General features: G+C 45.2%; 3 protein-coding genes across 7 annotated transcripts in view; all 3 read right to left on the reverse strand.

Annotated features, from left to right (window-relative positions):
• Nucleotides 1-77697: 77697 nt before the first annotated feature.
• CARTPT (CART prepropeptide) lies at nucleotides 77698-81327 on the reverse strand. Its single transcript, XM_077287927.1, has 3 exons — nucleotides 81144-81327; nucleotides 80836-80919; nucleotides 77698-78015 (listed from the first exon to the last, which is right to left on the reverse strand). Exons 1-3 carry the CDS (start codon nucleotides 81288-81290, stop codon nucleotides 77908-77910), a joined length of 339 nt encoding a protein of 112 aa, XP_077144042.1. The 5' UTR covers nucleotides 81291-81327; the 3' UTR covers nucleotides 77698-77907.
• Nucleotides 81328-98188: 16861 nt separating this feature from the next.
• MCCC2 (methylcrotonyl-CoA carboxylase subunit 2) lies at nucleotides 98189-209252 on the reverse strand. Of its 2 annotated transcripts, none has more exons than XM_077287942.1 (17): nucleotides 208895-209252; nucleotides 204063-204129; nucleotides 202397-202481; nucleotides 201825-201926; nucleotides 197808-197935; nucleotides 186185-186297; nucleotides 185472-185585; nucleotides 157977-158041; nucleotides 141498-141597; nucleotides 140989-141084; nucleotides 137578-137650; nucleotides 136530-136606; nucleotides 131568-131634; nucleotides 129978-130134; nucleotides 128301-128415; nucleotides 109319-109404; nucleotides 98189-98400 (listed from the first exon to the last, which is right to left on the reverse strand). In XM_077287942.1, exons 1-17 carry the CDS (start codon nucleotides 209024-209026, stop codon nucleotides 98283-98285), a joined length of 1695 nt encoding a protein of 564 aa, XP_077144057.1. In that variant the 5' UTR covers nucleotides 209027-209252; the 3' UTR covers nucleotides 98189-98282. The 2 variants fall into 2 exon arrangements, with proteins under 2 accessions (XP_077144057.1, XP_077144067.1); XM_077287952.1 differs by having other exon boundaries at nucleotides 209157-209247.
• Nucleotides 209253-244526: 35274 nt separating this feature from the next.
• Nucleotides 244527-288358, reverse strand: part of LOC143806927 (uncharacterized) — a 110957-nt gene continuing 67125 nt past the window's right edge. For 3 of the 4 annotated variants that reach the window (XM_077287998.1, XM_077287978.1, XM_077287989.1), the window contains 7 exons: nucleotides 284242-284433; nucleotides 283887-284043; nucleotides 255029-255111; nucleotides 252577-252721; nucleotides 247540-247622; nucleotides 246575-246719; nucleotides 244527-244878 (listed from right to left, as the gene is read on the reverse strand). In XM_077287998.1, the coding sequence (XP_077144113.1) occupies nucleotides 244747-244878; nucleotides 246575-246719; nucleotides 247540-247622; nucleotides 252577-252721; nucleotides 255029-255111; nucleotides 283887-284043; nucleotides 284242-284433 (937 nt within the window). In that variant the 3' untranslated portion in view covers nucleotides 244527-244746. The remainder of the gene's footprint in view (nucleotides 244879-246574; nucleotides 246720-247539; nucleotides 247623-252576; nucleotides 252722-255028; nucleotides 255112-283886; nucleotides 284044-284241; nucleotides 284434-288358) is intronic. The other variant, XM_077288006.1, reaches the window with a different exon arrangement.

Raw genomic sequence — 288358 nt, forward strand, 5'->3', positions numbered from 1 at the left:
AGCTCCCATGTGACATCGTTGTACAGGTCGCTACAGGTCGCTGGTGAGATGTCAAACAGTGAGATCGCAGCAGCGATCGTTGGAAGATCTCACTGTTTGACATCTCACCAGCGACCACATAGCGACGCAGCAACGATCCCTGACAGGTCGTATCGTTGTCGGGATCGCTTTAGCGTCCCTAAGTGAGACGGGGCCTTTACTTTGGGGTTTCCATCTAAATCTCCAAGTGACCTGATTCAGATGAAACACCGAGAGACCCATTCACTATAATGTGTCAGCAGAGTTAAGGCCTTACTCTTACTCTGCACTCTGTCTGGCCTCTGTTCAGTGTTGTCCTTTTCAAAAAAGTACACAAAACTGGCCAACAGCACTTTTATAAACGCCTAAAAAGACGGACACCATTCAGTCACAGGTCTTATGGCGTCCACAGTGCCTCCATCTGCCTCGGATTCAGATTTACATGGAAATGTTTAAGCGCTCAGCGCAGAGCGCACGGTAAATGTGAGCCGAGCGTTACTGCGATCTTTGGGAGGCAGAATGAAAAAAAATGAACAGAAGTAATTAGACAACTTTATTCTTCAAGTCTGTGCAATTAGTGCGGTACCAGATTTATATGTTTTTTTTTCTATTTGGCTGCTGTCACACACTGAAAAACGTTTTTTATTGCAAAAACTAGTTTTTACATTGTCATATTTTGAGAGCTGTAATTTTTCCATATTTCGTGTGATGGCTTGCTTTTTGCGGGACATATTGTAGTTTTTATTGGTACCATTTTTGGTCACATGATAGTTTTTGATCGCTTTCTATTCTGATTTTTGGGAGACAGAATAAACAAAAAATAGCAATTCAGGAATTTTCATAAAATTGATCAGGCAGCTTTATTCTTCTGCTCAGTACGATTACAGCGATACCACATTTATATCTTTTGGTGCTTTTACACAGTAAAAATTATTTTATAGAAAATAAATAATTATTTTTGCATTCTGAGAGCTCTAACTTTTTTTTCCACCGATGGAGATGTATGGCAGCTTGTTTTTTGCAGGACAAGATGATGTTTTCAAAGTTATCATTTTTATTTACATTTGTCTTTTTAGACGTTTTTTTTTCTCACGATGTTCACTAAAGGGATTAACTATTGGATCACTTTTTATCGTGCGGGTCGTCCCTGACACGGCGATACCAAACATATACTTTGTTTATTTTTTTCTACCTAAAAATAGAATTTTATCAGTACAATATATTTTTATATTTTTTTTATTTTCAAATTTTTTTTTAGATATATATTTTTACAATTTTTTTAAAACTTTTTTTACTTTTTGACTTTGTTCCACTGCAGTCAACCACAGTTTTGTGCACTTCTGAAAGGAAGATGACTGCTGAACAGAGACTAGATGAATCACGTCACACATTGATCTAGTTGGAAACCCCAAAGTACGTGCTCAGTGTACGGCCCAGGTATAAATGTGATCCCAAACGTTATGTAAAATGTTCATAATAAAAGCTTCAACTCAATCCACAAAAAAAAGAAAGTCCCCACTCAGATCCGTCATCTGTTAATGGAAATAAAGGGTGGCTTCCACGTTACTTGTGTAAGGAGGTGGCAGGGACCCTCAGTTGCTCCCTCTCTCCTTTATGTCAGGCACGTGTCCCCATGCGGTGCTCTGATAGTTTGGCTATGTATCAACGTATTACTGTTATGAACTATTGTTTTATTGCTGTACATGTTCCGTGTGATGTTTACCTGATTTCATGTCTTTGTATTATATTGCACTGCGTTGAACATAACTAGTTCAGGGACAGTAAGGGTTAGCAGCCTGGAAGAAGCAGCAATTTCCTGCTTCTGCAGCAGAGCCTGGGCAGACTTACCCATGGCAAGAGGTGCTCCTCTTATGGGAGCGAGATATACCCCCGGAGGGGAGAAAGTGCAGCCAAGAGGACTGCTGAGCAGCTAAAACAGGCATTTAGACTGTGCGAGTGCCCCATAAAGGATTGTTTGCTCCCCTTAACCGGACGGGAGCTGCTGAAGCAGAGTATCTGGATAGGGACAGCTCAGGAACTGTTATTTTCTCTCTTTTCACCGTTATTAAAGTTCTACTGTTGGGAAAGAACTGTGAATTCCAGCAGACACAGTGAGTACCCATCTCCATGTGCAAGGTGCCGGGGTGTTCGCTGACTGTTGTGTAATAGACTCGCCCACGGCTACCACCCCATGCCACCTTGTTACACTAGTAGTACAAAGACTCTGGAAAAACACTATGATTCCTTGCCCCCTGAAAGAAATCCAGCAAATTCTGTGGTCACAAATCCAAATGCCACTCTCACTCCTGAGCACCACAGCGTGCCTAATCCACATTTAGCGTCCACATGTTTGCCATTTCTGTAGTGATGAGAGACTGCCTAATTTACGGGTGTGTGTCTTCAAAAGCAAGAGCTGGGCACCACAACGTACTAATCACTACAATGGCAGTTTGCAATTTACTCAGTAACACCCACTGCTGCACTTAGGGGCTCTGTATATGAAGTCCTCAAACTATTCTAGGAAAATCTGTGTTCCAAGAGGCAAATAGTGCTCCATCACTCCCAAGTCTCTCCGTATGGCTAAGCAGTACTATATATCCACAGTGTTCAGTAGAAATTGTGGGACAAATTTTGTGCCATTTTCACTGCCCAATGGTATGAAATTTTGTGACACACCTGTGGTGTCAATATGATCACGGCAACGCTAGATTAATTCATTAATAGGTATATTTTATAAAATGGGGTCACTTATGAGGCTGTTCTGGCACCTCACGGGCTCTCCCAGTGAGTCATGACACCCGCAAACCATAACATTAAATAGTCAGTTTTCTCTCCAAACCGAAGGAAAATTACTTACTCTGGAGGTATTCTTAGGCTGTGTGCATACTGGATGATTCAAATGTATTATATTGCTATTATGATGTTGTATTAAGTATAGGGAAAGTATAAGAAAGTACTGTATAAGAAAAGGAAATTAAGACAAGTGTAGGAATAAGATATAGAGATTGGAATGGTTAAGATTGGAAAGTTCAGTGGACGGCACAGTAGAGTCTGGAAGTGGATAGGTATAGTAAGGTAATAGTTATCATAGATAGGAAAGACCCCAGTTAGGGAGCGGCACGGGTAATATAAGGAGAAGTATTTCTTGGTTTTAGAGTTAGAGATAGTGATGATTGAAGGAGATAAGTGTTATTGAAGCAGTGCCATAGGCCTAAAGGTCACATGGATACTAAGAATACCTATGGAAAATGCAGCGTAAGAACGGCCTCAAAAAATTTCGGTGGTCCATCCTGTAATGTCAAAGGTCATTGGTCTGGAAAAAGGTATGAAGGAACCTGCCTTGCTTTCATCCCCAATGCTATATCCATGACTAAGACTGAACTTGATCGGCTGAGTAAAGTTTAACTGTTGAAATAGGATAGTTTGTTGTTGACTGTGGGGTTGCATCCAGATCCAGGATCGTGGAACAAGCAGAGTCTTCAGGAATAAAAGGGAGAGTTATCCACTGAACACAGACCACATGACAGACAGGATATTATTTGTTTGTGGGGTGCCAGGGTATGGGAGAACAGCAGTCCTTGAACCATGACTACCACTGTGCGCCACTTACATGAACATAACCTTATGAGTGTCAGGCCATGTGCACACGTTCCGGATTTTTCATCGGTTTTCCGCTGCAAAAATGCTTAAAAATGTTTAAAAAATGCATAGATTAAGCATCCCATCAATTTAATGCATTCTGCAATTTTTGTGCCCATGCTGCGTTTTTTTCTCACAAAAAAAACGCATCACAGAAAAAAAACGCAGCATGTTCATTAATTTTGCAGATTTTTTGCCAATTTGCCGCTATATTATTGCATTGGGAAAATCTGGAAAAATCTGCAAAAAATCCGCAAAAAATGAGCTAGAAATGCGAAAAAAGAAACACGAAAAAAAACGCAAGCGGATTTCCTGGGAAAGTAGTCCGGATTTGCTCAGGAAAATTGTGCAAACTTTCCTGAACGTGTGCACATAGCCTTACTCTAAGCGTAAGCGTTTTTTGCTGCAGAAAACCACCAAAAAAAACGCAAAAAATCCGGAACGTGTGCACATAGCCTAAATGGGTTATGTGTGCTCTTCAGTGTCTGCTCATAACCCATTTAGTACAGAAACGTCTACGCATACTAGATCAGAGCAGAAGTGTGTTACTGGACAAGCGTTATCATGAAAAAAGAGAACTCCAGTATCAGGGTATAGAGGTGAATCTGCAATAGAAAAGTGATTCATTTTTTTAATGAATTGCATTTATAAAATGTATTGCATTTCCATAATCTTTTATACAGAATGGATTTAAAACCCCCTTTAAGTCCTCATTCAGACGTCACAGACACAGCATGCACCCATTATAATCTATGGTGCTATTGACATGTGTGTTTTTCACAGACTGTGCTTCCAAGCAAACACGGATAGATGTGATTCCACACTTCTGGAGAACGGGTAACACTTGGGCAGGGTGCAACATCCAATAGAGAAAGCAGAAAAATCCAGCTAACAGATGAAATCCAAAAAAGTGCATTTTATTATCCAAGGCGCATGAAGCAAAGATTTAAATTGTGTGTTCACAAAAAAGAAAATACAGGCATCTTTTGACGCGTTTCGAGCAACATGCGCTCTTTGTCAAGATACCATCAATGTGAACTTACAGGATTTAAAAACAATCTGAACATGTGCACACACCAATTTCCTGATTGCAAACAAATCAATAAAGTCACAGGTGAGAAAACTCTACAACTAGACATAAATTAGAATTTCCCATGCATGGCTGCAAAAGATTTAAATCTGTTAATTTATAACATTATACACATAGACAGTATAATACTAATTCTTATTGCCTTTACATTTTGCTCTACAACAAGGAATCAGTAATAGATACATTCCATGAAAAATACATATACATGTTTTCTAAGATGGCATAATAAATAAATAACATAATATTTATTTCTTACTCTTGTTTGTGTTTGTTGATTAGAGAATTCATTTTCCAGATATACTGAATTCCTTTTCTTTTACAGGATATTTATCCCAGTTATATACACCAAAATTAGTAAGAAGGATTTTCCACTAGATTTCACAGAAAAGAAGGGGGTGGAGCCGCATTTTCATCACTGTAATGAGCGGTACCACATGACCGCTCACACAGGACAAGCTGCTGGCGGTGAGAGGAGACATCACGGGAGGTGGGTGAGTATTTTAATGCAAGCGGGCGGGCGCACAAGGGGTGGGAGGTGGGAGGTGACCATGAACTTTATTTTAAACACAAAAAAAATAAAAAAAACCTTGATTTTTCATTCCTTCTCTCCAGCGAACGCTGCTGGGGAGAAGGAATGAATGCCGGCTTTAGCACCAAAAGCAGGGGACAGCGCTTAACTCTAGTGCTGTCTCCTGCACGGTCCGTGTGGTCCTCAGTCGGCACACGGCTGCCGCACGTGTGCCACACTGATGTGCCACGTGAGCACACGGACACGGATAACTCCGGTACCGATTTTTCCGGTACTGGAATTATCTGGACGTGTGAGACTGGCCTTAAAGGGAACCTGTCACCCCCAAAATGGAAGTTGAGCTAAGCCCACCGGCATCAGGGGCTTAATCCACCAGCATCAGGGGCTTATATACAGCATTCTGTAATGCTGTAGATAAGCCCCCGATGTATCCTGAAAGATGAGAAAAAGAGGTAAGATTATGCTTACCCAGGGGCGGTCCCACTGTGGTCCGGTCCGATGGGCGTCGCGGTTCGGTCCGGGGCCTCCCATCTTCATAGGATGACGTCCTCTTCTTGTCTTCACGCTGTGGCTCCGGCGCAGGCGTACTTTGCCTGCCCTGCTGAGGGCAAAGTACTGCAGTGCGCAGGTGCCGGGACTCTCTGACCTTTCCCGGCGCCTGAGCACTGCAGTACTTTGCTCTGCCCTCAACAGGGCAGACAAAGTACGCCTGCACTGGAGCCGCAGCGTGAAGACAAGAAGAGGACGTGATAGTAAGAAGATGGTAGGCCCCGGACCGGACCGCAACGCCCATCGGACCGGACCGTAACGCCCATCAGATCGGACCGCCCGCCCAGGTGAGTATAATCTCACCTCTTTTTCTCATCTTTCAGGATACATCGGGGGCTTATCTACAGCATTACAGAATGCTGTAGATAAGCCCCTGATGGTGGTGGGCTTAGCTCACCTTCTATTTTGGAGGTGACAGGTTCCCTTTAACTCTTTGGAGAAGGAAGGACCTCTCTCTGTAGAACTTCATTCACACTACAATATCCCTAACTGGTTGTTTGAATTTGGAATTTCTATGGAGAAAGAAAACCTCTACCTTTAGTGCTCGGCTCACACTATGATAATGATGAGTGCTCTGCTCTCACTATGATATCAATCATTATATGTTTGCACTAGAAGTATCATGGGAAAACAATATTCTTAGGCTATGTGCACACGTTGCCGATTAGGCTTAGGAATTTTTGGTGCGGATTCTGCATCTCTTGGCAGGAAACGCAGGTGCGGATTTGATGCGGATTTACTGCATTTTTTTACCCCTGCGGATTTCTATAATGGAAGGATAAAAAAACGCTACAGATCCGCAAAAAAGAAGTGACATTCTACTTCTTTTAATCCGCAGCATTTCCGCACGGAATTGTCGGCACCATTTTTTTTTCCTATTTATTTACATTGTACTGTAAATCACTTGCAGAGCTGCAGCGTTTCTGCATGGCAAATCCGCAACGTGTGCACATACCCTTACCACATTTAAAGGGAACCTGTCACCTCGTTTTGCCGCTATAAGATGTGGCCACTGCCTTTCAGGGCTTATCTACAACATGCTGTAGATAAACCCCCGGTCTGACCTGAAAGAGAAGAAAAATAAGTTATATTATACTCACCTGCGGGGCGGTCCGGTCCGATGGGTGTTGCATGTCCCGGGTCCGGCAGCTCCCATCTTCATGCGATGTAGGCATCCTGCTTGCTTCGTGCTGTGCTCTGGCACAAATTAAGAGACCACTGCAAAATGTTCAGTTTGTCTGATTTTTCTCTTTATAGGTATATTTTTGAGTAGAATGTAAATTGTTCTTTTATTCTATAAACTTCTGACAACATGTCTCCGAATTTCCAAGCAATAAATTTTGTATTTTTTTTCTGAACAGGAGAAATGGTCAAAAACAAAACAAAACAGTGCTTTCAAATAATACAAAGAAAACAAGTTCATAATCATTTAGAAACTACAATACTAATGTTTTAACTCAAGAAGAGTTCAGAAATCAATATTTTGTGGAATAACCATGATTTTTAATCACAGCTTTCATGCGTCTTGGCATGCTTTCCACCAGTCTTGTCTTGTCTCTACAGATCGTAGCTTGTATATTTATCTTGCGGAGATGCGAGTCTCCGCAAGGTAAATTTTACCTATACAATGTATTGGACGCAGTGATTCCGCACCGTTCAGTGATCACATGCAGCATCACCTGCATTCAATAGACGGCAGTGCTTTGGATGCAGTGGACATGTGCTGCGTCCAAAGTGCTGCCAATTACTGAATGCGTGCACCTACCCTAATGAGGCCGGGAAACTAGCGTCGAACGACTTCAATATTGCCGATCTCGCTCGTTTACTGGCCTGAACTTAGCGCTTGTAAATATAACAGAAATGTTTCTGTGTGATGGTGCAATATGTCAGCATTTGGGGCCCCACTTTAAACTTTTGCCCAGGGCGCCACTTTGTCGAAAACCGGCCTTGGATATACCACCATACTGATCATTAACTAAAACTATTGTACCATAAGTGATATAACCACCATACAGTGACTATATAAGAGTAATATCAATTCTACACCAGGGCTCTGCAGACCATATGCAGTATATGTACTATATACTGTACAGATACTCAACAGTGGTTTGCTCGATGATCATAGTCATTAATTTTCCCTTTTCTTTTCCATTCAGCATAGACCACCAGGACCTCTTCTTCCATCCATAACATGTCCTCCATAGTCTATCCACACAGTATTATGGCTCTCCAACTTTCATACACAGTATATTGGCCCTCATAGACCCACACATAGTATGATGATCTTCACCGCCCCCATATAGTATGATGGTAACCACAGCACCCTATGTAGTATGATAGTCACCACAGCCCCTATACAATATGATCCCTAGAGTACCCCATACAGTATGATAGTCACCACAGCCCCTCATAAAGTTTGGTAACCACAGCCCCCATACAATATGATCACTAGAGTACGCCATACAGTATGATGGTCACCACAGCTCCTCACATAGCATGATGGTCACCACAGCTCCTCACATAGCATGATGGTCACCACAGCTCCTCACATAGCATGATGGTCACCACAGCTCCTCACATAGCATGATGGTCACCACAGCTCCTCACATAGTATGATGGTCACCACAGCTCCTCACATAGCATGATGGTCTCCACAGCCACCCATATAGTATTATGGTCCTATTCAGGACGGTCGTAACCTCTAATATTAATAGATTACCATTTCCCAAGTGACGTGCATGTGGATAATGGCTGAGAAAGATTCAGACTCGACTAGTTAACATACCGCCATGAGGAACCACATGAATGTAATGTGCATCACTTGCCGATAGATGCTACTATGTAAGCGCAGCCGCCGGCATACTTTATGATATCTGCCAAAGCCCCCAATACAGTATGATGTCCTTCTCAGCCCCCCATACAGTATCATAGCCACCACAGCTCCCTCACAGTATATCACCACCACAGCCCACCATACAATATGATGTCCACCACAGCTCCTGCACAGTATGATGTCCACCACAGCCCCCATAGAATATGGTCACCAAAACCCCCACATAATATGATGCCCAACACAGCCCCCATACAAAATAATATCCCTCCATTCAACTCCAGGGCCCATTATCATTCCCTCCCTCCAACCCCGTAAAAAAAAATGCAATGTGAATTCTATCCATGGCTCAGATCAAAAACAAAAATGTCTCTGGGATTCTTTGCGGGCACAGTTTGCATAAAAACACAGACATGTGAACAGCCCCATAGACTATAATAGACATGTGCTTTATCCATGAAAGTCACAGATAGAACACATACGTGAAAAACAGGTGTCTGAATGAGGCCTAAGTAAAGGCCATCAACATATACTTCTTGGACAACCCCTTTTATTTATATTTCTGGAATCAATAAAAAGTAATTTGAAGAGCAGTAAACAAACCACAAAGTCCATTAAAATAAAAAATAAAAAAAGGTATGAGATAAGCTACATGTAGATAGAGTTCCAAAAATTAAGCATTCATAACAAATTTCAACTCTTCTTTCTCCTGAACTGCTCACCTTATCCACCAGGAGGCAGCATCCCCTCAACAACAAACAGGGAACATCCTTATGTCTCATCACTAGTGTTGAGCGATACTTTCCGATATCGGAAAGTATCGGTATCGGAAAGTATCGGCCGATACCGTCACAGTATCGGAATCCAATCCGATACCGATACCCGATCCCAATGCAAGTCAATGGGACGAAAATATCGGAATTAAAATAAACCCTTTCTTTCCTTGTAGGTTAATTCTACATGAAGGAAAACAACTAAGAATAATGTAGGATGTATTGGGGGAGGTGGCGGAGACATTAAAGGCACAGGGGTTTATCCCAATCAAATAGAATAGCAGTATTTTTAATTTTTTTATGACGTTCGGCGTTAGAAAGAATTTGACTATGTTAATTTTTTATTTATTTTGTCAGATATTGATGTTTCACTACTTCCACGCCCTTCACCCTATTTTTTACTTCTCCCACACTTTCTTCTTCATTATCCTCATCATCAGCTTCTGTGACATCAACTTCTTCACCTTATTCATCTTCTTCTTTTCTACGTATATATATATATATTTTTTTACATTGTTCATATTCTTTTTATTTAACTATTATCTTTTTTATATTCAACTTCTTCATCATATTCTTATTTGTGACAGGCATTCCCGTAGTTGTTATCTATAAAAGTTTGAAGATTACACCTTCCGTTCTGCCTGTCACAAAACAGTTACATTTGTCCGCGTTCAGTTTGGCCTGCAGCATCAGGCTTTATCCAGGGGCACCACGAGGAGGAACGGACTCACCCCCATACACTGCTTAGTCTTCTTCTGCTTATAATTTAGATAATATCTTTTGCTCTGATATTTAGTGTTATGCTTAATGTTTTTCTGCTCTTTGTTCTGCAGCCTCTTGTTCTTCTGCTTCTCGGTCTTCCAGGTTGTCGTCGTCATCTCCAGGGTCGTCATCTCCAGGGTCGTCGTCATCGGGGTCGTCGTCATCGGGGTCGTCTTCAGGGTCATCGTCTCCAGGGTCGTCGTCATCTCGGTGGTTGTCGTCTCTGGTGTCGTCATCATCTTAGGGGTGGTCTTCCGGGTCATCGTCTTTCGGGTCTTGAACTTGGAAATGTAGCAGAAGGTACAAGAAGGCTGAGAAAATGCCGAGAAACAGCTGATGGAACTGGAACTCGGATGGCTACCCGAAGGTCCAAGAGCCAATGGAACTACCGAGGACCAGCTGACGTTACTGGAACCCGGTTACTAAGCAGGAGGTACCCGTGCCTGAAAGCACTACCAAGGACCACCTGACGTTGGTGGAACTCGGATACCCAGAGGGAGGCACCTAAGCCAAAGGCTCTGCCCGGAACCAGCTGACGGTACTGGAACCAGGATGGGGAGCAGAAGGTACAAGAGCAAAAGACACTGCCGAGAACCAGCTGACGGTACTGGAACCCGGATGGGTAGCCGAAGGTCCAAGAGCCAATGGAACTACCGAGGACCAGCTGACGTTACTGGAACCCGGTTACTAAGCAGGAGGTACCCGTGCCTGAAAGCACTACCAAGGACCACCTGACGTTGGTGGAACTCGGATACCCAGAGGGAGGCACCTAAGCCAAAGGCTCTGCCCGGAACCAGCTGACGGTACTGGAACCAGGATGGGGAGCAGAAGGTACAAGAGCAAAAGACACTGCCGAGAACCAGCTGACGGTACTGGAACCCGGATGGGGACCTATTCAAGCTTGTCTTCCTAGGGCCCCAACTGGCGGTGTGTTAGAGCCCAGGGACAGCAGGAGGAGGAGCAGGGGGAGGGGAGTGTAGGCCGAAGCCTGCACAGGCGGCAGCTTTGGGAGTGTTGTGTCTGCGTGGCTTTTGCAGGACACGTTGCCGGCTACACAGCAGGGGAACAGCTGGCGGTGCTGGACCCCACTGACACATTGGCGAGGTGTTTGGCTCTGTGCAGCCAGCACTTCCGGACAGCAACTAGCGTTGTTGGAGCCCGGGCTCTGCAGGTGGAGCAGAGTGTAGGCCGAAGCCTAATTGAACCGATTTCAAAAGTCACCTTTAACCCTCCCTCAGGGGTTACAAAGTAGAAGAGCCACAGCTTATGCAGCAGCAGTGCTGCGCAAGTCAAAGGTTGCTCTTGTAATTTTTCTCCTTGCACACGCTGAATGGAACACGTATAACATTTAGCCCTTTATACAGTCAAACTGTGTAATGGAGGCGAGAGTTCCCTTTGTAATGAGACGCAGCACAGGTGTCAAGAATCCCACCTTGGTGCTGGGTGCAGCCTCCCGAGCGTTGTTATTTGCTGTACAGGAGTCTGCGCTGTCGTGTTATCCCCTGGCCTAGCGCCGTTAGCGCTGCCCATCTTCTGGCATCATGTAATGTCGGCCGGTGCGGTTCGCGATGCCCATGAATCCCAGCCCCGCAGTGTCTTAACATTGTTAAAACACTGCGGGGCTGGGATTCAGGGCCTGGCGCAGCACATATGTTCGCCTCTCACACTCGGGTCCTTACACCCGCTTCAGACTGTGCGGCGTCATCTGATCCCTTATCGCATGCCACGGCCATGAAGCCGCACAGTCCGAAGAAGGCGGAAGGAGAGGAGGGACAGGCGAACTGATGCACTGATCCTGCCCATCAATCACACCCTCGCAGTCCCAATAAATAAGACACCGAGGGGCGTTGTGTGGGTCAGGGCGGCCGCAGAGGCGCAGCCAGCCAAACAATGATGCCAGAAGACGGGCAGCGCTACCAAGGGGGTTGCAGCGTGTCATTACAAAGGAAAGTCACACCACCGGGACGGTTAAATGGTCACACAGAGGACACATTTCAGACGTGTTTTCAGTTCCACATGTGCGAGGAGAATACGTTTCTGAGCCACCTTGCACACATGCAGCATTACCGCTGTACAAGGTGGCTGGATAACGTAAAAACGCCTGGGGGAGGGGGGACAGGTTCCCTTCAATTTCAGTTCTTGTGTCTGCGTGGCTTTTGCAGGACACGTTGCCGGCTGCACAGCAGGGGAACAGCTGGCGGTGCTGGACCCCACTGACACATTGGCTGGTGTTTTTCTCTGTGCAGCTAGCACATCTGGGCCCCAACTGGCGGTGTGTTAGAGCCCAGGGACAGCAGGAGGAGGAGCAGGAGGAGGAGGAGCAGGGGGAGGGGAGTGTAGGCCGAAGCCTGCACAGGCGGCAGCTTTGGGTGTGTTGTGTCTGCGTGGCTTTTGCAGGACACGTTGCCGGCTACACAGCAGGGGAACAGCTGGCGGTGCTGGACCCCACTGACACATTGGCGAGGTGTTTGGCTCTGTGCAGCCAGCACTTCCGGACAGCAACTAGCGTTGTTGGAGCCCGGGCTCTGCAGGTGGAGCAGAGTGTAGGCCGAAGCCTAATTGAACCGATTTCAAAAGTCACCTTTAACCCCCCCTCAGGGGTTACAAAGTAGAAGAGCCACAGCTTATGCAGCAGCAGTGCTGCGCAAGTCAAAGGTTGCTCTTGTAATTTTTCTCCTTGCACACGCTGAATGGAACACGTATAACATTTAGCCCTTTATACAGTCAAACTGTGTAATGGAGGCGAGAGTTCCCTTTGTAATGAGACGCAGCACAGGTGTCAAGAATCCCACCTTGGTGCTGGGTGCAGCCTCCCGAGCGTTGTTATTTGCTGTACAGGAGTCTGCGCTGTCGTGTTATCCCCTGGCCTAGCGCCGTTAGCGCTGCCCATCTTCTGGCATCATGTAATGTCGGCCGGTGCGGTTCGCGATGCCCATGAATCCCAGCCCCGCAGTGTCTTAACATTGTTAAAACACTGCGGGGCTGGGATTCAGGGCCTGGCGCAGCACATATGTTCGCCTCTCACACTCGGGTCCTTACACCCGCTTCAGACTGTGCGGCGTCATCTGATCCCTTATCGCATGCCACGGCCATGAAGCCGCACAGTCCGAAGAAGGCGGAAGGAGAGGAGGGACAGGCGAACTGATGCACTGATCCTGCCCATGAATCACACCCTCGCAGTCCCAATAAATAAGACACCGAGGGGCGTTGTGTGGGTCAGGGCGGCCGCAGAGGCGCAGCCAGCCAAACAATGATGCCAGAAGACGGGCAGCGCTACCAAGGGGGTTGCAGCGTGTCATTACAAAGGAAAGTCACACCACCGGGACGGTTAAATGGTCACACAGAGGACACATTTCAGACGTGTTTTCAGTTCCACATGTGCGAGGAGAATACGTTTCTGAGCCACCTTGCACACATGCAGCATTACCGCTGTACAAGGTGGCTGGATAACGTAAAAATGCCTGGGGGAGGGGGGACAGGTTCCCTTCAATTTCAGTTCTTGTGTCTGCGTGGCTTTTGCAGGACACGTTGCCGGCTGCACAGCAGGGGAACAGCTGGCGGTGCTGGACCCCACTGACACATTGGCTGGTGTTTTTCTCTGTGCAGCTAGCACATCTGGGCCCCAACTGGCGGTGTGTTAGAGCCCAGGGACAGCAGGAGGAGGAGCAGGAGGAGGAGGAGCAGGGGGAGGGGAGTGTAGGCCGAAGCCTGCACAGGCGGCAGCTTTGGGTGTGTTGTGTCTGCGTGGCTTTTGCAGGACACGTTGCCGGCTACACAGCAGGGGAACAGCTGGCGGTGCTGGACCCCACTGACACATTGGCGAGGTGTTTGGCTCTGTGCAGCCAGCACTTCCGGACAGCAACTAGCGTTGTTGGAGCCCGGGCTCTGCAGGTGGAGCAGAGTGTAGGCCGAAGCCTAATTGAACCGATTTCAAAAGTCACCTTTAACCCCCCCTCAGGGGTTACAAAGTAGAAGAGCCACAGCTTATGCAGCAGCAGTGCTGCGCAAGTCAAAGGTTGCTCTTGTAATTTTTCTCCTTGCACACGCTGAATGGAACACGTATAACATTTAGCCCTTTATACAGTCAAACTGTGTAATGGAGGCGAGAGTTCCCTTTGTAATGAGACGCAGCACAGGTGTCAAGAATCCCACCTTGGTGCTGGGTGCAGCCTCCCGAGCGTTGTTATTTGCTGTACAGGAGTCTGCGCTGTCGTGTTATCCCCTGGCCTAGCGCCGTTAGCGCTGCCCATCTTCTGGCATCATGTAATGTCGGCCGGTGCGGTTCGCGATGCCCATGAATCCCAGCCCCGCAGTGTCTTAACATTGTTAAAACACTGCGGGGCTGGGATTCAGGGCCTGGCGCAGCACATATGTTCGCCTCTCACACTCGGGTCCTTACACCCGCTTCAGACTGTGCGGCGTCATCTGATCCCTTATCGCATGCCACGGCCATGAAGCCGCACAGTCCGAAGAAGGCGGAAGGAGAGGAGGGACAGGCGAACTGATGCACTGATCCTGCCCATGAATCACACCCTCGCAGTCCCAATAAATAAGACACCGAGGGGCGTTGTGTGGGTCAGGGCGGCCGCAGAGGCGCAGCCAGCCAAACAATGATGCCAGAAGACGGGCAGCGCTACCAAGGGGGTTGCAGCGTGTCATTACAAAGGAAAGTCACACCACCGGGACGGTTAAATGGTCACACAGAGGACACATTTCAGACGTGTTTTCAGTTCCACATGTGCGAGGAGAATACGTTTCTGAGCCACCTTGCACACATGCAGCATTACCGCTGTACAAGGTGGCTGGATAACGTAAAAACGCCTGGGGGAGGGGGGACAGGTTCCCTTCAATTTCAGTTCTTGTGTCTGCGTGGCTTTTGCAGGACACGTTGCCGGCTGCACAGCAGGGGAACAGCTGGCGGTGCTGGACCCCACTGACACATTGGCTGGTGTTTTTCTCTGTGCAGCTAGCACATCTGGGCCCCAACTGGCGGTGTGTTAGAGCCCAGGGACAGCAGGAGGAGGAGCAGGAGGAGGAGGAGCAGGGGGAGGGGAGTGTAGGCCGAAGCCTGCACAGGCGGCAGCTTTGGGTGTGTTGTGTCTGCGTGGCTTTTGCAGGACACGTTGCCGGCTACACAGCAGGGGAACAGCTGGCGGTGCTGGACCCCACTGACACATTGGCGAGGTGTTTGGCTCTGTGCAGCCAGCACTTCCGGACAGCAACTAGCGTTGTTGGAGCCCGGGCTCTGCAGGTGGAGCAGAGTGTAGGCCGAAGCCTAATTGAACCGATTTCAAAAGTCACCTTTAACCCCCCCTCAGGGGTTACAAAGTAGAAGAGCCACAGCTTATGCAGCAGCAGTGCTGCGCAAGTCAAAGGTTGCTCTTGTAATTTTTCTCCTTGCACACGCTGAATGGAACACGTATAACATTTAGCCCTTTATACAGTCAAACTGTGTAATGGAGGCGAGAGTTCCCTTTGTAATGAGACGCAGCACAGGTGTCAAGAATCCCACCTTGGTGCTGGGTGCAGCCTCCCGAGCGTTGTTATTTGCTGTACAGGAGTCTGCGCTGTCGTGTTATCCCCTGGCCTAGCGCCGTTAGCGCTGCCCATCTTCTGGCATCATGTAATGTCGGCCGGTGCGGTTCGCGATGCCCATGAATCCCAGCCCCGCAGTGTCTTAACATTGTTAAAACACTGCGGGGCTGGGATTCAGAGCCTGGCGCAGCACATATGTTCGCCTCTCACACTCGGGTCCTTACACCCGCTTCAGACTGTGCGGCGTCATCTGATCCCTTATCGCATGCCACGGCCATGAAGCCGCACAGTCCGAAGAAGGCGGAAGGAGAGGAGGGACAGGCGAACTGATGCACTGATCCTGCCCATCAATCACACCCTCGCAGTCCCATTAAATAAGACAACGAGGGGCGTTGTGTGGGTCAGGGCGGCCGCAGAGGCGCAGCCAGCCAAACAATGATGCCAGAAGACGGGCAGCGTTACCAAGGAGCTTGTTGCGTGTGTCAATACAAAGTCAAATCACACCTGAGGGACGTTTTAATGGTCACAGAGGACACATTTTAGACGTGTTCACTTCAACATGGGCAAGGAGAATAAGTTTCTGAGCCACCTTGAACACATGCAGCATTACTGCTGTTCAAGGTAGCTGTAAAACATAGAAACACCTGGGGGAGGGGGGACAGGTTCCCTTCAATTTCAGTTCTTGTGTCTGCGTGGCGGTCGCAGGACACGTTGCCGGCTACACAGCAGGGGAACAGCTGGCGGTGCTGAACCCCACTGACACATTGGCTGGTGTTTTTCTCTGTGCAGCTAGCACATCTGGGCAAAAACTGGCGGTGTTAGAGCCCAGGGTCAGCAGGAGGAGCAGGGGGAGCGGAGTGTAGGCCGAAGCCTGCACTCGAGCAAGTTGAAAGGAAACCTTTAACCCCCCCCCCCCCCCAGGCGTTTGTAGCTGAAAGAGCCATTGTGTACAGCACTAATGCTGGAAAAGGTAAACTTAGCTCTTTTAATTATGGTCCTTGTACATGCGGAACCTAACATTTATGAAATGTGTCTCCTCACAGCGTTAAACCGTCCGGTAGGTGGAACTTTCCTTTGTCGTGTGACGCAGCACAGCCATCATTTTTACCCCCTTGGCGCCGTGCGCCGCCTCCTCAGCGTTGTTTGAATCTGTCCCGGAGCCTGCGCTGTTAGGTTAGCCCTTGGCCATGCACACATGTTGCGCTGCCCGTCTTCTGACCTCATTTGGTGTCAGGCTGGCTGCGCCTGTGCGGGTGCGCTGGCCGAGATCCCGCCTCGCAGTGTCGTCTAATGTAATCCCACCGCGGGCCTGTGATCCGTGCCCGTGCGCAGTGCATATCCTCTCCTCTCACTCCCCTCCCTACGGCTTTTTCAGACTGTGCGGTGTCACGGCCGTGGCATGCTATTAGGGACCAGCTGACATCGCACAGTCTGAAGAAGCCGTAGGGAGGGGAGTGAGAGGAGAGGATATGCACTGCGCACGGGCACGGATCACAGGCCCGCGGTGGGATTACATTAGACGACACTGCGAGGCGGGATCTCGGCCAGCGCACCCGCACAGGCGCAGCCAGCCTGACACCAAATGAGGTCAGAAGACGGGCAGCGCAACATGTGTGCATGGCCAAGGGCTAACCTAACAGCGCAGGCTCCGGGACAGATTCAAACAACGCTGAGGAGGGGGCGCACGGCGCCAAGGGGGTAAAAATGATGGCTGTGCTGCGTCACACGACAAAGGAAAGTTCCACCTACCGGACGGTTTAACGCTGTGTGGGGACACATTTCATAAGTGTTTGGTTCAGCATGTGCAAGGAGCATCACGAAAAGAGGCACTTTTTCCCTTTGCATCATTACTGCTGCACAAGGTGGCTCCTTCAGTAACAAACGCCTGGGGGGGGGGGGGGGTCAGGTTCCCTTACATTTAACTTGTTGTGTCTGCGTGGCGGTCGCAGTACACGTTGCCGTATACACAGCAGGGGAACAGCTGGCAGTGCTGAACCCCACTAACACATTGGCGAGGTGTTTGGCTCTGTGCGTACAGCACTTCTGGACGGCAACTGGCGGTGTTGGAGCCCAGGGACAGGTGGAGGAGGAGGAGGTTGGAGGAGGTTGGAGGAGGTAGGAGGGATTGCCACACACACAGCAGGGGAACAGCTGACGTTACTGAACCCCAATAACAGAGGAGGGACTGTTGACTGTGCGTACAGCACTTCTGGACGGCAACTGGCGGTGTTGGAGCCCAGGGACAGGTGGAGGAGGAGGAGGTTGGAGGAGGTTGGAGGAGGTAGGAGGGATTGCCACACACACAGCAGGGGAACAGCTGACGTTACTGAACCCCAATAACAGAGGAGGGACTGTTGACTGTGCGTACAGCACTTCTGGATGGCAACTGGCGGTGTTGGAGCCCAGGGACAGGTGGAGGAGGAGGAGGTTGGAGGAGGTTGGAGGAGGTAGGAGGGATTGCCACACACACAGCAGGGGAACAGCTGACGTTACTGAACCCCAATAACAGAGGAGGGACTGTTGACTGTGCGTACAGCACTTCTGGACGGCAACTGGCGGTGTTGGAGCCCAGGGACAGGTGGAGGAGGAGGAGGTTGGAGGAGGTAGGAGGGATTGCCACACACACAGCAGGGGAACAGCTGACGTTACTGAACCCCAATAACAGAGGAGGGACTGTTGACTGTGCGTACAGCACTTCTGGACGGCAACTGGCGGTGTTGGAGCCCAGGGACAGGTGGAGGAGGAGGAGGTTGGAGGAGGTAGGAGTGATTGCCACACACACAGCAGGGGAACAGCTGACGTTACTGAACCCCAATAACAGAGGAGGGACTGTTGACTGTGCGTACAGCACTTCTGGACGGCAACTGGCGGTGTTGGAGCCCAGGGACAGGTGGAGGAGGAGGAGGTTGGAGGAGGTAGGAGGGATTGCCACACACACAGCAGGGGAACAGCTGACGTTACTGAACCCCAATAACAGAGGAGGGACTGTTGACTGTGCGTACAGCACTTCTGGACGGCAACTGGCGGTGTTGGAGCCCAGGGACAGGTGGAGGAGGAGGAGGTTGGAGGAGGTTGGAGGAGGTAGGAGGGATTGCCACACACACAGCAGGGGAACAGCTGACGTTACTGAACCCCAATAACAGAGGAGGGACTGTTGACTGTGCGTACAGCACTTCTGGACGGCAACTGGCGGTGTTGGAGTCCAGGGACAGGTGGAGGAGGAGGAGGTTGGAGGAGGTTGGAGGAGGTAGGAGGGATTGCCACACACACAGCAGGGGAACAGCTGACGTTACTGAACCCCAATAACAGAGGAGGGACTGTTGACTGTGCGTACAGCACTTCTGGACGGCAACTGGCGGTGTTGGAGCCCAGGGACAGGTGGAGGAGGAGGAGGTTGGAGGAGGTTGGAGGAGGTAGGAGGGATTGCCACACACACAGCAGGGGAACAGCTGACGTTACTGAACCCCAATAACAGAGGAGGGACTGTTGACTGTGCGTACAGCACTTCTGGACGGCAACTGGCGGTGTTGGAGCCCAGGGACAGGTGGAGGAGGAGGAGGTTGGAGGAGGTAGGAGGGATTGCCACACACACAGCAGGGGAACAGCTGACGTTACTGAACCCCAATAACAGAGGAGGGACTGTTGACTGTGCGTACAGCACTTCTGGACGGCAACTGGCGGTGTTGGAGCCCAGGGACAGGTGGAGGAGGAGGAGGTTGGAGGAGGTTGGAGGAGGTAGGAGGGATTGCCACACACACAGCAGGGGAACAGCTGACGTTACTGAACCCCAATAACAGAGGAGGGACTGTTGACTGTGCGTACAGCACTTCTGGACGGCAACTGGCGGTGTTGGAGCCCAGGGACAGGTGGAGGAGGAGGAGGTTGGAGGAGGTAGGAGGGATTGCCACACACACAGCAGGGGAACAGCTGACGTTACTGAACCCCAATAACAGAGGAGGGACTGTTGACTGTGCGTACAGCACTTCTGGATGGCAACTGGCGGTGTTGGAGCCCAGGGACAGGTGGAGGAGGAGGAGGTTGGAGGAGGTTGGAGGAGGTAGGAGGGATTGCCACACACACAGCAGGGGAACAGCTGACGTTACTGAACCCCAATAACAGAGGAGGGACTGTTGACTGTGCGTACAGCACTTCTGGACGGCAACTGGCGGTGTTGGAGCCCAGGGACAGGTGGAGGAGGAGGAGGTTGGAGGAGGTAGGAGGGATTGCCACACACACAGCAGGGGAACAGCTGACGTTACTGAACCCCAATAACAGAGGAGGGACTGTTGACTGTGCGTACAGCACTTCTGGACGGCAACTGGCGGTGTTGGAGCCCAGGGACAGGTGGAGGAGGAGGAGGTTGGAGGAGGTTGGAGGAGGTAGGAGGGATTGCCACACACACAGCAGGGGAACAGCTGACGTTACTGAACCCCAATAACAGAGGAGCGACTGTTGACTGTGCGTACAGCACTTCTGGACGGCAACTAGCGGTGTTGGAGCCCAGGGGCAGGTGGAAAAGCAGAGGAACACAATGTAGGCCGAAGCCTGAGAAAGTCGAAAGGGAACCTTTAACCCCCCCCCCCAAGGCGTTTGTAGCTGAAAGAGCCAGCTTGTGCAGCACAAAAGATGCAAAAGGAAAAGGTGGCTCTTTTCATCATGCTCCTTGCAAACACAGAACTAAACACTTTTAAAATGTGTCCCCTGAAGCCGTGAAACCGTCCCGGAGGTGGGACTTTCCTTCGTAATATGACGCAGCACAGCCATCATTACTACCCCCCCGCCGCCGTGCCCCGGCTCCTCAGCGTTGTTTGATTCCGTCCCGGAGCCTGCGCTGTTATGTTATCCCGTGGCCAGGCACACTTAGCGCTGCCCGTCTTCTGACATCATTTGGTGTCAGGCTGGCTGCGCCTGTGCGGCCGCGCTGGCCGAGAGCACGCCTCGCAGTGTCTTCTGATGTAATCCCACTGGGGGCCTGGGATCCATGGCCATGCGCAGTGCATATCCTCGCCTCTCACTCCCCTCCCTACGGCTTCTTTTTCAGACTGTGCGGTGTCACGGCCGTGGCATGCTATTAGGGACCAGCTGACACCGAACAGTCTGAAGAAGCCATAGGGAGATGAGTGAGAGGTGGAGGTTCAGATATGCACTGCGCATGTCCATAGATCCCAGGCCCCCAGTGGGATTAAATCAGAAGACACTGCGAGGCGGGCTCTCGGCCAGCGTGGCCGCACAGGCGCAGCCAGCCTGACACCAAATGATGCCAGAAGACGGGCAGCGCTAAGTGTGCCTGGCCACGGGATAACATAACAGCGCAGGCTCCGGGACGGAATCAAACAACGCTGAGGAGCCGGGGCGCGGCGCCGGGGGGGTAGGAATGACGGCTGTGCTGCGTCATATTACGAAGGAAAGTCCCACCTCCGGGACGGTTTTACGGTATCAGTGGACACATTTTATAAGTGTTAAGTTTTGCGTGTGCAAGGAGCAAAACCAAAATAGCTACCTTTTTCCTTGTGCAGCATTACTGCTGCACAAGGTGGCTCTTTCAGTAACAAACGCCTTGGGGGGGGGGGGACAGATTCCCTTACATTTCAGTTGTTGTGTCAGCGTGGCGGTCGCATGACACATTGCCGGCTACACAGCTGGGGATCAGCTGACGTTACTGAAACCCAATAACACTGGGTCGTATGTTTTGACTGTGCAGACGGCACATCTGAGCCTCAACTGGCGGTGTTGGAGCCCAGGAATTTAAGTTCAGGTGGTAGAAAGATGAACACAACAGGAGACCTGGATAACGTATACAGTGACCTAATTATTTAATCAGGAGGAGGAGTGGCAAATTCCTGCGAGATCCAGGCCTTGTTCATTTTCAGGAAAGTAAGCCGGTCAACGTTATCGGAGGATAGTCGCATGCGACGGTCAGTTAGTACACCACCTGCAGCACTAAAGACACGTTCCGATAATACACTGGCCGCAGGGCAAGACAGCACCTCCAATGCATACTGGCTTAGCTCTGGCCATGTATCCAGCTTTGAGACCCAAAACTTGAAAGGGGAAGAGCCGTCTGGGAGTACAGCAAGAGGGCAAGACATGTAGTCTGTCACCATCTGACGGAACCGTTGCCTCCTGCTGACTGGAGCCGTCTGTGATGGTGTAGACTTTTGTGGCGGGCACAGAAAACTGTGCCACAGTTCGGCCATACTGGTCTTGCCTTGGGCAGAGGCACTGCTTCTGCTCCCTCTTTGTGCAGAGCCTCCACCACTGCCTGGACGCACTGAGCTGCTTTGGAATGCACTAGCAGCACTTCTCTCAGTTGGAATGGAGAAGATGATGGAACTGACCAGTGTGTCTTGGTACTCCCGCATTTTTCGCTCCCGGTTCAACGGTGTGATGAGGCTTTCTACGTTGTCCCGGTAGCGAGGATCGAGGAGGGTGAACACCCAATAATCAGACATGTTGAGAATGTGGTCGATGCGGCGGTCGTTTCTCAGGCACTGCAGCATGTAATCCACCATGTGCTGCAGACTGCCAACTGCCCAAGAAACGCTGTCCCCAGCTGGAGGCGTGATCTCTGCCCGCTCGTCATCACCCCACCCTCGCTGTACACACTGAGTACTGGACAATTCGGGAACTCCCTCCTCTGGACGGATGTCTTCCTCCTCCATTGACTCCTCCTCATCCTCCTCACAAACTGTCCCCTGCCTACGCGTTTGTGAGGAACCACGTGGCGCTGACTGTCCAGAAGATGATGGAAGTGGTGAATCCTCATCCTCCACCTCTTCCACAACATCATCCCTTAGCGCTTGCAGTGATTTTTCAAGCAGGCAGATAAGGGGGACAGTCATGCTGACTAGTGCATCATCTGCACTCGCCATCCGCGTGGAATAATCAAAGGGACGCAAAACCTGGCAGACATCCTTCATAGTGGCCCACTCTGTGGTTGTGAAGTCTGTACGGCGCTGACTGCGACTTTTTTGCGCCTGATACAGCTGGTACTCCATTACAGCTTGCTGCTGCTCACACAACCGCTCCAACATATGTAACGTGGAATTCCACCTGGTAGGTAGGTCACATATGATGCGATGTTCCGGCAGGCGGTGTCGGCGCTGCAGAGCCGCAATGCGCGCTTTTGCCGTGCTGGAACGCCGCAAGTGAGCACACTCTAGGCGGACCTTGTGCAGCAGTGCATCAAGATCCGGATAGTCCCTCAAAAAACTCTGCACGACCAAATTGAGCACATGTGCCAGACATGGGATGTGAGTGAGGTTGCCGAGGCCCAGGGCTGCCACCAGATTTCGGCCATTATCACACACTACCATGCCTGGCTGGAGATTCGCTGGCTCAAACCACACATCGCTCTCCTGCTTGATGGCATTCCAGAGCTCCTGCGCTGTGTGGCTACGATTCCCCAAAAAAATTAATTTCAAGACGGCCTGTTGACGTTTGGCCACGGCTGTGCTCATGTCGGTCGTAACAGGTACACGTTCATCACGGGTCCATGTGGAGGTGGACTGTGATGGCTCCTGCAGCGATGATTCTGAGGAACTGGTGTAAGAGGAGGAGTCAATGCGTACAGAATGGATTCCTGCAATCCTTGGAGTGGGCAGGACACGTCCTGCGCCACTCGCACGGTCTGTACCCGGCTCAACGACATTAACCCAATGGGCAGTGAGGGAAAGGTATCGCCCCTGTCCATGTTGACTGGTCCACGCATCGGTGGTGAGGTGGACCTTGCTACTGACGGCGTTCAGTAGCGCGTGTTTTATGTGTCCCTCCACATGCTTGTGCAGGGCAGGGACGGCTTGCCTGCTGAAGTAAAAGCGGCTGGGCACACTGTACTGTGGGACTGCCAATGACATCAAGTCACAGAAGCTGTCAGTCTCCACCAGCCTGAATGACAGCATTTCCAGTGACAGAAGTTTGGCAATGCCTGCAGTCAGAGCCTGTGCTCGTGGGTGGTTTGACGAGAAAGGCCGCCTTTTCTCCCATGCCTGTACTACCGATGGCTGTAGACTGGGCTGGGAGTGTGTGGTTGACTGGGAAAGTGGTGCTGCGGGTGGAATGACAGCGGGTCTCTGGACAACAGGGCCAGAGGTTCTTCCACGGCGATCCTGGGAGGAAGCCGAACCAGCTGCGTGTGAGCTAGAGGAAGAGGCAACACGAGCTGAAGAGGTGGTAGCTGCCGCTGTTGGTTGGCCTAGCTCTTCAGTGTGTTTGTCTAACTCCGCCGGGTGCCTGTTGCACACATGTTTCCACATGTTGGAGGTATTGAGGTTGGCGACTTTTTGACCTCTTTTGATTTTTTGATGACACACCTTGCATCTGACATAGCAAATGTCATCTGCAACTGTGTCAAAAAAGGACCAGGCACTGCAAGTCTTGGGAGCCCCCCTTTTGACTTTTGGAAGAGACATGCTCCTTACGGGTGCCAAAGCGGAGGCTGCAGGATCCGCAGTCTTCCCCCTCCCTCTCCCTCTTTGGGCCGTACGGGGAATCTCTTCCTCAGAGCTGCTCCCACCACCTTCCTGTCCCTGACGCCAAGATGGGTCAAGGACCTCATCATCTACACTACCCTCTGCCCCCAACTGCTCCTCCTGGGTAGTCTCAGCAGCAGAGCACGCACCAGTAAGTGGCACCTGAGTGTCATCATCAGCTGATGCGGCCTGCGATGTGGTGACCGGAGCCACTGGCCCACCCGCCTCTTCAGAGGAAGACAGAAAAAGCTGTTGGGCATCACTGCACCCTGCCTCTTCTTCCATTTCTCCAATGCTGCTTGGCTGGCCCCCTGTTTCCAAGCCAAGAGATGATTCAGAGAACAGAAGTAGAGACTGCTCCTGTCCTGGGATCTCTGTCTGCCTGGGCAATTTTGCAGGTGGTGAAGAGACAGATGGCTGCTCTCCAGTGCTCTGTGTCTGAGAGGATGTGGCACTAATGGAAGTTGATGCATTAGCTGCCATCCATCCCACAACGGCTTCAATTTGGTCTTCACGCAGCAGCGGTGTACGGCGCTCGGCGACAAAGCTGCGCATGAACGACTGTTCCCTTGTGAAAGTGGGTGCTGATGACTCACCGGTGCCCGCAGCAGGCACAGAATCCCCACGTCCCCTCCCTGCTCCGCGCCCATGCCCACGCCCACGTGCCTTACTCACTGCCTTCTTCATCTTGGTTGACTGATAAAGATAAGCAGAAAAGTACTAACGGCTTTGTGTGCTTATTCCTGAGCAACTCCTCCTAACAGGTATAAGACACACTAATTTTCTAAAGTGTGGACTAGACTTGAATATGAGCTAATGTGGCCTACACAAATGTAAAGTGGTGTGTAACTGGTGTGTTTGGTGAACTTTATTATTTATTTATTTTTTGGGGGCTGAACTGACAACGGATAGAGCTGCAATCACACGGAGACCGTGCAGACAGCCGTAAACGGCGCTGCAAGGCCCAAAAACCCTCCTCTACTTTATCCTATGTAGTGTTTTTCCACAAATTAGCTGGAGACGGGTGGAAAGACACTAATAGGATTTTTTAAAATAAATTAGCAGCAGACTACACTACTTTGAAAAAAAAGAAAATTGATTTGGCGGTATGACGCAGTGAAAAACCCTGAGCTGCAGACAACCAGGCTACGGCTGCTCACAGACTACAGGGCGAGCTGCAGTCACACGGAGACCGTGCAGACAGCCGTAAACGGCGCTGCAAGGCCCAAAAACCCTCCTCTACTTTATCCTATGTAGTGTTTTTCCACAAATTAGCTGGAGACGGGTGGAAAGACACTAATAGGATTTTTTAAAATAAATTAGCAGCAGACTACACTACTTTGAAAAAAAAGAAAATTGATTTGGCGGTATGACGCAGTGAAAAACCCTGAGCTGGAGACAACCAGGCTATAGCTGCTCACAGATTACAGGGCGAGCTGCAGTCACACGGAGACCGTGCAGACAGCCGTAAACGGCGCTGCAAGGCCCAAAAACCCTCCTCTACTTTATCCTATGTAGTGTTTTTCCACAAATTAGCTGGAGACGGGTGGAAAGACACTAATAGGATTTTTTAAAATAAATTAGCAGCAGACTACACTACTTTGAAAAAAAAGAAAATTGATTTGGCGGTATGACGCAGTGAAAAACCCTGAGCTGGAGACAACCAGGCTATAGCTGCTCACAGATTACAGGGCGAGCTGCAGTCACACGGAGACCGTGCAGACAGCCGTAAACGGCGCTGCAAGGCCCAAAAACCCTCCTCTACTTTATCCTATGTAGTGTTTTTCCACAAATTAGCTGGAGACGGGTGGAAAGACACTAATAGGAATTTTTGGAAAAAATGTGCAGCAGCCTGCACTACTTCAAAAAAAAAAAAAAAAAGGACAGTATGAGGCAATGAACCACCCTCCCTGAACTGAATACAACCAGCTATGGATGGCCTATGTGGCTGCACTCAGACTAGAGAGTGGGCTGCACTCACACACACACACAGAGAGACCTTGCAGATCGCTGTGAAAACAGCGCTACAAGGCAAAAGGAAGGTGAATAGTAGGTGAACACAGCGGTTGCTAAATTAGCCTTTGGAAAGCACAAAGAAGCAAATCGCTATCTCTAAACTGTCCCTCAGTCAGCAAACAGCGTCCTGTCACTAACTGAATTCACAGCAGAGTGATCGCAAAATGGCGCCAGCGACTTTTAAACTGCATCATGACATCGTTTCAGCAGCCAATCACAGCCTTGCCAGTAGTTTCATGCCCTCCATGCTAAACAGGATGTGCCCACACTTGGAATCTTTCTCATTGGCTGAATTTCTGAATTTTGAATCATTGAACTTCCGATTCCGGTATCCGATACGCGCCAAGTATCGGAATCCCGGTATCGGAATTCCGATACCGCTAGTATCGGCCGATACCCGATACTTGCGGTATCGGAATGCTCAACACTACTCATCACTAGTGTTGAGCGATACTTTCCGATATCGGAAAGTATCGGTATCGGAAAGTATCGGCCGATACCGTCAAAGTATCGGATCTAATCCAATACCGATACCCGATCCCAATGCAAGTCAATGGGACGAAAATATCGGAATTAAAATAAACCCTTTATAAACTTGTAGGTTCATTCTACATGAAGGAAAACAACTAAGAATAATGTAGGATGTATTGGGGGAGGTGGCGGAGACATTAAAGGCACAGAGGTTTAGCCCAATCAAATAGAATAGCAGGATTTTTATTTTTTTTTATGACGTTCGGCGTTAGAAAGATTTTGACTGTTATTTTTTTTAATTTTATTTTGTCAGATATTGATGTTTTACTACTTCCACGCCCTTCACCTTCTTTTTTACTTCTCCCACACTTTCTTCTTCATTATCCTCATCATCAGCTTCTTTGACATCAACTTCTTCACCTTATTCATCTTCTTCTTCACCTTCTACCTATTATTTTTTTGGTTACATTGTTCATATTCTTTTTATTTTACTATTATCTTCATCATATTCTACTTCTTCATCATATTCTTATTTGTGACAGGCATTCCTGTAGTTGTTATCTATAAAAGTTTGAAGATTACACCTTCCGTTCTGCCTGTCACAAAACAGTTACATTTGTCTGCGTTCAGTTTGGCCTGCAGCATCAGGCTTTATCCAGGGGCACCACGAGGAGGAACGGACTCACCCCCATACACTGCTTAGTCTTCTTCTGCTTATAATTTAGATAATATCTTTTTCTCTGATATTTAGTGTTATGCTTAATGTTCTTCTGCTCTTTGTTCTGCAGCCTCTTGTTCTTCTGCTTCTCGGTCTTCCAGGTCGTCGTCGTCTCATGGGTCGTCGTCTCCGGGGTCGTCATCATCGGGGTGGTCTTCAGGGTCATCGTCTCCAGGGTCGTCGTCATCACGGTGGTTGTCGTCTCCGGGGTCGTCGTCATCGGGGTGGTCTTCAGGGTCATCGTCTCCAGGGTCGTCGTCATCACGGTGGTTGTCGTCTCTGGTGTCGTCGTCATCTTAGGGGTGGTTTTCCGGGTCATCGTGTTTAGTCTCTTGAACTTGGAAATGTAGCAGAAGGTACAAGAAGGCTGAGAAAATGCCGAGAAACAGCTGATGGAACTGGAACTCGGATGGCTACCCGAAGGTCCAAGAGCCAATGGAACTACCGAGGACCAGCTGACGTTACTGGAACCCGGTTACTAAGCAGGAGGTACCCGTGCCTGAAAGCACTACCAAGGACCACCTGACGTTGGTGGAACTCGGATACCCAGAGGGAGGCACCTAAGCCAAAGGCTCTGCCCGGAACCAGCTGACGGTACTGGAACCAGGATGGGGAGCAGAAGGTACAAGAGCAAAAGACACTGCCGAGAACCAGCTGACGGTGCTGGAACCCGGATGGGTAGCCGAAGGTCCAAGAGCCAATGGAACGACCGAGGACCAGCTGACGTTACTGGAACCCGGTTACTAAGCAGGAGGTACCCGTGCCTGAAAGCACTACCAAGGACCACCTGACGTTGGTGGAACTCGGATACCCAGAGGGAGGCACCTAAGCCAAAGGCTCTGCCCGGAACCAGCTGACGGTACTGGAACCAGGATGGGGAGCAGAAGGTACAAGAGCAAAAGACACTGCCGAGAACCAGCTGACGGTACTGGAACCCGGATGGGTAGCCGAAGGTCCAAGAGCCAATGGAACGACCGAGGACCAGCTGACGTTACTGGAACCCGGTTACTAAGCAGGAGGTACCCGTGCCTGAAAGCACTACCAAGGACCACCTGACGTTGGTGGAACTCGGATACCCAGAGGGAGGCACCTAAGCCAAAGGCTCTGCCCGGAACCAGCTGACGGTGCTGGAACCAGGATGGGGACCTATTCAAGCTTGTCTTCCTAGAGCCCCAACTAGCAGTGTTGGAGCAAAGGGTCAGCAGGAGGAGGAGAGGGAGCAGAGTGTAGGCCGAAGCCTGCACTGGCGGCAGCTTTGGGTCTGTTGTGTCTGCGTGGCAGTTGCAGGACACGTTGCCGGCTGCACAGCAGGGGAACAGCTGGCGGTGCTGAACCCCACTGACACATTGGCTGGTGTTTTTCTCTGTGCAGCTAGCAGTACCGGGCCCCAACTGGCGGTGTTGGAGCCCGGGCTCTGCAGGGGGAGCAGAGTGTAGGCCGAAGCCTAATTGAACCAATTTCAAAGGTAACCTTTAACCCCCCCCTCAGGGGTTACAAAGTAGAAGAGCCACAGCTTATGCAGCAGTAGTGCTGCACAAGTCAAAGGTTGCTCTTTTAATGTTTCTCCTTGCACACGCTGAATGAAACACGTATAACATTTAGCCCTTTATACAGTCAAACTGTGTTGGAGGCGCGAGTTCCCTTCGTAATGAGACGCAGCACAGATGTCAAGAATCCCACCTTGGTGCTGGGTGCAGCCTCCTGAGCGTTGTTATTTGCTGTACAGGAGTCTGCGCTGTCGTGTTATCCCCTGGCCTAGCGCTGTTAGCGCTGCCCATCTTCTGGCATCATTTAATGTCGGCCGGTGCGGTTCGCGATGACCATGAATCCCAGCCCCGCAGTGTCTTAACATTGTTAAAACACTGCGGGGCTGGGATTCATGGCCTGGCGCAGCACATATGTTCACCTCTCACACTCGGGTCCTTACACCCGCTTCAGACTGTGCGGCGTCAGCTGATCCCTTATCGCATGCCACGGCCATGAAGCCGCACAGTCTGAAGAAGGCGGAAGGAGATGAGGGACAGGCGAACTGATGCACTGCTCATGCCCATCAATCACACCCTCGCAGTCCCAATAAATAAGACACCGAGGGGCGTTGTGTAGGTCAGGGCGGCCGCAGAGGCGCAGGCAGCCAAACAATGATGCCAGAAGACGGGCAGCGCTACCAAGGGGGTTGCAGCGTGTCATTACAAAGGAAAGTCACACCTCCGGGACGGTTAAATGGTCACACAGAGGACACATTTTAGACGTGTTTTCAGTTCCACATGTGCGAGGAGAATACGTTTATGAGCCACCTTGCACACATGCAGCATTACCGCTGTACAAGGTGGCTGTAAAACATACAAACGCCTGGGGGAGGGGGGACAGGTTCCCTTCAATTTCAGTTCTTGTGTCTGCGTGGCGGTCGCAGGACACGTTGCCGGCTACACAGCAGGGGAACAGCTGGCGGTGCTGAACCCCACTGACACATTGGCTGGTGTTTTGCTCTGTGCAGCTAGCAGTACCGGGCCCCAACTAGCAGTGTTGGAGCAAAGGGTCAGCAGGAGGAGGAGAGGGAGCAGAGTGTAGGCCGAAGCCTGCACTGGCGGCAGCTTTGGGTCTGTTGTGCCTGCGTGGCAGTTGCAGGACACGTTGCCGGCTACACAGCAGGGGAACAGCTGGCGGTGCTGAACCCCACTGACACATTGGCTGGTGTTTTTCTCTGTGCAGCTAGCAGTACCGGGCCCCAACTGGCGGTGTTGGAGCCCGGGCTCTGCAGGGGGAGCAGAGTGTAGGCCGAAGCCTAATTGAACCAATTTCAAAGGTAACCTTTACCCCCCCCTCAGGGGTTACAAAGTTGAAGAGCCACAGCTTATGCAGCAGTAGTGCTGCACAAGTCAAAGGTTGCTCTTTTAATGTTTCTCCTTGCACACGCTGAATGAAACACGTATAACATTTAGCCCTTTATACAGTCAAACTGTGTTGGAGGCGCGAGTTCCCTTCGTAATGAGACGCAGCACAGATGTCAAGAATCCCACCTTGGTGCTGGGTGCAGCCTCCTGAGCGTTGTTATTTGCTGTACAGGAGTCTGCGCTGTCGTGTTATCCCCTGGCCTAGCGCTGTTAGCGCTGCCCATCTTCTGGCATCATTTAATGTCGGCCGGTGCGGTTCGCGATGACCATGAATCCCAGCCCCGCAGTGTCTTAACATTGTTAAAACACTGCGGGGCTGGGATTCATGGCCTGGTGCAGCACATATGTTCGCCTCTCACACTCGGGTCCTTACACCCGCTTCAGACTGTGCGGCGTCAGCTGATCCCTTATCGCATGCCACGGCCATGAAGCCGCACAGTCTGAAGAAGGCGGAAGGAGATGAGGGACAGGCGAACTGATGCACTGCTCATGCCCATCAATCACACCCTCGCAGTCCCAATAAATAAGACACCGAGGGGCGTTGTGTGGGTCAGGGCGGCCGCAGAGGCGCAGGCAGCCAAACAATGATGCCAGAAGACGGGCAGCGCTACCAAGGGGGTTGCAGCGTGTCATTACAAAGGAAAGTCACACCTCCGGGACGGTTAAATGGTCACACAGAGGACACATTTTAGACGTGTTTTCAGTTCCACATGTGCGAGGAGAATATGTTTATGAGCCACCTTGCACACATGCAGCATTACCGCTGTACAAGGTGGCTGTAAAACATACAAATGCCTGGGGGAGGGGGGACAGGTTCCCTTCAATTTCAGTTCTTGTGTCTGCGTGGCGGTCGCAGGACACGTTGCCGGCTACACAGCAGGGGAACAGCTGGCGGTGCTGAACCCCACTGACACATTGGCTGGTGTTTTGCTCTGTGCAGCTAGCAGTACCGGGCCCCAACTGGCGGTGTTAGAGCCCAGAGTCAGCAGGAGGAGGAGAGGGAGCAGAGTGTAGGCCGAAGCCTGCACTGGCGGCAGCTTTGGGTCTCTTGTGCCTGCGTGGCAGTTGCAGGACACGTTGCCGGCTACACAGCAGGGGAACAGCTGGCGGTGCTGAACCCCACTGACACATTGGCTGGTGTTTTTCTCTGTGCAGCTAGCAGTACCGGGCCCCAACTGGCGGTGTTGGAGCCCGGGCTCTGCAGGGGGAGCAGAGTGTAGGCCGAAGCCTAATTGAACCGATTTCAAAGGTAACCTTTAACCCCCCCCCTCAGGGGTTACAAAGTAGAAGAGCCACAGCTTATGCAGCAGTAGTGCTGCACAAGTCAAAGGTTGCTCTTTTAATGTTTCTCCTTGCACACGCTGAATGAAACACGTATAACATTTAGCCCTTTATACAGTCAAACTGTGTTGGAAGCGCGAGTTCCCTTCGTAATGAGACGCAGCACAGATGTCAAGAATCCCACCTTGGTGCTGGGTGCAGCCTCCTGAGCGTTGTTATTTGCTGTACAGGAGTCTGCGCTGTCGTGTTATCCCCTGGCCTAGCGCTGTTAGCGCTGCCCATCTTCTGGCATCATTTAATGTCGGCCGGTGCGGTTCGCGATGACCATGAATCCCAGCCCCGCAGTGTCTTAACATTGTTAAAACACTGCGGGGCTGGGATTCAGGGCCTGGCGCAGCACATATGTTCGCCTCTCACACTCGGGTCCTTACACCCGCTTCAGACTGTGCGGCGTCAGCTGATCCCTTATCGCATGCCACGGCCATGAAGCCGCACAGTCTGAAGAAGGCGGAAGGAGATGAGGGACAGGCGAACTGATGCACTGCTCATGCCCATCAATCACACCCTCGCAGTCCCAATAAATAAGACACCGAGGGGCGTTGTGTGGGTCAGGGCGGCCGCAGAGGCGCAGGCAGCCAAACAATGATGCCAAAAGACGGGCAGCGCTACCAAGGGGGTTGCAGCGTGTCATTACAAAGGAAAGTCACACCTCCGGGACGGTTAAATGGTCACACAGAGGACACATTTTAGACGTGTTTTCAGTTCCACATGTGCGAGGAGAATATGTTTATGAGCCACCTTGCACACATGCAGCATTACCGCTGTACAAGGTGGCTGTAAAACATACAAACGCCTGGGGGAGGGGGGACAGGTTCCCTTCAATTTCAGTTCTTGTGTCTGCGTGGCGGTCGCAGGACACGTTGCCGGCTACACAGCAGGGGAACAGCTGGCGGTGCTGAACCCCACTGACACATTGGCTGGTGTTTTGCTCTGTGCAGCTAGCAGTACCGGGCCCCAACTAGCAGTGTTGGAGCAAAGGGTCAGCAGGAGGAGGAGAGGGAGCAGAGTGTAGGCCGAAGCCTGCACTGGCGGCAGCTTTGGGTCTGTTGTGCCTGCGTGGCAGTTGCAGGACACGTTGCCGGCTACACAGCAGGGGAACAGCTGGCGGTGCTGAACCCCACTGACACATTGGCTGGTGTTTTTCTCTGTGCAGCTAGCAGTACCGGGCCCCAACTGGCGGTGTTGGAGCCCGGGCTCTGCAGGGGGAGCAGAGTGTAGGCCGAAGCCTAATTGAACCAATTTCAAAGGTAACCTTTAACCCCCCCTCAGGGGTTACAAAGTAGAAGAGCCACAGCTTATGCAGCAGTAGTGCTGCACAAGTCAAAGGTTGCTCTTTTAATGTTTCTCCTTGCACACGCTGAATGAAACACGTATAACATTTAGCCCTTTATACAGTCAAACTGTGTTGGAGGCGCGAGTTCCCTTCGTAATGAGACGCAGCACAGATGTCAAGAATCCCACCTTGGTGCTGGGTGCAGCCTCCTGAGCGTTGTTATTTGCTGTACAGGAGTCTGCGCTGTCGTGTTATCCCCTGGCCTAGCGCTGTTAGCGCTGCCCATCTTCTGGCATCATTTAATGTCGGCCGGTGCGGTTCGCGATGACCATGAATCCCAGCCTCGCAGTGTCTTAACATTGTTAAAACACTGCGGGGCTGGGATTCATGGCCTGGCGCAGCACATATGTTCGCCTCTCACACTCGGGTCCTTACACCCGCTTCAGACTGTGCGGCGTCAGCTGATCCCTTATCGCATGCCACGGCCATGAAGCCGCACAGTCTGAAGAAGGCGGAAGGAGATGAGGGACAGGCGAACTGATGCACTGCTCATGCCCATCAATCACACCCTCGCAGTCCCAATAAATAAGACACCGAGGGGCGTTGTGTGGGTCAGGGCGGCCGCAGAGGCGCAGGCAGCCAAACAATGATGCCAGAAGACGGGCAGCGCTACCAAGGGGGTTGCAGCGTGTCATTACAAAGGAAAGTCACACCTCCGGGACGGTTAAGTGGTCACACAGAGGACACATTTTAGACGTGTTTTCAGTTCCACATGTGCGAGGAGAATATGTTTATGAGCCACCTTGCACACATGCAGCATTACCGCTGTACAAGGTGGCTGTAAAACATACAAACGCCTGGGGGAGGGGGGACAGGTTCCCTTCAATTTCAGTTCTTGTGTCTGCGTGGAGGTCGCAGGACACGTTGCCGGCTACACAGCAGGGGAACAGCTGGCGGTGCTGAACCCCACTGACACATTGGCTGGTGTTTTGCTCTGTGCAGCTAGCAGTACCGGGCCCCAACTGGCAGTGTTAGAGCCCAGAGTCAGCAGGAGGAGGAGAGGGAGCAGAGTGTAGGCTGAAGCCTGCACTGGCGGCAGCTTTGGGTCTGTTGTGCCTGCGTGGCAGTTGCAGGACACATTGCCGGCTACACAGCAGGGGAACAGCTGGCGGTGCTGAACCCCACTGACACATTGGCTGGTGTTTTTCTCTGTGCAGCTAGCAGTACCGGGCCCCAACTGGCGGTGTTGGAGCCCGGGCTCTGCAGGGGGAGCAGAGTGTAGGCCGAAGCCTAATTGAACCAATTTCAAAGGTAACCTTTAACCCCCCCTCAGGGGTTACAAAGTAGAAGAGCCACAGCTTAAGCAGCAGTAGTGCTGCACAAGTCAAAGGTTGCTCTTTTAATTTTGCTCCTTGCACACGCTGAAAGGAACACGTATAACATTTAGGCCCTTACACAGTCAAACTGATTTTGAGGCGTGAGTTCCCTTCGTAAAGAGACGCAGTACAGCTGGCAAAAATGCCACCTTGGTGCTTTGCGCGGCCTCCTGAGCATCGTTATTTGTTGCACAGGAGTCTGCGCTTTTGTGTTATCCCTTGGCCTTGCGCTGTTAGCGCTGCCCATCCTCTGACATTATGTAATGTCGGCCGTTGCGGTTTGCGATGACCATGAATCCAAGCCCCGGAGTGTCTTAACATTGTTAAAACACTGCGGGGCTGGGATTCATGGCCTGGCGCAGTACATATGTTCGTCTCTCGCTTGGGTTCTTACACCCGCTTCAGACTATGCGGCGTCAGCTGATCCCTTATCGCATGCCACGGCCATGAAGACGCACAGTGCGAAGAAGGCGGAAGGAGATGAGGGACAGGCGAAGAAATGCACCGTTCATGCCCATCAATCACACCCTCGCAGTTCCAGTAAATAAGACACCGAGGGGCGTTGTGTGGGGCAAGGCGGCCGCAGAGGCGCAGGCAGCCAAACAATGATGCCAGAAGACGGGCAGCGCTACCAAGGAGCTTGTTGCGTGTCAATACATAGGAAAATCACACCTGAGGGACGTTTTAATGGTCGCAGAGGACTCATTTTAGACGTGTTCAGTTCAACCTGGGCAAGGAGAATAAGTTTCTGAGCCACCTTGCACACATGCAGCATTACTGTCGTACAAGGTGGCTGTAAAACGTAGAAACGCCTGGGGGAGGGGGGACAGGTTTCCTTCAATTTAAGTTCTTGTGCCTGCGAGGCTGTTGCAGGACACGTTGCCGGCTACACAGCAGGGGAACAGCTGGCGGTGCTGAACCCCACTGACACATTGGCTGGTGTTTTGCTCTGTGCAGCCAGCACGTCTGGGCCCCAACTGGCGGTGTTAGAGCCCAGGGTCAGCAGGAGGAGGAGAGGGATTAGAGTGTAGGCCGAAGCCTGCACTGGAGCAAGTTGAAAGGGAAACTTTAACCCCCCCCAAGCGTTTGTAGCTGAAAGAGCCATCGTGTACAGCACTAATGCTGGAAAAGGTAAACTTAGCTCTTTTAATTATGGTCCTTGCACATGCTGAACCTAACACTTATGAAAAGTGTCCCCTCCTACCGTGATACCGTCCGGTAGGTGGAACTTTCCTTTGTGATGTGACGCAGCACAGCCGTCATTCTTACCCCCTTGGCGCCGTGCGCCGCCTCCTCTGCGTTGTTTGAATCAGTCCCGGAGCCTGCGCTGTTAGGTTAGCCCTTGGCCATGCACACATTTTGCGCTGCCCGTCTTCTGACATCATTTGGTGTCAGGCTGGCTGCGCCTGTGCGGTCGCGCTGGCCGAGAGCCCGCCTCGCAGTGTCGTCTAATGTAATCCCACCGCGGGCCTGGGATCCGTGGCCATGTGCAGTGCATATCCTCACCTCTCACTCCCCTCCCTACGGCTTCTTCAGACTGTGCGGTGTCACGGCCGTGGCATGCTATTAGGGACCAGCTGACACCGCACAGTCTGAAGAAGCCGTAGGGAGGGGAGTGAGAGGTGAGGATATGCACTGCGCATGGCCACGGATCCCAGGCCCGCGGTGGGATTACATTAGACGACACTGCGAGGCGGGCTCTCGGCCAGCGCGACCGCACAGGCGCAGCCAGCCTGACACCAAATGATGTCAGAAGACGGGCAGCGCAAAATGTGTGCATGGCCAAGGGCTAACCTAACAGCGCAGGCTCCGGGACTGATTCAAACAACGCAGAGGAGGCGGCGCACGGCGCCAAGGGGGTAAGAATGACGGCTGTGCTGCGTCACATCACAAAGGAAAGTTCCACCAACCGGACGGTATCACGGTAGGAGGGGACACTTTTCATAAGTGTTAGGTTCAGCATGTGCAAGGAGCACCACGAAAAGAGGCACTTTTTCCCTTTGCATCATTACTGCTGCACAAGGTGGCTCCTTCAGTAACAAACGCCTGGGGGGGGGGGGGGACAGGTTCCCTTAAATTTAACTTGTTGTGCCTGCGTGGCGGTCGCAGTACACGTTGCCGTATACACAGCAGGGGAACAGCTGGCGGTGCTGAACCCCACTAACACATTGGCGAGGTGTTTGGCTCTGTGCGGACAGCACTTCTGGACAACAACTAGCGGTGTTGGAGTCCAGGGACAGGTGGAGGAGGAGGAGGTGGAGGAGATAGGAGAGATTGCCACACACACAGCTGGGGAACAGCAGACGTTACTGAACCCCAATAACAGAGGAGGGACTGTTGGGACTGTGCGGACAGCACTTCTGGACGGCAACTAGCGGTGTTGGAGCCCAGGGACAGGTGGAGGAGGAGGTGGAGGAGGTAGGAGGAGGTAGGAGGGATTGCCACACACACAGCTGGGGAACAGCAGACGTTACTGAACCCCAATAACAGAGGAGGGACTGTTGGGACTGTGCGGACAGCACTTCTGGACGGCAACTAGCGGTGTTGGAGTCCAGGGACAGGTGGAGGAGGAGGTGGAGGAGATAGGAGGGATTGCCACACACACAGCTGGGGAACAGCAGACGTTACTGAACCCCAATAACAGAGGAGGGACTGTTGGGACTGTGCGGACAGCACTTCTGGACGGCAACTAGCGGTGTTGGAGCCCAGGGACAGGTGGAGGAGGAGGAGGTGGAGGAGGTAGGAGGAGGTAGGAGGGATTGCCACACACACAGCTGGGGAACAGCAGACGTTACTAAACCCCAATAACAGAGGAGGGACTGTTGGGACTGTGCGGACAGCACTTCTGGACGGCAACTAGCGGTGTTGGAGCCCAGGGACAGGAGGAGGAGGTGGAGGAGGTAGGAGGAGGTAGGAGGGATTGCCACACACACAGCTGGGGAACAGCAGACGTTACTGAACCCCAATAACAGAGGAGGGACTGTTGGGACTGTGCGGACAGCACTTCTGGACGGCAACTAGCGGTGTTGGAGCCCAGGGACAGGTGGAGGAGGAGGAGGTAGAGGAGATAGGAGGGATTGCCACACACACAGCTGGGGAACAGCTGACGTTACTGAACCCCAATAACAGAGGAGGGACTGTTGGGACTGTGCGGACAGCACTTCTGGACGGCAACTAGCGGTGCTGGAGCCCAGGGACAGGTGGAGGAGGAGGAGGTGGAGGAGATAGGAGGGATTGCCACACACACAGCTGGGGAACAGCAGACGTTACTGAACCCCAATAACAGAGGAGGGACTGTTGGGACTGTGCGGACAGCACTTCTGGATGGCAACTAGCGGTGTTGGAGTCCAGGGACAGGTGGAGGAGGAGGAGGTGGAGGAGATAGGAGGGATTGCCACACACACAGCTGGGGAACAGCAGACGTTACTGAACCCCAATAACAGAGGAGGGACTGTTGGGACTGTGCGGACAGCACTTCTGGACGGCAACTAGCGGTGTTGGAGCCCAGGGACAGGTGGAGGAGGAGGTGGAGGAGGTAGGAGGAGGTAGGAGGGATTGCCACACACACAGCTGGGGAACAGCAGACGTTACTGAACCCCAATAACAGAGGAGGGACTGTTGGGACTGTGCGGACAGCACTTCTGGACGGCAACTAGCGGTGTTGGAGCCCAGGGACAGGTGGAGGAGGAGGAGGTGGAGGAGGTAGGAGGAGGTAGGAGGGATTGCCACACACACAGCTGGGGAACAGCAGACGTTACTGAACCCCAATAACAGAGGAGGGACTGTTGGGACTGTGCGGACAGCACTTCTGGACGGCAACTAGTGGTGTTGGAGCCCAGGGACAGGTGGAGGAGGAGGAGGTGGAGGAGGTAGGAGGAGGTAGGAGGGATTGCCACACATACAGCTGGGGAACAGCAGACGTTACTGAACCCCAATAACAGAGGAGGGACTGTTGGGACTGTGCGGACAGCACTTCTGGACGGCAACTAGCGGTGTTGGAGCCCAGGGACAGGTGGAGGAGGAGGAGGTGGAGGAGGTAGGAGGAGGTAGGAGGGATTGCCACACACACAGCTGGGGAACAGCAGACGTTACTGAACCCCAATAACAGAGGAGGGACTGTTGGGACTATGCGGACAGCACTTCTGGATGGCAACTAGCGGTGTTGGAGCCCAGGGACAGATGGAGGAGGAGGAGGTGGAGGAGATAGGAGGGATTGCCACACACACAGCTGGGGAACAGCTGACGTTACTGAACACCAATAACAGAGGAGCGACTGTTGGGACTGTGCGGACAGCACCTCTGGACGGCAACTAGCGGTGTTGGAGCCCAGGGACAGGTGGAAAAGCAGAGGAACACAATGTAGGCCGAAGCCTGATTGGAGAAAGTCGAAAGGGAACCTTTAACCCCCCCCCCCCAAGGCGTTTGTAGCTGAAAGAGCCAGCTTGTGCAGCACAAAAGATGCAAAAGGAAAAGGTGGCTCTTTTCATTATGCTCCTTGCAAACACAGAACTAAACACTTATAAAATGTGTCCCCTGAAACCGTGAGACCGTCCCGGAGGTGGGACTTTCCTTCGTAATATGACGCAGCACAGCCGTCATTCTTACCCCCCCGGCGCCGTGCCCCGGCTCCTCAGCGTTGTTTGATTCCGTCCCGGAGCCTGCGCTGTTATGTTATCCCGTGGCCAGGCACACTTAGCGCTGCCCGTCTTCTGACATCATTTGGTGTCAGGATGGCTGCGCCTGTGCGGCTGCACTGGCCGAGAGCCCGCCTCGCAGTGTCGTCTAATGTAATCCCACCGCGGGCCTGGGATCCGTGGCCATGCGCAGTGCATATCCTCGCCTCTCACTCCCCTCCCTACGGCTTCTTAAGACTGTGCGGTGTCACGGCCGTGGCATGCTATTAGGGACCAGCTGACACCGCACAGTCTGAAGAAGCCGTAGGGAGATGAGTGAGAGGTGGAGGTTCAGATATGCACTGCGCATGTCCATGGATCTCAGGCCCCCAGTGGGATTAAATCAGAAGACACTGCGAGGCGGGCTCTCAGCCAGCGCGGCCGCACAGGCGCAGCCATCCTGACACCAAATGATGTCAGAAGACGGGCAGCGCTAAGTGTGCCTGGCCACGGGATAACATAACAGCGCAGGCTCCGGGACGGAATCAAACAACGCTGAGGAGCCGGGGCACGGCGCCAAGGGGGTAGGAATGACGGCTGTGCTGCGTCATATTACGAAGGAAAGTCCCACCTCCGGGACGGTTTTACGGTATCAGTGGACACATTTTATAAATGTTAAGTTCTGCGTGTGCAAGGAGCTAAACAAAAATAGCTACCTTTTCCTTGTGCAGCATTACTGCTGCACAAGGTGGCTCTTTCAGTAACAAACGCCTTGGGGGGGGGGGGGACAGATTCCCTTACATTTCAGTTGTTATGTCAGCGTGGCGGTCGCAGGACACATTGCCGGCTACACAGCTGGGGATCAGCTGACGTTACTGAAACCCAATAACACTGGGTCGTATGTTTTGACTGTGCAGACGGCACTTCTGAGCCTCAACTGGCGGTGTTGGAGCCCAGGAATTTAAGTTCAGGTGGTAGAAAGATGAACACAACAGGAGACCTGGATAACATAGACAGTGACCTAATTATTTAATCAGGAAGAGGAGTGGCAAATTCCTGCGAGATCCAGGCCTTGTTCATTTTCAGGAAAGTAAGCCGGTCAACGTTATCGGAGGATAGTCGCATGCGACGGTCAGTTAGTACACCACCTGCAGCACTAAAGACACGTTCCGATAATACACTGGCCGCAGGGCAAGACAGCACCTCCAATGCATACTGGCTTAGCTCTGGCCATGTATCCAGCTTTGAGACCCAAAACTTGAAAGGTGAAGAGCCGTCTGGGAGTACAGCAAGAGGGCAAGACATGTAGTCTGTCACCATCTGACGGAACCGTTGCCTCCTGCTGACTGGAGCCGTCTGTGATGGTGTAGACTTTTGTGGCGGGCACAGAAAACTGTGCCACAGTTGGGCCATACTGGTCTTGCCTTGGGCAGAGGCACTGCTTCTGCTCCCTCTTTGTGCAGAGCCTCCACCACTGCCTGGACGCACTGAGCTGCTTTGGAATGCACTAGCAGCACTTCTCTCAGTTGGAATGGAGAAGATGATGGAATTCACCAGTGTGTCTTGGTACTCCCGCATTTTTCGCTCCCGGTTCAACGGTGTGATGAGGCTTTCTACGTTGTCCCGGTAGCGAGGATCGAGGAGGGTGAACACCCAATAATCAGACATGTTGAGAATGTGGGCGATGCGGCGGTCGTTTCTCAGGCACTGCAGCATGTAATCCACCATGTGCTGCAGACTGCCAACTGCCCAAGAAACGCTGTCCCCTGCTGGAGGCGTGATCTCTGCCCGCTCGTCATCACCCCACCCTCGCTGTACACACTGAGTACTGGACAATTGTGTAACTCCCTCCTCTGGACGGATGTCTTCCTCCTCCATTGACTCCTCCTCATCCTCCTCACAAACTGTCCCCTGCCTACGCGTTTGTGAGGAACCACGTGGCGCTGACTGTCCAGAAGATGATGGAAATGCTGAATCCTCATCCTCCACCTCTTCCACAACATCATCCCTTAGCGCTTGCAGTGATTTTTCAAGCAGGCAGATAAGGGGGACAGTCATGCTGACTAGTGCATCATCTGCACTCGCCATCCGCGTGGAATAATCAAAGGGACGCAAAACCTGGCAGACGTCATTCATAGTGGCCCACTCTGTGGTTGTGAAGTCTGTACGGCGCTGAGTGCGACTTCTTTGCGCCTGAAGCAGCTGGTACTCCATTACAGCTTGCTGCTGCTCACACAACCGCTCCAACATATGTAACGTGGAATTCCACCTGGTAGGTAGGTCACATATGATGCGATGTTCCGGCAGGCGGTGTCGGCGCTGCAGAGCCGCAATGCGCGCTTTTGCCGTGCTGGAACGCCGCAAGTGAGCACACTCTAGGCGGACCTTGTGCAGCAGTGCATCAAGATCCGGATAGTCCCTCAAAAAGCTCTGCACGACCAAATTGAGCACATGTGCCAGACATGGGATGTGAGTGAGGTTGCCGAGGCCCAGAGCTGCCACCAGATTTCGGCCATTATCACACACTACCATGCCTGGCTGGAGATTCGCTGGCACAAACCACACATCGCTCTCCTGCTTGATGGCATTCCAGAGCTCCTGCGCTGTGTGGCTTCGATTCCCCAAATAAATTAATTTCAAGACGGCCTGTTGACGTTTGGCCACGGCTGTGCTCATGTCGGTCGTAACAGGTAAACGTTCATCATGGGTCCATGTGGAGGTGGACTGTGACGGCTCCTGCAGCGATGATTCTGAGGAACTGGTGTAAGAGGAGGAGTCAATGCGTACAGAATGGATTCCTGCAATCCTTGGAGTGGGCAGGACACGTCCTGCGCCACTCGCACGATCTGTAGCCGGCTCAACGACATTAACCCAATGGGCAGTGAGGGAAAGGTATCGCCCCTGTCCATGTTGACTGGTCCACGCATCGGTGGTGAGGTGGACCTTGCTACTGACGGCGTTCAGTAGCGCGTGTTTTATGTGTCCCTCCACATGCTTGTGCAGGGCAGGGACGGCTTGCCTGCTGAAGTAAAAGCGGCTGGGCACATTGTACTGTGGGACTGCCAATGACATCAAGTCACGGAAGCTGTCAGTCTCCACCAGCCTGAATGACAGCATTTCCAGTGACAGAAGTTTGGCAATGCCTGCAGTCAGAGCCTGTGCTCGTGGGTGGTTTGACGAGAAAGGCCGCCTTTTCTCCCATGCCTGTACTACCGATGGCTGTAGACTGGGCTGGGAGTGTGTGGATGACTGGGAAAGTGGTGCTGCGGGTGGAATTACAGCGGGTCTCTGGACAACAGGGCCAGAGGTTCTTCCACGGCGATCCTGGGAGGAAGCCGAACCAGCTGCGTGTGAGCTGGAGGAAGAGGCAACACGAGCTGAAGAGGTGGTAGCTGCCGCTGTTGGTTGGCCTAGCTCTTCAGTGTGTTTTTCTAACTCCGCCGGGTGCCTGGTGCGCACATGTTTCCACATGTTGGAGGTATTGAGGTTGCTGACATTTTTCCCTCTTTTGACTTTGTGATGACACACCTTGCATTTGACATAGCAAATGTCATCTGCAACTGTGTCAAAAAAGGACCAGGCACTGCAAGTCTTGGGAGCGCCCTTTTTGGCTTTTGGAAGAGACATGCTCCTAACGGCTGCCAAAGCGGAGGCTGCAGGATCCGCAGTCTTCCCCCTCCCTCTCCCTCTTTGGGCCGTACGGGGAATCTCTTCCTCAGAGCTGCTCCCACCACCTTCCTGTCCCTCACGCCAAGATGGGTCAAGGACCTCATCATCTACACTACCCTCTGCCCCCAACTGCTCCTCCTGGGTAGTCTCAGCAGCAGAGCACGCACCAGTAAGTGGCACCTGAGTGTCATCATCAGCTGATGCGGCCTGCGATGTGGTGAACGGAGCCACTGGCCCACCCGCCTCTTCAGAGGAAGAGAGAAAAAGCTGTTGGGCATCACTGCACCCTGCCTCTTCTTCCATTTCTCCAATGCTGCTTGGCTGGCCCCCTGTTTCCAAGCCAAGAGATTCAGAGAACAGAAGTAGAGACGGCTCCTGTCCTGGGCTCTCTGTCTGCCTGGGCAATTTGGCAGGTGGTGAAGAGACAGATGGCTGCTCTCCAGTGCTCTGTGTCTGAGAGGATGTGGCACTAATTGAAGTTGATGCATTAGCTGCCATCCATCCGACAACGGCTTCAATTTGTTCTTCACGCAGCAGCGGTGTACGGCGCTCTGCGACAAAGCTGTGCATGAATGACTGTTCCCTTGTGAAAGTGGGTGCTGATGAGTCACCGGTGCCCGCAGCAGGCACAGAATCCCCACGTCCCCTCCCTGCTCCGCGCCCACGCCCACGTGCCTTACTCACTGCCTTCTTCATGTTGGTTGACTGATAAAGATAAGCAGAAAAGTACTAACGGCTTTGTGTGCTTATTCCTGAACAACTCCTCCTAACAGGTATAAGAAACACTAATTTTCTAAAGTGTGGACTAGACTTTAATATGAGCTAATGTGGCCTACACAAATGTAAAGTGGTGTCACTGGTGTGTTTGGTGAACTGTATTATTTATTTATTTTTTGGGGGCTGAACTGACAACAGATAGAGCTGCAGTCACACGGAGACCGTGCAGACAGACGTAAACGGCGCTGCAAGGCCCAAAAACCCTCCTCTACGTTATCCTATGTAGTGTTTTTCCACAAATTAGCTGGAGACGGGTGGAAAGACACTAATAGGATTTTTTGTTAAAAATTAGCAGCAGACTACACTACTTGGAAAAAAAAAAAAAAAAAAAAGAACAGTATGAGGCAATGAACCACCCTCCCTGAACTGAATACAACCAGCTATGGATGGCCTATGTGGCTGCACTCAGACTAGAGAGTGGGCTGCACTCACACACACACACACACACACACACACACACACACACACACACACACACACACACACACACACCTTGCAGATCGCTGTGAAAACAGCGCTACAAGGCAAAAGCAAGGTGAATAGTAGGTGAACACAGCGGTTGCTAAATTAGCCTTTGGAAAGCACAAAGAAGCAAATCGCTATCTCTAAACTGGCCCTCAGTCAGCAAACAGCGTCCTGTCACTAACTGAATTCACAGCAGAGTGATCGCAAAATGGCGCCAGCGACTTTTAAACTGCATCATGACATCATTTCAGCAGCCAATCACAGCCATGCCAGTAGTTTCATGCCCTCCATGCTGAACAGGATGTGCCCACACTTGAAATCATTCTCATTGGCTGAATTTGTGCATTTTGAATCTGGGAACTTCCGATTTCGGTATCCGATACGCGGCAAGTATCGGAATCCCGGTATCGGAATTCCGATACCGCAAGCATCGGCCGATACCCGATACTTGCGGTATCGGAATGCTCAACACTACTCATCACTAATTAGGGATAGGCAATGCCTGGGCCCCACAGTCTGAATGTGCAGTAAGAAAGATATAGCAATCAGAGGCGTATCTAGGGTTTCTGGCATCCGGGGCAAGAATTCATTTTGGCGCCCCCAAAATGTGATTTGCACACTTAGTCTAGTACCGACGAGACGCTCTCCCTAATGCTCTCCGTATTCAGTGAAAAACTGAGAGAAGCAGAAGAGAAGCTCAATGTCACAGGACCATAAGTATGAAAGTCGCATGTGAGTGAAGTGTCCATGTGACGACTACTGGAACCTGCAGAGCTGAATCCTGACATCGCAGCTTCTGAATTCTCACAACTGCACACTTTTAGGATTCTCCCTTGCTGGTGGACAGTCATGTCAGCACAAGCATGCGATTTGTATACTTCCGACCACATTCCAACTAGACGTGGCCAGCCTCGCTCAGTTCATTTTCATTGAGTGAGGCCACACATGTCTAGTCAGCACGTGACTGCATGTATGTAAATCGCCTGCACGAGAGAATCCTGACAGTGTGCAGGGCGCACTGTGAAAATTCAGAAGTCTGCAGTCACAAAGAATGACTGCAGACTCATTACAAAGCTGGACATCCCCTTTAATGCTCCTAACATAAATAAAAACATGAGAGTTAAGGTACCGTCACATTAAGCGACGCTGCAGCGATATAGACAACGATGCCGATCGCTGCAGCGTCGCTGTTTCGTCGTTGTGTGGTCGCTGGAGAGCTGTCACACAGACAGCTCTCCAGCGACCAACGATGCCGAAGTCCCCGGGTAACCAGGGTAAACATCGGGTTACTAAGTGCAGGGCCGCGCTTAGTAACCCGATGTTTACCCTGGTTACCAGTGTAAATGTAAAAAAAACCAAACACTACATACTTACATTCCGGTGCCTGTCACGTTCCCCGGCGTCCCTGCACTGTGTAAGCGCCGGCCCTAAAGCAGAGCGGTGACGTCACCGCTGTGCTTTGCTTTACGGCTGGCACTGACACATGCCGGGGGACGTGACAGACATGAGAAGGTGAGCATGTACGTTTTTTTTTTTACTTTTACAATGGTAACCAGGGTAAATATCGGGTTACTAAGCGCGGCCCTGCGCTTAGTAACCCGATATTTATGTAATAAGCTATGGCCTGGATATACCACGCCGTTTACCAACTCTTAGGGATTATTAACAGATATCAGCTAGAAGAGTGTATCCCAATTAGTTAAAACATAACTTTTACTGAAGAGTATTAAAATTAGAACAAACTATAACAGACAAATAAAGTGCTCACGCCGAAAACTGTGCTCAAGATAAAAAACTGGTTTGGTCTCACCAATTATGGACACGGGATCTCCAGAATGGTGAATCGGATAATCCCAGGGAGGGTCCACACAGTAGAGTAGTAAAGGGGACAGGAACCTATTACCCTGTCGTGCCCCGGTATCAGACTCCTGTCCTTACAAGGACAGGCCCAAGTATGCTCTACTCTGGACACCCCCCACCAAATGTATATGACGCCTCCCTACGCGTTTCTTCACCAATAATGGAGATTCATCAGGGGAGATATTTTGGCCATTCAGGCCTGGACATCAGTTTCAAAGTCCATAAGTAAAGTCCACTCAAGCATTCAAGAATATAGAGTATACGCAGTGGCTGTATAGCATCCTGAAGATAAATGATATGGCACTCCACCCTGGTAAGTGAGTCAGCACAGAGTGGTTAAAACCATCCCTTTATAAATGTAACGTCTTTACAAATCCCTCCTCCACCAGCAAGTATATGGCAGCCAACGCCCACCCCCATCCGGTTCTGCCGCTTACCGGGTATTTCTGTGCTCCATTGCTGGAACGCACGCCGTCTGACCATGTGTTTAATGGTCGCCGGTCTACTCCCAGTGCATATCGCGCAACCGGAAGTGCCGACGCCATATTGGGTGCCTCACTTCCGGTGCGCCGTTGCCGCTATGCGCTTCAGCATGAAACGCAAGCGGCTGCAAACAGCCTGGCGCCGGTCTCCTCCCAAAGCAAGTCGCGCAACCGGAAGTGCCGACGCCATCTAAGGTGCCTCACTTCCGGTGCGCAGTTGCCGCTGTGCGCTTCAGTATGGAACGCAAGCGGCTACACACAGCCTGGCGCGACAAGATGACATCGTCCCGTATATGAGGCCAGGCTGGGCTAAAGCACTCCGGACCCATGGCACCTGTATAGTTCATAAGGATATATCTTCGGCAAGTGAACCATGTTAGGCAGGTGGTTATCATTCAGGGAAGTGCACCCCATATCACTACGTATCTGATAAGTAGACTACTAGAGTGACAACAGAAACAAAAACAAAGTCCATTTACATGAGCTGGAAGTGTCCAGACAATATGATAGACTATAGGTGCACTCCTTGTTATACAGAGAAGTGTCTCAACATAACAAGAGACATATCAAAAATAATAAATATTACCATGCCTAATATAGAATAAAATCACCGCAGAAGACGGTGTGCTGCCAAAACGCCGCTTATTATAGGGAAGTGTGCAGACAGAAAGAGGCACCACCCCCCATATGGTGCTCCCAGATGGAAAAAACAAGAAGGCACCACATAGAGACGGAACGTGCTGCATTCTGAGGACCAGGGGGTCTATAGTGGGGAGGTTTGAGAGATGGTCACTTAATAAACAATGTGCCACATGCATATGTGTTTAGTTTGTTCAAAACTAGATTGTAGTCCCGCTAATCTCTGGAACCTAACAAAGTTTACAGATAAGGTCCTAATCTGACGAGACCAGAGATATAGTAAAAAATAGGGGACCCTAGACAGAGTAATAGCCCTGCGCATAAATATACAAATGTTTTGTTTATTATAGCTGGTTCTCTGGACCAGAAGTCCAGGACACTTTATCAAGAGATACCCACATTTCAAAAGTTAGAGCAGAGAGGGAACAAAAAGAAAATAGAACAGAAAAAAGGCCGAAGACTATTATACAGAGGGAGGGGAGCCCCGGGTAGAGATATTATATTTATATATGCAGGAAACAGCCCTGCTTAGCGAGTGCGTGAGTCCCACTGAGGGTGGGTAGGGAGTGCCAAAACCTACAGGAAGCAGCTAAAGTTCAATTGTTCATTGAGTCCATGGGGATGGCAGGTGTCCAACATAAAGATCCACCTGGTTTCCCTTTGTAATAGGGCTTTGTCAAAATTACCTCCTCTGGGGGATGGAGATACCTTGTCAATCCCCATGAAACTCATGACACCCACATTGCCCCCATGGTTGGTGACCACATGTCTGGCAATTGGGGTATCCCTCTCATTGCGGATATCCCCCAAATGTTCTCCCACTCGTCTTCTGAGTTCTCTGACAGTTTTGCCAATATATGTCATACCGCAAGTACATGCTGCTCTGTATACCACCCCTTTTGATTTACAGTTAATAAATTCCTTGATGGTATATGTTCTTTGAGTGTGGGCATCATAGAAATCCTTACCCACCCGTATTGACTCACACGCAACACATCCTCCACATCTGTAGCATCCTCTCGGTCTCTGTGGTAACCAAGTTGTTTTAATAGGTGCAGTGAGATGACTATGCACTAGTCGATCTCCCAGGGTCTTACATTTCCTATATGTTATCTGAGGACGTGTGCCCACAACCTCCCTGAGATCCTCATCCATACTGAGGATACCCCAGTGTTTTTCAAGAATCGTCCTCACTGAGGAGGCGCCATTGTCAAATGCACAAATCATTCTGATAGAATTCTGGCTACCCCTCTCCTTTTTATGCGGTACCAACAGGCTATTTCTAACCTGGGCCCTAGCATGATGGTAGGCCTCCCTCAGCACCCGATCAGGGTACCCCCTATCCAAAAACCTAGATCTCAGGTCCATTGCCTTGATTTTAAAATCCGCATCATTGGAACAGTTCCTTCTCAGGCGGAGGTACTGGCCTTTGGGGATGCCTTTCTTCAAGGAATACGGGTGATGACTATCCCATCTCAGTACCGAATTTGTAGATGTAGGTTTTCTAAAGATTGTGGTTACGAGGCCATCATTATTGCCATTTTTTGAGATTAAAATATCGAGAAAGGGTAAATTCTTTTCCTCCATTTCAAAGGTGAACCTGAGGCCTATGTCATTTAGATTTAATGATGACACAAATTGTTGGAAGACATCTCTAGTACCCCTCCACAAGATGAATACGTCGTCTATATATCGAACCCAAAGGTCGATACAGACAGTGTAGATCTCATTAGCTTCCGAAAATACGATGTTGTCCTCCCACCAGCCCAGGGACAAGTTGGCATAACTTGGCGCACATGGGCTGCCCATAGCAGTGCCCCTGAGCTGGTGGAGGATCCTCCCATCGAAACAGAAGTAGTTGTTATTAAGAACGAACTCCAAAAGGGTCATCACGAATTGGTTATGAGGGCCAAACTGTTGACCTCTTGTCCTCAAAAAGTGCCGTACCCCCCGCATCCCACAATTGTGTGGGATCGACGAGTACAGTGCCTCAACATCTATGCTTGCCAGAAAAGTACCGGATTCAAGGGAGATTCCCTCGAGCCTCCGCAAAAGGTCCATGGTGTCCCTAATGTAGGATGGGAGCGACGTCACAAACGGTCTTAGAATTTGATCTATATATGTTCCTGCATTCTGGCAGATGCTCCCTATCCCCGAGACAATTGGTCTACCTTTCAGAGGCTCGACTCCCTTGTGGACCTTAGGCAAGGCATAGAAGGTAGCCATAACCGGGTGCTGAGGGAGGAGGAAGGAGAATTCCTCTTGACTGATAAGATTATCTATAAGAGCTTGCTGTAATATGCCTTCCAAATCCTTTACACAGGATGCTATTGGATTATGCGTCACTCGGGTATACGTAGTTGGGTCATTTAGCAAGGCCAGGCACATGTCTTTATATCTCTCCACATCCATCATAACCACATTGCCCCCTTTGTCTGAGGGCTTAAAAATGATAGTTTTATCAGTTTCAAGATTGTGGAGTGCCATAATCTGTGCCTTGCTAAGATTATGTCTAGACCATGTCCCCGTAAGCTGTTTAACATCCTTAATAGCCAGATTTAGGAAGACATCTATTGCTGAGACGTCCCCTCCCACGGGTGCCATTTTCTTACTCGGGTTCTTCAGTTGTGTAAATGGACCCATACCTCTATCTGTTTGGGGCATAGTGTCTAAATTGGCCAATAATTGAACATCCTGCATCATATCTAGAGGATATTTACCCTGGTTACCATTGTAAAACATTGCTGGCATCGTTGCTTTTGCTGTCAAACACAACGATACACGCCGATCTGACGACCAAATAAAGTTCTGAACTTTCAGCTACGACCAACGATATCACAGCAGGATCCAGATCGCTGCTGCGTGTCAAACACAACGATATCGCTATCCAGGACGCTGCAACGTCACGGATCGCTATCGTTATCGTTGGAAAGTTGGTCAGTGTGAAGGTACCTTTAGCTAGTATCACACATAACATTTACATCCAGGTACCTTATAGATGACGTTGTCTCTAGAGTCATTCTCCTTCTTTTCTTCATCTTGTCCAGACCCCATGATGCGTTTTCTCATCCACAGCTCGTCTCTGCAGACTTCCATCTTCTTCTCCGCTCTTTTGCAGAAAATCTCCACATGATACCCTTAAAGATACAAGTGTCATTATAATGCTCCTGAATAAAAAATTGCCCCTCACTATATTGTCTGCACAAAATATGACCCCCACACTGTCCCTCTTATGGTACATGCCCTTCACACTGACCTCTCCTTTCCATACCGGCCCCCTCTTCTCACTGTCCTCTCACACTGTGTCTCCCCTATAGGGCCCAGTATTTATACTGTACTCTCTCATCGCACTCCCCCCTCCTTGGTATACTGTCCCCTCCTGGCTGTGCCCTTACACTGTCCCTCCATGCTACGAACCCACTACTCAGTTTCTATTCTGTGCCCACTCACTTTTCTCCCCCATACTGTCTCCTCACACTATTCCCCTCCCTCCTCATACTGTCTCCTCTCACATCCCTCCTGTTCACCAAACTGTCTCCTCATATATTTACCCCTCACTTTCTATACTGCCTGCTCACTTGACTCCCTATACGGTGTCTGCACACATCCCATCACCCTCACTCCCCGTACTCTGTCGACATACATTTTTCACATCGCTACTCATACTGTGTCCGCATACATTCCCCCGTTCGCTCCTCATACTGTCTGCACCCATCCCCCATACTGTTTCCTTAGATATGCCCCCATTCTCCTTTACTGTTTCCTCATACATGCCCCCAATTCCCCAGTACTGTTTCCTCATACATGCCCCCCATTCTCCTGTACTGTTTCCTCACACAAACCACTCCTGACCCCACACAAAAGCTTACCCTCGTCAGCACCATTACAACCAGCAGAGTCCTGCACTACACGGAGGCCCTTGATCATGTGACTCCTGACTCCTCCCCTCCTGTGACCTCATCACAGGTCCTGTGCGCACAGAGCTGTGGCAGCAATAGCTGTGGTGTGTGGCTCTCTTCGGTGGAGGGGCTCTGCTGCGGGACAAGTGCAGTCCCACCCGAGCCTCCTTGGACTGCCGCATCATCAGGCGGCCCGCTGGCGCCCCCCTGTTGGCTGCGCCTGGGGCACATGCCCCTGCTTCCCCCCCCCAGGATACGCATACCTCCCAACTTTTGAAGATGGCAAAGAGGGACAAAGTTTGTGGAGCGCAATGCGCGCCTCGGCAAATTTTAGGCCACGCCTCTGACCACACCCATTCATAATTAGTCACACCCATATCCACGTCCCAACCACACCCATTTAGCACTGCTGATCACACTGTTTCATATACAATAATTCTAAACAAAAAAATATGGCCACACAGTGCTCCATACCGTATAATGGCCACACGATGCTCCATACTGTATAATGACTGCACATGATGCTCCATACTGTATATTGGCTGCACATGATGCTCCATACTGTATAATGGCCACACATGATGCTCCATACTGTATAATGACCGCACATGATGCTCCATACTGTATAATGACTTCACATGATGCTCCATACTGTATAATGGCCACACATGATGCTCCATACTGTATAATGACAGCACATGATGCTCCATACTGTATAATGGCCGCACATGATACTTCGTACCATATAATGGCCACACATAGCTACTCCTACACACACGGCTCCGCTACGTACACACGCGCTCCGCTCCATACACCTTGTACACATTCAGCTCCGCTCCATACACCTCGCACACATGGCTCCGCTCCATGCACCTCGCACACACACGGCTCCGCTCCATACACCTCGCACACACACGGCTCTGCTAAATCCACCTCGTACACACATTGCTCCGCTCCATACACCTCGCACACACACACGGCTCCGCTCCATACACCTCGTACACACACGGCTCTGCTACATCCACCTTGTACACACATTGCTCCGCTCCATACACCTCGCACACACACGGCTCCGCTCCATACACCTCATACACACACGGCTCCGCTCCATACACCTCGTACACACACGGCTCTGCTACATCCACCTCGTATACACATTGCTCCGCTCCATACACCTCGCACACACACGGCTCCACTCCATACACCTCGTACACACACGGCTCCGCTCCATACACTTCGCACACACACACGGCTCCGCTCCATACACCTCGTACACACGGCTCCGCTCCATACACCTCGCACACACACGGCTCCGCTCCATACACCTCGCACACACATGGCTCTGCTCCGTACACCTCATAGACACACGGCTCCGCTCCATACACCTCGTACACACACGGCTCTGCTCCATACACCTCGTACACACACGGCTCTGCTACATCCACCTCCTACACACATTGCTCCGCTCCATACACCTTGCACACACACACGGCTCCGCTCCATACACCTCGTACACATGGCTCCGCTCCATACACCTCGCACACACACGGCTCCGCTCCATACACCTCATACACACACGGCTCCGCTCCATACACCTCGCACACACACACACGGCTCTGCTACATCCACACTGTACACCTGACCCCACACAAGGCATCATCGACTACTCACTGATCTGCATCCGTCGCTCTGCAATGACATAGCAGTGAGCACTGAGCAGCTGAGGCAAACAGGGAGGCTGAGTGTGTCCATCCCTCCCTGCTCAGCCCCACTCATTCCACGTACCTCAAAGGAGCTATGCTCAAACTAGAAGTGTCCCCTCTCTCTCCCTCTCTGAACAGTGAGGCACACTGGGAGACTCAGGAACATACGGAAGGGGAAGGGGCGTGGCCTAACAAAAGGGGGTGTGATGGAGTTTCTCCTGCTGTGTCCGGGATGAGAGCGTCCTGCGCTGGACAGCGGGGCAAAGCATGAAATCCGGGACAGTCCCGCACAATGAGGGACGGTTGGGAGCTATGGATACGCCACTGACCGCAGCCCTCATAAACCAGCCGGATCCAGCGGCAGCTGCAGCTACTGCTTCCGTAATGCCGTTATCAATGCAGTACATACCGGGAGGAGCTTAGTTACCGCAGTACTCAGGGGAGTCACACACCCTGAGCAATTTTAAGGAGAAACTCCTGCAGTTTGTTTTAAGTGTACCCCCTGTCTGAAAATCAAAAGGTCAGCTTCCTCATTGGCCAGTTAACTGGTGCAGCTCAAAGCGAGGTAAAGTCTTGGCTGGACACTGATAAAAGAACTGTTAAGCAAATCTTGGTCAGACTGAAGGACACCTTTGACACCCGCACTGCAGCAGAGATAAAGATGAGTGTCTTTGGGTGTAAACAAAGGATGCAGGACAGTATACGGGACTATGCCCTTAATCTCCAGGAGGCGCCGCAGGCCATTAAGCAGGTTGACCCTGACAGCATGCAGGATGGGGACAGATTGTTAAAGGATCAATTTATTGAGGGACTCCTGTCCAGCACCCACAGGACACAGCTGCGCATCTTGGCCCTACAGAACCCTGACCTGGACATTGCACACTTTAAAGACAGGGCCATCTGGAAGCTGCATGAACCAAATTCAAGCCGCACAGTGCCCCCTAGGCGCCCAGCAATTACATACCACCAGGAAACGCCATCCTTTACTCAGGTCCCCATTGAGGCTGACGCGCAGACCCTAGATAATAACCCTGCTGCAGGACTGCCCCTCCAGGTCAGGTCCAGGAACTCACCAAAAGTGTGGCTGCACTAGCCAAAACCGTGCAGTCCATGCAAGTGTCCCCAAAGGAGAAGATCCAGCTGGCTTCCAGTCCATGACGTCCGATGGAGATGGCAGAAGAGGATCCCACCGACCAGTGGGAGAGACAACGACCGCTACGACCAGGATGGACGACACATTGCAAGATTCTGCAATTTAAATGAGCAACCCCTGGGGCAGAGGGCCAACCCCCAGGAGTAGGACGACCAGGCCCACAAAGCTGGAGAGCCAAGTACGTCGGAAAACGACCGATCCTCCCAGTTTTGATTGACGGCATGCCAATGAACGTTTTACTGGACACCGGCTCCCAGGTGACGACTATGCCATATATTCTTTACAAACGGTACTGGGCTGACTCTGATATTACCTGTGGCCCAGATAATGATCTGACAATAGTCGCCAGCAATGGTCAGCCTTTGCCACAAGTAGGGTACAAGAAGGTGACCATTAAGGTGGGGCAGGTAGAGTTGAAAGCCCAAGGTCTGGTAATTGTAGATATTGATCGGCGAGAATGTAACCCAATGTAACCTTAAAGGGAACCTGTCACCTGAATTTGGCGGGACAGGTTTGCGGTCATATGGGCGGGGTTTTCGGGTGTTTGATTCACCCTTTCCTTACCCGCTGGCTGCATGCTGGCCGCAATATTGGATTGAAGTTCATCCTGTGTCCTCCGTAGTACACGCCTGCGCAAAGCAATCTTGCCTTGCGCAGGCGTGTACTACGGAGGACACAGGATGAACTTCAATCCAATATTGCGGCCAGCATACAGCCAGCGGGTAAGGAAAGGGTGAATCAAACACCCGAAAACCCCGCCCAAATGACCGCAAACCTGTCCCGCCAAATTCAGGTGACAGGTTCCCTTTAAGTACTAATGTTATAGAAAACTGTTTTGGTGAGGTTATTGTTTTGTTGCAACAAGTAGCCGAAACTGCCAGTTCCTATGAGCAGCGTGTCCTGCAAAAAGAAATCAAAGCCCTGATGCAGAGACAACAGGTAGAACTGTCTGGTGGAGAAGTCGGCAGCATCAGAGTGAGTGATTCAACCCCCATTGCAATACCCCCCAGGAGTGAAATGTTTATCTGATGTTGAGCAGCAATAGGCCTCAGGAGTAAAGACTACCAGGCCCTGGTAGAACCCATGTATTCTGATAGTAGGCCCACCATCCTGACAGCCAGAGGGGTAGTTGATGAACGCAAGGGGAGGGTACCAATACGCATCCTGAATTGTGGGGAAAAAGAGGTCCATTTACCCAGATATGCCACCCTCGCTAAACTGTTCACTGTCAGTAGCAATGCAATACAAGCAACAAAACCCTTGGTCCCGTCCGACCAGGGGGAGGACAATGGCTCTGGAGAACAGCTGGAGGATTGGTGTAAACAGCTACACATAGGCACTGACTCCACTCCTTTGCACCAAAAGCATGGGGCTTACCGGGTGGTCCAAGAATATGAGTTGGTATTCAGCAAACACCCACTAGACTTTGGGCAGGTAAAAGGGGTCCAACACCATATCCCCACTGAAGATCATCCGTCCGCCCATTAGAGAGAGGTACCGGCCTGTACCCCCAGCTCACTACCAATGTGCCAAGGGTATGTTACGGGAGATGAAGAGGCTGGGGTGGTCAGAGATAGTTGTAGCCCCTGGGCAGCTCCGTTAGTCCTTATTATAAAGAAAGATGCTACAATGAGGATGTGTGTTGCTACAGTCAGATTAACCACATTACACATAAGGATGCCTACCCATTACCCAGAATTGAGGAATCATTAGCTGCTGTAATAATTATAGGGGATAACTCAGGAGACTCTTTGCGTGGAACAAGACAACTACAGGACACAGTTTTATAAGTGGTAAACTCTATATTAACACACGGTGATTCAAACAGGTGCAGAGAGAAACTCAAGTCCACAACACTTGGTGTAAATATTAAACGCAGCTTAGCAGTCTATAGGAAACTTCAGAGGAAAATGCAATCAAGCAGAAAGTCTATGAAGCACAGTTATTCTTGAGGATACTTGACACAAATAAATCCTTGTCTTAGTCCAAAAACAGATAGATAAGCTTATAAGGCAGTTCAAATCATATCTTAGATCAACCAGGGAGGCCTGGTTAATAGTCTCAGGTTTTTGCAGAGCAGAAACAGCTTACATGTCCAGCAAATGAGATGGAAGTAAACACGAGCAGCAGATGAAGGAGGATTACTGGAAACTGGTGTATGCAGCAGGAACTCAGAGCAGAGTAGCAGGATCACCACACAGGTTCACAGGTGCAGGTATTTAGCCAGGGAGTAATCAGAGGTCAGGAGCTGGATACAAGGCAGAATACTCTAGCACAGACTGAAGGCTGGGGTGGAGTTTTATAGCAGGAAGACACAGTGCACATGAGACCAAAGACGCCATCTTGGAAAAGGGCAGTAATGCACAAAAGGTAAAAAATGTTCAGAGTCCTGACAGCTGCACTGAAATCCGCTAACTATTTCTTCACCTTAGATCTCACACGTGGGTATTGGCAGGTTCCCGTGGCAGAGGCGGATAAAGAGAAGACCACCTTCACGACGCCAATGGGCCTCTCCGAGTTCAACTACATGCCATTTGGACTTTGCAATGCACCAGGGGCGTTCCAGAGGATGATGGAGTGTTGCCTCGGGCACAAGAACTTTGAAACCGTTCTGTTGTACCTGGATGACATCATCATCTTTTCCAAAACCTATGAAGACCACTTGAAGAACCTGGCCGAGGTGTTTGAAGCCCTGTCCAACTTTGGCCTGAAAGTGAAGCCGTCTAAGTGCCACCTGTTGAAGCCCAACATGCAGTACCTAGGTCACATGGTAAGCGCCGAAGATGTGGCACCCGACCCTGACAAAGTCACCGTGATCAGGGACTGGCTAAAACCCAGCAACATTCATGAAGTACGGCAGTTCCTTGGGTTGCTAGGCTACTACCGGAGATTCATCACGGGTTTCACCAAGATAGCCGCACCCCTGCAAGATCTTCTGGTGGGCCAGTCCAAGAAGGCTAAGAACAAGAATCCGTTTGAGTGGAACGACAGGTTAGAAGAATCCTTCACTTGGTTGAAGTTGGCTCTCACAGGAGATGAAGTCCTGGCCTATCCTGACTATGACCAACCATTCATACTTTACACTGACGCCAGCAATGTGGGATTGGGTGCAGTGCTGTCCCAAGTCCAGAAAGGCAGAGAGAGAGTGATTGCCTATGCCAGCAGGAAGCTTCATCCTACTGAAAGGAACTCCGACAACTATAGTTCCTTTAAGTTAGAGTTTATCGCCATAGTCTGGGCTGTCACCAAGCGATTCAAACACTACCTGGCTTCAGCAAAGTTCACCATTTTCATGGACAATAATCCGCTGACGAACCTGGAAACCGCAAGGCTGGGTGCACTGGAACTGCGATGGATTGTCCGGTTATCCAACTACGAGTTTACCATCAAGTACCGAGCGGGGCATAAGAAAGCCAAACCAGATCCGCTATCCAGGATGCTCAATTTACCACATGTGGGAGAAGACCCGGAAGAGCTAGAAGAAATTGAGTTACCAGCCTTCCACCGCCCCAAGGCAGCCCAGTGCTCGCACTGCATGAGGAACAAGCTCTATGGCAGGCAAGAAGCCACGCTGAACTTGTTGCCCCACTATGGATTGGCAGAAACACAGGATAGTGACTCGGCAGTCCACCTGGTAAAGAAATTGCTGACACAGGCTGATTCACACCCTGGTCCAGAATCTCCACAAGAGACCTAACAGTTGTGGAAAGAAAAGGTCAAGCTGTTCATCTATGAGGGTAAATTGTGTCAGAGGAACATCAACTTGCGCACACACGAACTGGCCTGGCAGGTGGTAGTACCGAAGCGGGATGTGCCAATAGTCTTAGAAGCGTATCACGATGGAGCGGGACACTTCTTATGGAACAAGTTGGAGGTCCTACTACGTGAAAGATTCTACTGGATTGGCATGAGGAAAGCCATTGAGAAGTGGTGCCAAGAATGCGGCCCATGCAACCTGCACAGGAAAGACTGCAACAGCCAGCGAGCCCCACTACAGCCCATAGTCACCAAACAACCGTTTGAACTGGTAGCTTTAGATCACGTCAAGTTAACCCCGAGTAGGACTGGCTACACCTACGCTCTGACTATAGTGGACAATTACTCAAGGTGCCTGGTATTCCTGCCTGTCAACGACCAAACAGCAAAGACGGCAGCCAAGGCATTTCAAGAACATTTTTCTCGACAACACGGTTATCCTGAAAAGTAGTCACCAACCAAGGCCCAGCCTTTGGGGCAGAAGTGTTCCAGGAATTCTGTAACCTGTATGGCTGCAAGAAAATCAGGACAACGCCATATCATCCACAGACAAATGGCATGTGCAAGAAAATTAACCAGGTGGTAATTGACCTATTGAAGACTTTGCCCCTGGAAGAGAGAAACCTGTGGCCAGAGAAGAAGACGGATCTGGTAGATCTATACAATCATATCCCGGTGAACTCCACTAATTGCACTCCGGCCTACTTGATGAGAGCGAGACCTGGCAAGTTACCCATTGACTTGGACATGGGAGTCCTAATGCCTGAAACTACATCACCAGATGCAGACTGGGATACAGAGCAGCAACAGCAATACCGCAAAGTGCAAGAGTGTGTGGAAAGAAGTTTGTCCCAAGCCAGACAGAGACAAGAAAAGAGCTACAACCAACAAGCTCCGGCTACTCCTTTAGTACCTGGAGAACAAGTTCTCAAAAGAAAGAGAAGAATGCACAAACTGGAGGATCAGTGGGAAGCTGAACCATACACCGTCATGCCTTCAAACTTTGAGAACACCTAGGTGTGTCTCATAAGTAAAGATGGAGGAGAAACCTCAGCAGCAGTATCAAGAGATCATCTGAAGATATGCCCTGATCAATTAAGAAACAAAGAAGAAGACCAAGATGCCCCTCAACCTATAGAACATGAGGAAGAGAAAATCCATACTGTTCTTGGAGACTTTCCCCAGTCATGGACACAGGTAAACCAAGCCATCGTAGTACCTGTTCTGATCTTTCCCCAACCTACTGCATCTGAAGCAGCAGAGACTCTAGACCCATCGGCTCAAGCAGCAGATACCACACCAGCAGCGGAACAAGAGAATCTACCCCCTGCTAGTGGTAAATCTGTCAGACCCATGGTGAGTCTAAGAAGTCGCAAACGGTTGCCCAGTTTACCCGTAAGTTGCAGGCCTACAGGTAGCACAGACACTAGTGGGTCCACAACAGCAGCAGCATACACATCAGACCAGGCTAGGTCATCAGAGATACCTGTACTGCGCAGATTCACCCGTTGTAACAGAGGTCAGATCCCAGCCTGGTATAGGGACTAAAGTATAAATGTATTAAGAATATCAATAAATAAATAAGTTGAAATGTGTACGTTTGCAACCGTTAAAGCATGAGTACCTACAGAGACTACTGTATGAACTTTTAAACATGCATAATAACCTGTTAAAGGACAATTGGGCCACAGTACAATGCGTGGTCAGGACCTTTTCTTGTACATAGTTACCTCGGTTTGGCCTAGAAAATAAACCGCCGGCGTGGCTGAAGACCAGGCCCACCAACAGAGTGCTCTGTAGCCACGCCCAGGGATGATACGTAAGGTGGGTTGGGGTGGTTCCCATCGAGGAAACTCAAAAGTCTGGAGGGTAACACAGTTACACCAAGTTCCTCAATATCCTCCACCGTCGGCCCCTGGGCCTAAACCTATCCATCAGAGAGCCCAGCATCCTCCACCGATGCCAGCTAGTCAGGTTATAAAGGTGCCTCCCACGCGCAGGCAAAGAGAGGACCATCAGAATGCAAAGTGTTAGTGGTGTGGAAGTAGAGGGCACTTCGCTAAAGGTTGTCAGAGTGATTTGCCAGGAAACCCAGAGCCATCGTTAACGCTTCCGGCCCCTGCACTAGTGGGGCGCACTGCCAGGGAGATAGACAAGCCACCGACGACCACAGCTCTGAATATCTAGTCACAGGGCGTCCCTACGAGCTGAATTTGAAGGCATCCCAGTTGACTACTTAGTGAAAACTGGGTCACAAGTAATGACCATGTCCTAGTAGTACTTCAACCATTACTTTCAAGCAATGAATAGAGTCTAATCACCGCACACTCTTAATTGATGCTTTAGAAAGATTTATTACAATCTTTTCTGGATGCAGCGGTATCACAAATTATTAACATGGAACAGATGCAGGAAAAAATATTAACAATGGTGAAGCAACAAGAGCATAATGTTTCGACCCTCACCGGGTCTTATACATGTAGTTGCTGTATTAGAAAATCAAGGTTGATTAACATAGTCTTATATAGGTAGGGCAAAAACCGTCTACTCAGAAATTTATATACACATCCTCAATAGCAATAAAGAGGAAAAAACGGGTAAAATGCAAAAGTAAAGTTTAAAATACAACTTTATTGTGATCATACATGAAAATGGAATATTCAAGCAAAAAATAAAAATAAGAAGAGAGGGCAGGAGCTTGAAATCGCCAAAAAATCCATTACATTAATATGCACATTGAATACTACATGTAATGAAAAAATGATAAAGTAGAAGTAACTCTCAAATAAACATGATGTATGGGTATGTATGTGCATATAAGTTGACGCTAGTTCGTATCAATTCATGTATAAATATGTTATAAAGTGCATAGTGCAACCATGAGCAATCATACTGAATTGAACAAGAATGTGATAAGAGTTATATCCAAAACATGTTAACGTGAATATATGCACGAAAAAAGTAAAAGGTGAAGTACCTATAAAGTGCAGCGTGCAGAGGAATCCAGCTCCCACGTCCTCTGACCCCGACAGCGCCGCTTCGCATAATGCTTCCTCAATGGGGGCGCCCCATTTTTTTTTACTTTATCATTTTTTCATTACATGTAGTATTCTATGTGCATATTAATGTAATGGATTTTTTGGGTGATTCCAAGCTTCTGCCCTCTCTTCTTATTCTTATTTTTTGCTTGAATATTCCATTTTCATATATGATCACAATAAAGTTGTATTTTAAACCTTACTTTTGCATTTTACCGTTTTTTCCTCTTTATTGGTATTGAGGATGTGTATATAAATTAGAAAATAAAAGTGTAAGAAACAATTCCAAAATATACAAAAAAATATAAAACCAGGATAAAGAAAATAAAATAGAATACAAACAATAAATGCAAAACAAAATGATAAAAGGATCGTATCCATAAAGATTAGTAAGACACTGAAGATATCTTTATATAAGGATAAGCGAATGCACAAACGAATGAATCTAATCTAATATATAATTGCCAATCGGCTCTAGCACAGCTTCTGGCGATTGTGTCGCTATCCCACAATCCACCGCGGTCGGAAGGCCACGAACTGCACCTCCACAAGTGACAAAACGACACTGCTATTCCGAGGTTAGCCGCGGCTCATCTCCTGCCACAGATAGGTCAGCGACGACGCAGCCGGGAGATGAGCTGCTTGCATCGGAACTACGCCGACCGTCATATTAGAACACCCAAGTTATGAGTATTCCGATATGGCGGCCGGGATTCATATCCCCCACCAAGCCACGCGACACCACCAGGGGCCCTCAGCCAATGAGCAGTGCCGCAAGGCTTTGGTGCGACATTCAAATCCCCCGCCAAAGCCACACAACATTGCTCTTTGGCTGATCCACCCCAGGCCACGCGGCTTTGGCGGGGGATTCAAATCCCGTGCGGCAGCCGGCAGGGCGGGGGATTCTAGGGCCAGGGCGCTCAGCCAATGAGCGGTGCCACGTGGCTTTCGTGAGGGATTGGAATCCTGCGCTGCTTTGAGCTGATGAGCAGCGCAGGATTCAAATCCATCACCAAAGCCGCGAGGCACCGCTCATTGGCCTAGTAGGTGATGTCTGGACTCTGACAGTCACTGCTTAAACGGCAGAGGCCCCGACCCCAGAATGCAATCGGAGAGCCATCTTGGCCCAAATGTGAATGGATGTGAAGACTCTCGATCCGGATCATAGACAAACAATTGAAACAATGATGTGGGAGAATCAAGCCTTGTTTGCCCGTCACGCCGACGACTTCGGCTGCAGAAGCGCCATCACCCATGAGATACCGACGGGGGAAACTTCTCTGATCCGAGCTGTATCAGGAGGTGAAGATATTGTTGAAACAGAAGTTGGACTCGGGAATAGTGCAGAGTAGCTAGTCCTGGGGCAGCCTCAGTGGTGCTTGTCAAGAAGGAGGAACCATTCGATTTTGTGTGGATTATCGGCGGTTGAATGCACGCATCGTGCGAGGCTCATAACCCCTTGCATCGATGAATCCCCGATGGCCCTAGAGAAGGCTAGATACTTCTCCACTCTGGATCTAGTTAGCAGGTACTGTCAGGTAACAGTGGCAGAAAAAGACAAGGCAAAGACAGCATTCATACTCCCCATGGGATTGTTTGAATTTAGTAGAATTCCAGCGGCTAATGGAGAAGTGAGTGGGCGGCCTGAACTTTGAAGCCACTCTAATATACCTGTGCGATATCATTGTACACTCCACTAGACTACCTCTTCGTGAGACTGTAAACTAGAGGTCCACAGTACTGCCTGGTCATGACTGACCACTTCTCCAAATTTGCAGTGGACACCCCAACTCGGGACCAGATAGATGAGTCTGCTGTGCAAGTAATCTGTCAAGATTTCATCCGGGTCTACGAGTGTCCGAAGCAGATCCTCTCAGACCAGGGAGCGTGTTTTCGGTGTAAAGTGGTGGAGGAACTGTACCGACTGTACGGCATCGAAAGGTCCAGGACAACCCCATACCACTTCCAAGGGAATGGGGACTGTGAGCGCTTTAACCGGACTCTGCATCAAATGTTGAGAACATTAAAGGAAAACAAGAAAGTGTATTGGCCTGACTACTTATCTGAATTGGTCTGGGCCTACAACAATTGGATCCACACCACCACGGATTATACACCGTACAAACTACTGTTTGGTAGAGCCGGACAAGAAATCGTCGAATCTGGAATGGCCAGGGAATCTAATCTAATGATCTACCACCTCATGGGTGAAGGAACACAGTTGGTGCAGCTAGCAGGCCAGCAATTACAAGAGAAAACCTATAACAGCCGACCTCCAATCCAGGAAGTTCCGCTCCAGCCTGGGGACCTGGTGCTGGTGCATTAAAAATGTCTCAGAGGCAAGCTGAGTGAACGTTGGGAGGTGCAGGTGTAAGGAGGTGGCAGGGACCCTCGGCTGCTCCCTCTCTTCTTTCCTATATGTGGTCCCCCATGTGGTGCCCTGCCTGTGGGTTATGCATAAATGTGTATTGTATTGCACTGTTCACGATATGTATTATGGTTATGTTGTGCTGTGTTTGTCTTGTCCTCATGTTCTACTATTGTATAATGCAATGAATGTAGCTTAGGGATAGTAAGGGGTTAATTAAGGGTGCTGGGTCAGCAGCCTCCAAAGGGACAGGAAATCTATGTCTGCAGAGCAGAGCCCGGGCAGGCTTGGCCGTGGCAGGTTGTGCTCCGCTGCTGGGACCATACTGTATCTCCTGCAAGGGATAGAGCTGCCGGAGGACTGTGGGCAGCAGGAACGGGACATCAGACTGTATATGTGCCCACCAAGAGACTTTTAGCTCCTGGAAGCCGTCTGGGAGCCATTGCTTTTGCTGCTGCAGTCGTTGCTGTGAATAGGGACAGTTCAGGGATTGTTACCTTTTTCTCTACCGGTCCTCACCTTTATTATTATTATTATTATTATTATTATTTAACCAGTTGCTACTGTTGGGCCCTAAAGAGTGTGCTGTGTGGTACATCAGTTCCAGCATGGGGAGCAGCCGTATATCTGAGATAACCCACTGTGACTCGGGGCTGGGACAAGAACTGTCTATTCATGTGTAAGGGACTGAGGTGCTCACTGACTCTCACCTAGTGAACTCGCCCATTACTACCACCCCGTGCCACCTTGTTACATTTGGCGTAGTCGGTGGGATGGAACCCAGCAGCCCTGAAACCTTAAGACTGTCAGAGAAGGATCCAGGATCTATGACCAGGGCGGGAGCAGCTGAGATGGCATTCCCGGTACCATTCTCCATTGGAACCAGACAAGAGGCTGACAGTGATTGTGAATTGTTGACCACCGTGAAAGAATTAAAGATGGCGACTGACAGTGATTTAAAGACGGCGCAGAACACTGACCAAGAAACAGAGGTCACTTGTGCGAAAATGAAGGAGGGTGCTGCCTTTCGTGGAAGTCATGAAGGAGATTTGGTGCCAAAGGAAGGAAGGCCCTCCTGTGAAAAAGGCCTTCCTGAAATGGGTGCAGGCAAAGAGAGAGCTCCCGCCCCCACAGCAGAACTTGGAGAAATGGGCAGAGCAGCAGGAAGTGACTCCTCCCACGAATGGGAGGAACCTAAAGAAGACAGACTACCTTTTGATGGACGAGATGTCATTGCTGGACACAATGGGAAGGCACAGCACATCTTTCCGTGGTGGCATCTACCTCTTTATCTCCTGTGGCCCGCTGTCATCACCAGAGAACCCTCATCTCCCGATTCTGCTGTCATCCCCAGTAGCGATGGCCCCTGCGTCCTCCCGGCCCGCACCTGTTCCAGCTGGCGCTAGTGGCGCGTATGTGGAGGAGCCCCGGGTGCCCACTGCTGCAGATGCTTGGTGGATCCGGGGAGTCATCTGGGAAAAGAAGCAGTGAGAACGTTGCATTGTGCAGGAGCTGCAGAGCCCCCAGAATGTGTCTGGTCTTTAAGAGTGGAGGTATGTTGGGGGTCAGTTCCTGCTAAGAACTGAATTACACTGTGACATTAAGAGACAAGGCTCCCCTTTGAATGCACTTGGACTAGTCCATCCCCCATGCAGCTGAGTATTGGTTTGAGCAGAAGGCAGTTAGGCTCTGGACAGGGGTGTATCTAAGTTTTCTGGCACCCGGGGTAAGAATTCCGTTTGGCGCCCCCTCCCCAAGCACATAGGCGATTTGCACTCTTAATTTATTTATTATGCTTTGCTTATATAGTGCTATCCTATTCTGCAACACTTTACAGACATCACTGTCTCCAATGCGGATCACAATATAGATTCCCTATCAGTATGTTTGGAGTGTGGGAGGAAACCAGAGAACCCGGATTAAACCCACGCAAACACAGGGAGAACATACAAACTCCCTGCAGATATTGTCCTTGATGGGATTTGAACCCAGAACCCCAGCGCTGCAAGGCTGCAGTGCTAACCATTGAGCCACCGTGCTGCCCTAACTTACAGTCACATGCCGATTAGCTGCTCTCCATAATTCTCTCAATGTCCAGTGGAAAACTGAAAGAAGCAGGAAGAGAAGCTTGTTGTCACATGACCATAAGCATGAAAATCGCATATGAGTGAAATGGCTGGAACCAGCAAGCAGAGCTAAATCCTGACAGTGATTATATTATACGCTGTTAGGATTGGCTACAAGGCTTTATTTTATAAACTAGCTGAAGAGCCCGGCGTTGCCTGGGCATAGTAAATATCTGTGGTTAGTTATAGCACCTCACTTCTCTTATTTTCCCATCATGCCTCTCATTTTCCCCCTCACATCTCTCATTTTCTCCCTTACACCTCTAATTTTCCCCCTCACTCCTCTTATTTTCCCCCTCGCTCCTCTCATTCCCCCTCACTCCTCTCATTCCCCCCTAACACTTGTCATTTCGACCTCATGTCTGTCATTTTCCGATCACTCCACTATTTTCCCTCACTCCTTTCATTTTGCACTCACACCTTTTCATTTTCACCTCACACCTCTCATTTTCCCCTCAGTATATACATGTTTATCATCTCCCTTATATATAGTATACACCTGTATGTCATCTCCTGTATATAGCATATACCTGTATGTCATCTCCCCTGTAAATAGTATATACCTGCTGTATGTCATCTCCTCCTGTATATTGTATATACCTATGTGTCATCTCCTCCTGTATATAGTATATACCTGTATGTCATCTCTTCTGTATATACTATATACCTGTATGTCATTTCCTCCTATATATAGTATATACCTGTATGTCATCTCCTGTATATAGTATATACCTGTATGTAATCTCCCCTGTATATAGTATATACCTGCTGTATGTCATCTCCTCCTATATATACCTATGTGTCATCTCCTCTTTTATATAGTATATACCTGTATGTCATCTCCTCCTGTATATAGTATATACGTATGTCATCTCCTCCTGTATATAGTATATACCTGTAAGTCATGTCCTCCTGTATATAGTATATACCTGTGTGTCATCTGCTCCTGTATATAGTATATACCTGTGTGTCATCTCCTCCTGTATATAGTATATACGTGTGTCATCTCCCCTGTATATAGTATATACCTGTGTGTCATCTCCTCCTGTTTATAGTATATACCTGTAAGTCATCTCCTTCTGTATATAGTATACACCTGTGTCATCTGCTCCTGTATATAGTATATACCTGTGTATCATCTGCTCCCGTATATAGTATATATCTGTGTGTCGTCTCCTCCTGTATATAGTATATATCTGTCTCATCTCCTCCTGTATATAGTATATAAGTGTGTCATCTCCCCTGTATATAGTATATACCCGTGTGTCATCTCCTCCTGTATATAGTATATACCTGTGTGTCATCTCCTCCTGTATATATATGTGCATCATCTCCCCTGTATATAGTATGTACCTGTATGTCATCTCCTCCTGTATATAGTATGTACCTGTATGTCATCTCCTCCTGTATATAGTATATACCTGTGTGTTATCTCCTCCTGTATATAGTATATACCTCCTCCTGGCTGTCAATTTGCCTCCAACACTTTTCCTTTCACTTTTTCCCCATTATGTAGATAGGGGCAAAATTGTTTGGTGAATTGGAACGCGCGGGGTTAAAATTTTGCCTCACAACACAGCCTATGACGCTCTCGGGGTCCAGACGTGTGACTGTGCAAAATTTTGTGGCTGTAGCTGCGACGGTGCAGATGCCAATCCCGGACATACACACACACACACATTCAGCTTTATATATTAGATAAGAGGTCTGAAAGTTTGCAGTCACTCTAAGTGACTGCGGGCTTCTGAATTCTTGCAACGCACGCACTGCACACTATTAGGATTCTCCCTTGCTGATGGCAAGAGTGGACGATCATGTCAGCACATGTACAGTATGCGATTTGAATACTTGTGGCCACATTCCAACTAGACTTGTTCAGCCTCGCTCAATTCCTTTTCATTAAGTAAGGCTATGCATGTCTTGTCAGCACGTGACCGCATGTATGTAAAACGCCGACACAAAAGAATCCTGACAGTGTCCAGTGCACAGTGTGAGAATTCAGAAGTCTGCAGTCACATAAAATGACTGCAGATTCATCACAAACCTGGACAACCCCTTTAATGTTCCTAAATTCCTAAATAAATAAAAATATGAGAATTAGTATCACAAAAAATCATGTACATCCTGGTACATTTTTAGATGAACGACTCCAGAGACAACATCTCTTTCGTTTTATCTTCATTTTGTCCAGACGCCATGATGACTCTTTTCTGCCACAGCTCGTCTGCTCAGACTTCCATCTTCTCCGGTCTTGTGCAGCACATCCCCACATGACGGCCGTAAAGATAGCAGTGTCATCATAATGCTCCCAAATAAAAATATCTGCTATATGCTGAGCCTCTGAATAAATATTTGCCCCTCACTATATTCTCTGCATAATATGACCCCCACACTGTCCCTCTTATGGTACATGGTCTTCACACTGTCCTCTCCTTTCTCTTCACTCTGTGTCCCCCTTATAGGGCCCAGTCTCTATACTGTGGCCTCTCACCACACTCCCCCTCCATGGCTGTGACCTTACACTTTTCCCCCATGCTACCACATCACACTAGTCAGTCTTTATTGTGTACCCACTCACACTCCCCCCACATACTGTCTCCTCACATTATTCCCCTCAATAGTCTCCTCATACATTTCACCTTGCTTCCTCATGCTGTCTTCTCTCACATCCCCTGCTAACCATACTGTCACCTCAGAAATCCCTCTGACTCCCCATACTGTGTCTTCAACTATCCCCCCCTCCTCATACTGTGTCTGCACCTATTTCTCCCAATCACCATACTGTGAATGCACCCATCCCCCAAACTGTTGCCTCATACATGCCCCCCATCTCCCCACTTGCCCCTCATACTGTGGTTTCAAATATTTCCCATTTTACATATTGTGCCTGCCTTGTTCCACTTAATTGTGTCTTCAAATCTTCCCCCAACCCATGACACTAAAGCTTTCCCCCACAGAATAAATCTTCCCCCCTCAGAATACATCCTCCCCCCCACAGAATAAATCCCCACATAGATTAAATCTCTCCCCACAAAATAAATCCCCCCACAGAATAAATCCTCATCACAGAATAAATTCCCCCATAGAGTAAATCTTCCCCCACAGAATCCTCCTCTCAAAATAAATCTCCCCCCACAAAATAAATCCTCCCCCAACATTTAATCTTCGGTGTCTTCAGCTCCAGAGTGGAGCACTTACCACCGATGCTCTTTGCACTTCTGGGTGCCGGCAAGTGAAGTCAGCAGCGTGATCACATGACCTGATCATGCTGCTGGCATCGCTCTGACCAAGCGAGTACAATTGATCACAGGAAACCAGTGCACTGCAGCTTCTCTGTGCTTGTCAGCTTGACAGCTGGCTCAGAGAACTGCTGACTCCCAGTCTGGGGTGCAGCAGAATGCAGCTGCCAGGGGAGACACTTCGGACTGCCACATGAGGCAGCCTGACTGCGCCCCCCTGCCGACTGCGCCCGAGGCACATGCCCCGACTGCCCCCCCCCCCCCCCCCCAGATACGCCTCTGGATCTGGATCTGGCAGTTGAGCTCTCGGGCACTATGACAGGCGGATGGACCTTTAAAAAAAGTGTGTCTGAACACAGAAATGATTAAAAACAGATTAGCGGCTTTAGGAGAGAAGATAGTGCCGGGTTACCACAGGATCAAATAGCAAGACTGTGTGAGAAAGCAATGGTCGCATAGCACAGCCAAGCCGGCTTGCCTCAAGCACTCATAACCTAGAGAGAGGAAGCATCGCTGTGGGACTAGTGACCATTCAGCATTGAAAGTGAGATGACACTTGCCCGGACCCAGAAGAAGGTGGGAACATTAACCTTAAGGAAGAACACAACACAGCAAACTCTGCTGCCCTACATTGGGACCAAGCAGAAGCTAGAAGACATCCTCGCTTATGTGACACGATCCAGCTATCCTTCCTTGTATCTGTTATTGCTGTTTTCATCATAAGAACTGTTAGTTGCATTTTCCTGCATAAAACTCTCTGTTCTTCAATAAATTTGGTGTTTAGTTTCTGCCTTCTTTTCTACTGTACCGTCTTTTGCCTGGTGGTGTCGTTCTGGCACCGCTACACACACAGATTTGTCCCTTTTTTTCTGAGCAGATTTGTCACAAGATCTGAAGGCCAGGAAAGTGAATGAGAATCCTGAAGTCTCATGAACACATTGCTTATTTTTGCCTTGCAGATTTGGAATCAATTATTTCAGCGTTTTTGCTGCAGATTTCATCCATACTAATGAGTGAAGAAAAATCTTCTAAAAATACGCGTAAAAAACACACACATCATAAACGCACCTATTTTATGCTGCATTCTTCCTGCCAAGAGATGCAGAAATTTATGCGCCAAATACTTCTTTCTCTCCTCGCAGACGTCTGTAGTCTCCTTTTCCTGACAGCAGGCTTTTTGTAAAAATGTACAGGTCTTCTAAGTCCTCAAAAATCTTAGAGCAATGCAGTAACTAGAAGACAGAGATAAAGGGGCGATGAGGGAGGAGGGGGTGCAGTTGCAGGTAATCATATTTGGTACAAGTATGGTCAGTCTGAGCAACGTCAGATCACATTGGATTCTCAGGATTCATTATGATATTATGGCAGCTCTATTCAGACACGTGTACAACAGAGACAAACATAACTTATTTACACAAATGGATCAGTGTTTCCAAATCATTTTAGAATGGATTTGCAGTCCTTCTCCGTAGAATAATTATGAGTTTAGAGGAACGTATTAATTTAATAAGACATTACTACATTGCTAATGGATCCCAAATGAGATAGTTCCATTCATTACAGTCATTAGTTCTAAGGTTGTATGAAATATCATATTCAATTTCACTCATATTGGATTTATTGAAGCCTAATAGGACAATACTACAGCTAGAGATACATAGGAAAACCAAAAGAGAATGGACACCTGAGCTATGTAAAAATCTCAATAATTTTTATTAGGCCAGTCTCACACGTCCAGATAATTCCGGTACCGGAAAAATCGGTACCGGAGTTATCCGTGTCCGTGTGCTCACGTGGCACATCAGTGTGGCACACGTGCGGCAGCCGTGTGCCGCCCGTGTGCCGACTCGGTACCACACGGACCGTGCAGGAGACAGCGCTACAGTAAGCGCTGTCCCCTGCTTTGGGTGCTGAAGCCGCCATTCATTTCTTCTCTCCAGCAGCGTTCGCTGGAGAGAAGGAATGAAAAATCATTGTTTTTACATTTTTTTTGCGGTTGAAATAAAGTTCCTGGTAACCAACCCCCTCCCACCCCCTGTGCGCCCGCCCGCTGGAAATAAAATACTCACCGAGCTCCCTCGATGCTTCCTCTCAGCGTCGCAGCTTGTCCTGTATGAGCGGTCACGTGGTACCGCTCATTACAGTGATGAATATGCGGCTCCACCCCTATGGGAGGTGGAGCCGCATATTCATCACTGTAATGAGCGGCACCACATGACCGCTCATACAGGAAGAAGCTGCGGCGCTGAGAGGAAGCATCGAGGGAGCTGGGTGAGTATTTTATTTCCAGCGGGCGGGCGCACAGGGGGTGGGAGGGGGTTGGTTACCGGGAACTTTATTTCAACCGCAAAAAAAAAAAAACAATGATTTTTCATTCCTTCTATCCAGCGAACGCTGCTGGAGAGAAGAAATAAATGGCGGCTTCAGCACCACAAGCTGGGGGGACAGAGCTTACTGTAGCGCTGTCTCGTGCACGGCACACGGACTGCACACGGACAGCATCCGTGTGCGGTACGTGTTTTACACGGACCCATTGACTTTAATGGGTCCGTGTGATCCGTGCGCTCCCACGAACACTGACATGTCTCCGTGTTTTTCAAACGGACACACGGTCCGTGAAAACACGCAGAGACACATTGATTTTAATGTGTCTACGTGAGTCAGTGTCTCCGGTAGGTGAGAAAACTGTCACCACACGTACCAGAGCCACTGACGTGTGAAACCGGCCTTACATAATAATTTAACAAATAACAACAAATGCAATAGGACAAAGACAATCTAAAAAACAGGAGGCGACACCATAGTGCCACGTCCAAGCAGGAGAGAAATGAATGGGCCTATCTGTGGGACTGAGCAAAGTCAATAGACACTGATGTTTATAATGGGGGTTTGAATACAGAACATGTGATAAAATCAATGTTGAAAATAAATACTAAGTATAAAGGGAGTTATATATAAAAGATTACTATCCAAAGATATACAGTCTCAGTGACATGTTTCTAAACAATATATAACTATACCCCAGTAAAATAATACTAATGTAAGAAAGCCATTGCAAAAGCTCAATATGCAATCAAATTTCAAAGTGATTGAGTAATATAGATGAATTCAATAAAGTGCATTGTGCCATAGTGCCATGAAACATGGGGGAGTAGAGGAAAGACAAAACAATCCTAACCATATGAGAGACGCCAAGGACACCAAAATAAAAGCAAATGACAATATAAAGCCCAGATATACAGACCTGCATGGGACGTGGAAGATGGAAACCCCAACACGCGTTTCGCACAATGCTTCTTCAGGGGGCTAGAGATACATACAATGAGGGATACAGTACATAACAAGGAGAAAGTAAGCAAATCCATTTCCGCATATTCCTAACTAGGACACAAAGCCCACAGGAAAACATTTCAGTATGTTTGATAATGTCAGAACTCACAATAGGAAGGTGTGAGCTATTGAAAGGCCCTGGTCTCAGGATGGATAACTTCCAAGGAGCCACTGGGTGCTTATATCAGGGACATGTGTGTTATCAGCAGTGTTACATAGTAATTAGTCATAAAACACCATCTCACCCACTTTTCATACTCAAGCCTAGAGAGCCCGAGACTTTACCTTTACATGGCATTAATAAGTGATGAACAAAAAGTTAGTTTGTGTATCTCAGTCCAAAACTATAAAATCACTTCTTACAGCAGGGGAGGGGCCGAGATCTCAGTGATCTGTGAATTTATGTTACTTGAATGCGACTGGTAGTCTTCGTAACAGGCACATTGTACTGGTACATAGAGTTACAGTTCTATGTACTAGTGCATTTCTGTGTACCTGTATTCCAGAGGTAAAATAAAAGTAAAACTTTCTTCCTATAAAATTGTTAAAAATAATTACAATAAATACATTTTCAATGCACTTTTTTTTACAAATAAATATCACAAAGAGATATTTGGTAACTGTGAAATTGTAATAACTTGTACAACACAGTGAACAGAATATTACGGTGCCAATTCCCTCCCACTGCAAAGTGATACTGGCAAGTATACAGTGTTCCCGAGGACGACCAGAGGCACCTATTCTGCTGGTTAGTGCTGCTTGCTATATCAAAAGCTACGGTTAGATACGTGGAATGTATCACGTGCACAATTAGATACGCATAGAATAACACACGCTGGGATTAGATACAGGGCTAAATCTAGTTTATCACATGATGGGATTGGATATTGAGCTTAGAGGAGTGTATCACAGAGGATAGTGTTCAATATGTAGTATGTAATGTGATCCGTCCACTTCTATGGGAGCAGTAGTGTAACGTAGTAGTGTAACCCCGCTCCGTACACTATATTACTACCCCCATAGAAGTAGAGATAGCGGGGTCACATATTACACCACTGCTTCCATAGAAGTGGATGGAGGGGCATCACGCATTATACCACTGCTCCCATAGAAGTGGATGGAGCTGGGTCACGCATTATACCACTGCTCCCATAGAAGTGGACGGAGCGTAGTCACTCATTACACCACTGCTCCCATAGAAGTGGATGCAGCAGGGTCATGCATTACACCACTGCTCCCATAGAAGTGGATGGAGCAGGGTCACCCATCTCTATGGGAGCAATAGTGTAATGTGTGACACGGCTGAATATTATTTTATAGGAGCGGCAGTGGGGAACAATTAATGTGTGACCCCCGCTCCATCCACTTCTATGAAAGCAGTGGTGTAATTTGTGACCCCTCTCCATCCACTTCTATGAGCTCAGTGGTGTAATGTATGACCTCGCTTCATCTACTACATTACTGCTCCCATAGAAGTAGACAGAGCCAGGTCACATATTACACCACTGCGTCCGTAGAAGTGGAAGGAGCAGAGTCACATATTTATTAACATCCCCCCCCCACAGCCCAGAAAAAAATAATATTCAGCTAAGTCACGTAAGAGCATATCTCATAACTTTGTGAAGATTGCAAAGTAATTTAGTTTTATTGAACCCCCTAGATTCCCATATAATCCTCCAGATAATACAATGGGCCCCACATAGTGCACCATACAGTATAGTGAGCCTCATATAGGGCTCAATACAAAATAAAGACTAGAATCCTATGCTACTGGGCCGGAGGAAGAGCGTGGAGCATTGGTGAGTATCAGAGATGAGACGGTGTAAGTAACAGGATTTGAGGGGGGCAGAGAGAAATGCAATATGAGAATAATTCTCTCCCTACAGCACTTTCCATGTCTCTTTCCACAGCACTTTCATGTCCCCCCCCCACCCCCACAGCACTTTCCATGTCTCTCTTACCACACAGCAGTTTCCATGACTCTCACCCCATTCAGCACTTTCTCTTCCCACAGCACTTTCCATGTCACTATTCCCACATCACTTTCTATGTCCCACCCACAGGACTTTCCATGTCTTTCCCCCCACAGTACTTTCCATGTCTCTCTCTTCCCACAGAACATTCCATTTCACTATTCCCACAGCACTTTCCATGTCCTTCCCCCCACAGTACCACAGCACTTTCCATGTCTCTCTTCCCACAGCACTTTCCATGTCTCTCTCTTCCCACAGCACTTTCCATGTCACTTTTCCCACAGGACTTTCCATGTCTTTCCCCCCACAGTACCACAGCACTTGCCATGTCCCCCCTTCATATTTTTTGCCTCTGCACAAAAGCACCGTGCCTGGCCCTTCACTGCCGCAGCTCTGTTACCACCAATGGATGAAGTCGTCGCTGGTCCTATGGTCCATGATCATCACTGCTGTCTGCTGCTTCTCTGGTCTCCACATCTCCCCTGGTCTCCTTGCTACCGGGAACTGTTATACCAGAAGTGAACAGTACAGCGTCCAGTTACATGTCGTGGCGATAGAGGGTAAGTGGAGATCAGCAGATAGTGCTGGGCTGCAATAAAATGACGCCCGGCCACACCTACAGCTGTGAATTGGGCAGCCCACAGAGGCTTCCCCGACTCAATCACCATGGCATGTCTGTGTCCCAATGGCGAGTAGACCCCTCCGTTCGTCCAGGGCCCTGACACTTACCCCACTGCGCTGGGCGGTGACGCCTGCCCTGGTCAATGCGGCGGGTCAGGCCTGTGCGCGCACACCTTTGTATGCACGCGTATAAATGATAGGAATAGTGTAGGATACCGTTACATGTTTGGGACCAGCCCAGGATGGGTGGGACAAAGGTCCAGTAAAAACTGGAATTAATTCTGGACTTAGTGTGAGTGATAGGTGCAGTAAAAAGGGGAACTACTATCTGGTTTAGTTAAACAGAATTAATGTGAGATTTGTGTGATGCTGAAGTTCAAGGTGCAGTGGGCTGGAGGTCCGTGGAGTACATATCATTCTAACAACATGAGGTCGTACCACATTTCATGTGAATCTTCCTGTAATGTTCAGGGCTTATGGCCTGAACTAGGCACTGAGTATTGTGCTTTAATCCCTTCCATAACAGAGGAAGCCGGACGAGGAACCGCGAGAGGGAAACGTAGTGGATCTCAGGAATGCTGTGGTGCTGCACAGTGAGTACCTAGTGCTAACAGGAGATGCTAAAGTAGGGACAGTCCGAGCTGAACGTGAGCAAACGCTTGAAATGTACTGTGTTGAACCGGAGGGTGCTGTGCCTAATAGTATGTGTTAAAGACTGATGTACTTCCACTGTCCAATAAAGTTGAACTTGTTAAACCGAACGTGGTGCCCCCTGATGGACGTGCAGCCTCTGGCCTGCAATTGAGTGAAATGCACTATTCTTAGCACAACACATATGGACTGGGACAAGATTTATTAGTGGGGTGTCACCGTGCCAGGGCGTCATAGAGCAGCAGCTACCGACCTGAGCACCTTACACCTGCACCGTCAGACACATCCATAACACGGGAGCACATTTATAAGATCATCTTAGGACAGGGACATTCTATTGTACACATCCAATATTGGAACTTGGAATAAAAATACTGTAAGATCTATTAATTAAAATGTAGTTTGCTTGTGGGACAACCCATTTAAATCAAAATAAGACATGTCACCATGACTTTGTGCAGACTACTCAGCCTGCACAAACATGTGAGCGGCTCCATAAACTATATTGGGTACAATTTCTATCCATGAAAAACAGAATTTTTGCATGAAAAACTCATGTCTGAATGTGAATCGTCAAGAAATTAGTCCGTGACCGCACCATGGTCAGCACATTGTAGGCTTAGCCATACAATGTCATTAGTCTATTATGGAATGGTTTCTCTATACAGTGGTGGTGTTATGACCTGGTGGTTAAGAGGCCACACCGATATGACCTGGTGGCTAAAACGCAACATGGGACGAGCTCTGAGGAGGTGGTATCTCTACTGACCGCAGTCCCTAATCCTAACAACAACACTAGTAATAGCCGTGGGATGTTCCTGACTCTCCCTAGACAGCTCTTCACAGCCTAAGAATTAACTACCCCTAAAGAAGGAAATAGAAAGCTATCTTGCCTCAGAGAAAACCCCAAAAGGAAAGATAGCCCCACACGAATATTGACTGTGAGTGGAGAGGGAAATGACGTACACAGAAATGAAATCAGTTTTCAGCAAAGGAGGCCAATACTAAACTTGATAGACAGAGAGAAAAGGATACTGTGCGGTCAGTATTAAAAACTACAAAAATCCACGCAGAGTTTACAAAAAATGAACTCCACACCGACTCACGGTGTGGAGGGGCAAATCTGCTTCCCAGAGCTTCCAGCTAGCCTGAATATGACATAGTGACAAGCTGGACAAAAAGAGACATATTTGCAAAGCAATAACGTCCAAAGCAAATGGACAAACAAGAACTAGCAGAACTTATCTTTGCTGACAAGGACAGGCCATATGAGAAATCCAAGGAGAGAACCAAATCCAACCTAAGACATTGACAGCTGGCATGAACTAAAGCCCAGAGCAGGTTTAAATAACAAACCCAGGCAAGGCGATCAGTGATGGCAGCTGCTACAGCTACCTAACGGAGCAGCAGTTCCACTCGAAACCACCAGAGGGAGCCCAAGGGCAGAACTCACAAAAATACCATTAGCAACCACAGGAGGGAGCTCCAGAACGGAATTCACAACAGGTGGTACAGAAACCTGTAGACATCATTCATGATGGATTCTTTTGTTTTACAGTTGTGGAATACTAAGACTGCTATATCTGGAAGCCTGACTGTAAAGACCCCATCGATCTCTAGAATGCGGTATCCAAAGTATTTTAGTAAAGCTGTTAATACTCATTTAGCCATATAGAGCTGTACTGAATTTCTCTGCATAGAACCTGGCTGGAGGTGTTGCTGTTCTAGATAGCAAAGGAGATTGCAGAGATTGGGGTACAATTATATCTTAGAAAGAAGGAATATAAACCAGCTCACCCGTGATGCATAAACCAATCTTCGGGAGCACGGACCCGCTGTGTCCAGGCGTATAGAATCCAAAAAAGAAGAGAATGTCCAGCTTCACCGAATCCGTAAAAAAGAGTTTTCTTTATTCACAAACTTTAAACATGGAGGATACAGACTTCAGCACGAGCCATATGGGTAAGAATCTCAACGCGTTTCTGGAGACCAAGCTCCCTTCATCATGACATTCAATTGAATGGTGAAGCTGGACATTCTCTTCTTTTTACAATTATATCTACGGGATCATATTTTCTTGGTGTAACTAAGTGCAATTTTTCAAAATGTCCCTTTGTGTCAGCCTTAGGTACGATGATTTTTGGAGTAGAGAAGGACAAAGCTTCTTTAACATTCCGGACAGTCTGTGTTCTTCCATTTGACGTATTGACACGGACATGACTTTTTATGTGTTTTTTTTTTGTTTTTTGCAGCATGATGAACAGAGAAAGACCTTCCTTCCATTGTTTTTAATCTTTTTTGCTGCACTATTTAGGCAGGTTAAGTCATATAATAATTTTATATTTTCAGTCTTTACAGATATTTAACTATTTAGACCTTAGGTGTTGGCAAAATTATATAGTTTTGATATAATTCTTGGTCATCACTGCGCCATAATAGTGCACAGGATTATTAGGGCTCAGGGCTGGATGGAGTTAAAGTTTTTAGGAACACCTGAGTAGAACATCATTATCTGGTGATTGTGTTCGGTCTAGTGATGAGCGAGTGTGCTCGTTACTCGGGTTTTCTGAGCATGCTCTGGTGTCCTCCGAGTATCTTGGGTGTGCTCGTAGATTATGTTTGTGTCTCCGCAGCTGAATGATTTGCGGCTGCTAGACAGTCTGAATACATGTGGGGATTCCCTAACAAATAGGCAACCCTCATGTGTTCAGGTCGTCTAACAGCCGCAAATCATGCAGCTGCGGGGACACAAACATAATCTATGAGCACACCCAAGTTACTCGGAGACCACCCGAACATGCTCGGAAAACTCGAGTAACGAGCACACTCGCTCATCACTAGTGCTGTCACTTAAATCACATAGTGTCTTCTGCTTTTTCAGACCAAATATCAGGCACATTCCCACCGGTCTGCCCTGTACAGTTGCTGGGGAAGCGGCCCGGGGGGCATTTGCCTCCCTACCCTCTGGCCCAACCCACCCCTGTAAAATCCTTGGTTCTCTTTTTCCCAGCACTAACACTGCCTCCATATGTCAGGTAAAACACACATCTTTAACAAAAACCCTTTATTACACATAACTACATGCTACAAATATATTTATGGAACTATTATGTAGAAAACAATGAAATACAGGGACAACTAAGTTATCACATTCAAGTAAGAGCTAGAACAGGAATAAAAAAAATACTTCATGTAAAAATCAAACCCTGGATTTTATCTCCCAATAATATCAGCTGGGAAGGTCCCTCGTCTTCAGATTACGCTCATAAACACTTTAAAAGAAATGTGTTGCAAGAAGTCCTTCGAGGGCAGTCACACAATTTCCCGATCCGAGCACCTTTCCTGACAGCGCACTGCTCTCCTGCGTCGCACTGCAAGAATAAAAAAATTAATCTACTTCCATAAAACAATATAATATTGCAGTAAAATAGGATAGGGGTTTGTCTAAAATACCCAAACTTATTATTTGTTAAAGTTTCTGTTTTATTCCTAATGTTGTATGTTTTATTATATTAATATTTTTCATTATTAAAATAAATGTTATAAAATATTAGAGCTACATTTTTTTTTTTTGCCATAAATGGAACGAAAAGAAATCCTTTAGATGTGATCAATACATCGTTTTTCTACAAAATGTAATAACATTCATCAGCATGGAAACACGACTACTTATTGGGCAATTGTTCTGATGACAAAATTATTTTGGGGGGGTCAGAATAATTAATGCAATCAATGTCATATAGGCAAATTTTCATTCTTTATTCTGTCACTAGACATATTTACACTGGGCAATGATTGTGAATGATCTAGTACAAGCAATTATATCATTCCGTATCAAAGTCCTTCAACTTTGCAAACGCAGTAGAGCCATTTCTGAATGATCGTTTGTAGCACAAAATCATCTTGAATTAGAGAGATATCAGAGTGAAGAAAGCTGACTGTTAATGACAAATGTATGTCTTCTATTATTCTTATTAATAAAAAGGACTTATAATTTGGATAATTATCTGATGAAATAAATGGTTGTGGGGTTTAGTTTTGTTTTTTTGCGGGGGAGGCAGTCTGACTTTTTTATATTTAGTTGTACTATAGACAATAGACAAAAGTTAAATAATTCGTTAAATAAATCTGAGCAATGAAATTGCATCAAGAGATTGTATTAGTATATTGGAAAAATTAACCTCCTTTTATCACAATATCTGCAGATTTTCCACTATAATGACATCTGCCATTTACTCTCATTAAGTCACATTAAGGGTTATTTTACACTGCAAGATTATCGTCCATGATCGTTCCCAGGAAAGCTTGTTTCTCAATAATCGTACATGTGTCAGTGCCCGATCACCCAATCAATGAGCAAAACCCTCGTTTGTCAGGTAAAATGATCTTTTGTGCTGTACAAATGATCATTGTTTGCGGCAGCGCATCGTTAAGTGTAAATTGTTCTTGGCAGCACAAGTCCTATGGCAGCCTATGGACATTGAACAATTATAGATTGGTCAGCGCCAGTGTGCATCAATAAGGAGTCGTCTGCCTTTGTAAACAGCCAAGTAAATAATTAAAGGGAGTCTGTCAGTCGCTTCTTTGCTACTTCATCTGAGAGCAGCATAATGTAGACAAAGAGACCCTGAATCCAATGATGTGTCACGTAGATTACTAGGTGCAGCAGTTCTGACACAATCAGAGTTTTTAGATTTAGCATGAAGCAGAGCTGAGAAAGCTAACCCTGCTCACACCAGGCTCTGTATATACAATGGCTATAGACAGTGAGCTGCTTATCACAGAAGGGGGTGTGTCAGACTACCATGCAGGCGCTGCTGTAGTCCAGCAATGATAATGTCCTGGTGATAAAACAATCATTACAAGAAAAGAACAGCACAGAGCTTGATAACATTCATTGCTGAAATCTGCATTTTAACACTTACAGCATGCTGCCTTCAGATTACATAGCAAAATACTGCTGATAGATTTCCTTTAAGGGCGATAACGCTCGAAACACACATGACATGTACTTAATTTAAGAAAGATTTTTTTTTTATGGAGCGAGGCTTTTCTGAAAAGTTAGCCTAGTAAATGACAACCAATCTGCAAAATAGTTGTTGATCATATTGTTTTGTGCTGCTGTACTGTACGCATAGATGGACCTTAATGGCATTGAGATCCTAGGATCGTATCTGACCAAGGAAAACACCTGAATGGCGTTTGTATGTTCTTCCTATATCCGCTTCTGCTTCCTTCCACAGACAAAATGCGCAATGAATCATCATCTATGCATCAGTATAATCAGTTGGCTATACATTTTCCCCTGTGCATGAGGAGAGAAATAAATGAGATTACGTGTATGATGATACCAGTGCAACCATGTGGAATATTTTGATATTAAATATGTAACAAAGAAATTAATATAATGGAAATGTAATTATAAGCAGTATAAGGTTATCTGAGCATGCTCGTATGCTGACCGAGTGTCTTCGGGTGCTCGAATAATATGTTTGAGTCCCGGCGGCTGCATGTCTCATGGCTGTATGACTGGCACAACACATGCAGGGAGTGTCTGATTGTTAGGCAATCCCTGCATGTGTTGCGACTGTCGAACAGCTGCTAGACATGGAGCCGCCAAGACTCAAACATATTTTCGAGCACGCCAAAGACACTTGGTTAGCATACAAGCATGCTCAGATAACACCTTATCCGAGCACATTCACTCACTCAAATTAAGCAGCAAAAATAATGACAATAATAATTAAATACAATAATTATAAAATAATATAATATAAATAATGACAATCCAGTGTAACAGTTTTATCAGTTTTCTATTGGTAATTGGTGTGTGCATGAAACTACAACAAATTTGTCCAGAAGCTTCAATTTTCTCCATTATTTGGGCACAAACCTCTTATTGACTCGTATCTGGTGCTCGTGTGCAGTGCCGAGGAGCTGTCTTACCGTGGATAATAGTAATATAAAAGCAGAAAAGGGGGAAGCATAAACTTATTCCAACTGCAAAGTCACACAGTCAAGTGTAAACTATATTCCTAACACTGAAACTGAACTGTTTCTAGCCTGAACGGAAATACGCCATTTACCTTGACAGAATACACTAGTGCAAACCTTGTGGTCATCATTTGACTTTGTACGTAGGCTGTAATAAGAATGTGTAGTAATGACAAGTAAATGGAGGCATCACTCACCATGGGCACTTGTCCATACTTCTTCTCAAATGATGGCAGCTTTCTACTTTTCAGCTTCTCTAACACTTCCTGCAGAGCATCAATCTGTAACAGAACAGGAGCAGGAGTCACTAAGTAGCAGGTGGACGGATGGATGGTTACTATATGCTGTCCATATGATAAAAAGCATCTGCTAACATGACAACCCTAGACAGACCATGAGAATGGGCAGCCCCCCATGTCTGTAAGATGCTGGTGTCAGTGCCCCAGTAATGCCAGGCATCCAGCAGCAGTGTATCTCACCATGGAGAGGAATGAGTGTCACATACCAGTTCCTTCTCATGGATGTTGTTGTCTGTGGGGGAGTAGAAGTCCAAGGACCTGTTCTCCAGGTAGTCTGTCTCCTCACAGACCCCCAGGAGGAGGAGGAGTGTGGAGCTGAGCAGTGTGAGCAGGGCTCTACGGGAGCTCTCCATGGTGCTGAATGCAGGCTGCTCCAAGGACTGCAGAGAGCACTATATATAGGGGCAGGAGCCACCCTACTGACATCAGCAGGCAACAGACACAAGCCTCATTAGGAAGCCATGCATGGATAACTAGTGGCTCCAGAAAATCCTTGATACTTAACCACTAGTCACATAGGCAGACCTGATAGAGAAAGATACATACATAGGTTATAGACTGCTTAATAGTTTCTTTCAGAAATGGCTGGTCGCAAAAGCAAACCATGAATTGATATGTAGTGCTCTTTTTAAGATGTTCTTCAGCAGCTGCAATATGTATTACACAATATTGTTTTCCTGGATTTGCAAAACGACCTAATAATTTAGAATCTGCAGATATTCTTTATAAAAAGGGTAAGAACGTCTCATATGACTAAATATACAGTAGTGTTCAAAATAATAGTGTGTTCAAAAACATGAATTAATCAAATAATCTTTATACTAGTTTTATTTCCCGCATTGGGAACATTGCACACTGTTTCCGAATTGAAAACGTGAAGAGAAATGTAGATCATTTTTAACTACTTTACAGAAAATAACAAAAAATGAACATTGGGCTGTTCTAAAAAAAAATAATCTGCACTTGTCTTTATAAACTCACAATATGTATTTTTTTGTGGATTTAGCATTACTGTGAATCACTAACCTAATATTTAGTTTTTAGAATTCACATCTATGTTGCATAGAGTCAACCAACTTCTGGCACCGGTCAGCTGCTATTCCAGCCCAGGATGCTTTGACTACATTCCACAATAATTTGGCATTTGTTGGCTTTGCCTCAGAAACAGAATTTTTAATGTCACCCCACAAGCCATAAGAAGTCCCGTTTGCAGCTAATATGTGGAAGAAGATGCTCTGGTGAGATGAGACCGAAGTTGAACTTTTTGCACTAAATGCAAAACGCTATGTGTGGTAGAAAACTAACACTGCACATCAGCCTGAAAACACGATCCCCACCGTCAAACATGGTGGTAGGATCATGTTTGGAGGATTTTTTTTTTAGCAGGGATAGGGAAGTTGGTCAGAGTTGATGGGAAGATGGATGGAGCTAAATACAGGGCAATCCTGGAGGAAAACCTGTTAGAGGCTGCAAAAGACTTGGGGGGTGTAGGTTCTCTTTCCAACAGGATAACTGCCCTAAACATAGTGCCAGAGCTACGATGGAAGGGTTTAGATCAAAGCATATCCATGTCTGTGAATGTCACAGTTCAGACCTAAATCCCATGGAAAATATGTGACAAGACATGAAAACGTCTGGTCACAGATGCCTCCTTTCAATCTCACTGAGCTAGAGCTGGTTTGCAAAGAAGAATGGGCAAAAAATTCAGCCTCTAGATGTGCAAAGTTGGCAGACACCCCAAAAGACTTGCTGTCAAAGGTGGTCCCACAAAGCATTGAGTCTGGGTGGCTAAATACAAATGCATGTCACAATTTCTTAGATTTAGATTTTTAATTTCCTTTACACTTCCCAAATACTTGCTACTTAGTGTTAGTATAGCACATAAAATCCCAATAAAATACACTTAAGTTTGAAAGGGTGTGAATGCTATTTCAAGGCTGCAGTCTTGAAGTATCTCGTAAGACAACTATTGATGTGCAGATTTTTTGCTGCAAATAATCCAGATGCTTTTGCAGTGGTCACTCACAATGCTGAAAGTAAATAGTTAAATCACAAATTCAGCTCTACTTTATATACAAGCGGTGATTGGTGCAGTAATTAAATATTTGCCCACTGCGTCTCCTATTTTGTAGGTAGACGCACAGTCCAATTATTTTGTATGGATTTATAAGAAGCACTACAGAACTTAATTTCATTTAGAAAATGTGTGATGTAGCAGTTCAAAGTAAAAATAATTTACAGAATAATACTAAACTACAAATTTTATAAGGAATTTGCCCATGCTGTGTTATATCATCAGTATTTGCCAACAGTTTTGATTACATTAGTTATCTACACAGACATGTTGTTATGTATAATCCTTCAGGGGATCCTCTGCTGAATGCTAATATATCCTATTTAATGCCTGCTTGTTAAGACACTTTAATAAAGCAGGTATCATTTACTCACCAGTTTTCAATATATTTTAGATTTTTCACCAATACTTTACAACTTTTGAAATTCAGCTTTGTGCTCCTTAGATAATATTAGTTACCAATATAATCTATGACTGCTAATATAATATATATCAGTTTGCATTTTCTATTGACATGTCTATGAATAATATTTGTATATAAATTTCATTTTTGTATGTTAGAACCTAATGATTTTGCAAATATGAGCAGTTACATTCAAATCCGCCTTGTCAAAATGTTGGCAATTATTCTTGTTCAGTGAGATATTGACTGAAACCTGTACTCATTTATGCTGAGCTCTATATGTTTAATATTAAATTATTCTAGAGCACCATTCTCCCCCCCCCCCCCAACCCTTAAATAAAGGAATGGGTCAGTGACTAAGGTAATAGGTCCCCTAACACCTCCCTCCTTCCCTTCAGGTAGGTCAAGGAACAAGCTCTGACAACTACTTTCACTAGAATTGTTTTTCACCGTAAAATACCAGAAAAAGTAAAAATCTGATGTACTTCACAGGGGAGCGCTTACCGAATAGCTCCATCGGGAACCCGGATACCTGGAGCGCTCCCAATAATCAGCTGTTCGGCGCCGCAGCTGCATGTGTCACTGCTATGTGACAGTCACACCACATGCATGTCAAAACTTTATAAAAATATAATTGTTAGTGTTGCCATTTTCTGAGAACCTTAATGTTTTTAGTTTTCCATCAACTAAGCTTTTTGTAAGTATTATTTTTGGTGTTTATTAGGTTTGATAGGTTTTTACTAGGGATGAGCGAACGTGCTCAGTCTTGGATATCTGGATGCTTGGATGTACTCATTAGGCCGGCGTCACACTAGGCGTATGAAAATATGGTCCGTTTTTTACGGCCGTAATACGCAGAAATGTTCCCAAAATAGTGATCCGTATGTCATCCGTAGGCAGGATGTGGCAGCGTATTTTGCGCATGGCATCCTCTGTATGTAATCTGTACTGCGATATTTTCTCACCGGCTTGCAAAACGGACACACAATGGATCCATGGGCTGAAATATTCATGAATACATATATACTGTATGTATATATATATATATATATATATATAGCATCGTGATTACTTGCTAATCCCGCCCCCTGCACAGTAGCTCTGCCCCCCACCACATCACCACACATAATCCTGCCCCCACCCCATCACCACACACAATCCCGCCCCCCACCACATCACCACACAAGCCCACCCCCCCAACACATCACCACACATAATCCCGCCCCCCAACACATTACCACACATAATCCCGCCCCCCAACACATTACCACACATAATCCCGCCCCCCAACACATTACCACACATAATCCCGCCCCCCACCACATCACCACACATAATCCTGCCCCCCCCACCACATTACCACACATAATCCTGCCCCCCCACCACATTACCACACATAATCCCACCCCCCACCACATTACCACACATAATCCTGCCCCCCCACCACATTACCACACAAAATCCCGCCCCCCACCACATCACCACACATAATCCTGCCCCCCCCACCACATTACCACACATAATCCTGCCCCCCCACCACATTACCACACATAATCCCACCCCCCACCACATTACCACACATAATCCTGCCCCCCCACCACATTACCACACAAAATCCCGCCCCCCACCACATTACCATGTTGAGGGAGGATCTAAATTGATCCTTCACGGTTAACTCAGTGATTTCCAAATTAATCTACAGGGCGTTGCCGGCAACTGAAAATGACCAGACGGAGACGTGTGCCTCTGTATGGGGGGATCGAGCAGATCTCTGGCCCCCGTTTTTATTGTGTATGAGTTTTCATAGTCATAGAAATTATACTTCAACCAATCAGCATAAGAACACACTCACAGTTCTTAACCTATAAGAATGCAGGAAAAACTTAACCCATGAGGATACAGGAAAAATGGAAACTACAGATATAGTCATGTCTTTTTGGCACAGTATGTGTTTTTCTAACAGATGCCTCAGTCTTGTATAGTGATACACCCCCGAATCTATTATCTGGCTCGAGTCAGAAGACTCAAGGTCTTTATACCAATTATGAACCATAGCTAGTTGCATACCAGGCTTGTGAACAACAAGATAAAGTTACTTCATGGCAGCTGTAACCTTTTACCTAATTAAATAACAGAATTTATCTTTAAGCAACAAGAAAATGGAGTCAAAAACACAAAATGGAGAATCTAGCACAAAATGGAGAACCTTTCATAATTTGTTCCTTCACAACCACACATAATCCCACCCCCCACCACTTTACCACACATAATCCCACCCCCACCACATTACCACACATAATCCCGCCCCCCCCACCACATTACCACAGATAATCCCACCCCCCCACCACATTAGCACACATAATAATGCCCCCCCACCCCATCACCACACATAATCCCGCCCCCCACCCCATCATCACACATAATCCTGCCCCCCACCCCATCATCACACATAATCCTGCCCCCCACCCCATCACCACACATAATCCCGCCCCCCACCACATAACCACACATAATTCCGCCCCCCCACCACATCACCACACATAAAAACGCCCCCCACCCCATCACCACACATAATCCCGCCCCCCCACCACATAACCACATAATTCCGCCCCCCCACCACACCACCACACATAATCCCACCCCCTTACATTACCACACACAATCTCGCCCCCCACCCCATCACCACACAATCTCGCCCCCCCACCACATAACCACACACAATCTTGCCCCCCCACCACATAACCACACATAATCCCGCCCCCCACCACATAACCACACATAATCTCGCCCCCCACCACATAACCACACATAATCCCGCCCCCCACCACATAACCACACATAATCCCGCCCCCCCACCACATAACCACACATAATCCCGCCCCCCACCACATAACCACACAATTCCGCCCCCCCACATCACTACACATAATCCCACCCCCCCACATCACTACACATAATCCCGCCCCCACCACATTACCACACATAATCCCGCCCCCCACCACATTACTACACATAATCCCGCCCCCCACCACATTACCACACATAATCCCGCCCCCCACCACATTACCACACATAATCCCGCCCCCCCACCACATTACCACACATAATCCCGCCCCCCACCACATTACCACACATAATCCCGCCCCCCACCACATCACCACACATAATCCCGCCCCCCACCACATTACCACACATAATCCCGCCCCCCCACCACATTACCACACAATCCCACCCACCCACATCACCACACATAATCCCGCCCCCCACCACATCACCACACAATCACATGCCCCCAACACATACAAACACATAATCCCGCCCCCAACACATCACCACACATAATCCCGCCCCCACATCACACATAATCCCACCCTCCCACCCCATCACCACAAATAATACCGCCCCCCACCACACATAATCCCACCCCCCACCCCATTACCACACATAATCCCACCCCCCACCCCATTACCACACAATCCCGCCCACATCACCACACATAATCCCGCCCGCCCACCACATCACCACACATAATCCCGCCCACCACACCACACATAATCCCGCCCCCCACCACATCACCACAATCCCACGCCCCAACACATACAAACACATAATCCCGCCCCCCACCACATCACCACACAATCCCGCCCACCACATCACCACACATAATCCCGCCCCCCCACCACATCACCACACATAATTCCGCCCCCACCACATCACCACACATAATTCCGCCCCCCAACACATCACCACACATAATCCCCCCCACATCACACATAATCCCACCCCATCACCACATAATCCCACCCTCCCACCCCATCACCACACATAATCCCACCCTCCCACCCCATCACCACACATAATCCCGCCCCCAACACCACTATGGTTATTAACTTCATTTTAAGGTTATTTACCACCTGCGTAAGCGCTATTGAATGTTGTCATTATTTGCTTTAGTTTAATCACAAGCAGCGTTAATTAGATAGCAATGAGCATGCCGAGCGTTAGCTGGCTGGAAACATCTAGTTTTGCCATAAAACCCTTTGTGTCTCATTACTTGTATATTCAGTTCCAGTATCTGCACACAGAATCTTTGTCATTCTCCCTAATTTTTTATAAACTTCAGCAAGATATATTTCAAGTTTCTCTGGAACTTCATCTTTGCTGTGAAGCAGATAGACAACTGTATATCATTGATAAATGTGAGAAAATATCTCTTTTTTCCAGGAGTTTTAGTACTCATTGGGCCATAAACATTTGTGTGCATTAAGTGCAGAAGCAGTTATGATTTTGTAGTACTATTCTTAGGAAAGGATTTTGTTATGATCCAGGCCGGGGTTTGTTTCTTGCTATTTTCTCCCTGGTCTGGTCATGTGGGAGTTAACCTTCTCTGTCTCGTGTATATACAGTGGGTCAAAAAAGTATTTAGTCATTCAGCAATAGTGCAAGTTCCACCACTTAAAAAGATGAGAGGCGTCTGTAATTTACATCATAGGTAGACCTCAACTATGGGAGACAAACTGAGAAAAAAAAATCCAGAAAATCACAATGTCTGTTTTTTTATCATTTTATTTGCATATTATGGTGGAAAATAAGTATTTGGTCAGAAACAAAATTTCATCTCAATACTTTGTAATATATCCTTTGTTGGCAATGACAGAGGTCAAACGTTTTCTGTAAGTCTTCACAAGGTTGCCACACACTGTTGTTGGTATGTTGGCCCATTCCTCCATGCAGATCTCCTCTAGAGCAGTGCTGTTTTTGGCTTTTCGCTTGGCAAAACGGACTTTCAACTCCCTCCAAAGGTTTTCTATAGGGTTGAGATCTGGAGACTGGCTAGGCCACTCCAGGACCTTGAAATGCTTCTTACGAAGCCACTCCTTCGTTGCCCTGGCGGTGTGCTTTGGATCATTGTCATGTTGAAAGACCCAGCCACGTTTCATCTTCAATGCCCTTGCTGATGGAAGGAGGTTTGCACTCAAAATCTCACGATACATGGCGCCATTCATTCTTTCATGTACCCGGATCAGTCGTCCTGGCCCCTTTGCAGAGAAACAGCCCCAAAGCATGATGTTTCCACCACCATGCTTTACAGTAGGTATGGTGTTTGATGGATGCAACTCAGTATTCTTTTTCCTCCAAACACGACAAGTTGTGTTTCTACCAAACAGTTCCAGTTTGGTTTCATCAGACCATAGGACATTCTCCCAAAACTCCTCTGGATCATCCAAATGCTCTCTAGCAAACTTCAGACGGGCCCGGACATGTACTGGCTTAAGCAGTGGGACACGTCTGGCACTGCAGGGTCTGAGTCCATGGTGGCGTAGTGTGTTACTTATGGTAGGCCTTGTTACATTGGTCCCAGCTCTCTGCAGTTCATTCACTAGGTCCCCCCGCGTGGTTCTGGGATTTTTGCTCACCGTTCTTGTGATCATTCTGACCCCACGGGGTGGGATTTTGCGTGGAGCCCCAGATCGAGGGAGATTATCAGTGGTCTTGAATGTCTTCCATTTTCTAATTATTGCTCCCACTGTTGATTTCTTCACTCCAAGCTGGTTGGCTATTGCAGATTCAGTCTTCCCAGCCTGGTGCAGCGCTACAATTTTGTTTCTGGTGTCCTTTGACAGCTCTTTGGTCTTCACCATAGTGGAGTTTGGAGTCAGACTGTTTGAGGGTGTGCACAGGTGTCTTTTTATACTGATAACAAGTTTAAACAGGTGCCATTACTACAGGTAATGAGTGGAGGAAAGAGGAGACTCTTAAAGAAGAAGTTACAGGTCTGTGAGAGCCAGAAATCTTGATTGTTTGTTTCTGACCAAATACTTATTTTCCACCATAATATGCAAATAAAATGATAAAAAAAACAGAATGTGATTTTCTGGATTTTTTTTTCTCAGTTTGTCTCCCATAGTTGAGGTCTACCTATGATGTAAATTACAGACGCCTCTCATCTTTTTAAGTGGTGGAACTTGCACTATTGCTGAATGACAATACTTTTTTGCCCCACTGTATAAATGTCAGTGAGAGTCCAAAGAGTCAGAGGCAGCACACCATTGCAAATGAGTTCAAAAAGTGTTCAAGTTTAATAGCCCATCATGGCAACGTTTCATGTCAGTGAGACATATATATATATATATATATACACACATACACACACCGTACATACTCGAGTATAAGCCGACCCGAGTATAAGCCGACCCCCCCTAATTTTGCCACAAAAAACTGGGAAAACTTAACTCGAGTATAAGCCTAGGGTAGAAAATGCAGCAGCTACCGGTAAATGTCAAAAATAAAAATAGATGGGGGCGTGGTTTGCCAGGGGAAAGGAGCAGACGTGTTCCTTAGGAGCTCCTGCTACTCCCCTAAAAATGCTACTTAAAGCTTACTGAAAACAAGAATATCTGCCTTTAAACCCTGCCGGAACATAGCAGGAATGGGACCCTCAAAGAAAAACGCTGGCACAAGGAAGATATCTCCCTCACCGGGAGTGAAAAAGCAACAGCTGATGCCTAATGGAGGACGGCTCCCCTCGGGACAAAGAAAAAGTAGTCCGGCAACTAAAAGCCAGCATGCTGGCAAATACTTGGAGGAGCAGAGACCTAACATACAGACTAAGAAGACCCATATGAACATTCAACCTTCCACAGACAAGAAAAACGGAGATTTGGGAACAATCACAGGTGCCAAGGTGAGAGGCAGAACAGCAATGGAGAGGCACATTGCGAGGACTCGGCGGATGGATACAAAAGCCGACTGCTCATGGTTGCCTAGGAGAGGTGCGCTTCCCCCTGCAGCTGCCGTGGAACTGGAAGAAGTGAATCGGCAGAGCCGGTGGATCGCAGAGGGCCCGCAGATCACCCGGAGGCTACAGTCAGGAGATGGTGAGTGCCGGCGGGACCGGAATCCACAGAACGGCGGGGGTATTTCCCCAGCGCCCGGAACTTCATGCAGCACTCTCAGGCATGACGCGCCGGAGTTCATCCCTGCGAAGGAGGAAAGGGTTGTGTCTTGGACGTCAGCTGATCGAGCTGACAGAGAACGCTGTGAAATACAAGGGAGCGAGAGGGGTGGAGGAGCCGGGACACAGGGCAGGAGGCAGATTATTAAGCCAGAGGCTTTCAAAACACCCACTGCAGCCCTGGAGCTTAATGATATTCACAATGCGCATGGGGTTTGGGTCACTCAAATCACCGTTACTCACTCTAAATAAAGCAGAGTCTTTGTATGTAGAATTGGGAACCCAGTCTAATACCAGCAATGATATCCTGCCTTTGAACAGGGAATTCTCTGAGTGGGGGTAAGCCTCTTTCAGCAAGCGATTCACCAATACTAATTAAGGAGTGGTCTGATGCGTGGATTGACTCATGCACATCATATTTTGCGGAGAGGATTAAATCGGTTGTTACAGAGAAATATGACCAGTCGCCTAAAGATTGTGGTGACACGGATATGAAACTACAAACAAATGACAATACTGACACCTCTCAATCAGCCTCCCTTCTGCCTACTCTGTCAAAAAGTGAGGAAAACTGTGTGGCTGCAAAGTCTGTGGACTCCTCAGTTTACTCTGATCAAGAGGATAATTACTCCCTCAGTGAATCTGATCTTGACAATACCTCCTACTCAAATATTTCACCTGAGGAGTTTAGTTATAGTGAGTACTCAAATTGTTCAAGCGGATTATCAAATGATTCAAACACCAGCAATCTAGACCAGGATCAATCGTACTCTGAGGCTTCCAAATACTCATTAATAGACAACATTCTAGCCTCCGATGAACAACCCTCAGAGAGTTTTTTGGTTAAGTTATCTAGAGCTCTCCTAACCTCTATGACCTTAAAAGCAGCTCAAACCTCTGAGAAGTTTATTAAAAATCTCTTCAAAGACACTTTTTCACAGATCAGTGCCACCCCACACTCTGATATGAAAAAAGCTCCTAATAAACCTGTATACACTCAAAAAAGACTGGTCCCTCAAGACACTCATCAGGAGGCAGCAAAAGATGTAGAGGACGTTTCCGGGTGCTCGGACCCACTGGATTACGTAGAGACTGAAGTGGCGGCTTTTAGGATTGAACTAGCTAACTTCGAGAACTAAAATATACTAAAAATTACACTGGCGCTATAACCACAAATGTATGCTACACAAGTGCTGCCGGTATCTCAACGGATATTGTGCCTAATCCGATAGCAAGGAAAAACCAGTATATAATGATTAGAGATACCGCGCTACAAGTGGCTAAAAGTAGACCGTGTCTGTGGTCCTGTTAAAACATACACAAGACCCTTCTGTATACGTATTACACCTGTTAATGGTCAGATCAGCCAAGCCTAAATAAAACTAGCACAGTGTTAAACAATAGCCGATAATTAGTGGTGCTGTATCACCTACTGTATAAAGATAGTTGGACGGCTGGGCTGCTTGCTTGGAATAGGTGTCCGCTTCGTTCCAGGGCAGTTCCCGTCCTTACGGGAGATGAGTGTGCAGATATCTGCGTGAGCCGATGTTGATGGCTGCGGGTGCTGCCGGCGGAGACCGCGAGTGTTACGTGTAGTGCCAGAGATGTCCCGGCCGGAGGCGTCCCTGGATACACGTGGAAAATGGCCGACACTGCAGAGCAGTGAGTGATGTCACTGGCCTATGGAAGCCTGGTTGGGCCAATTCTAACCTACGCTTTTCAAAGTGACACGCACTTCTTCATCAACCCTTCCATAGGCCAGTGATGTCACTCACTGCTCTGCAGTGTCGGCCATTTTCCACGTGTATCCAGGGACGTCTCTGGCACTACACGTAACACTGGCGGTCTCCGCCGGCAGCACCCGCAGCCATCAACATCAGCTCACGCAGATATCTGCACACTCATCTCCCGTAAGGACGGGAACTGCCCTGGAACGGAGCGGACACCTATTCCAAGCAAGCAGCCCAGCCGTCCAACTATCTTTAGACAGTAGGTGATACAGCACCACTAATTATCGGCTATTGTTTAACACTGTGCTAGTTTTATTTAGGCTTGGCTGATCTGACCATTAACAGGTGGAATACGTATAAAGAAGGGTCTTGTGTATGTTTTAACAGGACCACAGACACGGTCTACTTTTAGCCACTTGTAGCGCGGTATCTCTAATCATTATATAACTTCGAGAACTATAAAAGGAAAAACAATTTGAAAATTTGTGGGATTCCGGAATCAGTAAAAAAAGCGCAACTGGAGGGTTATGTTTCCTCCATGATCCTCCATTTATTCCCTGAAACCCAAGGGAGAAATACGATTCAAAAAATTTTTAGAATCCGCAGGCCATCTACTTTGCCCCCGAATATAGCAGCAGATGTGGTTGTTTCTTTCTATCCCAATTGGCTGAGAGATTCACTGCTTAACGTAGTAAAAGAATCAAGATTTGTCTCATCTCAGTATGGCCATTTAGCCTTTTACAGAGACTTATGTAAGGTTACTTTACAAAAACGGAAGATGTTCCAACAATCTACTCAAAGATTACAACAAGCCGGAATCAAGTATAATTGGCATCATTATTCAAATCTGAGGTTTTACTATGCATCGAAATGGAACATCTTCTCTTCCTCAGCAGAAGCAATGGTCTTGCTGAACTACACGGGCGTGGACTCCTCCGGGTCTTTGCCTAGTCCCATTTCCTCAACTTAAACACAAATCTTCGTCAAGAATTCCGGAAAACATTTTTCTCTTTCTTTTCTATACAGATATTCCACATTTTAGCATTTAATAGAACCATATATTTTTCGCCCACAAGGTCGGAAAGTCATCTCTGATGACCCAGACGCAACAGGCCTTCTTATAAAATTATGTATCTCACTGGCCATCATATATAGCCTCATATGTTGATTTGAGTAGTTTTTCATCGTCAAAACAACTATATTACTTTATGTCAAGCTACTGTATAGGCATATTTTTTTTTATGCCACATTGAACAAATTCAAAGAGGAACTGATCAGGCCAGACTTGGAGTTGATTCATTCGTCTTTTTCTGCATATTTTATTGCGTGTGTTACAGCATGTTGTACTCAGGGCTAACTTTTGTGAGTTATGTGAAGCATTATTTATGTCTTTACTTCTTTTACTCAACTTTTTTTTTTTAGGTAAAGTTTTTGGGCTATAAATAACGCAACGTCAGAGCTGAGAATTATTTAATTTTCAAAGCATTTTTATGAGAAGTCATACCATACTAATTTTGTCTTTATGTTTGATTAAGCTGATAGAGTACAATAGCAACTTTTTTGTCTTTAGGTATTGCATATAAGTTCCAGATATTATGTTTATACTAAGTATGGTATATGTGCCAGTCTCCCCTATTGCCATAGGGGTTTACTTTTTTTCCCTTCTTCAAATCCCACCCCTTACCTTCCCCTTCCCTCCTGGTTTATCCCTTTCAGTTGTAAAATCTTAAAATCTCCCAATAAAAATGTTTGAAAAAAAAATAAAAATAATAATAATAATAAAAAAAAATAGATACCAATAAAAGCAAAATTAATTGAGACATCAGTCAGTAGATTAAGTGTTTTTGAATATCCATATTGAATCAGGAGCCGCATATAATGCTCCATACAGTTCATGATGGGCCCCATAAGATGTTCCATACAAAATAAGCCCCATATAATGCTCCATATTAAAATATGCCCCATATAATGCTGCACAAAGGTTAATAATGGCCCCATAAGATGCTCCATAGAAACATTTGCCCCATACAATGCTGCATAAAGGTTGATGGCCCCATAAGATGCTTCATACATTATTCCCCATAAGATGCTCCATACATTGTGTCCCCATACAATGCTCCACACATTGTGTCCCCATACGATGCTCCATACATTGTGGCCCCATGCGATGCTCCACACATTTGCCCCATATGCTGTTGCTGCGATTAAAATTAAAAAAAATCACATACTCACCTCTCTTCGCTCAGGCCCCCGGCACTAGTGAGTCACCTTCCTCGTTCCACGCTCTGTCTTCCACCCTCTGCACTGACTGTTCAGGCAGAGGGCAGCGTGCATACTAATCGCGTCACCGCGCCCTCTGACCTGAACAGTAAGTGCAGAGGATGGAAGACAGAGCATCGCGCAGCAGTGGAACGAGGAGGGTGACTATCGCGCAATGCTCACCTTCCCCGATATACTCACCTGCTCCCAACGCGGTCCCTGGCAGCGTCTCACTGTCAATAAATAATTGTTTTAAACAGACCAAAAGGTTCATGATCACATCCATAGAAGTATAAGAATTTTTAGCATAAATTAGCAATAGACAAAAAACAACATTGCTTTTTAGGAGTCAGGTACCCACAATTGAACACCTTAATAGACTATTTATAACAACCCCAGTGGTGGTAGGAGTACAGAAATATATATATAGGGCACAATCATGCAATAAGGCCAAGTGGTCAGGTAGGCAATAAAGGCTCCTATATAAAGCAGTGGGTACTATAGGAATAGATATGTGCAAAGTGCAAAAAGTAAAGTGTCTCTATTGCATAGAGTTAGGCTTTAAAGATTAACCACGGGTTCTCAATGGGATTAAGATCTGGGGAGTTTCCTGGCCAGGGACCCAAAATTTAAATATTTTGTTCATCAGGCTACTTAGCCATTACTTTTGCCTTGGGAGCTGGTGCTCCATCATGCTGGAAAAAAACATTCTTCATTATCAAATTTCTCCTGGATCATTGGAAGACGTTTCTCTTGAACTAGGTCTAGATGCTATTTTTTTTAATGAGTGGCGGTGTTTTAAGGCAAAATTTTGAGTGAGCCCACTTAATGTATGAAAAGCAACCATACGCATGAATGGTCTTAGGATGCTTTACTATTGACATGGCACAGGACTCATTGTGATGCTCACCTTTTCTTCTTTGGCCAATAATCATCCAAATTTCCCACAGTCTGTAGGGGGATTCATCAGAGAAAATGACTACCCCACTCATTTGCAGCTTCGTACAAAATGTCTCTGTCCTTGATTTTTGTAGCTATGTGGTTTCTTTGATTTCCTACTTGACAATATGGCAGCCTCCAAAAGTCTTGTCCTTTCTGTGTGTGTAAATGCACTGACAACTGCCTGCTGCCATTTCTGAGCAAGCTCTGCACTGATGTTCAATAAGTCTTAGTTGATACTTATTTCAAGGTTCCATATTGGGTCTAATATTTGAATTGATTAAACCTCACAAAGTCAAGCCACAAAAAGTGTGGACAAACAAAAACACAAATTGAGGTAAACTTGAAACATTAATTAGGCAAGAATGAGCTACCATCAGTCAGAATTTGTCCCTGAATAGTGATGGAGGCCATGTCATTCTTTCATCTTTAAGGCCTTTATTGGATAGCCAAGCAGCGGGGGCTGCAATGCATATGTGATGGAGTATTGTCCTGCATAAAAATAATTTTCTTGAAAGATACATATTTCCTGTACCACTGATTGAACAAAGAGTCTTCTAAAAACTGGCAGTAGGTTTGGGAGTTGTTTTTCAGTTCTTCTTCAACCTGAAAAGGTCCAACTAGTTCATCTTTCATAATACCAGCCCATAGCAGTACCAGTCTCCACCTTGTTGGCATCTGAGTGGAAGTGGGGGTCTGTGCCAATTATTGATCCAGCCATGGCCCCATCCATCAGGTCACTCAAGAGTTACTCTCATTTCATCAGTCCCTAAAACCTATGAAAAGTTGTCTTCAAATATTTCTTGTCCCAATCTTGACATTTCTCCTTCTGTGTCTTGTTCAGTGGTGGTCAGGTTTTAGCCTTCCTTACCTCTCGTCCATGTCTCTGAGCACTGAACACCATGCACATTTGGACACTCCAGGGAAGTTGCAGTTCTAAAATATGACAGCACTGGAGGATAATGGCTTCTTGGAGGCTTCATATTTGATTCTTCACAAATATTTGGCAGTTAGCATGCGCCTTTTTTTCTCAATTCTTTTTTTTTGCGACCCTGTTCATTATTTGCAGCAAAACTTTTGATGGTTCTTTGGTGACGCTCCAATATTAGGAATTTCAGGAGTGCTGCCTCCCTCTGTAAAACTTGTAACATATATGACTTTTCAGTCAATCTTTGATCCATTATGCCTGAGGGTAACAAGCTGCCTAATAATTCTGAACACCCTTGAAAAAGGGTGCTGATATCCTTACACCGCACCTTTCCCCATTACACAAATACACAACACCTGATCTGCTTCACCCAATAAACATTCAAGTTTATACAGCTTGGAGTTGGAAAATCTACATAAAAAGGGTGATTTGTTTGAACTACTCACTTGTCTAATTGTGTATTGGCAATTATTCTGGTTTTGTCTGATTAAACAATTTTTAAGCAGGAGATTATCTAATGTGTTCCCTAATAAGTGCTGCAATGCCATTAGACTGCAATATATGTTTGTTTCTTATACTTTGGGAACAACTTTGGCAACATCACATCAGTATTATTTAGCGAGGGTTGCGCTGGACTCTGCACATAGGGTGTTCTTACAACATGCACTGACAGAGCGCTCTCCTGCCGCCTCTTTACTTCCGATCTGAGCTGGTGAGAGAGCGCACTGTCACTGTGCACATTGCAAAGTGACAAAAATCTACTGATCATACATTTATTTGACAACCGACGCAAGCTTTAGTATTGGGCAGGTTTAGGTGCTAAGCATTTATATGGTACATAACGATTAATGAATGACAACGCAAATTAGGATACCCCAGATGCTGCAGCAATTCTGTAAATTACACATTTTCTGTCTTTGGGGTATAGATAGGAATCCCTCAGGTTAGCTTTGCTCAATATTGCTGGGATGATGTTTGTAAACTGACATTTAATTACCTAGATCATATATTGATCTGTCAGCCGCCCTACTCCCCAGTAATTATATCCTGTATCCAAGTGGGATACTTTAGAGATTTTTTTGTTTTCTTATGACAAAGCACAGAGAAGCATTATACCATATAACAAGGACAATGCATTTTCCTGCCTATTTCTTCGTGGTCAGGGCTGAGTTCAGGTACAGTAACCTAAAAACGTATCTGCGTAAGTATACTATGAGTAAGCTATAAATCAGAAACAATTCCCTAACAGATTGGATTTTATTTGCCTTCAGAACGGTCTCTGTTTATAGCAAAAGGGATACCAAAAATGCAGAAATGACCAATGATGTACAATGAATGAACCCCTACAGATGCTGTAAATGATATTGTAGGTACGGACATACTAGGCATAGACTGTTCAAAATCTTACATAAAGATGCTTCCGATGTGCCAGCCACTGTATTAAAATGATTGTCATATTCTTCAAAGACTGAATAATTGCACCTATGTAACACTATTCTATAAATAATTACTAGTCTACTCTCAGCTGTCGCCATGTTCAAAAGTCAAGATATTGTCCAACAGTGCTCTACTTTTATCTGCCCCAAAAAGTGTCAGAGCTCCATACTTCTTCTTAACACAGATAACAATAGATGAAAGGAGAAGTTCCAGCTTCAGAAGTTGCAAAATTTATTGAGTTAAAAAGATTCCATCATGAGGGTAGACCCAGCACTCACACACTGAGTTCTTTACCAAAGCTTTCATCAAGAACGCAGAGTGTACGTTCGAAACGCGTAGCTGGGTCTACCCTCATGATGGAATCTTTTTAACAATACATTTTGCAACTTCTGAAGCTGGAACCTCTCCTTTCTTCATTCACAAGTGGTCCCTTGCAGTTCCATGCCTCCGGAGGCCAGGAGCCGGGGTGAACTGGTTAATTTATCCTTATATACCAATAATAGATGCCATGAAAAAGGACAGTGGACATTGTATAAAATGTTTTATTTTACAGAAGAGGATAGATTAGAAAGGTCACATTGGAACATTTGATGTAGTGTGCACAACGATTCTGGAGTCAATCACATTCTGAAAACGCCAAACTGAGTCTTCTGTGTCGGTGCATTCAGCGCTGCACCAAGACTCATCCCTAGAACCAGTCTGGTGTCGGCAGGATCAATAATCCCATCATCCCACAACCTGTGGATACACACAATGAAGAGAAAGATTTTATCATCATTAGGATTACAGGGAGAAGGTGCTAAAGAAGAAAATATTTCATTCCTAAGAAAATAAACTGTAACCGAAAGTTCTCATAAAAGGGAATCTGTCACTTGCCATAAATATGCATTTTTTACCTGGTATAAATGCTATTATCCTCCGAAATAATGATTTTAATGTGTTTTTTTTCCGCACTTTTAATCATAAAAACTGAAGCATTTAGTAGTACCAGGAAAGTGTATATGACTCCTGGAGCATCCTCCACACGTTGCTGATATTTTTCCTAGCAGATTTGAAGCAGTTTCATATCTGCAAGTCAATTCTTTCAGTATTTATATGCCCTAGTCGCTGTGTGGTGGTGGCACTGAAAAAATGCACGTTGTTTATGCAGCATTTTGTACCATGTGACATGTTCGTGATGCAGAAATGTCTGCAACAAATACTTAAGGTGTACACTCACCCTAGAAATCTACATTCGTATTTGTTCATAGGATATCCCTATTACCTGTTCTGAATCTAATGGTTTTTTTTCGTACCTGCGCCTCGCCATTCCCGAGATCAGGCCCCTTCTTACCGGTGTATAAATCTAGTCTTGTGGCTTTCCAGTGTCAGGGAGAGTTTTCTTGGAATCACTCAGTTGCCTAACAAGACTAAATTTATATAAAAGGGAAGAGGGGACCATATTTCTGGAAGGAAAAGGCACAGGAACAAAAACATTACGCCAGATTTGAGAGCTCAGTGGCATTTATACACCAGGTAGAGATGACATTTATGGTAAGTGACAGGTCCTCAGTAGTAAATGATTTTACAAGGCTAACGCTATGACAACACATTATTGAGATTTGAATACTATTTTATCAATCATAGACACAATGAGTCGGATTCATCAAGACCGACGTTGTTCTCACCGGTGTTGCGGGGGCGTGCTGGAGTCAGGTGCGCCGGAAGGGGGCGTACACCTCCACTCTTCATAAATTTGACAAGTGGCCTCGCCTCTGTCCAGCCCCCGCTCTGTCTATATTGTGGAGCTGGGAGAAACTGCAGTGAAGATTCCGAAAATTGCAAATGTATGTGCAGCTCTGAGAGGCGACTAAATTTTGAGATATTTCAAAGCCTTTATGCAAGAACTCTAACGTGAAAACTTTCATGGGCCCAATATTCTAAAAGTTAGCAGTGTAACTATACGATGCAAGTCACACATCGGGGCCTGAGGTACCGGGAGACCGACAGTGAACTGCTTCTACTCTTGGATGCAGTCAGAACATTTCTAGCGGCTGCCACTAATGGAAACTCACTACATAGAGATTTTTTTAGTGACATTAAAGCTCAATAGTAGCTGTATATAAATCTAGATTTGCTGAGCCCTCACCTATTGATGGCTGTAGGAAATCAAAATATTTCAGATTTATTTCAAGATACAATGGTGCACTGGTATTGGTCATTCTACTGCCAGCTTCTATTTTGTGCCTTTCTCCCATTTGCCCAAGGTGGATTTTAATATGTACAGAATTACGCTGTTCTATACTTTCCCTATTACATGTCTTAGATTCGAGAAAGGGGCAAGACTTGTTACACAAGTAAATGGTTTAGTGTAATGACCAATCTGGCTAAAAGCCCTCCACTAATATCAACTAAAGTCAGCTGATCCTGCCTAGAGCAATGGGATCGGCCTCAATATTATCTCCGACGCACAATGTTTCCGGAAACATTAAGTCAAACACCTGACCCTTTTTTTCTCTCCAGGAGATAGACCATCACTAGAGCCGTGCGGCAGATTTCTCCGCTCTCCCCCAGTTTATAACATTAATGTTTGTCTGAGCCGAAAGTTGTATGTGTATGAGGTGATCAGGAAAGAAAGCTTTAGGCTGCTATTAGTGATGAGCGAATATACTCGTTACTCGAAATTTCTTGAGCATGCTCGGGGGTCCTCCGAGTATTTTTTTAGTGCTCGGAGATTTAGTTTTTTTTGCCGCAGCTGAATGATTTACATCTGTTAGCCAGCATAAGTACATGTGGGGGTTGCCTGGTTGAGAAATCTCGAGTAACGAGTATATTCGCTCATCACTGGCTACTATATCTTTTTTTCAATAGCATATATGGGGAAAAAGTAAGAGGATTATATATATATTTTATAGAATTTTTATTTATTGCATGATTAAGTTCCTCTAGGAGATTTGAAGCTGTGATTGCTTGATCGCTTATAACACTCGCATACAGCAATTTTGGTGGCAACGATGTCTGAACGGTTTTATATTAACTTTATGGTGCTGATTAAGACTGACTTCGGTTTTGCCAGATTGGCTCTAATTTTTGAGATATTTAGTAGCTAATGACAGTAGAATTTTGGCTTCAAAAAGTCAAGTTTATAGCATTGTAAGGCTACAAATTGAAATATAAAATAATTATATGGGATATTTCATTACCTAAGAACATTAAAGAGTCAAAAGACTAAAAGCTATTGCATATGTGATCACACACGAGTTGCATTGGGGGAATTCATTATTTTCATGGATGAATTTCTTCAAAACTAGAACTAACTCAGCAAAAGTAATGAGATTTTTGAATTCAGCACCTTAAAAAAAATCCATTCAAAAAACCTTGGCACCTGAAAAAATTTTTTGCAGACCTATATAATTTATATGTCACACCTACACTCACTGGCCACTTTATTAGGTACACCTGTCCAACTTCTTGTTAACACTTAATTTCTAATCAGCCAATCACATGGCGGCAACTCAGTGCATTTAGGCATGTAGACATGGTCAAGACAATCTCCTGCAGTTCAAACCGAGCATCAGTATGGGGAAGAAAGGTGATTTGAGTGCCTTTGAACGTGGCATGGTTGTTGGTGCCAGAAGGGCTGGTCTGAGTATTTCAGAAACTGCTGATCTACTGGGATTTTCACGCACAACCATCTCTAGGGTTTACAGAGAATGGTCCGAAAAAGAAAAAAAATCCAGTGAGCGGCAGTTCTGTGGGCGGAAATGCCTTGTTGATGCCAGAGGTCAGAGGAGAATGGGCAGACTGGTTCGAGCTGATAGAAAGGCAACAGTGACTCAAATCGCCACCCGTTACAACCAAGGTAGGCCTAAGAGCATCTCTGAATGCACAGTGCGTTGAACTTTGAGGCAGATGGGCTACAGCAGCAGAAGACCACACCGGGTACCACTCCTTTCAGCTAAGAACAGGAAACTGAGGCTACAATTTGTACAAGCTCATCGAAATTGGACAGTAGAAGATTGGAAAAACGTTGCTTGGTCTGATGAGTCTCGATTTCTGCTGCGACATTCGGATGGTAGGGTCAGAATTTGGCGTAAACAACATGAAAGCATGGATCCATCCTGCCTTGTATGGAGCATCTTTGGGATGTGCAGCCGACAAATCTGCGGCAACTGTGTGATGCCATCATGTCAATATGGACCAAAATCTCTGAGGAATGCTTCCAGCACCTTGTTGAATCTATGCCACGAAGAATTGAGGCAGTTCTGAAGGCAAAAGGGGTCCAACCCGTTACTAGCATGGTGTACCTAATAAAGTGGCCGGTGAGTGTATGTATTGGACATTCTGCTGCAAGTTCTTTTGAACGAACGGGTACACTTAAAAAGGACACTGTCACCACAGACTGCTCAAACCAAGTACAAGCGCTTGGTGCACCAATGTGGCCAAACACATAACTACACATTCCCACCCACGTTTTCCCTTTCTGAAGCCAGAGCTGTCAATCAAGGAAGACAGGGGCAAGATTGATGGAAAACAAGCAGGTGGAAAGGTGTAGTTAAAGGTTTGCTACGCTATAATGCATTGAGGGCCTGTAATTTGTCAGCACAGAATGACTGTTCAGACTGAATCCCATTAATTGAAATCCTAGCAAGAAAGACAAAACAAAAAAGGTAAAAGCCACATAGACACTACATACCAACACTCCAAATACATGTAATGACCATATTCACCATGTACATATTAGAACATGTAAGAAGAAAAGTGTCTGTCCAGGCACTAGGTATAGGAGGACTGTTACAGAACCACAAGAATTGTACCTTGATATTATGCGACAAGAAAGATGCATCAAGTTGAGTAACTATTCTAAGTACGTGACAAGTGAGACCAGTGGGATCTGGTCATAAGCCCCAATTTAAAAAAAAATTACATATAGCCTCTCTCTTCTGTTAGACACTTTTTTCCAATTAAATAAGGTTCTCAATTCTTGATTCTTTGTTCTCAATTCTTTAACAGAAAGTGATACATATTCCTGGCAGTGGAAGGCAACAGTTTCCGAGTTTGGAAGAGTATGCGAGAAATGCCCAGAACGTACAGGGACTCAGAGCCCACCCCATCACCCAAGACAGACCTAAAATACATATCCTGGGATAGGGAAGTATTTTGGCATGTTATATACTTGCCCCATCAGGGCTATAACTCCATTCCAGGAAGCACCGATATTCACGCATCCTACATCGTGGGCATCATCACAAACACAAGTGGACATATTGCATCCTACCCAAAACCTATCTTGCATAACAAACTCCATGCACAAGATAAAACTGCGAGTCTCTGAGAATCACTCAGACAATTTGGAAATTAGCTCCAATACGTCACTCCATTGTTCCTCAGATAGATGACCAAAATGTTCTTCCCAGTTCCTTTTTACTTGTAAAGAACATTTTTGAAGATGAGAAGGCAGAAGTTGTTTAATACACTGGATATTAAACCCCTAGTAATCTCAGTCACGACAAATGAATATAAAATGAAAAATCACTTTCTAAGGCTATCCAAGACAGTCTCATGTGCATTGTATGCATGTCTTAATGTAAACACTGATAAGAGGATCTATTAGGGGATAGTGAAATATTCAGTGCATGGACCGTTCCAGAAATCCTCAAATTAAAAGTCTAAACTTTAGTTAGTGAAATTGATCATCAGCTCATATGAAGAAAGGTAGGAGTGATAAATGCTTTCAGGAAAGAAGCTCCTAATGACTCTCATAAATTCACACTATTCAATGAATGTAATCTATTAGAACGTTATCTAATTTGATTTAGAATTAAAAGACACGAAAACACATCAGATGAAAAAGAAATAGAATTGGAAATGTGCAGCATTAGCCAACATTTTCTTTTGGTCTTGGTTGTGCTAACATAATACTTCACATCATCATTCCAAAAAAAGACAGTTAAGGTACCTTCACACGAAACGACTTTGTAACGATATCGCTAGCGATCCGTGACGTTGCAGCGTCCTCGCTAGCGATATCGTTTAGTTTGACACACAGCAGCGATCAGGATCCTGCTGTGATGTTGCTGGTCGCTGAATAAAGTCCAGAACTTTATTTGGTCGTCCGATCGCCGTGTATCGTTGTGTTTGAAAGCAAAAGCAACGATACCAGCGATGTTTTACACTGGTAACCAGGGTAAACATCGGGTTACCAAGCGCAGGGCCGCGCTTAGTAACCCGATGTTTACCCTGGTTACCAGCGTAAAAGTAAAAAAAAAAAAACAGTACATACTCACCTGCGCGTCCCCCAGCGTCTGCTTCCTGACACTTACTGAGCGCCGGCCCTAAAGTGAAAGCACAGCGGTGACGTCACCGCTGTGCTGTTAGGGCCGGAGCTCTGTCAGTGTCAGGAAGCAGACGCTGGGGGACGCGCAGGTGAGTATGTACTGTTTGTTTTTTTTACTTTTACGCTGGTAACCAGGGTAAACATCGGGTTACTAAGCGCGGCCCTGCGCTTAGCAACCCGATGTTTACCCTGGTTACCCGGGGACCTCGGCATCGTTGGTCGCTGGAGAGCGGTCTGTGTGACAGCTCCCCAGCGATCAAACAGCGACGCTGCAGCGATCGGCATCGTTGTCGCTATCGCTGCAGCGTCGCTTCGTGTGAAGGTACCTTTAGGCTATGTGCACACATTGCGGTTTCGCTGCACTTTTTCTGTGCGGAAATAGTCTAAAAATGCAATGGAATCCTTATGCAAGTCAATTCAATGACAATCATGAAATGTGTACATCAGTAAATTTTCATGCGTATTTACAGTGCATTTTTTTCTGCAGCATGTTAATTCTTTTTATGTTTCAGCAGCGTTTTTCACCCATTGACTTCAACTAAGTCAGTCAAATTCGCAGCAAAAAACGCAGCTATAAAAATGTTTGCGGATTTGCTCAATTTTTGTTTCGCGTTTTACCGACTTCCTATGATATTTCTCATGCTGTCATCTGTGTGACAGCGTGGGAAACACCAGCACGGTAGTTCTTATCGGCGGTAAAACAACCGCCGGCAAGACCATCGGTCAGTGCGCTGCGGGGTCATGCTGTCAGATGTCAGCGTCATCCCACAGCTGTGACTGACCCGCAGGGGTGAGCAGATGAGACTACTGCTCCCATTGGGCCATCTGATAACAGTGACAGCAGGTGCCGCTGATAACAGTGACAGCAGATGCCGCTGATAGGAGAACTTTCCCACGCAGCAGTGCTGCCATGAGATCTATGATGAACTCCAGTGACCTCTCTCAGGGCAGCTCAGTGATACACTGCGGAACCGATGACCTCCTATAAGTGCATCACTGGCTGTCTTTGAGAGCAGTCACATCACTGCTCTCAAACTGATCAGGATCGTAGTGGGACACTATGGATTACCTTCTCGCAGGCAGGTGAGGAATATTGTGGTTAATTATTTCATTTTTGTTGCAGGAGACGTTGGCTTCGGTGGATTAGGCGTTTGGTAGGTATTATTTTTATGTATTATTACAGCGCCACTTATTCAATGGCGCTTTACATGTGAGGAGGGGTATACATAATAAAAAACAAGTACAAAAATCTTAATCAATACAAGTCACGACTGGTACATGAGGAGAGAGGACCCTGCCGGCGAGGGCTCACAATCTACAAGGGATGGGTAAGAATACAGTATAAGGGGGTAGACATGATCGTGCAGCGGTTGGGTCCACCGGTGGTTACTGCAGGTTGTAGGTATGGTTTAATTAAGATTCAATAAAGGAATCTGTGTCATTATTTCAGGACTTTTTTCTGGTTGTCTGTGTTTTTATGCAATATTACTATGGGGTTACTAATGGATAAGTGTCTTATAGACGCCTCTCCATTACTAACCTGTGGGCTTGATGTCAACTGACAATACAAAGGTGACATCACCCCCACAAATATGAATCCCACTTGCCACTGCTACAGGGCAAGTGGGAAGAGCGAGTCTAAGCACCAGAATTGGCGTATCTTTTAGATCGCCTTTTCTGGAGCGGCTGAGAGCTGATAAATTTAGTCTGAGAGGGGCCAATATCCATGGCCCCTTCCTAGGCTATTAATATCAGACCACAGCTGTCTGCATAGCCTTTGCTGGTTATTAATTATAGGGGTACCCCACATCAGTTTTTTGGGGGTCCCCCATTTTAATAGCCAGTAAAAGCTATGTAGACAGCTGTGAGCTCATATTAATAGCCTGAAAAGCTCCATGGGCATTACCCCCTTCCCAGGCTATAAACATCGGCCCCCAGCCATCGGCTTTCCCTCTGCTGGTTATTAAATTTACGTGGGAGCCCACGCCATTTTATTTATTTATTTTCCTTTAAAATTAACAGTTGCTGTCTGGTTACAGCCTATGCACGTTCGTTCTGTTAATGCTCCTACATAGGCTGGTGACAATGTGTGTGTAGGTTTGTGTGTATTTGTGTGTGTGTTTGTGTGTGCTTGTGTTTACTTATCGGCGTAGTACTGAGGGTGTCGGGCTGACACCTTTTCATTAATAAGCCTAGAGCTAGGTGTCAATGAGAGCTGCAGACACCAAGCCCTAATCCCATTATTCTGATGCCACTGCATCAGCATGAAAAAGGTGGTGTTGAACCAATAAATTAAATCACAAAACTTTTCTTTTAAATATTTTTATTTAGCTCAAAAAAGCATTCATTGCTGTATAAAAACACATGCAAAAAAGCATAAAAGATAAAAGAGCGATTTGCAGCAGTGTTTTTCCTGTCAAAGATGCAGAAACCTTACAGACATTTCTGCAACCAAATACTCAACATGCGCACATAGCATTAAACACCATCAAGTACTGTCATTACGGATGTGTTATTGCTACACAAATCTATAATTTATAGCAATTGAATCTATCATTTGCAAAGAAGCTTGCCTGAACCATAAAACAAACTAGCATGTTATGTTGAGTTATATTCGACAGATATACATACATTGGCATGTAAACGTTTGAGCACCCCTGGTCAAAATTACTGTTATTGTGAACAGTTAAACAAGTTCAAGAAGAAATGATTAGAGATGAGCGAATTTGATTGGGTCAGGGCTTATTCGGCAAACTATAGCTCGTGCTGAATAAGCTGCAGAGGAAACCCGGCTTCCTAGATCGCGCTGGCTGATCAGCTGTTTGGCTCCGCAGCTGCATGTGTCACGGCTGTGTGACAGTCACAGCACATGCATGGAGAGCCTGTTTGTTGGGCTTTCCATGTATGTGTTGTGACTGTCACACAGCCGCGACACATGCAGCTGCGATCAGGAAGCCGGGTTCCCTCTGCAGCTTATTCAGCAAGTGCTATAGCTTGCCGAATAAGCCCTGACCCGATCAAATTCACTCATCTCTAGAAATGATCTCTAAAAGGGCTCATGTTAAAGAGGACACATTTCCTTTGTATTTTAGGCACAAGAGAGTCATTTTTTTTACATTTTAAAAATTACAAAAAGAAAAAGTTTGAGCACCCTTGGAGATTTCTGCACTCCCATAACTTTGGCTAAAGGTTTCTGACCTTAATTAGCCTGTTATGGTTATGGCTTGTTCACTGTCAATGTGAAGAAAGGCAAGGTGATGCAAATTCTCCAACTTTATAAAACCCAGCCTCCTCTATCCTTGTGCCAAAAACCAGCAGCCATGGGTTCTTCTAAGCAGCCGCCTAGCATTCTAAAAATGGTGGAGGCCCACAAAACAGGAGAAGCCTATAAGAACATGGCAAAGCGTTATCAAGTTGCCCTTTCCTCAGTTCGAAATGCAAATAAGAAATGGCAGTCAACAGAAACAGTGGAGGTCAAGATAAGGTCTGGAAGACCAAGCAAAATGTCAGTGAGAGCTTCTTGTAGGATTGCTAGAGGCAAATCAGAACTCTCGCTTGGCTACAATACACATTCAGAAAGATATAGCAGACGCTGGCGTTGTGGTACATTCATCCACTGTTCAGAGACACTTGCACAAATATGGCCTTCATGGATGAGTCATCAGAAGAAAACTTCTCCTGTGTCCTCAACATAAAATTCAGAGTCAGAAATATGCAAAAGAACATCTAAACAAGTCTGATGTATTTTGGAAACAAGGCCTGTGGACTAATGAGGTAAAATAGAACTATTTGTCTGCAAAGATCAAAAGGTATATGTGGAGAAAAAAAGGCACAGAATTTCAGGAAATTAACATCTCGCCAACCATTAAGCATGGGGGTGGATCAATAGTGCTTTGGGGTTGTGTTGCAGCCAATGGCACAGAGAACATTTCACGAGTAGAGGAAAGAATGATTCAATGAAATATCAACAAATTCTTGATGCAAACGTTACATAACACCAGTTGTAAAAAGAGCTGAAGTTGAAAAGATGACAAATGGATAATGATCCTAAACACACCTCAAAATCCACAATAGACTACCTGCAAAGGCGCAAGCTCAAGGTTTTACAATGGCCCGCACAGTCCCTGACCTGAACATCATTGAAAATCTGTTGCTGGACCTCAAAATAGCAGTGCATGCAAGACGACCCAGGAATCTCACAGAACTGGAAGGATGGATGAAAATCCCTCAAACATGAATTGAAAGACTTTTGGCTGGCTACAAAAAGCATTTACAAACTGTGATACTTGCAAGAAGAAAGTGCTACTAGGTACTAACCATGAAGGGTGCCAACATTTTTGCATTGGATCATTTTCTTTTCCGTCATTTGTAAAATGTAAAAAAATAATTTTTTTTCTGCCCAAAATACAAAGGAAATGTGTCATCTTTAACTTCAGGGCTTTTAGAGATAATTTCATCTCTAACTTCCTTCAATGTTTATAATTACAGTAATTTTGACCTGGGGTGCACAAACTTTTACATTCCACTGTATAATTATATACAGCAATAATAGCAAAGCTGTGTGATATTCTAGAAACAAAAGCAAACAAAAAATGTCATTGTCAGATTGGAATTCAGGAGGTAAAAATCATTAGGAAATGGCTCATTTTATATATGATCCTGACAACTTTTGAAAATATGTAGAACAGTGTAATCTAGGTTTGTCCTCTTTTTATGACGCTCTTTTGACACTTTTTCCGCCAAATGAGAATGTGCTGAAAAAACGTAGAACACTTCAGAGCAGTGTGAGAAAAGTGGCAGAAAACAATGCCATGCTCCCCGGTGATGAATGGGATACAATCTGCATTGGGAGAGGAGTGGCATATGACACCAAGGTAGTAATACAGTAAATATATGTTGGATGGACCCCGACAATCGCTCTCAGTTTATTGCTATGGTTGCTGCGGCACCATCCAATACAGAAGATGGGCTATGGAGAAAGATGTGTCTGACCGCTCAGACTCGCTCCTATATGCCATACACAGCAAATCCAATGAATATACCCCTTTAATAAACCCATCTACGCACATTAGACTATGGAAAGACCAGGTAATCTATACAAGTGTAGGCCGCAACTAAAATTTCATGTTGATTGATTTATGCAGATATTTTCCCCTTGAAAGATTTTTTTGTGGTTGAATGGATACTTAATTTCAATGTGTATATTACCCAATTCTGTCGTAATGCCATCTGTCAGAGGAAAAACTGTAATGCCTGACCTTAGTTTAGGACCTGCTGTGATTGCTACTTTTGGGTTGCGGTACCTTGTGGTGTCCGATCTGGGTTTACATATCGTCTCACCTGGCACTGGAGTAGTATGGGTTGCCTTCCTCTTCAAATCGCTTGATTATTGGACCTTTAAGAGCAGCTTCTTCCTCCTCTGAAAACTAACATGACACAATGTGATGAAAACGGAACTTTATGTTAAATAGCATCACACAAAATAACAAAAGAAAAAAATAACAAAAACAAAAATCTTAAGTCCCGGTCAGCTCTCCCAGCACCTCTCTTTTAGTAAATACAAGCAATCTGTATAAAATCAGAATTCTGGAGCCTCTGCATTGTGCCATTATTCCTCTGGAAAATTGTTGAATAAACTGACAACTGCGTGCTAGCATCAGTGTGGTGTCTAGACACTGTCAGCAGACTGGAAAATGTCAGACAGTGCAGGGACACGTCATGCAAGGTCTAAGATCCGATGCCCCAGAATTATTATTTTATGGGGACTGAAAGCATTTACAGAATCAGACATGTCAGGAGAGCCGCCGCATGATCTTTAAATTACATTTGTGCAATAAACATTATTACATTACAGAAATTACAGCAAGATAAAAGAAACAGAAGAAAGCAGTATTTTCCACCACCTTCCTGAACATCTCATTCCTAGTGGAGCGGAGCCATTTGCACGTTCTAGGGATGGTGGCACTTCTACAGGATTCTCTGCACGTTCCCCTACACAGGGCTACACATTCAGTCAGATTTGGTGGCAGTATCCATCACTGCATATAAATACACTTATACTACGGATTGGCACCAAATTTCATAAAAGGACATCACATAGATCTAAATGATCAATTATCTAAATAATATGGCTATATACCATAATCCTGCCTAATATTTGCCCCCTCCCGACACAAGACATCTCTATCCGCAGCCTCTAAGTGGTGCAATCCATTATCCTGGTGTCCTCACTTAGGGGGTCCTTAACTTCCCCTCCCTTGCAACGAGATCATGGGCTGCCAAAAGGCAGCATGGGGTTTGCTGAAGGTCAACGTCTACACCATCTTAGTACTTGTATAAAACCCAACCGCAGTATTGCAGTGTATAGTATAAGCAATCAAGCAGATTCAAGGACCCTAAGGGAACTAAGAAACACAGTGAAAAGTGTTTACAAATATTATATATATATATAAAAAAAAAACAGCCAATAGCATATTCGGCATAGCTGAGCAAATATAAGCCCTATCAATCGAAATATAAAATTGTTCATCCTGAAGGTAAATGCCATAAATAATTTTTTTTTTTTTTTTTAAAGTGAAAAATCGTTGTTTTTCGATCACTGCACCTCATCCCAAAAATATCAGATCAGTGTATGTAAAATTGTACCAATAAAAACTAGAATTCACAGTGCATAATACAAGACCCACACAGCTTTATCAACAGAAAATTACAAAAGTTACTAGTGACATGAAATCGTGACACGAATGCAGTTTTAATTTTTACTACATAAATTAAAAAGATAAAAATTTGGTACTGCCTAAAATGTGTTTAGCCAGGTCATTTTTACAGCAAAGTCAACGCTGTGAAAACACAATAAATGTGAAGCTGCTTTTATTCCACATTCACTGCTCTTGGAATTTTCTCATATTTTAACACATTATATGGCAAAATTTATTGTGTCATTCAAAATTACAACTTTTCCTGCGAAAACAAGCCCTCATTCAGTTATATGAATGGAAAAGACAAAAACTTATGACTCTTGGAAACAGGAAGAAAAAAAAATGCAACCCCCCAAAAAATAATTACAAAAATTGACCAGGCGGTTAAGGTGTGAAATTTAGCATTTTTTTTTTTTAATAACAGAATTACAAAGTTATTCTGGTATGGGTTTACAAAGCAAGTACGGTCCTCTAATTGTAACAAGACTAAAAGATCCATTAGTAATGTACGCCGCTTGTATTCTGGTGACTGAAAGAAAAAAAAGAAAGAAGCTTGCCCTGCGGTTGTGTTCTGTATAGCATCAATTATAATATCAATCAACCACCATGCAGACATTTGTACATTATTTATCATCCTAAATAATTAAATTAGTGCACACAATGACATTACTGTCACAGGTTGACAAACCAGGGCGAGATCTGACGACAGATTTTAATAAGGTGACAACTTCAGATATAGATAAGACAATAATGGCAATGTTCACATGCTGGAAAATATTTATATCAAAGGAGAACTTCTACGTGATCTTACCTTCAAGAGAGTAATGTTACCTCTAATGTATCCAGATGAGCACAGCGTTACATTAGAAGGGGCTGGCATCATCAGAGACCATCCTTTTTACAATGTAGCCTGTGTGGCTGTAGCCCCTGGCAGACCGCGGACATGTTGGGAGTGATTTGCAGCCAGCAAGGCATTCTCCCGGCAGCGGCCACTGCTAGTAAAACTTATTATGAAGGTCTCCCATCCGTCACAGCGGGGCCTGCTCATGCAGACCGTCTCTCCATGCTGGCTCAAATAGGCCATATTGATAGGATCATATAGACGGGGGTGTCTTCTATCTGTCATGAGGCGGAGGCTTGTCTTTAATGCCTTTGTGGGTGTTTTACCAATGCCTGTGTCTACATCAGTGAAGTCTGGGAGCAGCTAATACACAGCTCCCAAACTCAGTGCTGTATTCTGTGACTGCGCACAGCTGGGAGAACCCAACTCACCCCCAATTAACTTTACTGAGAACACTGCCATAAAAAAGTTTACTAGCTGGGAGCAGTTGGCTCTTCCTATGGCTATAATGCACCGAATATGGCTCCCCTCCCCCAGATTCAGTTATAGAATTATTTAAAGAGAATCTTCCTAATATAAAGCTAGTGCTAAAAACAGTGTCTTAGGTCAAAAAAACTCACACATCAGTTTTATACTTTGTATTTGAAATGACGTATCATTTTTCAAGCCTTTTTAGCCTGCATGTCCATTTTTACCATTAGCGCAGCACGCTTTTTCTCATATGCAGTCCTGCTTCTGCTAGGAGGCCAGATGATCACCTCCCCTCAGGCAGCAGTCCAAGGTGTGTCTCAGTGTCTCTAGGATCAGGGCCAGACTGGCCATCAGACAAATGCCAGATGGGACGGGCGTGCCTTGGCCTGCAAACGTCTAACAGTATCTGTTAACAGCTAGATTGGGACAGGGGAGTAAGGGAGCCACTGGTTCACTGCTCAGCCACTAACTCTGGCAGGCCGCAGATTACTCCCAGCCTGCGGCCCACTGCTAGACAAGCTGGACGAGGAGATGGAGGCTGCAGTGGATGGGGAGCCTGAATTGTGTGAGTATACCATGATACCGTGTAAAGCGCAGCTGTCGGGCCATCATACCATGTAAAGGGCAGCTCTGGGCCATCATACCGTGGGCAGCTGTGGGGCCATCATACCATGTAAAGGGCAGCTCTGGGCCATCATACCGTGGGCAGCTGTGTGGCCATCATACTATGTAAAGGGCAGATCTGGGCCATCATACCGTGGGCAGCTGTGTGGCCATCATACCATGTAAAGGGCAGATCTGGGCCATCATACCATGTTAAGGGCAGTTCTGGGCCATCATACCGTGGGCAGCTGTGGGGCCATCATACCATGTAAAGGGCAGCTATGGGCCATCATACCGTGGGCAGCTGTGTGGCCATCATACCATGTAAAGGGCAGATCTGGGCCATCATACCATGTTAAGGGCAGCTCTGGGCCATCATACCGTGGGCAGCTGTGGGGCCATCATACCATGTTAAGGGCAGCTCTGGGCCATCATACCGTGGGCAGCTGTGGGGCCATCATACCATGTTAAGGGCAGCTCTGGGCCATCATAATGTGGACAGCTGTGGGGCCATAATACCATGTTAAAGGGCAGCTCTGGGCCATCATACCGTGGGCAGCTGTGGGGCCATCATACCATGTAAAGGGCAGCTCTGGGCCATCATACCGTGGGCAGCTGTGGGGCCATCATACCATGTTAAGGGCAGCTCTGGGCCATCATACCGTGGACAGCTGTGGGGCCATAATACCATGTTAAAGGGCAGCTCTGGGCCATCATACCGTGGGCAGCTGTGGGGCCATCATACCATGTAAAGGGCAGCTCTGGGCCATCATACCGTGGGCAGCTGTGCGGCCATCATACCATTTAAAGGGCAGCTCTGGGCCATCATACCGTGGGCAGCTGTGGGGCCATCGCACCGTGTATAGGGTGGTTGTGGTTCCAACTAGTATCTCTTTAGCATTGCTATAAAGATTGGCCACCTTTGGGCATTTTTTTTCTAAACAAATCTATGTAATGTAGGGTTAAAAATAATTTTTGCAATTGGGTTTCATTACAAAATTTGCACCGTTTGGCTTTTACAGGCTCTTTGTTTTCCTGCACACTGAACTTTAATGTTATCTGTGGCCAAAAATCAGCTGAGGGGAGCTCGGAAAAAGACAGATAAAAGAGGAAATACAAAACTTTCTTGTAAGACTGTCAGCAAGAGCTCACTGACTGATTCTCAGAGATTGGTCAATTTCTCGTGCTAGTTCAGCTTTCCTCACACACTTCTATCCTTAAAATGGTGGCTGTTGGGGGAGTATGTGACAAGAACATCCAAATTATCCTTAAAATATTTTTTATCCCAAAATACATGTATTTTAAGAGAAAAAAAAAGTTCCCAAAACAAGCCAACCCATTTAAGGACAAGGTAGGTTTTGTATGTTGATGCGATAGCAATGAATACTGTGGGAGCTGACCTGACATTGCAATGGATCACTGTGCTAAGCATGGCAATGTATTCATGCACTGATGGCAGTTCTGGTGCCCCATTTATGTACTGATAGTGGTATCTGTGTTGTATTCCTGTATTGATGGTGGTTCAGGTGCTGTATTCCTGTGCTGATTGTGGGTCTGATGCTCTATTCATGAACTGCTGGTGGTTATGGTGCTGCATTAATGAACTGATGCATTTATAGACTTCTGGTGCTGTATTCATGTGCTGTCTGTGATGCTGGTGATGCATTCATGTTCTGATGGTGGTTCTAGTGCTGTATTCATTGTAGTGATGGTGGTTATGGTATTCCTTAATTTTGCAGCCATTTTTCAAAGACAACACCAGGCTTTATGTTGCTGATGCTACTGTTAACCTGATTGGCCTAAACGTGTTACCATGGCCTGTAGCATATTGGACTTGATCTCAAAACTAGCACATGGACATTATGCTCCTGCAGGCCCTGGTAGTTTTCTTAGGCCACACATGCTACTCATAGTTGCATGAGAAACATGTGACCTAGCGTTGTTTTGAAAAATGGCTCCTAGGATGTTATTAGTCGACAATTGTAAAGGGGGGCCGTCAGCAGCGGATTTTGATGATGCGCGTGTCCAAGTGGATCAGAGTGCCAGAACATTCATGAATCATTACAAACCTCATTCATAGCATGCCAAGGCATGTAAGTGTGTCACACTTAATTGATATTAAATAAATTAAGATGTTTTGAAAACGTTGGTTTCATTTTTTTTTTTTTTTCATCATTTGTATAACATTAACATGTCTTTCCATTCTGTCATTTCCATAATTCCCCAACTTTCCTTCTTAGTGTTGCAATTACAATGTTGAGTATATAATATACTGCTCTAAAGCACCGGTACTACATGCCACCTGTACTATATGTAATGTACTGCTCTGTAAATGTCCTAAACTACTCTCTTCCTGTACTGCACATAATGTACTGCTCTTCACCTATCTGCATTGTACTGTTCTCAATATGTGCCACATGTACTGCTTTCTATCTGTGCTTCATGTAATATACTGCACTTTACATGTACTTCAGTAGATATAGTGCACTGCCTATCTGTACTTAATGCACTCTACTACCACGCTTTACCTATACCACACACAGTACACGTAAAAAGGAATATAGTATTATGTTCGCCACCTGTGCTAAATGTATAGTACTGCTACATACATGTACTACATGTGCCACATTGTATTACACCATTGTTTTATGTACACTCCAGCTTTCTACAGTTCTGACACTTGTGTAAAGTTGCATTTACTTAGAAAGATTATTATGAACATGTGTTTTTCAGAATGCTCATTTTCAATAATCTATCAGTGCAAACAAGCTGCCAATCACCCAATGTGTAATCAGGTCTCTTAATGTCGAGAAAAACGGCAGACTATGCTCACTGAGAGACATATTACATACTGCTCAGTGCGCATTATTTACAGCGGTCTGCCGGTGTAAACAGGCTATTTAAACGACCGTCGATCTGTAAATGTTTACTAGTGATGAGAGAGCGTACTCGTTGCTCGGGTGGTCTCCGAGTATTTGTTAGTGTTCGGAGATTTAGTGTTAATCGCCTCAGCTGAATGATTTACAGCTATTAGCCAGCCTGAGTACATGTGGGGGTTGCCTGGTTGCTAGGGAATCCTCACATGTAATCAAGCTGGCTAATAGCTGTAAATCATTCAGCTACTGAGATGAAAACTTAATCTCCGAACACTAACAAATACTCAGAGACCACCCGAGCAACAAGTACACTCGCTCATCACTAATGTTTACCAATTGGCGGTGGCCAAGCGCTGCTGCTCGGTCCATTTGAGTAGACCCTACAAACTTGTTTTCTTTGTATTATTCATCATCTAATTCTTAACTGTTTTTTTTCTTGTTCTTGTTTGACATTTGGAGGCTTCTCAATCATTTTCCAACTAACAGTCTCAATTTCCATTTTTTTTTTTGTTACAATGGTAGCTCAGAAACCAATACGACTAATATTGTTTCTGCACATGCCCAATTAGTCAGTAAACGATACTGTGCATCATGAATACTTGTTAAAGGGAACCCCTCAGCAGGGTTGCTGAACAAGAACAGTGATTACTAGGACACTAAACATGCGATTATGCTGCAGCGCAGGGGCCACGGCTGGCACACGCCTGCAGAAGGGTTTTTTTTCCTTTAGTATATACAGGTATTCATTATGCAAACTAGGCGGCAGGACAGTGAGGGATCAGTGACTGTCAGTAGTCTGCATTATGTATACCTAATCAGATCACCACATGAAGACCCCCCACAGGCCCCCCGGGGCACGAGCATATCACTAACACAAAACTGAAAATAAAGATAAAACAACCACAAGACGGATTTCATCATCAGGTATCATTGTAATCAGTGTAACAGCGCTGACCTGACTGTGTGTAGGTTACTGTGCACAATCCTGCTGACAGGTTCCCTTTACAGGTAGATAGCTAAAAAAATATAAAGTATAGTGAACCCCGTTTTAAAGAATAACCACCATTTAAATTTTTATTTCACAAATCAATAGTAAGCAACTCTGTAATATATCCTCTCAGAGATTACTAATCCTCCTGGACTGATTGATCAGTCTGAAAATTCTTAATTTTCGGGTAAAATCTGCATTTAGTGAAAACAGAACATTACATCACCAGGATAGGAGATGACAGTTGCTACTGATTCTTTTACTCGAAAGTTAATTAATTTAAGGAGGAGGAAGAAGAGGATATATTACAAAGTTGCTTATTTTTGCGTGTATTAATGATTTATGAAATAATAAAAACAATGGGCACTCTTTAAGCTACAATTACTGTGTTCCTAAACCAGTATGATTGAAAGGCTTTTGCAGTCTCAGACATCACTCAGAATCAGCGCAAAGAACACAAATAATTAAAGTAGCTGTGAGCAGATGGTAAATGTACAATGAGCATTAGTTTTCAGCAGCAAACAAACAGAAAACTTCTCATCTATTTTCCTAAAAAAATATATTTTGGTTAAGTTTAGTTCCAAGCACCTTCTTATATTACCGTACAATGGGGATGACTCACAGTACAGTGACGCGCGCTGAGAAATGGGCTCCATTTCAATAGGCAGGGCACATATGTGTTCTGCAACATGATTATAATATGCTACGTGTCACGGAATTGTCCATAATTATTTTTCTGCATACTCGTAACATGGCGTATAATCTGGGACACTGCAATCAGCAGTGCATGGCTCTCATACTACTGTCCGCTCAGCTGCAGGACCCCAACAAGCCAATGCTCAGCAAAGTCATTTCTACTGATATATACAGTACATAGTGCTATGTGATCCTTGCCAGTTACTCATGAACGTCTTCCAAAACCAAATCTCTAGCTTATCCTGAGTTTTTACCATCTTTATATTGCATTAAGATTGAAATTGCTCCTAAAAATTCAGTCATGTAGCAGCTACAAGACGAAGACAATGGAGGACGTTGAGGTCAGCTTCACATAGTGCACACCGTAATAAGGACCATCTGCAGCATCCTCATCATACAGGTATTCAGACATTGTCCCCAATCCACTATGGGCCGATACTTATACTTTATTCATCAGCCTTTATACTTCAGTTAGCAATTTTTGGGGTGATGTTATGCAAAACACAGCAATTCCCCTATTTTTCTTTGCAGTTGTGCAGTTTACCATGCTGTAAAAATCTCAAGTTAATATAACATTAGCCTATGGTTTGGTGTGAGTGCAGAGATAAACATATACAATTATGTTTTCTTTTTTACAAATGCGCGATTAAAACATGTTATAAAGGTCTATCTTAGAGAACATACAGTTAGGACCAGAAATATTTGGACAGTGACACAAGTTTGGGCATTTTAGCTGTTTACCAAAACACATTCAAGATAGAGTTGTATAAACAATATAGGCTAAAAGTGCAGACTCTCAGCTTTAATTTGAGGGTATTCAAATCCTAATTGGAGCAAAGGTTTAGGATTTACAGCTTTTTAATATTTAGCTGCCTCTTTTTAAAAAGGGACCAAAAGTAACGACCATTATTTCAAAAGTTCTTAAATGGGCTATTCCCTTATTAATCCATCATCAATTAAGCAGGTAAATAGTCTGGAGTTGACTCTAAGTGTAGAATTTGCATTTGGAAGCTGGAACAGCTCACGATCCTAAGAACACCACACGATCCTAAGAACACCACATCCCCTGTAAAACATGGTGGAGGAGGTGTGAAGGCATGAGCATGCATGGCTTCCAATGGTGCAGGGTCAATAGTGTTTATTAATGATGCGACTGAAGACAGAAGCAGCCAGATGAATTCTGACGTGTACAGGGTGAGATTTTCTGCTCAGATTCAACCAAATGCAGCAAGGTTTATTGGACGGCACTTCAGAAAACAGATGGACAATGACCCAAAAAACACTTCATAAGCAACCCAGGAGAAGGCAAAAAGAAGTGGAATATTCAATAATGGCTGAGTCAATAACCAGATCTCATCCCCACCGAGCAGCATTTCACATGCGCAAGTCAAAACTTAAGGGAGAGAGGCCCATAAACAAGAAACAACTGAAGTCAGCTGCAGGAAAGGCCTGGCAAAGCATCACAAAGAAGGAAATCCAGTGCTTGGCAATATCCATGGCGTCAAGACATCAGCCAGTCATTGCCTGCAAAGGATTCTCTACAAAAGTATTAAAAATGAGCATTTTATTTATGGTAAAGTTAATTTGTGAAATTACTTTTGAGTCCCTGAAATCAGATGGTAAAGATGGTTGCAATTCCTAAATTTTTCTCATATACGGATTTTTGTGTACTCACCGTAAAATCCTTTTCTCCGAGCCAATCATTGGGGGACACAGACCATGGGTGTTATGCTGCTGCCACTAGGAGGACACGAAGTTGAAACAAAAAGAGTTAGCTCCTCTGCAGTATACACCCTCCTGCTGGCTCCCAGAGAACCAGTTCGGTGCAAAAGCAGTAGGAGATCATAAACTTTATATCAGATAGAAGAAAAACCAAGCGCAAGACAAAAGATTAACAGGGTGGGTGCTGTGTCCCACAATGATTGGCTCGGAGAAAAGGATTTTACGGTGAGTACACAAAAATCTGTATTTCTCCTACACCTCATTGGGGGACACAGACCATGGGATGTCCCAAAGCAGTCCCTGGGTGGGGAATCACATCACAGATCTAACCCCCATGTACCAACTGACTAAAGTTGCGCTACCGCAGCTTGCAGAATATATTTGCGAGGGGCCGTTTGTGCAGAAGTCGGAGAGCGTAGGCTGTATCAAGCTACAGCCTTGCAGACCTGTTGTACTGACGTATGATGCCAAAAGGCACAAAAAAGAACATCTACCAACCGAGTAGAGTGTGCCGTAATCCCCACTGGGATAGGCTTGTCTCTGACGCAGTAGGACATCTGAAAAGCCAAGTGAGACCATTTGGTATCGTAGCCCTGAAATGGCTAAACGGTGCCTGAGACCCTCAGGAAGCACAGATAGGGCGTCCGACCTACTGAAGGGCACCGTCTTCTAGATGCACCTTCGGAAAGACTTTACTATGTTCAGGGTGTGAAAGGCTCATTCCACCAGATGTACCAGAGCTGGACAAGAAAAGAGAGAAGGTCCTTGTTAAGGTGGAAAGAGAAAAATCACCTTGGGAGAAAAACGGAGACCATAGATGATTCGATGACAGCCTTGTCCTGGGGAAAATCAGGAAAGGAACGGAACTCGACCGAACAGAGTGGTAGCTCTGACACTTGGTTGACAGACAGCGCAGCGAGAAGAAACAGACGACTTGAGAGACATCCTGCAACCGTTCGAAAGGCGTCTGTTAAAGAGCACCCGGGACCATATAATGTCTCAGGGCTCTAAATGCAAGCTATAGGGGATACCACATGGGAGACCCCCTGAAATAAAATGCTCACTTACAGAATGGAAGTAATTCTGTGCTGGAATAAAACAGATAAGGCCAAGTTCTGGCCTTTAAGAGAGAGAGGGAGAGAGAGAGAAAAAAAGCTTAGCGCCGAATCTGATTCCAGACCAGTCTGGAGAATTTCCCAAATTGGAGGGAACAGAGAAGACATGAGGACGTCCTGACAAAACGGACGTTGGCAGAGCAGATTTGCATGATCCGGCAGTCGCCATAGGACATCGACAACTATCTGCACTAAATCTGCATATCACGCCCAGTGTGGCCTAACCTGGGTGACAAGGATTACTGGAGTCCCCTCTGCTCAATTCTACCTGACGACACTCGAAGTAAAGGCAGCGGGGTAAAAAGCATATACTGAAGATGAAACTGAAGCCGTGGAGAGACCCATGTATGCCCCTTGATGGTCTATGGATCCCGAGACCGAGCTCTGAAGTGGAATACCTTGGCATTCAATCTTGAAGCCATCTGATCCACGCCCGGAGTCCTTAAATGAATACATTTCTGTCGAAAGGCCTCCCACTGTCCCAAGGCGAGACCTTGACGGCTAGGAAAAAACTGCCGCCTGGGATATGGACTGCTGAAAATACTGAGTGGTTCCTCTCTGCCCATCGGGCAATGTGGGCTACCTCGTGCATGGCCACCCTGCTGTGGGTACCCCCTTTAATGATTGATACATGCGACACCCATGGCTTTATCCGATTGAATTCGGATGAGGCGACTCGCCAGGAGATAATGGAACTGTTACAGGGCTATCCTGATTGCTCAGATTTCCCAGACATTAATCGGAAGGCTCGACTCCTGAGTTGATCAGTGCCCCTGAGCCATGAGGTGCCCAAGACTACTCCCCAGTCAAGGAGACTGACATCGGTAGACACCTCTAGCCATTAAACCGGGAGAAAATATTTCCTCTGGAGGAGAGAAGGCCTCAATGTCCACCACCTGAGAGGTTGCCTGATCCGCCGGGGCATGCAGCACAGGCGATCAAGGAAGAAAACGGGTTCATGCTGCAGGGGACGGAGATTTAGCTGAACGAAAAAAAAGACCGTTTCCATTGCTGTCACCATTTTGCCCCAGTGCCGTCATGGCAAACTGGATTGAATGACGGAGTGAGTGGTTAAGTGCGTGGGCTCCCTGTTAAAAAAGGCTCGGACCTTGTCTTGAGGGAGAATCACTAACCCTCGGAGGCATCCAGGGTCATTCCTAAAAAGGATATCCACTGGGGTGGAACGAGGGGAGCCTATATACATTTATCCATGAGCTCAGGGGAGGAAGAGTATCCCCAAAGATGCGAAGGCACTTTGCGCAGTCCTGGAAGGACAGACCCCTGATGAGAAGGTCGTCTGAGTAGGGCAGAAAAAGATCACGCCTCGAGAGTGCAAGATGGACATGACAGCCGTCATGACCTTCGAGAGCACAATGTGAACTGAAAATGCTGTTTGGAGAGGAGAAAAACCGAATATGTAGGAAAAACATCCCGCTGTCGATGGATGTTAGAAGCATCCCTCTTATCGACGAGTGAGTATGATCCTTTGGTGGGATCTGATGCCAAGACTCCAGATTGCAAGGCTGTAGTACTAACCACTGAACCAACATGCTGCATTAGAGATGACTGATGACTGATAGAGGAAGGATCATGAAGGGACTGTATCGCTGTGGTCAGTGATGCCATGGGCTGCGAAAGCGACGAAGACCATTCTGGGGGAGGTATAGTGTAATCTAGATCCTAGCCTCAGTAAAATAAGGCTGTAAGACAGAATACCCCATGACCTGTTAATACCATGCATCCAGGGAAAAACAACGGAGCCTCAGGATTAGAGCACTTACCCAGGGCTGTTGCCCAATGGTGCTGCAGCTCCGATAAAGTAAGGTGGGATTTTGATCCCAGGACCCCATGCAGCTAAAGTAATGAGCGAACGTCAAACAGATTCGAGTAGAACATCTTGAGCCCCTCGTAAATCTATGGTGTCCGAAAAAGGGTTTTTTTTCACACCAAAAAAGAATGACCAAGCCTTGCCGCGGAGAAGAATTGCTCTTTCCTCCCGTAGCATCAGAGACAAGCTGTGTCAGCTTCACTCTAAATAAACGGCCACTCTGGAAGGAAGAGATGTCGGAGACTTTTTTTTTTTTGTACACAGAGTCCATTTTCTATTCGATGAGCCATAAAAAAGACCTTTTGAACATGATGGCATCCGCCGCTGATAGTGCAGCGCAGCTAGCCACATTCAAAAAGGTAACCAGGATACCATGGCTTTAGCTACCCCTGCTGCGGCATACGATGGAGAATGCTGAACCCGAGGTCTCAAAGATGAAGCGAGTCAGAGTCTGACAGTCAATGGATGATGATCCATCTGGCCAGGATAGAAGGATTCTGAATACCGAAACGAATACTGGCAGGTTCACCGCACGAGAGTCAGCTCAATCTTTCCACAGATCAAAACAGGGGGGTACCACGCCTCAAGAGGCTGCTGACCCTTGAGACGTTTAACAGGATGCTCTCAGCCCTGGTTATGTATAATCCGGACCTCCGGGTGAATGGTAAATGCTGTATGAGGGTGATTAGTACTCTTGAAGGGCACTGTGTGTTCTGGGACAGAACCGCAATCCTCGTCAACCTTTAGAGTCTGATTGATGGGCTCAATAAGCGAGTCACTCATTTTCTGGAACTCTGGTGAGTGCAGACCTGGGAAACATCCAATTCAAACTCAAAGTCTCGTTCTGCAAATCACTGGTCTGGTGAGGGAGAGCGAGAAACAGAGCTCATGGACGCCAAGGCCCGAGATTGCTCGGGTAATCGTACCTCGGATCCGAGTTTTTGTACGGTTCTAGAATACTTGCGGCCCCTGCTAGCCAATGACTCCAGTGTAGGAGAGGATCCCATTTATATCAGACCGGCTAAACGCTCCGATCCACAGAGGAAGTCAATCTCTTTTGGCCAGATAAGCCACAGATTGCTTCATTGACGAAGCCCCTCAGGGTAACTAGGTACACTGGGATTAGGGCGATGGAGGGCTCCTGAACGCATTTGAGGGCGCGGGTTTTGCAAGTTAGATAAAACTAAGTCTTATTGGACCTTTTGGGAGCTTGTACCGTGATGATATCATGGCGCCTTTAAGGAAACTGCATGCAGAGTCAATGCCAAACTGTCGCCCCTGTGAGTCGGCCCCAGAAATGCGCCATAGCTGCCAGAGTAAACCCCTCTGTTAGCGTCGCTGCAGACCGCCTACCAGTGCCGCTGCTGGTCTAGAACCATGGTACAGGGAGAAAGGGCTCACCCTCAATCCGCCATCCCTTTAATAGGGAGGTGGAGAGGGACTTACACCTCGGCCGAAGCCAGGGACTAAATTTTTGCAACTGGCGCGTTACCTCAGGTGTTAAGGTGTCAGTTCCAGAGGATTCAGCTTACCCAGGTCCTGCTCTTGTGTCCCCAGGGAAGGTGTCTGTGTCCTTACGCTTTGCAGCGCTTCTGTCAGCGCTGCTGTTACTGTCACCGCTGTCGGGAAGCCGGCTCCGTTCCTGAGGTGTAGAAAGATGGCCGCCGAGAGCCGGGTGCGCCTCTCATTTAGGACGAGGAGCGCCAGAAGTGTGAGGGGCGCCAGCCGCAGTGGGCGGAGCCATGAAAAACACGGCCTAGGCCGGCTAAAAGCTGAGGACTAAATATGTGAAGCTTGCCAGAAATGAGCGCCGGTGCAAACAAATAAGACGAATAAAGCGGTGTAAAACGCCGCTGGACGCCGTGACACCACTCCCCCAGGGACCAGGACCCTGTCTCTGCGACCAGATGGTGCCAGCTGCAGTCATACTCACATTTTGAGTTGATGTAGCAGTAGCAGAGCTGGTGCAGACCTGTTGCGGTGTGGCTGGTCGTGGGACTACCCCCTCAATCCACCATCCCCATAGTCAGTGGGGTGGAGAGGGACTTTCTGCCTCCTTCCATCATCCGCTTTCAATTAGTGGTGATGCAGTGGGGGTTGCACGGATGCCATAGTTGGCCCTCTGTTGTGGAACAGGGCAGAATGTCCGGCTGTAGGCCTGACTCCAGGAGAGGATACATAGAGGCGACACTCTATGTGGTCGCCTGTTGCTGGTGTGGGGAGATCGGGACCGTGAAGGATCCGTCACCCCTGAAGTGAGCTCAGGCATGGCTTCCCATGTCGCAGGAGAGGGTACGGGGAGGTATACTCCGCGTTCTCGCCTGTTGATGATTCGGGGGAGATCGGAACCTTGAAAGGATCCGTCGCCCCCTTCACTCCGTTAATTAACCCTTTCACGACATGCGCCGTACTATTACTGCGCATGTCGTGTCTCCCCCTTTGATGTGGGCTCCGGCCGTGAGCCCACATCAAAGTCGCGACATGTCAGCTGTTTTGTACAGCTGACATGTGCGCGCAATAGCGGCGGGTGAAATCGCTATTCACCCGCCGCTATTAACCTGTTAAATGCCGCTGTCAAACGCAGACAGCAGCATTTAATCGGCGCTTCCAGCCGGGCGGCCGGAAATGACGTCATCGCCGACCCCTGTCACATGATCGGGGGTCGGCGATGCATCAGGATGGTAACCATAGAGGTCCTTGAGACCTCTATGGATACTAATGCCGGCCTGCTGTGAGCGCCCCCCTGTGGTCGGCGCTCACAGCACACCTGCATTTCTGCTATATAGCAGCGAACATCAGATCGTTATGTAGCAGAGCCGATTGAGTGGTGCCTGCTTCTAGCCTCCCATGGAGGCTATTGAAGCATGGCAAAAGTAAAAAAAAATGTTTTTAAAAATATGAAAAAAATAAAAAAAATATGAAAGTTTAAATCACCCCCCTTTCGCCCCATCCAAAATAAAACAATAAAAAAAAAATCAAATCTACACATATTTGGTATCGCCGCGTTCAGAATCGCCCGATCAATAAAAAAAAAAAGCATTAACCTGATCGCTAAACAGCATAGCGAGAAAAAAATTCGAAACGCCAGAATTACGTTTTTTTTGGTCGCCGCGACATTGCATTAAAATGCAATAACGGGCGTTCAAAAGAACGTATCTGCACAAATGTGGTATCATTAAAAATGTCAGTTCGGCACGCAAAAAATAAGCCCTCACACGACCCCAGATCACGAAAAGTGGAGACGCTATGGGTATCAGAAAATGGCGCTTTTTTTTTTTTTTTTTTTTTTTTTTAAGCAAAGTTTTGAATTTTTTTTCACCACTTAGATAAAAAATAACCTAGACATGTTTGGTGTCTATGAACTTGTAATGACCTGGAGAATCATAATAGCAGGTCAGTTTTAGCATTTAGTGAAGCTAGCAAAAAAGCCAAACAAAAAACAAGTGTGGGATTGAACTTGTTTTTGCAATTTCACCACACTTGGAATTTTTTTCCCATTTTCTAGTACAAGACATGGTAAAACCAATGATGACTTTCAAAAGTACAACTCGTCCCGCAAAAAACAAGCCCTCACATGGCCATATTGACGGAAAAATAAAAAAGTTATGGCTCTGGGAAGGAGGAGAGAGTAAAGTGAAAACACAAAAACAAAAAAGGGCCGCGGCATGAAGGGGTTAAAAAATAAAAATTAAAAAGAAAAGTAAAAATAAAATAAAAACGTTGAGGTCTGAACCAGACCCAAGTGCCTCCTACAGACACTAAGCAAGAAGTGGTTCTCTGGGAGCCAGCAGGAGGGTGTATACTGCAGGGGAGGAGCTAACTCTTTGTTCCAACTTTGTGTCCTCCTAGTGGCAGCAGCATACACCCACGGTCTGTGTCCCCCAATGAGGAGTAGGAGAAAGGATATTTTTTGTTCAACCCCTGTGATTAAACCTGTAAATCTACTCTTTAATTACATCTCCTTTGTATTATACTAAATAGTGGTATGCAGAGCCCAAATCATGGACATTTGGTCAGTCCAAATATTTCTGGATCTAACTATACAGTTTACTACATTTACATTTTATTTTATGTAATACAATGTTTAATATATTAAATCATTTAACTTCTGAGTTGTGACTACTGCAGCGGTACCAAATAGATTTTTTTGAGTGTGTGGCAGACATGATACTTTATTGAATTTTATTTCAACTTAAAATGTTGTCCCGCTAAGGGTCTCAAACTAGTAAGAGTGATTGCATAATGCTTTGGTAAACGTGGTGTTGTATTCTAAAGCATTATAGCCTTTCAGGCGACTTACTAGGCCACATCTCTAGCAGAAATCAATGACAGACCTGAGGGCCACTGTTAAGGCCCCGTCTCACATAGCGAGATCGCTAGCGAGATCGCTGCTGAGTCACAAGTTTTGTGACGCAACAGCGACCTCCATAGCGATCTCGCTATGTGTGACACGTACCAGCGATCAGGCCCCTGCTGCGAGATCGCTGGTCGTGTCGGAATGGCCTGGACCTTTTTTTGGTCGTTGAGGCCCCGCTGACATCGCTGAATCGGTGTGTGTGACACCGATCCAGCGATGTCTTCACTGGTAACCAGGGTAAACATCGGGTTACTAAGCGCAGGGCCGCGCTTAGTAACCCGATGTTTACCCTGGTTACCAAAAAAAACAAACAGTACATACTCGCCTTTCGGTGTCCAGGTCCCTTGCCGTCTGCTTCCTGCTCTCACTGACTGCCGGCCGTACAGTGAGAAGTGAGAGCACAGCAGTGACGTCACCGCTGCGCTCTGCTCTCGCTGTACGGCCGGATCTCAGTCAGAGCAGGAAGCAGACGGCAAGGGACCTGGACACCGAAAGGCGAGTATGTAGTGTTTGTTTTTTTTGGTAACCAGGGTAAACATCGGGTTACTAAGCGCGGCCCTGCACTTAGTAACCCGATGTTTACCCTGGTTACCCGGGTGCTGCAGGGGGACTTCGGCATCGTTGAAGACAGTTTCAGCGATGCCGAAGTCGTTCCCCTGATCGTTGGTCGCTGGAGAGAGCGGTCTGTGTGACAGCTCCCCAGCGACCACACAACGACTTACCAACGATCACGGCCAGGTCGTATCGCTGGTCGTGATCGTTGGTAAATCGCTTAGTGAGACGGGGCCTTTAGACCCTCGGCAGCCATGGTGATTGTATCACAGGGGAGAAAGGCTGATGGTGGGAGGGAGCATCCTCTAACACTGGAAGTGCCACTGTCGCTAGCAGCATTTGAAGGCTTACACTGCTGTCATCGGATGCCCCTCCAGAACCATGAGCTGTTGACTGGCTCTGGCATTACAATCGGCACTCAGCTGCATCTGAGTACAGTGGGCAGTACACGAGATCATCATGACAGATACAGTACGTCAGTCATGGAGTGGGACATAGCACCCCACTTATGACGGATATATTCAACATGGGAAGTTAAGGAAGTGCGTTCACCCCTAAATGAAAAAAAAAAAAACAACAAATGAGTCCTTCGATGAAACTGTAGGAGAAATCGGCGCAAATAGGGTCTCATCCGATGGATATTAACCCTCAACTGGCGAGGTGGGGTTTGCCACATCCCAGGGAATTTTTGTTGGCCTGCCATTCACTGAAAAATGCTGGTATGAGGATACGTGTCTCGCTAGCTTCCATCCATTTCCTTGTCAACAGGATGTCGTCAAGGCCTCTCTCTTCTGGCCACACATAACAGAGCTAGAGGTCGCTAAGTGCTGTCTTGGCCTTGCGGAACCACACATCACCACTCATGTAATTGTTTTTTACGCATTTTCAAATTTTTAAAACGTCTTTATTTTTATCAAAGTATTACATTTTCCGATACTTGTGGGTGTCAAAAATTTGTTATACTCATGTGTAATCAACTGCCAATAAGAAAACGATTAAAACAAACCTGATCTTTGCATTTTCTGTAAAAATTAGAGATTTCTAAACACTGGGGTATAGGAAACCCCACATCACCAGTTGCATGACAAAAACACCACCTCATCAGTTGAGGGTTAATAGTATGTGTTCAGATTATACTAACCTGATTAATCCTTTGACCAAGCGGGAAATGTATTGCTGCTGCAGATCCACGGGTCAGCAAGTGACGGTATAAGAACCAGAGTAAAAGAAATCTGTGGATATTATCTGCGCAGCTGAATAAGATATTAATCCAGACGGGATGAACTGAAGGATGGTGGTTTTTACTATATATCAATACATGTGGTAATTTCATGATGAAGAAGTAATTATATACTTCGAAACGCGTAGAATAAACCACCATCCTCCAGTTCATCACGTCCGAATTAATGTCTTATTCAGCAGCGCAGATAATATCCTCAGATTTCTTTTACTCTGATACATGAGTCCTTGAGATTTCCTTTTTTGACAAATTCTTAGCAGTTCAGAAACAATCACATTATTGTGTAGAAGAGAGAAATATTAATTCACATCCATTAAATACATTAAGCTTCTTACCGATTTCCCCTCCCTTGCTTTCTGGTCTTTAGCGATTGTGGCTAATACAGTAGCAGCTTGTTCCCCTCCCATTACCGATATCCGAGCATTGGGCCACATATAAAGGAACCTCGGACTGAAATAAGACAAAAAAACAACATGTTTTATCTTCAAAGTATAATATGGAAAGTGGAGGTCAGTTGATAATGAGATTTCCCTCAGCCGATCAACAAATCCCCGTACTGCAGACGCTGGGCTCTTTCCTGGACACTCGGGTAGAATATTCAATGGGTGGTACTGCATCTAGCCAGCCCACGATATCACAGATTAAAGATGGAGGTGAGCTTCTGTACATCTGCATCTCTCACTTTAAGGCTGTGTGCACAGGTAGCAGATTTTTCATGTTTTTTTACTATAAAAACACGAAAAAAAAGCATACATTATGCATCCCATCATTTAGAATGCATTCCACAATTTTTGTGCACGATGCGTTTTTTTCTGCGAAAAAACGCATCGCGGTAAAAAACGCAGCATGTTCATTAATTTTGCAGATTTCCCACTATATTATTGCATTGGGAACCTCCGGAAAAATCCGCAAAAAAAACGCACCAAAAACGCGGTAAAAAACGCGAGAAAAACGCATGCAGATTTCTTGCAGAAAATGTCCTGTTTTGCTCAGGAAATTTCTGCAAGAAATCCTGAACGTGTGCACATAGCCTAAGGCCGGAGTCACACTAGCGAGTGCAATGCGAGACACTCACGAAAGTCTCTCACATCAATACCCGGCACTGCCGCCGGAGGTTCGGACTGGAGCGTTCAGCTGCATAGAAATACATGCAGCCACACACTCCGGGTCCCGAGTGCCAGCGGCAGTGCCGGGTATTGAGGTCTCAAGTGTGACACCAGTCTAACCCCTATTAGCAGAGAGTCTTGTCTCTTTTTGCTGAGAATCACCGGTAGCATCAATCCAGGCTTAGACATGTCCATTAATAACCAGGCCTTAACCCTTGTGAAAGGGATGCAGTAAGACGGTCAATCTTCAAATTGGGAAAGGAGTTGGCCACTTTCTTTTATTAGTGCAGCTTTCCTCACAAACTGACCAGCAATGGCTGTTGGTGGAGGAGCAGTGACCAGACCTGTCCATCAGCCTACTTTAATGAAAAGCAGCTCTCCACATAAGGTGCATTTCTATCGGCGGAGGCTGATGGAGCCGTCTGGTCACATGCTCCTCTGCCAGCAGCCATTGTACGAGTAAAGAGAGAAGTGCTGGTCAAGAAAGCTGCACTAACAAGAGAAAATGGCCACTCCTGTTATTATAGGATACGCTGTAGGACAGTACCGCAAGCAGTGATTGAACAACTCGCTCTCGTTACTTCTGGTCTTTATGAAGGAATCATCATCATGAAAGGGTGTCCAGAGAAGTGTGTCAGATCTTTAGGGGATAGTAAGGGAACCTGAAGGTGCTTGTATCAATCATTATATGTCGGGGGCAGCTATTTTTTAACATGCGTGTTAGACGACTCCTGTGGTATATGGTTTGAGAACACTCAAGTTCTCTTAGGTCAGTTATTAGACTTTATTAAGGGATCTGACATGTTTCAATGTTCCACGATATACCATAGACCGTATTGTGATTTGTAATCTCTCCTTTTGGTCATTTTTTTACAATATGCAATTGTTGCTTCTATAATCACTAACCTGTAAGCTCTACCACACATCCCATAATTCCCGGCACCATAGGAGCCTCCAATAATTACAGTAATTTTTGGTACGCTTGCACATGCAACTGCAGTCACCATCTTCGCTCCATCCTTGGCTATTCCTCCTGCTTCATACTCTCGACCAACCATGAATCCTGAAATTAATATGTTTATCGGATATTAATTAAAGCCAGAAGCAAAAACAAAATAAAAAGTCAAATAGTCTAAACTCCCAAGAAAAATGTAGATTTCGAAATAAAATTTGACTGTGTAGGAAAGCTCCCGAATAAGCAGCTGGCAATGGCCTACAGAGCTGCATACAAGCAGTACGGTACATCTACAACCAGTCTGTGTAGAAAAGATTGAAGCCCACACCATCACATGTACGAGTTCTATTTCGTCATTTTCATTTTCCCCAACAACAAATTCCACTCTCTGAAGAAATACGGATGTCACAGAGGAGTGCAGTGCCCAGTACCATTCTCCATGAGAGAGCGGAGAGGTACTAACAAGCCACAACTATTCCCCTGCAGGGTTCAGGCATTGCATTACATCTTCAATGCAGCTGATGGCAATTTCCCATTAAAAGCAAACATCTTTCTGGGTAGTTTTCCTGTTAAAGGCGATGTTTTTGATGAGTAAAGAATTATTTGGAGTTCAAATGAAAAAAAAAAAATCAGAAACAATATGGAAGGTGCAATCTGCCATGTACTTTGCATGATACAGAGCACAATTTGGCTACTGTATACCCATACGCCTGTATACTCATACGCCTGTATACTCATACGCCTGTGTGCGCCTGAGTCCACAGCAAAGCCTGATTTTCAATATTTGAAAGGGACACCAAGGTGAAAGAGGAGTATTCCCTATTGTTTCTTTTTTTTCAACCCAGAAAAAGGAATCTGCCCAAGAGGTCATATTATGTGTATTCTGCTCTACTCAAAGTAGCTAACCTTCTATTGTGTGCTCCATTGGGCGTCCACCTCAAAATGTCTTATTTCCGTATAAAATAGGTCTCAGCTGCACTGGAAACAGCAATGAGCAGCTTCATGCTAATAGACTCCTTTGAAATAGGCTCTTGAAGACGCGGCTCTGATACGTCAGACCCTTCTCAGGGTTTGGTTCTAAACTAAACTGCACAACAAATCAACCTAAAACCTACACAGGGTCAGGCCGGTCACTTGGCATTTATTGTTATTGTTTATAACAGAGACATGACAGACATAGCAGATCCATTTTAAATAGATACAGTTGTCTTTCCACCGAGTGTCTGCTATTTCTGGCTGCAAGGTTAGTGCTGCAGACGGTGCCATCTCTGGTATTTAAATTACCAAAAAGTCTAAGGTTATGTTCACATGTTACGGAAAATTTCCACTGCTGATAACGTTGCAAACCCATGACAAATCTGCGTGTATTACTTGAGGTTGTTTTGTGGATTTAACGCTACTCCATTCAATAAGCATCGAATAAGATGAAAACTGCAAAGAAAATCCACATAATAATGAGCATTCTGCACATTTGAAGTCTGCACCATGTGACCTTTTTCGGCTTATCTTTTCTGTTTTAGATGACCCAATGTTTAGATTACCTGTAATGTTCTGCAAGAAAAGGAGGGGAATGTTTCTTTGACAGCAGAGCTGGATAAAGTGGGTTCCCTGTAAAATAAGGGATGTTATTACTATCTATCACATTAAATTAGAAAAGTTTAGAAAGTTGCAGGTAACATCTGAGTTTTTAATAACTGGTTATTAAAGGAATTAATCTTAATTCCTGATCGCAATTATGGAAATGTAATATAGTCATAGGCCTGAATGGTAATTTATCACCTTCCATATGTTATTATGGTTAATTATTAACTTACTAATTCATAAAATAGTAGTAATGAGAAAGTTTATTCACTTTTTTATCAGACGAGTCCCTATTGCCTGTAGGTATTAGATAAAGAGAACCTGCCACTTGAAGGGTGCCCATACACATTGTATGAAAGCTGGCCGAACCTGGCAAAAATCTACTGTGTATGAATATGTGCTGACGATCCCTCTTTCCACATTCATGATCTGTTCTCGCGAAGGTATACACCGCTGCCAGGGCATGGCAGGCAAAGGCTTATTCCCCTCTCCCCATTGGGGACATATTCATGGGGCACACGTACACACCTGTCCCACATTGTGCCACACAGTTACTGAAAAGAAAGTATCAGCAGTTTGGAAATGCACTGCAGGAACCACGGCCACCGATTCTCAGAAACTAACTTCACACCACTCTTTCAAACCTGTTGCTCGGCAGAGAAATATACTATATTCTAGGAGAACCATATTTTTTACATGCTCCCGTGTATGATCCCCAAGCCCAAGGAGTCCATGATATTGGGAGAGATTTAACTACAGTGGCACAAAGGAGAATTGGTTAAAGAGGCCCTCCTCCCATCAAAGTGTTTATCCTCTAAATATATTGCAATCATCATATTATATAGCACTGTGTACTTACAATTACTCATTTTGCTTTTCTACCCAGTCAACTCTTCAATATGGATCGCAGCATTTAGAAAGCAGGTAGAGGGAGGGAACCCCCTGTGCCCTCCGATCAGCACCTCCGTGACGTCATCATGTGCCTGATAGTTGCCACTGTGACCAAATATCGCCCGAATGTGTATTATATGCTAGCTCTGTTGCATTGATATATATGTTCATTTTTTACTGTTTTAATGCACCTCAATAAAATATCTGCTTTTAGCCTTCCAATAAAAAAAGCTTTTTGCTTAGTGTTTTCTCTATTTATGCTTTTTTTGGCCTAACCATTTAATATTGAGGATACTGGAGTTATTATATTATTTTTACATTACCAGCAAAAGCTAAGAGTATTCAGAAATCTCCTGCACACACTTTCCCTGCATCATTTTTTAAAAATGTGCAGTGTGTTGATTCTTTCAGCGTTTTGCAGTGTTTTTTCGCCCATAGAAAGCAATGAGAAAGTGAAAAATTACTGCAAAATATGCAACAGTACCCAGAGTTTCACAGTAATTTCTTAAGGCCTCTATAGAGAATAAAGCTAACTTTATTAAACACGTACTCCACACCTGAAACATGTGTCGAAAATGCTGAAAAATGGTAGTTTTAAACATAGGATTTTGTTTCGGCCAAAAGAGCAACATAGTCTAACCCAGCAAAACCTCACTGTCGCCAGAATCACATTGATGAAGAACCCGTTCAACATTCAGGTCTAGCTATATTCACGTCTTGCTTGAAATTAATCTTCTGGAAAACGCTGGGACTTATACATGGTGCTTTAGAATAAGTGACTGGTCCCAACTCCTATGAATTCAGTGAGATCATGTCTCACTCATAAAACAGGTGCACTATGGCAGAGCCGACGCTACAGGCAAATTGAATTTTCAGTAAAAGGTCTCGTACACGCAGGTTATAACATTTTATTTATGGCACAGCTGTTCACGGAACAGAACAGCACAAGAAGTGAAGTGACAATGTGTGCTAATCGATGGCACAGGCCAGTCTTCATTTAAGGACTGTCTGCTGATCTGACCAGTACCCTTAAATTTTGTGCCATGGCAACTGATGAGAAAAACGAATAGATAAAGAATTATAATTCTTCATGTGAAGAGAAATATCTGGAGTCAGACGTTATTGTACTTAGAATAAATGTGGTTCTACCTAGCTTCAATAGCATGGGCATCATAAACTCACTGCAGCCGGAGCAATAAAAGCTTGGCTTCATTTCTTCAAATGCAGCATGAATCTAGCTAGCTCCCTGTATCTATGTTTTATGCTACAGCCATCCAGAAAAACCATACTGGAAAATCGAGCTGGGAGCGGGGAGAAGGGTCCATCTGGGTGACTCCCCATCACCTTACCATCACCAGGCGCAACCTGATTGACAAGACTGTCCATATACACAATCATGGATGCCTGGCAATGGCAAACTCATCCGAATCAAGCAGCTAAGATTATGGGAAGTAAGGGGGATCTGTTCGAATAATTGTGAGACAAAAAAACAAAAACACTGTAGAGACAGCAGGAACAGCATAGTATGGCAGATCCGCCATAACCACTCACATAGATATGGTGCCATCACATCCCAGGAACCTAGGAAAGGTTAGACTCACTGGAGAAGGTCATCTGTTTTTTATCGGTTTTATTTTAATACCCCTATGATTTGGAATGGAGCAAGAGGGTGAAAATCTAAAACCGTGTTCCCTCACAAATTTTGCAGTGTTTTTTTGCTGAGTTTTTAAAGCAAATTAAACAGTTTTTTACAGCAGTAAAGCTATGAGATTTCAGACATCTCTTTTGTTTTTTTCTTTCCTGATCAAATTGGAAAATTGCCGATTTTTGTTTGTTTGTTTTTTAATTTAAATCTGCCACGTCAATTCTGTAAGTGTTTTTTTGCAGTATTTTCTCACCCATAGAAAGTAATGAGTAAGTGCAAAAAATGCAGCAAAAATGCTAGCAGTTATTTGCAGCATTTTTGGGAAAAAAATAAAAACAAAACCCAGGTACAGCAGGATTTGAAACAAATTTAGTTTTGTTATTTTCCCCAAGTATAAACCATAATGTCTTTGTATTGTTGCATGAGCATGGACGGTAGTACTTTATTATAATTTAATTTTCACCTATTTTTTAAAGTAATCTTTTTGTTTCTCCCCACTCAAAGCAGTTAGTTTAATTGAAATTAGTGATAATTAATATGTGTTAAAAGTAAACATTGCCCTACCGAACATAGAAAAAAAAACTTCCACTAACGTATTTGATCAAATTGCCCCTTTTTCACAAAAATGTTTTGTGTTTTCATATATATCTTGCATTGATGACCCAACACCTTGTATTGTTCAGCTTTGCTTTCACTTTGAAAGCATGAACTTTGGAAACCTGTAAAACGCAGCAAAAACATAGCAAGAAAAGCAGTAAAAAATGCCACAAACCTATGTTTTAGCTTCAGGTTTTTTTTTTGTTACTGCCAAGAGATCAGGTTTTGGCTGCAGCAAAAACCGAAGTGTGTGAACATAGCCTTAATGTTTTCAGATTTTCACCAGATATGTATAGGGATGACATTGTCACATACCATATTCAGGCACTCTTACACATCAGGACTTACTTCAGGACCTCAGACTCTAGAGCAGTGTTTCCCAAACTCCAGTCCTCACGGACCCCACGGGTCATGTTTTCAGGATTTCCATAGTGTTGCACAGGGGAGACAATTCCTGATGCCTTGATGATACTTCCACTACTTGTGCAATACTAAGGAAATCCTGAAAACATGACCCGTGGGGTCCGTGAGGACTGGCGTTTGGGAAACACTGGTCTTGAGCATCTCTTCTTCTGGAGGTCCCAACATGACTACACATTTTACAAACAGCTTATTGATATAAATGAGAACTATGCTGATACTTTGGTATTCATCTACTATATAATTGTCTAAGGGTCACTTCTGTCTTTCTGTCTGTCCGTCACGGATATTCATTGGTCGCGGCCTCTGTCTGCCATGGAAATCCAAGTGGCGTTTTGCCACGACCAATCAGCGACAACCATAGTCTGGCAGCGAAATGGCCGCTGCTTTACTGCCCTGCAGTCAGCGCTGAGCGCTCACACAGGGTTAATGCCAGCGTTAACGGACCGCGGTGTAACGCACTCCGTTAACGCAGCTATTAACTCTGTGTGACCAACTTTTTACTATTGATGCTGCGTATGGTTATTCTCACCTTCACCGACGTCGCGCGCTGTCCTCGGCAGTGCAAGCGGAAGGTTCCGGTGCCAAGGATGCTATGCGAGAAGGACCTGCCATGACGTCACGGTCATGTGACCGGAAGCTGCCGCGTGCACCGCACACAGGCGCCAGGACTTCAAGGGGCCTTCGGAAGGTGAGTATATGTTTATTTTTTATTTTAAGTCTTTTTTAACCACGCATATAGTGCCCACATTGCTATATACTACTTGGTCTGTGTTACATACTGCGTGGGCTCTGTTATATACTACATCTCTGTGCTATATACTATGTAGCTGGGCAATATACAACGTGACTGACCAATATACTACGTGGCTGTGCAATATACTACGTAGCTATGCAATATACTACGTGCCTCTACAATATACTACATGGCTCTGCTATATACTACGTGGCTGACCAATATACTACATACCTGTGCAATACACTACGTAACTATGTTATATACTACGTGGCTGTGTTATATACTACGTAGCTCTGCTATATACTACGTACGCTGTGTTACATCCTACGTAGCCGTTATATACTACGTAGATATGTTATATACTACGTCGGTTGTGTTATATACTACGTCACTGTGCAATATAGTACGTAGCCTGTGCTATATACTACCTACATATTCTAGAATACCCGATACGTTAGAATCGGGCCACCATCTAGTATCAATATAAAATGCTTGCTTCCCGATATCACTAAACATTACAGTTGACTGTTTCGATTTTATACCATATAAATATTTTATTATAGAAAGCCTTTTTGACCGAAAACACCATTCAAGTGAACAAGTGTCATAATATGAACGCCATACACTTGCCTTTTTAGCAGATTCTGAGAAGAGGACGCCATTATTTCCAATAATACCAACTGGGTAACCAAATATTCTGGCAAAACCTTTGAAGTAAAAATCGAAAAAAAAATACAACAATGTACACTGCTTGAAAACCTATGTTTTCACTCTTCCTATCTGCAAATATAATGCTTTTCCTGTAATATAGAACAATAGGCAGTACTCAACCTCCCCAGGTCCAGTATCATGTCTCTGCTGCTGCACTGGTCTCAATGCTATGGCTTCAATACTGATGGCACGTCAACAGCTCCCATCACCGCTGCAGCCAATCACTGAGATCAGCGGATCTGCTCATGTAGATGGCATGCTGAGACCCGAGCAGCTGCAAAGTTCTGGCACTGGACCCGGAGAGGATGAGTACTGTCTGATTTCGTTATTTTACATTGCAAGAAACGTTTGGTGTCTACTTTTCTAAGCGTGAAGTGAATACTTTAAATGTAATATTCAGACTTCTTCATTAAAGGGAACCTGTCACCCCCAAAATGGAAGTTGAGCCAAGCCCACCGGCATCAGGGGCTTTTCTACAGCATTCTGGAATGCTGTAGATAAGCCCCCAATGTATCCTGAAATCTGAGAAAAAGAGGTCAGATTATACTCACCCAGGGGCGGTCCCGGTCCAGTTTTGGTACGATGGGCGTCGCGGTCCGGGGCCTAACATCTTCTTACGATCACGTCCTTTTCTTGTCTTCACGCTGCGGCTCCGGTGCAGGCATACTTTGTCTGCCCTGGTGAGAGCAGAGCAAAGTACTGCAGTGCGCAGGCGGGAGAGGTCAGAGAGGCCCGGCGCCTGCGCACTGCAGTACTTTGATCTGCCCTCAACAGGGCAGACAAAGTACGCCTGCGCCGGAGAGTGAATACAAGAAAAGGACGTCATCCTATGAAGATAGGAGGCCCTGGACCGCGACACCCATCGGACTGGACCGCAACGGGACCACCCCCATGCCCGATATAGAGAAAATATAATAAAACAGATTAATGAAACAAAATCTCCAGTAATCGAGAGTGTAATCTGTACCTGTAACTAACGTGTCTCCATAAAGTGCTTTAAACTCATCAAATTTGCTTCCATCCACAATCCTTGCAATAACCTATAAAGTGGAGAAACAGAATATTTCCAGATCAATAAGAATGGTGAAACATTTCTGAAAAGATAAAATGCACATTTGTATCACAATCCTCCATGCCATTGCTACAGAACTACCGCTTATAAATTTATCAATGGTCCCAAAATAATTAACACACCTCAAAATCATGTTACAAAAAAAACCCACAATACCCAGAATATGATCCGGGAAACAAAAGGTGTGGACTACTCGTAAATTTTAAAATACATCTTTAATAAATATATAATAAAAGTGCATATGCCCCATATCTGAAGAAGCCAGTTTAGGCGAAACGGCGCTGTCAAAGGGGTGGTGGGGACAGTGCTATCGGGTCAGCTTATCATGTAAGTTCACATTTACCTATCTTTTATGCCAGTTCTTTATGAAATTCTTTAATGAAATTTTGCGAGATAGCTGTTTATATGCATATGCAACATTGCACTGAGGGTGTTTTTACCCCATTCTAATAGGCACTATGCACTTTTTTGCTATATAATGGCCCAGCAATATGTATATTTGAACAGGCAATTTATATGTTAAACATTTATTTTTGGGATTGTGACAACATTAATTGAGTTTTGAAACTACCCGATATAGCTTATTTGCTGTCCCCTACCATATGTACTGTTAATTTTACCTTTGTTTTGTCTTGTAGTTTGTGTATTTTATTATATATTTATTAAAGATGTATTTTAAAATGTACGAGTAGTCCACACCTTTTGTTTCCCGGATCATATTCTGGGTATTGTGGTTTTTTTTTTTAGAACTACCGCTTAGAATCATAGAATGTTAGAGTTGGAAGGGACCTCAGGGGTCATAGTGTCGAACCCCCTGCTCAATGCAGAATTCACTAAACCATCTCAGACAGATGTTTGTCCAGCTTCTGAAGACTTCCATTGAAGAAGAACTCACCACCTCTTGTGGCTGCCTGTTCCACTCATTGATCACCCTCACGGTCAAAACGTTTTTTCTAATATTTAACCTTTTCAGTTTCATCCCATTGCTTCTTGAGTTTCTATGTGCAAATGAGAATAATGGTGATCCCTCTACACTCTGACATCTCTTCAGATATTTGCAGACAGCTATTAAGTCTCCTTTTATCCTTCTTATTTGCCATCTAAACATTTCCAGATCCTTTAACCGTTCCTTGTAGGACATACTTTGCAGTCTGCTCACCATCCTGGAAGCTCTTCTCTGAACTTGCTCTAGTTTTTCAATGTCGTTTTCAAAATGTGGTGCTCAGAAGTGGACACAGTATTCCAGATGAGGCGTAACCAAGGAGGAGTAGAGGGGGATTACTTCACGTGATCTAGACTCTACACTTCTCTTCATACATCCTAGAATGGTGTTTGCGTTTTTTGCTGCTGCATCACACTGTTGACTCATGTGCAGTCTGTGAGTTTAAAAGAGCTAGTGTGAATCGATTCGCAAGCCCCAGTCCATCGGCCACATAAGTGATTTCTCACTGATGAACAGAAGTCCCGAGAACCGGTTCTTACCACCTTACAACATCTGCGGCTCTTCTTTTGATTAGCCGGCCTGGCACCAGGTCATCTTTGCAGCCTAAAGCACATGTGTAGTCGCACCAGGCCGGCTAATTGGAAGAGGAGCAGAGAATGCCATCAGGTAAGAGGCGGCTCACAAGGCTCCCATCAGACAACCACAGATTAATGTGGGCCAGCAGATCTAGTCCTGTGAATCGATTTAGGCCATCTATAGCACCTACACTACTGTTCCTCCAGGGAATTCTCCATGATTTTCATTCTTATGGCTCATTCAGACGAGCATAAACTTGGTCAGTGTGCTGTCTATGTGCTGACCTGATAAAAATTTGCGTGTCGGTGCGCAAGAGTTAATTTTCATCTAAACCCTGACCCCAATTGTCGTGATTTTTCTTTTTCTTCTAAAAGCCGCACCTCACTTTCCTGTGGGCTGTCTCTCATATTCCATCTCAGCTCTATTTCTTTGTGTCTGGGAAAATGAGTAATATTTCTATTCGCTGGCAATGAGGAGAGAAATTTACTACATAATTCAAAAGGAAATTGTAGTTCAAAGCCATTGTACATTAGATCCTTTTAGTTTACTTACACTTATTACAGGTGAATATATTTACATAACATTAATGGGGAAAAATGAAACCCGAGGCTGCTGAGAGATTTCTACATGAGCGGAATGAATAACTTCAGGATTGGTCGGAAAAGATAAAATGTTCACCTGCAGGTTATTAGTTCTGAGAGAAATAACAATAGGGGGCTATGCTAAAATGCGGAGTTGCTTAGAATGCCGGGTAACCGTGGTTCTCCCTGTTAGTGGATGAGATTATACAGGAGACGGCACGCAGTGCTACTGATAGATTCTAAGTGACGCCACTGGAGGCAATTTTTTATTTTTCTGCACCTTAAACTCAATCATGTCCAATTTAGACTTTTTGGTTTGGAACGACAATTGAAAACCAACTGGATATGTTTTGAAGTAGCTTGGACATTGTAAAAGATACAACAGCAGATTGAGTCACACATTGCACAGCATGGTTTCTCAGGTATACAAATCACGGAACACCTACAAGAAGCAAAATAAACATAAACCCTGCTGTAACTAAATATGTAAAAAACAATAGCAATACAAACCATGGAGTATATTATGGGGGGTTAAAATAGACATATGAGAGCAGGTTGGGCGAGAATAACTAGTCAGAATTACTCTCCCTGAATCTTGACTTTGGCATACACAGTCGCGAGACAACCCCTTTATGCATTACACAGTGCTCTTTTAAATCAATGGACGGTCCTCGAAATGCAGAGATGTCGCGAGTCATCCAGAGTAGGAGACACTTTTTGTAGCAGCTACAAAAGACAAATTTTCTCAATTCCCACAGGAGATGGTGGATCGATAAATAATATATTTTTTTTCTCTGAGATGAGATTCAGAAAGCAGGTGGACAAGGAAGAGACACAGTATATGGTCAGCAGATGGTCAGCCATTCTTAATAGCACCAAGGTAATTCTGAGTCTTCTATGTAAAAGCCATGGGATCCTGTGTCATGGATAAGAGCAAGTGTAGTCTCTTACCTACTCTTCAATAAATAGCAATATTTTACTAGAAATAAGCACCCATGCCTAGCATGCCCTTGTACATCGGTGCCTATGGTATGTCTGGTATTAGCTGTATATCAGTGTGGTCCCGAGAGAGGATTATCCCCCATATGATAAGGATGTACTGCATAAACACAGGGCTCAAACAAGTTTCGTTTTATAGATTATGTCTTGTGTACTGTAATACAAAAAAAAACAGGGCCTCATTGTCACATTAAAATAACGTATTACCTCTCGAACATCAAAATTCTTCTTTAAATTGTCCCCAACAATCCCATACAGCTCATCTGCTGGGAACAGTGGATCTTCAGGCTTTTCAACAGTCACCTAAAAAATTTAAGAAAACAAGATTGAAAATAACATAACATAATAAAAGGGAAAATAATCTCCAGCATAAGGGTGAATTTGCCAGCTACAGAATTGCTGGGGGATTTTCAGTGTAGAGCTTACAGTACCATTACAGGCAGACAGGGTTGGCTCCAAAATCCATGCGGAATAAAGGGAATGCTGCAGATTTTGTCAATTCTGCCTTTGGATTAACCCTTTGCAATGTAGAATAGGAAATCTGCATGTCCTGTCAACCAGCTTCAAAATCCTATTCTAAATTTTGTTGCCGATTTTCTGTAAAATACGCAATGCCTTCATGCAATATAATATCAAGTTGTTGGTTTTTTTTACTTTTTTTTCAGGAATCCAAAAATAATTAAAAAGTTCTTGATTTTAGAATATAAGCAACTTACATCAAGAGTCTTCTTATAGTTTAAGCTTCTCACTGTTTTCCGAGCCAGGTGGAGGGCATGGTCGTCATCTGTTGCATAGTGATCAGTCACACCAGACTTCCTAATTTGAAAGAAAATAAAGGTTTTATTTTTAAGATTTTCCCTATAGACTGACAATACAAGAAACTGTTCTATAAAACATGATAATGCCTAGAAATAGAAAATACTATATATACTGTATATATACACACACACACTATATAGGAAAAGATATGCATGACTTCGAGCCAGCATCCACAACGGTAGTCCATGGATGCTGGGCCTGTGCCCTGCAAACCTCCTCCTACCTCCAGTAATCGCCTTCACCTCTTAGTAGGCCCAATGCAGCGTCATTGTAGTAGGGTGATGCACACATGACGTTGTACCGGGCTTACTAATCAGAAGGGGGATGTCAGCAGGTAGGAGGATCGCAGGTTCTGGTACAGCAGCCACAGACTACCAGCGTGACTACCCACATTGATCAACTCTAAGAAAGACCCAGAACACCTAAGGATATTAAAGCTACATTTATTGCACTTTATTTTTAAATTGTGGTCACAAATATCGACATGATGTACGCTTAGCATATACTCTGGGTGACTCTATAGGTTTCTATCAGCTCATATTAGCAAATGATAGTCAAAAACTTTTCCTACAGACCTTCATTTGGCCATGGCCAATATATGTTAGTGTACTGCAGAAAGAAAAGGAACACAGTAAAGAATACAGACTTGAGCCTCATGTGTGCTCCTCCATGTTTTGTGGGACCGGCTGCAAACATGATGCGCAGCCAGATATCAGCTTCTGCCAGCACTGGTAAAGAAACCAAGCCTAGTCTGCATGGGAAATGGCCTCCAGTTCACTAATACCCTTGGGTTGTCAAGAAAGTGGTCAACAAAGTTAGGGGAAGACATCATTGCTTTGCACAAACATGGAAAAATGGATACAAAAAGTTAGCAAAAAGGTATTACAGGGGTTGTTCCTTTTCGATTAAATTTCTTGCCTTGCTGCAGTATGAACATAAAAAAAAAACAAAACACGACCACTAACCAAAACACTGTACTTATCTTCTCCATGTCCAAATCTGTGTCTGTCTAATGCTGTGCCCAATGCCTGGCATTAGCTGCAGCGCTGACATGTCAACAGTGCAGCAGCAGATCAGTGAGCTCTGTGCCTTTAAACGGAGAGTTGAGAATTTTGAGAATGAAAGATCGGTCGAGAAGGAGAGAAAAGCAGACTTGTCTGATAAGAAACTCTGTTATATACACACTTGGTCAAAATTGTTGGTACCCTTCGTTTATTGACAGAAAAGTCCACAATGGTCACAGAGAACTTGAATCTCATAAAAAATCTATGAAAATTAACAAATGAAAGTCAGACATTGCTTTTTCAACCATGCTTCCACAGACAGAATAAAAAAAAAAAATAAAACTCATGAAATAGGTCTGGACAGAAATGATGGTAGCCCTAAAAAAAGAAATGTGACAAAACGGTCATGTTAAATCAAGGTGTGTCCACTAACTAGCATAACAGGTGTCTAGAATCCTGGAATCAGTGAGTGGCCTGTATATAGGGCTACAGATACTCACTGTGCTGTTTGGTGACATGGTGTGTATTACACTGAACATGAACCAGAGGAAGCGAAGGAAAGAGTTGTCTCAGGAGATTAGAAAGAAAATTATAGACAAACATGTTAAATGTAAAAGTTATAAGACCATCTCCAAGCAGCTTGATGTTCCTGTGACTACAGTTGCACATATTATTCAGAAATTTAAGATCCATGGGACTGTAGCCAACGTCCCTGGATGTGGCCACAGGAGGAAAATTGATGACAAATCAAAGACAGATAATACGAATGGTTACAAAAGAGCCTAGAAAAACTTCTAAACAGATTAAAGGTGAACTTCAAGCTCAAGGAACATCAGTGTCAGATCGCACCATCCATCGTTGTCTGTGCCAAAGTGCACTTCATGGGAGACGACCAAGGAGGACACCATTGTTGAAAAAAAATCATAAAAAAGCCAGAGTGGAATTTGACAAACTTCATGTTGACAAGCCACAAAGATTCTGGGAGAATGTCCTATGGACAGATGAGACAAAAATGGAACTTTTTGGCAAGGCACAGCAGCTCTATGTTCACAGACGGAAAAATGTAGCACATCAAGAAAAGAACACCGTCCCTACTGTGAAACATGGAGGAGGCTCTGTTACATTCTGGAGCTGCTTTGCTGCATCTGCCACAGGGTCTCAGTCGCAGGTCATGAGTCTTGCAACAGGATAATGACCCAAAACACACAGCTAAAAACACCCAAGAATGGCGAAGAGGAAAACATTGGACTATTCTGAAGTGGCCTTCTATGAGCTCTGACCTAAATTCTATTGAGTATCTTTGGAAAGAGCTGAAACATGCCATCTGGAAAAGGCAACCTTCAAACACGAGACAACTGGTGCAGTTTGCTCTTGAGGAGTGGGCCAAAATACCTGTCGAGAGGTGCAGAAGTCTCAATGACAGTTACAGGAATCGTTTGATTGCAGTGATTGCCTGCAACAAAATCTTAAGTTAAGGGTACAATCATTTCTGTCCAGGCCTAATTCATGAGTTTTATTTTTTTTTAAATTCTGTGGAAGCATGGTTGAAAAGCAATGTCTGACTTTCATTTGTTCATTTTCATAGATTTATAATTTATTATTACTTTTGTCAGATTCAAGTTATTTCTGTGACCAATGTGGGTTTTTCTATCATTAAATGAGGGGTACCAACAATTTTGACCACGTGTGTATCTCATTTTCATGTGTAGTATTGATTTAAGAAATAAAGAAATAAAATTATAGTTATTCTTTCACATTTGTTCAACAATGTCCTTTGGACAGACAAGACCTAATATGGAGATGTCTGGCAATGCCCTGGTCCACGTTTGGCGAGAAATAGGTATGAGCGAACGTGCTCGCATATTATGTTCGAGTCCCTGCGGCTGCATGATTTGCGCTAGTTAGACAGTCTCAACACATGTGGAGATTGCCTGTTTGTTACGCAAACCCCACATGTTCAGGCTGTCTAACAGCCGCAAACCATGCAGCCGCAGGGACTTAAACATAATATACGAGCACGCCCAGATGTTCGGATAACATTCAAGCGTGCTCAGATAATACATTATCCAAGCATGTCTGCTCATCATTAAGGAGAGTCAAATATGACAAGGGTGACCATTTGGGCTGGTTTTGCTGACACAGGATCGGGGAAACCTTACAGTCATTAGTATACAGGGAATTTATGGTAAGCTCAAAAGAATTCTAGAGCCAAACGTACGGCCATCTCTCCAGAAGCTAAAGCATGGCCAAAAATGGGTCATACAATACGACCATGATCCCAACCACACATGCAGAATGATGTGACTTACTGAACTGAAGTCATGCAGGAAATTGTTACATCAGGTTATTGCTATTAAATGTCGTTCTACTGTACAAACTTTTGACTCGTGGGGTGTAGGTAAAGGGTTCATCCAGGTTTTATTTATTTAATTTTTTTTTTTTTTTTTTAACAATGGTAGTTGCTAACTTCCAGTCTGCTTTACCTGGCTACAGCACATAGCAGCGATTGATTGTTCATGCAAGCAATTCAGCTACTCAACATCAGCAGAGCAGCTCTTCCTCTTCAGCTCTGTCGACGGGCGTGACTTTGGACGTCATGCTAATTGACAGCCGCCTGCCTGCATTAAAGGTCAGTGGAAGTCACTGAATTCACAGCAGGAAGGGTCAGACTGCTCTGCGCTGGCCGAGATCAGCAGCAGGCACATCAGGCAGGAAGGTAGTAACTAGCTGCCTGTTAAAGTTTTAAGGCTCATAGTAAAAGTTATATAAAAAAAAAAAAAGTCTGCATAACCCCTTTAATCTTACACAGTTTGCTTTTGCATTTTGGTCTGGTTTTTAGTAAATAATGGCAGAGTGTATTTTATCATGTGCTGTTCATCTGAGGTTGTATTTAGCCAATTACATGGACTGTCAGGACAGAATGATTGTTCAAACTAAGGGTACCGTCTCACAGTGGCACTTTGGTCGCTACGACGGCACGATCCGTGACGTTCCAGCGATATCCATACGATATCGCTGTGTCTGACACGCAGCAGCGATCAGGGACCCCGCTGAGAATCGTACGTCGTAGCAGATAGTTTGGAACTTTATTTCGTCGCTGGATCTCCCGCTGTCATCGCTGGATCGGTGTGTGACACCGATCCAGCGATGTGTTCGCTTGTAACCAGGGTAAACATCGGGTTACTAAGCGCAGGGCCGCGCTTAGTAACCCGATGTTTACCCTGGTTACCATCGTAATGTAAAAAACAAACAAACAGTACATACTCACATTCCGGTGTCACGTCCCTCGCCTTCAGCTTCCCACACTGACTGAGTGCCGGCCGTAAAGCACAGCACAGCGGTGACGTCACCACTGCGCTCTGCTTTTACTTTACGGCCGGCACTTACACAGTCAGTGCGGGAAGCTGAAGGCGAGGGACTGTGACACCGGAATGTGAGTATGTACAGTTTTTTTTTTTTTACATTACGATGGTAATGGGCTGCGCTTAGTAACCCGATGTTTACCCTGGTTACCCGGGGACTTCGGCATCGTTGGTCGCTGGAGAGCTGTCTGTGTGACAGCTCTCCAGCGACCACACAACGACTTACCAACGATCACGGCCAGGTCATATCGCTGGTCGTGATCGTTGGTAAATCGTTTAGTGTAACGGTACCCTAAGTCCCACCGGTCGGTACTTCATGGCAGAGCCAACTATTTATACACACCTTCCCTCCTGCTTGTTTTCTCTCATTCTACAGTTTATCTTTGATGGACAGATCTGGCTTCATAGGGCCAGAGAAAGGAGGAGATATATCGCAAACAAGCAGGTGTGAAGATTTAAATATATGATTGGCCCTGTCTTGGAGCACCAAGCACCTGTACTTGAACAGTCATTCTGTGCTGACATAATCCCTTTAAGACCTTTGTCTTGATACATAGAAACGTGAATTCAAAGGGGTGTGTGTACATGCAGTGTGTGTGTGTGCATGCAGTGTGTGTGTGAACACATGCAGTGTGTGTGTACATGCACATGCAGTGTGTGTGTGTACATGCAGTGTGTGTGTGTACATGCAGTGTGTGTACGTGTGTGTGTGTGTGTGTGTGTGTGTGTACATGCAGTGTGTGTTTACATGCATATATGCAGGTTTTGCCTATAACTGAGATCATTAATGACGTTTCCTGACTATTCCTTCGTGTACTACGGCCGTTTGCAATTTCGGCACGGTCGTATGTAAGAGATATGAATGACTTTCTTGACAAAATTGAGGATGTGAATATCTCGGAGACAACTGTCCTAGTGTCCTTTGACGTTGTGTCTCTGTATACTTCTATTGAGCATGAGAAGGGTTTGGACGCGGTCTCATGTATGCTATCAGGCTCTGACGTGGCTCCGGAGTGTGCACGGCTTGTCCTCACACTGCTCGAGTTCGTCCTCAGGAGGAATTTTTTCCTTTTTGGGGACGATTACTTCTTGCAGTTAAGGGGCACCACCATGGGGTCCAATGTGGCCCCCACTTATGCTAACATCTACATGGCGGAGCTCGAGGACAGGTTCGTGTACAATTCCAGCTTCTGGCGCCACGTCAGAGCCTGGTGGCGGTATATAGATGACATATTTGTAATATGGGAAGGTAGTGTAGATAAGCTGCATGATTTTCAGTTGTTCTTGAATCAAATATATCCAGAACTACAATTTACTCTGACGCATTCAACACCACAAATACAGTTCCTTGATACCCTGGTGTACAAAGATGGGGGTAAATTAAAAACCGATATTTTTGTTAAAGAAACAGATAGGAACAGTTTGTTGATGTTTGATAGTAACCATCCAAGGAGAATGGTGAATTCTTTACCGTGGAGTCAATTATTGAGGGTTCGAAGGATAGTATCGGATGAAGGGAAGGTGGATCAACGTCTGGAGGAGATGTGCTCTAGGTTTCTGGCGAGGGGGTATCCTGGTAAGGAGGTGGTAAGGCATAAAAAAAGGACTTTGTGTTGCTCCCGTGAGAGCATTCGTAACAAAACACGTGGTAAACGGACCGGTGATCGTATTCTGTTTGTGACAACATATAATCCAGTGAGTAACCAAATTGGTAGAGTGATAAGGAAACATTGGGTCCTTTTGCAACGTTGTCTGCCATCTGTCTCCAGTTTTGGGACGTATCCGTTGATGTCCTTCAGGAGGGGACAGAATCTGAGGGATAGATTGGTTCGATCTGATATTGGAACATCAAAAATCTCAATACAAAAGACTTTGAGCACAGTTAGATATGGTAATTTTCCATGTTTGGGCTGTGCATGCTGTAACAACATGCTGAAAGAGGAATTTTTTGCCATCTCCATACTGGTAAGAATATTTTCCTAAAAGAGAGGTATACTTGTGCATCAAGTTATGTTGTGTACATGATTGTGTGCCCTTGTGGGCTCACCTATGTGGGTGAGACGACCATGGAGGTTAGGGCTCGCATTAGTAAGCACAAAAGTACTGTGAGGACAGGACTTACTGAGTTACCAGTACCAAAACATTTCCTTGAACACAAACATTCGGTAAATCAGCTGAGATTTAGGGTTATTGATATTGTTCCAGCCCTTAGAAGGGGAGGTGACAGACTCCAGTTGCTTAAGAAGAAAGAACTAAAATGGATATATATGTTGGGATCATTACAACCTAGGGGTCTCAACATAGACTTTAATCTACAGACCTGTGTGTTCTAGGATTATCATATGGATGGGATCTGGGTAGTGCACATCGGTAATGTTTTTAATTTTTTTTTATCGACTCCGCGGTTTGGTACGTGTATACGCACCCTAATTTTGTTTCATAGGTGGTTATGGTTGTACGGATGACCGAGGGACTGGATCCGATGAAGATGATTTGTGCCAGGGTTGGACAATTGTTGAGTCATATATGACTACTTTGTTTTGGATCCACTCCTTATATCTTCCGACCCCCTTACAATATAATAAGATATGGGATATGTGTTCTAGCTTTTGGCTCTTGACATGGGGTTTTGGTGAGTCCGATCTCTTGAATGTATGCGCCCTAATGTATAACAATAATGGGATCTGGCGGTGGTTTTGTTTATAGAAATCACCTAGGTGATCCCTCGTGGCCGAGGTCATGTGATGCTGCCGCTGTGGGTGTGGGCGGGTACTCTTGCCGGCTGGGTTTCGCTGCTTGTATGCGGCGTTCTCTCCCGGCCGGATGTGCGCGTGCGCACACTTGTGGTGACGTCTGCATGGCTGGTGGCTGATGCGAGACCGCGATGGATGACATAGCTACAGCGCAGGGATATGACGATAGTGGCGAGATATGAGACGCGGTATCCCATTGGAAGGATTGCGAATCCAGTGTTGAAATGGGACCATGGATAGGTATTAGATATATTTAGGCGTCGTTTTAATAGGAAACTCATTGCTCTAATCCATTGTGCACAAGGGTATATGGCTCTCCTTTGATTGGGCGGTTGTTCTAATGGAAATGGCTGCTACATTATGCCGATTGGCTAGGAGGATTGTAAACAACCTAAGAAACTCTAAGTATATGCATGTTTTCTATATTATGTATGTGGTGATTATATTTGCGGTGGTGGATTTTTATTATATGTGTATCTGATGTTTGTTATTGTATTTTTAATGTGATATATGCTGTAGTGGGAGGTGGCTTGATAGCGATTGGTGCACTGTGTGACATTGACGCCATTTAAAGCTGACCCCCAGCATGGTTTGTTATGCTTGAGAAAGACCTTAGGGTCGAAACGTTGCTGTGACATGGCTTAATAAATTTCTTCTTTGGATTATTACACCCGGATGGAGCGCAGGTTCTTTTCTTATCTTTAGACTTGATAAAACCAGTCACAGCTGGGAATGGCTGTACATACATTTTCGGCAGGATTTCAGGTTCCTGCCCTCTCCTGCGGTGCTTACAAGGCACAGCTCTATGTACTGAGTGGCATTACAGGCGCGCTCCGAGAGCTAAAATAAATGTTATCATTGAACACATAGTGATCGGCCTTACCGTTATATAGTACAGTCTATGGGGCTGGTCACATTTCAGTAATCTCTTGTGGGCCAATGGGCTGTGCAAAATTATGTAACTATGTCTGATGGTCATCCGAGGGTTGGATCAAACTCGGCAATGAAAGCCTTTGGGGTAGATTCACCGAAGCTTTACAGCCAGAAAAGGGCATAAACGCTTTGAAAGGTCGAAACATTTTGTGAAGTTGGTGTTTTCATTCCAGTCTGAATCAGCTACACCGAAATGGGCGTAGCTGGGGAGGAGCAGGGCAGGACAGATGCGCCAACCTGCCTGCCCATCAAATTCATTCAATTACCTACTACAGCAGCATTCTGGCGCGGCACAAAGAAGCGCAACGCGGTCTTAGAAGTAAGAGTGGCCTCTTACATGTATTCGGCAAACTCTACTCCACCAAGACTGGTATAGCATCCGGGCGCATGTTCCCCGGCATCACTGCGCACTGACATGAAATGATTAAAGACATGCACATGCACGACTTGTGATCCCGACTCTTCCGGATCATGTTACTACGCCCATAGGGGAGGAGTGGGTCGATTAGTCTGGGGAAATTAACACCCTCTCGACTAGTCTGAAACAAATACACATATTAGAAACAGATTTTTTTTTTTGCCATACACTACAATCACTTATACTGTACAAAGGGGGTGTTAACCCCTTTCCGGCATATGACGTGCAGTTATGTCATGTGCTGGGACTTTGATGGGGGCTCACAAGCCAAGATTGCATCTTTCCCGGCAGATGATGGCTGAATTATTTAGCTATCATCTGCCTTTAACAACCATGGTTGTTAACCAGTTAAAGGCCGTTGTCAATCTCTGTAAGTGGACTTTTACGAGTGCCGGCAGGAAGACGCGTCATTCTATGCGCCCAACACCGTGCTCTTGACATTATCGCAGAGCGCAATCAGTTGCCATGACAGTCGAGGGTCTGCTGAAGACCTCCGTACTTGTCATTATGGTACTCCTCTGAAAGCCAGTCTGTAGCTGATGTTTATAGAAGACTGAGGTTTTCGCTATACATAGCAATGCTGTAGCACTGCTGTGTATAGTACAAGCCATCAGATGATTGCAGGTTCAAGTCCCTGAAGGGGACTAAGAAATACAACAAAAAGTTTTAAAAAAAAAAATAATAATTTTTTTTAGCTCAGGGTGCAAAAAAAAACAAAAACGCTTTCATACAACTCATTATTCCAAAAATGTAAAACATTATAGATCTCGAAAAATTATATTATATATATCTATATATATTTTTTTATTTAATAGTGTAACAGTAAGAAAATGGGGAAACAGCACAGCGGACTTCCAAAAAAGTGATGTTTAATGCCCAAACGGCGTGGCGACGTTTCGGATACAATCCTTTCTCAAGGCTTAAGAAAGGATTGTATCCAGAACGTTCCCAACGACGTTTGGGCATTAAGCATCAAGTACTTGTTTGGAAGTCCGCTCTGCTGTTTCCCCATTTTCTTACATTACCTTAAGGAGCTTTCTGTGACTGCTGGCTGGGGATGCATGCACTTTGTAAAGGTATTTTGTTTGGTGCGGTTCCAAAAATCACTCTCTTTTTTTTTTTTTTTTTTTTACACAAGATTTTACATGAGTTATTCACCAATTAAAAATAAATAAAACATTCCCAGTTTGGCATCTGTGTAATCATACTGACCTGGAGAATCATATTGCCAGGTCAGTTTGAATGTATAGTAAACATGGTATATAAAAAAAAAAAAAAAAAAAAAAAAACCCACAAATTCTGGAATTGTAAGTGCAATTTCAACGCACTTGGATTTTTTTTACAACTTTCCAGTCATGATAAAATGGATGATGTAATTTAAAAGTACAATTCATTTTGCAAAAAAGCAAGCAGTCATACGGCAATGTGAACTGAAAAATAATACAAAAAAAGCTATGGTTCTTGGCAGAGGAGGGGAAAAAACAAAAATGAAAAAAAAATTGAATATTGCTTGAGGGTGAAGGGGTGTTGACCGTGCATTTATATGTTTGTATATTGGCCACATAGCCTATTTGTGCAGCTGTGCATTAAAGGGAACCTGTCACCCCCCCCCCAAGTCGTTACAAACTAAAAGAGCCACCTTGTGCAGCAGTAATGCTGCATTCTGACAAGGTGGCTCTTTTAGTTCTGGGTGCTGTAACTAGAGAAACACCGGATTACTTACCGGTAATGCTCTTTTATAGAGCCACGACAGCACCCACTGAGAGAGGGGATCCGCCCCTAGGAACAGGAAACCCTACGGAGAGATAAAAGGGGCGGTCCCCCTCGCTCCCACAGTTTGGGTTACAGAGATTGCGAGGAACCGCCCACCGTTTTAGTAGGTAATTCTAGATCATAATTTTATTTTTACTTACCTTAATCATGTTTAACTACAAGAATCAATCACCCCTAACAGTGCTCATATGCAAACTAATATATACGGGAGGGAAGTGAAGGGGTGCTGTCGTGGCTCTATAAAAGAGCATTACCGGTAAGTAATCCGGTGTTTTCTCTTCGCCGCGACAGCACCCACTGAGAGACTTTCAGAGATAGTTATTTGGGGGGGGATTATCGTGTTAAAAACTGATCCAGTCTATAGTGATTATAGAAGGTAGTAGGAGAAGACCAGGTTGCGGCCTTACATATGAGTTCTATTGGAACTTCTGCTCGTTCAGCCCAAGATGATGCTATCGCCCGGGTGGAATGTGCCTTTACAGTCTCAGGTGGATTCTCCCCTTTAGACGAATAGGCCAGGTATATCGCCTCCCAAATCCATCGGGATAATGTGCCTTTTGTAACACCAGCTCCTTTTCTTTGACCCTGGAAGGAAATAAAGAGAGCCCTGCTCTTCCTCCAGACGCTAGTTCTGTCTAGATAAGCTATTACAGCCCTTCTCACATCTAAAGTATGGGTACCTTTCTTCCTCCTGATTTGTAGGGTTATTATAGAAGGAAGGAAGAAGAATTTCTTGAGATCTATGAAATTCAGTACACATTTTAGGTAGGTAGGAAGGGTCTGTTTTCAGGACAATTCTATCTGGAAATATTGACAGAAAAGGAGGATCTATTGATAATGCCTGTATGTCACTTACCCTTCTTGCCGACACTAAAGCGACAAGAAGAGCAGTCTTGAGGGAAACGTGTTTAATGTGAGCTGAGTGTAGTGGCTCAAATGGGTGACCTGTCAAGGCTTCGAGGACTAAATTAATATCCCAAGGAGGTAAGTGGGGAATTTGAACTGATTCTGATCTCTGGCAGGCTGAAATAAATCTGGCTATCCACCTATCACCCGCAACGTTGTGACTATACAAGGCCCCTAGAGCAGAATCTTGTACTTTTAGGCTATGTGCACACGTTCAGGATTTCTTGCAGAAAATTCCTGAGAATTCCGGACATTTTCTGCAAGAAATCCGCAAGAAAACCGCATGCGTTTTTGCCGCGGTTTTGACGCGTTTTTGCCGTGGTTTTGACGCGTTTTTTCCCGGACACTTCCCAATGCATTTTGGAGTGGGAAATCCGCAAAAAGATAGAGCATGTCCGGATTTTGTGCAGTATGCGTTTTTTTTGCGGACAAAAACGCATCATGTGCACAAAACATGTGGAATTCATTAAAAATGATAGGATGCATAATGTATGCAGATTATTTGCGGTTTTATAGCGTTTTTATAGGGAAAAAACGCGAAAAAAACGCGAATAATCTGCAACGTGTGAACACAGCCTTAAAGGGAACCTATCACCCCGTTTTTTTCGGTATGAGATAAAAATACTGTTAAATAGGGCCTGAGCTGTGCATTACAATAGTGTAGTTTGTGGACCCCGATTCCCCACCTATGCTGCCGAAATACGTTACCAAAGTAGTCATTTTCGCCTGTCAATCAGGCTGGTCAGGTCGGATGGGCGTGGCTTCTTCCCCCAGATATTGCATAGTTTTCCGTTGGTGGCGTAGTGGTGTGCGCATGTCCAAGGTCCCCAATCCTGCACGGGGGGGTGAAAATAGCAGCGATGTCCGTTATTCCATTGGTGGTCGGTGGGCGCGGCCATCTTCCTTTGGCCGCGCGTGCGCAGAAGCGGCGCTCTGCTGGCCGCGGCTTCAGGAAAATGGCCGCGGGATGCCGCGCGTGCGCAGATGGAGAATATCGGGATTGTCGGTTCGGAACATTGAAGAGAATCTTTTTAACTGCCTGTTGTCTCTTGTAGCGAAGAGATCTATTTTGGGTATACCCCATTTCACGGTTATCATTTTGAATATTTGATGATTTAGAACCCACTCCCCTTGGTGGAGGGTATGACGACTGAGGAAGTCTGCTTTTGAATTGTCCACTCCTCTGACATGTAGTGCTGATAGGGACAGAAGATGTTCCTCGGCCATAGTTAGGATGTCGTCGGCTATAGACATGAGAGTTCCCGATCTTGTTCCTCCTTGATGATTGATTTGATATAAGCCACTGATGTCATGTTGTCTGACAGAATTCTGGTATGTGTTCCGTGTAGCTGCGGAAGCAATTCACATAGGGCATGATAGATAGCTTTTAGCTCTTTTTTATTAGATGAGTCGTCTGACTCTGTAACCGACCATAGACCGTGGACTAACTGGTTTCCTAAGTGTGCTCCCCAACCACTAGGACTGGCATCAGTAAATATTGTGTTAGAGGGTTTAACTACCCAGGGGACCCCACTAACCAAGTGATTTGGTTCTAACCACCAGGTAAGGGATTGGATTACCTCTCCAGGAGGGGAAATTTTACCCTCTAAACCAGAGGTCCCCAACTCCAGTCCTCAAGGCCCACCAACAGGTCATGTTTTCAGGATTTCCTTAGTCCTGCCCAGGTGGTAATTGCAACACCTGTGCAACACAAAGGAAATCCTGAAAACATGATCTGTTGGTGGGCCTTGAGGACTGGAGTTGGGGACCTCTGCTCTAAACGACCCTGTAATTTTACCTCCTCTTGTAAAATTGCATACTGTAAACGCCTCGAATGGAATTGAGCCCATGGGACAGCTGGAATGCATGACGTGAAGGAGCCAAGAAGGGACATGCCTTCTCTTAAAGAAATTAGAGTTTTATCTATCACAGACTGTACCTTATTTCTAACTGTTGATAGTTTAGTTTCTGGAAGAAAACACCTCTGGCTTATAGAGTCTAATATAATACCCAGAAATGTTTGCCGAGTTGTTGGAAATAACCTGGATTTTTCCCAATTTATTAACCACCCCAATCCCTGCAGGGATGAAATCATATCAAATAATCGTTGCCGACATTGTGAAGGAGAATTTCCTACTACCAATAGGTCATCTAGGTATGGAATTATGAGGGTGTCCTTTAATCTTCGATATGACATTACCTCCGACATTAATTTAGTGAAGACTCTTGGAGCTATTGACAGCCCAAAGGGCATTGCTGTATACTGAAAATGCTGTATACATCCATTCATCACAATTGCCACACGGAGATATTGCTGATGTTCTAAAAAGATTGGTAGATGGTAATACGCATCTTTTAGGTCAAGTACCGTCATAAAACAATGGGGGGACAAAAGTTTTATGGTGGATCGGATAGACTCCATTTTAAAGGTTTGATTTTCTAAGAAGATTTTCAACTTTTTAAGGTTTATAATGGTTCTGAATGATCCATTTGGTTTTGAAATTAAAAATAAAGGGGAATAGAATCCCCTTCCCTCCTGAAAGAATGGAACTTCCACCAAAACTCCATTGGATAGAAGATTCATTACTTCCTGCTCCAAAGCCTCTTGTTGCAATTGAGACTTTAAAGAAGTCAATAGAAATGAGTCCGGAGGGACTCGGGAACATTTTTAATTTTAAGCCAGAGGTTATGAGACTATTTGCCCAAACGTTTGAAGTTATTTCTCGCCATTGTTTTGAGAAGGAGGACAATCTGCCTCCCACAGGTAGATCTGCTCTAACGGGGTTTGTCTTCAGTTTTAAAAGGGCGCTTCCCAAAGAATGCCCCTCTCTGTTTGGTGTCTCTAGTGGCCCAGCGATCTTGGTTTTTAAAATCCTTCTTTTTATTAAACACGGGCTTCCGGAACGCTCTCCTGTAGGACGGAAAGTAATTATTATTAGGGAAGCCCTTCTTTCTTTCTCCTGCTTTGGTTAGGATCTCGTCCAGTTTAGTACCAAACAGGTACTCACCCTGACATGGGAGGCCACATAATTTAGATTTTGTCTGGGGGATCTCCTTTCCAGCCCTTAAGCCACAGGGCCCTACGTGCTGCATTCGTCAGTCCTGCTGACTTGGCTGCCAAACGTATGGAGTCAGCAGATGAGTCCGCCAGGAAGGCTGTAGCACCTCTAATCAAGGGTATAGAGGATATCAACTTGTCTCTAGAGAGACCGCCTTTTAGCCCTTCCTCCAAGTCATTTAACCAGACTAACATGGACCTAGCAGTGCATGTAGCCGATATAGCCGGTCTAAAAGCTCCTGTACAAGACTCCCATGCTCTTTTTAAGAGAGAGTCGGCTTTACGGTCCAGTGGGTCTTGCAATAAACCCGAATCCTCCACAGGCAGCAAGGATTTTTTGGATGTGGATGCCACTGCTGCATCTACTTTCGGGGCTTTTGACCATGTTGAGAACTCTTCATCATTGAAGGGATAACGCCTTTTTGAAGATGGTGGTAATCCCCTTTGCCCCTGGCTTTCCCATTCCTTTTTGACTAAATTTTTCACTGCTGCTATTACGGGAAAGGAGGGTCTTTTCCTTTCTGATAGACCAGCAAACATTATGTCTTGCTGTGTTCTAGGGATCTTAGAATCCTCGATGCCCATGGTGTTACAAACGGACTTCACAAGGTTATCAATACTATCCGTGGGAAAGCATGTATCTTGTTCCTCATCTGAGGAAACATATTCCTGGGAAATATCAGAGTTTCTATTATCCATTTCAGAAGACTGGTCAGATATAGGGGAAACGTATCCCCTTTTTTCTTTAGTATGCGGCACCCTGTCTGAACTACGCAGGGCTCGTAATTCCTCCCTAATCATGTCTCTAATGTCTTCTGATTTTACTGAGGCTTCTTCCCGTAAGGTAGAATCAAAGCACGGATTACAAAGCCTCTTTTTGTGACTATCCTGAAGGGGCTGGAGACTTAACGCACACTGTCTGTGTTTCGTTTTTTCAGTTTTTTTTGCCTAGGGTGTATAGAAGCAGAGGGAACAATAATCAGCTTAGTAGGGTAGATGCACACTCACCCCAGTGAAGCTATCTGCCAAGGTACCGGCTGACGAGGAGGAGACTGAGGCACAGGCTGAGGAGTAGCTCGGTCCGACTTGCTCTTCTTAGAAGATCCGCTCTGTTTAGAGCGACTGCTGCTGGCATGGCTGCGTGGAGTAGTTGCGGTGACTTCCACAGAAGACATCGCAGGGTCCTGCACAGAATCCATATTGGACGACTGAGTATCAGCGCCGGTGTCCTTTTCACATGGGGGCCGCCATCTTCTTCCTGTTGAACCCGGAAGTGCTAATCACCTCCGGGTCGCGGCCATACTCTATACGCCTGCGTGGCCACCGGTACCAGCGCAGGCGCCGTCTACCTCCTCCCTCACCCCTGAAGCTTTCAGCTGTCACTTCCGGGGGAGAATGCAATGGAACTCCACGCTGCCTGTGCGCCTGCCGAGGACGGCTCGGCGACACTCACCCCCCGCGCTTGCTCCCGCAGAACCCCCGGATGGATTCCTGTGAGCCAGACGTCCCCTCCGTCCTGGGCCTCATGGAGTTCTGCCAGCAGAGGGGGGGAAGCTGAACCAGGACACCCGACGCAGCTTCCAGCTCTGGAGCCCTTGCCGTCCTCAAGGTAAACTGCGCAAGCGGCATCCAGGCTGGGCATCCTCTTCTCTCCGTGGATTCCCGTAGGAACAGGAAACCAAACTGTGGGAGTGAGGGGGACCGCCCCTTTTATCTCTCCGTAGGGTTTCCTGTTCCTAGGGACGGATCCCCTCTCTCAGTGGGTGCTGTCGTGGCGAAGAGAAAATAATCAGTTTTATTATTTGTCCGAAATACCTGCTCCTCAGCCAAGTGGGCCGGCGTTTCCCCCCAGCTTCAGACAGCACACAGCTGTCACTCACATGCTCTTGGCGCCGCCTCCTCCTCACCGCTGTTTTCAAAAGTAGCCGGCGCCTGCGTTCTTATCCCCTGCCTGGTGCAGGCGCAGTGAGCGCTGGCCATCTTTCCTCATATGCAGTCCAGCTGACTGCGCCTGCGCGGCCGCCCTGCCTGGGAATCCCAGCCCCGCAATGTGAATAAATCATAAGTCACTGCGGTGCTGGGAATCACAAGCAGGGCGGCCGCGCAGGCCCAGTCAGCTGGACAGCACAGCAATATTAATACAGCAAGAAAGTGAAGGCAATACCTTACCGACAGTGCAAATCTGCCCCTCCTAAATCTTCAGCAGACACCTGCTCCCCAGTAGCGGCCTTAACCTAATAAGATAGAAAAAAAATATATTAGGATATGACATGTAAGGCTATGTTCACACGCTGCGGTTTTTTTAATGCAAATTTTAAGCTGCGGTTTACAGTACAAGCAAAGTCTATGAGAACTCAGAAATCTCATGAACACATTGGTTTTATTTTCCTGACTGATTTGGAAAACTGCTGCGTTTTTGAAAACTGTAGCATGTCATTTCTTTCAGCGTTTTTTTTTTTTCACTGATAGGAAACAAAGGGTGAGCGCAAAAAACGCAGCAAAAAGTGCAGGTATCAGTTTATGCTGCGTTTAAGGTGCAAGAACCTAACAAAGTTAAATGTTGTATTTTTAAGGGTCACTAAACTTTATCAATATGCACAAGAGAAAACAAACAGTTTTGCCTGAGGGAAAAAAAATGCAACGTGTGAACACAGTAACAGTTTTCAACTCCAGGCATCACGTTTTCCAGCATGTCGGCATTAATGTGAATCTGTCAGCAGCTTTTTGCTATGTAATATAAGAACAGCATGGTGTAGAGACAGACACTGATTCTAGTGATGGGTCACTTCCTGTGCTGCAGTTTTGATATAATCACGGTTTTCTTTGCTGCAGATCACTAGTCCTGCAGTGATAATCTGAAGATAAAACAAGGATTTTATTGAAACAGCAACACACAGTTCAGTAAGTGACATCATTAGCTTATGCAGTGCTGTAGGATGAAAGATCTTTTTTTAAAAATTGCAGTGTTAGCAAATAGAACAATTTGGTCTGTATGTGCCATAGTAACTATTTGGAACAGTCAGGGACAAATTTCCTTAAAACATCCCCAAGGGGCGGCCATGTTGAGTACACACACCTCTTTCCAGTATTGTACGTATAAGACAGTGCAGCAGGATGTATGTTTTATGATAGTGAAATTAATGGGCGCTAATGGCCAGGAAAGTGACGATACACTAATGCAGCTCCTAGTCAGAGATGGTAGACGCATACCAGTACTAAGCTGCATCTCTGTGTATCCTGTTACAATCTGCAAGAAAAAAGTCTGGCATCCAAACTCAAAATGTATTAACCACTTTATTAACTACTACTAGAGACTCTTTATTACCAGGCCTATTTTTTTAAGCTTTTGTAGGAGCTACATTCATAGAGCCAAAATTTTTTGTTACTATTGCCTCCACATCGCTGTACGGCGGCATGCTTCATATAGGAGAAGTACCGTAGTATTTCTCAATAGCACCATTTTGGCTTACATAAAGCTTACTAATTAAAAAACAAAAACAGTTACCGATAATTAAAGGGAATGTAAAAAAAAAAAAAAAAAAGTGATTCGACCATTATTTTTTTTTTTGACATCTTAAGTGTCAGCTATTCACCATGCGACATGAAAACTGTGTAGCTCTATTCTATACGTGTATGATTATGGTAATACCAAATATGTGCTTTTTTTGTTTTGCCACTAATTTTTACTGGACTATTTTTTTTTTGGGGGGGAGGGAGCAATGGATAGAAAAGGTCTACTATGGTTCATGTTCTCAGTTTTTAAAGTATTCACTGTGTGGCTGAAATAACCTGTTAATTTTATTATAGGGAATGTCATGATTTTTTTTTGTTCAACTGAAATTTTATTAAAATTTTTCAAAATAGTTTAACAAAAAGGGGAGGAAAGACCCACCACGAGATATCAAAGACATATGACTTGAAAAAATAGCAAATAGTGCAATCTCTATTAACAAGGAAAGATATCAGTAACAGAAAATATAACCAAACCTTGATGTCTGCCCCCTTACGAGTGAGGTCAGAAGGAGGTTTAGCAATCTGAGAAAACCCCTTTTGGACACCATAATCCCAAAGGCACACTCTACTGTTCTGCGGGCCCTGGTTAGTCTGTAGTTATAGATCCGTTTTGTGCGGTTCAAGTCCCGACTTGAATAGGGCTTCAGGAGATTTTCACTCATCTGAAAGGCCTCATCCCCAACCATTACAAATGGCAGCGGTGGGCCTTGAGTGTTGGGGAGTGGTCGTGGCTGTGGGAAATTAAAATTTTTGCCATAAACACATCGGCCCATATCAGAGTTTTTAAAAGTCTGTGAATCGTTGCCACGGCCAAAAGCACCAATGTCCACAGCAATGAAGCGACAGTCCGCATCGGCTATTGCCATGAGAACAAGTGAAAAATATTTCTTATAGTTGAAGAACTGTGATCCCGTTCTGGCTGGTTTGATAATCCGGATGTGCTTCCCATCCACCGCACCCAAACAGTTGGGAAAATCACTAACAGTCCAAAATTTTTCAGCAATTTCCTTCCACATGTCCTCCGTGGGTATGGGTATAAATTCTTCACGGAGAATGGTCCATAAAGCCCGGCAGGTGTCAAAAACAATTCCGGACAGGGTGGAAATTCCAAGGCGGTACTGGAAATGAAGGGATGACAAGCTCTCTCCAGTTGCTAGAAATCTGTAGAAAGAAAAAATAATTTACAAAAATGCCAAAATACATGTCAGACCAGCAAAAATTATGACTAGCATTTGTTTAGAATTATTACGTACCTTAAGGTAACCAGGAGACGTTCCTCTGGTGGAATCGCTCTACGGAGCTGTGTGTCCTGTCTCCCGATGGCTCCTTGGACGCGATCAAGCAAATCCCGGAAAGAGTCTTGTGTATATTCCGGGAATTTTTCTGGGTTCTCATTGAGCTCGCCATACAGGGTGTGATATGCACCACGGCTCTCCCACAGTTCTACAATGGGGTGTTGCCAAAAACGCCTACGCCGTGTCCTTCTCTGTCTTTCCCGGTTTCAGTGTTGCTCCCAAGCAAACGCACAAGCCAGAAAAATCTTGATGCTTAGATCCAGTTTGAAGTAAAACCTATCCATGTGAAGATCCATCTTGTCACAGGATACAGGAGCAAAATCTGAAGATTTCAGCTGTCCTAGGGTCTATATATAGATATCCCGTAATACACGCCCTCTGTAGTCCCATTGGCTGTTTCTTGTGATCTAGATTTTTCTCCTGTAAATTTTTTCAACATGCGCACAAAAAATGCAAACGCATGAAAAACGCATAAAAAAGCATGTAAACGCAGCGTTTTAATGACGCATGCATTAACCGCATGCGGTTTTAAAACGCTGCGTTTACACGCATTTTCTTGCATTTACGCGCATTTTCTTGCGTTTTTCGTGTCCTTGCGTTTGCGGATTAAACGCTGCAGATTAAAACGCAAATGTGAAAGTAGCCTTAATGAATTTCCTATAATAGTTAGCGAATCCTAGAAAACATTGCAACGCTTTAGGTCACTAGATTGAACCAAATCAATTATAGCTTGTACCTTCCCAGGATCCATTTTAAAACCATTAACTGACAAAATGAATCACAGAAATGACGCCTCCTGAACAGATAAAATACATTTCTCAATTTTTGCAAACAAATAATTTTCCCTTAATCTTAGTAATACATCCAGGACATGTTCCTTGTGATAAAATAAAAATATCATGACGGTAAATAATAAATCTCCCAATGCAACCAGAAAATACACTGATCAAAACAAAAAGGGAACACTAAGGGTATGTGTCCACGGGCCGGATTACATCCGGATTAGCTGCGGATTGAACGTTGCGTACAGCCGCAGCGTTCAACCCGCAGAGTCCAGATGTTACAGCATAGTGGAGGTGATTTTATGAAATAACGTCTCCACTATGCGTGCGAACATGAATCTGGCGGCCCTGCGTTTACGGACATGTGGCGCATCTTTTTAGAACGCAGCATGTCTGTTTACCTTGCGGCGACACTCAGTTCCTGCAACTGGAACGGTGATGATCCTAGATTCTTTCCTTAGCCAGATCCTGAATCATCCAAGTCAAATTTGCCACCTGGTCTAAAGTATGTGAACAAGCCACATACTGGCGATAAAAAAAACCAAAAAAAAAACAAACAAACATACGTTCAGTTGTAATGTAACACTCAGTCACTATTCACGGGCAAGCCATGAGACAGGGTAGTCAGGAAGTGCACTGTCAGAGACCAGGAGGGCTCGAAGTACAGAAAGGTAATTTAAAGGAGTGGCCAGGAAACAATCCAGGGTCAAATGCCAAGAGGGTATGTCAAAACCAGGGAGTACAACAAAGGGATAGTCATATGCCAATTCCAGGGTCAGATACCTTAAGTCAGAGTGTCGAAAGCAGAAGGGGGAGTCCACAAGAGACGTCACAGGAAATCCAAGGTCTTGCACCAGGGTCAGAGGAAAGAGACAGAGCTAAGCAAACACATCCAGCTTAGGCAAATCTACAAATGACACTTTGACACTGACTTGAGCTAGCAAGCTAAATACATTGCAACTGATTAAAGACTAGGGGCTCCTGATGAAACGCCCATAGACTAAACCAGATAGAGCGCGTAGGGCTGTCAATGAAAAAGCGGACAACCCAGCATGCATCAGGATCAGATTGGAGAACTGGACTGTCAGACACAACCGACAGTCCAGCATACTCCAGATTCCATAGTGCAACTGAGTTGTCACTCATGGCGTTCGTAGGCCACAGTCAGTTATGAAAGTGTGACATTATGATAGTGAATTGAGGTAATACAACCACCATTCTAGGCACAAGATACTTGCCCGTTTTTATGGGACCTCCAAAATAGAGATTTGCCAGATTGAAAACATCTCAAGGTTGCAACACATGTAGGTTCCAAAAAAGAACTTGTAACCTGACCTACTGTACTGCATATGGGGAAATCAGTGCATATAAATACTCCCTCATGTCAAAATTGATGGGATATTGGTTTTCCCACCTAGCAAACCTAGTAATATTTCTCACAACTATCTATACTTGTTCTATAATATAAATATATACAGTATATAAAAAACCTGATTATCCTCCATATTTCTTTCTACTCTTCACCATCTGCCACCAAAATTCCATCTAAAACCCTGATAAAAATTGTTTCAGATCAGATAACCCTGGCTTGAATAGGAACATTTAGTGGCAGATGGTGAAGAGCGATGAGAAATAGTTTTATTTCAAGTATTATTTTCTGTTTAGGTGAGTCATGTACTGTACACGGGATGAAACCACTAGTTGACCTCTGTATGGAAGCTGTAGGCTACGTGATCCATACATTCCCTCATTGCCACAGTATTAATAGGCAGAATTGCTATTCAGGACTCGAGAAGTCACGAGTCATAACCAGGCACGGGTCACCTGTACGAGTCATAACTATGTATGCCTTTTTAATTTTTTTAAATTCTAGTAACTTTCAGAGAAATAGATATAATTCAGAGCGGAATTAATAAAGAAAGGACTTTAGACACAAGAAAACCACTTTTTAGTAAAAAAGTTTTAGTAACCTCTTAACGGCAAAGTATTTTTTAGTTTTACTTCTTTATAGACACAGAAAAGCCCACCAGGTCCATCTAGTCTGGCCTTCTAATGCTTCCTTCTCTTCACCTCTTAAGACAGATGTAGGGCGATAACAGGCAGGTTTTGTCACCCACTCGCACTCTGCTGGAGGTTTATACCAGGCGACATCTCTTTCAGTAAAATTATATTTTCATAATGTGTTTTTACCTAAATACTTCCACAAATTGATCCTATTTTGATTACAAATCTCCTTTGCAGGCCTCGATTTGTATAGACTTACAGAAAGCAGTGAAACGTAGGCTTGATGAAAAGTCTCACTAAAGTCAAATGTTTCATGGTGGGAAGTGTTTTATTAAAATCTATTAAAAACTAAGCACACGAATAAGGGTGAAAAATCTGAATTTATGTAGGGGGGGAAGATGAGAAATAATTTCAGGCAGGATTACAACAAAATCTACTTTTTCATCTCGCCGTGTTCCCAAGAATTTCTGTATACTTTTTGATAATATACTTAGATCCTTTTCCTGACAGGGACAAGTATGTTAATTTAGTTTGGCTAACCTTCAGGCTCTCAGGATCCAGATGGGTTAGCGACTTTTAATATCTATACTTTATTGCCTCTAAATTGATATTCAACTGCTGGGGGATCAACCTACACTGACTGGCTACTGCCTTGGCGGGCACCATCCTAGGCTCATAAGTAACTGCTCTATTCTGTTATAAGAGTACAGAACACTATTGCCCGGGTTTGGCCTGTACCACAGAGACTGCTGCTGGCTGCTACCGATTCTACTCTTCACTCCAAAATTTGAGGTCCAACCCTAATCTGTCATCTCTACTCTTATCAGTGTCAAAATGGGCAATGGCTAAATACCTAGTTCATATAATTTCAAATGCAAATGGGCCCACTATGGAGAGCTAATTTCACAATTATCTTCTAATGTTCAACATCTCCTCACTAATCCTGACCTCTTTAAGCCCTTATAGAGAACTTGTCACCTGGTCAACGGTGGCCATTTGTTTGCTCAAATTTCCATACAGTTTGGCGAATATGGGTTTTTTTATGTAGTGCCATTTTCTACGGTCTTTACCAAGGGGGTATTTATCACAGTGCAATAAAGCAAGAGAAACTAAAAACATGTCCCCAGAGAATCTTATGAGCCACATCGCCTTGGTAAAGACCAAAGCAATAGAAATACTCAGATCAGCAAAGAAAATGAGAGCAAAAAAAACTAACAGCAAACATGAATCACTTTTCACCTGATAACATCTGTATATTTTTTTATTTTACTTATTTATTTTTTACAAACTTCAGACTCAAAGATGTTTAATAAGACATTTATTAAATGGATGGCAAAGATTACTGGCCAATTGGCTAATGATTGGGTGGAGGGTTGTACCACCTCTTATATTGATGAGCTTTCAGTATGAATGGGCATCAATATCAGATCTGTGAGGGCGTCTGGGATCAGAATCCATTGACCTGATATTAAGGACCTACAGTAAGGATATAAGTAGTGGAACAACCCTTTAAGAAATTCAACTTCACGCTTCTTAATACAGATTACGTTCCTGAACAGGGTGTACCATTATTCCATTATTTAATCAGGCTAAAATACATGTGTTTCTCCAAATCAGATACTTGCTTTAGATGCCAGGCCAGTGCCCACATATATAAGGCACTGGTCATGTGCCTATATATACACAATACCCTTGTGGTCTGAAGTCCTCCTATTCTCAATGACCACAGAGTACTACCAGGTTTAAGTGGTATTGTTAATGTCAATTTCTTAACTTATGATAAAATCTTTTGTAAGTTTTCACTTAACCCCTTAATTCCTAAGCCTGGTGACCAGGCAAAATTTGAAAAATTCTTACCAAGTAGAAAAATTTGAGAGTCCTCAGTGGTTGATACCATCTTTTCAGTTAGCCACTAAAAGGTAACAAATTCCAAGCTTTCGAGACTACTCCGGTCTCTTCATCAGGCATAGAATAAGACAAAATTACAAGATGCGGAGTTATTCTATGCCTGGTGACAATACCTGAGTAGTCTCTAAAGCTTGTAATTTGTTGCCATCTTTTTAGTTAGCCATTAAAAAAGGTATCAACCACTGAGGACTCTCAAATCTTAATTTTTCTATCTACTGGCTAACAAGGTACAAAGATATATTATCTTTCCTGTAACTTTATAAAGTTCCAGGATTTTTCGCACGTTAAGGCCGGAATCACACTAGAGAGGAATACGGACGAGTGCTATGTTTTTCGTACGTGCGACTGAAATCGCAGCATGCTGTGATTGTCCCTGACACTCGGCTGAGTCTCGGCTCACTCGCACCCATATAAGCCTGTGGGTGTGAGTGAGACAATGCATTCGAGTGATGTGCGTTATACGCTGACCCCAGCAATGGAGGAGATGGAGAAATTAGTTTCTCCGCCCCCTCCGCAGCTGTGCTCCGATCCGCTCTGGGCGAGAGGCTCGGAGCACAGACATGACACTCGGCTCCTGCTTGAAGCAGATCAGGAGCCGAGGGTTATTAGCATATCATATCCGATGCTCTCGCATCGGATGCCATACACTAGTGTGACTCCAGCCTAAAACGCATTTTTCCTACAAAATTTTGGATGAAAATGAGGGATGCATCTTATAGTCCAGTTGTACCTGCCTGTGGCTTTGGATGTGGGAGTGGGGGAGCGGCAGCAGCGGACGAGCGGGTCACAAAAGTCAGGAGTCTGCGGCTGACACCTGTGCCCGCTGTTAAAACAAAATGAGTATTCACTGCTCCCCATGCCCATAGTTCCTCCCATCTCTATGCACTGAAGCCATGGGAGTGGAGAGCAGTGAATAGTCATTCTCCTTAATAGCAAGCACACGTGATCGCCGAACAGCAGCAGGAAGCAGTCAGGTCAGCTGCAGCGAACAGTGTGTCTGCTATTAAAGAGAAATGAATATTCAATGCTCCATATGCCCATAATCCTGGGAGTAGGGAGCAGGGATTATTCTGGCAGCTGACCTCAGGGTGTAAGCAGCGCATGACGTCACTGCCATGCGCTGCTTACAAGCTGAAATCAGCTGCTGGCATCAGAACAGGACACTGCAAGTGAGCGGAGGGAAGGTAAGTAGAATGGTTTATTTTTTTTATGTGTGCAGCGTGATGGGGCCATGTATACCAGGATGGGGGGCCATGTATACCAGGATGAGGGGGCCATGTATACCAGGATGAGGGGGGCATGTATACCAGGATGAGGGGACCATGTATATGAGGAAGGGGATAAGGTAAGCATGTATACCTGGATGGGGATCATACAGTTATATGAAAAATAAAAATATTTTTCCTCCTTCAAAACCTAGGTGCTTCTTAATTTTTCAGTAACACATGAAGGTATCCCAGTGATTATGAGACTGTTTTTTCGTGACAAGTTGTACTTCATGGTAAAGGGTAAATTTTTGCAGATATGATTTGCGTATATATTCATGAAAATAATGAAAATTTAAACACAAAATGTGAACATTTTGGAGTTTTCAAACTTTTAATTTTTATACCCTTAAACCAGATAGTTTTACCACACAAAATAGATAAATTATATTTAGCATATGTCATCTTTACATCAGAATCAGTTTTGAAATATATACAAAAAACTTTTTTATGAAGTTACAAAGGTTAAAAGTTTGAGCAATTTATTATTTTTCCAACACAATTTGCAAAACCTATTTTTTAAAGGGACCTCATCACATTTGAAGTGAATTTGAAGAGCCTATATGACATAAAATACCCAAAAGTGACACCATCTTAAAACTGCACCCCTGAACTTGCTGAAAACCACATTAAGTAGTTTATTAACTCTTTAGGTAAGCGTCATAGAAATTAAAGAAACGTGGAAGAAAAAAAATTTACATTCTCAATTTTCCCACAGAAATGTTGCTTTAGCCCCAAATTTGTTGTGAAAATTCTCCCGAGTACGCCGATACCCCATATGTGGGAGAAAACTAATATTAGGTCTCTAGGCAGGGCTCGGAAGGGAAAAAGCGCCATTTGACTGTTGGAAAGCAAAACTGGCTGGAGTAGATAGCGGACACCATCTCGTGTTTGCAGAGTCCATAATGTGCCTAAACCGTGGAAACCCCCCACAAGTGACCCCATTTGGAAACTACAACCCTTAAAGAATTTATTTAGAGGTGTGGTGAGCACCTTGAACCCGTAACTGTACATCATTTTGTGTGAACCCCTACCCGATCATGAAGTACACATACGTCAAATGTAATTAAAGGGTTAAAGAAGGCAGTAATGGTTATGTAATTGAAGTCTTCTGACTTCTCTAGCCTTATAGATTGGAAATCGATATTACGGTAAATATGTCACGCTGTGAAGGATTTTATTCATCCATAGGAATTATCATATAAATTTTATAAAATCTGATCTATGAGGGCTTTAGACATCTACATATGGATCATACCATGGACAACAGTTGATGGGCACAGCTCAACTATCTTCTCCCTGCAAAATAATGTCTCAATGGGTCAATTCTGTGTGTATAATATGTAAGTATATTCCTGTCCGACAGTCAAATTTTAAGTGACGCAATAACTTACGCCCCTTGGCTTTTTAGCAGCAAAAAGTGTCTAAAACACAGCTTAAAACTTTAGATTTGCCGGAAGTTGGCTCATATTGTTTTAAAAGCGTGGAAGCAAACATATCAGTAATATGTCCCATTATCCAAGCATGGTCTCAGGAGAGATCTCTACAGCAGGCTCACAATATCCCTCTTTCTACTTGTTATACCCCTAGCTAACTGCTATTCCCTAAGGCTTGCTGCTGGCCCCCTTAGCTTATTGAATGGCATGTGGAAAGACTCTGCGCTATCATTTATTATTTAATGTCCTGTTTCTTTTATTTGGTCTCAGTCGTGCAAACAATGGACGTATGATGTGTAAATCCATAAAACTAACATGCGCACAAACCCCAGATTTCTTGAAGGACAGACTAGGCCAAGCAACACGTTCTATCAGCACATTCCCTCAGCTTGAGCCTTCCCAAGACTGGATGAAAGAATGCCTCCTTGAGGGCCTATTACTGCTCTATATCGATGATCATCTTTCCACAAGTTTAATGGAACTAAAGGTAAAAATCAATTTGCAGGTGGCTGTACTGACCCCACCAATTCCCTGGAGCACAAACCAATGCAGGAGTCGTTAACAGAGAGCGGCGCCTAATTAACACTTGAAAACAAATTTAACAAGAAAGAGGAATTAATCAATGGCATCCTTGCATATTTATCATTGTGAGACAGTTATAGATCTGCTCAGAATTTACTGAGCACAACATTTTACACCATTTCATCATCTCTCAAGTCTTTGTAGAGCAGAAAGCAGAAGACAGGGCAGGTGATCTGTGGAGAAAAGCTTGCTATAGAAACCGGCGGGCAAGGGGTTCAGAAATATTGTGCTCTGGCCTAAAGTGTATAGTCACCCCAAGAAACAATTAAAAACATTATGCATTTTTTTCCCCTCGAACAAATTGCTCTCAGAAATGATCCTTTTAGAAATTGTCGAATGACATGTAAAAAGAAACCAAATCATACATTGCCCCATTTTTCAAAACCAAAGGGGAAAACAACAATGGAGCACATAGGATAGGCCATACTGCAAAAAGACAGTGAGCAATAGGAGTATGACATTTTTATCAGGGCTGTGGAGTCGGTGTCCATTTTGGTGACGTCAGAAAAAATGGACCAAATCCGAAAATATATAAATTGGGTACAGTAGTTCAATGCAGGATGTGCTGAAGGAATTTGGGAAAGTAATAAAATGTTCTATAAATGTCTGCTCTGTTCTAAGGATCTCAGCTTTTAGTGGAGATGAATCTGTGCTGCACTTTATGCACATGCTCAGCAGAGCTGTGGAGTCGGTAAGCCACAGTTGCGACTCCGACTCCTGGATTTTATCAGGTTCCGACTCCGGCTCCGACTCCTTCATAAATGGCCAATTCGTAACAATAAATTTACTATTGTAAAATATTAACATCGTGCTTATTCAGTTTCTCACCATCATATAAGTAATCAGACCACTTAGAGCAAAAACTATATTTATTAGAATACAATTAGAATATACGTAAGCTACTTACGGGTAGCGGTGTTTTTCAGGAGCCCATGACAGCACCACGAGAGAGGGGATCCGCCCTTCAGGACAGGAAACCTCCAGACATAAAAGGGCGGCACCTCTCCCCTCCGTCAGTTGGTTTACAGAGCATGAGAGAATCTCCTAGGTTAGTAGCATATAAACATTAAAACATGGTACAATTCACCCAGTGAATAAACTTAGGACCTAATGGAAAGAAGGTGCTGACCCATACAAGAAAAGAGGGTAGGGAATATAAGGGTGCTGTCATGGGCTCCTGAAAAACACCGCTACCCGTAAGTAGCTTACGTATTTATTCAGTCGCCATGACAGCACCACGAGAGACTTGCAGAGAAGTGAAAGAGACTAGGGAGGGACAACTGCTTCAAGCACCCTTCTTCCGAATGTGAGATCTGAGGAGGTACCCAAATCTAGTCTATAGTGCTTAAGAAAAGTAGACGGAGAAGACCATGTGGCCGCCTTACAAATGTCTTCAATCGATACCTCCGATCTTTCTGCCAGGAAGTTGCCATGGCCCGAGTGGAGTGAGCTTTTATATCCTCCGGGATTTGCACACCACCTGCTGAATAAGCCAGAGAAATTGCCTCCCTGATCCAACTAGCTAATGTGTTTTTGGACACCCTAAGTCCCTTTCTAACTCCCTGGAAGGATACAAATAGGGAATTATCTTTTATCCAAGTATTAGTAGCCGAAATATATTTAAGACGACATCTTCTTACATCTAGCGAATGGAATTTTCGTTCCTTATTATTAGTGGGGTTAGAACAAAACTAAGGTAAAACAACTTCCTGTAATCTATGGAATTTTGAAGCTACTTTCGGAAGGTAAAGAGGATCAGGTTTTAAGATAACTCTATCTTCTCTAAACTACATGTATGGAAGCTGTCTAGATAGAGCTTGCAGGTCACTAACCCTTCTTGCGGATGTGAGCGCGACTAAAAGGGCAGTTTTGAAGGATAGGATTTTAATTGGCACTTTGTCAATAGGTTCAAATGGTGCTTCCATTAGAGCGGAAAGCACAAAATTTAGGTCCCACGGAACCAATTTTTGTTTAATTAGAGGTCTGGACCTAGACGCAGCCTTGAAAAATCTAGATATCCAGTGATTATTGGTTAATTTACTATTATACAGAGCCCCCAGGGCCGATACCTGTACTCTGAGAGTGCTTGTGGCCAGTCCCATCTGTAAGCCCTTTTGCAAAAATTCCAAAATTCTCTTAATACAGATTTTTTTGGCCGATACGTGACCCTGAAAACTCTAAAAAATTTGTTCCAAATTCTGACGTAGATATTTGATGTGGATGGTTTTCTACTTTTTAGTAGCGTGTTTATAAGGTCTTGAGAAAACTCCTTTGCCCTTAACAGTGACCTTTCAAATTCCACGCCGCTAGATGTAAGTTGGCGACTCGTGGATGGAGAACTGGGCCCTGGGAGAGGAGATCTGGTGTTTCTGGAAGAATCCAAGGCTGAGAAATGGACATCTTCCTCAGCCAAGGAAACCATGATCTTCGGGGCCAGAACGGGGCTATCATGATTACCCGAGCCTTGTCTTCCCGTATCTTCCTCAGAACTAATGGTATTAAATTTTGAGGGGGAAAGACATAAGCGAGATTGAAGTGCCATGAAATTGAGAGAGCGTCCACTGCGTATGGGTTTTCCCTGGGGTTTAAGGAGCAGAAACGATGTAGTTTCCTGTTTTCCTTGTTCGCGAAAAGGTCTATGTCTGGGCACCCCCATAAGCGTACAATCTGATTGAAGATAGTCTGGTTCAAGGTCCAATCTCCCTGTCCGAGTTTGTTGCAGCTTAAATAGTCGGCCACGACATTGAGTTCCCCCTTTATGTGGAGAGCCGTAAGAGACAGAAGATGTTTTTCGGCCATCTGAAAAATATGATCCGCAACATTCATTAATGAATTTGACCGAGTACCCCCTTGATGATTAATATAGGCTACAGTCACTTGGTTATCTGAGAGCACTCTGACATGTCTACCCTGAAGAGGTATGAGGAAATTACATAAGGCGCATTCCACCGCTAACAACTCTTTTAAGTTGGATGTCAAGTTCTGTTCGGCTTGGGACCATAGTCCTTGAATGCAACTATTTCCCATGTGCGCTCCCCATCCCCTGGGACTAGCATCTGTAGTTAATATTCGTGACACGTCGTTTGTCCAGGGAACCCCTCTACATAAATTTGTTGTGAGTGTCCACCAATGTAAAAATATTGAAAATATACCATCCAGGTGCCCTGACAAGCGACGGGTTTATGTAATATGTCCCACTGTAGCGGCCTAGTGTGGTATTGGGCCCAGAGAACCGCCGGGATACACGATGTAAGGGACCCTAAAGGCGACATCGCTTTCCTCAGAGAGATTGATGGGTACTTGACCGTTTTAATCACTAATTGACGAATCTTATTTTTGCAACTGGAAGGCGACATTCCTGTATGCTAGAATCTATGACCAGGCCCAAAAATTCCTGTATCTTACAGGGTTGTAAGCGGGACTTTTTAAGATTAATTATCCACCCCAATTCTTGCAATACTGATGTTACTTTCCCCAATTGGTCAGTACAGTGTGATTCCGAATGACCAACAATCAACAGGTCATCCAGATAGGGTATTATTAAGACGTCCTGCTCGTGAAGGTGTGCCATGACCTCCGCCATTACTTTAGTGAATACCCGGGGTGCGACCGCAACTCCAAAGGGAAGTGCTCGGTATTGGAAGCGTTCTATAGAGTCATTAATTGAAACTGCCACTCTAAGAAATTGTTGGTGGTCTGTGTGTATTGGAATATGGTAATAGGCGTCTTTCAAGTCTAAGACAACCATGAAACAGCTGTTAAACAAAAGCTTTAATGCGGTTTTTACCGACTCCACTTTGAAGGAGGGAACCAGCAGAAATTTATTCAGACCTTTCAAATTAATGATCGTACGGAAGGATCCATCAGGTTTTTTAACCAGAAAGAGAGGGGAATAGAACCCCTTACCTTTCTGCACTGTGGGTACTCTAATCAGCACTCCCTTTTGCTGTAGACCCCGGACTTCCGACTCTAGAGCCAACTGTTCTGTAGAAGAAGAACGGACAGGCGTTATACAAAATTTGTTTTGGGGAAAAGTCTGAAACTCGAACTTTAGACCCGTTGAAATAACACTGAGGATCCATGGGCTATTAGAAATTTTCAACCAGGCAGGAAAGAAGGCTGAAAGTCTTCCCCCCACCTGGTCCGGCAGTCATTGAGGCTTATTATAGTCCCGAGAGGTGTTAAACATATAGCCTCTACCTCTTTTCCTGTTACTGTCCTGTCTGGACCTTTCTCCAATTGATTTTCCAGAACTGGCCCAAACAAATGTGTCCCTTCACAGGGAATGCCACACAATTTTGACCTTGCCTGTAAATCTCCCGGCCAACATTTAATCCATAAAGCCCTGCGGGCTACATTTGATAGAGCCGAAGACCTTGCGGCTAATTTTACCGAATCCGCCGAAGCGTCTGAGAGAGAAGCTGCTGCCTCCTGAATTATAGGAAGGGAAGATAGGATTTCATTCCTAGGGACTTTGTTCTTAAGTTGGTCTTCTAGTCAAGCCACACCCTTAGAGACCGAGCTGTACAGGTGGCCGCAATTGCTGGCCTCAGGGATCCTGCCGCTGTTTCCCAGGCCCCTTTAAAAAAAGTCAGCCTTTTTATCTAACGGGTCTTTTAAGTCGCCCAAATCTTCGAATGGCAGCGAGGACTTTTTACATGCTTCTAATCTCGGGGCATTATCCCAAGAGGACGATGCCTCTTCCTCAAAGGGATACTTTCTCTTGAATGCCGGTGGGAGTGAACCTTTCCTTTCAGGTTTCTTCCACTCCTTTGTGATTAGAGTCTTTATCTTATCAACCACCGGGAAAGATCTACGGGATTTTTTATCCAACCCCTTAAACATTATGTCCTGCATAGACCACTCTGACTGAGGTTCCTCAATCCCCATAGTGTTATTTACCGCTTTGATTAACCGATTTACTTTATCTAGTGGTAAACAGGAATATCCTGACTCAACGTCTATAGATGAAGAAGAAGACGGAGAGGAGTCTGAGGTTAGCTCAGCCGAGTCTGACTCAATTCCTGAGACTGGGGAACTAAGTTTTTTCCCTTTTTTAGAGTCTGTCCTGACTTCTTGTCTAACCATATCCCTCAAGGTAGACGTAAGGTCGGGAGCTTCTTCCTCTATAAGGCGCTGTATGCAAGGTCTGCACAGCTTTTTCTAATAAGTATCCGGGAGTAGATCCCCACACTCGCCACATTCCTTGTGTTTGGACTTGGCGGTACATTTTCTCCCCTAATAAGGATAAAGGGGGGCATAAACAGGGACATATGATCACTAGGTCAACTTTCACGTAGATCACTTACCCAGGTGCGTAGTGAATGGTACCGTAGATAATGGGGGGTCCCTTCTGGTCAAAGAAGTCTTATGACCTGAGGATTTGCTTGACTTTTGAACGTTCCTGGCTCCACCAGCGCGACTACTGCCACTAGATCGACGCTGGGAGATGGCACGGGTCTCTTCAAGAGGCTGAGGCTGCTGCCGCACCTGCGGTGCTTCCTGCTCCGGTGACTCCATTATAATAAAGGGTCAGAGACATGCAGCGGCCGCCATATTGCCCTTAAATTCTGCCCCCAACGGTACCACCCCCGGATGGGGGTCAGCAGGAAAATCCACGTGCCCTGCCCGGTACACTCCTAATTGGCCCCCGCTCGTAAAGCCGTGCCCTTAGTCCAGGCCCCGGCACATCCCCGCCTCTGCCCCAATGAAGGGAAAACGCCGACCGCCCCGTGCGGCCATTGCGCATGCCCAGCCGCGCCAATGGACTACGCCGCTGCATCAGGAGGCGCCGACGGGGACGCCGCTAGGGAACGCCCCTTCCGGCTACAGGCGCTCCCACCGCAAAAGCCGGAAAAACGATACACCCGGCGCGGCCACCGCGCATGCCCAGCCGCGCCAATGGACCGCGCCGGCCGCACCATTAGGAAGCGCCACCAGAGACGTCACCCATAACGCCCCCCAGCAAGCGCGGCGAGCCCACGGACACATGGTTGGTGCAGAGGCAGGAAGCGACCGGACCCGAGTGCAGACACAGCCGCAGAGCAGGTAGCCTATACTTACCTCGTACCTGCAGCAAAAAGGGTCACTCAGAAGCGAGCCGTTTTAGAAGGCTGCTTCTCTCTGCTGTCACCTGACACAAGCAGTCCCCCTGCTGTGTGGTGCTTCCGGCGCCCTGGCTAGTCCGAGGTAGGGGCCCTCCCGCTACCTGCATCGGACCACCAGGACTGGGAAATCTTCCTTAATCTTCAACCTTCTTCATGAGGTCTTGTCTGAAGAGGTTCGCCTGTCAGGGACAGGAAACCAACTGACGGAGGGGAGAGGTGCCGCCCTTTTATGTCTGGAGGTTTCCTGTCCCTGAAGGGCGGATCCCCTCTCTCGTGGTGCTGTCATGGCGACTGAATAAATAGCAAATAACATTTATAAACTTTTCTAAACTCGTGTAAGTAAATATGCAATAAACACTGTTATGCAGTTAATAAGAAGAAATCTATAAATTTGTCCTCAGAAAAAGTATTGCCTCTAACAGATCCTCCTTCATGGATGCCCTCAAATCTGATCTAATTATTTTGAGAGCAGAGAACAACCTCTCTACACTAACTTGGGTTGGTGGCAAAGCAGTAACCACTCGGGCAACATCTCTGACAATGTCAGGATACAGAGGAATCGCTTGTTGCACTGTTATTTTTGATGAACGGCCAAATTTCTCAATTTCTTTTAGTGCACATGAAAAATTCTGCTGAAATGTACTGGCTGTGTTCTTTGATGGGGATGACTCTTCTATGCGGGAACGCTTTGCACGGTCCTTGTGATCCAAATATTTTTCGAAATTAAATTCTTCATCAGTTGATGAGGGTGAAGATGTGGCAAGACGACCAAATTCTTCTTGTTCCTCCTGACTGTTCTGCAACCCTTTCATCCTTACTGCTATTTCAAACAGAGCTTCTTTTCCTTTAGTTAGCTGTTGATCATCTAGAAGAATCCGATGCATTGGGTCTACATAAACAGCTGCCAAAAGAATTTTATTTTGTAATAGTAGCTCCTCTCTCCGTTTCATTGATGTAGCAATGCCACTTGCAATTAACCCTCCTCTTTGGGACAGGCGAAACATCAGGTTCTTCCACTCCTTTAAGAAAATACCTGGAGTTAAGTCCTCTGCTTGTCATTTTTTAGTCACTGTAAATGGGTGCTCTAGCAATTTTTCCAGCTCAGTCACCTGATTCCACTGACTTTCATTTAGCGTCAGTTGAGGGTTAGCCATGTCTACAAGAAAGGTTTTCAGTTCAACCAAGCGCTGAATCATTAAGTAAGTACTGCCCCATCGTGTGGCTTGATCAATAATTGCCCCTTTTCCAGCACGTCTCTTCAAAATTGAGTCAACTTTAGGGGTTCTGGCAACAGTAGCCAATTTTCTCACCTTGCCAATCAGTGCAGCAGCATGTCCTTCTTGCAGACTGTCTCTTATAGCCAGCTGTAGCATATGCACAACACAGCGCATGTGATGAATGAAAGAACGTATTGACAGTTTCAACAAGATCATCTAAACTATCATGTTGCTGTTCATCTGAAGCAACTTCAGTTTGCTCCTCAGTTACAATACTGTGTTCCTCTATTTCAAACATTTGTGTCTGTGGACCCAGAATGTTCTTCTAGCTGCTGGTCACCATCATTACTCTCATTCATTAGCTTAATAGTACTTATCATATTTGAAGCATTGTCAGTTACGACAGAAAGAACTTGCTCTTTTTTAAGTTCATAGTCTTGCAGAACCTTTTCCACCAAGACCTGGAGAAACTCACTGGTGTGATGAGCTTTGGTGTCTTTTACCGCCAATGTCTTGGTAACTATTTCACTTTTGTCACAAACAAATCGGACATTGATGGCAAAATAGTTCACTCTGTGACGTGTGCAGGCATCCATTTTAAGAAACAGAAAGCGTCCCTTGAGAGTTTTTTATAAGTTCTTCCTTTTGTTTAAAAGCTTCTTCGATTACTAATTTTCTAATACTCTCTCTCTCTCCAGAGAAACACCAAGCTTGCGGGCCATTTCCCCATTCAGACACACAAAAGCTGGTCGTGAAAATAATGAAATAGACATGCACACTATCCTTTACAACAAGCTCTATGATCTGTTTTTTAAATTTATCTACTGTCATTGTCACAGTAACTTTGTCACTGACAAAATATCTTGCAACTGATGGCTGCAAAGTTCTCTGCTCCTTTGTTTGGCCGGAAGAGCTGGGCACTGGTTCATTGGTTTGGATGCAGTCTCTCTCATCCACTGCTTTCAGTACTTCTGGATGAAAGCGCTGTAAATGTCTCTTTAGATTAGAAGCTCTGGTAGGAGCATTTTTATCTTTGCCTGAATATGCACTGATCTTGGCTTCACAGCATTTGTTTTCGTCTGGATCATTTGTCATACACTGACAGACATAATGTTTTCTATCTTGAGTGATGGTGAAATGTTCAAATACAGCTGATTTAATGTGACGCTTCTTTGACATTCTCAGGTTTTTAATTCTGCATTCACAATCCAAATGACAATTGTTTTTCCTAAAAACAATTGTATAAAATTATTGCCAGGTCGTACAACTGATATAGTGGTCAGTAATACTGTTATTCCTCATGTACTCACAGTTAACTGATGCAAAGTTTGTTGAAAGGATAATACTTCTTACAGTCTTCCTCTTCTGAGTAGCAGCTGTGAGATGCTTGAAAGACGCACACCTAGTAAACATCTAGTCTAGAGGAGGAGCTTTACTACTAAGAATTTGCAACACACTTTCACTTTCAGTTTCATACATTGTAAGTAGGGGGGTTGGGGCACCATGAGGTTAACCAAGTATAAGATTAGATAAGGGCAGTGGAGAACAGTGACACGCAAGAAGTAAAGGTACCTTCACACTAAGCGACTTTGCAGCGAGAACGACGACGATCCGGGACGTTGCAGCGTCCTGGATAGCGATCTCTTTGTGTTTGACACGCAGCAGTGATCTGGATCCCGCTGTGATATCGCTGGTCGGAGCTAGAAGTCCAGAACTTTATTTCGTCGCTGATCACCCGCTGTCATCGCTGGATCGGTGTGTGTGACACCGATCCAGCGATGTGTTCACTTGTAACCAGGGTAAATATCGGGTTACTAAGCGCAGGGCCGCGCTTAGTAACCCGATATTTACCCTGGTTACCATTGTAAAAGTAAAAAAAAAAAAAAAAACACTACATACTCACCTTCTGATGTCTGTCACGTCCCCCGCCGGCGGCTTCCCTGCACTGAATGTGTCAGCGCCGGCCGGCCGTAAAGAAGAGCAATGCAGTGACATCACCGCTGCTGCCGGCGCTGACACATTCAGTCAGTGCAGGAAGCTCTCGGCAGCAGCGCGTAACCCTGTGGACGCCGGGGGACATGACAGACATCAGAAGGTGAGTATGTAGTGTTTTTTTTTTTACTTTTACAATGGTAAACAGGGTAAATATCGGGTTACTAAGTGCGGCCCTGCACTTAGTAACCTGATGTTTACCCTGGTTACCCGGGTGCTGCAGGGGGACTTCGGCATCGTTGAAGACAGTTTCAACTATGCCGAAGTCGTTCCCCTGATCGTTGGTCGCTGGAGAGAGCTGTCTGTGTGACAGCTCCCCAGCGACCACACAACGACTTACCAACGATCGCATCGCTGGTCGTGATCTTTGGTAAGTCGTTTAGTGTAACGGTACCTTAAGAAATGTCTATCTCCAGCAGAACTGCTTATCACTGTTGTTCATAGTTTGATAGAACATATATATTTGAGTAACATTTATAAAATTCATATGAAAGTTCAATTATGAAATATTAATACATTTTTTTTAAAGCTGGAGTCGGAGTCGGTACATTTCTACCTACTCCGACTCAAGCCAAAACTAACTCCGACTCCACGACTCCGACTGCACAGCCCAGATGCTCAGTAGTGACCAGTGCTGTGCAGTCGTAGTTGAGATGAATCTGTGCTGCACTTTATGCACATGCTCAGTAGTGACCAGTGTTGCGGAGTCAGTCAGAGAAATTGAGGATTCGGAGGTTTGGCTTACTGACTCCACAGCCTTGATTTTTACTGATACAATGTGGCTTTTGAAGTTAAAAAAGCAGTCACAGCAACATTTTTATCTTTTTAATATATTGCAGTTGTCATACTATAAAGCACTGTGTAACTACAATTGTTCACTTCTACGCAGTTAATTCTTCTCTTTTCAATTAGGTCTATAAAATCACATGATTAAAAAATTACTAGCTGAATCCTTCTAAGCTCTATGTAGAAACAGGAGACCCCTGTGCCAGTCATTACTAGAGATGAGCGAACGTCGTCGGCTCCCTCCTCATTCGGCAAGCTATTACCAAAGAAGCTGCAGCAGGAACCCGGATACCTGGAGCGCTCCCGATAATCACACACATGCAGCACAAGCAATCAAGTGATCAAAACTTCAAGTCCCCTAAGAGAACTATTCAATCCAGTTAAAGTGGAAAAAAAAAAAAAAAGTTAAAAAATATGAAAAAAAAAAAAAAAAGTCAAAAGTTCAAATCCACCCCTTTTACCCCATTAAAAATAAAAGCATTAAACAATACACATATTCGGTATCGCTGTGTTCGTAACAGTCCGATCAAAATATAAAATATGTATATAAATAAATTTGATTGGTAAATGGCATAACGAAAAAGAAATCAAAACGCCAGAAATACATTTTTTTGACCGTCGTAACATTGCAATAAAATGTAATATCCCAAAATGGTATAAGCACGAACGTCAACTCCGGGTGCAAATAGTAAGCCCTCTCCCAAAAAATGAAACCACTACGAGTCTCAGAAGATGGCAAATAACAAAGCAAATTTTTTTTTTCTTATCTTAAATGGAAAAAAAACTATACGTTTGGTATCTGCATACTCATACTGACCTGGAGAATCATATTGCCAGGTCAGTTTTAATATAAAGTGAACATAGTAGATAAAAAAATAATAATTGTGAAATTGCACTGTTTTTTGCAATTTCAAACACACTTGAAATTTTTTTCCCCACTTTCTAGTACACTATGCGGTAGAAAGAATTGTGTCATTCAAAAGTACAACGCGTCCCGCAAAAGTCAAGCCTTCATATGACTATACTGACGAAAAAAAAAAAAAGTTATGGCTCTTTGAAGAAGAGGAGAAACAAAAAAATCAAACACTGGCCACAGCGTTAAGGGGTTATATTTCTATCTAAAACAATCTTTTGGATATGCCATAAAAATATTATTGATGCAGGTCCCAGCAATTGGACCCACACCCATCTCAAGAATGGTGCCAAGAGGGATGTCCTTTTCTTGACCACAATACATGGTGATGGCAGCATCCCCACCACTGTATGAGGTATCTCTACACAGATCACAAACCAGTTGATCTCTCTGATCAAGACCTCCAACCACAATGTGCCATGAGTAAAAATTGGGGTATAAGAAGCTGTCCATAGACATCTTTCAGATGGCAAAGTACAACGTTTACGTGCTGTTACGATGTGAAGGCTAGACTGGTACATCGTACCTTCAGTTCTTCCAGGAGGTAGTGATCAAGGCCCTAATCTTTGGAAGTCAGGAAGGAACGGGCTCTTGTACTTCAGGGACTGAAGATGCTTGTATCGTACAACATTTCCCCTGGAAGGTCCCTCAAACCACAAAGAAAGGAAGGTTGCAAATGAGGTGCACAATGTGTTACAGAAGGGGAATAAGAAAGGACCTCATTTGGCAATGCGACACCTGCCCTGACAAACCTGGCCAGTGTATAGAAGAATGCTTCAAAGTGTACCACACATCCAAGGACTACAAAATGTCTGACTTCCACAACTCGTGTATGCCAACCTGACGTACACTACACAACTCACGTATGCCACTACATTATAAAATTCACATACCAGGAAACAGGGAAGGAGGAAGGGAATTTCCAGCACGTCCATCCAGTGTTTTTCCCTTCCCCTCCTCTCTCCCTCAGACATACCAGGAAACACTAGATCAATTCCAAAATGGGGTCACTTGTGGGGTGTTTTCATTGTTTGAGCACATCAGGAGCTCACCAAAAGCGACATAACACATGCAGACCATACCATCAAAGTCTGGTTCCAAAACATCACTCCTTTCCTTCCAAGCCCTGCGCCCAAATAATAGTTTGCATCTACATACGGGGTATCTGTGTACTCAGGAGAAATTGCACAACATATTTTGGGGTACATTTTCTCCTATTACCCTTGAGAAAAAAAAATAAAATAAAATGAAAGAATTTTCCTGGAAAAAAAATGTGATTTTTTTATTTTATCGGCTCTATGTTATAAACCTCTGTGAAGCACCTGGGGGTGGAAGGTGCTCACGACACAGCTAGATAAGTTCCTTGAGGGGTCTAGTTTCCAAAATGGTGTCACTTGTGAGTGTTTTCCACTGTTTAGGCACAATCAGGAGCTCTCCAAATGCAACATGGGGTCCGCTCTGGATTCCAGCCAATTTTGCATTCAAAAAGTCTAACCCATGCGCCTTCCCTTCCGAGCCCTGCTGTGCACCCAAACAGTGGTTTTCCCCCAAATCTGGGGTATCAGAATGCTGAGGAGAAATTGTACAAAAAATGTTGGGGTTCATTTTCTTCTGTAACCCTTGTGAAAAAAAGAAAATGGATCTAAAGTAAAATTTGTGTGAAAAAAGTTATGTTTATTTTTGCCTACCACATTCCTTTAATTTCACTGAAGCACCTGAAGAGATAATAAACTTCTTGAATGTGGTTTTGAGTACCTTGAGTGGGTCAGTTTTTAGAATGGTGTCACTTTGGGGGGTATTTTCTGTCATAAAGGCCCCTTCAAAAAAAGGATCTTTAAATTTTGTTGGAAAAATGAGAATTCGCAGGTCAAATTTCAACCCTTATAACTTCCTAACCTAAAAAAATTATGTTTCCAAAATTTTGCTGATGTAAAGTAGACATATTTATTAATTATTTTGTGTGACTCATCTCTCTGATTTAAGGGCATAAAAATTCAAAGTTTAACCCCTTCATGACCCAGCCTATTTTGACCTTAATGACCTGGCCGTTTTTTGCAATTCTGACCAGTGTCCCTTTATGAGGTAATAGCTCAGGAACGCTTCAACGGTTCCTAGCGGTTCTGAGACTGCTTTTTTTCCACAAAAAAATTAATTTAGCCTCAATTTTTTCATTTTCACATGGGCAACAGGATAAAATGGATCCTAAAATTTGTTGGGCAATTTCTCCTGAGTACACCGATACCTCACATGTGGGGGTAAACCACTGTTTGGGCACATGGTAAGGCTTGGAAGCGAAGGAGCGCCATTTGACTTTTTGAATGAAAAATTATCTCCATCGTTAGCGGACACCATGTCGCGTTTGGAAAGCCCCTGTGTGCCTAAACATTGGAGCTCCCTTACAAGTGACCCCATTTTGGAAACTAGACCCCCCAAGGAACTTATCTAGATGCATAGTGAGCACTTTAATCCCCCAGGTGCTTCACAGAAGTTTATAACGCAGAGCCGTGAAAATAAAAAATAATTTTTTTCTCAAAAATGATTTTTTAGCCCACAATTTTTTATTTTCCCAAGGGTAACAGGAGAAATTGGACCCCAAAAGATGTTGTCCAGTTTCTCCTGAGTACGCTGATACCCCATATGTGGGGGTAAACCTCTGTTTGGGCACACGTCGGGGTTTGGAAGGGAAGTAGTGACGTTTTGAAATGCAGACTTTGATGGAAGCTCTGCGGGCATCACATTCCATTTGCAGAGCCCCTGATGTGCCTAAATAGTAGAAACCCCCCACAAGTGACCCCGTTTTGGAAACTAGACCCCCCCAAGGAACTTATCTAGATGTGTAGTGAGCACTTAGAACCCCCAAGTGCTTCATAGAAGTTTACAACGCAGAGCCGTGAAAATAAAAAATAATTTTTCATTCCTCAAAAATTATGTTTTAGCAAGCAATTTTTTATTTTTGCAAGGGTAACAGGAAAAATTGGACCCCAATAATTGTTGCCCAGTTTGTCCTGAGTATGCTGGTACCCCATATGTGGGGGTAAACCACTGTTTGGGCGCACGTCGGGGCTCAGAAGGGAGGGAGCACCATTTGACTTTTTGAACGCAAGATTGGCTGGAATCAATGGTGGCGCCATGTTGCGTTTGGAGACCCCTGATGTGCCTAAACAGTGGAAACCCCTCAATTCTAACTCCAACACTAACCCCAACACACCTCAAACCCTAATCCCAACTCTAGATATAACCCTAACCCCAACACACCCCTAACCACAACCCTAACCCAACACACCCCTAACCCTAATCCCAACCTTAACCCTAATCCCAACCCTAACCCTAATCCCAACCCTAACCCTAATCCCAACCCTAACCACAACCCTAACCCCAACACACCCCTAACCCTAACCACAAGCCTAATCTTAACCCTATTTCCAACCCTAGCCCTAATTCCAACTCTAAGGCTATGTGCCCACATTGCGGATTCGTATGAGATTTTTCCGCACCATTTTTGAAAAATCCGCAGGTAAAAGGCACTGCGTTTTACCTGCGCATTTACCGTGGATTTCCAGTGTTTTTTGTGCGGATTTCAGCTGAGGATTCCTATTGAAGAGCAGGTGTAAAACGCTGCGGAATCCGCACAGAGAATTGACATGCTGCGGAAAATACAACACAGCGTTTCCGCGCGGTATTTTCCGCACCATGGGCACAGCAGATTTGGTTTTCAGTAGGTTTACATGGTACTGTAAACCTGATGGAAAACTGCTACGAATCCGCAGCGGCCAATCCGCTGCGGATCCGCAGCCAAATCCGCACCATGTGTGCACATAGTCTAATCTAACCCTAATTCTAGTTCTAACCCTAATTCTAACCCTAGCCCTAACCCTAGCCCTAACCCTAGCCCTAACCCTAGCCCTAACCCTAGCCCTAACCCTAGTGGGGAAGGAAAAAAATATATATATTTTCTTTATTTCTATTATTGTCCCTACCTATGGGGGTGATAAAGGGGGGGTTAATTTACTATTTTTTTTATTTTGATCACTGTGAAAGGTTTTATCACAGTGATCAAAATGTACCTGGAACGAATCTGCCCACCGGCAGATTCGGCGGGTGCACTGCGCATGCGCCCGCCATTTTGGAAGCCCATAAAGAAGTCGGACAGACACCGCGAGGCTCGGTAAGTATGAGGGGGGGGGGGGGTAGATCGGAGCACGGGGGGGGGGATCGGAGCACGGGGGGGGGGGGTGGATCCAAGCACGGGGGGAGCGGACAGGAGGAAGGGGGGAGCGGACAGGAGGACGGAGGGGAGCGGACCACAGTACGGGGCAGAAAGGAGGACTGGGGAGGTGATCGGTGGCGGTGGGGGGGGGCAGATTAGGTTTTCCAGCCATGGCCGATGATATTGCAGCATCGGCCATGGCTGGATTGTAATATTTCACCATTTTCATAGGTGAAATATTACAAATCGCTCTGATTGGCTGTTTCACTTTCAACAGCCAATCAGAGCGATCGTAGCCACGGAAGGGGGGGGGGGTGAAGCCACCCCCCCTGGGCTGAAGTACCACTCCCTTTGTCCCTGCAGATTGGGTGAAATTGGAGTTAACCCTTTCACCCGATCTGCAGGGACGCGATCATTCCATGACGCCACATAGGCGTCACAGGTCGGATTGGCACCGACTTTCATGACGCCTACGTGGCGTCAAAGGTCGGGAAGGGGTTAAAAATTGCAAAATTTTCTTCAAATTCATGATTTTTTGACAAATAAACACAAGTCATACTGAAGAAAGTTTACACCCATCATGACGTACAATATGTCACAAAAAACGCACTCAGAATCAGTTTGATCCATTGAAGCGTTCCCGAGTTTTTACCTCGTGTGAATGAGGTCCTGGGAAAGAGGATGAGGGGATAAAGAGGGAGAGCGCTATCTAAGCGTAGTAAAAGAGTGAATCTTACTTGGTGAGAAAAGTTCAACTTGAATCTTGCTAACCTGCTGTGGTTGTGCAAGGAGGCACAACACTGGGAAAAGTTTGCAAACAAGGGTGATCCGTCCACTGGTGTGCTGCCCGTCTGTAGCATGGAGAGGATTTTCCTCTCCCAGAAAAACAATTCCTCCACTTGGATAATGTAAATAAGGATGTTTCAGAGCGCTTTCTTCAGCGGATCCTTAACCCAATTTAGAGTAAGAAGGTTATATAGCCAAAAAACCAAGTATTTCTGATGTTAAATCAGAAGATAAGTAATATCTGATGTTATGTAATATGTATGTACAATATTCTTTTCTTGGGGATGAAGTTATAATATACGTATTGTAACTGCTAAACAGTTTGATAGAAAGCGATTGGTTCCTCAGTTAGTACAACGCACCCATTAGTAATGAAAATGGGGCATAAATAGCTTCTAACAAAATCATTTTATTATACACCTGATGAAGGTCTACAAGGCTGAAACGCGTTGTGTATTTAATACGTTTTTGTCTTTTATAAAGTTTTGTATTTGCTGTACATAGCCAATAAAATATCATCTAATTAAACGTCAAAGATACTTGGTTCTTTGGCTACATAACCTTCTTACTCTAAATTGGGTTAAGGATCCTCTGAAGAAAGCGCCCTGAAACATCCTTATTCACATTATCCACGTGGAGGAATTTTTTTTTATGGGAGAGGAATATCACCTCCATGTTATTACAGATGGGCAGAACACCAGTGGAAGGATCACCCTTGTTTGCAAACTTTTCACAGAGTTTTTACCTCTGACACTGGTCAGTATTGTAAAATGTTGCCTGGAGGTGAAGGAAGGGGGAGGGGTAAAGGGGTTAATGGATATGAAATTGGCAAACATTTCTTCTTCTAATATGCATATGTCAGTGTACTTACTAATGGAGGGCCACCTAGAAAAATGGTTCCCTGTTTTCGAACGATGATGCTTTCATCAGCCATAGCTGGTACATACGCTCCCCCGGCTGTACAGGATCCCATCACTACTGCAACCTGCAAGTAAGGTCCAAATAATCGTTACAAATTAACTGCAGAAAAGGTAATAAATTCTGAACAATTTACCGGTATATGAACAATCAGAGAGCTGTGTAACACTCACTTTGAAGGGTTAATGTTTACACCAACTGATATCACTAAGGGCAGCACGGTGGCTCAGTGGTTAGCACTGCAGCCATGCAGCTCTAGGGTCCTGGGTTCAAATCCCACCAAGGACAACATCTGCAAGGAGTTTGTATGTTCTCCCCGTGTTCGTGTGGGTTTCCTCCGGGTTCTCCGGTTTCCTCCCACATTCCAAAAGACATAGTGATACGGAATTTAGATTGTGAGCCCCATTGGGGACAGTGATGATAATGTGTGCAAACTGTAAAGCGCTGCAGAATATGTTAGCGCTAAGATTATTACTATGCTATTAAATTGGAATACATTCCCAGATTGCCTCTTCTCAGTGACTGACTTCTGGTATCAGTAAATTCGATACAATATTATAGTTCTAAGCTGGCAATAAGATCTGGATTTTACAGAAATTACAGCTTTGTATATATACACGGATTTCCTGCAATGCAAACTTGTGACAATACAAATGATTCAATGACCTGAGAAATTCCTTGTGATGACATCCTCGCCTGGTTGTAGAAAATTCGTCCAAAATGATCACGGTCCGGGAATACATCCGCCTGACGAGGTAGATTTGCGCCACCAGAATCCACTACATCGGGATAAAAAGATATATGGGATCATCTGTAAAGTCATAATTCATTCAGTCTTATGGTAAAATGTACGGATGACACAGGGCAAGAAACCAATTCCCCTTAAAGGGGTTGTTCGCTTTCAGATCGGCCACAGATGCAATTAGTAAAAAAAAATTACAAACTGCGCTATACTCCCCTTCCCTGGGTCCACCCGTGAGGCTCTGCTGCCGCTTCTGGTGTCGGACATTGGATGATGTCACTCTGAAGGCATGGCAGTCCATGAGCTCAGCCGCAATATTAGTGTATATGGAACGCTTTCTTCAAAGTCAGTGAGCTCCCCAATTGGCTACTCTGCTTTCAATGACATCAGCACCGCAGCCTACGCCAGATATCCGGAACTGCAGCGGAAACTCGCCGGTAGACTCAGGGAATAGAAGTACAATGTTTTAGTTTTCTTAACCCACTAGTGATGGAGTTAATTTTGACCTTACTGTTACTAGTGAAATTTGGTCGAAAAAATGTGCCTATATGTTTGAAAATATGGAAAATTTGCCCAGAAATTGGAATGTTTCACAATTTTAAATTTTTATGCCCTTAAATCAAATGTTATACAACACAAAATAGTTAATAACATTTCCCACATGTCTACATCACATCTGCATCATTTTTCAAACTTAATACCTCCACGACATGCGCCGTACATGTACTGCACATGTCGTGTCTTCCCCCTTTGATGTGGGCTCCAGCGGTGTTTTGAGCAGCTGACATGTGCCTGCAATAGGTGGAATCGCGATCCACCTGCAGCTATTAACCTATTAAATGCCATTATCAAACTGAAAAAAAAATATATACATATACATACATACATACATATATATATATAGATAGATAGATAGATAGATAGATAGATAGATAGATAGATAGATAGATAGATAGATAGATAGATATCTCAACCCTACACATATTTGGTATCGCCGCGTTCAGAATCGCCTGATCAATAAAAAAGGATTAACCTGATCACTAAACGGCGTAGCGAGAAAAAAAATCAAAACGTCAGAATTACTTTTTTTGGTTGCTGCGACATTGCATTAAAATGCAATAACAGGCGCTAAAAAGAACGTATCTGCACCAAAATGGTTTTAATAAAAACGTCAGCTCGGCGCACAAAAAATAAGCCCTCACCCGACCCCAGATCATGAAAAATGGAGACACTATGGGTCTCGGAAAATGGAGCAATTTATTTATTTATTTGTTTTTTTAAACAAACTTTGGATTTTTTTCACCACTTAAAATAGGGATTTTTGTGTACTCACCGTAAAATCCTTTTCTCCGAGCCAATCATTGGGAGACACAGGACCATGGGTGTTATGCTGCTGCCACTAGGAGGACACGAAGTAATACAGAAAGAATAGCTCCTCCCCTGCAGTATACACCTTCCTGCTGGCTCCAAGTGAACCAGTTCAGTAACAAAGCAGTAGGAGCTTAACATTTAGCCAGGATGAACTATGTCAAAACCAAGGCAACACAGAAAACCAAAGCTGTTAGGCTAACAGGGTGGGTGCTGTGTCCCCCAATGATTGGCTCAGAGAAAAGGATTTTACAGTGAGTACACAAAAATCCCTATTTCTCCTACGCCTCATTGGGGGACACAGGACCATGGGACGTCCTAAAGCAGTCCCTGGGTGGGGAACAATCAACTGTAATTGCTCCTTGTACCCACAGGTTACAGGTGCGGCACAGCCGCCTGCAAAATTTGTCTGCTGACGGTCACATCTGCCGAGGCCTGAGAATGAATATGACAATGTTTTGTAAACGTATGCAGACTAGACCAGGTTGCAGCTCTGCAAACTTGTGCTCCCGAAGCTTGGTGCCGGATGGCCCAAGACGCACCCACTGACCAAGTAGAATGAGCTTAATCCCTGCTGGGACAGAATGATCTCTGACTCAATAGGACTCCTGAATAGCTGAACGATCCGTTTTGCTAATGTCACCTTGGGAGCGAGAAACTCCTTCCTTGGCCCTTCCTGGAGCACAAACAGGGCATCCGACCTGTGGAAGGACGCCGTCCGCGAGACGTATCTCTTGAGAGCGCTCACTAAATCCAGTGTGTGGAGGGCCTTCTCAATGTGATGTACTGGGGCCAGACAGAGACGGTAAGACAATCTCCTGATTGAGATGAAAGGATGAGACAACCTTTGGCAAAAACGACCACCTTATCCAGATGAAAATTCCGGAACAGAAACTTGACAAGACAGAGCCGCCAGCTCTGAGACCCATCTAATGGATATGAGCGTAACCAGGAACCTTGAAAGAAAAGACAGGGAAACCTCCTGTAGAGGTTCGAAAAGAGCTTCTTGCAAGACTCCGAGGACCAGATTAAGGTCCCATGGTTCCGACAGCATCTTACAGGGCGGCACTCCTATGGGAGACTCCCTGAATGAACGTCTTCACTTGTAATCTGTTAGCAATCCTGCGTTGGAACAGAACGGATAGGGCTGAAAACTGCCCCTTGAGAGAACTAAGAGCGAGACCTAAGTCCAAACCCGTTTGTAAAAATTTGAAGGTGGAAGGAATGGAAAATGCAAGAGGAGAACGACGCGGTCGTTGCACCAGCAAAAGAAGATTTTCTAAGTGCGATGATAAATACGCATAGACGTAGGCTTCCTGGCGCTGATCATGTTAGAGATGACTTCCGGAGAGAAACCTGCCTGGGTTGGAACCCAGGACTCAACGGCCATGCCGTCAAACACAGGGCCTCGGAATTCTGGTGGTAAATGGGGCCCTGTGAAAGGAGGTCTGCATGATTCTGTAATTGCCAGGGAACATCGGCGACTAGTTGAACTAGTTCCGCGTACCACGCCCAGCGCGCCAATCTGGCACAATCAGGATTACCGGTACTCCCTCCGCTCTGATCTTCCTGATGACTCTCGGCAGTAAGGGAGCGGGGGAAATATGTACGGAAGCCGAAAATTACGCCACTGAAGTACAAGTGCATCTGCCCCGATTGCTGCTGGATCGTGGGACCGAGCTATGAAGTCGGGAACCTTGGAATTTAGCCGTGAAGCCATCAGATCCCCATCGGGGGAGCTCCAACGACAGCAGATCTGGTGGAAAATCGCCGAAAGAAGAGACCACTCCCCGAAGTCGAGGCCTTGACGACTAAGGAAATCTGCCTCCCAATTGTCCACTCCCAGGATGTGAACCACAGAAGTCATTGAGCGGTTTTCCTCGGCCCAACAGAGAATGTCGTTCATGGCTGCCATGCTGTAGGTTCCCCCTTGTCGGTTGATGTACGTCACTGCAGTGGCATTGCCTGACTGCATCCTGATGGGACGACCCGCCAGGAAGGGATAGAACTGGAGAAGAACTAACCTGATTGCCCGAATTTCTAAGATGTTAGTCAGAAGGCGTGATTCCTGAAGTGACCGGCGGCCCTGAGCAGTGTTACTTAAGAACACCGCTCCCCAGCCTAGAAGACTGGCATCTGTTGTCACAACTTGCCAATGTACTGGAAGAAGAGACTTCCCTTGATTCAGGGAGGACTTTAATGTCCGCCACCTGAGAAACTGACTCGCTGGGGAAAGAAGACCCCACGGGCGAGGGAGAGCGGGTTCCTGTCCCAAACGGCCAGGAGTGCATGCTGTAAGGGACGGAGGTGTATTTGGGCAAATGGAACCTCCTCCAAGGCTGCTACCATCCTGCTGAGGAGTTCCATACTGAAAACGAGGAGAGGGAGTATGCGATTGGGAGAGCTTCCCGCTGTAAGGCTGAGATCTTTTCCGGGGGAAGAAGCACCAACCCCTGGGACGAGTCCAGTATCAATTTTAGAGAGGAAATTCGCTGAGCCGGTACTGGGGAAGATTTTTTTTTTTTTTTTTTAAGTTTATCTTCCAACCCAGATGAGAGAGTATCTATTGTGATGTTCACGGCCTCCTTGCAGGTGCGGAAAGAGGGGCCTTTGATGAGGATATCATCAAGATAAGGTAGCACCACCACTCCTCGGGAGTGGAGTATGGCCACTGCAGCCACCATGACCTTTGTGAGTACCCTGGGGGCGATGGCGAGGCCGAAGAGCACAGCTGTTGTTCCTGAACTGCGAAGCAAAGAAAACCTTTAGTGGGAAGGTAAAATAGAAATGTAGAAGTACGCGTCCTGGATGTCTATAGACGACAGAAACTCACCTTTTCCCATGGAGGCGATGACAGAACGAAGCGATTCCATCTGGAACTGTCGCATCCTGACGAATGTGTTCAGCAGTTTTAGGTCCAGTATGGGCCGTACTGTAGCGTCCTTCATTGGAACCATGAAGAGGTTTGAATAAAAAAAACCTTGAAATCGTTCGCTTTGAGGGACCGGAATAATAGGTCCGTCTTTACTCAGAAAGCATATAGCTTGGAAGAACTCTGAAGCTTTTGCCCTGGGACGACGAGATAAGAAGTCTATCTTGTATCCAGAGAACACTAAGGCGCGGATCCACTCGTCGTGAATGACCGAGAGCCACGCAGCACTGAAGGAAAGCAGGCGGCCACCTACTTTGAGGGTGTCCCTCGGATACCACAAGGAGTCATTGTGTGGAAGATCTGCCCGTTCTGGAGCCTCTGGATCCCGACTGCCTAGGCCCGGCCTTCCATCAAGGGAAAGGGGTATCAGATGCCTGGAAACCTCTGTCTGCACGTTGTGCCCGGCCAGAACCGGGAGATGTGGAAGTAGAGGACCAGTTGGAGTTGTAACGGAAAAAAAAAAAATCGGGACCGAGCCTGTGGTTGTGGAAGAAATTTACTCTCCCCTCCAGTGGCGTCGGAAATCAATTGGTCGAGCTTTTCGACAAAAAAAGGCGACCGCTCTGATATGGTAGAGAAGTCAATGACTTTTTGGAAGCAGAAGCCGCATACCAGTCCGTGAGCCATAAGGACCTCTGGATGGTGATGGCGTTTGCTGCTGCTTGAGAAGCGCAGTTAGCGGCATCCAGGGACGCAGTTACTATGACGTCTCCAACTCTGGCTATCTGAGTAGCGAGGCCCGCTATCCCGGGGGAAAGATTGGTATCCAGCACCGCTGAAGACAAGACCTCAGCCCAGTGGGTCATAGCCTTAGCCACCCACGTAGCGGCAAAAGATTGGAAGAGTGCGGCTACTGAGGCCTCAAAGGCTGACTGCGCCATATTGTCGATCTGACGATCGTTTGGGTCTTTTAATAGAGGCGCCCTCCAAGGAGGATAAAACAGATTTAGTAGGGAGACTGCGACCAATCTTTTCTTGGATCCTGGGCAAAGGAATATTTTGACTCCATGGGTTTGCCCTGTGAAACGTTTATCTGGATGGATCTTGCAAGAATCAACGGTTTCCTTAAATTCGGGAGAGTGGCTAACACTCTGAGCTCGCTTGGTCCTCTTAAAGGACACGGCATGATCCGTTTTAGATAAAAGGTTCCTCCTCAAGCTTCAAAGCCTTATTCACTGACTCAATGAGAGAGTCGAGAGTCTCCTGATCGTGATGAAATTCCTGATCTAGGGACGTATCAGAATCATCCTCTGAAACAGGTTTTCTACTAGCCCCAATGGAAGGGGAGCGAGAAATGGAGCTCTCAGAACCCGAATCCCGGTGATGGTCTGAGGATATGGCAGAGTCCTGTTCCTGGAAGAGCGAGAGCTCCTTGGCAAGGTATGACCCCTGAAGTACAAGGGGTACTGATCATCGGAAGCGTCATCCGAAATAGTGCCCTGGTTAGAGGGGGGGTCTCGGAACGATTCTAACGCTTTTGCCAGGGATGCCATAGACCGGGTAAGGGAGGTAGCCCACTCAGGGGGACTAGGCTCACTGGGTTCGGTATCAGTAACAGGTGGTTCCTGAGCAGTCACCGGTTCACAAGCTGTGCATAATGCAGTATTGTGACCGCGGGATAGTGACACCTTACGAGCGGTACATGCCGCAAAAAACATAGTGTGGGTTTTCCCAGAGTTTTTGAGGCTTTGATTGAGGCATAGCATAGCCTTGAGGAGAGCACTTACTAACAGGGGAAGGGTTAAGCTATGTTTCTGGAGCTTACCCATGGTCCTGTGTCTTGAGTCCCCAGGGGAGGTCCGCAGTGTGATGCCATGGGAGTTATACACAGGAATCGATAGTCCTGAAGGCTGTGATTGAAAAGGCTGGAGCAGCGCTGCAGCATCAGCCCTGTGGGTGTACGAAGATGGCCGCCGAGATCAGGAAGTGAGAGTGTCTCTCGGGGAACGAGAAGCGCCAGAAAGAGTGGGCGGCGGTAACTGCCGGTGGGCGTTTCCAAAATTCCAGCCTGTATGAAGGGGAAAAGCCGGGGGCTAAATTTTAAACCTGCGGTTGCGGCCTGCGGCGCCGCGACCGCTACTAGCGGAGAGTTTCTGCTGCCATGCGTCATCCGCTATATCAGTGGTGATGCAGAGGGGGGCTGCACGGACGCCATACATAATATGTCCGGCTGTGCACCTGGCTCCAGGAGAGGTAGATGGAGGGCTACTCCATGTGGTCGCCTGCTATGGAGGGGGGAGATCGGAACGCGAAAGAACAGTCGCCCGCAAGGTGAGCTCAGGGCTGGCATCCAACGTTGCAGGAAAGGATACGGGAGGAACGCTCCACGTGCTCGCCTGTTGATGATTCGGGGGAGATCAGAACCTAGAAAGGGTCCGTCGCCCCCATTAGCTCCGTTAAGGAAAAAATAGAATAAAAAGTAAAAATTAAAATAAAAACGGTGGGGTCTGAAACAGACCCAAGTGCCTCCAACATACACTAAGCAAGAACTGGTTCACTTGGAGCCAGCAGGAGGGTGTATACTGCAGGGGAGGAGCTATTCTTTCTGTATTACTTAGTGTCCCCCTAGTGGCAGCAGCATAACACCCATGGTCCTGTGTCCCCCAATGAGGCGTAGGAGAACATAAGAACCTAGACATGTTTGGAGTCTATGAACTCTTAATGACCTGGAGAATCATAATGGCAGGTCAGTTTTAGCATTTAGTGAACCTAGTAAAAAAGTCAAACAAAAAACAAGTGTGGGATTGCACTTTTTTGTTGCAATTTCACCGCACTTGGAATTTATTTCCCATTTTTGAGCACACAATGTGGTAAAACCAATAGTGTCATTCAAAGGTACAACTCGTCCCGCAAAAAACAAGCCCTCACATGGCCATATTGAGGGAAAAATAAAAAAAATAAAAAAGTTACAGCTCTGGGAGGAAGGGGAGCGAAAAACGAAACAGGGCTCCGCCATGAAGGAGTTAATTTTTCTGTTAGGAAGTCAGAAGGGTTAAAAGTTGACCAGCGATTTCTAATATTGCCAAAAAATTTACAAAACCATTTTTTTTTTTGCGAGGGGGACCTCATCACATTTGAAGTGACTTCGAGGGTTCTATATGAGAGAAAATACCCACAAACGACACCATTCTAAGAACTGCACCCCTCAAAATCACATTCAAGAATTTTAATAACCCTTCAGGTGCTTCACAGGAATTAAAGGGGCATTACATGGTTACATCCACTAGTAACCAGCTATCTCATTGTCACTATATCAGTGGTTGTAACCATGGATACTTAAGGTCCTGCAATGCCTGCACATGAGCAAGCGACATAGCAAATCAGAAAAACTATACTACATTTCTAATTGGAGGTATTTGCTAATATTATTACACCTACTACATATTGGAATGGGATGTTGGAAATGGAAATACCCCTTTAATAGAATGTGTAAGGAAAAAAAAAATGAACATTTTACTTTTTTTTTTCCACAAAAATTTTACTTCAGCCCCAATTTTGTTTCTTTTACAAAAGGTAATAGCAGAAAACGAACACCAAAATATGTTGTGCAATTTCTCCTGAGTACGCCAATACCCCATATGTGGGGGAAAACTACTACTTGGGCACACGGAGGGCTTGGAAGGAAAGGAGCCCTGTCACATTTGGAGAGCCCCTGATGTGCCTAAACAGTGGAAACCCCTTACAAGTGATCCCATTTTGGAACCTAGACCCCTCATGAAATGTACAGTTAGGTCCATATATATTTGGACAGAGACAACATTTTTCTAATTTTGGTTATAGACATTACCACAATGAATTTTAAACAAAACAATTCAGATGCAGTTTAAGTTCAATCTTTCAGCTTTCATTTGAGGGTATCCACATTAAAATTGGATGAAGGGTTTAGGAGTCTCAGCTCATTAACATGTGCCACCCTGTTTTTAAAGGGACCAAAAGTAATTGGACAGATTCAATAATTTTAAATAAAATATTCATTTTTAGTACTTGGTTGAAAACCCTTTGTTGGCAATGACTGCCTGAAGTCTTGAACTCATGGACATCACCAGACGCTGAGTTTCCTCCTTTTTGATGCTCTGCCAGGCCTTCACTGCGGTGGTTTTCAGTTGCTGTTTGTTTGTGGGCCTTTCTGTCTGAAGTTTAGTCTTTAACAAGTGAAATGCATGCTCAATTGGGTTGAGATCAGGTGACTGACTTGGCCATTCAGGAATATTCCACTTCTTTGCTTTAATAAACTCCTGGGTTGCTTTGGCTTTATGTTTTGGGTCATTGTCCATCTGTAGTATGAAACGACGACCAATCAGTTTGGCTGCATTTGGCTGGATCTGAGCACACAGTATGTCTCTGAAGACTTCAGAATTCATTCAGCTGCTTCTGTCCTGTGTCACATCATCAATAACCACTATTGACCCAGTGCCACTGGCAGCCAGCATGCCCAAGCCATCACACTGCCTCCGCCGTGTTTACAGATGATGTGGTATGCTTTGGACCATGAGCTGTACCACACCTCCGCCATACTTTTCTCTTTCCATCATTCTGGTAGAGGTTGATCTTGGTTTCATCTGTCCAAAGAATGTTCTTCCTGAACTGTGCTGGCTTTTTTAGATGTTTTTTAGCAAAGTCCAGTCTAGCCTTTTTATTCTTGATGCTTATGAGTGGCTTGCACCGTGCAGTGAACCCTCTGTATTTACTTTCATGCAGTCTTCTCTTTATGGTAGATTTGGATATTGATACGCCGACCTCCTGGAGAGTGTTGTTCACTTGGTTGGCTGTTGTGAATGGATTTCTCCTCACCATGGAGATTATTCTGCGATCATCCACCACTGTTGTCTTCCGTGGGCGCCCAGGTCTTTTGGCATTGATGAGTTCACCAGTGCTTTCTTTCTTTCTCAGGATGTACCAAACTGTAGATTTTGCCACTGCTAATATTGTAGCAATTTCTCGGATGGGTTTTTTCTGTTTTCGCAGCTTAAGGATGGCTTGTTTCACCTGCATGGAGAGCTCCTTTGACCGCATGTTTACTTCACAGCAAAACCTTCCAAATGCAAGCACCACACCTCAAATCAGCTCCAGGCTTTTTATCTTCTTAATTGAGAATGACATAACGAAGGGATTGCCCACACCTGTCCATGAAATAGCCTTGGAGTCAATTGTCCAATTACTTTTGGTCCCTTTAAAAACAGGGTGGCACATGTTAAGGAGCTGAAACTCCTAAACCCTTCATCCAATTTTAATGTGGATACCCTCAAATGAAAGCTGAAAGTCTGAACTTCAACTGCATCTGAATTGTTTTGTTTAAAATTCATTGTGGTAATGTCTATAACCAAAATTAGAAAAATGTTGTCTCTGTCCAAATATATATGGACCTAACTGTATATAGAGGTGTGGTGAGCACCTTGAACTCCCAGGTGCTTCACAGAAGTTTATAACGTTGAACTGTGAAAATGAAAAAAATAAATAAATACATTTATCAAGCAACAATGTTGGTTTTGCACCAATTTTTTTCGTTTTCACAAGGTTAACAGGAGAAAATTGACCATAAACTTTGTTGTACAATTTCTCATGAGTACACGGATACCCAATATGTGGTCAAAAACTACTTTTGAAGCATCTGGAGTTCAGATTTTACTGTTATGGTTTGCGGGTGCCATGTCACATTGGCAGAGCCCCTGAGGTGCCAGAACAGCAGAACCCCCCATAAGTGATGTAATTTTACAAACTACACCCCCCCAATGAATGAATATTATAGTGCAGATTTTACTATTATAGTTTGCGGGTGCCACGACCCACTGGGAGAGTGGACTCTGAGGGGCCTATATATTGGAAACTTGTATGCACAGAGTATGGCGGGTGCTCGAGTGATATGCTTGAGTCTCTGCCCCGCATGTTTCGCGGCTCGGAGACTCGAGCATGTCATTCGAGCACCAGCGACACTCGGTACGTACATGAACACCCAATGGAAACTCGAGTAACAAGCACTAGCGCTCAACACTGATCATACTGTCACTTTTTTTTTTTTTTTTTTTTTACTTTTGAAAAATAAAAAAAAACCTGAGCCCAACACTAACCTTAAGCCTAAGTCCGAGACCAAGTCCAAAGCTAGCCCTAAGCCCAACTCTAACCCCTAATTCCACCCTAACCTTAAGTCCAACCTGCTGTTGTCAGCCAGCAGATCTCGGCGGGCGCACTGCCAGGAAGTGGAGGCGGAGAGCCTGAGGGCCCGGTGATGGTGGAGGGAGGTCTTGGGGACATCATTTCTCTCTCCTCTGATATGTATATCATGTCAGAAGAGAGAAGTGATTTTGATAGCGGGCACACTATTTTTTATTACACAATTTACGTTATTCATTGAATAATGGTGATCACGTCATCGAGGACAGGAAAATCGGGCCCTGATCGTGTTCTCCAGGGTCTCAGCTGAAACCTGAGAGATTTTCTGACTCTGGGGGGCTTTATACACCTATTCCTGATCGCCATTTTAAAATGTCGATGAGGGAATTGGACCCATTAGCGGCTGACGTTTTAATGCGTATCGGCGTTCGTTAAGGGATTAAACAAACTGCAGCTAAGGCCAAATATTATCTGAAAGGGAACAACTCATTTATGTTTTATTATAATATATGGATGTGTGTATTTGATAATTATATGCAAGAGTGCTGCAACATAAGGCCCCAAGTCATCATCAGCGCCTTCTCTTTTCTGTCTTGTGGTTTTCATTGACTCATTTTTAAAAAAAATGGCCTAAAAACACACACAGGCTTCAAGAATTTTTCATTAAGTAAAAAAAATATTTTTAGCACAAAAAAAAAAAAAAAGTCAGACACAAATTGACAAAATCTACACCAAAATAAATGGCATTCATAAAATTACTCGGAGGGGAACCAAATCTGACAATTTGTTAAAAATAAAAAGTTTAAAAAATAAACACAAAAAAAATTGCAGTTGATAAGTCTGAATAAGATTTGCGGAAAAGCCACAATTTTTAAACAGTCGTAAATATCTTGATCTTTCTCTCATTGAGCAGTTAGACAGGAAAGATGAAAAGACGGCAGGCTGCAAAGGTCATGCCCCGACCTGTGTCCGCCCTTCCATAAACGCCATAAAAATAAAACCTATGTAACAACAATATAATAATAATAATATTATGTACAACATTTTGCACCTAAAGACAGCAGAGTATTAAAAATTTGACAGGGTGTAACATGCAGTGATAAATGGCAAAACTGCATCTAAGTAAAAATGCACCGTACCTAAGTATATACAAGGTAAGTGGTTCTGCATAGCAATCTCTTGTGCTCGGAGGTGCTTCTTCACAGTGATAGGGTAGTAGGTGCCTCCTTTTACTGTGGCATCATTGGCAACAATAAGACATTCTATCCTGAAAGAACGGAAGCGACAAACTCAATCACATGGATGGGAAACAAACAAAATATATCAAGTTCAAACTGTGTCAATCAACTGTGACAGCTCAGTTGTTTAATCTAATGCAGGAGTGCGCTGAGCTCTCAGTATTTTGATAGACAGCTCAGCCGTCCAGTCAGACTAAGGAGGAGGTGCTGAGCTTCCTTCAGATGGACCCTGTTCTAAGTGATTACCAAGCTACTTATCTAAGCTGTCAGTCCCAGATCTCTGCCAGTTGTAGCATTTGGCGGTGGTACATATTTGCTTGCATTCCTGTGCTCTATTTGTTTATCTATTGCTGCCTGACCTATGACCACGTTCTGACCATCCATTTGCCTAGCCCCTTTGTTCTGATCTGCTGGTATTCTTCCTGGTATTCTTACTTCAGTCCATGACTAGAGGTGTCTTTTCAAAGCTGCAAAAAAAAAAAAACTAAAGGAGGAATATGGTGGTTCAGAGTCTCCGTTGCCCAAGGTTCAAAAGTACGATCACACACGAAGGTGAAGCTTGAATGCGATTTATTTTGTTGAGCCGTTTCAATGATCATTGTGGTTTGGTCCTGATGAAGGGGTTTGAAAACCTTGAAACGGGTAGACAAAATAACCTGCATTCATGCTTCACCTTCGTGTGTGATCGCACTTTTGAACCTTGGGCAGTGCGGACTCTGAACCACCATTTTCCTCATTTTTTGCAATGGATCTCCTTGGTGGTCCTTCTGCAGCCTTTACATGCCTCTGTAGGAGTTGTGACTGTCACAACCCCATCAGGTGAGCGTGCGTATAATATTTTAAACCACTTTGGTTATCATATAAGACTCTATTTCTGTTTTTTGCCTCTCCCATTTTACCATTTAATTTATTTTTTTTTCACAGCTGAACTTACCTAAATATTTTGAATCTGTCATAAGAAAAACCTCAAAGCCTGTATAATAATCTAGTTGCTTACATTTGTACAGACTCTAGCTTTTCTATTGGAAAGTAGAGGTCAAAACCAGGTCTTCTCAAATATAGTGCATAATGTATTACTTTAAAGGGGGAGGGGGGTCTCAACTAGTATAATGGCAAAGACGGCAATGAGGTTTTTAATTTATTGCTGGTCACATGGGTTAACGGACACAGGTTACCTGGGCTAGGAATACTTGCGTGCTCTTTGCTTGAGAGCTTGCTAAGGCAGCTCTGGAGCTAGCTGGATGTGGCCAGCTTTGTTGCACCGATGCTCCTGTTCTGCTGCAGAAGCAAAGCTGCCTCTTCTAGCAGCATAAGAGAGCGCACAGTTCATACAAGAGTGAGCATGCAGCTGGTCTGAAGGTGCTAATCTTCAAGAGGCAAGTAAGAAGCCAGAGGGGGTTTTGCATCACAAAAAAGATTAGACAACCTGTTTAAAGGGGTATTCCTATCTCCAAGATCCTATCCTAATATGTAGTAATAATAATATTAGCAAATTCCTCCAATTAGAAATGTAGTATAGTTCTTCTGGTTCTCTATGTTGCTTTCCCCATGTGCAGGCATTGCAGTAGCTTAGGGGTCCATGGTTACGACTACTCATATAGTGACAGTTAGTTGTTAGTGGTCGTAACCATTGACACCTAAGCTACTGCAATGCCTGCACGTGGGGAAAGCGACATAGCGAATCAGAAGAACTATACTACATTTCTAGTTGGAGGAATTTGCTAATATTATTATTACTACATATTAGGATAGGATCTTGGAGATAGGAATACCCCTTTAAGCACCTTGAGATGCCAAAGGGCACAACAAATTATGAGTATGCTGAAGCGGTTTTAACACTAAGAACAAGCATCATCTATAAGCTACAGAGAGATGATCATAGTCTCTGTATTGAAATAATATAGGGAATCAGCTATAATCAGTAATAATCAGTTATAATTACGGGATATAAGACAATCCGTCATTATGGAGCATAAGTTCCTTTCATATAAGAAAGACATATAAAGAAATGGAGGAAGTCCAATCTAAAGTCTCCAACTTAAAGCACAGTAAGGCCATGTGCACACGTTCAGTATTTTTCGCGTTTTTTTCGCTATAAAAACACGAAAAAAACGCTTACATATGCCTCCCATTATTTTCACTGTGTTCCGCATTTTTTGTGCAAATGTAGCCTTTTTTTCCGCGAAAAAATCGCATCGCGGAAAAAAAAGCAACATGTTCATTAAAATGCGGAATTGCAGGGGATTCCGCACACCTAGGAGTCCATTGATCTGCTTACTTCCCGCACGGGGCTGTGCACACCATGCGGGAAGTAAGCATATTATGTGCGGTTGGTACCCAGGGTGGAGGAGAGGAGACTCTCCTCCACGGACTGGGCACCATATAATTGGTCAAAAAAAAAAGAATTAAAATAAAAAATAGTCCTATACTCACCTTCGATGTCTTCCCGCCTCTCCACTGCACGCTGTCGCTTCGGTTCCTGTAGCTGGTGTGCGGTGAAGGACCTGCCGATGACGTCGCCGTCTTGTGATTGGTCGAGACCGGTCATGTGACTTCTCACGTGACCGCGACGTCATGGAAGGTCCTGCGCGCACACACCATCTATACGGAACGGACGCCGGTGAGGAGATCGGCTGTCTGCGGGTGAGTATAAGCATTTTTTTTTATTGTTTTTAAACATTCTATCTTTTACTATAGATGCTGCAAAAGCAGCATCTATAGTAAAAAGTTGGTCACACTTGTCAAACGCTATGTTTGACAAATGTGACCAACCTGTCAGTCAGTTTTCCAAGCGATGCTACAGATCGCTTGGAAAACTTTAGCATTCTGCAAGCTAATTACGCTTGCAGAATGCTAAAAAAAACGCGAAAAAAACGGAAAAAAACGCAAAAAAAAAATGCGGATTTCTTGCAGAAATTTCCTGAAGAAAACCAGACATTTTCTGCAAGAAATCCGCATTTTTTTTTTTTTTGCGTTTTTTTTCCGTTTTTTTTTTAGCATTCTGCAAGCGTAATTAGCTTGCAGAATGCTAAAGTTTTCCAAGCGATCTGTAGCATCGCTTTGAAAACTGACTGACAGGTTGGTCACACTTGTCAAACATAGTGTTTGACAAGTGTGACCAACTTTTTACTATAGATGCTGCTTTTGCAGCATCTATAGTAAAAGATAGAATGTTTAAAAATAATAAAAAAAATAAAAAAAATGCTTATACTCACCCGCAGACAGCCGATCTCCTCACCGGCGTCCGTTCCGTATAGATGGTGTGTGCGCGCAGGACCTTCCATGACGTCGCGGTCACGTGAGCGGTCACATGACCGGTCTCGACCAATCACAAGACGGCGACGTCATCGGCAGGTCCTTCACCGCACACCAGCTACAGGAACCGAAGCGACAGCGTGCAGTGGAGAGGTGGGAAGACATCGAAGGTGAGTATAGGACTATTTTTTATTTTAATTCTTTTTTTTTGACCAATTATATGGTGCCCAGTCCGTGGAGGAGAGTCTCCTCTCCTCCACCCTGGGTACCAACCGCACATAATCTGCTTACTTCCTGCATGGTGTGCACAGCCCCGTGCGGGAAGTAAGCAGATCAATGGACTCCTAGGTGTGCGGAATCCCCTGCAATTCCGCATTTTAATGAACATGTTGCTTTTTTTTCCGCGATGCGATTTTTTCGCAGAAAAAAAGGCTACATTTGCACAAAAAATGCGGAATACACTGAAAATAATGGGAGGCATATGTAAGCGTTTATTTCGCGTTTTTATCACGTTTTTATAGCGAAAAAACGTGAAAAAAACGCAAAAAATACTGAACGTGTGCACATGGCCTAAGTGATGGAAAATGCATTTATTTTATTATGTGGGTGCTATACAATCTTTCAGCAATGCCCTTCTTATCTAGATCCTTGGGATCCACTTACCCAGATATACGACCAATGCCTGTGATGAGACCTCCAGCTGGCACCTCTTCATTACCATACAACTGGTAACCTGCAAACTGGGAGAATTCCAGGAAAGGAGACCTGATCCAATAACAACATCGTCAGTGACTAATCAGGTGGATGAGACACAGCCATAATACCAGACACAGCCCATGCACAAGTGAGGCACAACTATTTTTTGTTCCATCCCATATGATTGATAGATCTGAGGTGAATCATTAGGCTGTGTGCACACATGGCACATTTGGTGCGTTTTTTTCCGTGCAGATTTGGTGCACAAAATAATTTGCAGCATGTCAATTCTCTGCCTTTTTTCACCATTGACTTCACTCAAATCATTCAAAAGCGCAGGCAAAAATGTGGCTTTGCAGAAATTTTACTCAACGCGTGCACATAGCCTCGGAGTTGCTGAGCGCAGGTAATGGCTGTGCTGCAATTGTGACGTCACTGCAGCAGTGGAAAGGCAGCACTGGAGCAGGGAAAGGCGAGTACAACTGAGTTTGTCATGCTGTGGCCAATAACTATCCTGGACAACCACCAACCCTTCTTACCCAGGATCTATGAGCCGGTCAATCCTTTCTCTTGGTAGAAGTTTCCCTCTAGAGGTGTGGAGTTTTCGGGCCTTTTCTCCTCCCCCTGTAATACAACCAAAAGAATGAGAAACAATGAGGAAAGCACCAAATTGAAAAGTACTACCTGCAGTGTCTGACCTGTTAAAAACCTGCTGTGTTCAGGCTATGAAGTAAACCACCCACTAGTAATGGACATACACTGATCATTTCTAATATTGGGCCTTACACATCAAGCTGTGCTGCCTGCGTATAGTGACACATTTCTATCTAGAGCAGCTCTTCTGTGTGATCGCCTAGTGTTAGCAGTGAGCCTATCAATAATCCTTGGGTGCTCATGATCCTGTCAACCAGTAAATGGTTGGGCTTCCTTGGACTAACCACTGCATACCAGGATCACCCTACAAGACCTATCATTTTGGAGATGCACTGACGCAGATCCACAGGAAACGCTGCAGATCCGAACTGTGATTTACAGTACAATGTAAATCAATAGTGAAAAAAAAAAGCTGTGTGGAAAAATCCACACGAAAACGCTACGGATTTAAAAGAAGTGCATGTCACTTCTTTTGTGCGGATCTGTAGCGTTTCTGCACCCTTTCATTATAGAAATCCGCAGTGGTAAAAACCGCAGAAAATCCGCATCAAAACCACACAAAATCCGCGGCAAATCTGCACCTGCAGTTTCTGCCAGGAGATGCCGATTTTGTGCAGAAAATTCTGCACCCCATTCCGCAACGTGTGCACATAGCCTAAATCCTTACAGCACGCACACAAGATGTCAGGGTTAGTGATGAGCGAGTATACTCGTTGCTCGGGTTTTCCAGAGCACGCTCGGGTGACCTCCAAGTATTTGTTAGTGTTCGGAGATTTAGTTTTCATCATCTCTGCTGAATGATTTACGGCCGTTAGACAGCTTGAATACATGTGGGGATTCCCTAGCAACCAGGCAACCCCCACATGTACTTAGCATGGCTAGTAGCTGTAATCATTCAGCTGCGGCGATGAAAACTAAATCTCAGAACACTACAAATACTCGGAGGACACCCGAGCGTGCTCTGGAAAACCCGAGCAACGAGTATACTCGCTCATCACTAGTCAGGATTCTTAGGCATCGCTGCTGAGAGTGGGTGGCCACAAGTATTCGATTTGCATACTTCCAGCCACATTCCGACTAGACTTGCTTGGCCATAATCAATTAGCTTGTATTGAAAGAAGCTGAGCACGTCTAGTTGGCACGTGTTTGGCTTTCGCATGTATGCAAATTGCATTCTTGTGGTCACGAGATTGCCCGCTCTCATCAGCAACACTGGAGAATCTGTACAGTGTGCGGTGTACACGCTGTAAGGATTAAGAACACTAAAGTCACAGAGTAACTGTAGACTTTCACCATAAGACCGGACAACACTTAATAATCTCTCGCCAGTATTCTTAATATCATGATTGTATACAGTGTAATAACTTCTCGTTACCTTACTTTGCTCTAGTCCTTTATAACCAACTAGTCCTCTCTTTGCAGCAAGTTAGAACCAAACTTTCCAAGCTATAGGATTATATAAAGCTGTGCGTTGCCTACAATAAAGCTATTTAGTGTGTATAAAGCCATACACGACAAGTCTACATCTTCAGGAGCACTGGGGCCACTTACCAAAACTTATCCGCTCTGCTTTTTCCTGCAGCTCTGTTACCAACGCTTTCATTCTGTCGTAGCTCTCCTGATAAAAGCAATGAGAAGGTAATGTCAGGACTAATTCACTAAAATGCCTTATGTATCCATTTTACGTAATGATACTACTATATTATTCCAGTTTATTTGGTGAATAAAGACTTTCAATTATTACATTACCGCCTTCTTGGTGATATTTTGTGATGTGTGAAGCTGGTCCCAGCGCATGTTCATGCAAACAGTTATACTCTGCATATCCTAATGGGAAATGCCAGTGCAAGGCCCTGTTCACATCATGGTAATCGCCCCCATTTGATGCATACGCTCTGCGTCTGATGTGCACCTGACAGGGGGCAGCCACGTATCGTATCCCCCTCTACAGGTATACAGTGGACGTCGCCCATAAGCTCCCATTAACCAAGTGCTATACCTTTATGTTACTCTATGTAAAGTTTACAAGCAAACCAGCCCGAGAAGCCAAAAGAACACTGTTTTGGCCTCTGTCGCTTAGGTAAATAAATCATGCTTAGGATATTGGATACAGTGCCTACAAGTAGTATTCAACCCCCTGCAGATTTAGCAGGTTTACACATTTGGAATTAACTTGGCATTGTGACATTTGGACTGTAGATCAGCCTGGAAGTGTGAAATGCACTGCAGCAAAAAAGAATGTTATTTCTTTGTTTATTTTTTTTTTTAAATTGTGAAAAGTTTTTTCAGAGAGTCATTTATTATTCAACCCCTCAACCCACCAGAATTCTGTTTGGTTCCCCTAAAGTATTAAGAAGTAGTTCAGGCACAAAGAACAATGAGCTTCACATGTTTGGATTAATTATCTCTTTTTCCAGCCTTTTCTATTTAAGACCCTCCCCAAACTTGTGAACAGCACTCAAACATGGTCAACATGGGAAAGACAAAGGAGCATTCCAAGGCCATCAGAGACAAGATCGTGGAGGGTCACAAGGCTGGCAGGGGGTACAAAACCCTTTCCAAGGAGTTGGGCCTACCTGTCTCCACTGTTGGGAGCATCATCCGGAAGTGGAAGGCTTATGGAACTACTACCTTCCACGGCCTGGACAGCCTTTGAAAGTTTCCTCCCGTGCCGAGGCCAGGCTTGTCCGAAGAGTCAAGGCTAACCCAAGGACAACAAGGAAGGAGCTCCGGGAAGATCTCATGGCAGTGGGGACATTGGTTTCAGTCAATACCATAAGTAACGTACTCCACCGCAATGGTCTCCGTTCCAGACGAGTCCGTAAGGTACCTTTACTTTCAAAGCGTCATGTCAAGGCTCGTCTACAGTTTGCTCATGATCACTTGGAGGACTCAGACTGACTGGTTCAAGGTTCTCTGGTCTGATGAGACCAAGATCGAGATCTTTGGTGCCAACCACACACGTGACGTTTGGAGACTGGATGGCACTGCATACGACCCCAAGAATACCATCCCTACAGTCAAGCATGGTGGTGGCAGCATCATGCTGTGGGGCTATTTCTCAGCCAAGGGGCCTGGCCATCTGGTCCGCATCCATGGGAAGATGGATAGCACGGCCTACCTGGAGATTTTGGCCAAGAACCTCCGCTCCTCCATCAAGGATCTTAAGATGGGCCGTCATTTCATCTTCCAACAAGACAACGACCCAAAGCACACAGCCAAGAAAACCAAGGCCTGGTTCAAGAGGCAAAAAATCAAGGTGTTGCAGTGGCCTAGTCAGTCTCCTGACCTTAACCCAATTGAAAACTTGTGGAAGGAGCTCAAGATTAAAGTCCACATGAGACACCCAAAGAAACTAGATAACTTGGAGAAGATCTGCATGGAGGAGTGGGCCAAGATAACTCCAGAGACCTGTGCTGGCCTGATCAGGTCTTATAAAAGATGATTATTAGCTGTAATTGCAAACAAAGGTTATTCCACAAAATATTAAACCTAGGGGTTGAATAATAATTGACCCAAACTTTTATGTTTAAAATTTATAAAAATTTAACTGAGCAACAAAATTTTTTGGTTTGTAAGATTTATGCATCTGTTAATAAATCCTGCTCTTGTTTGAAGGCTCTAACTTATTTGCATCTTATTAAACCTGCTAAATCTGCAGGGGGTTGAATACTACTTTTAGGCACTGTATGTTCACACCAAGCTGTTTTTTTGTATACAAATGTAATGCAGTTTTCAAGAGAAAAGTACAGGAATCAATTATTTTTGACAAACTTTTCAGCTTTGATGCATATATGTGTGTGTCCCCCCGCAGAACACTTTTTTTTTCCCCCTTCAGCCTTCTCACTTGACATGACATTCCATGCAGAATCTGCATCAGAGAAGTGACTTTGCTTTCTTGGTGAGGTTTTCAAAACCTTGTTATAAAAAAAAAAAAAAAAACAACTCACCATACAGTATGAACTACAATGTGAACTTTTTATTGAGGTCAATAAAGATTTAATGAGGGTTTTGGTGTGGATGTTAAAGGGGGTTTGTGGGAACCTAGACCTAACGCACAAGTTGGGAGCTTTATCCCCGAGTACCTGCTAAGCAGAGACCATTAGGCCGGGGTCACACTACTATATAACACGGCCGAGTGCTGTGCCGTATCGCAGAGCACTCAACCCAGTGTTACTCTATGGGACAGCTCACATCTGTGATTATTTTCTCACTAGATGGAGGCCTGATGCTATCGCATCGGGAGGGTGGCTGCCTGGCGGGGAGGGTGGCCCAGTGGTCTGGATCCGAGCAGCGGCTGGGATTCCAAAGGCGGTCGGGATCCCAGCAGCGGGGGGGGTCCAGCGATGATACTGTGCAAGGGCCTGGTACCACCAGCGCGTGCCATATTCGAATACCCATCACTTAGGTATTTGAATATGACGGTCGGCGTACTTTCGATGCGGCGCGGTGGATTGTGGGATTTGAGGACGTCCAGACAGAAGTGGATGACAGACAATTTAAGGTAATTATATAAATAGAGATGCCTATTTGGCATGAGAGAACAATGGCAGCGAGACTCAGCTCACTCACCCTATGGATATGAGTGAAACATCGGCCTGCACTCAGATGTCATCCCAGTGCAGTCCGATATACAGCGAGTCAGGCAATGGAGGAGATGGAGAAATGACTTTCTCCGTCTCCACCGAGGCTGTGATTCTCTTATGTGAGAGGATGGGAGTACAGTGCACCAACACTCAGCTCACAGTCGTAGCAGATACCATACTCTAGTCTGTTTCCAGTCTAATGTGAACGCTGACTAATAAAACATACTAGAGGAGAATGCTTTCAATACATCACATCAATGGCATCTGCGTATGAACAGCTCTGCTGAACACCTTTACATCCATAGGCCATGAGACGTACTATTGCCTGCATACATTTTGCTGCAGTGGCATGCACCCATATGTCACAGATTTTTATTTGTTTTCATCACATTCACTAAACAAGGAAAAAAAGGTGTCTAGAAAAAAAAATTGTGAAGAAAATGCTTAGATGTTATTTTCAAAAGTTTTCCGAGAAAAGTATTGTGTTCCCCCCTAACCGAAGTCCAATCTTGAACCCCTTATCCCCAATAAAATGTATTGTATTTAAAAAAAAAAAAAACAACCGATGTAATTAAAAGGGGTCATCCTATGAACAAGATACACACAGCCCCCACCAATCAGCTGGTTTTTTTTGCTACGAAAGTAAACACATTGAAAGGAGCGGCTCCATTCAGAGTGTAGCAGCCGCGGCCGACTACTGCAGCACATCTTCCATGCAAAGGAATAGCCGATGCTCTGCTGTACCAAGCAGCGGCAGCTACACTATGAATGGAGCTGTGCTCAGCAACTCTGTCCAGGTGTTAACATCTGCCCACTGCAAAAAAAAAAAAAAAAAAAACAGCTGATCAGTGGAGGTTCTGGAACCTAACCCATCTGCTATAGATGATCTATCCTGCAGATAAGTCATGAAATCACTATAACCAGAAACCCCCTTTAAAGGGAACCTGTCACCCCGTTTTTTCCGTATGAGATAAAACATTTTCCTGAAGCAGAGTTCACATATGCGCAGATTTCGGCAGCATAGGTGGGGAATCGGGGTCCACAAAATACACTATTGTAATGCACAGCTCAGGCCCTATTTAACAGTATTTTTATCTCATACGGAAAAAACGGGGTGACAGATTTCCTTTAAAATACAATGCATTTAAATAAGACCTCCTAAGTAGTATACAAAGAGCGGTAGCCGAGATGACTGTCAGCAGCGGTTTTCCACATGATTCATTATTACTGAGCTCAACCTGTCACCTCAATCGCTGCAGTCGACAAGCCTGTCACCAGTGCGGTCTGTGCAGAGTGCAGCATCGACAGCCGTCATCTCTGCTGCTGCGCTCTGCAAGGTCACTGGTGGCAGCTGGTGGGTGACAACGCAGCTGCACTCACTGCCACTTTGCTCAGTGGATTCTCCAGCCCCAGATTATTGGGCAGTGGGGGGCACCGGAGGTTTAGTGCCCCTGTGACCCCAGATAACATGCACGGCCTGTGATGAGTCCTGTATATGGCGGAGGAGCGCTTGTACCCCAACCTTGTTACCTTTACCAAGGGCATCAATGAATCAGAGCAGCAGGTGCCCAAAATACTAATAATATATATATTTATATACAGAACTGGGGGATGGGAGCACCCTGAGATCTGTGCCACTCCAGCTGCTGTGTGACTACAACCCCTTGCAGACACATAGCTGACAGCATGCTGGGAGCTGTAGTCCCACACCCTGCACATAGGCTGGCCGCTGCACCGTGCCCTCTGTAGTCAGGGCTCCCGTTAGCCCCTGTGACCCCGGCCCGGTGACAGGCCTACCTGGTAAGCCGGGGAGCTGGAGTCTGGCCTGGAGCCGACTGTGGCCACCTTGTCTCCGTGGTAGAGTCGCCGGAGAGCGCCCATAGAGCGGCCTCTCAGGAGAGCCCACCGGGGCCACATTGTGTGCAGCATGGACGGGACCGGCACAACGATACAGCCCAGTCCTGCGCTCCCTGACCGGGCAAGTGCTCAGCAGAGGACGCCACACCTCCCACATGACATGTTCGAGACGTGAGTGGACGGAGCCCGGCAGCACACCCACCGCCAGCACCAACCACTCCCGGGCTGGCATCACTTCCTGCCCGCCTCCTGTAGCAGGGCCGCCCTGTAATCACTAGGACGCGTACAGGATGGTACTGATGTACAGGTGCACGGAGGCCTTTCTTATAATACCTGTAGCAGCCAATAAGAGCTCTCTTTTCATTCCTAAAACGGTCTGTGAAGATGAAACTGTAATTCTAATTGGTTATTGTTGATGGAAACAAGGCAGGTTACTCAAAATAGCAACCAATCAAATCGCGGCTTACATTTCTCACCTGAACTGGAAGACTTATAAGGCTGATTGGTTGTTATGGACACTTTTCTCTGCGCAGGCCTCTGTCATTTGGACGATGTTCACACACGGGGGGTTTGTCAGTTTATTTGGCTGAAATTTACAGAACACACAAAGCTGTTTTTTGGTGCCGTGTCTGTTGCAGATTTTATTATTTTATACGGCGCTGTGTTTCGACCTTAATTCACTGACAGTCCTGATTTTTTTTGCTTTTTTTTAAGCAGAAATGACTCGAGAATTGACGTTACTTCTTCGTCCATGCTGAAAAAAACATATGGGGAAAAAAACAATATAAAGTATAGACACAGTTTCTGAGGGATATCAATGGGAAGCCTGCTCAAAGAATCCTCTCAGAAATCCACATAAACCTCCGTATGAGCAAGCCCTTAGGTTGTGTTCACACCATTATTCTGGAGATACATGGAAATCACAGGAAGGATAGGAACCATAATGATCTGCAAATGATGAAGCAAATAGAAACCTTTCAAAACCCCTCAATTTATTGAGTATCGACTGTGGGCGCCCAGCACACTTACACATCTTGGCCGCGATCAGTGAGGTTATTAGCGGCTGTCTGAGGAAAGTTCTGCCGCACTGAATGCAGTTGGGCAAATCATCAAGATCCACTGCTGGCAGCTTCTTCTGTAATTGTCCACCAATATCTTCCCAGATGTGCTCAATGGGAGACAATAGAGATGCTACAGGCAAGGGCGTATATAGAAATCATGGGGGGACCATAGTTTTAATGTGCTAATCAGGAGCTCATCTGCTCTCCACCCTCAAAATATGTGACCGCATAGGTTGGGTCATACCTCCCAACATTTAAAAACAGGGAGTGTGACGTGTATTGTGCCACATACCCAGTGATTATGCCAACACTGAAGCCCCCTGTTGTTCTCACCCACTACTATTCCCCTTTGATGACTCTTATGGATTATGATGCCCCCACACACCGCATGATACCTCCACAGCGAATTCCCTCCACCACAGAATATCACCTCGCTTACATAGACCACACACACATACAGGAAGTCATACAAAGAAAAACACCAAAAGGAACCAAATAGTAGTAAAATATAAAGCTTTATTAGAGACAAAAATGATAAAATAATATAACTGAAAATTGATAGGGATGTGACAGAGGTAAGCCAATAAGGTGGAACCACAGTGAGAGTCAAGCAAACAAACAAGCTTGTAAATAATAAACCATTTCGCTCAAAGGGCAAGTGCATATGTGCAATACTATATACCCAACAATATAGCCTGGAAAATGAATATATGCAGACCAAGGGATAAAGCAAAAAATCCAAACAGGCTGTGTACCAGATCAAGGACATAAAGTGCAGAGCTATGAAATGTGTAAGGGTAGTACAATAATTGCCTGAGTTGTTACCTGATACTCTGTGGTGCCACCCACCCCAACGCGCGTTTCGGAGCTATGCCTTCTTCCGCTTCCCCTTTGATGACTTATGGATTATGATGCCAACACACACCGCATGATACCTCCACAATGAATTCCCTCCACCACAAAACATCACCTCGCCTACATAGACCACACACACATACAGTATGATGACCCCACAGTTCATACAGAATAGTATGGTGCTGCCAGTGACCCCACCACAGAATGATGTCCCCTCCCCACTGTGACCAGAACACAGTAAACCTTCCACATCATAATGCCCTCTCACATTGTTCCAACACACACAGTATGATGGCCAGCATAGCTTACCTGTACGGAGTATGATTACCCCCAGGGCCGGACTGGCCATCTGGCAATTCTGGCAAATGCCAGAAGGGCCTGTCTGGTCGTGGGCCGTCTTATTTGCTACGTTGTTAACAGAATCGATGTTCTCAAGACACCCATACTGTTAAGAGTTGTGACTGAGCACAAAGTCTCTGACTCCATCACTTACCCCAGTAGGCCACGGGTATCATCATTAGAAATATTGTTCTTGTAGTAAATCTTCCTTTCCTCCATCCAGGGTAATATTAGTAATATATCCCATCTGGTTCGTGGGGATGGAGACAGCATGAGTCTGTGTGATTTAAAATGCCAGGGCTGAATTTCAGTCCCAGTCCATACCTGATTACCCCGAAGGTATTCTACAGGTCCTTCTCAAAAAATTAGCATATAGTGTTAAATTTCATTATTTACCATAATGTAATGATTACAATTAAACTTTCATATATTATAGATTCATTATCCACCAACTGAAATTTGTCAGGTCTTTTATTGTTTTAATACTGATGATTTTGGCCTACACCTCCTGATAACCCAAAAAACCTGTCTCAATAAATTAGCATATCAAGAAAAGGTTCTCTAAACGACCTATTACCCTAATCTTCTGAATCAACTAATTAACTCTAAACACATGCAAAAGATACCTGAGGCTTTTAAAAACTCCCTGCCTGGTTCATTACTCAAAACCCCCATCATGGGTAAGACTAGCGACCTGACAGATGTCAAGAAGGCCATCATTGACACCCTCAAGCAAGAGGGTAAGACCCAGAAAGAAATTTCTCAACAAATAGGCTGTTCCCAGAGTGCTGTATCAAGGCACCTCAATGGTAAGTCTGTTGGAAGGAAACAATGTGGCAGAAAATGCTGTACAACGAGAAGAGGTGACCGGACCCTGAGGAAGATTGTGGAGAAGGACCGATTCCAGACCTTGGGGAACCTGAGGAAGCAGTGGACTGAGTCTGGTGTGGAAACATCCAGAGCCACCGTGCACAGGCGTGTGCAGGAAATGGGCTACAGGTGCCGCATTCCCCAGGTAAAGCCACTTTTGAACCATAAACAGCGGCAGAAGCGCCTGACCTGGGCTACAGAGAAGCAGCACTGGACTGTTGCTAAGTGGTCCCAAGTACTTTTTTCTGATGAAAGCAAATTTTGCATGTCATTCGGAAATCAAGGTGCCAGAGTCTGGAGGAAGATTGGGGAGAAGGAAATGCCAAAATGCCTGAAGTCCAGTGTCAAGTACCCACAGTCAGTGGTGTGGGGTGCCATGTCAGCTGCTGGTGTTGGTCCACTGTGTTTCATCAAGGGCAGGGTCAATGCAGCTAGCTATCAGGAGATTTTGGAGCACTTCATGCTTCCTGGCACCTGCTCACAGTGCCAAAACCACTGGTAAATGGTTTACTGACCATGGTATTACTGTGCTCAATTGGCCTGCTAACTCTCCTGACCTGAACCCCATAGAGAATCTGTGGGATATTGTGAAGAGAAAGTTGAGAGACGCAAGACCCAACACTCTGGATGAGCTTAAGGCCGCTATTGAAGCATCCTGGGCCTCCATAACATCTCAGCAGTGTCACAGGCTGATTGCCTCCATGCCACGCCACATTGAAGCAGTCATTTCTGCCAAAGGATTCCCGACCAAGTATTGAGTGCATAACTGAACATTATTATTTGATGTTTTTTTTGTTTGTTATTAAAAAACACTTTTATTTGATTGGACGGGTGAAATATGCTAATTTATTGAGACAGGTTTTTTGGGTTATCAGGAGTTGTATGCCAAAATCATCAGTATTAAAACAATAAAAGACCTGACAAATTTCAGTTGGTGGATAATGAATCTATAATATATGAAAGTTTAATTGTAATCATTACATTATGGTAAATAATGAAATTTAACACTATATGCTAATTTTTTGAGAAGGACCTGTATACACAGTGAGATGCACCAATGGCTTCCTGATACACATTATCATGGCACCCACAGTGTGATGGTTCTCAGAGCTACCTATATACAGCATGATGGCCCCCATAGCTCTCCTATACACACAGGGCCGGACTGGGACTAAAATTCAGCCCTGGCATTTGAAGTTGCACAGGCCCACTTGTCACATGGTGACTGTATAATATCTTTGTACACTTGTAGGCAGGGCCGGTTTTAGGCAAAGTGGGGCCCTAGGTAAAATTTAAAATGGGGACCCAAATGCTAACATATTGCACATCACATAAAAGCATTTCTGTTGTATTTACGTGCGCTGAGTTCAGGCCGCTAAATGAGTTTGATCGACAATACGGAAGTTGTTCAACGCTTGTTTCCCGGCCTCTTTCCACCAACTGAGGAATAATGATGGGACAGAACGATCACTAATAGATCACTAACAGATCACCATACAGTATCATGTTATCAGCAGCACATCTACAGTTTATGCTGGCGATGTGCTGCTGAGAACAAGGATTTTTGTTCCAGCAAGAACAATCTGAATATGCAGCATTTTACTTGTTTAGTAAAATACACCCCATAGTCCTCCATATATTATAATGTGCCCCACAGTCCTCCATATAGTATAATACACTCCATATAGTCCTCCATATTAAAATACACTGCTCAGTCCTCCACATAGTATAATACAATCCTCACAGTGCTCCATATAGTATAATGCACCGCCATAGTCATCCATGTACTACAATTCACTTCCCATAGTATAATGCACCCCATAGTTCTTCATATAGTATAACGTATTCCCCATAGAACACAGTTTTGAACAAGAGAAGTAAACCGGCACTAGGCTTCACTTGGAACATATCACAGTCTTTTTAGAAAGGGAATTTTTTGCGGGTTATCTGGAGTATGCGAGCAGCAATCCAAGCGGTGGTGCTCCACTGAAAAAAATGTATATGAATATTTCGATAAAAAAGAATAAAGTGGCACTCACCAGGAAAATGCTGTGCAAGAAATCGTCCTTTATTGAAGTTTCACCATGAGACGAATTTTACATGGAGAGGCGGTTGGTACGTATGAGGGTGCGGGGAGTGAAGGAAGGACTACGATCGTAGTCCTTCCTTCACTCCCCGCACCCTCATACGTACCAACCGCCTCTCCATGTAAAATTCGTCTCATGGTGAAACTTCAATAAAGGACGATTTCTTGCACAGCATTTTCCTGGTGAGTGCCACTTTATTCTTTTTTATCGAAGTATTCCCCATAGTCCTTGATACAGTATAATGCAGCCCACATACAGGTCCTTCTCAAAAAATTAGCATATAGTGTTAAATTTCATTATTTACCATAATGTAATGATTACAATTAAAACTTTCATATATTATAGATTCATTATCCACCAACTGAAATTTGTCAGGTCTTTTATTGTTTTAATACTGATGATTTTGGCCTACAACTCCTGATAACCCAAAAAACCTGTCTCAATAAATTAGCATATCAAGAAAAGGTTCTCTAAACGACCTATTACCCTAATCTTCTGAATCAACTAATTAACTCTAAACACATGCAAAAGATACCTGAGGCTTTTTATAAACTCCCTGCCTGGTTCATTACTCAAAACCCCCATCATGGGTAAGACTAGCGACCTGACAGATGTCAAGAAGGCCATCATTGACACCCTCAAGCAAGAGGGTAAGACCCAGAAAGAAATTTCTCAACAAATAGGCTGTTCCCAGAGTGCTGTATCAAGGCACCTCAATGGTAAGTCTGTTGGAAGGAAACAATGTGGCAGAAAACGCTGTACAACGAGAAGAGGTGACCGGACCCTGAGGAAGATTGTGGAGAAGGACCGATTCCAGACCTTGGGGAACCTGAGGAAGCAGTGGACTGAGTCTGGTGTGGAAACATCCAGAGCCACCGTGCACAGGCGTGTGCAGGAAATGGGCTACAGGTGCCGCATTCCCCAGGTAAAGCCACTTTTGAACCATAAACAGCGGCAGAAGCGCCTGACCTGGGCTACAGAGAAGCAGCACTGGACTGTTGCTAAGTGGTCCCAAGTACTTTTTTCTGATGAAAGCAAATTTTGCATGTCATTCGGAAATCAAGGTGCCAGAGTCTGGAGGAAGACTGGGGAGAAGGAAATGCCAAAATGCCTGAAGTCCAGTGTCAAGTACCCACAGTCAGTGATGGTGTGGGGTGCCATGTCAGCTGCTGGTGTTGGTCCACTGTGTTTCATCAAGGGCAGGGTCAATGCAGCTAGCCATCAGGAGATTTTGGAGCACTTCATGCTTCCATCGGCTGAAATGCTTTATGGAGATGAAGATTTCATTTTTCAGCACGACCTGGCACCTGCTCACAGTGCCAAAACCACTGGTAAATGGTTTACTGACCATGGTATTACTGTGCTCAATTGGCCTGCCAACTCTCCTGACCTGTGAACCCCATAGAGAATCTGTGGGATATTGTGAAGAGAAAGTTGAGAGACGCAAGACCCAACACTCTGGATGAGCTTAAGGCCGCTATTGAAGCATCCTGGGCCTCCATAACATCTCAGCAGTGTCACAGGCTGATTGCCTCCATGCCACGCCGCATTGAAGCAGTCATTTCTGCCAAAGGATTCCCGACCAAGTATTGAGTGCATAACTGAACATTATTATTTGATGGGTTTTTTGTTTGTTATTAAAAAACACTTTTATTTGATTGGACGGGTGAAATATGCTAATTTATTGAGACAGGTTTTTTGGGTTATCAGGAGTTGTAGGCCAAAATCATCAGTATTAAAACAATAAAAGACCTGACAAATTTCAGTTGGTGGATAATGAATCTATAATATATGAAAGTTTAATTGTAATCATTACATTATGGTAAATAATGAAATTTAACACTATATGCTAATTTTTTGAGAAGGACCTGTAGTATAATGCAGCCACCCCACAGAGTATAATGTAACCCCCCATAGAATATAATACAGCCCACCTCCCCATAATATATAATGTAGCCCCCCATAGAATATAATGCAGCCCCCCATAGTATATAACACAGCCTCCCCCATAGTATATAACACAGCCTCCCCCATAGTATATAATATACCCCCACAATAGTATATAACACAGCCACATAGTACATAACATGGCCTCCCCCATAGAATATAATATACTCCCCATAGTATATAGCAAAGCCCGCATAGTATATAACACAGCAGTATACAGCACAGCCCACGCAGTAGTATACAGCACAGCCCACAGAGCACTATATACAGCACAGCCCACAGAGCACTATATACAGCACAGCCCACAGAGCACTATATACAGCACAGCCCACAGAGCACTATATACAGCACAGCCCACAGAGCACTATATACAGCACAGCCCACAGAGCACTATATACAGCACAGCCCACAGAGCAATATATACAGCACAGCCCACAGAGTACTAAATACAGCACAGCCCACAGAGTACTATATACAGCACAGCCCACAGAGTACTATATACAGCACAGCCCACAGAGTACTATATACAGCACAGCCCACAGAGCACTAAATACAGCACAGCCCACAGAGTACTATATACAGCACAGCCCACAGAGCAATATATACAGCAGAGCCCACAGAGCAATATATACAGCAGAGCCCACAGAGAACTATATACAGCACAGCCCACAGAGTATATAGCACAGCCCACAGAGTACTATATACAGCACAGCCCACAGAGCACTATATACAGCACAGCCCACAGAGCACTATATACAGTACAGCCCACAGAGTACTATATATAGCACAGCCCACAGAGCAATATATACAGCACAGCCCACAGAGAACTATATACAGCACAGCCCACAGAGCACTAAATACAGCACAGCCCACAGAGCACTATATACAGCACAGCCCACAGAGTACTATATACAGCACAGCCCACAGAGTAATATATACAGCACAGCCCACAGAGTACTATATACAGCACAGACCACAGAGAACTATATACAGCACAGCCCACAGAGTACTATATATAGCACAGCCCACAGAGCAATATATACAGCACAGCCCACAGAGCACTAAATACAGCACAGCCCACAGAGTACTATATACAGCACAGCCCACAGAGCAATATATACAGCAGAGCCCACAGAGCAATATATACAGCAGAGCCCACAGAGAACTATATACAGCACAGCCCACAGAGTATATAGCACAGCCCACAGAGTACTATATACAGCACAGCCCACAGAGCACTATATACAGCACAGCCCACAGAGCACTATATACAGTACAGCCCACAGAGTACTATATATAGCACAGCCCACAGAGCAATATATACAGCACAGCCCACAGAGAACTATATACAGCATAGCCCACAGAGCACTAAATACAGCACAGCCCACAGAGCACTATATACAGCACAGCCCACAGAGTACTATATACAGCACAGCCCACAGAGTAATATATACAGCACAGCCCACAGAGTACTATATACAGCACAGACCACAGAGAACTATATACAGCACAGCCCACAGAGTACTATATATAGCACAGCCCACAGAGCAATATATACAGCACAGCCCACAGAGCACTAAATACAGCACAGCCCACAGAGTACTATATACAGCACAGCCCACAGAGCAATATATACAGCAGAGCCCACAGAGCAATATATACAGCACAGCCCACAGAGAACTATATACAGCACAGCCCACAGAGTATATAGCACAGCCCACAGAGAACTATATACAGCACAGCCCACAGAGTATATAGCACAGCCCACAGAGTACTATATACAGCACAGCCCACAGAGCACTATATACAGCACAGCCCACAGAGCACTATATACAGTACAGCCCACAGAGTACTATATATAGCACAGCCCACAGAGCAATATATACAGCACAGCCCACAGAGAACTATATACAGCACAGCCCACAGAGCACTAAATACAGCACAGCCCACAGAGCACTATATACAGCACAGCCCACAGAGTACTATATACAGCACAGCCCACAGAGTAATATATACAGCACAGCCCACAGAGTACTATATACAGCACAGACCACAGAGAACTATATACAGCACAGCCCACAGAGTACTATACATAGCACAGCCCACAGAGCAATATATACAGCACAGCCCACAGAGCACTAAATACAGCACAGCCCACAGAGTAATATATACAGCACAGCCCACAGAGCAATATATATAGCACAGCCCACAGAGTAATATATACAGCACAGCCCACAGAGCAATATATACAGCACAGCCCACAGAGTACTATATACAGCACAGCCCACAGAGTAATATATACAGTACAGCCCACAGAGTAATATATACAGCACAGCCCACAGAGTAATATATACAGCACAGCCCACAGAGCACTAAATACAGCACAGCCCACAGAGTAATATATATAGCACAGCCCACAGAGTACTATATATAGCACAGCCCACAGAGTACTATATACAGCACAGCCCACACAGTAGTATACAGCACAGAGCACAGCCCGCATCCTTCTCTTCCTCCACCCCCCCCCCCCCCCGAGAATGGCCCCACACAGTCCAGTAAAAAAAAAAACTCTCCTCACCTCTCCTCGTGCCCCGCGTTGCTTCCTGGTTCCTGCTCCTGTCTCAGCAGCTGCAGTCTGCCCGGGACACAGCAGGTGCGCGATGATATGACGTCATCGCGCACCCGCAGTGTCAGAGGCAGAGCGGGGAATGATGGGAGAGGGAGCGTCTGTAGACACTCTCTCCTCCATCATTGCGTTCAACTGTACCGGCGTCTATACGCCGGTATAGTTGAATGCGGGGGAGGCGGATTGAGCGGCCCACTACTGGCACCGGCCCTTCTGGCATTTGCCAGAAGTGCCCGATGGCCAGTCCGGCCCTGTATACACAGTATTATGGCCCCTACAACTCCCAATACACAGTATGATGTCCCCACATGTCATGTCAGACTGAGGAGCCAAATCAGAATCCAAACTTGCAGACACAGTGTTTCGGGATATTGCCCCTCATCAGTGCAAAGTATGAGATCTGATTTGGCTAGGATTGCTACTAGAGTTCTAGTCCTTTTCCTCTCAGAAGAGGCAATTTGCTTATTTAATTTCTCAGAGGAGCTGGCATGGCGTATATAGGTCTCCTAACTCTGACATGGCAGGCTTGGCTTGTAACTCTCCACAAGGAGAAACGTTACCCCTTAGATGCAAGTCTTAAGTCACTTTGCACTGATGAGGGGGCAATGCCCCGAAACACCGTGTCCGCAAACTGACATTTTTATTTGGCTTTTATCCCATGTCATGTGACAAGGTTCGTTAAAGGGTCAATATGGACTTTTAGGATTGCTATTTCCTCTAGGTGGCGCTATAGAGTTCTAGTCCTCCTCCTCCCTGAAGAGGCAGTTTGCATATTAAATTTCCCATTGTAATTAGTAGAAAACTATTTAGGATATTTTAAGCAGGCATTATGTAATATCTACGTTAAAAAAAAACTGTTTTGACATATCCCAAGGGTATCTGCACAAGACATCGTTTTCAGGCTGACAAATCCATCAATGTTTTCCAATAGAGAGTTGCTTCAGGAAAGGCGGGAGTTTTCATTCCTGAAGAAAATTTTTTAGTGTGGTTTTTGGTGGTGGATTTGAGTACTTTTTGGACCACAGTGGGGGGGGGGGGGTGTTTGTGCTCGCCCAGCATTTATGTGGCATCTTTTTTATATCATCTTTCAGTCATTTTTAACTCCATTCAACAATGAGGAAATTCACTAGGAGTATTCCAAGCGAAACCGCAGGCATCTTCTGGCCATCTTTTTAGCTTTCTTATTGACTTCTATTATAAAGTATCGAGTCTTCAGAATGGAAAACGCCTGAGGAGCCGTCAGCTCACCGCGACTAATCGCCTGGCTTATTCGGTAACCTGTAGCAGATAAAAGCACTGATCATGTATGAACAGCAAGTCGTTTTTAGGGCTTGTTCACACGATCCTTTTTTTGATGCGGATCCGCAGCCGTTTTCCATGCAGGGTACAGTACAATGTTACCCTATGGAAAACAAAAACCGCTGTGCCCACTATCCTTTTTTTCGCAGGCAAATCCGCGCGGATGTGCCTGCAGAAAAAAAGAAGGACCATGTCTATTCTTTCTGTGGATTCCGCTCCTGTTTTCAACATGCACCAATAGGAAAGTGCTGTTGAAAACCCGCAGAGGAATCCGCAGAAGAATCTGCAGGAAAATCAGCACTGCAAAAGCACCGCGGTTTTGCACTGCGGATTTTCAGAAACAGGACCTGAAAAATCCGCAGCAAAAAAAGGATCGTGTGAACATGGCCTTACACTTTTTCAGGTGGTTTTCGGAGTGGACTCTACCTGAAAAAAAATAGTGTACACATATCCCAAGGGCGGCTGCACACAGTTTTTTTGTATTGGATTCTCTGAAAAAAAAAAAAAAAGGCCTGGAAGACTCTTCCTATGTAATTCTATTGTAAAACCACTTCGCTTTTTTCCTGCCTCAAGTTTTGCAAAACGCCTGTTGGGAGAAAGGAAACTGCAAGTGGCTCCTGATCGAATCTGCTCCATACAGGGCACTGTCCAATCAAAAACCTACAAGAGACGATTTATGGAAAACCTCTGGATTGTGAAATCTGATATTGTCCAGTTTCTCTTGCGAGTACGCAGAGTTTTGTGCGCATTTTCCCTATAGAATTGCAATAATGAGTAAATGGGAACGTAGCTAAAACAAGGACAAGTATCCATGGCGATAAAATAGTTAGGTCCAGGAACATTTGACAGAATCTTCATGATTTCAGCTCTGCAGGCTGCTGTTTTGGATTTAAAATGAAACAACTGAGATGCAATTGAAGTGGAGACCTTCAGGTTTAATTAACCCCTTCCTGCCACAGCCCATTTTCGTTTTTGGATTTTTGTTTTTTGCTCCCCTTCTTCCCAGAGCCATAACTTTTTTTTCCGTCAATATGGCCATGTGAGGGCTTGTTTTTTGCGGGACGAGTTGTTCATTTCAGCAACACCATTGGTTTTACCATATATTGCACTGGAAAATGTTAAAAATATTTCAACTGCGGTGAAATTGCAAAACAAAAGTGCAATTTCACAACTGTGGTTTTTGTGCTTTTGTTTTTTTGCCATGTTCACCAAATGCTAAAACTGACCTGCCGTTATGATTCTTCAGGTCATTACAAGTTCATAGATACCAAACATGTGTAGGTTGGTTTTTATTTAAGTGGTGAAAAAAAAATCAAAAGTTTGTTTAAAAAAATTGCGCCATTTTCTGATACCTGTAGCGGCTCCATTCTTCGTGATCTGGGGTTGGGTGAGGGCTTATTTTTTGTGTGCCGAGCTGATGTTTTTAATGACACCATTTTGGTGCAGATATGATCTTTTGATCGCCCGTTATTGCATTTTAATGCAATGTTGCAGCGAACAAAAAAACGTAAATCTTGCATTTTGATTTTTTGACTCGTTACACCATTTACTGATCAGATTGTTTTTTTATATTGATAGATCGGGCAATTCTGAAAGCAGTGATACCAAATGTGTGTATTTTTTTGTTTTATTTTGAATGGGGCAAATGAGGGGTAATTTGAACTTATATTTTTTTATATTTTGAAAAACTTTTTTTTTCTTTACCTTACACTTGCTTCACTACTCTCCATGGGAGTCATCTGATCGCTTGTGCTACACAGAACAGGGCTGAAGCCCTGCTCTATGTAGCAGAAATGCTCACGTGCTATGAGTGCCGACCGCTGGGCGTAGCTCTTAGCAATCTGGCAATCACAACCACAGGAGTCTGCTACAGACCCCAGGTTGGCTTGACAACCCATCGGCAACCCGTGGTCATGTGACACGGGTGCTGATGGGCAGGATTAGTGACACGCTTCTGGCGTGATCACATTAAATGCCGTTGTCAGAGATTGACAATGACATTTAACAGGTTAACAACCGCGGGTGGATCGCGATTCCATCCACAGCTGTTAGGGGCACATGTCAGCTGTTCAAATCAGCTGACATGTGCCGGGAAAGATATAGGCTTATTGCCGGAGCCAACATCAAAGGGAGAGACACGAAATGCGCAGTACGTGTTCAGCGCATGTCATGAAGGGGTTTAAGGCTATGTGCACACGTTGCGGAAAGTCTTGCGGATTTTTCCAGACTGATTTTGGTAAATCCGCAGGCAACCCGCACTGCGGCTTATCTGCGGAATTACAACGGATTTCACCTGTGGTTTTACACCTGCGGATTCCGATTATGGAGCAGGTGTAAACCGCTGTGGAATCTGCACAAAGAATTGACATTCTGTGGAATAAACGCAGCGTTTCCGCGCTTTTTTTTCTGCAGCGTGTGCACTGCGGATTTTGTTTTGCATAGGTTTACATGGTACTGTAAACGCATGGAAAACTGCTGCGAATCTGCAGCGGCCAATCCACTGCGGATCCGCAGCAAAATCTGCAGCGTGTGCACATACCCTAAAGGGTTGAACAAAAATATTGTGTGAAATATTTAGGAATTGCCACCATTTTTCTACAAAGCCTCCTCATTTCAGGGGCTCAAAAGTAATTGGATAAATTAATGCTACCATAAATAAAATGTTAATTGTCAATACTAATCTAGATTCCAACCACAGGGAAATCAAAAGGGGTTTTTAAAATATTATTAATAATAGATTCGCGCTGAAAAAACAGTGTGAGAGGAATAGCGCTTTTTAATAGTCGTAAACCAGTACGAATAGTGTGTCAATCTGACAGATAGCAACAAAGGATTTAGTGCTGGAGAAAATGGACAAAGAAGTTGTCAGGGTTATTCAAAAACAAGGTATCCACAATATTGCAACGTGCCCAAGGAGAAGCTGAAAAGAAAAAATGGTTAATTATATGAGAGCAATAGATCATAAGTCATAAACCAGAGAAGTACAATAGTGCTAAAAGGGAAAAATGTTATATGTATGAACAGCTGGAATGTTCCTGGGGGCTGTAAGGTAAGGCCATGTTCACACGTTGCGGATTTTACCGCTTATCCGCAGCGTTTTTGATGCTGCGGATCTGCAGCAGTTTCCCATGCGGTTTACAGTACCATGTAAACCTATGGAAAACCCAATCCGCTGTGCACATGCTGCAGAAAAAAACGAGCGGAAACACAGCATTGTTTTTTCCGCAGCATGTCAATTCTTTGTGCGGCTCTGCAGCGTTTCTGCACCCATTGACTTGTTTTGAGTCAGGCACATCCGCAGCAAAACCGCAGATGTAAAAAAGATCTGCGGTTCAGCTGCGGATGAAAAGCTGCAGATCGGGAGGAGGGAGTGTGTGGGCAAAGTGTGGGCGGTGACTGTGTGCGTGTATGTGTGTGCGGGCGGGGTCTGCGGGCTGTCAGTGGGTCTGCTGGTGCATCTGCGGGGCTGGCGGGGGTCTGTGCGGGGCTGGCGGTGCGTCTGCGGGGCTTTCAGGGGTCAGTGCGGGGCTGCCGGTGCATCAGCGGGGCGGTCGGGGGTCTGTGCGGAGCTGCCGGAGGTCTGTGCGGGGCTGTCGGGGGTCTGCAGACTGTCCGGGGGGTCTGTGGGGCTGTGCACAACAGTACATACAACATATGACATACTGTACATACAACATACCACAGAACATATAACATACAACAGTACATAGATCATACAACATATAACATACAGCACACACAACAGTTCATACAACATATGACATACAGAACATACAACAGTACATACAACATACAACAGTACATACAACAGAACATACAACATATAACATATAACACACAACAGAACATACAACAGTACATACAAAATAACAGAACATACAACAGAACATACAACATTTAACAGTACATACAACATATGACATACTGTACATACAACAGAACATACAACATATAGCCCATATAACATACAACAGTACATACCACATACAACATACAGTACATACATACAGTACATACAACATATACATATAGACATACAGTACATACAACATAGAATTTATACTCATCATCACCTTGATCCCCGAAGCCATTGTTTCACCTGTAAAAAATATTAAAATAATAAACAAACAATATACTCCCTGTGTCTGCAGATATCCAATCAATACGAGTATCCAACGACGATCTCCCGTGGAGAGCAGCCACATCAGCTGATGCGACCGCTCTCCAGGGGCTCAAGCAATACAATAACGGAAGGCATCCTTCTGCACCGTATTCCTCCGCCGCTGTGAGAAATAGTCCCTACTCTCACTTGTAGCACTGCTGTGTGGGAAAATTCCCACGCAGCTTTGCCATAAAGTGAGACCCTGAACTCACGTAACCTCTTAAGTGATGCACTGCAGGAGCAATTGTTTCCTGTCCGTGTGTCACTGGAGGCCTATAGAGCAGTGACATCACCCGATGTCACTGTCCTATAGGGGAGATCGTCGTGGAACACTCGTTATTAATTGGACTACGGCGGAAAGGTAGTATACGGTTGGTTTATTATTTTAAATTTTTTGCAGGTGATTGAGTATGGTAAGTATGGTGAAATTAAGAATATTAAAATACTTTTTTCTGGCTGTGTGTTTTTTTATTTAACTCTTTCACTACTATAGGATTAGTAATGGATAGGAGTCTTATTGACGCCTCTCCATTATTAACCGGCCTTAATGTCACCTTACATTAGCAAGGTGACATTAACCCCTTATTACCCCATATCCCACCGCTACAGGGGAGTGGGAAGAGAAGGGCTAAGTGCCGGAATTGGTGCATCTTACAGATGCGCCATTTCTGGGGCGGCTGTGGGCTGGCATTTGTAGCGGGGGGGCAAATATCCATGGCCCCTCTCTAGGCTATGAATACTAGCCAGCAGCTGTCTGCATAGCCTTTCTGGCTATACAATATAGGGGGACCCCCACGTCATTTTTTTGGGGGGTCCCCCTATTTTAATAGTAAAGGCTACGTAGACAGCTGCGGGCTGATATTCATAGCCTAGGAAGGGGCCATGGGTATTACCCCCTTCCCAGGCTTCAAATATTGGCCCCTGGCGCAGAAAACTGTGCGGGAGCCCACTCCATTTTTTTCCGTAGGTTTTTTTTTTCAAATAAACATGTTCATTAATCAACATCGGCCTTGCTATTATATATCTATGGATATATCTATAGATATAACTATGGATATTCAGTATCTATCTATAGATATATTTATAGATAGATGGATATATCTATAGATACATAGATACAGTGGGGCAAAAAAGTATTTAGTCAGTCAGCAATAGTGCAAGTTCCACCACTTAAAAAGATGAGAGGCGTCTGTAATTTACATCATAGGTAGACCTCAACTATGGGAGACAAACTGAGAAAAAAAAATCCAGAAAATCACAGTGTCTGTTTTTTGAGCATTTTATTTGCATTTTATGGTGGAAAATAAGTATTTGGTCAGAAACAAAATTTAATCTCAATACTTTGTAATATATCCTTTGTTGGCAATGACAGAGGTCAAACGTTTTCTGTAAGTCTTCACAAGGAAGGAACTTGCACTATTGCTGACTGACTAAATACTTTTTTGCCCCACTGTATATCTATCCATATAGCTATCTGGCTACTTTCACACATCAGGCTTTTGCCGTCGGGCACAATCTGGCGAGTTTTGAAAAAACTGATGTGTTTTTTTTCCGCTGGATCCTTTTTGTTCCTCATAGAGTTGTATTAGCGCCGGAATGCGTCTGATGGCCACACGTTTTATCCGTTTTTTGCCGGATCCGTAAAAAAAAGATGTTTACGGTGGACGGAGAAAACATACAGAGGAACATTTTTTTCTGTCCGGCGAAAAAAACACCCAGCTACTAGATCTGGCGACAAATGTATGAAACTGAGATGTGAAATGATGAATCCGGCTTCCGAATCCTGTTTTTGACGCATTTTTCCATTCAAGTCATGCACATTTTCCATTCTCTCTCTCTCTCAAAAAAAACGGATCAGTTGCATCAGTTTTTCACTATTTGCAACAGATCCGTTTTTTCTAAAATTCGCCGGATCCTGCCTGACGGAAAAAAACTGATGTGTGAAAGTAGCCTAACTATACATATGGACCCGTAGAAGCGCTATTGTTCAGCGCGAAACGGCCGTCGTCCCGCCTCACATGCTCCTCACCTTGTAACTCCCCCGTGCCGTGAAGCTGTACCTTTGCATGCCGCAATAAAGAAAACGTCTAACCACGGTGCCGATGAGTGCTGCGTCTTTTTCTCTCACATTTGCTATCTAAGACTGTTTCCATTCCAACGCCAGCACCTCCGTTCATTCACGTCTGGGATTTCATTTTCTGTTACACACCCTGTATATCCTCTGCCAGGGAGTTGTGCCACTCTCTTTTTTTCTTGTGACTTGGCTAACTATACATATATCCATCTACATCTGTCCATAGATATATCTATCTATTCATATATCTATCTCATTCCATCTATCTATCTATCTATCTATCTATCTATCTATCTATCTATCTGTGTATGTAATGGAGTGTGGGTTGGACAAATGTAAAAGAGGAGGTTGGACAAGAAATTACATCACAATTTTTTTTTTGCTCAATAATGTATCTTTATTAAGCTTTCAAAAACGCATACAAAAACGCATCAAAAAACGCAACAAAACCGTGCAAAAAACACATAAAAAAACGCATCTGCATTTTCTGGCAAGAGCTGCGAATTTAGTGCAGAAAATTCCGCAGGCAAATCTGCAACGTGTGCACATAGCCTAAAACCGCAGGGTCTATATGAGATCACTGAGGTTTGTGTCTACGTAAAAACCACTAATAAATTCCAGACAACTGAGAACACTCAATCGGCAACATATTGTTATACCATATATTGCACTTTATAGGCACTTAGCAATTTAATTCTTTAAGTTAGTATGCTCTCTTGAAAGAAAAAAAATCTAAATTACCGGTAACTCCTTTTTGTTTTAGATATTTAATAAATGTCGGATAGTTTCTCTTCGTAATGTGAGATACAAATATTCCGGTTTGTTCTTTCCTCCTCAGGATTGAGCTGATTATCTCAGGTGGAGATCCTGTTTTCCCAACTCTCTACCACATAGTCAGTGCTTTCTCCCTCCTTCGCTATCCCCGTTAATATCCTAATCCATGTTCCAACTGCCACGGTTTTTTACTATTTAAGAGTTTATTCCTAGTCCCCTATTCAAGGCTTATATGTGTATAATATTCAGTTTGATAAATGCTAATTTTTTGATAAAATAGATCAAAGTTATCTATTTATAACTCATAGAGATCTTCACCATGTCCTGAATGCTCCTCTTTTTGAATATTTCGATACATTTAATTAATTCATTCAATTATTTATTTGATTGATCATGTTTTCATAGAATTAATTCCTGACTCTGGACTTTTTGGGCAAAAGGGGAACAATTAGCCATAAAATATGAGTCATTAATCTACACCTTGATTTTCTAATTCTGTTTAATTAATGCTTTTTATCTCTGTCTAACTAATGTTTTTTTCTCTGAGTATACTGCGGTTCCTGTATAGATCACACCGCTTTATACGAACTGTTGGTAAAACTAGAATGCAATATAAAAGTAACCTTTGACTTACTTATATATAGAGGTCCGTCTGTGTCCCTCTGAGGGTGGCTATATCTATCATCAACTATTAGTTGACGTTCTGATATGCTGCACTGGGTTGAGGAATGTGGCTCCTGTGCTAGCGCTGTGTCATATAGGCTTTTACTTAAACCAGGGCCGTATTTGCCACTAGGCACTTGAGGGCACGTGCCTAGGGCGGGAGGATGCCGGGGGGCGGCACCTGAGCAATTTTTTTTTTTTTTTTTAAGCCTGAGGGGTAGGCCCACCCACTCACCTCAGTTTTCCTGCTGCTGCGGCACCTTCACTCCGCCCCTGATCACATGACGATGACGTCACCACAGTGATTACGGACCACAAGAATCTGTCTTATATTGAGTCGGCCAAACGTTTGACTCCCAGACAGGCGAGGTGGTTGCTTTTTTTTTTTTCATGCTTTAATTTTTCTATCACCTTTCGGTCTGGTTCCCAGAATGTCAAGGCGGATGCCTTATCTCGCAGCTTGGATCCGATATCACCTCCCGAACCTCCTTCCTCCATTCTGCAGCACGGGGTGGCCGTGGCAGCAGTGTTCTCAGAATTGGAACAGGAGATTTGTGAGGCTAAGTCTCTTGCTCCTCCGTCTTTGCCTGACAACAAGCTCTTTGTCCCTCTTCAGTACCGGTTGAGGGTGCTCCAGGAGTTCCACGATTCTGCTCTTAGTGGGCATCCTGGAATCTCGGCCACTCGTAGAGCTATTGCTAGGCTGTTTTGGTGGTCCTCTATGGCTTCTGATGTCACCGTGTTCATGTCTTCCTGTGATACTTGTGCCCAAGCTAAAAGCTCTCATAACCAGCCAGACAGGGAATTGGTGCCAATGCCAATTCTGGATAGACCTTGGACTCATTTGTCCATGGACTTTATCACTGATCTCCCTCCTTCCAATGGCAAAACTCTGGTCTGGGTAGTGGTGGATAGATTCAGTAAACAGGTGCATTTTGTACCTTTGGCGGGAATACCTAATGCTGAAACACTTTCTAGGTTGTTTGTTGAGCACGTGGTGCGATTGCATGGTATGCCTTTAAATGTGGTTTGTGGTTTCAGATAGGGGGGCACACTTTGTGTCCAAATTTTGGAGGGCTATTTGTAAAAGGTTAGGTATTGCTTTGGCCTTCTCCTCGGCCTATCATCCCAAAACCAATGGTCATACAAAGAGGACCAATCAGTCTCTTGAACAAATTTTGTGGTGTCTTGCCATGTCCCAGCAGGATGATTGGTGTTCTTTGTTACCAGTGGCTGAGTTTGCCTTTTATAGTCCATGGGCACCTCTCCGTTCTTTTGTAATTATGGCTTTCACCCCCATTTTGGTGAGTTTTCCAGGATGGACTCGGGGTGTCCAGGGGCTGATTCAGCCATTCAGCGGCTGATGGAGGTATGGAGCGGAGTCCAGAGAAACATTGGGGAAGTTCAAGGCAAACAAACAGTTTGCGGATAAGCAATGATCTAAAGGACCCATATTCCTGGTGGGAGATAGAGTATGGTTGTCTACCAAGAACAATTGACTGAAAGTTCCTTCCCCTAAGCTGGGTGCCAGGTTTATAGGTCTTTATGAGGTAATTGAGGTTGTCAATCCAGTTACCTTTCACTTACGTCTACCTCCATCGCTTCGGATCCCCAATGTGTTCCATAACTCTCTCCTGAAGCCATTTGTACCTTCCTCTGAAGGGTCGCCATCCCCTCTGCCTCCAGTTTCTGTGGATGGGCAGATGAAGTATGACGTGGAACGGATTGTGGATTCGTGCATGGTCCGCAGTTCGCTGCAGTATTTGATCCACTGGAGGGGTTACAGTCGTTTTGTCATCGATCATGGGTCCCAGAGCGATCGGTTCATGCCGATCGATTGGTTCAGGCATTTCATGCACGGTATCCTGGGAAACCTGGGGGTCCGGTGCCCCCCCCCCCCCTTGAGAGGAGGGTGCTGTCAAGATCCAGACTGGGTTTTGAGTCCCGTTTTCCCTGTTCCCAGTCTGGTCATGTCAAGAGTTAACCTTTCTCAACCTCTGTCTGGGTTCAGGTTGGCTATTTATTGCCGCTGCTTCCTGCAGGCGATGTCAGTTATAGTTTTTGCCTAGTGCTGCTGTAGCTGACTCTGATTTGTCCTGGTGCATTGCAGTCTGAACCCGTGTCTCTGTGTTCCTCTATTCCTGTCTTGACTCCGTGTTTCCCGTTAGCGTGCTCCCTGGTTTATACTTGGCTTGTATCATGACCTACTTCTGTCTTATCGGCTTCTGACCGTTACTGACTCCCTGGCTTGTCTCTGACCGTGAGTTTGCTTATTCCTTTGGTACTGGGCTACAGTCTAGGTTTTGATCCGGCTTGTTTGACTATTCTGGTGCCACCTGTGGTAGCCTCACTGCTGCACTGCAGGCCATAACTGTATAGGTGCAGTCCTGCTTCCACTCTACTGCCATCTAGTGGAGCAGCGTGACAGGTAGCAGAGCAAATGAGTTCTCTGCATCACCCCCGCGAAGCGATGGATAATACAGAAGGTATGTTCTTGTCAGCATAGCAGGCCCATGTTCCTCTATGCAGTCAATGATCAGGTACCCGAGGTGTTTGGTCCTTTTGTATACTTGCCTCCTGCCTGTCCACCATAGTGCCGCGTGTTTGGAAGTAGCGGAAGATGGAGTCTTGACCTCCCAACACCTAGCCACAGCATTAAGCTTCTTCAGGATCGATGTGACCGAAAGAAGCAAATGAGAATCCTTCTATGTGGATGACATGTGAGCAGACCACCACAACTGAACTCTCGGACGATCATATTTAGCATTTTGTTCAGTATTTTGTACCACAATTTATCCAAAATTAGGAGTGAAAAAGCATTATGGAGACATTTTTAGCCTCCTCCCCCTAGCTCTGGCTTACAAATACTGCTGCAAAATACTGACGCGCAAAAAGGGAAAAAGGTATATATGAGAGAATGTATGTGGACGAAAAACAGAAAAATAAGATGAAAAACTTCACTAGTTTACTTTTTTTTTTTTACATATTGTACATTTATACATTGTTACAGATTTCCAAATAAAGTATAACGGAGTCTCAAAATTACAAAAATTTGAGGAACACTGAAGCAAAGAGAAAAAAACAGTCAATGTCATACATAAATGGAGCCATGAACCATGGTCAGAAGGAATATACACCACACAAGTATGCCTCACTATAAAGCTCCCCATAAAAAATATATTCTATATATGGTACATGGCATCCAGCAGTCTGACCCCACCAATGAGAAGGGGAGGCATGTCTTGGTGAGATCATTTTATTTTATGAGCGGGATAATTCACACAAGCAGATTTCACATCCACATTCAGTACAATAAAAAAAAAATGCAAATTTAGCACCCCAGGAGTTCGGGTACCACAGTGGTGCTGCCTTCCTTTCGGGGAGGGTAGTGCCATGCCTGGAGACAAGTGGGATCCCTTTGGCAGGTAAATCTTACACGCAACACGTTCCAACTCCAGGCCAGAAGGGGGAGCTCAGAACACTGTTTTAGGGGGAACTTCCCTGATTTCCATCCTGGTCTGGAGGAGGAGTTAGTTCAGTTTGGACTCTGGAGCAGACAGTGAAGGGTAGTGATGGGCAGTCCGGCTCTTTTTGGTGTTCCGGCTCTCATGGCTCCGCTCACCAAAAAGAGCCAGCTCTTTCGGCTCGTGAACCGGCTCTTTTTGGATCGTATTAGATCCCTATTGAGTGCCTGTTCAGGCGTCCAAAACTCCGCCCACCTACCGCAGAAACTCCGCCCACTTCTTAGAGAGCTAATTAAATTGAAGAGTGGGCGGGGTTTTGCTCAGGTGGGCAGAGTTACGCCTCCCGAAGTCTGGGATTTTACGCCCAGTGAGAGCCATTCGGAATTTTAGTGGCTCTCACTGGTGTGCCGGCTCCCATCGTTCACAACAGGGAGCCGGCTCTTTGTGTCGGCTCGTTCGCGAACGACACATCACTAGTGAAGGGAGAGGAGTGATCAGGAGCTCAGGGAGGCTGTGATTAGGCTTCCTGAGAGCCAGAGTGCAGAAACCGGGCACCGGGAGGTTGTGGATAGCTGTAAGGTCCATAGCAGAACCGGAGGGCATAGGAGTATATGCAAATTGCCCACATAACACCTGAGGTACAGCAGCAGATAGAGCCTGGAGTCATTGTGTCAGAGACTCCAAGAGAACAGCTCAAGCTGCCTACCGGGCAGGTACTGTCCCAGGACAGGAACGAGAGAAAGGAATACCTTGCCAGCGAACTACAGGTAGCAAGGGACCAGAATACCAGCGCATATAGGAAGGCTCCCAACCTGACCTGTCAAGGGAGATTTCTACTTGTTTCCAGGCTGCTTCGACTCCTTCTGTACCTGTTGACGGTACCCTGGACTGAGGCCTGTTACCATCAGTAAACCAGGTAAAGACTGCAACCCTGTGTCTTCCGTTATTCACCGGCAACCCACCATCCCTGCCATATACCTTGGGAGCCCTGGGGACCCCGCTTCACCTGTGGGAAGCGTCACCATCTTGCTGCAACAACATCACCCCAGAGGACCCCTTTAAGCAGCGTCGGTCCCCTCTGACCGAGAACCACAGGTGGCGTCATGAATAACTTTATTACCAAATTCCCTTTAAAGACCTTTCCCCTTTTATTGAGTGCCCAGGGCCACGGACCGGGTCGCAGCCACTGTGACATCTCCTTTAAGACCGACCGGACCCGGTACAGAGTATCCCCATTGCCCTGGTGGGCGACTCACAATGATTTGGCCAATCCCAAAGAGCATAGCACAGCGTAAAGCCTAACCATTGATATAATTTACTGCACAAATCAATAGTAGCTGTGAACATAAACTTTGTAATACAGTATGTCTTAGAGAAATTAGCTTCTTTCTCCTCCTGGACTGATCATTCCTTCTCAATATTCCCAATTTATGAGTAAAATCTGTCTTTAGTGAACAAATGAATGCAGATTCTCACATTATGGAGATGACCGATGATGCTCAAAGTTCTGCGGAGGACTGTAACTGTGGTTTCAGGGGAACCGGCAGCGTCGGCCTCTGGTTCCTCCATCTCCATAGAATAATGAAAGCACCAACTGCCATCTCCTTTCTCAGTAACAGGAAAATCTGTCTTCACTGAATACAGAACCTGCTCAGGGACTGAGAAAGATCAGACCAGGAGGAGAAAGAAGCAGACTTCTCTGGTAAGATACATTACAAGTGTGTTTCTTATTTTCATGCGTACTATTGAGTTCTAAAACAAAAACGACGGGTACTTTTTAAAGGTTAAACAAAACTTTCCTTCCACCGCCATGTGCTTAGTTCCAAAATTCTAAGTGGATTCATTTTCCAAAAAGGATTAGAAAACAAATTGACACAAAATGGAAATAAAAAAGATGACACGAGAAAAACTGTGAAATACTGATGGATGTAATAATGGAGACTGATGTATGAATATCGCCATATATTTATAGGAAATGACTGATATAGATGTTTGTCATGAATTCTGCCTTTAGTCAATTTATTTAAAACACACTCGTACAACCCTGCGGCTCCAGGAACGCTGGTCCTGTAGTGAGGACCTCACGTACATAATTCATGTGATGGCGGCTGCCGCCCTGCGAGGTGTCATACATGTAAGGATCGCCGCCGTGGTCCGTGCTCGGCAGCAATGCCAGCGATGACACCGTAGGAGCGGCAGCAGGGACGGAGAGTGTGGGGTCACACAGGTCATTATTGCTCTTTCAGGTTTTCTTTTTTATTATTATTTTTAATACAAGAAAAAAAAACAGATCTGTGAATTAAATCTTTACGGGGAATTTGTAGCTGTGTATATAGGCGAGCCCGGACGTGCAGGAACATCACATTTCAGAGCAGATTATACTATGGATTTTTGGGTAAAATTGTATATGGAAAACAGTGGCATTACTGCAATAGAATGAGCATGTTGCAGATAAAAAAATGAAGCATGATTTTTTTTTTTACTTCTGCCATAAATTACAAAGTTCTTTCCATACTAATTGCATCAAAATATGTGCTGCAAATCACCCACATCTGGACTTAAAGGGGCTGTCCAATCATCTTCAGCAGCACACCACTTTCTGACTTCTCAGCATGCTGAAAAACTAGCACTCCTGATGGAGTGATCATTCGGACCAGCAGCTTCGGCCCAAACTGTGCGACATCAGAAGAGAGCCGGGATCAGGAGCTTACAATGTGCTCCAGCTTCAGAGCAGCGCTTACAAGTTCTCTAGTAAAGAGCTTCATAGCACTGCACATGTTCAGCCACCGCTGCTAGAGAGAAGTAGTGTCCGGTAACCACAGCAAAAAACTGTAAACAAACACACAAAATTGTATCTGAAGAACGGTCGACGATTTTAAGAAAAAGGAGATATAAAAGTTGCTTGTCTTTAAAATCATTTTCCAATTAGGGTATGTTTCCATGTGGCGTATTCCGGGTGCTTTGGACGCAGCAGACACGAGCCCTTTCCAAAGCGCTGCCGGCTTTTGTACGTCGGGTGATTCCGCATGTGTTCATTGAATCACCGCATAATATACATAGACTGTGATATTTATCTTGTGGAGACTGAGCGTCTATAAATCACTAGCACAGAGGTCATAAGCATGTATTTCAGTGAAAGGGACTTGGTCAGTGTGTTTTTGGTGCCTCATTTGAAAACAGCATAATGTAGGGACAGAGACCCCGATTCCAGCAATGTGTCACTATGTTGCGTGCTGTCATTTTGATAAAATCACTGTTTTTATCAACAGAAAATCATCACTAGAGGACTAATAAACCTGCTGCTGTGTAGTCTAACCACACCCTCGTCATATATAGGCAGCTTTCTGCCTATGCACAGTGTGCACAGAAAGCTGCCAATCATTGGTGTGGGTGGGGTTATACAGAGCTCAGCATTCAGAGAACTGCTAGATTTGCAGCAGATAAAACCGTTTTTAATCAAAATTGCACTTGGTACAGTAAGTGATACATCGCTGGAATCAGGGTCTTTGCCCCACATCATGGTGCTCTCAGATAGAGTAGCAAAAACGTGACAGATTACAGCTGGTTCGGCATACGTCCTGCCACTCCAGGGTCTATGGGGCTGACAGACAGGTAAGTGCTGAACAGAGAGGCAGGGCAGATCGGCAATCACAGCTCTGGTCACTACAAGCCTGCAGCGAGGAGGAAGGATGGGTGCAGGGCGCTCCTATTCTAGTGATTGATGGGAGCGTTATGGTTGGCACGTGCGGTGATTGGGAGCACACCATTTTGTGCTCTTAATGAACCTATATGTCTGCAATGCCCAAATGCAAATTGGATCCTGATAAGTGACAACATGGGGAAAAGCCTGAAGGGTCCCCTACAATATACTTGTATATAAAGCAGTAAACGTGAATGATAGTCATGCTGGTCCAGGCAGGGCCGGCTCCAGGTTTTTGAGGGCCCCGGGCGAAAGAGTCTCAGTGGGCCCCCCCCTTTAACCCCTTCACCCCCAAGGGTGGTTTGCACGTTAATGACCGGGCCAATTTTTACAATTCTGACCACTGTCCCTTTATGAGGCTATAACTCTGGAACGCTTTGACGGATCTTGGCGATTCTGACATTGTTTTCTCGTGACATATTGTACTTCATGTTAGTGGTAAAATGTATTCAATATAACTTGCGTTTATTTGTGAAAAAAATGGAAATTTGGCGAAAATTTTGAAAATTTTGCAATTTTCCAACTTTGAATTTTTATGCCCTTAAATCACAGACATATGTCACGCAAAATACTTAATAAGTAACATTTCCCACATGTCTACTTTACATCAGTACAATTTTGGAACCAAAATTTTTTTTTGTGACGGAGTTATAAGGGTTAAAAGTTGACCAGCAATTTCTCATTTTTACAGCACCATTTTTTTTTAGGGACCACATCTCATTTGAAGTCATTTTGAGGGGTCTATATGATAGAAAATACTCAAGTGTGACACCATTCTAAAAACTGCACCCCTCAAGGTGCTCAAAACCACATTCAAGAAGTTTATTAACCCTTCAGATGTTTCACAGGAATTTTTGGAATGTTTAAATAAAAATGAACATTTAACTTTTTTTCACACAAAATTTATTTCAGCTCCAATTTGTTTTATTTTACCAAGGGTAACAGGAGAAAATGGACCCCCAAAGTTGTTGTACAATTTGTCCTGAGTACGCTGATACCTCATATGTGGGGGTAAACCACTGTTTGGGCGTATGGCAGAGCTCGGAAGGGAAGGAGCGCCATTTGACTTTTCAATGCAAAATTGACTGGAATTGAGATGGGACGCCATGTTGCGTTTGGAGAGCCCCTGATGTGCCTAAACACTGAAACCCCCTACAAGTGACACCATTTTGGAAAGTAGACCCCCTAAGGAACTTATCTTGATGTGTGGTGAGCACTTTGACCCACCAAGTACTTCACAGAAGTTTATAATGCAGAGCCGTAAAAATAAAAAATCATATTTTTTCACAAAAATGATCTTTTCGCCCCCAATTTTTTATTTTCCCAAGGGTAAGAGAAGAAATTGGACCCCAAAAAATGTTGTGCAATTTGTCCTGAGTACGATGATACCCCATATGTGGGTGTAAACCATTGTTTGGGCGCATGGCAGAGCTTGGAAGGGAAGGAGCGCCATTTGACTTTTCAATGCAAAATTGACTGGAATTGAGATGGGACGCCATGTTGCGTTTGGAGAGACCCTGATGTGCCTAAACATTGAAACTCCCTACAAGTGACACCATTTTGGAAAGTAGACCCCCTAAGGAACTTATCTAGATGTGTGGTGAGCACTTTGACCCACCAAGTGCTTCACAGAAGTTTATAATGCAGAGCCGTAAAAATAAAAAATCATATTTTTTCACAAAAATGATCTTTTTGCCCCCAATTTTTTATTTTCCCAAGGGTAAGAGAAGAAATTGGACCCCAAAAAATGTTGTGCAATTTGTCCTGAGTACGATGATACCCCATATGTGGGTGTAAACCATTGTTTGGGCGCATGGCAGAGCTTGGAAGGGAAGGAGCGCCATTTGACTTTTCAATGCAAAATTGACTGGAATTGAGATGGGACGCCATGTTGCGTTTGGAGAGCCCCTGATGTGCCTAAACATTGAAACTCCCTACAAGTGACACCATTTTGGAAAGTAGACCCCCTAAGGAACTTATCTAGATGTGTTTTGAGAGCTTTGAACCCCCAAGTGTTTCACTACAGATTATAACGCAGAGCCGTGAAAATTATTTTTATTTTTTTTCTCAAAAATGATTTTTTAGCACCCAGTTTTGTATTTTCACAAGGGTAACAGGATAAATTAGACCCCAAAAGTTGTTGTCCAATTTGTCCTGAGTACGCTGATACCCCATATGTGGGGGGGAACCACTGTTTGGGTGCATGACAGAGCTCGGAAGGGAAGGAGCGCCATTTGGAATGCAGCCTTAAATGGATTGGTCTGCAGGCGTCACGTTGCATTTGCAGAGCCCCTGATGTACCCAAACAGTACAAACCCCCCACAAGTGACCCCATATTGGAAACTAGACCTCCCAAGGAACTTATCTAGATGTGTTGTGAGAACTTTGAACCCCCAAGTGTTTCACTACAGTTTATAACGCAGAGCCGTGAAAATAAAACATCTTTTTTTTCCCACAAAAATGATTTTTAGCCCCCCAAATTTTTATTTTCCTAAGGATAACAAGAGAACTTGGACCCCAGAAGTTGTTGTTCAATTTGTCCCGAGTACGCTGATAGCACATATGTTGGGGTAAACCCCTTTTTGGGCGCACGGGAGAGCTCGGAAGGGAAGGAGCACTGTTTTACTTTTTCAACACAGAATTGGCTGGAATTGAGATCGGACGCCATGTCGCGCTTGGAGAGCCCCTGATGTGCCTGGACAGTGGAAACTCCCCAATTCTACCTGAAACCCTAACCCAAACACACCCCTAACCCTAATCCCAACGGTAACCCTAACCACACCCCTAGCCCTGACACACCCATAATTCTAATCCCAACCCTAATCCAAACGTAAATGTAACCCTAACCCTAACTTTAGCCCCAACCCTAACTTTACCTCCAACCCTAACTTTACCTCCAACCCTAGCCCTAACCCTACCCCTAACCCTAAACGTGACTGAAATACGTGGCACTGAAATACGTGGCACTGAAATACGTGGCACTGAAACACGTGGCACTGAAACACGTGGCACTGAAATACGTGATACGTGGCACTGAAATACGTGGCACTGAAATACGTGGCACTGAAATACGTGGCACTTAAATACGTGGCACTGAAATATGTGATACGTGGCACTGAAATACGTGGCACTGAAATACGTGGCACTTAAATACGTGGCACTGAAATATGTGATACGTGGCACTGAAATACGTGATACGTGGCACTGAAATACGTGGCACTTAAATACGTGGCACTGAAATATGTGATACGTGGCACTTAAATACGTGGCACTGAAACACGTGGCACTGAAATACGTGATACGTGGCACTGAAATACGTGGCACTGAAATACGTGGCACTGAAATACGTGGCACTGAAATACGTGGCACTGAAACACGTGGCACTGAAATACGTGATACGTGGCACTGAAATACATGGCACTGAAATACGTGGCACTGAAATACGTGGCACTGAAATACGTGGCACTGAAATACGTGGCACTATGACTGTCAGAAAATGTTCATTAAACGGTTAGGGGTGAGGTTAGGGGTAGAGTTAGGGTTAGGGTTTGGATCCCTTTATCACCTTGATGGTGGTGGGTGGCTTTTCAGTGTGTTTTCTGTTTTTTTTCGATAAAAATGCATGCGTTTTTAACGCAAACAAACGCATGTGCTTAAAAACGCAAGAAAATACTGCAGGTTGTATTTCTGAAAATGAAATAAAAAACGCGACCAAACGCGTACAAAAAAACCGCATGCGCTTTCAATGTTAAATATAGGGAAAAAACGCATGCGTTTTTTTGTGCAAAAAACGCTGCAGACAAAAACGCAAGTGTGAAACCAGCGACGCTTTTTATGGCAAAAAAGTTTTTGCGTCTCCACTAGTGTTGAGCATTCCGATGCTGCAAGTATCGGGTATCGGCCGATACTTGCTGTATCGGAATTCCGATACCGGGATTCCGATACTCTTGTGGTATCGGGTATCGGGTATCGGAACAACATTAATGTTAAAATGTGTAAAATAGAGAATTAAAATAAAAAATATCGCTATACTCACCTGTCCGACGCAGCCGGGACCTCAGCGCAGGAACCGGCAGCGTTGTTTGTTTAAAATTCCCGCTTTTACATGGTTACGCGAAGTCCCGGCTTGTGATTGGTCAGGGCGGCCATGTTGCCGGGCCGCGGACCAATCACAGCAAGCCGTGACGAAAATACGTCACGGCTTGCTGTGATTGGTCCGCGTCCCGGCAACATGGCCGCCATTAACCAATCACAAGCCGTGACGTCACGGGAGGCTGGAAACGCGCTCATTTTAAAAAGGGCGCGTGTCCAGCCTCCCGTGACGTCACGGCTTGTGATTGGTTGCGTCGCGGTCAACCAATCACAAGCCGGGAGGCTGGACACGCGCCCATTTCAAAATGAGCGCGTCCAGCCTCCCGGCTTGTGATTGGTTGATCGCGGCGCAACCAATCACAAGCCGTGACGTCACGGGAGGCTGGACACGCGCCCATTTCAAAATGAGCGCGTCCAGCCTCCCGGCTTGTGATTGGTTGATCGCGGCGCAACCAATCACAAGCCGTGACGTCACGGGAGGCTGGACACGCGCCCATTTTAAAATGAGCGCGTGTCCAGCCTCCCGTGACGTCCCGGCTTGTGATTGGTCAGGGCGGCCATATTGCCGGGACGCGGACCAATCACAGCAAGCCGTGACGTAATTTCGTCACGGCTTGCTGTGATTGGTCCGCGTCCCGGCAACATGGCCGACCTGACCAATCACAAGCCGGGAATTCACGTAACCAAGTAATAGCGCGATTTTTAAACAAACAACGCTGCCGGTTCCCTCGCTGAAGTCCCGGCTGCGTCGGACAGGTGAGTATAGCAATATTTTTTATTTTAATTCTTTCTTTTACACATTTATATGGTTCCCAGGGCCTGAAGGAGAGTTTCCTCTCCTTCAGACCCTGGGAACCATCAGGAATACCGTCCGATACTTGAGTCCCATTGACTTGTATTGGTATCGGGTATCGGTATCGGATTGGATCCGATACTTTGCCGGTATCGGCCGATACTTTCCGATACCGATACTTTCAAGTATCGGACGGTATCGCTCAACACTAGTCTCCACATTTTGAGACCTATAATTTTTCCACATTTTGGTCCACAGTCATGTGAGGTCTTGTTTTTTGCGGGACGAGTTGACGTTTTTATTGGTAACATTTTCGGACACGTGACCGTTTTTGATCGCTTTTTATTCCGATTTTTGTGAGGCAGAATGACCAAAAACCTGCTATTCATGAATTTCTTTTGGGAGAGGCGTTTATACCGTTCCGCGTTTGGTAAAATTGATAAAGCAGTTTTATTCGTCGGGTCAGTACGATTACAGCGATATCTCATTTATATCATTTTTTTATGTTTTGGCGCTTTTATACGATAAAAACTAAAATATAGAAAAAATAATTATTTTGGTATCGCTTTATTCTCAGGACTATAACTTTTTTATTTTTTTGCTGATGATGCTGTATGGCGGCTTGTTTTTTGCGGGACAAGATGACGTTTTCAGCGGTACCATGGATATTTATATCAGTCTTTTTGATCGTGTGTTATTCCACTTTTTGTTCGGCGTTATGGTAATAAAGCGTTGTTTTTTGCCTCGTTTTTTTTTTTTTTTCTTACGGTGTTTACTGAAGGGGTTAACTAGTGGGGCAGTTTTATAGGTTGGGTCGTTACGGACGCGGCGATACTAAATATGTGTACTTTTATTGTTTTTTTTTTTTTATTTAGATAAAGAAATGTATTTATGGGAATAATATATATTTTTTTATTATTATTTATTTAGGAATTTTTTAATTTTTTTTTTTACACATGTGGAAAATTTTTTTTTTACTTTTTTACTTTGTCCCAGGGGGGGACATCACAGATCATTGATCTGGCAGTGTGCACAGCACTCTGCCAGATCGACGATCTGCTGTGCAGGGCTGCAGGCTTACCAAGTGTCTGCTCTGAGCAGACACTCGGTAAGCCACCTCCTTCCCTGCAGGACCCGGATGCCGCGGCCATCTTGGATCCGGGACCTGCAGCCAGGAAGGAGGTAGGAGACCCTCGCAGCAACGCGATCACATCGCGTTGCTCCGGGGGTCTCAGGGAAGCCCGCAGGGAGCCCCCTCCCTGCGCGATGCTTCCCTATACCGCCGGTCCATGACCGCCCCTGGCACATAGTGCCGGATGTCAGCTGCGATATGCAGCTGACACCCGTCCGCGATCGGCCGCGCTCCCCCCGTGAGCGCCGCTGATCGGTGATGACGTACTATCCCGTCGGCGGTCATACGGGCCCACCCCACCTCGACGGGATAGTACGTCTGATGTCAGGAAGGGGTTAACACATACCACGATTCATGATGCACAGATACAGCAGAGAAATATAGGTATAGTACAATGCCAGATTTCACTTCTTACATGAGTGATCGCTATTGTAAATTCTACAATACCATATAGCAGAGGGGCTTTATATAAGTCAACCCCTTATATGACAATTATGCGAGAGCGATGCGCAAGCCTTGCATTGCATCAGTGTATATATACAGGACAGGAGGAGTGGTACTGTGCAGTGTATATATACAGGACAGGAGGAGGGGTACTGTGCAGTGTATATATACAGGGCAGGAGGAGTGGTACTGTGCAGTGTATATATACAGGACAGGAGGAGGGGTACTGTGCAGTGTATATATACAGGGCAGGAGGAGTGGTACTGTGCAGTGTATATATACAGGACAGGAGGAGTGGTACTGTGCAGTGTATATATACAGGACAGGAGGAGGGGTACTGTGCAGTGTATATATACAGGGCAGGAGGAGTGGTACTGTGCAGTGTATATATACAGGACAGGAGGAGTGGTACTGTGCAGTGTATATATACAGGACAGGAGGAGTGGTACTGTGCAGTGTATATATACAGGACAGGAGGAGGGGTACTGTGCAGTGTATATATACAGGGCAGGAGGAGTGGTACTGTGCAGTGTATATATACAGTACAGGAATGGTGGTACTGTGCAGTGTATATATACAGGACAGGAGAAGTGGTACTGTGCAGTGTATATATACAGGACAGGAGGAGGGGTACTGTGCAGTGTATATATACAGGGCAGGAGGAGTGGTACTGTGCAGTGTATATACAGGACAGGAGGAGTGGTACTGTGCGGTGTATATATACAGTACAGGAATGGTGGTACTGTGCAGTGTATATATACAGGACAGGAGAAGTGGTACTGTGCAGTGTATATATACAGGACAGGAGAAGTGGTACTGTGCAGTGTATATATACAGGACAGGAGGAGGGGTACTGTGCAGTGTATATATACAGGACAGGAGGAGGGGTACTGTGCAGTGTATATATACAGGGCAGGAGGAGTGGTACTGTGCAGTGTATATATACAGTACAGGAATGGTGGTACTGTGCAGTGTATATATACAGGACAGGAGAAGTGGTACTGTGCAGTGTATATATACAGGACAGGAGGAGGGGTACTGTGCAGTGTATATATACAGGACAGGAGGAGGGGTACTGTGCAGTGTATATATACAGGGCAGGAGGAGTGGTACTGTGCAGTGTATATATACAGTACAGGAATGGTGGTACTGTGCAGTGTATATATACAGGACAGGAGAAGTGGTACTGTGCAGTGTATATATACAGGACAGGAGAAGTGGTACTGTGCAGTGTATATATACAGGACAGGAGAAGTGGTACTGTGCAGTGTATATATACAGGACAGGAGGAGGGGTACTGTGCAGTGTATATATACAGGGCAGGAGGAGTGGTACTGTGCAGTGTATATATACAGGACAGGAGGAGTGGTACTGTGCAGTGTATATATACAGGACAGGAGGAGGGGTACTGTGCAGTGTATATATACAGGGCAGGAGGAGTGGTACTGTGCAGTGTATATATACAGTACAGGAATGGTGGTACTGTGCAGTGTATATATACAGGACAGGAGAAGTGGTACTGTGCAGTGTATATATACAGGACAGGAGGAGGGGTACTGTGCAGTGTATATATACAGGGCAGGAGGAGTGGTACTGTGCAGTGTATATACAGGACAGGAGGAGTGGTACTGTGCGGTGTATATATACAGTACAGGAATGGTGGTACTGTGCAGTGTATATATACAGGACAGGAGAAGTGGTACTGTGCAGTGTATATATACAGTACAGGAATGGTGGTACTGTGCAGTGTATATATACAGGACAGGAGAAGTGGTACTGTGCAGTGTATATATACAGGACAGGAGGAGGGGTACTGTGCAGTGTATATATACAGGGCAGGAGGAGTGGTACTGTGCAGTGTATATATACAGGACAGGAGGAGTGGTACTGTGCGGTGTATATACGTCAGCAGACCCCAGGCCCCCAGCACCTGTATATACGTCAGCAGATCCCAGGCCCCCAGCACCTGTATATACGTCAGCAGATCCCAGGCCCCCAGCACCTGTATATGCTTCAGCAGCTGCCCAGGCCCCCAGCACCTGCATATACATCAGCAGATCCCAGGCCCCCAGCACCTGTATATACATCAGCAGATCCCAGGCCCCCAGCACCTGTATATACGTCAGCAGATCCCAGGCCCCCAGCACCTGCATATACGTCAGCAGATCCCAGGCCCCCAGCACCTGTATATACATCAGCAGATCCCAGGCCCCCACAGCACCTGTATATATGTCAGCAGATCCCAGGCCCCCAGCACCTGTATATACGTCAGCAGATCCCAGGCCCCCAGCACCTGTATATATGTCAGCAGACCCCAGGCCCCCAGCACCTGTATATACGTCAGCAGATCCCAGGCCCCCAGCACCTGTATATATGTCAGCAGATCCCAGGCCCCCAGCACCTGTATATATGTCAGCAGACCCCAGGCCCCCAGCACCTGTATATACGTCAGCAGATCCCAGGCCCCCAGCACCTGTATATACGTCAGCAGATCCCAGGCCCCCAGCACCTGTATAAACGTCAGCAGACCCCAGGCCCCCAGCACCTGTATATATGTCAGCAGACCCCAGGCCCCCAGCACCTGTATATACGTCAGCAGATCCCAGGCCCCCAGCACCTGTATATACGTCAGCAGATCCCAGGCCCCCAGCACCTGTATATGCTTCAGCAGCTGCCCAGGCCCCCAGCACCGTCCTGTTATATATATATATTATATACTGTATAGATACAGTATACACATATACAGGAGAGGTGCTGGGGGCCGTCAGAATACATCGATATCACATTGATTGCAGTCACTCAGGCACAGGAGGGTAGGAGATCCTCTGGAATCTGCTACATTCAGCAGTGCAGCAAGGGGCCTGAGAGCAGGAGAACCCCTGCTCTCTCCACCCACAAACAATGTCACGCTGTGTTCTTAACCCCTATGTGCCTGCCCTGACTGAGTCTGAGATGCTTGAGCCAGGCCAGCTCCCGCTGTTTGCACCTGTAGAACCGCCGTGCCCGCAGATTTAAAGGGCCGGCGGCAGGAAAAATAGCTGGCAAGCGGCCAATGTATCCCACACAGCGTGAGTGGGCCCCCCCCCATCTCGACAGGGCCCCGGCACTTGCCCGGGTATGCCGGGTGCTGACGCCGGCCCTGGGTCCAGGTACCGGGACCCAAAATTAGCATCCTGTAATGCATCGCACAGCAACATGTAGCGGCCTACAGCCCAAAATGAGCCAATAAATAAACATTAAATAAATAAATAGAGGCATTTGATAAGGTGTGACTGCACACAACATTTATACATACAAATAAACATAAAAAGACAGTGTAACATAAATAATACATCATCTGTAATCCCAGTAGCATACATAGGACATCCAGCACACATACTGTACATGACGAGGTATGAAGCCAGTAGCTGTCAGATGGCATCATCAACCTCCATGAAAATGTCACTAAAGAAATATTCAGGCACCGGAGCAGCCTCTTCCTCAGCAGCCAAGTCATGAGATTTGGCCGGACTGTGTAGGTCTGTATCTTGATTGTCGGGAATCTGGAACATGAATGAAGACACAAGATTCAGTCTGGAGACCAATGTAAAATCTAAGGGACAATATAGTAAATCAGCAACAAATTCCTCCCCAGCAGCTACCCTGCGGCATTTATCTTCTGCTGTGGCAAAATGGTCTTTGATGCAACTAATACCTTTGCAAACCTATGCTCCTTTACTGATTTAAAGGGGTTGTACGGGACTATAACACTGATGGCCTATCCTTAGGATAGGTCATCATTGTCTGATGAGTGGGGGTGCGACACCTGGCACCTCTGCAGATCAGCTGTTCCCAGTGTCGGCCGAGTACTGCACATCCACCACCCACTGATTTGAATAGGGTGCGGCTGTGCAGTTCCCGGCAGCGGCCACTATTCCAGCGACAGAGCTGTGCAGTTCTGTGGTCCAGCACTGTCTCTTAGAGATGCGCCTTTTCTGGGGCAGCTGAGAGCTGATGTTTTTAGCCGGGGAGGGAGCAGTATCCATGGCCCCTTCCCAGGCTATTAATATCAGCCCACAGCTGTCTGCATAGCCTTTGCTGGTTATTAATTATGGGGGGGTCCCCCATTTTAATAGCCAGTAAAGGCTAAGTATACAGTTGTGAGCTGATATTAATAGCCCAGGAAGCTCCATGGGTATTGCCCCCTTCCCAGGCTGTAAACATCTGCCACCAGTCGTCAGCTTTCAGTCTGCTGGTTACTTAAATTGCGCGGGAGCCCACGCCATTTTTAAAAAAAAAAATAATCTTTTATTAATTTAATACATGTCCAGTAATTTGCACACACACTGTACTAATTGTATTTGTTACTGACATCTATATATCTACCTATGTAGTTACTGTATGTAATCCACCTCTTCTATCCTGTCGGCTCCTGCTGTTATTTTACAGAACACGGTAAATGAATTACTGGCTTTTCTTCCATCTATGTAATATAAATACATATACTGTATACATGTGTGTGTCACTGACATCTATATATATATATATGTATTCTATGTGTATATATCTATTCTATCTTTTCTATTCTATCCTGTCAGTGTGATTTTACTGTACCCAAATATGAATTGCCGGCTTTTACAAGGAGATCGGTGTGTAAAAATCGGACAGCACTTGCATGGTCCGAGTGCTGTGTGATTTTTTCTCGCACACATTGACTTCTATTGCGGGATGCGATCCGAATTCCAATTACAATCGCAGCATGCTGCCACTTTTTCCCAGTCCGATCGTGATACGATCCGAGCTGGAAAAAAAAAGCAGATGAAGACACAACCATAGAATAACATTGGTCCGAATTCAATCAAAGGTCTGATATGAGGACACAATAGTCTTCTTTATCTGGGCCTTAGGATTAATTCCGTAGTCTGAATGTATTTTGTGAATTTAGTCTAGGAATTAATCCATTTGTGTTGCTATAGAGGATAAGTATGGTCTGCAGAAGTGAGGGGCCAAACTCTGCAGCCGTCAGAAGTCATGATGGCAGTCAGAACTAATTGCATACTGTTTTATTAGTAAGTCGCGGAAGAAACAGATTGAATCCGAAGCTCTGAATACAATAGGAAACTAATCAATGCACAGATGTATGTCAAGCACAATCGGAGTTATTCACATCTATGTTTTTATATGATGGAATCTGTGCCACAAAAGAAGAAGATTGGTATTCGAGAAATAGAACTAGACCCAAACACAATATAATGTTACCTCTGAAACACTGGGTTTCTTTGGTAGTGCAGGAAGGTCTCCATCATCCATGCACTGCGCACTTCTCTTTCTTGAAGTCAAGCCTAACCCCGGATCTGGGTCTTCCTGGCCGACGGTAAGAAGCTCATGTGATACAGTCTCCACACTATGTAAGGAGATAAAGAACAATAATGTGTCAGCCTCAAGAGGAGGGCTTCTACTCAATAGGCTAATGTCAGCTGAAATTGCCATTAATGATGGGCCTGGACGACAGTCTAATCTGTTTGAAGGCCTCTCGACTCTTTCCTCAGGGAATTATAGGATCTGGCATGTAGGTGTTCGGACTGCCGATCCTTTTGTTCTTGAAGAGAAGTCTCCGTGTGCCAGAAGAGTCTGGCAGGGTCTGTCTCAGAAAACAGTGGTGAACTCCTGTGTATGGGAGAGCTGGGAAATATAGCTGCAGGCCAAATGACCTGACACTTGTCTTATGTATGGGGGCTTTAGCCTGGTGATACATCATAATTATTTCACCTTGGATTTAGATTCTCTGTTAGCGCTTGAGTGGAGCCTGAACTGATCATTACAGGTGTCGGGAGACTTTCTGCTACGTTGGAATCACAAGAATAGACATAGTCCTCTTCAATGGCAATTTCCACCAGTGTCAGAATAAATGTGGCTTCTTCTCCCTCCTGCTGAAATTCACAGGCCACACCCACATGACATCACCAGCCACACCCCCATGACATCACCATTCAGAGCTCACTGCAGAGCTGCTGGCTGAGCCAGTCAAAGCACAGACAGGACTTCTCTCTATTCTGTGCTTTGAATGGACTGTAGCAGTAAGTACAGAGCTACCGAATATTACAGCTCAGGAACAAAGCAGAACTTTAACAGCAAGTAAATTATGGAGTGTCTTAATTTTTCATAAGTTTTGCAACTAATCTTTTGCCCGGAAAACCCCTTTAATCAGCAGACCATACACTTACTTAGAACGCTGCAGAGAAAAGAGGTCTTGCACACTACTAGTCTGGCTGCTGCTCTGAGGGTCATCAGTCAAATCCATGATATCCTGTAAAATGATAGATTTATAGCAAAAAGCAAAGTTTCTTCTCCTTAACACAAACAGTATTAGCATCATTGCTGCACTCAGAACCTGTAGTATAAGGCAATAATATATATGTATAAAATGAAGTAAAGTGCCACCTAGTGATACTATGATCACATGGTCTCCCTGTGCATAGGCTCCAATGTGTGCACCAGGGAGAGCATACAGAAGCTAAGCCGCAATGTGCCTGACAGGCACATGAAACCACCTAAAATATCTAATTATCTTAATTTCAAGACTTGAAAAGTAAATCAGTGACTTCATAGGGATATATTAAAGGAAAGTACACAAAATTGGATGACAAACAAAAAAAACCCATAAACATATTAAAAACAAAAAGTACCAAAAATTTCTCAACTACCGCCAAATAACCTCCAGTTTTCATGACCATTACTAAATATTAAAATTATGAGAAAAAAAATCTTAATGATAATGCACTTAGATGCAACTTGATTACTATTCACTAAAATTCAGAGGTTACTTGTTCAGCAGAAGAAACACTGTTAGGCCGGAGACACACTGGTGCGAGATACGGCCGAGTCTCGCTGGTTAAAAGCAAGCTGTGGCACCGGCACTCCGGAGCGGAGCGTGCGGCTCCATGTATTGCTATGCAGCTGCACGCTCCGCTCCGGAGTGCAGGTGCCACAGCTTGCTTTTAACCAGCGAGACTCGGCCGTATCTCGCACCAGTGTGTCTCCGGCCTTACACATAGAAAAACAAGTCTGGCAGATCTTATTTGCATGGGACAGGCAGATCGCGTTGTTATTTTTTGCATTCATAATTTTACATCCTTCTCCCCCAGTTTTACCGGTGCAGGTGGTGCATCTACATCTTTTGGGAGATGGGAGAGGTGGTGAGTTTTCTCGATCATCTTTGGGATGAAATCTTTTCAGAAGGACTTGCAGGCTAGAGGGGATTCCTCAGTCTGCAATTTTCATTCTTTCCTTTTCAAACCCCATGATATGCAGTTTGATGCCTGATCCCAAGTTTCAATTTTTTTATTTTAAGAGTGTTTTTTCCAGTAATATAGGCTGGATGTGAGGTCCGTGTGTATCCTGGGTGCTGCAGTTTTCCCTGCTCATATATCAGCACAGCTTCTATCCCGCTCTTCTTTCTTCTTCATTTGCTTTGGTCTTTTCTCTATAGCTTCATTAGGGGACAGAGGAAACCATGGGTGTTTGCTGCTGCCACTAGAAGGCTGACACTAGCCAATAAAAAAAGTTAGCTCCTTCTCAGTAGTATACACCCACCAACTGGAGCCAGGCCGATAAGTTTTTAGATTAGTGTCAGTAGGAGGCAGACATGGTGCTGCTTTCAGCCCCATTTCTACCTTAGGTTTTTTTTGTGTTTTGATAATGATTTATTTTTTTGCAGATATGGGCGGCAGAGTGGTTGTCATTCTGATCTGCCCCCTATAGACCATGAACACGGTGTGGGGTTGCGTCACTACTGTACCCTCTTGTGTATGGGGCGGGACCTTATTCCCCCTAACACATCATTAGTGTTTGGAGCATCTGCACAGAGACAAGAGGACGGTCCTTCCTTGCCAACATGCGGCCACCAGAGCCAGATGTGAAGGGTAGGAAGACAGAACCAGTACATTCCAGGCGGACGGCCTCCGGGATCCGATACCCTCCAGTTTCCCAACAGACAAGAATTGGGATGCCTGATTATAGCCTTCTCCATTGTGCTGTGAAGATAGATGTCGGGGCCTTCAGGACAGGTATCACTCTCCCTTAATCCAGGGGAAATAAGGAAAACTATAGAGGTGCTTTTCACAAAATCACAATATCATAAAAAGTTAATTTATTTCAGTTCTTCAATACAAAAAGTGAAACTCATATTATATAGTCATTACAAACAAAGATCTACTTCAAATGTTTATTTCTGTTAGTGTTGATATTTATAGCTTACAGCCAATGAAACCCCAAAAGTCATTATCTCAGTAAATTAGATTAACAAAAAACACCTGCAAAGGCTTCCTAAGGGTACCTTTACACAGTGCAATTTTGATCGCTACGACGGCACGATTTGTGACGTTCCAGCGATGCATTTACGATATCGTAGTGTCTGACACGCTACTGCGATCCGGATCCCCGCTGAGAATCGTACGTCGTAGCAGATCGTTTGAAACTTTCTTTCGTCGTCTAGTGTCCCGCTGTGGCGGCATGATTGCATCGTGTGACACAGGTTGTATACGATGTGCGCACAGTAACCAACGGCTTCTACATCGCAAATACGTCATGAAATTATCGCTCCAGCGCTGTGTATTGCAACGTGTGACCGCAGTCTACGACGCTGGAGCGATAATCATACGACGCTGCAACGTCACGAATCGTGCCGTCGTAGCGATCAAAATTGCACTGTGTAAAGGTACCCTTAGTGTTTATAAAGGTCCCTTAGTCTGTTTCAGTAGGCTTCATAATCATGGGGAAGACGGCTGACTTGACAGATGTCCAGAAGGCAGTCATTGACAAACTCCACAAGGAGGGTAAGCCACAAAAGGTCATTGCTAAAGAAGCTGGCTGTTCACAGAGTTCTGTATCTAAGCATATTAATGGATAATTGAGTGGAAGGAAAAAGTGTGGTAGAAAAAGGTGCACAAGCAACTGGGATAACTACAGCCTTGAAAGGATTGTTAATAAAAGGCCATTCAAAAATTGGGGGGAGATTCACAAGGAGTAGACTTCTGCTGGAGTCATTGCTTTAAGAGCCACCACACACAGAAGTATCCAGGACACAGGCTACTAGTGTCGCATTCCTTATGTCAAGTCACTCATGACCAATAGGCAATGCCAGAAGCGTCTTACCTGGGCCAAAGAGAAAAAGAACTGGACTGTTGCTCAGTGGTCCAAGGTGTTTCCATCTAAATAAAATAAATTTTGCATTCATTTGGAAATCAAGGTCCCAGAGTCTGGAGGAAGAGCGGAGAGGCCACAATCCAAGCTGCTTGAGGTCTAGTGTGAAGTTTCCACAATCAGTGATGGTTTGAGAAGCCATGTCATCTGCTGGTGTAGGTCCACTGTCTTTTGTCAAGACCAAAGTCAGCGCAGCAGTCTAGCAAGAAATTTTAGAGCACTTCATGCTTCCCCTCTGCCGACAAGCTTTTTGGAGACGGAAATTTCATTCTCCAGCAGTACTCAGCACTTGTCCACACTGCTAAAAGTATCAATACCTGGTTTAAAAATAACAGTATCACTGTGCTTGATTGACGAGAAAACTCGCCTGTCAAGAGGAAGATGAGAGACACCAGACCCAACAATGCAGATGAGCTGAAGGCTGCTATCAAAGCAACCTGGGCTTCAATAACACCTCAGCAGTGCCACAGGCTGATCGCCTCGATGCCACGCCGCACTGATGCAAAAGGAGTCCTGACCAAGTATTGAGTGTATTTAATGAACATACATTTCAGTAGGCCAACATTTCAGATTTTAAAATAATTTTTCAAGCTGGTGTTATAAAGTATTCTAATTTACTGAGATAATGACTTTTGTGTTTTCATTGGCTGTAAGTCAATCATCAACATTAACAGAAATAAACACTTGAAATAGATCACTCTGTTTGTAATGACTTTATATAATATATGAGTTTCACTTATTGTATTGTAGAATTGAAATAAATTAACTTTTTGATGATATTCTAATTTTGTGAGAAGCACCTGTATATGTATATATACACTATACATATACAGTATATATATACTAGCTGAAGATCCCGGTGTTGCCCAGGCATAGTAACTAACTGTCTCTACATTGCCGCAAGAAAAATAAATTGTTGCGGTTGAATATAGCAACGCTCCCGAAGTGGTACACGGAACACAACCGGCGTCATTTTGTTGAAGCAAATATTAACCCCTTAACGACTGCCGATACGACTTTTAACGGCGGCAGTTAAGGGGCCTTATTCCTTCTACACCTCATGCTCCTTTTCACACAGCCTCCTCCTGCACCTTATGCTCCTCCTTTATACACAGCATTTTTCTGCAGCACAGTTTTTCTCCTTTATAGTCGCCTCCTCCAGCAGCACCTCACACTCCTCTTCCATATACAATTGGAAACACTTGTTCCCGAGAGAAATTGCACCACAATTTTCTCCTTTAGACCTCGTTCACACGTTATTTGGTCAGTATTTTTACCTCAGTATATGTAAGCTGAAACTCGGAGTAAAACAATCAGAGGAAAAGCATATTAGCAACACGTCACCATTTCTGTATTATTCTCCCACTCGTGGTCTTGGCTTGTACTGTAGTGCGCAGGCCCTGGGCCTCTCTGACCTTTCCCGGCGCATGCGCACTGCAGTACTTTGCTCTGCCCTCAACAGGGCAGATAAAGTACACCTGCGCCGGGGCCCATCGTATGAAGATGGCAGGCGCTGGACTCGGATTGCGACGCCCATTGGACCAAACCGCATCGGGACCACCCCTGGGTGAGTATAATATAACCTGTTTTTCTTATCTTTCAGGTGACATCGGGGGCTTATCTACAACATTACAGAATGCTGTAGATAAGTCCCTGATGCCGGTGGCCTTAGCTTATAGGCGAATTTTGGGGTGACAGATTCCCTTTAATTCTGGAGTCTGAATGTATTTTGTGAATTTAGTCTAGGAATTAATCCATTTGTCTTGCTATAGAGGGTAGGGATGGTTCGCAGCAGTGAGGGGCCAAAGTCTGCAGCCGTCAGAAGTCATGATGGCAGTCAGAACTAATTGCATACTGTTTTAATAGTAAGTCACTGTAGAAACAGAATTAATCTGAAGCCCTGAATACAATAGGAAACTAATCAACACACAGATGTATGCCAAGAACAATGGGAGTTATTCACATCTACTGTATGTTTTTATATGACGTAATCTGTGCCACAAAAGAAGAAGATTGGTATTCGAGAAATAGAACTAGACCCAAACACAATATAATGTTACCTCTGAAACACTGGGTTTCTTTGGTAGTGCAGGAACGTCTCCATCATCCATGCACTGCGCACTTCTCTTTCTTGAAGTCAAGCCTAACCCCGGATCTGGGTCTTCCTGGCCGACGGTAAGAAACTCATGTGATACAGTCTCCACACTATGTAAGGAGATAAAGAACAATAATGTGTCAGCCTCAAGAAGAGGGCTTCTACTCAATAGACTAATGTCAGCTGAAATTGTCATTAATAGTGGGCCTGGACGACAGTCTAATCCAGTGATGGCTAACCTATCGCACACGCGTGCCACAGGAGGCACGCAAAGAGCCCTCTCTGTGGGCACTTATGCCAGGCCTGCCGCCAAACACACTCCACTCCCTTCCGATGTTCAAATGTATTTGCGTCTTTTAGGCGCGAATACATTTAAACCAGGGTTGGAGAAACTCTGGCCTGCGGTGTCCGCAATGTGCACGGTATGCAGCGTTCATTACAGAACGCTGCCTGCAAATGAATGATGATGTCATCAGGGTGGGCGGGGTTAGCACCCAATGCGCTCCCATCCTCCTGTCCTGGAAGAGGAGCTGCTGTCAGAGTCCAGCGCGATCTCTGTGCCTGTGTGCTGGTGGTTTCTGTGCCTGCGTGCTGGTGGTTTCTATGCCTGCAGCTCTGTGCCTTTCTGCTGGTGATCTGTCCCCCTCGGCTATGTGCTCCCTGTGATCTCTGTGCCCCCCAGCTATGTGCCCACATGTGATCTCTGTGCCACCCTGTGATCTCCGTGGCTCCAGGTATGTGCTCCCCCTTTGATCCCTGTGCCCCCAAGCTATGTGCCCCCTGTGATTTCTGTGTCCCCAGCTATGTTCCCCCTGTGATCTCTGTTCCCCCAGCTATGTGCCCCCATGTGAACTCTGTGCCTCCCTGTGATCTCCGTGGCTCCAGCTATGTGCTCCCCCTGTGATTTCTGTGCCCCATAGCTGTATGTCCCCTGTGGTCCCTGTGTCCCCAACCTATGTGCCACCTGTGATATCTGTGTCCCCAGCTATGTTCCCCCTGTGATCTCTGTTCCCCCAGTGATCTCTCTGCCCCCCAGCTATATGCCCCCCTGTGATTTCTGTGCCTTGCAGCTATATGCCCTCCTGTGATCTCTGTGCCTCCTCTGATTTGTGTCCCCCAGCTATGTGCCTCTCTGTGATCTTTGTTCCCCCTGTGATCACTCTGCCCCCCCCAGCTATATGCCCCATGTGATTTCTGTGCCCTCCAGCTATATGACCTCCTGGGATCTCTGCCCCCCCAGCTATGTGAACCCCTGTGATCTCTGTGACTACCAGCTTTGTGCCCCCCTGTGTTCTATTTGCCCCCTGTAATGCCTGTGCCCCCCTGCTATGTACTCCCTGTGATATTTGTGCTGTGGTCTCTGTGCCCCTCCCCCCACCCCCCGTGATCTCTGTGTCCCCCCCGACGATGCTGTCAGCCCCAGGTCCAATATGCAACATTGCTGCCGGGGCCGAACAGGAGTAAAGACAGCGCGGGCGTGCACTGATATGATCTCCAGCGGGAGCTGGACATTAAATTTATTACGTTTAGTTTGAAACAGGTGGGGATGGGGGCTGCTTTGGTTAGAGGGAGTGTGTGTGTGTATCTGTGTGTGTTTGTATATATTTTGCAGAAGGGCAGTGTGTGTGTGTATAAATATTTTGCAGAGAGGTAGTGTGTTTGTATATGTACACATATTTTGCAGAGGGGTAGTGTGTGTGTGGTGGAAGGGGGAATATTTTGAAGGTTTTCTGTGATATGTTAAATTGCAGTATTGACACTTTGTGATAAATAAGTGGGTTTCGGGTTGCCGTTTCAGCACTCGGTCTCTCAAATGTTCACAGGTCTAATCTGTTTGAAGGCCTCCCGACTCTTTCCTTGGGGAAGAATAGGAACCGGCATGTATGAGTTCGGACTGCCGATCCTTTTGCTCTTGGAGAAATAAGTCCCTGTGTGCCAGAAGAATCATCACCATTATTTCACCTTGGATTTAGATTCTCTGTTAGCGCTTGAGTGGAGCCTAAACTGATCTTCACAGGTGTCGGGAGACTTTCTGCTACGTTGGAATCACAAGAATAGACATAGTCCTCTTCAATGGGAATTTCCACCAGTGTCAGAATAAATGTGGCTTCTTCTCCCTCCTGCTGAAATTCACAGGCCACACCCACATGACATCACCAGCCACACCCCCATGACATCACCATTCAGAGCTCACTGCAGAGTTACTGGCTGAGCCAGTCAAAGCACAGACAGGACTTCTCTCTATTCTGTGCTTTGAATGGACTGTAGCAGTAAGTACAGAGCTACCGAATATTACAGCTCAGGAACAAAGCAGAACTTTAACAGCAAGTAAATTATGGAGTGTCTTAATTTTTCATAAGTTTTGCAACTAATCTTTTGCCCGAAAAACCCCCTTAATGAGCAGACCATACACTTACTTAGAACGCTGCAGAGAAGAGAGGTCTTGCACACTACTAGTCTGGCTGCTGCTCTGAGGGTCATCAGTCAAATCCATGATATCCTGTAAAAAGATAGATTTATATCAAAAAGCAAAGTTTCTTCTCCTTAACACAAACAGTATTAGCATCATTGCTGCACTCAGAACCTGTAGTATAAGGCAATAATATATATGTATAAAATGAAGTAAAGTGCCACCTAGTGATACTATGACCACATGGTCTCCCTGTGCATAGGCTCCAATGTGTGCACCAGGGAGAGCATACAGAAGCTAAGCCGCAATGTGCCTGACAGGCACATGAAACCACCTAAAATATCTAATTATCTTAATTTCAAGACTTGAAAAGTAAATCAGTGACTTCATAGGGATATATTAAAGGAAAGTACACAAAATTGGATGACAAAAAAAACAAACCCATAAACATATTAAAAACAAAAAGTACCAAAAATTTCTCAACTACCGCCAAATAACCTCCAGTTTTCATGACCATTACTAAATATTAAAATTATGAGAAAAAAAACTTAGATGCAACTTGATTACTATTCACTAAAATTCAGAGGTTACTTGTTCAGCAGAAGAAACACCGTTACACATAGAAAAACAAGTCTGGCAGATCATATTTGCATGGGACAGGCAGATTGCGTTGTGACATTTTTTGCATTCTTAATTTGACATCCTTCTGCCACCAGTTTTAACGGTGCAGGAGGTGCATCTGCAGCGCCCCAGAGTCCTGGTCGTTGCAGTACTGATGCTCCGCCGCTAAGGGGGGCTATGGTACGTCTGATGGCCCTGAAGGAGTTCTTCCGACCAGGTATCACAAGTCACCAATACACTTCACAGTCTGGCCTCCAGGGGGAGCTAAGGGTTCTATGTATTAGGCCACTCCTCACAATCTGGTAAAACTGGGGGTTAGGCAGAAAGTTAGTTCAGAAAGCTGGCTGGGTTGGAACCAGGCAACACCTTGTGGCAGAGGGTGTTGTAGGGGGAAGATTCAGAGGGGTCCCTGTCAGGGGTGGGATCCTGACAGAGGCCTAGCACACCGAGAGAACGTTACGGGACCGTGCCTGCACGATATAGCGGCGGTACCCCAAGAAAGGACAAGAAGCGAGGTTCATTGTGCTGAGTGAGAAACTAGATCAACGCAACAAGGAGAATACCAGTAGGAGTCGTGCTGTAAGACGAGGCAACATCCTATTGAGGCGCATAACCGGTGGCCGGAACGCCGAGGAAGTATAGAGCTCCAGGCCAAACTTCAAACCTACGGCAGGACAGTCAGTTATAGGCGGGCTGTCTCATCCAATTGACCCAGGAAGACACAGGGGGGGTAACAACAGGAGTGGGGCGACGCTAGAGTCCTGGAAGAGCTCTGAGCCTCCCCGTCATACGGGTGCGTCCTATCCATAAGATCTGGGGGACGTGAAAGAACATCAGAATCGAGTTGTGAGGGAACACGAGAAACAGACACAACAGTTGTGGGGACTATCCCGAGAGCACAGCAGGGGAGGACCACAACACACAAGCGCTAGACGGTAGGCACAGATTTCCACCTGCAAAGGGAACTCTGGAGGTGCCATCGGACCGGCCAGGCTTGCGCAGCCCGGTTAACCGTATTCCGGATTGAGGATCCTGAAGTCTTCAGTAAAAGGTAAAGAGACTGCAACTTGGTGTCCTCGTTATTTACTGCGACCTGCACCGCACCACCATAACATCATTACCATTCCCTCCACTTTCATTGTACGCCCCTCAGCAGGGTCACGGACCGGGTCTAGCCACCGTGACAACCCCAGAACAGAGACTCAGAGGCCCGGTACCGGGTACCCCTCGACCCTGCGGCAGTGGGGGCGCTACACATCTACATCTTTTGGGAGATGGGAGAGGTGGTGAGTTTTCTCGATCATCTTTGGGATAAAATCTTTTCAGAAGGACTTGCAGGCTAGAGGGGATTTCTCAGTTTGCAATTTTCATTCTTTCCTTTTTAAACCCCATGATATGCAGTTTGATGCCTGATCCCAAGTTTCAATTTTTTATTTTAAGAGTGTTTTTTCCAGTAATATAGGCTGGATGTGAGGTCCGTGTGTATCCTGGGTGCTGCAGTTTTCCCTGCTCATACCAGCTTCTATCCTGCTCTTCTTTCTTCTTCATTTGCTTTGGTCTTTTCTCTATAGCTTCATTAGGGGACAGAGGAAACCATGGGTGTATGCTGCTGACACTAGCCAATAAAAAAAGTTAGCTCCTTCTCAGTAGTATACACCCACCAACCGGAGCCAGGCCGATAAGTTTTTAGATTAGTGTCAGTAGGAGGCAGACATGGTGCTGCTTTCAGCCCCATTTTTACCTTAGTTTTTTTTGTGTTTTGATAATGATTTATTTTTTTGCAGATAGGCTACTTTCACACTAGCGTCGGCCCGTCGCAGTGCATCAGTCCGACGTACTGACGCATACTGTGAAATAGAAGCACAACGGGGGCAGCGGATGCAGTTTTTCAACGCATCCGCTGCCCCATTGTAATGTCCGGGGAGGAGGGGGCGGAGTTTCGGCCACGCATGCGCGGTCGGAAATGGCGGACACGATGCACAAAAAAACGTTACATGTAACTTTTTTTGTGCCGACGGTCCGCCAAAACACGACGCATCCGTCGCACGATGGATGCGACTTGTGGCAATGCGTCGCTAATGCAAGCCCATGGAGAAAAAACGCATCCTGCGGGCAACTTTGCAGGATGCGTTTTTTCTCCAAAACGATGCATTGCGACGTGCGTCGTACGACGCTAGTGTGAAAGTAGCCATATGGGCGGCAGAGTGGTTGTCATTCTGATCTGCCCCCTATAGACCGTGAACACGGTGTGGGGTTGCGTCACTAGTGTACCCTCTTGTGTCTATGGGGCGGGACACAGAGACAAGAGGACGGTCCTTGCCTATACGCGGCCATCAGAGACAGATGTGCAGGGTAGGAAGACGGAACCAGTACATTCCAGGCGGACGGCCTCCGGGATCCGATACCCTCCAGTTTCCCAACAGACAAGAATTGGGATGCCTGATTATAGCCTTCTCCATTGTGCTGTGAAGATAGATGTCGGGGCCTTCAGGACAGGTATCACTCTCCCTTAATCCAGGGGAAATAAGGAAAACTATATATAGAGGTGCTTCTCACAAAATCACAATATCATAAAAAGTTAATTTATTTCAGTTCTTCAATACAAAAAGTGAAACTCATATTATATAGTCATTACAAACAAAGATCTACTTCAAATGTTTATTTCTGTTAGTGTTGATATTTATAGCTTACAGCCAATGAAAACCCCAAAAGTCATTATCTCAGTAAATTAGAATAATTAACAAAAAACACCTGCAAAGGCTTCCTAAGTGTTTATAAAGGTCCCTTAGTCTGTTTCAGTAGGCTTCATAATTATGGGGAAGACTGCTGACTTGACAGATGTCCAGAAGGCAGTCATTGACAAACTCCACAAGGAGGGTAAGCCATAAAAGGTCATTGCTAAAGAAGCTGGCTGTTCACAGAGTTCTGTATCTAAGCATATTAATGGATAATTGAGTGGAAGGAAAAAGTGTGGTAGAAAAAGGTGCACAAGCAAGCGGGATAACCGCAGCCTTGAAAGGATTGTTAATAAAAAGCCATTCAAAAATTGGGGGGAGATTCACAAGGAGTGGACTGCTACTGGAGTCATTGCTTCAAGATTCACCACACACAGAAGTATCCAGGACACAGGCTACAAGTGCGACACAAGTGTGAAGCCACTCATGACCAATAGGCAACGCCAGAAGCGTCTTAACCCATTATCTACCAATGTCCTTTTTTTGAGACACTTAATCTTTAGCTTCTAGCAACTAAGATTTTATAATTTTTATAATTAGGTGCAATTTTTTGTGTTGTGTTTGTAAAATGAATGTTTTCAAAATAGGAAATCATGTCATTGTCATTTTTAATTGAATATTGGGACGCCCTTTTCTGAAAAATCCTTACTTGTAAAAATTTTAATTTGGCAAGTAATGGGTTAACAGGGCCAAAGAGAAAGAGAACTGGACTATTGCTCAGTGGTCCAAGGTGTTGTTTTCAGATGAAAGTAAATTTTGCATTTCATTTGGAAATCAAGGTCTCAGAGTCTGGAGGAAGAGTGGAGAGGCCACAATCCAAGCTGCTTGAGGTCTAGCGTGAGGTTTCCACAATCAGTGATGGTTTGGGGAGCCATGTCATCTGCTGGTGTAGGCCCACTGTCTTTTGTCAAGACCAAAGTCAGCGCAGCCGCCTACCAGGAAATTTTTAGAGCACTTCATGCTTCCCTCTGGCGACAAGCTTTTTGGAGACGGAAATTTCATTCTCCAGCGGGACTCAGCACTTGTCAACACTGCTAAAAGTATCAATACCTGGGTAAAAAACAAAAGTATCACTGTGCTCGATTGCCGAGCAAACTCGCCTGACCTCAACACCATAGAGAATCTATGCGGTATTGTCAAGAGGAAAATGAGAGACACCAGACCCAACAATGCAGACAAGCTGAAGGCTGCTATCAAAGCATCCTGGGCTTCCATAACACCTCAGCAGTGCCACAGGCTGATCACCTACATGCCACGCCGCATTGATGCAGTAATTGATGCAAAAGAAGCCCTGACCAAGTATTGAGTGCATTTACTTAACATACATTTCAGTAAGCCAACATTTCAGATTTTAAAATCCTTTTTCAAGCTGGTGTTATAAAGTATTCTAATTTACTGAGATAATGACTTTTGGGTTTTCATTGGCTGTAAGCCATAATCATCAACATAAACATAAATAAACACTTGAAATAGATCACTCTGTTTGTAATGACTCTATATAATATATGAGTTTCACTTTTTGTATTGAAGAACTGAAATAAATTAACTTTTTGATGATATCCTCATTTTGTGAGAAGCACCTGTATATGTATATATTGTTGAAGCAATATTTTTTAACACAATATTAACACCTTAACGACTGCCGATACGACTTTTAACGGCGGCAGTTAAGGGGCCTTAATTCCTCCTACACCTCATGCTTCTTCTTTTCACACAGCCTCCTCCTGCACCTCCTTTATACACAGCATTTTTCTGCAGCACAGTTTTTCTCCTTTATAGTCGCCTCCTCCGGCAGCCCCTCACACTCCTCTTCCATATACAATTGGAAACACTTGATCCCGAGAGAAATTGCACTAATTGTAATAAAGCACCACAATTTCCTCCTTTAGACCTCGTTCACACGTTATTTGGTCAGTATTGCTACCTCAGTATTTGTAAGCTAAAACTTGGAGTAAAACAATCAGAAGAAAAGCATATTAGCAACACATCACCATTTCTGTATTTTTCTCCCACTCGTGGTTTTGGCTTATACAGTGGGTACAGAAAGTATTCAGACCCCTTTAAATTTTTCACTCTTTGTTTCGTTGTAACTATTTGGTAAATTCAAAAAAGTTTTTTTTCACATTAATGTACACTCTGCACCCCATCTTGACTGAAAAAAAAGAAAATTTAGAAATGTTTGCAAATTTAATAAAAAAGAAAAACTGAAATATCACCTGGTCATAAGTATTCATACCCTTTGCTCAGACACTCATATGTAAGTCACATGCTGTCCATTTCCTTGTGATCCTCCTTGAGATGGTTCTACTCCTTCATTGGAGTCCAGCTGTGTTTAATTAAACTGATAGGACTTGATTTGGAAAGGCACACACCTGTCTATATAAGACCTCACAGCTCACAGTACATGTCAGACCAAATGAGAACCATGAGGTCAAAGTAACTGGCCTAGGAGCTCAGAGACAGAATTGTGACAAAACACAGATCTGACCAAGGTTACAAAAGAATTTCTGCAGTACTCAAGGTTTTTAAGAGCAGAGCGGCTTCCATAATCCTTAAATGGAATAAGTTTGGGACCACCAGAAGTCTTCCTAGACCTGGTCGTCCAGCCAAACTGAACAATCGTGGGAGAAGAGCCTTGGTGATAGATGTAAAGAAGAACCCCAAGATCACGGTGGCTGAGCTCCAGAGATGCAGTAGGGAGATGGGAGAAAGTTCCACAAAGTCAACTATCACGGCAGCCCTCCACCAGTCAGACCTTTATGGCAGAGTGGCCAGATGGAAGCCTCTCCTCAGAGCAAGACATATGAAATCCTGCATAGAGTTTGCTAAAAAAAAAAAACACATGAAGGACTCCCAGACTATGAGATATAAGATTCTCTGGTCTCATGAGACAAAGGCCTTTTTGGTGATATTTCTTAGCGGTATGTGTGGAGAAAACCAGGCACTGCTCATCTCCTGCCCAATACAAGCCCAACAGTGAAACATGGTGGTGACAGCATCATGCTATAAGGGTGTTCTTCAGCTGCAGGGACAGGATGACTTTTTGTCATTGAAGGAAACAGGAAAGCAGCCAAGTAGAGAGATATCCTGGATGAAAACCTCTTCCAGAGTGCTCTGGACCTCAGACTTGGCTGATGGTTCAGCTTCCAAGACAATGACCCTAAGCACACAGCTAAAATAACAAAGGAATGGCTTCAGAACAACTCTGTGACCATTCTTGACTGGCCCAGCCAACGGCCTGACCTAAACCCAATTGAGCATCTCCGGAGAGACCTGAAAATGGCTGTCTACCAACGTTCACCATCCAACTTGATGGAACTGGAGAGGATCTGCAAGGAAAAATGTCAGAGATCCCCAAATCCAGGTGTGAAAAACTTGTTGCATCATTCCCAAGAAGACTCATGGCTGTACTAGCTCAAAAGGCTTGTACTCAATACTGAGCAAAGGTCTGAATACTTGTGACCCTGAGATATTTCAGTTTTTCTTTTTCAATAAATTTGCAAAAATTAAGAAATTTCTGTTTTTTATTTCAGTCAAGATGGGGTGCAGAGTGAACTGTGACAGCGGCATTTAAATCGCGCTTCTGACCATCGGGCCAGAAATACGTGCATCGGTGACCCCTGTCACGTCATCTAGGGTCATCGGTTTGTCAACATGACAACTATAGGCCTCTATGGTTGTCAGTGCTGGATTGCTATGAGCACCACCCAGTGGACGGCGCTCAAAGCAAGTCAGTATATCTGGTACATAGAGGCGATCTGAACATCACCTCTATGTAGCAGAGCCAATCGGGCTATGGCAGCTTATAGTCTTCTATGGAGACTATTGAAGCATGCCAAAATTTAAAGAAAAATGTTTTTAAAAATATAAAAAAATAAAAAAAATATTAAAGTTCAAATCACCCCCCCTTTCACCCCATTCAAAATAAAACGATAAAAATATAATCAAACATACATATATTTGGTATCGCCATGTTCAGAATCGCCCTATTCAACCTGATCGCTAAACGGCGTAGCAATAAAAAAAGTTAAAATGCCAGAATTACGTTTTATTGGTCTCCACGACATTGTGTTAAAATGCATTAACGGGCGATCAAAAGAACATATCTGCACCAAAATTGTATCATTAAAAACGTCAGCTCGACATGCAGAAAATAAGCCCTCACCCAACAACCTAAGATCACGAAAAATGGAGACGCTACAAGTTTCCGAAAATTGTGCAATTTTTTTTTTGAAAAGTTTGAATTTTTTATCACCACTATCACCACGAACCAAGACATGTTTGGCGTCTATGAACTCAAAATGACCAGGAGAATCATAATGGCAGGTCAGTTTTATCATTTAGTGAACCTAGCAAAAGAGCCAAACAAAAAAAGTGTAGGATTGCACTTCTTTTGCAATTTCACCGCACTTGCATTTTTTTTCCTGTATTCTAGTACACGACATGGTAAAATCAATGGTGTAATTCAAAAGAACATCTTGTCCTGCAAAAAATAAGCTCTCACATGGCCATATTGACAGAAAAATAAAAAAGTTATGGCTCTGGGAACGAGGGGAGTGAAAAACGAAAACGCAAAACAGAAAATACCTCCAGGGGTGAAGGGGTTAAAGGGGTCTGAATACTTTCCATAAATACTGAGGTAAAATACTGACCAAATACTGAATGTGCGAATGTGGCCTTATACACAGCCTCCACCTGCAGCGCCTCACTCTTCTCTATACACAGCCTCATACTGCAGCATTACCTCATGCCTCTCATTTTCCCCTCTCATGCCTCTCATTTTCCCCTCTCACCTCACTCCTCTCTTCCCCTCACACGTGCACAGCAACCTCCTGTTATGAGCACAGTGGTGTAATCCATGAGGCTCCTCCCTTTCCCTTGACATCATGCCTCACAGGAGCAACTCCTTTCTAGACACGACGGCGCTACATGTGGCCTGTGACTGCCGCGCACTGATACTCTTAAGGCGCCGGCCCTGATTGTAGCTCACAGCTGCTGGGACATTTGCAGCCGGTGAGTTTTGCAGGGTGGGTTTTGAGGTAAATATGTCTCTGCCCGTGTGCGCTAACAACATGGGCCGTGTTGAAGGGGCTTTGCGTGTGGAGTGAGTGTGGCTATGTGGAGTGGGCATGGCTTGATACATTCACACACACATACATACACTCAGATATATATATATATATATATATATATATATATATATATATATATATATATATATATATATATATATATATATGTATAATTAAAATAATACCTGGGTTGAAGAAATACGTCTTGTGGTTCTTGTTTAATCTGTGTTTGCAGTTTTGAGTAAGTGAGATGCTCGTGCTCCAGGGTGGCCTGTGTGGGGGGGGTGCTTTATTGGTGCTCTGGCCTCATGATCATCATTCTGGGCTTAAATGACAGGTCACTGAACCTTGAGTAACTTACCTCCTATTTTAAATACTGTACTGCACCTGTGCATTTAATATTGTGGTCTTAAAAAAAAAAAAAAAAAAAAAAATGTTGCTTCAACAAAATGGCACCAGCGGCGTTCTCAATCTGCGCATGCGCAGCCCACTGTACTCTGAGGACCAATGCAGGAGTGTGCACAAAAAAGAGGAAATAGTCGCCGCTGATCATCGCAACGCTCCTGCACTGGCCCCAGTAGCACAGTGAGCGGAGCATGTGCAGATAAAAAAGCATCGCTTGCCGATAGATGCTATGGCGCATACGGTGCCATTTTGTTGAAGTCAAACGTTTAGGTTTTTTTGAAGACCACAATGCGCAGGCACAGTATTTAAAATAGGAGGTAAGTCACTGAAGGGTCAGTAAATAATGAAGAAATCTCGCACTCAACTTAAATCTTTTAGACTGATTTTTTTAATGGTATTGGAGTAGCACTGGAAACGTTTCAGCCCTTTATCGAGCTTTCATCAGTCACTACAACATTTGAAAACAAAATATATAAGAAATACAGTGTATAAACCAAAAAACATACATAAAGAAACCAAGGTATATACAAATTTTCATAAGGTTTAACAATAGCCAAATACGCAAAAGCATCATTGATATAGTGTTGCAGTGGGTACGCACTTATACATTCAAGCCCGATATATTATTAACAGAGAGAATACAGAGAGAATACACATACCGTGCTGTGCCTTTAAATGTGTGTCAATCGTATCAGTGCATGACACAGGACATCTGAAGTTCTTTCTATAATCCATCTATCCCAGTGGTTATCCACTCCTGTCATTCTCACAGACATGACACTCCTCCCATATACTCCTCCCATCTCCAGTCCCCTCCCACCTCTAAATTATAACTATGCCTTCTCCAAACAAGCATACACTACATATGCCCACAGCCACTATCTGATTGGATAAATGCCCACATGTACTGGGCACTTTTTTCAGAGGTTAACGCTAAAGCGCTGCTATAGTGGAACGCATGTCCACATAGTGAAACGCACGGCCATATACTTCCGCCCTATCCGGGACGCTGTAGCGTCATATCCGGTCTCGACGCTCGAACACGGCGCATGTGCGGTGTTTAAATAGCGCGGGCTCCACATACACCACAGACTAGCGGTGGATACCGCGTCTGAGAGGATATCAACACACACGTCCAGGCGGCTCCCCTCCAGGTAGGTTTTTGACACGCTCAGGCGCAGCATAACCATGTGGCTCTATACACACTGATAAACTTCATTACCTTCCCCCCTTTTAGCCCCTATCTCAGTTTTGGCGGCTCCCCTCCAGGTATGACTTGCCACGTCCAAGCACAGCATTTGTAAGTAGCTGCATATATACAGATAATTCTTTTTATCATATTCCCTATAGCCCCTACTTCAGTGCTGACTCTCCTTATTGAGGCAATTACCTCTAACAGCACATACGTCATACACCAGGTAAATAACCTCCAAAGGGGTGATCTCTAAATATAGACCCAACACTGTGTGTCATAAGCCTACATGAACCTCTCTCCTCCCCTGTTATTATCAATTCACAGCTCCTATGCATCTTGCATACCATAACTATTCACCGCGTCATCTAAAGGCAGTCATCCACTGTGAGTATTCACTCCGTTCAATCTGAGTTACAACACCTATAGCTCTCGCTATATTATAACACAATTCTGTCCTCTTCTTATGCTACATTAGGCACAATGCATGATCTGCATTCTAGCCAATGATACGATTGACACACATTTAAAGGCACAGCACGGTATGTGTATTCTCTCTGTACTCTCTCTGTTAATAGTGTATCGGGCTTGAATGTATAAGTGCGTACCCACTGCAACACTATATCAATGATGCTTTTGCGTATTTGGCTATTGTTAAACCTTATGAAAATTTGTATATACCTTGGTTTCTTTATGTATGTTTTTTGGTTTGTACACTGTATTTCTTATATATTTTGTTTTCAAATGTTGTAGTGACTGATGAAAGCTCGATAAAGGGCTGAAACGTTTCCAGTGCTACTCCAATACCATTAAAACAATCAGTCTAAAAGATTTAAGTTGAGTGCGAGATTTCTTCATTATTTACTGTATGGTTTGGGAACCTAATCTCTGCACCAATAACACAGCTGTGCACACAGCGTTTATATGTACACTGAAGGGTCAGTGACCTGTCAATCACAATAGTGTTTAACCCCTTAGTGACAGAGCCAATTTTTACAATTCTGACCAGTGTCACTTTAAGAGGTTATAACTCTGGAACGCTTTATCGGATCCCGCTGATTCTGAGACTGTTTTTTTCGTGACATATTGTACTTCAAGTTAGTGGTAACATTCCTTCGATATTAATTGCGATTATTTATGAAAAAAATGGAAACATGGCGAAAATTTTTAAAATTTTGCAATTTTCAAACTTTGTATTTTTATGCCCTTAAATCAGAGAGATATGTCACAAAAAAATAGTTCATAAATAACATTTCCCACATGTCTACTTTACATCAGCACAATTTTGGAAACAATTTTTTTTTTGTTTGGGAGTTATAAGTGTTAAAAGTTGACCAGCAATTTCTCATTTTTACAACACCATGTTTTTTTTAGGGACCACATGACCTTTGAAGTCATTTTGAGGGGTCTATATGATAGAAAATAACCAAGTGTGACACCATTCTAAAAACTGCACCCCTCAAGGTGCTCAAAACCACATTCAAGAAGTTTATTAACCCTTTACGTACTTCACAGGAACTGAAACAATGTGGAAGGAAAAAATGAACATTTAACTTTTTTTTGCAAACATTTTACTTCAGAACCATTTTTTTAAATTTTCACAAGTGTAAAAACAGAAATTTAACCACAAATTTTGTTGTGCAATTTTTCCTGAGTACGCCGATACCCCATATGTGGAGGTAAACCACTGTTTGGGTGCACCGCAGAGCTTGGAAGTGAAGGAGCACCATTTGACTGTTTCAATGCAGAATTGGCTGGAATTGAGATTGGACGCCATGTCACGTTTGGAGAGCCCCTAATGTGCCTAAATAGTGGAAACCCCCCACAAGTGACACCATTTTGGAAACTAGACCCCTTAAGGAACTTATCTAGATGTGTGGTGAGCACTTTGAACCCCCAAGTGCTTCACAGAAGTTTATAACGTAGAGCCGTGAAAATAAAAAATCGCATTTGTTTTCACAAAAATGATTTTTTCGCCCACAAATTCTTATTTTCACAAGGGTAACAGGAGAAATTAGACCACAAAAGTTGTTGTGCAATTTCTCCTGAGTACGTCGATACCCCATATGTGGAGGTAAACCACTGTTTGGGCGCACCGCAGAGCTTGGAATTGAAGGAGCACCGTTTGATTTTTTCAATGCAGAATTGGCTGGAATTGAGATCGGATGCCATGTCGCGTTTGGAGAGCCCCTGATGTGCCTAAACAGTGGAAACCCCCCACAAGTGATACCATTTTGGAAACTAGACCCCTTAAGGAACTTATCTAGATGTGTGGTGAGCACTTTGAACCCCCAAGTGCTTCACAGAAGTTTATAACGTAGAGCCGTGAAAATAAAAAATCACATTTTTTCTACAAAAATGATCTTTTTGCCCCCAAATTTTTATTTTCACAAGGGTAACAGGAGAAATTAGACCACAAAAGTTGTTGTGCAATTTCTCCTGAGTACGTCGATACCCCATATGTGGGGTTAAACCACTGTTTGGGCGCACCGCAGAGCTTGGAAGAGAAGGAGTGTCGTTTTACTTTTTCAATGTAGAATTGGCTGGAATTGAGATCGGACGCCATGTCACGTTTGGAGAGCCGCTGATGTGCCTAAACAGTGGTGACCCCCCACAAATGACACCATTTTGGAAACTAGACCCCTTAAGGAACTTATCTAGATGTGTGGTGAGCACTTTAAACCCCCAGGTGCTTCACAGAAGTTTATAACGTAGAGCCGTGAAAATAAAAAAATCGAATTTTTTCTACAAAAATGATCTTTTTGCCTCCAAATTTTTATTTTACCAAGGGTAACAGGAGAAAATGGACCCCAGAAGTTGTTGTACAATTTGTCTTGAGTACGCCGACACCCCATATATGGGGGTAAACCACTGTTTGGGCGCATGGCTGAGCTCGGAAGCAAAGGAGCGCCATTTGACTTTTCAATGCAAAATTGACTGGAATTGAGATCGGACGCCATGTCGCGTTTGGAGAGCCCCTGATGTGCCTAAACAGTAGAAACCCCCCAAAAGTGACCCCATTTTGGAAACTAGACCCCCCATGGAATTTATCTAGATGTGTAGTGAGAACTTTGAATGCCCAAGTGCATCACAGAAGTTTATAAGGCAGAGTCGTGAAAATAAAAAATATATTTTTTTTAACAATAAAGATTTTTTAGCCCCCAAGTTTTTATTTTCACAAGGGTAACAAGAGAAATTGGACCCCAAAAGTTGTTGTCCAATTTGTCCTGAGTATGCTGGTACCCCATATGTGGGGGTAAACCACTGTTTGGGCGCACGGCAGAGCTCGGAAGGGAAGGAGCGCCATTTTGGAATGCAGACTTTGATAGAATTGTCTGCGGGAGTTATGCTGCGTTTGCAGAGCCACTGATGTACCTAAACAGTAGAAACCCCCCACAAGTGACCCCATTTTGAAAACTAGACCCCCCAAGGAACTTATCTAGATATGTGGTGAGAACTTTGAATGCCCAAGTGCTTCACAGAAGTTTATAATGCAGAGTAGTGAAAATAAAAAATATTTTTTTTTCCCACAAAAAAGATTTTTTAGCCCCCAAATTTTTATTTTCACAAGGGTAACAAGAGAAATTGGACCCCAAAACTTGTTGTCCAATTTGTCCTGAGTATGCTGGTACCCCATATGTGGGGGTAAACCACTGTTTTGGCACACGGCAGAGCTCGGAAGAGAAGGAGCGGCATTTTGGAATTCAGACTTTGATAGAATTGTCTGTGGGTGTTATGTTGTGTTTGCAGAGCCCCTGATGTACCTAAACAGTAGAAACCCCCCAAAAGTGACCAAATTTTGGAAACTAGACCCCCTAAGGAACTTATCTAGATATGTGGTGAGAACTTTGAATGCTCAAGTGCTTCACAGAAGTTTATAATGCAGAGTAGCGAAAATAAAAAAATATTTTTTTTTCCCACAAAAAAGATTTTTAGCCCCCAAGTTTTTATTTTCACAAGGGTAACAGGAGAAATTGGACCCCAAAAGTTGTTGTCCAATTTATCCCGAGTATGCTGATGCCCCATATGTGGGGGTAAACCACTGTTTGGGCGCACGGCAGAGCTCAGAAGGGAGGGAGCACCATTTGACTTTTTTAGCGCAAAATTGTCTGTCGTGTTTGGAGACCCCCTGATGTACCTAAACAGTGAAAACCCCCAAATTATAACTCCAACCCTAACTCCAACACACCCCTAACCCTAATCTCAACCCGATCCATAATCCTAATCACAACCCTAATGATAATCACAACCCTAACCCCAAAACAGCCCTAATCTCAACCCTAACCATAACCCTAATCAAAACCCTAAATCCAACACACCCCTAACCCTAATCCCAACTCTAACCCTAACTTTAGCCCCAACCCTAACCCTAACTTTAGCCCCAACCCTAACCATAACTTTAGCCCCGTCGTCACAAAAAGAGTTCAATGTAACCTTTTTTTTGTACGTCGCGTCCGCCATTTCCGCGCATGCGTGGCCGTAACTCTGCCCCCTTCTCCCCAGGACATAGACTGGGCAGCGGATGCGTTGAAAAACTGCATCCGCTGCCCACGTTGTGCAGAATTTTCACAACGTGCGTCGGTACGTCGGGCCGACGCATTGCGACCGCCCCGTACCGACGCAAGTGTGAAAGAAGCCTAAGGCTACTTTCACACTAGCATCGTACTCGGCCCATCGCAGTGTGTCGGGCCGACATACCGACGCTAGCGTTGTAAGCGCCGCACAACAGGTGCAGCGGATGCTGTTTTTTCAACGCATCCGCTGCCCCATTGTTAGGTGCGGGGAGGCGGGGGCGGAGTTCCGGCCGCGCATGCGCGGTCGGAAATGGCGGACACGTCGCACAAAAAAGTTGCATGTAGCTTTTTTTGTGCCGACGGTCCGCCAAAGCACGACGCATACGTCGCACGACAGATGCGACGTGTGGCAATCCGTCGTAATGCGTCGCTAATGCAAGCCAATGGAGAAAAAACGCATCCTGCAAGCACTTTTGCAGGATGCGTTTTTTCTCCAACGACGCATTGCGACGGAAGCCAAAAAACGCTAGTGTGAAAGTAGCCTAACCCTAGCCCTAACCCTAACCCTAAATTTAGCCCTAACCCTAACCCTAGCCCTAACTCTAGCCCTAACCCTAAATTTAGCCCCAACCCTAACCCTAACTCTAACCCTAACCCTAGCCCTAACCCTAACCCTAACTCTAACCCTAACCCTAACTCTAACCCTAACCCTAATTTTAGCCCCAACTCGTCTCTCCTGCCTGCCAGCAGATGGCAGCAGATGGCGGGCGCACGGCGCTGTGGTTTAAGTACCCTTAGCGGCCGCCGTTAAAAGGCGTATCGGCGGTCGTTAAGGGGTTAAAATAATAGTGTGTTCAAAAACACGTGTTAATCACAAACTCTTTATACTAGTTTTTATTTCCAGCATTGGGAACATTGCACACTGATTTTCTAATTCAAATCATGAAGAGAAATGTATATAATTTTTAACTACTTTACAGTAAAAATCAAAATGAACATTAGGCTGTTCTAAAAAATAAAATCAAATACACAATCTCAGAAACCAATAACATAGTAGTCTGTAGGAAAACCTCATACAGCTACTCCGAATGTAAAAAAGTGATGCTTCCAACTAACCTTTCAAACACAACCTTGAAGCATATAACCACACAAGGTAATAATAAAATTATATATACCTTTATTGTTATTAGTTAATTAAAAATTATGTTGCCCCCCCCCGATGAAGCCGAGGGCGAAACGCGCGTTGGGGCGCGTGTGTCTGCACGTGGAGTGAAGCATGGGTAAGGACTTTTGATGGGAACACTGTTTTTTGTGGGTTACCGTGGTGCTCACTTATTGAGTGAGTCCGAGGGAATGTGATCACTAACCCTTAATATATATTGGACAAGGGAGGTATCTACAATCATTATGGCACTTTATGCACTAAGCATTTTAGCAGTTTATTAATTGATTGTGATTTATCCGGTACCCTCCATTTAAATGCCCATGCTGCTTCCATGGTGCAGCACATTTTAGTGGGTGCACCTTCTCTCCTTATCAAATCTACTCTGGTTTTGTTAAATGTTACTTATTGATTGTCATAAATTGACCTGGCACTGTTCTTGTGTATTTTTAATTAACTAATAACAATAAAGGTGTGTTCTAAAAAATAGCAGTGTCTGCATTTGTCTTGTAAGATGGCCGACGGACAAGTCCTGGAGGGGAGATATGTGTCATTGCGGTTATTAGCTGCGGTGAGATCGGAAGAAGGCTCTAGCACGTATAGAGCTGAGAGAGTTGTTTGGGCCGCTCCAGGGCCGAGTTTTACGAGCGGTCATAAGAGATGGGTGGCAATGACCGCTCACATATCCCCACCCCAGGGGCGATATGTAACACCCCAGGTTCCTGGTTGTCACAGTGGCATTGCTTTCCTCATGGGGAGAGCGATGTCACACTTGGAAGCGCAGAAGGATCTCTTTCATCAGGTAATCACAAACATGCAATATGTTCACACTCCCGGCCAGAAGGGGGAGCTCTAAACCCAGTTTAAGGGGAACTTCTCTATATATACAGTATATATATTCTGGTCTGGGGGGAAAGACAGTCAGTCTACCAGAGACAGGAACTGAGAGCGGTCAGTTTGTCAGAGGGACAGAAGAGCGAGGAAGTGAGAGGGGCCGTGCAGCCAAAAGAGGTGCTGCAGCTCCTGGAAAGAGAGCAAAGAAAGCAGAACAGATTGCAGAGAGGATGAAGGGGAAGTGAAGCGCAGGAGAGTGAGGAGCTGGGGGTTAGCTGTGACTGGGCTACCTCCACCCTGAAGCGCAGATACCGGTAGCCGGAAGACTGAGGTTGTGAAGGACTCTAGGTCTCACAGCAGAAACCGGCAGGACTGCTGGATTACAAGCCACCTGTATGCCATAGAAACCTGTGGACACAGTAGCACATAGAGCCTGGGTAATGATAGAGACCCTGTAAAAAGGCTCGAGCTACCTGTCGTACAGGCAGTGCCCCACCAACCTGGGGGACAGAGAGAACATGTGAGGACCTTGCGAGAGGCCTAAGGCAGCAAGGGACTACAACACCACAGAGCTAGAGGGAAGGCTTTCAACCCCACCTGGTAAGGGGGACTCACAACTCGCTTCGAAGCCGGCCGGACTATACCTGCACCTGTGATCCAGTACTCTGGACTGTGGCTGCCTGAGACCTTCAATAAACTCACAGGTAACTTGAGGCTGTCATTGATCATCCTGGAGCAGATCATTGGCTGAGCCTTTGTGATTCTGGATATTCTTCCATCCATTTGAATGGTAGTCTTCTGTTTTTTTCCACGTCTCCCTGGTTTGGTTTTCCATTTTAAAGCATTGGAGATCATTTCAGCTAACGGCCTATCATTGCCTGCACTTTATAAGTTTTACCCTCTCCAATTAACTTTTTAACCCCTTTCTGCCATTGGACGTACTATACCGTCCATGTGACCTGGGACTTAATTCCCATGGACAGGATAGTACGTCATAGGCGATCAGCCGCGCTCACAAGGGTAGTGGGGCCGATCGCGGCCGGGTGTCAGCTGATGATCACAGCTGACATCCGGTCACGGACCGCTCCCGGCACTTTAACACTCGGAACACTGCGATCAAGCAAGATCGCAGCGTTCCGGTGGCATAGGGAAGCATCGCGCAAGGAGGGGGCTCCCTGCGTGCTTCCCCTGAGACCCTCAGAACAACGCGATGTGATCGCGTTGTGTCAGCGATCTGACACTGTATAGGGATGTCCCACCCTGGGACAATGTAAAAAAAGTTAAATATTACACTGTAAAAATAATTTAAAAAATCCTAAAGATAAAAAAAAACAAATATTGTTCCAATAAATACATTTCTTTATTTAAATAAAAAGAACAATAAAAGTACACATATTTAGTATCACCGCGTCCGTAACGACCCGACCTATAAAACGGTCCCACTAGTTAACCCCTTCAGTGAACATCGTAAATAAAAAAAAGGTGCAAAAAAAACAATGCTTTATCATAATACTGCCAAACAAAAAGTGGAATAACAACCGATCAAAAAGACAGATATAAATAAACATGGTACCGCTGAAAACGCCATCTTGTCCAGCAAAAAACAAGCAGCTATACAGCATCATAAGCAAAAAAATAAAAAAGTTATAGCCCTCAGAATAAAGCGATGCAAAAATAATTATTTTTTATATAAAAGTTTTTATTGTATAAAAGCGCCAAAACATTAAAAAAAATATATAAATTAGGTAATCGTACTAACCCGAAGAACAAAACTGCTTTATCAATTTTACCACACGCAGAACGGTATAAACGCCCCCCCAAAGAAATTCATGAATTGCTGATTTTTGTTCATTCTGCCAAACAAAAATAAAAAATGTCATGTGCCCGAAAATAGTACCAATAAAAACGTCAACTCGTCCCACAAAAAATAAGACCTCACAAGACTCTGTGGACCAAAATAAGGTAAAATTATAGGTCTCAAAATATGGTGACGCAAAAACTATTTTCTGCAATAAAAAGTGTCTTTTAGTGTGTGACAGCTGCCAAACATAAAAACCCGCTATAAAAACCTGCTATGAATAGTAAATCAAACCCCCCTTTATCACCGCCTTCATTAGGGAAAAATACTAAAATAAAATTTTTTATTTATTTCCATTTTCCCATTAGGGTTAGGGTTGGGGCTAAAGTTAGGGTTGAGGCTAAAGTTAGGGTGGGGCTAAAGTTAGGGTTAGGGTTGGGGCTAAAGTTAGGGTTTGGTTTATGGTTGGGTTAGGGGTGTGTCAGGGTTAGGAGTGTGGTTAGGGTTGGGGTTAGGGGTGTGTTTGGGTAAGGGGTGTGGTTAGGGTTGGGATTAAGGTTAGGGGTGTGTTGGGGTTGTGATTAGGGGTGTTAGAGTTAGGGTAGGAGTTAGAATTGGGGGGTTTCCACTGTTTAGGCACATCAGGGGATCTGCAAATGCAACATGACGTCTGACTCAATTCCATCCAATTCTGCATTGAAAAAGTTAAACTGTGCTCCTTCCCTTCCGAGCTCTGCCGTGCGCCCATACAGTGGTTTACCCCTACATATTGGGTATCAGCGTACTCAGCACAAATTGGACCACAACTTTTGGGGTCCAATTTCTCCTGTTACACTTGGGAAAATTCAAAACTGGGGGCTAAAAAAAATTTTGTGGAAATTTTTTATTTTATTTTCACAGCTCTGTGTTATAAACTGTAGTGAAACACTTCGGGGTTCAAAGGTCTCACAACACATCCAGATAAGTTCCTTGGGGGGTCTAGTTTCCAATATGGGGTCACTTGTGGGGGTTTCAACTGATTAGGTACATCAGGGACTCTGCAAATTCAACGTGACTCCCTCAGACCATTCCATCCAAGTCTGCATTTCAAACGGCGCTCCTTCTCTTCCGAGCTCTGCCATGCGTCCAAACAGTGGTTCCCCCCACATTTGGGGTATCAGCGTACTCACAGTCAGGACAAATTGGGCAACAACTATTGGGGTCCAATTTCTTCTGTTACCCTTGGTAAAATAAAACAAATTGGATCTGAAGTAATTTTTTTGTGAAAATCAGCTAAATGTTCATTTTTTTTTTAAACATTCCAAAAATTCCTGTGAAACACCTGAAGGGGTAATAGACTTCTTGGTTTTGAGCACCTTGAGGGGTGTAGTTTTAGAATGGTGTCACATTTGGGTATTTTCTATTATATAGACCCCTCAAAGTGACTTCAAATGTGATGTGGCTCCTAAAAAAATGGTGTAAAAATGAAAAATTGCTGGTCAACTTTTAACCCTTATAACTCCCTAACAAAAACATTTCCAAAATTGTGCTGATGTAAAGTAGACATGTGGGAAATGTTACTTATTAAGTATTTTGTGTGACATATCTCTGATTTAAGGGCATGAAAATTCAAAGTTGGAAAATTGCGAAATTTTCAAAATTTTCGCCAAGTTTCAGTTTTTTTTCACAAATAAACACAAGTAATGTCGAGGAAATTTTGCCACTAACATGAAGTACAATAGGTAACAAGAAAACAATGTCAGAATCACCGGGATCCATGCAAGCGTTCCAGAGTTATAACCTCATAAATGGACAGTGGTCAGAATTGTAAAAATTGGCCCGGTCATTAACAAGCAAACTACCCTTGGGGGTTAAGGGGTTAATCAAAGTGTGCTGTTATTCTGAGCAATGTCTCGAGCGAACCATATTTCTCAGGCTTTCAAAGAGAAATGCATGTACAACATGTCCTGGCTTCACCCTTAAATAAGGGCCAGCTGATTCACACCTGTTTCTTGAACGCCCGCCAAGGCCGTGGGGTACTCGGTACTTAAAGGGATGTGTCACGGCCGTGGCGACCCAGTCCGTGGCCCTGGGCGCCAATGTAAAAGGGAATGTCTTTAAAGGGATTATATGAATAAAGTTTGTGTTTGTGACACCACCTGTGCTAATTGGGTCAGGGATGACCGACGCTGCTTAAAGGGGTCCTCTGGGGTGATGTTATGGCAGCAGAGATGATATGGCTTCCCACAGGTGAAGCTGGGTCCCCAGGGCTCCTGGTGTCGTAGGGACAGGTTGTAGGTGGTGTAGAAAGAAATGGAGGACACAAGTTTGCAGTCTCTTTACCTGGTTTACTGATGAATTCAGGCAGCCACAGTCCAGGGCACAGATCACGGATGCAGGTGTGGTCCGGCCGGCTTGGAAGCGAGTTGGGAGTCCCCCTTACCAGGTGGGGTTAGAAGCCTTCCTTCTAGCGCTGTGGTGTAGTCCCTTGCTGCCTTTGGCCTCTCACAAGGTTCTCACGGTTTCTCTCTGTCCCAAGGGTGGTGGGACACCACTCGTACGACAGGTAGCTCCAGCCTTTTTACAGTGTTTCTATCATGACCCGAGCTCTATGCGCTACTGTGTCCTCAGGTTTCTATGGCGGACAGGTGACTTGTAATCCAGCTGTCCTGCTGTGAGACGTAGAGACCTTCACCACCCCGGTCTTCCGGCTACCGGTATCTGCGCTCAGTAGGGCGGTAGCTCAGTCACAGCTAACCCCCCAGCTCTTCACTTTCCTTTGCTCCTTTTCCCCTTCACACTCTACTGCTTGTTCTGCTTTCTTTGCTCTCTTTCCAGGAGCTGCAGCACCTCTTGTGGCTGCACGGCCCCTCTCACTTTCTCTATCTTCTGTCCCTCTGACAGACTGACTGACTTTCCCTCAAGACCAGAATATATGTAGGGGAGCCACCCACAAGCTGGATCAGAGCTCCCTCTTCTGGCTTGGAGTGTGATCATGTTGCATGTTTGTGATTACCTGATGAAAGAGATCCTTCCTTGCTTCCAAGTGTGACATCACTCTCCCCGTGAGGAAAGCAATGCCACTGTAACAACCAGGAACCTGGGGTGTTACATTTCTTCACAGAATACTGTAATTGACCTAATTGAACTCCACACAGCTATTATTTTGAATACACCCCTTTCAATTAATTATTCTAATACACATAATCAAAAACATGCAGATCATGATTGCCAAGTCTTGTGGTTTTCTTAGAATCTACTGCACCAACTGATAAATTGTTTGACATGTGGTAATATAATTTATATAAAAAAAGTGATTAATCTGGTTAATCATATTGGACTGATATTATTTTGAACACTACTGTAAGCCCAAAATAATGATGATGAGGCCAGAGCACCAAAAAAAGACCCTCCCACAGGCACGGAACATCTATATCCATTTACCAATTCCATCACATTCGCCATCACGATCTGACAGCCTGGTTGTGAAATGTAGCATTCAAGCTCCCATTCCTCCGATCATGTCTTGATTACGATCTAAGTAGGGATATCCTCTTAATCTCAAATTCCTCTTCCCTCCCTTATATTTAGACCTTGAGTCTAGCTTGTTCCTCAGCTCCCTAAGGACAAGAGCGGAAACTAGTTTCCTCTTTTTTCTGGTCGAGTTTTCCTATGGGATGCACATGCTTATGAAGCATCCCAGGTGAACGGTTGCTGCAGTGATGTTGCTTTCCCTTCGGGGAGGGTAATCTCATGCTCAGAGGCAATGGAGTTCTCTTCACCAGGTAAGGCACACACATGCAACACATTCTGAATGCACGCCAGGAGGGGGAGTTCAGGACCCGGATTCAGGGGAGCTTCCCTCAAATATGGATATATGTCCTGGTCTGGAGGAGGAGCTAGCCAGTCTAGGAGAGACATAGTAGGAGAAGGAAGTCTGAGAGAGCAGACAGAGAGGCCTGGTAGCCATGAGGGAGCTGCAGCCTCTGGAAGGAGAAAGACCTTAAGGGTTGTTGTATGTGGAGAAGTCGGAAGGGAAGGAGCACAGGAGTGGAGCAGGGCTCAGAGGGGGAACAGCAGTGGGACACCATCAGAGCCATAGCGCAGAAGCCGGGTACCGGTAGCCCAAGGCCTTAGTGGAACTGTACGACACTTGGCAGAACCGGAGGGCATAAGATCAAACAGACATTGCCCAAATTACACCTGAGACGTAGCAGCACCTGAGGAGCTCGGGGCATGATAGAGTCCATGTAAAATGGCTCAAGCTGCCTGTCATGCAGGTACCTGTCTCAGGACAGGGGGAATAGTGGACTCTGCAGAAAGCTTCAGGCAGCAGGGACTTCATATACAGCAGGCGCTAGTTGGAAAGGCTCACGAACCTATACTGGAAAAAGGGAAAGCTCCATAGCCTTTGAGCCGGCCGGGCCATACCATCATTCGTGCCTGGTACCCTGGACTGTGGCCTGCTAACTACAGTAAACCAGGTAAAGACTTACAACTTGTGTCCTTTACTCATTGCCCGGCATACACCATCGTCGCCATACACCTTAGGACCCCTGGGGACCCCGCTTAACCTGTGGGAAGTGTACCATCAGTGCTGCAATAACATCCCCCAAAGGACCCCTTTTATGCAGCATCGGTCCCACTATTGACCGAACACCACAGGTGGCGTCACAACAGACTTTGAACATTTTCCCTTTAAAGACCGTTCCGCTTTAACGTTGAGCCCCAGGACCACGGACCGGGTCGCAGCCGTGACATTCCCCCTTGAGACCGGACCCGGTACAGAGTACCCCACTTCACTTAGTACATGTCTAGCGGCCTCCCATGTATCTTGGGGGTCCTGCATCTGGCTTTTAACATTACAGCGTTTTTCTTTATGTTCTTCTTTTTAACTTATCCTTACTTGTTTCCCAGAAAGTTCTTTCGGCAACGATCTCTCCACTCCTGTACTGTCGTCCTTCCTTCCTGAACTCTCTCTCGTTATGGTGGTTCTGTGTTCCAGGGCTGTGGAGTCGGAGAGTTGGAGTCTGGCTCCATTTTTGTGCAGTCGGAGTCCATATAAAATGGACAGACTCCGAAGATTTATAATAAACTTGGTACAGTAGTACAATGCAGTATGCTGTAAATGATTTCATAATAATTTGGGAAAGTTATGAAATGTCCTCCAAACGTCTCTTCTGTTCCTGATCTAAAGATCTCGGCTTTTAGTGGAGATGAATCTGTGCTACACTTTGTGTACATGCTCAGTAGTGACCAGTGCTGTGGAGTCAGAGGTGAGATGAATCTGTGCTACACTTTATGTACATGCTCAGTAGTGACCAGTGCTGTGGAGTCAGAGGTGAGATGAATCTGTGCTACACTTTATGTACATGCTCAGTAGTGACCAGTGCTGTGGAGTTGGAGTCAGGGAAATTGAGGAGTCAGAGTTTTGGCTTACCGACTCCACAGCCCTGCTACGTTCGGTTCACTCTTCTTCATTATAATAGATAGCCTTCTCTCTCTAGTTCTGTTCTCTTCCTTCTCATCCTCCTATCGGTCTCTTGGACATATTGTAACTTATCAGTGTGTGTCTCAGTGCCCCATCTGTCGAGAACAGTTTTCTCAGATGCTCAGTTTCCCAGTTTGTAGATAGAGAGTCATCATAATTGCCTTCTAGTCTGGATCCCCTCTACAATTCTGGACATATTGGCAGGGACTGGGCTCCATCACAGTCTCCCTGCACCATTCATCATCAGACCTCTACTGGAAGCCATCTAAGATGATTTTTAGTTATCCGGTCTTACCTTTTCCAGGTTCTACAGAATACTCACTTTCTTACGCCTCCTTGGCGGTTTGGAGACTGGGCAGAAATGTTTTGCATATTACAGTGGCCGGTCTCCGACTGGAGATTCACGCCTCTGCTTGTACTTTTGACTGTTCCTTGATTGTCTCTTCCCATCCTTGTGGACTGCTTTGGGACATCCCAAGATTAAGATTTTGGGTTCTCACTGTAAAATCTTTCATGAAGTCTTCATTGGGGACACAGCACCAGCCCTTTGTAAAAGCCACTGTTGGGCTAGTCTATATTTTATTTTAGGTTGCTAACTTTATTACCTAATGTCAGCCTCCTGATGGCAGCAGCATATACCTATAGTTTCCTGTGTCTCCCAATGAAGGCACCAAGAAAGAGATTTTATGGCAAAAACCCAAACTTAATTTTCTTTAGGCCGTTTTCTGTGTCGTCTGTGAGACTGCACATACTTTCCCCCCTGCCCACATTGTGGAGACCTTATGTAAGCTTGCGAGCAGGGACCTCACTCCTAATGTCACTGTTTAAATTGTCTTAACTCGTACTGAATTTATTGTTTGTACATGTCCCCCCCTTAATTGTAAAGTGCTGCGGAATATGTTGGCGCTATATAAATAAAAATTATTATTATTATTATTATTATACAGCCCTGCCCCTCCCTGCTGCTATCTCTAACACAGAAAAGGGAAGATGAGAGCAGTCAGGACGGAGCAGGGGCTCGGGTTGAATTGGTAACATTTATTCAAATCTCTCAGTTAGATAAAAGATTTACACACACTGAAGCAGCAAAATGGTAGAAGATTTTTGAAAAACATAATTCAGAAAGTTGTTTAACATTGAATTTAGGAAGTAAATGAACAATGACATTTCTGTGTGAAGGTGCACATGGCCTTTAGTACTGGTTGACATTTCTGTTCCATATATTTAAAACTTATGTTTCCAGACAGCAATTGTATGCAAAGCTCTACTGCACACCATCTCTTGGGTATAGTGTTAGCCTCCAAACTACATGCAAACACAGAAATTCTGAAAATTACCTTGCAAGCCATCACTTTAAAGGGGATATCCCAGAATCTATGGGTTTTTTATTATTATTTTCATACTCCTTTTAGAGTCTGTAGAACTTCTCCAAAGTAACCCAGCCAAGCCTTCAGATACTCATCGGCGACATTATCACTCCCATTTTCTGGCTACAACTTCTCTATAACTGCCCTTCAGTGCTGCCCAGATGACCTCCGTAAACTACATTTACCACAAGCCCCTGCTTCTTCTCAAGTCTCCCTGCTGACATTCGCTGCTCCTCCAATCTACTCTGTGATCTGCTATTGGCAATAGGGGCAGAGCTGACCGGGGGACATCTGCTAATAGGAAAAGTAATAAGAGTATTTTATGAATAGTTATGTCCATGAATATAATTCTTTCTGTCCAGGTTTATAATTCTCCTCTGAAGAATTCTGTATGGAAATTAGACATATTTCACCTATATATGCGCTACCAGCTCCTCATTGTCCATAACAACAAATTACAGTGCAGCTTTTATCCACCAATGCTGTTAAAGAAATGAAAGCTGATCTGTGATTGGTTTGTGTGGGAACAAAGACTGTTTCTCTTTTACACAGTGCAGACAGACGGCAGGTTGCATTTATAGGTTCGAAGTGTACATTATTACAAATATGGACAGAAAGATTTACGCTATTAATTGGAAAACCCATTAGTAGTTTTGTGGCCGATACGTCTGTGCTTGCCTATCACATGGCTGACCAGCAGTCGGAGAGGAGGATCGCTGGTCCAGCTTTGCCAGCAGCAGGTGCACTAAGCCCATGTTCACCCTGTGCAGTGAGGACGGCACAACCGTACACGCACTGTCTCACTGCACAATGAGACTGTTAGAAGAATAGGAGGCGTTTACTGAGCACGTGCGACCTGTCATTAAAATAATACAGGACGTATCCGTGGGCAAAGAAAAGCCTCTGACATGCAGATTCCCAGAGGCGAAATCCAGAGCAGCGAGCACTTTTGGAAATTGATTGCATTTGACAAACTTATTTATTTTAGGGTTTAAAGCCACTGAGCAATAATTCATATTGAGGGAATAGCCCCATAAAAATCTCATATAACCAAAAGCTGAGCTACATATTATGACGCGTGAAGGAGTCACAGATGCCATGAAAATGTTACATTAAATCTTAAAGTAACCTCACATCATCTCTTCAGAGAGGAAGAGGACTACAACTAAGAAGCAACAATCCTAAAAGTCAATATTGACCCTTTAACGACACTTGTCACATGACTTTGGATAAAGGACAAAACCAAAATCTCAATTTGCAAATACTGTTTTGGGATACTACCCCTCATCAGTGCAAAGTGTGAGATGTGGTTTGGCTGGGTGAGAGGCGTCTGACCGGGATCCAGGGCGTAACGTTTCTCCTTGCGGAGAGTGACATGTCAGGCCTGACATGCCGCAGTGATCCTCTGGGAAACATGCAAATTGTCTCTTCAGCGAGGAAGAGGACTAGAACTCAAGTCTAGTGCCACCTATAGGAAGTAGCAATCCTAAGGCTTTGTGCACATGTTGCAGATTTTCCTGCGGATTTTTCTGCACTAAAAGCGCAGCTCTTGGCAGAAAACGCAGGTGCGTTTTTTGATGCGGTTTTTAGTGCGGTTTTTAATGCGTTTTTCCCTGCAGATTGTCTGTGTTTTTGACACAAATAAAGCTTGAACTGCAGTGGGAAAAAAAAACAAAAAACACATGATGTCATTTCCTTGTCCAACCCCTTCTTTCATCCTCCATTTTGTGAAAACATCAAAATGAGATGCGCCAATTCCGGCACTTAACCCCTCTCTTCCCACTCCCGTGTAGCGGTGGGATATGGCGTAATGAGGGGTTAATGACACCTTGCTAAGCCCGGTTAATAATGGAGAGGAGTCAATAAGACGCCTATCCATTATTAATCCTATTAAAGGGTTAAAAAAAACACAGACACTAGAAAAAAATATTTTAATGAAATAAAGACACCCACTTTTTGACAAACCCTTTATTATACGCTCAATCCATCTGAAGACCCTCGACCTGAAAAAAGAGATAAAAAAACAAACCAAATTCATACTCCCTGGCCCTGTCCGCAGAAATCCCATAACGAGTGTCCCACGACGATCTGCCATGGAGAACAGACACATCCAGAGATGTGTCTGCTCTCCACGGCTGCAGCAACACACTGACAGGAGCTCTGGCTCCTGTCGGTGTGTAACTGCGCATGCACGAGAGTTTACCGGCGTTCATTGACCCGGTACTCTCGCTTTACGGCAGTGCTGCGTGGGAAAGTTCACAAGCAGCTCTAATGCCGTAAATAGAGACGCCGGAGCCGCTGAACTCCGGTAAAGTATGCGATACACTGCTAGGAGCTTGGCTCCTGGTAGTGTATCGCCGGAGAGCAAGCGATCGGCGTGGGACACTCGTTATTGGATTCTGCGGACAGGGAGTATGGATTTGGTTTATTTCTTTTGGACTTTTTCCCTAGGGGACCGAGGGCTTTGCGTACCGGTGTGCTGTATGGTGAGTATATACTCTATGTTATATGTTGTATGTAATGTCTGTCATGTATGTTACGTGTATTGTATGTGTATGTGTTTTACTGACAATTGTGCTAAGTCGCCGGACACAGGGACAACTCTCCCATCCTAATATCGGATGGGAGTAGTAATCCCATACGACGACTTAGCACAATTGGGTGGCACTTTCGTCGCGTGGGGACACACACACACAGACAGACGCACACACACATTCACATACATGCCTCCATGCTGACGGTCACACTCCGCCCACGCACTTCCTCCCGCTTCCCCGCACTTCCTGCTGCAGCGGTTTCTACACCAAAACTGCAGAAAACCTGCAGATATTTTTTCTTCTGCGGGTTTTACTGCGGGTTTGACCCTCACAATGGAGGTCTATGGGTGCAGAACCGCTGCAGTTCCGCACAAAGAAGTGACATGCTGCGGAATGTAAACCGCTGCGTTTCTGCGCGGTTTTTCCCGCAGCATGTGCACAGCGGTTTGCGGTTTCCATAGGTTTACATGTTATTGTAAACGCAATGGAAACTGCAGCGGACCCGCAGCGGCAAAATCGCTGTGGTTCCGCGGTAAAAACCGCAACGTGTGAACATGGCCTAACAGTCAATATCGGCCCTTTAATGAGCCTTGTCACATGACTTCTAAAGTAATTTCACTTGATAAAGTAACCTCAAAAATATTGCAAAACTAACAATTCGTTAGCAAAATAAATAAAAATACTAATTCAAGTCATCAGTATAACCAAAACCAAAGAAATAAGCAGGAGCATAAAATAGTGTAAGTGCAACGTGTAGGAGCATCTTCACACTGTGACCAAGTAACAAAACAAAACCCAAGATAAAAACAAAATCAGAAAATACCCTGCAGTAAGTAAATAGTAATAGTGCATGCAAATAACACAGGGCACTTAGTAAACACGTTTTTTGATCAAAAAAGCATAAAAGCCATTGCACCCCGACAAGGTGTACCCATCGGGACGGTCCTGTCCTCCTATATTGAAACCCCACCTAGTGTCAGACGACCTCAGTGTAGCTGGTGACAGATCAGGACCGGACCCTGTTTGCCAAGTACCAGATGTTATTCTTACGTACTATTGCTATTTAGTTACTGCAGGGTATTTGCTCATCTTCTTTCTAATCAGTATAACCAATTACATAGCAAAATAACAATCAGAAATGTCTAAAAGTTAAATTACTTTGTCAGCTGCTGCTGTGTTTAAGTCTTCATTTTTCTTGTTATTTAATGGACTCAGGGTCTTGGTAGATGGTTTTACCAGGTTTGGCACGGGCCTGATAAGTCGGCCACGTCTAAGCTGCGCTGGCTGGATGGAGGCAGATTTTTCTACAGTTATACTGGGGGTAGACAAAATGGGGAACAGAAGTCAGAAGCCTAAAGTGTGAATAATAATCTGAAAATGTAATGACTTTAGGAATGAAATCTTTTCAAACACGGCAGTTTAGACATCCCTCCTGTGGATGTGCCATAAAGGAATGAGAAAGGACAAGCTCTTTATAAAGCTAAACATGGCAGAGATTTTCTTTCCTACTTACTGTCCAGCTTCTTTACAGACATCACCAGCAGTGGACGTATCAGGCAAGTCCTGAGTTTTAGAGAGCTCCGTAGTGGATGTCTCTTTTCTCACAGCTCGGCCAAGGTTTGGACTAGGTTTTGGAAACCTTTTATAGACGGGTTTTAAAGAAGCAACTTTGCCTTTTTCTGGATCATTTACGAATTCTTTAGGCCTTTAAAAAAATAGATTCACTGGCTTGATATTTACAGATTGAAAATCCATATAATCACATACAAACGAAGCAAAGGAAATCATTCTTGGAAAGGAGCCTATCAGTTCCCAATTAGAGTTTAAACCAAGCGCGGCACATTGTACGGATTTTAAGATGAAAGCTATGATTTTTCACAGGGGCGGTCTCATACAAGGGTACATATACATATTTGGTTTAAACACACATTAGCTCATGTCTCAGATCACATTTAGGTCGGCTTCACATAGATTTTTATCCTAAACAGAGTGGCTCCGTTGGGGCCTACTTCTGAAGACCCACAAAATTGGATTCGGGCGCATGTGATGACGGGGTAATTTACTATAATGATGCATAGGGACTCAGTGTGCCCTGTCAAACCTAATGTTCAGCCATATACACCTATTTGAGGTTGACACCAAGGCACAGTCTAACATATCTTGTTGCCCACATCAACTCGGTATATACGACACAGCACACGGACGCCGTCTGCATCATTATAGTAAATTACACCGTCAGCGCATGCGCTTGAATCCCATTTTGGGATGCTTTGGATGTGAGCTCCGATGAACGTGTGCTAAAGCACAATGTGGACGACATAGCCTTACTAGGAGCTTTGCTTTTGAAAGACGTTAAGGTGCTCATACAATAGATGGCTGTTAGCTTAACGTTTTTGAGACATCAATCACATGTATATGTAAGCAGTTTGCGGGATGCAGTGAAAGACAGAAGACAGAGCAAGGGCAAACTCCTCGCAGGGTTAAACACGGGATTAACCAGATCAAATTTCAAAAAGATATGCAGAGTTGCAAAACAGTAGATTCCGTAACGGCAGTTCCTTTGTCCACTTATGTCAGAAGTATCATCGACTCTAGTTGCTGTTTGAAAGTCAGTATCGCCGACAACAGCTGGTGCGGTGCTTGACCAAGAAGGTCCTGCTGGTAATGGTGGTCTGTCTTCTTGCGGCAGTGGTCGGTGTCCGGTACCTTCCACTGGGCCCCAGTCCAAAAGTGGCTGCGGCCAATGCAGGCAAGGCTGGTCGAACGGTGTTGCAACGTCCGGCAATGTGGGCAGCAACAAAAAGTACTGCACCCTATCTATCTCTGGTCGCACGCATGCAGTACTCACTAGCCTGGTATGTTCAACACCTCGCTCCGTGGTGACCAACGGGCACCCTGCGCGTCTCTCCTCGCACTCTGTCAGCGGTGGAGGTGCTTGGGCGTGGGCCACAGTCCTGTTCGAGCCCAATGTGGCTTGGCAAATATATACTGGCAAAGTCAGGGTGCAAGTGTGTCTAGTTCCTGGTCACTTATGTGGCACGTGCGCTGTACTCATACTGGAAGCGTACAAGGATGGAGCAGGGCACGCGCATACTGGAAGCGTACAGGGACTGAGCAGCGCGTGCACTGGAAGCGTACAGGGACTGAGCAGAGCACGCATGCACTGGAAGCGTACAGGGACAGAGCAGAGCACGCACATACTGGAAGCGTACAGGGACTGAGCAGAGCACGCACTGGAAGCGTACAGGGACTGAGCAGAGTACACATGCACTGGAAGAGTACAGGGATTGAGCACAGCACGCACGCACTGGAAGCGTACAGGGACAGAGCAGAGCACACACTGGGACGTACAAGGACTGGGCAGAGCACGCATGCACTGGAAGCGTACAGGGACTGAGCAGAGCACGCATGCACTGGAAGCGTACAGGGACTGAGCACAGCACGCATGCACTGGAAGCGTACAGGGACAGAGCAGAGCACGCACATACTGGAAGCGTACAGGGACTGAGCAGAGCACGCACTGGAAGCGGACAGGGACTGAGCAGAGTACGCATGCACTGGAAGCGTACAGGGATTGAGCACAGCACGCACGAACTGGAAGCATACAGGGACAGAGCAGAGCACGCACTGGGAGCGTACAGGGACTGGGCAGAGCACGCATGCACTGGAAGCGTACAGGGACAGAGCAGAGCACGCACGCACTGGAAGCGTACAGGGACAGAGCAGAGCACTAGAATTCTTTGACATCCTGGCGCAAGGATAGCCACCAGTAGTGGCAAGAGATAAGAAAGTACGTCTTCTTAGTTCCAGCATGACCTACAATTTTAGAAGAGTGTCCCCAGTGCAACACCCTCTCTCTTTCTCAGAGATGAATGTCTTACCCGGCGGTAAGTTAGCAACCCTCAGGGAGCCAACCGAGATGATTTTGTAGGGATCAATAATGTGAGATGGTTCCTCTTCAAAATCAGCTGACTGGAAGGACCTTGACAGCGCATTAGCCTTAACGTTCTTCTCGCCAGGATGGAAGTGAAGCTCAAAAGCAAAACGGGCAAAGAACAGGGACTACTGAGCTTGCCGAGGGTTGAGTCTTTGGGCCAACTGAATATAAGCTAGATTCTTGTGATCGGTGAAAATTATGAAGGGGTGTACAGTGCCATCCAGAAGATACCGCCACTCCTCCAATGCTAACTTAATGGCCAGTAGTTTTCTGTCACTGATGGAATAGTTGCGTTCTGAAGTAGAAAATGCCTTGGAGAAGAATCCACAAGTGATCAAACGACCGGATGATGACATCTGGAAGAGCACAGCCCCGGCTCCTGTGAAGGAAGCATCCATCTCGAGAATGAATGGTCTATTAGTGTCTGGGCGATGAAGTACCGGTGCTTCAGAGTCAAAAAGGCGTCCTCGGCCTCCGAAGGCCAAACACTGGGATCAGATCCCTTGCGAATAAGTGACAAGAGGTGCATAGTCAACGAGGAGAAGTGGGGCACGAATTGCCTGTAATAGTTCGCAATACCGAGGAATCTTTGGATGGCCTTCACCCCCAGGGGTCATGGGCAGTTGAGGATGGCGGACACCTTTTCGGGATCCACCTTTAAAACCGGAATCAGAGATGATGTACCCCAAAAAAGACAGGGATGTCTGTTCGAAGATACATTTTTCGTACTTGGCACAGAGACGGTTCTCTCTCAGACGAAGTAACACTTGACAAGCGTTCCGTCTATGGGTAGGTAGATCCGGAGAAAAAACGAGAATGTCGCCAAGGTACACCACAGCGCAGGAATACAAAAGATCCCAGAAGACGCTATTTATAAACTCTTGAAACACTGCAGGAGCATTGCAGAGACCGAAGGGTATGACCAAATATTCGTAGTGCCCATCCCGGCTGTTGAATGCGGTCGTCCACTCGTCTCCAGCACGGATGCGGACCAAATTGTAGGCCCCACAGAGGTTAAGCTTAGTAAAAATTCTAGCTCCTCGCAGGTGATCAAAGAGCCCAGGGGGTAAGCAGTAGTGGGTATTTGTTTTTGGTAATTTCATTGAGCCCTCTGTAATCAATGCAAGGACGAAGTGAGCAGTCTTTCTTCTTGACAAAGAAGAATCCAGCGCCAGCGGGAGAGGAAGACTATCGGATAAAGCCTTTGGTCAGATTCTCCTTAATATACTCCGACATTGCTTGCGATTCAACTGGAGAGTGCGGATAGATTCTGCCCCTAGGAGGCGTACAGCCAAGAATGAGTTCAATTGGGCAATCATAGGGCCAATGCTGGGGAAAACTCTCTGCCTCCCTCATGCAAATGACATCAGCGAAGGACCAATAAGCGACTGGTAATCCGGCCTCAGCGGAGATGGGATGAGAAATTTTGGCAGGGTGAACTGATAACAGGCATTGATCATGGCAGTACTGGCCCCAACGAAGAACGTTTCCAGAGCGCTAGTCCAGGATAGGTTCATGCGCTCTCAGCCAAGGTAGCCCGAGAAGAATTGCATGGGATAAATTGGGCAAGACGTAGAATGCGATTCTCTCGCAATGCAGAGCCCCCACCTGCAACTCCACCTCTTCCTTAACCCTCATGACCGTCTCTTGTAAAGGCCTACCATCCACAGAAGAAATCAGACACGGCTCCTTT

Source organism: Ranitomeya variabilis, chromosome 1, assembly GCF_051348905.1.
Source record: "Ranitomeya variabilis isolate aRanVar5 chromosome 1, aRanVar5.hap1, whole genome shotgun sequence".
Taxonomy (NCBI): domain Eukaryota; kingdom Metazoa; phylum Chordata; class Amphibia; order Anura; family Dendrobatidae; genus Ranitomeya; species Ranitomeya variabilis.

Bases quoted from the DNA above. Each gene is read 5' to 3' on its own strand.
- CARTPT (XM_077287927.1), bottom strand. From the start codon at position 81,290: ATGGAGAGCTCCCGTAGAGCCCTGCTCACACTGCTCAGCTCCACACTC. The intron at 80,920-81,143 runs GTATGTGACACT...GTTCTGTTACAG, and splicing joins ACATCCATGAGAAGGAACTG to ATTGATGCTCTGCAGGAAGT. The intron at 78,016-80,835 runs GTGAGTGATGCC...TTATTCTTGCAG, and splicing joins AGTATGGACAAGTGCCCATG to TGCGACGCAGGAGAGCAGTG.
- MCCC2 (XM_077287942.1), bottom strand. From the start codon at position 209,026: ATGCTGCACACAATGTGGCCCCGGTGGGCTCTCCTGAGAGGCCGCTCT. The intron at 185,586-186,184 runs GTCATTGAATCA...CCTTACTTGCAG, and splicing joins CATCACAAGGAATTTCTCAG to GTTGCAGTAGTGATGGGATC. The intron at 131,635-136,529 runs GCAAGTGTATGG...CTTATTTTACAG, and splicing joins TCTCAGAATCTGCTAAAAAG to GGAACCCACTTTATCCAGCT.